General features: G+C 41.7%; 5 protein-coding genes across 6 annotated transcripts; all 5 read left to right on the top strand.

Moving 5' to 3' along the window:
- Positions 1 to 29,225: 29,225 nt before the first annotated feature.
- On the top strand, positions 29,226 to 101,621 carry angpt1 (angiopoietin 1). The gene is made up of 9 exons (XM_079570959.1): positions 29,226 to 30,144; positions 58,508 to 58,663; positions 59,550 to 59,671; positions 61,479 to 61,711; positions 72,346 to 72,473; positions 74,112 to 74,213; positions 78,977 to 79,143; positions 94,934 to 95,064; positions 100,911 to 101,621. The coding sequence occupies exons 1-9, from the start codon at positions 29,725 to 29,727 to the stop codon at positions 101,072 to 101,074; spliced, it is 1,623 nt and encodes a 540-aa protein (XP_079427085.1). The 5' UTR covers positions 29,226 to 29,724; the 3' UTR covers positions 101,075 to 101,621.
- A 16,239-nt stretch (positions 101,622 to 117,860) lies between these two features.
- On the top strand, positions 117,861 to 121,518 carry abrab (actin binding Rho activating protein b; the record flags this gene model as incomplete). Its single annotated transcript, XM_079571003.1, has 2 exons — positions 117,861 to 118,606; positions 121,023 to 121,518. 2 exons carry the CDS (start codon positions 117,861 to 117,863, stop codon positions 121,504 to 121,506), a joined length of 1,230 nt encoding a protein of 409 aa, XP_079427129.1. The 3' UTR covers positions 121,507 to 121,518.
- A 3,621-nt stretch (positions 121,519 to 125,139) lies between these two features.
- LOC306973491 (zymogen granule membrane protein 16-like) lies at positions 125,140 to 127,070 on the top strand (the record flags this gene model as incomplete). Its single annotated transcript, XM_079570415.1, has 4 exons — positions 125,140 to 125,179; positions 125,261 to 125,310; positions 125,461 to 125,581; positions 126,743 to 127,070. The coding sequence occupies exons 2-4, from the start codon at positions 125,262 to 125,264 to the stop codon at positions 127,068 to 127,070; spliced, it is 498 nt and encodes a 165-aa protein (XP_079426541.1). The 5' UTR covers positions 125,140 to 125,179; position 125,261.
- A 2,180-nt stretch (positions 127,071 to 129,250) lies between these two features.
- On the top strand, positions 129,251 to 131,098 carry LOC306973490 (zymogen granule membrane protein 16-like; the record flags this gene model as incomplete). The annotated part of the gene is made up of 3 exons (XM_079570414.1): positions 129,251 to 129,296; positions 129,419 to 129,539; positions 130,813 to 131,098. The coding sequence occupies 3 exons, from the start codon at positions 129,251 to 129,253 to the stop codon at positions 131,096 to 131,098; spliced, it is 453 nt and encodes a 150-aa protein (XP_079426540.1).
- A 2,486-nt stretch (positions 131,099 to 133,584) lies between these two features.
- On the top strand, positions 133,585 to 280,596 carry samd12 (sterile alpha motif domain containing 12). Of its 2 annotated transcripts, none has more exons than XM_079571071.1 (5): positions 133,585 to 133,731; positions 181,985 to 182,235; positions 192,223 to 192,352; positions 211,779 to 211,919; positions 280,050 to 280,596. In XM_079571071.1, the coding sequence occupies exons 1-5, from the start codon at positions 133,719 to 133,721 to the stop codon at positions 280,079 to 280,081; spliced, it is 567 nt and encodes a 188-aa protein (XP_079427197.1). In that variant the 5' UTR covers positions 133,585 to 133,718; the 3' UTR covers positions 280,082 to 280,596. The 2 variants fall into 2 exon arrangements, with proteins under 2 accessions (XP_079427197.1, XP_079427196.1); XM_079571070.1 differs by lacking the exon at positions 133,585 to 133,731 and adding an exon at positions 133,888 to 134,334.
- The last annotated feature ends 7,762 nt before the right edge of the window (positions 280,597 to 288,358 follow it).

The following is a 288,358-nucleotide window of genomic DNA, read 5'->3' as shown; positions in this document are numbered from 1 at the left end:
GAGGAGTGTGGCCGTGGCACAAGGGGATCATACGACGGCCTATGTTTCGGACCACCTTATAAAGAACTGTTTTATGTTCACAAACAGCTAGGATTACATTGAATTTTGGGCTTGCCAAAGTAAGAGTGTGTAATAATCTGCTTGAAAATCAGTGGGTTGGAAGGAAGAACCAATTTGGCACAATTTGTCTTGTGTATATTAAGAATTAAAGATTATGAATGGATGAAAGCTTGTCGAAAACTGTAATAATAGCAGGCGAATAGACTGGTACCCAAAAGTGTATTGTAACTGCGTGGAAAAATGATATAAATATAATTCATTTCGAGGTAATGGGATTAATCGTAACCCTGTTATAAAATCTAAATGAATAGGAAACATATCTTGCTTGTAATAATACAGGCTACAAAGTACATTATTGCATGACCAGGCTATTTCCACTTCACATCATTTTAGCTTGTTTATTGCAAATGTCACATATATAGTAGTTCATAATACTCAACAAATTCGTTTTGCAAAATTGGATGCCCTAGATTAAGGAATTCTTAGATTATGAGCAGGGGATTGAAGAAATTACACGAGAAAGCAATACCATGAAACACATAATTTCAGCAAAATAACATCGTAATTGATATTCTGGACTATCTGTCATTTCCAAAAACAGTATCATGAAGACCGCATGTGTGAAAAGTGTCTCTGAATACTTACTGTATTGTCCCCGTCTCTTCCTGTGAACAGTGGACCGGGTCCAGCAGAGTCCCCGCACCGCCGTGTTAGCCTCGCTCCTGTCCCACCTGTCAGAGGGAGGTAAAAATAGCAGGTGTCGATGCGCTCTGATACAAAGGCCACAGCTCTCACACCTCGCGGCCGATACGGCCCTGGTTTGCTCAGTCCGTTCTTCCATAACAAGCGACATGAGTGGACAGTTTCCCTGACACCTTAGTCTCACTGAGAATCACATCAAGGGCTTTCACAGTCGAATAGGAGCCGACAAACTGCAGCATTTAACTCCAGGAAAATGAAACCTTTACAACATGTGATATCAGGGAGAGGTAGGAGTTCAGCGCACCTTGACTGAAAATGCAAAAATATGTTTTAGCCACATGCACTGTGTGTTAGAAAAGAAGCAATGATCTGAAGACCACAAATGTTATCTATTGAGTAAATCTATCTTGGTCATCGGCTACCTGAGTGTGCCATGCTGCTGTTTTGAATTTCGAAGACTTTCCTCAACATTTGCACCTGCCACTCTTTCTCACTAGTGTCCTGGCCGCCCCAGCGAGAAGGTCCAGAGACAGATTCTCAAGTCTTGTTTGTTCCCCTGGAGTCAGAGTCCGGATGCCCCCCGTTTCCCGCCATTCCAAAACTTGCTGACCAAGATGCTGGCTCAAGCACTGGAGAAGTGTCCCAAGCCTACTGCTCCTCACACGTACTCCTCCCTCAGGGCCCAGCAACACTGAACGAGGAGTTCAATTCAGAGGACAACATTTTGCTACAGGAACTCTAGTCAGTCAGTGAATGTTTAAAATACAACAATTGTCGTCCCAAAAGACACTCCAATTAACTAGGATCCACTCAAGAATTGTGGCTGAGCTGAAGTCTTGCAGAAATCATTCAATATGATTTCAAAATGTTCCTCTTGGACTGTACGGTGTGAAAAGTCTCAAAGACCAACAGTTCAACAGCGCAGGCTCTGGATCGCAGTTTCCAAGAATGAGCATGTTTAAGAGTGGACTGTATCCGGCTCAGAGGTGACAGGAGATATCACAAGAGGGTGCAAGTCACGCTGCTGTCTGCACCAATCAGGTCCAATCACACTGAAATGCGCCCATCGACTTGTTTTCTGATTTGAAATTGTGACTATGTGTGGGGGAAAAAACAGTAAGGAGTGAGAGACTGAGCTGGTCAGGATTTTGTATTCGCTTAGAGCACACTCTGCAGGCAGTACAGGGGATAAGCTTCCACTTTCAGCAACTGGTATGCTAGCAAATCAATAGTGCCTTATAGCTGTACTAAGTAACGTGTTTACCTTAATAAATCCTTTTCGTAGTTCCTGTGGGCACAATACAAGTGTTTATGGGATGATTAGAGGGTCTTTCATCTCCCCCTGGTGTCTCTGGCCAGAACACCATGTTTGCAACTTGACTGCCACCGGGCCGGAGCAACCAATACACACTAATAGAATCACGAAGAAGAAGCTAACGGGCAAAGCTAACTGCGGGCTAGCATCACTTTAAACAGTATGTACAGCCACGTTTCAGTGAAAAAAAATATTTCCATTGTATAATTGGATGTACAATATCCCTCTCTCCCTTTGCCTTTTCTGTCAGCGTAATATTTACTCTCCAAGACATTTAATAAGTTAAAAAATCGGAACATGCTACGACACCTGCAGTTGCGCTTATGGCCTCTAGGGGCAAGAGTTGCTTAGTACTGCTTTAAAGTAATGGATTATGGGCTTTAAAATGTGGAGGACTGGTAACCTGGCTAACACCATGCTGCTGTGTGCGCTCGAATTATTTCGAACTGCACAACAGCCTGGGGACCATGGCCGAAATTTTCCGGTGGATTTGGGAACCAATCACAGAACGAGAAGGGATGGCAAGATGATGACGCTATTCGATATACGGAAGCTTGTAGTTTATTTACGGATAAAAAAAAAAAAAAGTTTATTTTTTGCGGATCCAACATGACAGCAGCAGACACAATGGTATTTTGCGATCAAGCTTTAGACCTTGTTCTAAATAATTTAGCTCAAAAGTTTACAGCGGGTGCGTCATACGTCATCTCATACGATGATATGATTGGCTGTGGCTACGTGCAGACGCATGATAGACTTTTTTTTTTTTTCGTATCGCCCAATAAACGACTATTGACGATCGTAAACCACACCTCTCCTACGAGAAAATGAATTGGTGGTCCCCAGACTAAATATCACTTGTGATTTTAGTCTGGTGTTAGCCAGGCTAGAGGACTGGTTCTATGATGCAATCTTTTTTTAAATTTTTTTATTGACCTTTATTTAACCAGGATAGTCCCACTGAGATTAAGAATCTCTTTTTCAGGGGAGTCCTGGCCCCAGAGGGGAACCTGTTGTACATGTTTTTAGTGGTAGGGGAAACCGGAGTACCCGGAGGAAACCTACACCGGCACAGGGAGAACATGCAAACTCCACACAGAAATGCAATGCACTACAGCAGTGGAAGAATAAACAACCAAAAAAACATGATCACTTAAAGTTTAGCTGCGTGAATGAAGCCAAATATTACTCCAGTTCTGTTTTTTAATTAAGGATAGTTATGTTTTGGTTAAAAGCTCAAAAAGTGGATTTTGCGTGATACATCCTCTTTCTCACTTTGTTACCACTCAAGTAGAAGAGGTTTTGAGTTAATATGCTTCTAGTCTGGGCCCATACTTTTATGCTTCTGGTAAATATTTCTAACCCCCTTGCCATGGTACAAAGAGTGATGCTGTAGATTCCCACCAATGTCCCTGTACAGTTCACTGTCATTAATCCTCATTACTCACAAGATCCGCAAATCCCTTACTCCTTATAAATACAATCCAAAGGGGCAGCACTTCCTGACTGTGGCTTCCTATCAGTTCTGTTCCCTCTGAAGAACTCTGAATCAGTTGGACAGTGGTTGCATTTCCCAGCACTGCCCTCCCTCCTTCACTCTGACCAGCGCGTGTTTGCCCTTTGTCTTTAACAGATAGTAGCATCAGTATCAGTAGAGTGCGTATAAACTTGTTTTATGTGTGTATAAAGAAGATGTTCAAGCTCTTAAAAAAAGGAATGCGTCATTGATGAAGGCAACGAGGCAAAAGCATTTGTTGGGAGTTTTAGCAACAACTGGGTAATGGCAGGGTCAGTGGATCTTCATAACCAGTGACCTGCCAAGGCTTCAATGGAGGAAAATGTCAATTCACTGGAACCTTTGGACACAAGTGTCAGGTTATTGGACGTATTTTCTGAGTCCAAACAAATAAAGGCAATGATCTCAGATGGTATCTTCACATTCACTCTATTAGCAGCGAAGATATAACCGGGCATGTTTTCCTGGTTTCAAAGGCACCGTAGGATGTGGTTTGTTTGCTTTGTAATGCCAGCTGGGGGCAAGTATAGTCTTATGTGCTGTTCCAAACTTGCACCATTACAAATCGCCTGCAACAATTGTGACTATATGTAAGTATGTGTCAGAAAAAAAAACATTATTCGAAGGTTTTGGCTAGGGCCTACTTGGTAAGCTCCGGTAGGGGGCGGTATCGAAAACCTTTTCTTCCAGTGCTATTTTTCTGTACTTTTTCTCTCCAGATGTCAATAAATGATCCGCATTGAGTCTAAAAAAGCTCGAACTCATGAGCAGATAATGAGCTGCTTCAGCGCAAATGCAGCGAAGCAAAGCTAAACATTTGTTAAGTGTGACGTCACGACATCCGCTTCCGGGTCCTAGCATAGCGGCTAATATGCGAGAAAAAAAACATTAAAAACTCTTTAATACAACAATCAATATTTGTGAAACTTAACGGGGAGTGCCTGAACCGACTTATTTCTCAGACTCATTAGCCAAAAATGACGCACCTACTGCTAAAACAGTATTATTTACTAAAGTAGGTACTTCCGTGGTTAGCGTAGCTGCTCCGCCGTTAGCATTTATCTCCGCTAAACCGGAAGTACCGATTTTAGTAAATAATACTTTTTTAGCAGTAGGTGCGGCATTTTTGGCTAATGAGTCTGAGAAATAAGTAGGTCACTCCCCGTTGAGTTTCACAAAAAATGATTGTTGTAGAGTAAAGTGAAGAGTTTTTTGTAGTTTCTCACACATCTAAGACCAGGAAGTAGAGCTGTGACATCACTTAACAAACGTGTAACTTACTAACACTTCAGTCATTATCAGAGATGGCAGAGTCGCGGTCTGAGCCAGGACTAAACCAGGACTTACAGAAAACTGGTTAAAAACCAGGACTGAATAAGAAACTAGAGCTCTTAGACAAAGAGAAAAGCAGTGACAACACGAAACACATCGGCTTTTTACCTTTAGCGAAAGCCCCAGTTTATTCCACAGAGCCTGAAGTTACTGCTGTTGTTTACTAAACTCCATGCTGCACCAAATGGCAACACCGGAGGATGAAATCAAAGATTGTTTCTGTAAAAAGTGAGCGCTCACTCTGCCATAGCCATTTTTTGGAACAGTTTTGGGTAAATTATTAGTGACAGAGTGGGCGCTCACACTATGTAACAGATCTTTGACGTGTGAGGTGCTTTCACTTTGTCGAGCAGCGCAGTGTGTTTAGAGAAGTTTAGCTGAAATAAATCGGTGTCTTGATGTGGATTTGGTCTGTCTCTGCAGCTCAGGAGGTAATAATGTCCTCTCTCTATTTTTATCACTGCTTAAGTGGGAATTCTACTCAAAAAATGAAGTTTACAAGTGACGCTGCTGCGGCCTGTTTTCTTTTTGTTGTGCTCTTTTAGTATTTTCCCCAGAACAATACTTTTTTTATACACATTATTTTAGTTCAATTAAATAACATAGGTAAGTACCGTTAAGGAACCGGTACCGAAAAGCAGGTATCGTTAAAGTAGTGGTATCGATACCCAGCCCTAGTTTTGGCTATACGACTCGACAAATAGTGCAAACACAATCGCACATGAGGAGAAATAGTCGTTTGTGAGAAGTGTTACTCGGGCCATGGTCTGAATCAGGCTATAATCCTGCAGACTTCTAGGTTTACAAGAAACTCTGGATTCACTCAATGTGACAAAATTAAAAACTAAATGATTCAAGCTGCGACCTATAAAAAAACATTGATCTGAAATTGACCAATTTACAAATCTGAAAGTACAAAAAGGCAGATGTCGAAATGCAATTAATGATTATGTTATGACCAAATGCACTAAACCTGACATGTAATTCCTCAAAATGGTTTTGACGTCTGAGCGAAAGTGTGCGGGACGGCTCCAGCATCACATAAAGGTTAACAGTCATCTGGAGTCAAGCGCGAAATTATAAAACATTTCGACCTCAAAATAACGACAAGTGTTTTCACCAGAGATTTTTGGGACATTTACTGGAAGATGCATATCTCAACTCCAAACATGATCTAAGAACTCTTTAGAAAACACTTAGAATCTCTGATGCTTTGCCTTTGAGTCATTGTACGTTGCACAATCGTAACTAAAGAGGTCCAGATTCTCACAGCGATGTTCCCAGTGCGTTCACAGCAGTGAAATTAAAGAGCACAAAGGCCATACGTCAAGCTTATGTCAACTTTACAAACTGTTGGTTTATGGTATATTTATTTGCTCCTTTTAAATCAGAGCCTGTTAAGTCGAAACTGGGCAGTGGTTCCTCCTGAGTAGTTGGATCAAAGTCTCCTGAAGGTGAATAACGTCACTCTCTATTTTATCAAAGTGTATTTTGTGCCTGTTTGTGCTGCTGATAGTTTGAAGGTTGTCCAATGATACTCGAAATTGACTTGATTTGTCAGTGAGTGGTTCATAGTGGTCAGAGCGGCTGTCGGCAGGGGCGGACTGGTCATATGTCCATTCTGGAAGAGCACAGAAGGGCCACTGGCTCTAGGGCCAATGGTCTGGCTTCTCAGTTTTCTCCTTAACCTCTTACCCAAGGTTTACACATTTCAACCTGGAAGAGTTATTGACATGTATATTAGTTTTGGCGATCAGACCCCGGCGGTAGACATCGATGTATGAAAGTCAGTATGGATGAACAGCTTGGAGTTAGGGATGTCTTCCCCCGGAGCCTGGACACTGGTGGTGGTATGGAAGACCCGTGAAGATGCAGCAGGGAGAAGCCATGAGCAGATGGGGTGGAGGTGGGTCGCAACGCAGCCGGGAAGCGAACGAACCATGATTACTGGGGCTTAAAAGCGGGACCGAGGGCAATGATTGGCTGCTACAGAGGTGAGGCTCTTATGTTGATGGCTGAGGTGGAGGTGTGGCCCTCTCGAAAGCGACCATTGGCTGGGGGTAAGTGATGCTGAAATTAGTCTACCAGGTTGAATTAACGCCCAGGCTTCATATCTAAAAGCGAAAACGAGGATGAAAACGGAACACAACTGTGCTGGAAAAGCAACAAAAGCTTAATGAAAAAGTGACAAAATACATGATGAAAACATGACGTCAAAGCAATGAAAAAGCCAAAAAGTTACTATCACTTTTGTAGGACTTTCAAATGAGGCGTTACACTGCTACTCTCCAGTTGAGAAGTTTTTGGATTTGGGTAAAGCCAAACTGAAGAGGTCAAAATACGTCTTTGTGGAAGTGCACATCTAATTTGGGCCAGGCTAGTCAAAGTCCAGGGCCATTTTTCCGTCCCAGTCCGCCCCTGGCTGTTGGCGCTGATGGGAAGAAAAATTTCTCTCGGTTGGCCCCAGGGCAGCAGTGGCTACAGAAGTATCTTCCGTCAAAGAACGCCTGAATAATGACCTGAGCTTTTTGAGACTCCAAAGAGTGATGCACAGTGAATGACGAAGTCCAGAAAGATGTGAGGATTTCGATGCCTTGAGAGCTTTTCTGGCGATGAACGCACAACGTTCAAAAGGTATTTGGTCAAATGTATTCTTTATCCTGACGGTGATAAACAATGGGAAAGAAGAAAGAGTACTTGAAAGCAGCAGGACTTGTATGATGTTCTGTCTGGATTTTCATCTAGAGGCAAACTGTGTGTGGCATTTCAGTTTAGGACCACACAAATAATTACAAATTCTGTGGTTTTCGAGATGGGGGAACGGGAACTGAATGTTCTCGAACGAACCACAGCGATGACAAAATCCTAATCATCATTACATCAACATTTGAGAAAAAAAATAAATACATGTTTACTTTTTTTTGGACTTGCTTAACGAAAAAAAATCCTAACTTACTTAATATAATATCAAATGCAACGACAAAACCAACATAAATGATCAGCCACACAGTTCCAGTACATTCGAGTGGCCCCAAGGCGCGCTCCTGTCAGAGCAGCAGGAGCAACAAACACAGAAGAAGAAATCTACACAGCGGTCGGGACCAGGGGGTCAAAGGTCGCCTACACTATGTGCGGGCACTTTTGCTGCACTCGCCAAATTAGCCTCCATTTATTTGTACTTTGTTAATAGTGACTGTGGAGCGTGACAGCGTCGTGAAAACACCGTCACGCGAGATCCAAGAGTCTTCGCCGGTTCCGAGCCCGAGGCGAGACCCTCTGATTATTGTTTAGGCCCCGTGCACAAACTGACGTGATGTTAACCACGGCACCTCTCCTGTCTTTATCTAAACTGACAGACCGCTCTCAGCGTGCACTTAGCTGAGTTTGGACCAATTACTTCCAATGATAAGAGCAAGTTATGAAAATGACTCCCATTGAGAAGTCAATCCATCAATCGTGACAGTTTAATTCGATGTTTCTTTCCTGATCATTTGCCCAAGAATTTACCTCCAGGAAGTCGTGAGCGAGGGGGTTCACTCTGAACGGGGAATCCAACAAAACAACTGAGGACTTAAGGAGAAGAGGCAGAGTCACTGGATCACCGCAGTAGCAGAGGGAATGCTTGTGAAATAGAAATAGAAATAGAAAGACTCATGGGCCAGGTTGCTATTGAGGAGAGTGAGAGGAAGTCGAGGCACTCTGAATTCACCCTGATGAACAGAGTAGGACGCAAACCTAAAAAAAGTGCCCACTCACAACTGGCCCACTCTACACCCTGTTTTTAATGCACTGTATTATATAGGGCTTACACGAATAATAATGATATCATAAAACACTTAATATAATAAGTAAAGCATTACAACAGTAGAAATGGCAATGACAACAAGAGAGTAACGAGATTATGGAGCACGATAGGCATATTTAATGCCTAGTGAGTGTTAATATGATTAAGAAAATTACATCTGATGTCAACATAAGGTCTGTTTAACTTGATCAGACAAACAGAAGTGTCCATTCAGTTTGAAGTAACTTTGAAATGCTGTAAAAGAGTAAAAGAATTTACCATAATAATAATAAAAACTGTAAAAAAAAAAAGGGTAGGAAACATAAGTTTTACTTCTACCTATTCCTTTTTGGATTATAATGTTGTATTTTTTTTAATTTTTTTTTTATGGTATGCATCTACATACGGTACAAATTTGAAATAAAGAAAGAAAAAAAGAAAAAAAAAATGAAGACATTTGGTCACCGGGCCATAGTTTGTACCAGTGGTTCCCTCACATACACCTTGAGTCCTTCATTTCTATTCCCCCTAAACTCTAGTGTGACGTTTAGGGGGTCACACGAGAGCTCTTTTGCATGTACTCCCTGTGTCTGCATAGGTTTCCTCTACCACAAAAAACATGTACAATAGGCCAGCATGAATGATGTGTGTGCATGAATGAATGATGGTGGTCAGAGGGACCGTTGGCACAGATTTCTGTGTCTCCCCCAGGGCGAACTGAACAACACAGAGTATGGAGTGAATCTAAATTTGTCTCATGTAAAGCGCTTTGTGTCTGTGAAAGGTGTTATATAAATAAAGTTCTTCTTTTTCTTCTTCTTCTTTTGAACGTCACTTTAAGGTGAACGGTTCGAACTGGATCTCAATTGTGAAAAGAGCCAAATCTTTTTTTCCACTCAATTTTACCCAGAACTCTCCCGAAGAAACAAGAATCAGCCCAACAGTGGAGCACTAAAGTCAGATACAGCCTCTTTCTATTAGTTGTGGCGCAAAATGTTATTCACAAACACCTCTTAGATATTGTGAGCTATTTGGCTGGCGTTATTCAAATTTCATATTAAAAAGAGTCAGTCTATTGAACGGCTCTTTGAAATGAAAGACATGGCTCCCAGTAAAGAGCCGTAAATCCCATCACTACTAAACTCCGATTTATTGGTATTTAGTTGTGTTAAAAAAAACAGTATGAAATTCAATCCTTTTTTCTCCAAATTATGGGTTAAAACTGTACAAAGTAACTCATGCCCCTAGAGGCCATAATCACCACTGCAGGTGTCGTAGCATGTTGCGTTTTTCTACTCATTAATTGTCCGTGAGTAAATACCACGCTGGCAGTAAAGACAAAGGGAGAGAGAGATATTGTACATCCAATTACACAATGGAGATTATTTTTTTCACTCAAACTTGGCTGTAAATACTGTTTAAGTGGCGCTAGCCCGCAGTTAGCTTTGCTCGTTAGCCTGTTAGCTTCTTCTTCATGATTCCATTGTATTGTGTATTGGCGTCTCCAGGTTGGAGCAGGGAAAGCTGCAATTGAGGTTTTCTGGCCAGAGACACAGGGGGAGATGAAAGACCCCCCAATCATCCCATTAACACTTGTATTACCCCCAGCGACTACGAAAATGATTTATTAAGGTAAACAAGTTACTTTGTACTCATTTAAAAGAGGTTTTCTGCTCAGTTTCGCTTTGTTTTAGATCTGAAATATTTCCAAATCCTGCTTAGTGCCCTGGTTTACATGCTCTGGTATATAAAAACATTAATGGATATTCCAATATTCCGAGATAAAAAGTTTATAAAGGCTATATAATTTGTAGCCATTCTTTGTAAGTGCTGCACACATTTAACTGGAGGGTCTGGATTGTAGTGAGAGAGAGTTTTTGACAGATGTCCCGAGCGCTCCCACCCACAGGACCAGGTGAGGACCGAGGACTCTGCCACAGCGCGTTAGACACGCTCCGGCGCGGCAGGACTTTTAATAAGGAGCTAATGGCCCGTTTCTCAGAGGGATTTGAGGTCCACGCTGCGCACTGCCACTCACGCTGACTTCATTGTGTTTGAGCTCGCCAAACACTGACGCAAACATCCACCAGGCCATTTTCAGATTAAGGTGAAAGGCGTGAAAATTCCCCGTCACATTCAGGCCATGTACATGTTTCTTTGTGATGCCAGATTCTTTCAGCACGTTTATGCTGCATAACCCACCCACCACCTGACCTTGCACGGTCATTTTATAAAACAGCGCTAGACTGGACGCATCAGCTATTTCCGACCATTCATAGAAACATCTGACGAAACCTGTGGAGTAAACGACAACAATGATCGATTTTATAACATGTCTTATTTCATTTTGCATTCAATTGTATGTCTAGTATTCTCAAAGCTGCCATAGGACAATTTGACTATGAAGTGGAGTTCTAGTTCACTGCTTTCTGTAAGCATTTGCATCAGTATTTGAGTGTTAACCCTAACCCAAACGAAAATATGTGAATATCTTTTGCAAAATCATATTTGTCTGACTAAATGTATTATAAAACTAAACTATTCATTGTTAATAATGACTAAAACCTGAACTAAAATCGTCATATACGTTTGTTCACTAATAGAAACGACACAGAACGGACCAAAAACATCAGAAATTCCAGTGACAAACTTCATATCATTTAAATTCAAAGCCCATAGAATGGGCCTTTTCTTTGTTCATGTGGAACAAACTCAATGACATAGTGAAACAGGCAGTGTTTGGCAAGTTACTTTAAATTTGCAGTATATTCTATATAAGTAGTTACAGTTTTACACATTTAATATTTTTGCAATACATATTACTGTATCAACAATGTAACTGAGTTACACTACTTTGAGTTACTTTTGGCTCAAAATAAACTGAAAATGGCAATAATGCCACTGAGCAAAAATACAGTCAAAGATTTCCTTTTCCATCCCCATTCACGTCATGTTGAGGTTTGTCGACATTACACACAACTGCAGATCTTATGCACCAACTTCCAACTGGATTTGATGCTGCATTTTATTTGGGGGGAGTTTGGCTTTTTTTTGTTCATACATTTAAATGCACTTGTAGCTTCGAGTGACTAATATATTCATAACATATATGTTATATTCCTTAGTTACTGAAAAAAGTAATATATCTTAGTAAGTCAGTGCGCTGACGAAGCCTTTTGGATGAGAGGCGAAACGTTAGACACTTCAACTACAGAATACAGAAGATGACGCAAGAACTTTCATTGAAGATGGACACGCCTGTACGACTGAGAGCCCACACACACATCTTAGTAACCTGTTACTTTTGTAATACGTTACCCCAACACTGGAAACAGAATTAAATATGATCTTGTTCAAGGACATACATTACATATACATACACACACATCAATTAGATTGACGATTAAAACTTGACTAAAACAGAAAATAATACATTAAATCTTAATTTAATCTACTTTTTTCCCTCAAAAGACGAAGAATAAATTAAAAATATTTTGTCAAAATCAACACTTCCTGATATGTCTTGTTTAATAGTAATCATACACAAAAGAAATCAATACAGAAAACAAAAGAAATGCATTTGTTTAGGAAAATATGTCCATTAGGGCCTTGAGACTTAGCTGAGTCCCATGTTTAATTCCTTTGTTACCTCCGTGTGTTCCAGTTTCCCCTATAGATTAATAATAACATTATGCGTTTAATGGGTCAGAAAAACAGGATATATTTAACCCGCGCTTTCACAGCACATGCATTTCTTGTTATCAGTTCTTGTCAGGCAAAGTAAAAGGTGCTATCAACAACTACACTGTATTTATATCCTGATATCTCTTACACATCAGCCCACGCTTCACGGCCGGACTCTTTATCACGCTCTGCCTTAGATCAACTTTGTAGAAAAACACAAACTCTATAACTTTGGCTTGTGTGGGCCTTTCTTTATGAGCATGTCGAGATCTGATTGTATCGACTGGTCAGTGCTTCCATACAGCTGTCATAAAGATACACATTCATTCACAGTGATAATTATTATTTCTTGACAAAGTTGCTTTAGTTTGGTCCGGTTCGCAAAGAAAAGGAGAAGAAAAAAAAACTGAACTACACTAAACTATCTCCATTTTTGTATTAGTTGTTATTAAGTAGGTTTTTATCTGATTCATGTCCATAAGATTACATTTTTGCTTAACATAATCAACTATTCTACTGGCTTCAGAGCAGTGTGGTAAAATGAAAAAATGAAAACAATCAAATTCAAGGGATGTAGAAATGAGAAAAACATCAAAATACACTTAAGTTTGCCAAAAGTTTGTCCGGTCCAGTCACTTCTTTTCTTCTTTATTTTATTTTTGTAGGAACCGGTTCCTATGTGGAGGTAGCTCAAGCGCAGAAGCATGACCAGACTTGAAGATTTGAAAGTATGCATGTGGATATTTGATATGAAAAGCAGAATACAGTCAATTAATCAAACGTCCCGGAGGTTGTGTCAGATTGCATTTCACTGTGATGGACAAATCTCTCTCCGTGTGACTCAATATTGAGCTTAAAACTGTAAATATTTTTGGTTGTCCCTAACAATGACTCTTTTTATGTACATCTCCAATAAAAAGAACTAATTATTCAAGACAATGGTGTGTGATTCAATTAGAAACACACACCCGCGGCCTCTCACACAGATACAGTATTTCTCTTGGCTATGAACAAACCCCCAACAAAGCATGTTCATGAATCTTGCTCCACACATTTGTGAGGACAGGTGCTTTCGGACATGTGGAGTGTTGAATGCGTGTCACTGTATCTGAGAATTCATATGAAGTCATTGGATGTGGCTTGACCGACTGTGCCTCAGATGCTTCTTAGTATTATTCAGGAAAGATGGTGCAAAAACCTCGGCCAACAGCCAAGTTAAACGGTAAACCATGGGAAACACAGTAGTAGAAGAATTGAACTATTGGCCTTTTGCTGAGAGGCAGGAGTGCATGAAACAGGGCCAGAAACTCCCTTCTCAGTCGAGATTGCACTTGTAAACGAGGTGAACAATCCTCATCTGACAATAGCCGCGTAACAGCATTGACTCTTACGACTGGCTGCCTGTTAGCCAGTTGACAGGAAAATTACTCTTAAGGGTTTACATTAACTATGGTTCATCGTTGTTACACCCACCTCTGACACGTATAAAAGATTTGCCAAGTTTAAGAAAAAAAAAGGCTTGACTCTACCTTTATATGCTTACCATAAAGTTTTCACGTTCTACATAGCACCACTAAAGCCTAGTTACATGGGTTTCCATTTCTCGAATTACCCATAATCCACGAGCCACTATATTGTGTGTTAATCGACAGCGATGGATGGCTCGCATGCACATTTACTGTATAATTGTGTCTACTCTGGGTGTAGTGTAGTCGCCAGTGTGTGTGACTTAGAGCCATGTGATCAATGGGTAGACATCCATCCATCCATCCACCCACCCACCCACCCACCCACCCATCCATCCATCCATCCATCCATCCATCCATCCACCCACCCACCCACCCATCCATCCATCTTCTTCCACTTTTCGGTTTCCAGGTCAAAATCACATTGCACCAGCCCCTTATGGTTCCTTCTGTAGGTGGTGGGTCCACAGAAGGACGGCCTCACGATAATTTGGGTGCTCAAGCAACACCCCCAGCCATAAATTACGTATCTCTGTCTCTGTTCCTTGGTGATGAATCACTTTTGGGATATCGGAATATTGTCTCTTCGACGTGTTGGGATCAGCGCGATTTGCACAGCCCCACGCAACGCAGGTGTGAACCATTGCTTCAGGATATTATCAATGATCCGTAACGCAAACAATTAGACACACAGCTTGACATACAAGATGGAGCTGTATGGAATTGTGGGAAAAATGTGACGTCTTCGGAAATCTATTTACAGTCTGTGCTTGGATCGGGCCCATAATGGACTAAATATTATGTCCATTTGAGGATCTACGAGCATTACCAACTGTTATTGCACATTCATTTTCACTTGTCGCCACATAGCCATATTTATATCTCTTTGCATGCCATCCATCTACATTTTCACACTACTTTCTTCAGTTTTTATCTCTTTATCACATGGAAGATAACGTGAGGTTGAACATAAACGCAAGATCGTGATTAACATCGCATCCATCTGTCTTCTTCTGAACCTCTATCTGACAAAGAGCCCACCTCTGCATTCTTAAGCTCTCAGCGCACTAACCTCACCTCCATTAAGGGATTACTGTAGCAGAGGGATGGATGGACCTCCTGGCAGCTACAGCATTTGTCATGTATACCCAAAAAGAGATGGAAGGGGGTGGATTTGGTGCAGAAAAACACCACACACATAGAGTCTTATCTGATGAGTGAGCACGCATTTGTTAAACTGTACGGAAGACCTCACCACAGGGAGGAGAGCTGAGGTGAGAGGCAGGGCAGTAAAATCACGCTTTGCTCATCTGTTACTGTCATAGAGAACAATGTATCATCCACAAAACACTAATAACATCATTTGTGTCTGGAGTCCGGAGGTCCCCGACTGCTGGTTTTCAGATGACATCACACCATTCTTTTACCACAGTGTTTGTCAGAAATGGGAAGAAAAAAACAGCATTACTGGTAAATTTCAGATTTTTCTTTAGGATTATTCAAAGCTCTCAGTCGCCCGAGAATATTCAATGGAAAAAAAATAGTGGCCATCGGGAGAGAGTTCTTTAGAGTTGAGGATGTTTTGTCAAAACTCAAATTTGCTGCTAATACTTAATGCACCTGTAAATCCATTCATGCTGTTGTTCTTGTTGATCTATGTTTATGCATTTAAGTTGTTCTAGTTTATTATTGATCTCAACAAAGTTTCATGTTAAATGTTTAATGTTGCACGTTTGCGCCAAAGAAAATTCCTAGTTTGTGATCCTGCTGACTGGCAATAAAACCAATTCTGATTCTGTGCTGAGGTGATAGTATAGAGGGTTGGTGGGATTTAGGTTATTTTAATTTCTTCTAAAATTATCCAGTTTTAAATAACATGACTGAATGAATTACTGAATTGACTGATTGAATGACTGAATTTTTGTTTGAATTTTTGTTTTCCGGTTCTAACTGTGTTTACTTGCTCCTTATCAATCATTTTAAGCCTGGGAGTTTTAAATTTAAACCTGTCCCCTTACCCCTGGGGTTTTAGCTCACCTGGTCGGGTGTCAGCTTTGATAATTAGAGGTTGTAGGATCGGTTCCAACACTTTCTCTTTTCACAGGGGCCGCTGCACACATAATCTGAGCCTGACACATCTCATAAGATCAAAGATCAAGATCAAACTAAACACCGCCACTTATTTCAGCGTCCAATGGCATCTCCCAGCTACACCGCAATGCAAAAGTTATTTCTGATTTCAACACCTCAGTAATTATTTGATAGATTTACAACTTTATGCATGTCTGTTTGGCCTGTAAGAGCACGACTGTGAGTGTCCATCATTCATTTTTTTCAAAAGCAATGGTATCACCGATTATACTCAATAGACTGAAACAACCTCAACTCAAAGCAACCAAGTCAAAATGACATTTTTTTTGAGAGCCTTTTCTCCAATAATCCAGAAAGGAATGCTTGCTTCTGGCTCCATCCAGGACCAAACAAATGACATTCTCTCAATACAACTAACTCGAGAGTTTTAAGTTTTCATTGGCAAAATGGGGTTTTGACTTGGTATCATTTTAGTGCTTCACAGAACTGCATGTTTTTAAAGATCTCATTGTTAACATTACAAGCATCAAACAAATCAAATGAGAAGATTAATGGATTTGTAAATTGGGATAGACACTTATAGACAACATGCCTCCTTTAAGTATTTGTCATGAAACTATGAAGGACAAACTCAGCAGCACAGACTTACTGCTCCTCTAAATGGTATTGACTCAGTTGTCCACATTATTTACTGTTGCTTCCACTTCCTCTGGTTTTACGTCAGGGGCATAACCGTGTGATGATGTCAGGCTGGTCCCAGGTCATGGCCGGCCGACCCCATTACCGACCCAAAACAGCACATGACAAATGGCGCTAAACCCGGGGGCCCGTTAACCAAAGAGAGGGGTGCCAGGGGAGAAAGCAGAGCGGAGAGAGGAGCGTCATTGAAATACACTCGGCACCGCTCTGATCTACGGCGCTGGACAGTGGAGTCGAGCTGAGGCCAAACCAAAGCAGCTCTGTCAGCGTTTCTACGTAAAGAGGGCGATGCCCAAAAGTGCCTGAGCTGAATTAGTTGCTGCTAATTAAAAAGTTGAACCACAGTCTGGTAGGGCTGTGAGATCAGGTTGCTTTGTTTGATGTCAGTGTTGACAATGGCAAAGAGGCTAAAGGAGTGTTTGTTTTAGGAGCCTTTCACAACAATACTTGCGCAATAAGTTAATCCACCGGCTAAGCAATGACCAAGAGCCTGGCTGAAAATCTGAAGAGTCCTTGGGTGTGGTCGTCCACTGCCACCGACAGGTTGTTGCCCCAGTGCCATTGAAATACGGGTCAAATGCAGAGAATTGGTTTACCAGTTACTGTAGAAAGAGTGACTTTCTACAGTGACTAAGTAAAGATACTGTTACCATCAGAACTCGAAATGGCGTCATTGTTAGCAAGTATTTTATTAGTTATCCAATACGGTGTCTGTGGCAGATATACTGAAGATGAAAAAGTGTGTGTGTGTGTGTGAGGAAAGCCATTTAACAACTGATGATTTTACACTGTACAGACCCAGTAATTGGACCTGTATATACAAACAGCATTGATGAATTGCGATAGAGAACTGATACGGGTGTGCTCAGCTCTTAGCACGGCCTTGTTCACGCTTGGCCTTGACACAAACGTCCTAAAAGTTCACATTACATACAGTCAGCGCAAACTCTATACTTTGTAATGCCTTGGCTGGTGGGAAAATGAAGGCGTCCCGATTCACTTTGAAAGATCGCCAACACGGGCTGTGAGTACATAGATCAAATAGAAGTCGAATAGCAGAAACGGTGACCTATAACGATTGCCCGTTCGAAGGTTCTTGTCGAGGTAGCGGGGAAATTGTGACCACAGAAAGACACGGTGTTAAAGCGGTGCTGCTCCTTACTTTGCCGTAGATTATTGACGTATTAACCAATCAGTGAAAAGCCAGCTGTGACGCGAACAGCATGCAGCGTATTTCGTAAACAAGGAAGTTAGTGGTTTTAAGAATCATCGGCCAGAAGAGCGGAGACAAATATGAATTATCTACTGTATGTTATTTTTGAAAAACATAAGGGTACAAGGAGTCATTTGTAATCGGTTCAGATTTTAAAGAGGGGGTATTATGCTTTTTTCAATCACATAGCACCAGTCTATAGCACACTACAATGATGACGAAACCTTCTGTTGGTCTGTAAATGCAGTAAATTAGAATAACTGCCTTGTATAAAATTGCTCTTTCAAAATGGCTGTAGCGAATGTCTTGAAATAGGCCTCTGTCTCTTTAAGAACCTCTGAGCCTTTCCGACACGCCCCCTCCACACGCTGTCTGTGGCATCAGTGGGGAGGGGGTTCTGCTGAGGGGCAGTGGTTGGTTACTCGGCTGGTGACGAAAGCTCGGAGGCGTCTCCAGGAGGTGGGGGCGTTCCTAGGAGGACTCAGGCAAACCTATCCCTAAAATGGCTGCCATCAGAGTTTTTACAGATTACTCAAAAATACGTGAATGTGCCAAGGCAACACTTCAGGCATGTTTTTAATGAGGGAATGACATAATAACATGATGTAAAGCTTGAAAATGTCGATTTTGCATAATACCCCCCCTTTAAACGTAGGAGAAAACCACCCCTCCTGGAACCGCCACCTTACCGTGGTGGAGGGGTTTGAGCACCCGAATGATCCTGGGAGCTCTGTTGTTGGGGACTTCGTGGCCCTGGTAGGGGCTCCCATGGCAAACAGGTCCGAGGTGACGGGGCAGACAAAGAGCGGTTCAGAAGTCCCTTATGAGAGACCAACAGGCCCAGTTAGAACCATGAGGCCGTCCTTTTGTGGACCAGGAGGAGCCATAAGGGGCTGGTGCAATGTGATTTGGGCTGGTCCAACAGCTGCCCCCACGACCCGGAAACGGAGAAGATGAAGCATCAACATCTGTGCAGATACACACTTGAATGATTGACACAGAAAATATTTTGCTAGTGGTTCATTTGGTCTTCCTCTCGTGACAACGTGGTCTGTGATTGGATCGATGCAAAACTTTGAGATTTGATTGGCTGTTAGCAAAGTCTTGCTTTTGAACAGATACAAAGCAGCAGTGGATGGCTGGCCAGGCAAACACACTACTGGCCTATAGTGGATTTCGTCCGTATGCTCTGTTTTGGAAATACCAATGAGATTCTGAGAAAGATATCATCTAAAATAGATTATATCTTTCTCCGAATTTCATACCACTCATTCTTCCATGCCAACTGTTTGTCTGTCCGGTCACTTAAAGATAAAAGCTATTGCAATATCATTGGGTTTCTCCAGACACATTGAAGTCAGCTCTAGTAAACTCTGAAACATTTATACTCTACCGATGTGTCACTGTGGGTGCCATCTTGTGAAACCATCCGTGTTATGTAAAGTCACTCTCTCCAAGTTTGTGTCTCCAGTTTACTTTTCTCTGTTGGGGGTCCCCGTGTGTTTGTGGAGCAGACCTCCTTTGTTTAATGTTGACTCAGCTCGGTCGCATTCGGGCACATCGGCACGTCCCCCATGGTATGTCCCTGCGTCCTGTTCCTTTGTAACCACTGAGCAATGCGCACGCAGAGGTGGTATTTAGTGGCCACTCAAGTCTTTATTTGCAGAAGAAAACAATGTGACAGCTTCTAAACTTTGTGATACTTTTCATCACCGTCATTTATAAAAGAAACGTTCTCACATTTCTCTGCTCTTGAAATGTACAACCGGCCAGTGTTTTGGGGAGTAGAACAGAGTTGTAAAGCCCAAAACATGCTTTGCTTTCATTACATTAAAGCTATGGCCTGTAGCAGGATAAATGTGCTTCCAAATTAGGGTTGTCAAAAAAGAAACAAACAAAACATCAACTTAATCAGAATAAAACTTGTGCCTAAACTGGATACTCATTAGCAAAGATGTCGATACTTTGCGCTTTTCTAAATGAGATCCTTCATAACTATACTACAGTATTGAGGTTTTTCTTAACATCCAAAACCAACCCAAATTTGTTTAAAATGAAGGTAGAAAAGTGCTATTTATGTTGAGACCATTCACCAAAAGTGTACCTAAATCACAGATGACATTTAGCAGATCTGATTTTCTCATATTATAAGATTTATTTCAAAATCTTTGGGCAATTGATGTGGAAAGCCTTTAATTAAATATAATTGAAATACTTTTCATTCCGACTGGAGACAAAAATGGGCACTATTGTAGCATTTAGAATTACGACTTTAAAACTGTTCATTACAGTTAATGGGTTAATCTTTAATCCTTTCACACTTGTCTAATCCCCCAAACCGCGGGCCTCTTGGAAAGAACAGTTAGTTAGAGTGACATTAACTGCATTTGTAGTTTCTGTGCTCCACATTGTTCTACTGGATACTTTTGTATGTCTTTGCGTTGCTTTTGTGAGGTTCAGTGTATTTTTTTTAACTGCAGAGAGTCTGTACTAGCCATGAAGGACCCAGCTTTTCTAAAAAGTAAACAAACAGCTAGTTTAGACATTTGAGACCCACACATTTCCTTCGTCTGAAACAGTGAAGTGGCACCAAAAGCCCCCCACACCTGCAGCACGGTGAGGGTGTCACAACAGGCATCACAAGAAACAAAAAAAGAGACAAACGAGGAGGTTTCCAGACAAGACTCGCAGCTAAGACACAAGCCTTCTGTCCGTTCTATTGTTCTGGCTAATGTCCGTTCACTGGAGAATAAGACGGATTATATTTGTCTGCAAAGCTCTTTCCAGAAGATGATGACAGACTGATGTGGAGCGGAGGGAGCTGCGCAGGAGGAAAAGGAAGGAGGAGGTGGAGGAGCTGACCAGTGCGGGACGCCATGCTCTTAAACAGGGACAGGGACAGGAGGCAGTGCTCCGTTTCAGAGGAGCACTGAAGGCAGGCAGCCAGGGTTCCTCCGGGTGCTATGGTTTTCCTTACCTCCAAAAACATGCTGGTCAGTTTGACCCACAATGGCTGCAGCGGCTCAGGACTGACCCAACACCTGGATGCAATTTCATTGTATTGTACAGTGACAAATAAAGCACACACTTTAGATACTTAACATTAGTAACAATGCAAAAAAAGAAATCCCTGTTCTACTCCTGACTGCTTTCCTAAACATTGAGTGTTGCACTGACCTGTCAAACTGTCATCTTAACCCGCACTGAAGAAGTGTGTTGTGACTCCAGACAAAGTATTTTCACTCTTTAAGTCTTTATGCGAGATCTTTCCAAATCTTAATCCTATTATTCCAATGCAGTGTCTGTGAAGTGGCCTCCCAGATTATCGCCAACTGCACCTGGTTCTTTACATAAAAATGTCCCCAGCATAGTGTGTCTAAATTCCCCAGTTTCACCTCTGCACCGGTGCGAGGAGTGAAGTCGTCAGTCAGTGAAATGGTAATCAGCCCATTGTGAGTTAGGATTGCGTTTTTCTCCCATTGCTTTCGGGATCTTTCAACAGCAGCCACGGATATGACAGGTTTTGGCCCGCACGCTAAACAAGGCGGATAATGGACTGGAGTGACTTTGCATTAAGGCCGGCAAATAACTCGTAGCGGAGAGGATGGGCTCTCTAAGGGTTTTAATCACCGTCGCCATGACAAACGACGCAGCTCACAAACTCAATCAGAGATGCCATCAGAGCGCCGAGAGGATTGTGCAAGCGTTTAATCAATTCCAACTTTCAAGGGAACGGAGCAAACACGAAGCGGCCAAGAGCTTTTCAAGTGCAGCTGAATGAGAGCCTTGGAGTTTCAGAGTCAAATGGCTTTTAGTTCTGACCAACAAAAGCAGCTGGAAGAGCAAACTGTGCCCTGGATGAAATGGAGGGCCACATATATCAATAGGAATCCATTAGAATCTCAGACAGTGTGGACAATGTGATTAATGAATGAGAACACCCTTAAAACAAAGCTTGGTTTCTTTCAACTTCAGGGCCACCACAGTAGACCATTGGCCTCCTCACATGCAGTACATGCAGGGCGACACGGGGGAGACAAAGTTAGCATTCACGCCTGAAAGCAAGAAGGTCTCGGGTTTGATTCCTGGGTCGGGTGGGCCTTTTTTTGCCTGAAAAATGCATGTTTCTTCCAGGTGCTCCAGTTCAACATCCGCGCAGTAATATCTTCACTTTACAGTGCGGATGTCGAACTACTCCTGGTATTATTATGCCTTATAATATAGTTCCCCTTTTTTATTCGCTTAGAAAATCCACATTGTTTAATTTTATTTTATAGTGTAACACTTAACGTAACCATATTTAAATAGGGAAAACGTGGAAGAGCTTGGTAGCTTCTATCCTCACCTCGTTTGGAGCTATAGAGCAGAGGAGGAGTGGCTAAATGTTAACACCGTCCGTGCTGTGTTTACGTGACTGAGGGCACGTGTGAAGACCAGACAGGTACAAATGAACTTGTCTAAGCTAAGGTAAGAACATATCTCAATATGTAAAAACGGTGGCCAATTCCTTTAAAGCAATACCTTTGTTGTCCCTCTGAGGGTAATACAAGTGTTAATGGTATGATTGGAGGGTCTTTCACCTGCCCCTGGTGTCACTGGCCAGAAAACCACAATTGCAACTTGACTGCCGCCGGACCGGAGCAACCTATACACACTAATGGAATCACGAAGAAGAGGCTAACAGGCTAATGGGCAAAGCTAACTGTGGGCTAGTGCCACTTAAACAGTATTTACAGCCAAGTTTGAGTGAAAAAAATGATTTCCATTGTGTAATTGGATGTACAATATCCCTCTCTCCCTTTGCCTTTTCTGTCAGAGTATTTACTCTCACGGACAATTAATAAGTACAAAAAAACGCAACTTGCTACGACACCTGCAGTTGCTCTAGGGGCAAGAGTGACTTAGTACTGTTTTAACATGCACTTTCCTAACTAAAAAGTGTTAATGTTATGATTTGGTTTGGGTTGTACTTCATTGTAGCTGAATGAGTGTTTTTGATTAGAAGACTGAGGTAAACTTGAAGGTTAGGATTCTATTGTAAGGGGAAGATGCTGAAAGTGAGGAAGTTAATGGTTCTGCTGCTATTCAGATAGAAAGTGTCCTCATACGAATGGCTTGAGGGGTAAGTGTTTGAGGGGAGCACAACAGACTGTGACCAGACGACCATTAACCGAAGTTGGGAATTGTACTTTTTTTTTTACCAAAAGTTTTATAGCTTATATTTTCTGGCTTCTTCATCCACACAGTTATGGTTAATGCTCATGCTTTATTCATTCACCTAACATGCCCCCGTTATCACAGGGAGGAAATGCAACTCTTCCGCGATTATGTCAACTACTAGGGACCTTTATATTTTACAATCATGTCCACACAATAATCATCTCCCTCTCCCACTCTCCTCATAACTTGCTGTAAAATGATGTCATTTAGTTGTTTTGACTGCCATCATTTGTCGAATTCCCCAATGTATCACATACAGGGAAAACACAAGAGTGCAAATTATTACATATGCCATATGGCCTCAGATGCTCCTTGTATGCCTGTGTTTTGCGCTCTGACAGCATTAGCATACATTCATTTCACAGTTTCTCATGCTGTCATCTGTTTTGTAGCAGCCAGCATTAAGTGGTCGGTAAATCAAAGAGTGCAAAGTCAGAGAGGGATAAGGCTAAACCAAAGCAGACATGTCTTGCCCTTGCCCTTGACTTCATTTCAGAGATAAGAGCTACTACTTTAATGCAACTTCCTAAAAATGCATGTCAGGAAAGTCTGCTAAAGCAACAAGCTCTGATCCTTTGAGTTCCCATATTCATTTCATTTAGCAGCAGATGCGGAAGGCAGTGTCAGGAGGAGTGATGTAGACCTATACAAAACGCTCTTGAAATTGTTGTGACAAGTAAAAACATGTGCCAGATTCTCACAGAGCCACTGCCTGAAGGCCCTCCATTCGAGACTGTCACTGGGGCAAAGTGGTCACCCAAAAGACATTGTGGTGGACGAGGGTATAGTGAACTGTGATGTTGCATGAGTTGTCTTTGAGGTAAGTTTAATAAGTGAACCTTTACACTTACAACAGCCGCTAAGAGGGTTTAACATTTGTAACCAATGATGAATGTTGTGTGTTCTATGATATTTGACCTTTTAGTGACCCAGTGATTAGCATGCTGCCTCTAAACACTCCAGGATCAATTGTCTTTTAGGGTTTCTGAAATGTATCACTGCTGATTCTCACCAGAAAACCTACAAATGAATTGATCCTGGAGCGTCGGAGAGTCAACTGTGATGGACAGTAAAGGTACCATGCTGACTACTCATACAGCCATTGGGTCATTTAAAGGTCAATTATGCACAAGAAGCAGAACCGTGGGAACATATTTTGGTTAGCTGGTGCTGAGGGACAAAAAAAAAAAAAGAAAAACTTTTCTGTGCTTATTTCCCATTTATTAATATTGCCTGCAATGTGCAAACCATCCATCAGGGTGTGCTGTAGCACCCTCAGCACCCTGGGTTCCCACGGCCTTGACAAGAAGTTTATTTTTTCAGATAAAAAGTTCCATAATGCACCTTTAAAGTTCAAAAACACACACACACAGACGTGCTCATTATTTGGGATGCTGACCATGTGCCACAAACTTTACTTTTACTAAACCCATTATTTTCAGGCCCTTGTGTTTTAACCACACCCAGGATTTTTATGTAAATTGAGTCCTGCTCTGTATTGGGCGGCGCATGCCACTGCTGCTAGCTTGTGCTTGTGTTGACAGTAAGAAGTGTGGATTGTGCATGTTCTCCCCGTATCTGCGTAGGTTTCCTCCAGGTGCGCCGGTTTCCCCTACCGCTAAAAATATGTACAATAGGCCAGGATGAGTGAGAATGTATTTAAGAGTGTGATGCAAATTACATGCATGTGTCACATGTGTAACAAGTAAATTGTGAGGCTATCTTGTCTACCTTCTCGTATGTAGATGTTTAGCAATATGAGTGTTATTTAGTATGGGGCATAATGAGGTGTCTATAGACTTTAAATGAGCCATATTACAGCATCATTTACATCTGTTGCCCCCGGTTTCCATCTACTCTTATGTTATTTAGCAAGCTCTTTCAAACACATGGAAACTTGGCTCCTGATTTCTCATCATGGCAGAAGTTTAATATCGGTCTATGCCGTTCACAGCCGCAGACTTTTATATGACACCATAATCACTACATCCGCGTTTTATTGGATAGTAGTGGAAGTTAAGTCATGTTTTGCTGATTGCATTTGAAACTAAACGAGCCTCCACTCACGCTAATAAAATTCATTGTTGCAGAGGATTTCGAATTGTGAGCATATAACGTTGTTTGTCTCAAATAGTTGCTCGCATAACTTGTTTTTGTGGGACTGCAGGCATTTATACCCTCAAGATTAGATTTAAAGTGGTTGTTTGACTTGTTATCTCGCTTATCCAACATGCTTTTTTGCACTATTTTCTGCTCTCTTACCCCGGGCCTTTGGTTTTGGTCGCCCTCTGCTATCAGTGAACACGCAGTCCAACAGCCCGTGTGGGAATTGGTGGACATTTATTACATGAGAGATGGCAGGAGTGCGCACACCCACACACATCGTTCACTGTGGCCATATTTGGAGCCAAAACACGTAAAATGGCGAACCAAAATAAGACGACTGCAGCGTCTGGACAATTTTATGATGGGCATGAATTGCTTTGCTGCAGAGAAAGCCTCATAAAGGATAATGCTGTGGAGAAGGGTGGCTGGGTCTTGTGTCAAAGCCTCTTAATGATATTTACATAGCGATGAATGTTTCCGATATAACTTTAGATTGCATTTCCTGTGAATAACTGTATGCTTGCTTGCATGTTGACTAAGCATTTTGACTTCCAACCTCATGTCACATTTTTGTGGCTATATGTCTGGTAGTGATTGTGAGTTACAATCTTGCGTTTCTAAATGCACACTGCGGACTCGACTTTTCAGCTTCATATCTGGAGCAGCAAGTGGCTGGACAGGGGCTGGACAGACTCCCATGGCCATGTTATGAACAGCGGTGATCCCTCCCCAAGCTTTACCTCCTACAGGCTGTACTAGACAGGAATATTTTCAGCTGCTGTGGGTGGCAATGGGTATGGGGTGGGGGTGGTGCATGTTCTGGCACTAGAAGGACCATCGAAATATTCACGAGATGGACTGTGTTTAACTCACAGTTTGTCCTGCGAGAGCTTAATAACATGCTCAAGGCTGTGTGTTTTATTTTTATTTTATCTTTATCTATTCAGGGAAGGCCCAATGAGAGGACAAGACTCTCTTTTTCATGAGCGCCCTGTTTCATTGCAAAGAACCACAATACAATATTTACAATATTTAGAAAAATGTTATAAATATCAATTAAAGCAGGTTCAGTTTTCTTTATACAAATCTAGTACTAAGCATTTTAGATGTGACAGAGGCACTAAAGAGTTCAATTGTAAAAGTCTGTGTAGTTTGTTCCATTTGTGGGCAGCATAATAAGAAAAGCGTCTTTTTCCTGTGTCACTTTTAATGAGTCAATTTTTCAGAACTAAACAGTCATGTGACTTGGTGTTGTGTGATATTAATGTAGAGAAGAGGAGAGTGAAGAGGAAGCCCTTGTTATAGTCAGCATTGTTGGGAGCACAATATGCCTCTGCCGACCCTTATTTTTCTTAAGCGACTCCCTCTGGCTACCGGCGAAAGCACTGCTGCACTGTTGTTTATACGCAAGATACCAATTTTATCTTGAGCAATGCTGTTGTTGCGCCAGGCGGAAGATCAGGCTCTTTGTAGTATATAACGGCATTTTCTTATTTGGTGAATGTTAATCAACAACCTTTAGATCCATCAGTCCAAGCGCTTGAATCTAAAGCTATCAAGATTTTGGATGACCGTCTCCAAACTTCAAGGATTGTCAGACCTGTTTTTACCATTCTGATATTGAAAACATCTAAAATCCCAAAACAATTTACAATTGACAGTCCAACCCAAAGGAAATTGCTAGATCCTCATTGATAGCCAAGAAAGGTATAGAATAACACTTGTCATCTCTCACATTACCGCAGATTTCTCTAATACAAACTCAGACATGCACCGTCATACAGATTTGGAAGATTTTGTTTGGAAAAAGAAGGGAACAAAATCATCGCTGTCACGTTGCCAGATCACAGACAGCTGCGTCAAGCTGCGTTCAGACATATGGAAGAGTCTGTCCACAACAAGGACTTGCACTGTGAACCCCAGGCTTTCAGCGCTGTGTCATCTTCAGGCTCCTATAATGGAGGAACATTCCAGTTTTCTCAGCTCACTCTTGGAGTCCTCTTGTGTTTTGTGGAGAGCATAACAACAGCGAGTGTGCAGGGGATTTTAATGGAGATGGATTGAGTGGAAATGAGACATAAAGTAGCATGTAGTTTATGTTACTACGGGCCTAATTGAAAGCACTATTTCACTCAGGATTCAGGTCGTACTCAGTGTCCGTTCAGGAATGGAGTTGAATCTTTTGGATGAGGGAAGTGAAACATTTATAAACCTTTTGCTTCATGTGCAACAACATTGTACAATTTCCAGCAACATTGTGAAAAATTCCATATTCTATTGCAAAACTACAATTGAGCAAGGTAACTTTAGTAGAACTTTGATGCACAAAGAAACAACAGCATTAGCGCAGAAGAGAGTGTGTGAAAACAAACAGGCATGGCTTAGGGGGTTTTCTCAAAAACCTAAAGGCTCAACCCGAGAGCGGCACTTTTGGTCAGTGTGAATCCAACCCAGTGTTAATTTTGACGACATATTTTCATTTAGGTTTAGTCTCAGTTTTTTGACGAAAATGTAATTAAATTTTAGTTAAGATTTAGTCAAAAATTCTAGAAATTAAATTTTGGAAAATATTTGCATTTATAATATTTATTCTAATCATATTTAATGAAGGTCCTCTGCTTCAGAGCTGCTCCCACATGAACAAAGTTCAGAGCTGTTCCATAGTTTTAGTCTCATGAAAAACTTTTAATTTAGTTTTAGTCCAACTTTAGTCAGCAAAAATATCACTTTCACTAAAACTAAGACTAAAAATTTTAGTCGACGAAATTAACACTGATCCAACCACAGCACTTTAAGTCGGTCTAAACAGGTGAAACAGGTGGTCTCGGAGCGGCTTCGACATTTTTTGGACTACTGCTCTGACGAGGCAATATGGATCAGCTTTAAATCATCAAAGTACATCTCTCATTCCCGTCTTTCCCTTCCTGCTGCAGTGAAACTTTTCTCTCAATGTGCTGATTAAGTGCATTTCTCCTCGCTTCGTGTATCAGCCTCACAGAGGCGTGACCGCCGCGCAACATCGGGGAAGTGTGCATGTACGTGCGTATGTGTCAGCGCACTGACAGGTCAACAGCTGGTCATTATTACGTGGCTGATGGTGCAAGGTTTGAACTAACTTTGAAGTAAATGCAGTTGAAACAAGGGCGGACTCGGCTCCAACAGGTGTAAAAACGCCCTAAGAAAGAAGCGCTCAGCTGAGGCGTGGTGTGACCGCAAAACAAACAGTACTCGCTTCTTCCCCTTTTCTCTCATCTTTACATTAACATCACCGCTGCCTCATGTACTTCCTTCAGCATGTAGGCTGCATTTTATAATAATCATTAATTATGCATTGGTTTTACAGGACATTCAAAGATGCTTTACATTGCATTCTTCCTTCACTCCATACTTGGTAAAATTCTGTTGTAGCCACAGCTGCCCTGGGTTAGATGGAAACGAGGCTGCGTCATCGGCTCCTCCACCCACTCACCCACAGTCTCTCACACAACAGTCACTCAGGCTTCCTGGTGTTCCCAAACCGTCCCTTCCCTGCTTAACTTCTGGTGTGCCCGCATTTTCAAGCTGTTACAGGACAAACTACAGACTTTATTCCACTGTGAGTTAAACACTGGCCGTGTCCCAAGGGAAAGAGAACACACCTCTGGTATTGAACAGCGTCACCAGTGAGAACTTTAGAATTGACAAAAAGATAAATTCTCTTTCCCACTGCCCTTTGAATGAAATGTTACATATTGTTCTCTCTAACAATAGACCTGCGAGCCGTGCATCTGCACCTGCCAATACTTTGAATCACACAGCGGCACAGTCGAAAAAGTCAGGCATGAATTATTGGGACACTTCGCTGAGCTGTTTGACAGGCGAACAGCAGGTCAGGCGCACGGGCTTTGTAAGGCGATCCTCAGAGTCCACTGCACTGGGGTCTGCTGCTCTGCCCAAGCACTCACACACACACACACACTCTCACACACATGCACACACTCACACACACAGCGCTTTTCAAGACACAAAAAGTTACGCACAGGCACACACACATTCCTGCTTCTCTGTGAGGGGCAGGCTTTCTCTGCTGCTTCTGGACGCACTGTCTGTCCCTCTCTCACTCTCACTCTCTCCGGTCGTTAACACCGAGCGGAGGAGGACCAGAAGAAAGGCAGCGAGACCAGGGGAGGTCTGACGACACAACGGCCAGGCGCAACAGGGAGCCGCTGCACAAGGACGGCACATGAAGGAAAGGCTGACACTTTTTTCAGACTATTTTCATCATTTTATGAAGGGACTAGACACGGCTTGCTGTCGAGATTTTTGAAACATCTGGAAGTTTATTTCTTGCCTGAGAGGAAAGAGTTCACATGTGGGCCCGAATGGCAACAAGACTTGGAAATTGGAGATCCCTTGAAAGGATGCATGACTCAGAAGCAATGGATTTTCTCACAATTCCCTGATTTTTGCAAGAAAAAATAAATAAATACAAGACGAACAAAAAAAAGCAGCACAACTTCATAGGACTTACCTTCGTATCTTACCTTCCTAACTATAATGCGGTGGTACAAATTGTGTTGCGACTTGCTCTCACTCGCAGCCCTCTTGGTGGTTGCGGACTGCATAGGAGGAGACCAGAGGAAGGGGACAGACAGCGCAGTGAGCAGCACAGGTGGCAGCAGCAGCAGCAGCAGCAGCAGTAGTAGTAGTAGTAGTAGTACCAATAACGGAGGAAGCAGTTACAGTAGCAGACGGTACCACAAGATCCAACATGGACAGTGCACCTACACCTTCATTCTACCGGAGACGGAAGGATCCTGCCGGGAACCGAGATCCAGTAACGGCGGTAGCAGCAGTCAACAGTACAACACCAACTCGCTCCAGAGAGACGCTCCTCCGCCGGAACCAGAGTTTCCGAGCCAGAAGATCCAGCAGCTTGAGCACGTCATGGCCAACTATACCCAGTGGCTGCAGAAGGTAAGGACATTCAATCAAAGTTTGGTTCTGTGGTGGTTGAGGTGAGAGCTGGGCACCATGCAAAAGTTTGTCAGAATGTGGGTGTTTCATTTGTGTTGTCCAAGAAAAGCCAGAAACAGTGCATGATCCAGATCTCTGTATTGATCCAAGCACAATTTAAGCAAGTGTAGACTTACTCTTTCAGAAGACAGAACTGAACTAGATCTTTTAACTTCTGGTCTGGGAACTTTATCAACTGTGACCTGCAAATATTATCTTTCATTTTGTGGACACTTTAGGACCAGTATCTCTGGGCGAAGGTATTCATTTTCTTGTTGCTTCTAATGTGTGTGTTTTCCGTCAATCCATACGCCTTCCCGTGTCCGTCATTTCGTAAAGACTCGACTGTTTTCGTACTGCGGCTTAATGACATTATCCGGTTTACTGAAAAAAAGTTTATGTACGAAATCTAGCGCGGCTTTTGAAGTGGTTGCGAGTATTTATTGAGATGTTTGTGTTTGCGTGGGTGTGTGGTCTTTCGCCGCTGAAATTTTGTTTGTAGCTTGACTAAACGAGACCGGCTTGTTCTGAAGGCGGCTCAAAACTTTCCCCTTGCTTTTCTAGTCTCAATATTTATCATCCAATCGGGCCTTTTGGATTTTTCCTTTCTGGGGTTGCCATTCGAAATGACATCGCTGTAGGGATTTTTCGAATGTCATTGACGCAACCAACCAAGTCCAGGAAAAAACAACAACACATATCATCAAAAATAGAAAGCAGGTGTTCGTTTTTAAACTGTATTGTATTACTGCTAATATTATGTGGTTGTTCTGACAAGACTTGAAGCTGACAATTTGGTGAAATAGATCTTGGATTCCACTTAAATGTTTTTCTTTCCCAACAGCAGCCAAAGATATGAAAAATAGTTTATGATAATTCCTCAATCATGTTATGTAACCCCACACTTTTTACCTCAGCGAACATTTTGTGCCGTGAAAGGCAGATTTCCCCTGTTCCGTGTCTAAAGCTATTGTAGTCAAGCTGTTGTGGCTTCGTGCCGTGTTCCTTGCACACGCGTAGAGTTGTTTTAAACACCGGTTGCTGAGCAGAGGTGGTAGTTGCTTGTCAGTTCTCCAGTGGCTGTCTCTTTAATGGCAGGAAGTCAGAGAAAGTCCCCGGAGAGGGCCTGAGAAAGAAAAGAAAAAAGAAAAAAAAAAAGGCTTTATTTTTTAAGCTGTGGGACTGGAACTCCAAAATCTACTGGACCGAAATAACTTGTGTTTGCGCTCTCTCTCAAACAGAAGTGGCCATTATTTTCGAAACAGAAAGAGAAATTTATTCCTGTGTTAGAGCTGGTCCATAAATTAGGATTAGGCCTGGGACAATCCTGGTCTTGTTTAGTCCCACTGCACTACATTTCACCCCCTAGATAGAATTTAACACAAATATTAATCTCATTACAGATGTTATTCTTGAAAAGCACCACAAAAACCTGTGTCTTTATTTATTTTGTATTTATTTATTTAGTTTTAAGTGGGATAATGTACATTAATGAACATTAGGACAATGTACCCGAATTAGCCAAAAGGTTAGTTTTCACCAGTAGTTACGCTACAACAGTTTTGCAGCTCTTGTGGCATAACAACGTACAATCTATAATGTTCTGCAATGGTTTTCCACAGGCTGCATGATGCTTTTTTAATTTTTCATCTTAATCACTTCCTTACACTTTGTTGATTAGAAAAGGCAATGTTGGTCTAAAATAGCTAAAACACAATTTTCAGTTGTGTTACTTCCTGATGCTTCAAGTGAGCTACCATAAGCCACTCCCACCCTCCTCTTGCTCCCCCTTGCTACACAGCTGTTTCAACAAAGGGGAAAACAATTATAATAATAATACACCATGCAGCTTTAGTGGCTGGTGTTATGGCGAGTGTTTTTTACTTTGTGATGAAAGGATTAAGCTGAGCAAGAGATTGAGAGGATGCTTTATACAAAGATTACTCAAAGATGCGCAGAAGTGGTTTGAAACACCACTCCAGGTATGTTTTTTGATGAAAGAACAACATTGTGACATGGTAAAGAGATTGTTAAAGTTAATATACCCACTCCTCTCCCTTTGAATATATACTCTATGCTAAATATTCAATTCTGATCACATATTTCATAATCCCCTGATCTTCAGATTACGTTTTGAAAAAGGCCCAGTTCTGTCTCACCACAACGTCAATTCTGACAAGTCCAATATTCCCCGATATACATGCCTTTACCAGACACCAACATAAACTAAATTGCTCACTTTCTTCTGATTTAACTTGGCGTCTGCCTTGCTTTTCTAGGCTTTGTTACTCCGCGTCTCCAAAGCAAGCAGTGCTTACTCTCTGAAAATAATACATGAATAAAATAAACAAGCTTCCATATTTGGCTGTGATACTGGCAGTCTGAAACAAGATTTGTGCAGGCCTAATCTGTGATTAATTGGCCAGATTTGAAGGTTTACCTTGAACAAAAAAAAAAGTAAAACCCAGGGTAACATGAGGCAAAAGGATCTAGATAAGAGTTGAAGGTTGAGAGATGAATTGCAACAAACTCTAGCCATCGATATTACTTACTAACATGTGGGATTAATTTATTGGCAGTTTGTTACCCTAATCCTGTCCACTTTTGCACTGTTATTCCTGCCCTTTGACAGCATGGCTAAATACGCAACCCTTCATTTGAAATTATGTTCACCAAAAACAGGATCTGCCTAATATCGTCTTATCGTCCTTTTATATCAGAGCGGCTTTATCTTCGCAGGCGGTTGGAATTTACAGTAGTATATGGTAAATGTCAGCTTTACTGGGCTCTGAGCGCTCCCGGTGTAAATTCTTCATAACAGCGATGGATTTACCTTTGAATAGCAGAGATAAGAAATATAAGCAAGCAACGCCCACCGCAGTGCGACCAGGGCCAAATATGAAAACATGTGGTAATACTGTATGGAAGATTAGTAGGACCTAAAACAAATGCTATTAGGAGCATTAGAAAGTAATAGCATGTACTTAAAGCTTGTAGAGTCTTTAGTTAACCATTAGGCTAAGCACATTCCAATGGATTCTTATGACGTCTGAAGCAGTTTTGTTGCATTGACTGGCCAATTCCAAAATAATCACACTTCAAGGAATTATGTGGGAATTGTGTATCATTATAGTTTGCTTAAAATGATATTGGAATTATTTTAAAGAGACAGGCCACCGTTTTCCTACACTGAGATATGTTCTTACCTGGGCTTAGACGAGTTGATGCGTACCTGTCTGGTCTTTGTGCATGTGCTCAGTCACGCAAAAAGAGCTAAGATGTTGTTAGCATTTAGCCTCTCCTCCTCTCCTCTATGGGGCCAAACAGGAGTAAAGAACAAGCTCTTCCACGTTGCACCTATTTAAATATGGTTACGTGAGTAGTTACACAATCCAAGTATAGTTGCTTAGAAAATCGGAATGTTTTGTGTAATTATACTTGGATCGTGCAACTACTCACGTAATAGTGTTTAAATAGAGAAAACGTGGAAGAGTGTCGTAGCTTCTAACTTCACCCCCATTCGGCCCCACAGTACTCAGTACCTGTTTGATCCCAGGTCGATTTGCATAATTTTCCCACCATTTTAAAACAGTACGAAGTAACTTGTGTTTTTTGTAACTTGCTAATGGGATGATTGGGGGGTCTCTGGTGACTCTGACCAGAAAACCACCCTTGCAGCTTCCCTGCAATACACATTAATAGAATCATGAAGAAGAAGCTAACAGGCTAACGGGCAAAGCTAACTGTGGGCTAGCGCCACTTAAACAGTATTTACAGCCAAGTTTGAGTGAAGAAAATTATCTCCATTGTTTATTTGGATGTACAATATCCCTCTCTCCCTTTGTCTTTTCTGTCAGCGTAGTATTTACTCTCACGGACAATTAATGAGTAAAAAACCGTACATGCTACGACACCTGCAGTGGCACTTATGGCCTCTAGGGGCTTGAGTTACTTAGTACTGCTTTAACATTTACACTAATTAAAGAAGGGTATTATGCACTTTTTTGGAGTATTTTGCATGTCACAATGTTGTTTTCTGATCAAAAACATACCTGGAGTTTTGTCTTGAGCCACTCATGCATCTTTGAGTAATCTTTGAAGAGTTTCAGGTTTGCTAAGTCCCAGTTTAGTGTGGCTATTCGCATCGCAGTGACAACTCTCAAGAAGCTCCTCCTGAGGTCTTACATAATCGGTCAATGTAACCTTCACCTCTCAATCTCTTAATAGCTTAATCCTTTCATCATGACATAAAAGTCAAGTATTTTCTTCTTTATTGAAGCGGCTGCGCAGCAAAGTAGAGAATAGGAGTGACTTATGGTAGCTCACATGGAGGAAGTCAAACTACTTAATAGTTAACTTAAGCTGTTTTAGATCAATATTGCATTTTCAAGTTTATTCTTCATTGAATTCATATTGCCAAACCACCTCCTCACCAACCTCCAGTGGTCTTCTCTCGCTTTTATTGAAACTTCTCCCAAAGCCGTTTTTACCATCTCAATCAGCAGCTCCCTGGCCACGTGTGTTTCCGTACGACTCCCCGAAGTGATCTATATGTCAGGAGAGGTGCGTGGGGTGAAATAACACTGGCTTTATCTTTGCTCAGTGGACCTCAACCACACGCGATAGTACCAGCGATACTAAGAAAACATCTCGTTGACGCGGGCGGACCATTCCGGCTTGAATAATGACACCTCTGGAGAAACCTCGATGGTCAAACTGAGTGAAAGCGTCTGCCATCACCACCACCACAAACGCCATGCTTCTTTTTCCCGCTGATGTCGGAGGTATTTTGCGAGACCGCCGATTTGTCAGGGCAATGCGATAATGAAAAATTTTGCGTCGGCGTCGTGGTGTTGTTGTAGAATGAGAAATTGCGTGCTCTAAATGGCTTCAAACTACGGGCGATTAGCATGGCGTTAGAATTAGCCTTGACGTTTGAAGGGGGATAGCCTTAAGAGCGGTGGTAATTACGCGGCATGGGGGGCAACATCAGGACGCACTTAACATTTTTCATGAGACAGAACATTAAGCGTCCGAGCCAGTCCATCGATCTTAATCACGTCGAGAGTCCGAGAAAGCTAGATGTTGCTCCAGGTTTGGTTGATGAAAGAGGGGAGCAAATTGTTCCCCGTCGAAGCTAAGTCAACCCTCTGATATTCCATTTGTTACATGGATAAGTGTTGCTTACACAGCTGCAGGGTGTACCACAAATGTGGTAGTTTGTGTTTGCTATCTCTTTTCTCGTGAAATCTAAATTATCTATCTAATTTGCTCTGGCTTTCAAACTGTAATTTGGATAATTTATTTGTGGTCTCTTGCCCAGTTCAGTTCTTGCATGTCCTTGGATAGGGAAATTTGTTCACTGCATTTGATCTGTTCTTCAAGATGTCACCCAGGTTTGATTCCTGGACCAGCCTGTCTGTGTTGGATTTGCATGTTTCTCGTCCGGTGTCTGGATGGGTTTCACAATCACAATAGGTTTATCCTCCAGCCAGGGGACTCTGACCATTCCTCGACATGTCGCCCACTGCTCCTGACAGGTTGCCCCGGCAGCATCGAAGGATGGGTCAAATGCAGAGGATCATTTTCCCTACGGGGACAATAAAGTACACCCCAATCTTAAAGGACCAGGCCACCATTTTTACTGTACTGAAATATGTTCTTACCTGAGCTGAGACGAGTTGATGCGTACCTGTCTGGTCTTTGTGCGTGCCCTCAGTCATGCAAAATGACCAAAGATGTTGATAGCATTTGGCCTCTCCCAATGTATTCCTATAGCTCCAAACGGGGGTGAAGTTAAAAGCGACCAAGCTCTTCCACGGACAGGCACATAGACCAGACAGGTGCGTATCAACTTGTCCAAGCTCAGGTAAGAACATATCTCAGTTTGGAAAAAAAACGCATTTACCTGTCATGAGCAGTGGGCGACAGTCCTACAACTCACTAGCTGCAGCTTATCTACAACTAAACCATAAATAAGAGTACTTAGATGGAGGATTAGCTTCTTGCTTACCAGACTTCCAACCTAATCATTGGGATTTTTGTCGCGGGTTTGATGTATGTAGCAGATAGTTGGGGAATGCCATTTTTCCCTTTTGGCTTATGTAACTCCCGGACAATACTACCTACTTGTGAATGGTAAGATTCTGTCCTGATCTCTAAATGTTCTTCACTTCCACCACCACATAGCCTGGGACGATCCCATTTGCAAGTTGGGGACGGTCCTGGGGGGCGATAGACACTCGGGTGATGGTGGGAGTGATGATGCAGTAAACAGCTGTGGGGCGCTCGTTCCCCTCAGTGTCCAGGTTCCACAGAGAGTATATGGACCTGATAACATTCCTGACCAGTCAAAGGTGAGACGTGTTTGTCCAAGGATTACTCCAGCGCAGCCGCCCGCGAGGCCCAGACCACAGGCAGCTTCTGGTTCAACCGGCAGAGAACGGCAGCAGGAAACACAGCCTATTTACACGTCATAAATAACACCGGTCTTTTTCAAACCCAGATGGACACGTGTGTTGGGATTTAAGTAAGTAACTATATTTTAAGATCAGAGAATATTTAGGGGATCATTTACAAAGAGGTGCTAATACGTGCTATTTTGGGTGCATGCTGCACTTCATTAACATTTGAAATCATGTGTATTGGAATAATAGGGCCGCAAATCTCATATATAAATAAGAAATGCTGTAACTTGGATCACATTGTACATATTTTAGGTTGGTGGGGGCAACTGTAGTACTGAAAACCCAGACACATGGAGGACATGCACACTCCACAGAGAAAACAGATGTGACAGATGTTCTCTGAGCATCACAATCTTTTAGATACAGAGCAACTGTGCGTCTTCCAAATGTCCCCCAGCGTTTTGTGTTTTTACTAGCATCTGGACAACTTCCTACTTTGAACAATATGGTGGGAATATTGTCAGTATGACTAATATTTCAGGGACAGTGAACATTTAGATGAGGCTGAGATGGAAGTGAGCCAAGAGATTGTTCTTCTCAAAGAGCCCCCCCTGCACAGTGCAGAGACACTGGTGTAGATTTATTCCAACAGGATGTCCTCAAAAAGTCAAATCAAGCTGTGGAAGAACGAGATCATTCTGAACATGAACAAATCCTAAATCATGACTAAGGGAGAATTAAATTAAGGCAGAGAAACAGACTGAAGTATGTCTGGCAACTTAAGGGCAATAGTAGCTGAGAGGAATCATTATGCAAGGAATACGCTTGGCTCCTCGCACTGTATTACTATTGTTTTGTCCTTGGGCAAATCATTTCCAGACCCATCTCCAGATCTTGAACCAGGATCTTGGTCAGGATGAAGAAGCTGGAGGTTTCTGCCCACTGTAAATGTTTTGAGTTGATGAGGAAAACCCACCCACACACAGTGAGAAACTGCACACTGAAAGTCACCTCCTGGCCAGGAAATTGAACCAGAGACTGTCTTGCTGTCAGGTAAGAGTACAAGCTGCTAAAGAACGTATTACTACCGAGTAAGCAGAGTGAATAATGTTCTGCTGTGGCGCTTTGAGAAACTTGTAAAGTGCAGCATAAACACAAGTCATTATTATTATTATTATTGCACTAGGTCCAAACCAGGCATCAATATGAACTTCCCAAACAAACCTCCTGCCAAACATGCTTTTTCTGCATAAATAAATGCTTTAAAAGGTCCAAGGACATGTAGCCAGCAGCTTGTTTTTGCTCTTCCATACTGGGAGTACATATATCCTGATATATCTCCTTCTTAATGCTATCAGAAGGGCCACACAGGGGGCTCAAGGATCCAAGCAGAAACGTATCTATTTTAGAGGCGACTTCCTCTCGGAGAGCGTTTATTTTTACTGATAACGTGGGCCAAGACTAACAATGGGATGATGCAGAAAAGCTGGAGAGCTCAGAGGAATCAACGACTCTTCTGCCCTGATCCCAAAAGTTGTAAAAAGGAAACCATGGAAATTGCTCAAAGACACGACAATGACTGCTTCCAAAAGAGTTGGACTATGTGAGAAACAAAAGGTGATTTCTGACAATCTCAAGGATTTTGTTTGTTCGATATGTTCGACCTTCATAAAATGGGGGGAAAATGTGGCTTCACTACACTAAACACTTCTACACCACCACTTCTACACTCTTCTAAACCAAGCAACCAAACAGTAACACTATCTAAACATACCAATCCAACTAGCACTTGAAATAGAGAACTGAACTCTAAATTTGGATCAAAACTTAACCTCATAAACTCCTTCTTATCCAAAATAAAATAACCTTACTTCCTCTAGAACCACAGCTTTGAACTTTGCAGAAATTGGTGCACGCAGGAGAGTCCACTTTGTTTTGGATTACCCCCCTTCCTGTCGCTATATTTTTTTCAGTCCAAATGCACCTTTGTTGATGAACACCTAAGCATTTTCTGCTCAGTCTGCGCTCCACTTAAATGATCCTGTCCATTACTCATGTTGGTGAATGGGCCTCCTGTGAGCACTGTAAGACCTTTGTTTTAATTAAACGTTCACTTTTGGCCTTCTCCGTGCTGAATTTATGGCCCGCCTTCGGAAAAGCGTGTTGTTGCTTTGTAGCTTGGCACTCCTTGATGCTCCGGTGAAATACATTTAGTGTTTCCTGTTATAGTTTGTGTTTCTATACACCCCTGAGTCTGAACATAAATGGGGCTAATTTTTCCTCATTGGAGCGGCTGCGCGGTTAATCAGCCAGCGAGTTCCAGCGCCGCCGGGAAACACTGAGGGATTTTAATGCTCTCTTTACTGTTCAAGTGAAGCTGAAGTGCAGGACAATGTTTGGTCGTCCCATTCGCGCTTTGACTTGTGCTCAGCGGCAATTGTGGCGCCTGCTTGAGTCAGGAAATGCAACCGTATTAGTCCAGTGCTTAGGTGTCTGTATACATGTGCCTGGAGCAGTAGAAGGATCATTCCTTAAAGACCCTATGCATGATGTATTTATTACAAACAATGAAAGAGGAAGCCACCAAATGTTGTGATCCAAACACATTCCAACTTTTTAATTAAGTAAGTGCTTTATTTGTCATTGTACACTTGTATTATGAAATTGCGTTCAGGTGTTGGGTTAGTCCTGAGCCGGCATTGTGGGCCTACCTGACCAGCAGGTTTTTGGAGGTAGGGGAAACTGTAGCACCCAGAGGAAACCCGGCTGCCAGGGATCCTCTGAAACGGTGCAGCGCTTCCTGGGTTTGTGCCCATCTCAGAGCGTGGTGTCCTGCACTGGTCAGGCCCTTCACCTTCTCCTCCCTCTTCCTCCTGCGCAGCTCCCTCAGCTCCACAACAGCCTTTCACCATCTTGTCCTCATTTGCCCCTTTTTGTTTCCTGTAGCGCCTCTTGTAACGCCTTCACTGTGCTGTATATTTGTAATTTCCCAATCCTTCACAGGGACCCATGTACTGGCGCATTTCACGAATTACAGGGTCACTTTTCAGGGTCACTGTCACAGAAATGCTAGGAAGCATGAAATTGACACAAATGCTTTGCAATAGATGGACAAATATGTTTTTCCCACAAATGTCATAGTTTACAATAAAGGCAGACAAAACAGTATTGTTCCAATACTAGAAAAAAATCTGATATAGTGCCTTTAAGCCTGATGAAGATCATTGGGATCAAGTGAATCTGTGTGCCGAAGCTTCCTTATTTTATCAGCGGGCAATTTAGCCCCCCTTAACTGACCTTTATCTTCATTGGAATCTATGACTAATATCAAAGAACACAGCATTTTACTGTAAATGACGTCAGATGGGAACGCACCACTGAGGTTTCATTATTTGGGGTAATGTGTAGAGACTTTCTCTTTGCTGTAGTAATTAATTCAGGCTCTGCTGACCTGCCAAAAGGTGTGTGGTTTGTGGTGGTATCTCTTTACTCACTGATTAGGAACTAAATATACTGAAACATTATCAACATTGAAGTCAGTCTTATTATGAAAATATTGTGCCGCAATCACTCTCTGCAACAACTCAGTTCTACTTGAAATATAGCCCGAATCCAAAACGTTATCAATGTTGTATTTTCGTCCCGATATACCACAAAGGATGATAATAGCAGTCAGACATGCTGTATCTGCTCTTGTTTGTTTTTTATGGTCCCTTCAGGTTCATTTACACTGGCCGCTTTAAATCAAGATTTGGCGATAGTCGAGGGACTGGAAAACACTTTGGAAAAACAAAGGAACTGGAGAATAAAGTGTTTTTAAATGGAATCTGCAGGAGGTTGACACAAATTATAGCACTGTAAATTACCCTTTATATCGTTGAACATCAGTGAACGTGTCTGTGGACTTGTAAATGCTGATGTTGGCGAAAACCGAGTCGATACCACAGGTTTTAGAACTTTAAAGTGGATGCTTTGAGTCAGTCTTACTTTACATGTATTTAGATTGAAATGTTTTGTCTAGTGTCGAGATTTTTCATCGTGGAGGCGCTTGAAACTGTTTTAGTCCATTATTACTGGTGCATCTATTCATCTCAAGTAAAACCCTTCATTTAGAGACGTTTAAGTGCCTCCTTTTGTGGCATGAGCCTACTCTAAACTCTTTTTGTTTTCCTTTGAGGTATTGGGAAAGAGTGGCAAGGTAGTTTGGTACATCTGTCTGTGTAAGCTCCCGGGTGTGTTGCAATACGGCAAGGATTATTCATGTGTCCTGGTTAGTCTTCAATTGAAAACAAGATAAACGACTTTCTTGTTTTTAGAACTTATGACAGGAGGCAGTTGGTTCGAGTCCCACAGTCAGATGTGATTGTTTACAAGAAGAACAACATCAGGCATTTGATTGTTTCTTTAACTCCCAGTAACAAAAAGCAGCTGACGAAAAAAAAAAGGGGAAAAAAAAGATCCGCGCTCATTTCTTGCTCCATATTTTTTTCTGTGGCGGTGGTAATCGGAGAATCCCCGCTTTGCCAGTGTTGCATGTTCTCCGTATGAACAACTTTTCACACCCTCTCAAGTGATGTTTGACTCTTATTAATCCTGAACTCGATCCTCCGAGGTCCGTGCAAGTATGGGAAGAAAAATGCCTCGATCTTTCCTCCGCACACGCAGCCCCTTTGACTTCTCCCGACTGGCTGATGTTCTTTGTGAGAGGATGTCTTTGTCTGTCAGCAATGCAGGAGGCCTTCCAGAGGTGCAGTTCACTCTTTGTGGAGTTTAAATGCTGCTATGATTTTAGAACCAGGGGAAATCTTGCAGTGTGGTAGAGATCTTTTGGAGAGCAAAACAGGGGAAAAATATTAAGACAGATTGGGTGTGATAAGACCACACGGATAGTCCAATACCAGGGAAAGATAAAGCGTTTGGTACAGAGGAGCGCAGATATGCTCAGATGACTAATGGCTTATCCACGTTGAAAGATACAGAGTCTAAAAACATCACACATTGTAGAAAAATCTCTCTGAATGAAGGCTGCGCACTTGTTGAAATGGAACTGGCCTCTCATGGTGAAAGATGGGGCCCCATTCGCAGAGAAAGAAATGTCTTCCACGAGAAATTGTATGTTGAGCAAAGGTGCTGTGCTTGGTTGCAGCTTTAGGTTCTGGGTTATTTTTTTTTAACCACATGCAACTATTCGAAGTGTGGTAGCACCTCCTTTGGTTTTCTCATACCTCATGCACATATTTATTCATAAAGCTCCTCCCATACCCCAGTCAAGCCATTTTCGCTTTATTTAAATCAGTGAATAAACCATTGTAATACTCCCCTTTAAGTTTCTAAAATCTTCAGTGCGGCGATAGATAAAAGGCTGGGATTCAAAGTCTTCAACGTGATCTGCCAGTCGTCTGTCAGTATCGGCCATGGGAATAGCCTCACATGTCGCAGGTAGACAGGCTGGAGCTGTGCAGGCACATTATCACTGTGTTGCTCGGGGTAGGCCTCTTCAGAGGGATAGGGGTTTATTTGCTGAGAGGGAGATTGGGGCGACACCTCATTCAGACCACACACTCAAACACAAATGTTAGCGCACAAAAGTACACACACAATCACAGCCTATAGAGTTTATACAGCTCCTCCACTTCAGCCTGGGACCAGGGCCAAGAGAACACTATGGCCGGTGCGCTCTCCAGTATGCATCTTTAAAAATCACAAGTGTACAGCAGCAGTGGTGCATACAGAATTCCACACAGAAGCCTACATGGAAAAGTCCTGTTAGTGTGCAAGTTTTCAAGAATTTTGGTTTAAAGGCGCTACAGTGCGAGGAAAAAGTACACAAGTCTCACACATCTGCCTAAATTGGTCATAAAATGTGGTTTGATCTTCATCAAAATCATAAGCATGAGTAAACAGTGTCTGCTTAAACTAATACCACCCAAACATTTACATGTGATCATATTTGTATTGTAAACAGTCACAGGACAGGGAGGAATAAGTAAGTACACCGCCTGAATCTCACTGAACTGCAGCAGTTTTATCAAGAGGAATGGTCTGAGATTCATCCTGATCGTTGTGCACATCTAATCTGTAACTACAGAAAAGCTGTTGCTGCAAAAGTACGATCAGGATGAATCTCAGAGCATTTATCTTTACAAAACTGCTGCAGTTCAGTGATATTCAGGGGGTGTACTTACTTATTCCTCCCTGTCCTGTGAATGTTTACATGCTATGGCCAATAAAAATATGATAAAATGTAAATGTTTGGGTGGTATTAGTTTAAGCAGACACTGTTTACTCATTCTTATGATTTTAATAAAGATCAGACCATATTTTATGACCAATTTAGGCGGAAATGTGAGAAATTCTAAACAGTGTACTTACTTTTTCCTCCCACTGTATACCTGAGTTATAATGGAACAGAATTAGTTTTGTCCTCCTTTAGTATATTATAACCTCAGACATATGTGTGGAAAAAAACAATGCACATCTAATTATACAGCATCTGTGTCAATTTCATAAACGCAAAAGCTAGAATTCTAGCATTTCTGTAAAAGTGACCTTGAAAAGTGACAATGTAAGTTGTAAAATGTGCATATAAAGTCGGCCCTATGAAGAATTAGGACAAATGCTACAAATAGGTTAGGAAAGTTAGGAATTAAATATATCTTGACCTTAAAGGTTTAGGAATTCGGAATATTTTGTCTTCTGTTACAACTATAGAAATAAAGTGGATTGGATTGAACCCAATCACAGACGAAAGTTCATATTTATTTTATGGGAGCGTGAACAAATATGAGAATTTGTAGGCCAAAGTTTGGTGACATTTTCTTGGCTCTCCACTTCCTGTTTTTAATACAGAGATTTAACATCTGGTAAATTTAGGTGCAGATAAGCAGCTATGACCAGATATATGTACGTACGTCAGCTCTTTGGGACTATGTTCCGGGTTAAATCAGGGTGAGACGACAAATTTATTGGGAGACTTGTCCAGGTTACTCAGAGAATGTAAGTGGATTTGCGCATCTTGTCTTTGGCGCTGCTTTGGTGCTAGTGTTAGCTCTTTAGCAGCTGTTGCAAGTGAAGCTCTTTGCAGTTTGATAGATAGTGTGGATTTAGTAAAGCTTGTTGGCCTGGTGGGGTTTAGACACTGTGATGCAAGACAGGAAAGTTAGCAGGAACAAGGCCAAACACTGATGAGAAGGACCATAACTCAACCTGGAGCTGGACTCTAGAAGCTACCAATTTCACACGAGTTATAGCGCAGTCTTAGTTAGAGAACAAGGATCTTTTTATTGGCATTAATAAGGCCTCAATGAAAAAGTGATGGTAGCTTTGGAATTATACTATTTAAAGATAAAAGCAACTGTGTTACGAAAAGGAACTCAAACATAAAAATCTGAAAATGACGCGATCAAAATGATGCCCTTAAATGATCGATGCAAATGAGTTTGTTCTTCGCCTTCTTCAAACCAGTTGGGAAGCTCGTCTTGAGGAGTGCAATGCATTTCCATTTTTGTCCGGATCTTGAACCAGGATCTCGTACTATACTCGACTATACTGAACTATAACAAACACCAACCAAAATGATTCATAATTGCATTCTTTGTTGATTTCTTTTTCATTACGATTTAATGCAGAATGTGATTTGTGGAAGATTTCTTAGCTGGGCACATGTTCTCTATTAACAATAATCAGGCCCCCAGCAACTTTTATAGCTCATACATCAAGGCCATTAACACTGCACAAGACTTGGAAACATCTCAAAACATCACATTTGAACTGTTTATCAGGGGTCACAGGTAGATTTGAAGGAAAGATTGAGCAACATGATTGTGGCTAATGTGGGAGAGATACACTAGGGCTTTGGTCAATCTGAATAATAGTCATGGGACTTTAGAATCGACAGGTTATTTAATACATCATTTACTGTATTTAACAGAAACAACACAGAGTCTTGGAGCTTGGATGAGAAAATGGAAGATGTTTGTGTGTTGAATGAAACTGGAGGAAAGCATTTGTTATTGTTTGAGCTGATGTTTGTATAAAAGATGTGTCTAAGTTAATGAATCAGCAAAAAAAAGTTATTATTTGCTTCATATCCAGTACAAGGAAGTAGGATCAAAACTAATGAGGCTCAGAGAAAACAGATGCATGATCAACAGTAAATGTGTGAGCTGTGTAGCATATTATTACATCATCCTTTAGTGCAATAAAGTGATCATTGTCATGGTCGAAGATGCAGGCCAAACTTTTGCCAGTGTAAACAGCAGTACCATTACTATGTATGACACAACTGTCCAACTAGAATCACTATTTACTTTGCTAAATGTACCAATTCTTGTGTTGCCAAATAAGTTTTGACTAGTTCTTCATCTACTGTTTATACTCTCTTTGGATTGTTGAACTCCAGAGAAAAGCTCAACCACATGAAAGCGTATCATGAAACAACTCAGAAGACCAACTTTCCTTTTTTGTTTATCTCTTCGCTGTGTCCTACTGAGGTTCCAGTGACCACAACCTGCTGTAAATATCCAAATTAAAGCCATTGTGACAAATTGTTTCGGCAGGCTGCCACATCTGTTTCCAATCATTTCAGTTAAAAAAAATGACATTAGCTCCGAAGCAGACAAACAACAGCACCAACACATGAGATATTTACTGACACGTGAACGGGTGAAGCAATTGAGGCAACTATACAGTATTCTACTCAGGTTTTCGCTTCCGTAATGTATACTTTTTTTTTTTTTTTATTGCATTGCACCTTTTCTTTTTCCCAAGTCACCATCACCATGTCTTTTGATAAAAGCCAGAGCAATATGAGGAGGGCAGACGGACTCAAAGCATGATTGGCACGGCCATGGATTGAACATAAAGTATTCTCTGAGTATTTTCCCCCTGTTGTGGTCTATTGAAAGTATTTTTGTCCCATTCCAAATGATTGAAACAGCTGTTGCGCATATGTATTGAAATCTCCTTTGTTTCGAAACTGAACCGAGTTGCTACTTGTTTTTGTGGCAGAAACGACCTGGTTCACATTTGTCTCCGCTATGCTGGGCGATGCACTGCAAAACCACCAACTCCCTAGTTTACAAAGCACGCACCATGCCGCTTGCACCATATCCGGCTTTTTCTCCGATTGGTTGATGTGCTTGCCAGCCACACCCATCGGGAATTCAAAGAAATCACCCCTGATCCCAGATTCTTTACTCTTTGTAAAGAATAGGAAAAGTGTGTATTCTGGCTGGCCAGGCTACGAAACTACATCCAAACTTAGTTACAGACTCCTGGGTGTAATCTGCTCTATTGCACTATGTGGTATATGGTAAATGGTCTCAACTTATATAGCTATATAGCGCTTTTCCACCTACATTAGGCACTCACCCATTCTTACTCTCATTCAAACACCAATGTACGCAGACACTGGGGGCAATGTGGGTGAAGTGTCTCGCCCAAGGACACAACGACAGCATGCACCTTCTGGAGGTGGGATTCGAACCCCCAACCTTCCGATCATGAGACGACCCGCTCTACCATCTGCACCACTGTCGCCCCTATATCCCCTGGATCCACTGCTATCACTTTATGCACCTGCACATCTGTAAATACAATCCAGCTTTATCTAAATATTCTTGCTGCATAGCCTTATAGTTTTAAAGTTTTTATAGCTTATTTTCAATTTAGTGTTATATGTTGTATGTAGCACAATTGTACCGAGAAAATAATCCAATGGCAATAAAAACTATTTTGATTCTGATTCTAAGTAATTCAGTTCAGTTCAGTTCAGTTCAGTAAACGTAATTTATCCCACATGGGGCAAATCCTTTAGAGCAGAAAACATAAAATATACAAAACAGCCACACAAACCACATAAATGATAGGTATGGATTAGTGACGAAGGTGACAAAGAGCCATCGTCTACCAGCTCAACTTCAAAGGTCAGAGGTTTGAGTCCAGCTCGGACTAATGGTTCATGCTTTTCCACCTGCATTAGGCACTCAAGCGCTTCAGCCATTTGTTGCATACTATGGTGCTGTCAATGCGTCCTTGGCCAAGACACTACACCCACATTGGTTATATTGGAGCGAGTGTGTGATGGAGGTCGGGGGTCCGATTGTGCTGGGAGCCCTTTGTTTACTTTATGACGCACTTTAAAGAAACTGAGTAAGAAAAGCGCCTCGTATTACTACTGTATGAGTTATAGGCAGCCTTAGATGTGATATCTGCCGCCTCTTCGTGCTTGCCACTGACTCATGAGTAACTTAATCTGCTGCTTTGGTGATACTGTCGGTCTGTTTGCGGTGATGAAGGCAAAACGAAGCAGAGGTTTATGGGAAATTAAAAGGGGGGGAGATGGAGAGATTGCGGACAGGAGTGGAGAAAGTGACTGCAGGGGAGTACGGAGCTTTACGGAGGAAGATTTTTGCGGTGATTGTAACTCTGTCCGTTATAAACTTGAGGAGTTAATGGGACGTCAGGTCAGAAGATAAACAGCGGACATGGAAGAAAATATCACCGTCATTAAAAGCCCATTCATTTTGACACAAGTGACACGGTAAACGATGACAACGGGGCATTTGGTTCAAAATTGTTTTAGCAACACAGTTTTGGATACAGGAGCTGCGGTTTTATTTGTGGCTTAAATGCTGTCTTTGCGTTTTGGATTTCATTGTGACTGCGCAATAAATCACAAAAGTATGATTATGTCTCATCTTGTATTATTTATAATACATGATTTAGCCACCCAGTAGAGCTGAACCATTTTGGGAAAAATGTCTAACTGGGATTTTCTAGGTACTGCAAATGGTGGTTTGTTTTGAAACCGAGATTCAGTTCACATTGCACGTTTTCAGCATGTCAAGGAAGAACATAAGAAAAAATAAATGTTTCGGTGATCATTTGATCCAATTCAAATGATCAATCACCCAGAAATACATGTGCTCAACATAATGCACCATGCCCAAAACCTTTTTACATCTAGGAATCTACAGTTGTACCACGGAGTCCCTTTTGAACAGTCTCTTATCGACTTATCTACTTCAGAAGTATTTGTTAATGAGGATTATGAAAGTTAAATCATACTTCAGTGGAAGTTGCTTCATAACACAAATACTTGGACCAGATATGCTCCTCGTGGGATGGAGGACTTCATTATCCAATGTGAATCAGGAAAAGGACACACTAGAATAAAAATTTCAGATTCAGGGATGATAGAAATTCCCTAAACATTTTAGATTGAACAAATAAATAAAATAAGTTGAATTATACACATTACAGAATTTACTTGGAGAAGGACTTGATGAAATAGAAGATTGAGATGACATTTTATTTCCCGTGAGGTACCAGATTACAGGTAGTTTTCTTTGTGTGAATGAGTAGTGTGCTCTAACCTCAGTGGGGCTGTTGTTTGGTTGGTTCCTTTTCCTTTGAACATTTTCTTGACTTGTCCTTTCTGTGGTTCTGTAGTCTATCATCAGCATCTTTAACTGTCAAAAAAAAACGTCATGTAAACTTCTAGCGTACAAAGAGATTGAATGATGGTCAATGGTTTTCTTATTGTGTGTATGTGTTTGAATAACTGATTATTGTAAGATGAATGAATCAGTGTTCTTGAGTATCGTGAAGTCAACAGTGTTGCAACAGATTACTTGAAAAAGTAATCTGAATCATGATTACTCCTTTAAAAAGTAACTTAGTTACTTTACTGACGACTTGATTTTAAAAGTAACTATGTTAGATTACAAGATACTTTATTAATTACATTAATCAGCTGCTGACATCCCCTCCCCCACCTCAAAATGCAAATGACAACCGGTTTTGCCAATACTCGTGTTATTGGAAGAGCATTTTAACAGCAACATCAACAATACTCCATAGATTCAGAAAAGTGACATATTTCCATCTCTCTCCTCGCTATTGTCTATATTTATGTTGTGAGTCTTCATGCTGAAAATGTGACTTGTTGAATCACGTTATATCACTCCATGTCACTCTCCTCAGGACAATGACAGAATAGTAACTCACAGTGACTTGGAAAAGTAACTTTAATATGATTACTGGTCAGGAAAAAGTAATGCATTAGATTACATTTGATACTGAAAATAGTCAGATTAGAGTAACTTGTTACGAGGCAGCGTGTAACTGGCATCACTGATAGTCAAGCCACTAATCTGTAAAGCACAATTGTTATATTCCCAAACTTTGCATGTGAAAGTCTCAATATCAATACTTCAGAACGATACAAGCAAGTTTGAAATATTCAAAAAAAAGTAGCTTGTCAAAATATTACTGATATATCACTCTGGCTATCAACATAAGTATGATTAAACGAATATGGAAAACCACTGCACCCAAAATGATGTGCCCTCGTCCTGGTTGGTCTTCCGTACAAATGCATCATAAAAACATCTGTAAAATACACATAGATTTTCTTTCATACTGTGCCCTTGTTGACAAAGGGTTGCGGCTAAAAAGGCTTTGTAGCGTGGAAAATAGCGCTACGTTTTGAACTTTCCAGATTGATTTTGGACTCTCCAGGCGCCTTGATTTATCCTTAGAATTAAACAGAGGACCTGTGGCTTCGGGCTCACTCCGTGTAAACAAAACTCATTATGTCCTTGGAAATGGACCCAGCAGCTACACAAAAGCATCTACAAAAAGAAAAAGAAGTAGAGAAGCATGGCATTCTGGCTGGCCTTCGAAACCCTTTACGCAAGTCAAAACGCAGACCACCCAAAACGCTGCTCTCCCCTGTTTTTAAAATGCGATACTCATCTCTAATACTCACCAATTGATCAAACTCAAAGGTGCTCGGTGTTGCTGTTGTGTCAAATACAGACTCTGAAAGGACATTTGTTTATGCTCTTTCTGATGACGTCCTCTGGGAGCAGAAAGTGCCAGCGTCTGACAGAGTGAGTGTGTGTGGACCGCTGGGGCAGGGGCAGAGGTCAGCCCTGGGTTCAGATGGAGCTGTTTCTCAACTCGACGTGACAGGGTTCAACACGGAGGACCCCCGATTTACCATAAGTTCAATTTAACAACCAAAACTGTGACATGAAGTTTCCTTTCCACGTCTTTTCAGCACTCGCTGCCACAGGAAATCAGCTAAAACAGTGGGTCTCAGTGGTGGGTCGGGACCCAAAAGCGGGTCACAGAACCGTTTTCAGTGGGTTGTGACCCTTTCCCAATAAAACTTTTTTCAAATATGTATGTACAGAAAGGCATAGAATCACAGAGTCTGTTAAAATGACTGTTATTATGTTGTTGTTGTTTTTGTTATCACAATTTTATCTTTTTTGGATTATTTAAAGCAGTACTAAGTAACTCATGCCCCTAGAGGCCATAAGCGCCACTGCAGGTGTCGTAGCATGTTGCGATTTTTTATTTAGTAATTGTCCATGAGAGTAAATACTACGCTGACAGAAAAGACAAAGGGAGAGAGGGATATTGTACATCCAATTAGACAATGGAAATATTTTTTTCCACTCAAACTTGGCTGTAAATACTGTTTAAGTGGCGCTAGCCCACAGTTAGCTTTGCCCGTTAGCCTGTTAGCTTCTTCTTTGTGATTCCATTATTGTGTATTGGTGACACCTACCCGATGGCAGCAAAGTTGCAATTGTGGTTTTCTGGCCAGCGACACCAGGGGAGATGCAAGAACCCCCAATCATCCCATTAACACTTGTATTACCCTCAGAGGGACTATGAAAAGGATTTGTTAAGGTAGACAAGTTACTTAGTACTGCATTAATGCTTATTCAACACTTTTTGAGGGAAAGACAATATTTTACATTACAGTATATTTTACAAGTCTAAGTATTGTGTATTGTACTGTATTTGAGTCACGGCTTGTCATCCCCGGGTGATCCCAACGAATCTAAAATATCCGTGCTGAGATGATAAGTGCTTGACTTGTTTGCATATCATTGTGCGCAGGCTGGCACAGACCAGCCTGACGACAAACAAAAGGAAAGGACAATATCAAGGTCAATCAAATGTGAACATTTTCTCAAGTACAGGCCTCCCAGCTTAGAACTTCAGACCCTCATTTGTTGAATTTGTACTTCTTTTCAGAGTAATATACATGTTTTCCTCTGTGTTTGACCTTCACAATTAATAGGGGAAACTTTCAGGAGCAACAACAGTGCAATGCTATCTATCTATATCTATCTGTAGCTGAGTTAAGTAAGGCTACGTATCTAGGTTTTAGTCTAATATGCATGTTTTGGGTAGATCAACATAACCAGATACAGAGAGAAGATTTTTATAATCCCAGGATGTTCTTACTTTGAAATATGGAAGATTTTTTTGTTTGTTTGACATATTTCCATTCTTAAATAACTCTAAGCTGGAATGGACAAAAACAGTTCCGTCTGTATGTATAATACTATGCTACTAATTACTGTGAGTGATTCAGTTCCCAAACCTGACTTTCCCTCAACTATAGCAGTCAGATGATTATCTAAACCATCTCATTCCAACACAGTCTTATTGAATTGTAGTTCAAACTCAAATCAAAGCTAGGTCCCTGCTCAGTGTTCGAAAGGCCAGGGGGTAACTCAGTGGTGTCAGATTGCCCTTTCTCTGTCGGGTTGATAACGTGTGCAGAGTGTCTGAGTTGGCACAGGTCCCACTGCTGGTGTCAGATACAGACAGAGGTGCTGATTTGTGGGTAACAGCCCAGGGCGCTTGTCCATTAAAGTGTCCCGAAATGGATCTTCTCAGAAAGTAAAAGATGTATCCCAGAAGCCTCTGCACCTCCATCACAGCCTGCGAGTCAAAGATAAGGGCAAAAGTGTTTCATGCAGTGAGACCATTTACCCCAACACTAACTGCATGATTCCTGGGAAAATGGAGGAGGACATCTGTAGTGTGAATGTCTAATGCACGCTATACTGAAGTGAGAATGAATTGTCCTTGATATCCATCCATCTTCTCCACTTTATCTTGGGCCAGGGTTTGGATGGGGCAGTCAGATGCCCACACTACCATCTTTTCTTCACACCCTCCAGGGGAATCCTAAAGTGTGAACCAGTTCTTCCAGTGAGTTCTAAATTGTCTCTCGGCTTTCTGTCACTGGATGTTTCTGAGAAGCCCGAGTCACCTCTGCTGGCTCCTGTTGAGGTGGAGGGAGCCTCAAGTTGGAGCACCTCCCATGTGACTGACCCGTTCTCGAAGTGAGTGCCCACTGCCCAGCCACCCTGTGGAGGAAACTGATTTTGACTGCAGGATTTTCCATCATAACTCAACTCATGAGCATAGGTTGACCGGTTTATTACGAGGTTTTTCATCTAATTCCTTCCTTTGTTTTACATGAAAATGAAAGTCCATTGATGATGTTGCTGTTGGTGGTCAGGGAATACATTGCAATGGAGTATAGGATGGAACTGTGGATTTAATGGACCTAAGGCAGGGGTGTCCAAACTTTTTTCACTGAGGGCTGCATGTTGACATGTATACTGTACAGCATGGATGGCATTCAAACATTCAATTGGGTGTATTTAAGAGAGGTTTAAACCATGCTCCACACCTTTATTTAGGCTTGGAACCATAATTCCAGCTCGGTCTCACAATAAATGTAGCTTTTTAAGGATTTAATTGTGTGGAATTATGATTGCAGTAAAAAGTACCAGCTCTGGTGATGTGTGCCAATAAAACAAGAAGCTTGAGGGCTACAGAAATTTGTCTTCGGGCTACATTTTGCCCCCGGGCCGCACTTTGGACATGCCTGACCTAATGGCTATGTGTAAGCACTATGGAACTCACGATTCTTCAGTTTAAGTCTAGAAGTGCCTCAAAATGGACCCACTTGTGTGTGACACAGAAGCCTTGCACATATAGCCTCTGAACCTGAGATAAGAACAAGTGTTTTATGCAGTCCAGGCCTGTAGCATTTACTGACTACCCGCGGTGTCTGCTGCTGTTTAGACAAAGATCAAGACCCCTTTTTACCACCAAAGTCCCCCTCGATGGGAACTGTCAAAAAAAGTGGTAAACATTCTCACTAATGTGTAACAATGATAGCAGGGAGGAGCACTGTGAGGGATTAGCCTCTCATGCTAAAGCCATACAGCAGCTCTGCCATGACAATGTACAGAAGACGTGCGCACGGGACGTCCCACTGATGGATGGAGATCTTAGCTTTTACGGAAATTTGACCTGCTATAATAAGAGATTTTCTCACTGAGCTGGAAGATCCTACATTGGAATTAATGTTCGCGCACTGATGATGAGTTCTGCTTCTTCTTCTTCTTCGAGTTCTTCTTCTTCTTCGAGTTCTTCTTCTTCGAGTTCTTCTTCGTGTTCTTCTTCTTGTTCGTCTTCGTGTTTTCATTTTTCATTTTCAAAACCCATAAAAAAAATCACTGGATCACTGGTAAATCGTTCAAGCTTTGCCAAAAATGTAGGTATATCTTGTGAATTTAATTTACATTTGAACTGCAAAGGGATCTTGTGTGTGTAAACTTACTGCACCCAGTCCACAGTTTGAGACCCATTTCCCATTGAAATGTGAGCTGCAGGAGTTAGCCTCTCCTGCTAAGACCATTTAACAGCTTGGCCGTGATAAAGTACAGCGCATGGGTGTTGGGAATTCTCACTGATGGATCGGGTCCTTTTGGTGTGCAGTACAGTTCACTCAGAAACCCAAACATTCTCCTGATAAACCCACTCCTCTCCTCTTTAAGTGTCTGCCCCGCTGCACTGTGGGGTCTGCAGCCTGTCACCCAAGTCCCAGACAGCGGCCCCGAGCAGTTAGTCAGAGATTAGGACCTGATTGTAGACCATAAAACATCTGGAATGACAGGCCGTTGCATGCAGTCAGTCTTAAAGACGGTAAAGTCGACGTGGATTATCGCTCAGGGGCTCTCATTTGAAAGGGTAAACCAGTATTATGACCATATTGTACACGGCATGTCATAAAATAATTTAGCTCACAATGTTTTGCTTTGGGAAACAAACACTGAATGCATCTACTGCCTTCAAGTGTACTTTTTTCCAACATTATTTGAGGTCCGAATGCAAAGAGTGAAGGCAAACTTATTATGGTGTGTTGTTATACTTGTTTCAGTGGAATAAAAATTGTTTTGTCCTCCACTGTATTGTAAAAGCAGACATTTGAGTGGAAAAATACCTAAGTGTGCTGCACATCTACTTACATGATCCGACCTGGCAGATGTCAACTAGCAGCTACGTAGTTGTTGTTACATTACATGACAGTATCGCTCTCTGAAAGTTGTGAAATGTGCTTATAAGCTGATCTTTATGAAGAATTTGGATGTTAGAAATATGACGGGAAAGTTTGAACCACAGCAATTCAAATTTACACACTTCCTGTTTGATTGTTTGGAAACAAACAATCAAAAAATCAGTGTAAAGCTAAGGCCATTGTGCAGCACTATATTCAAGTGTAATTTGCAGCCTGAACTAATGAAATAGCCTCAGTTTATCAGTTTATCAAGGCATGGGACCAGCCTGAACACTTTATATTCAAGTGCTTTCTAAGCTGATTTAAGGGAACTGGCCACAGGTGGTGGAAATGGGCAGGCAGACTTAAAAAGTATAGTTCTTACCAGGCATTTATTTTTCACACAAAGGAACTTCTCATTGACAAACATGTCACATGCATGAACAAAATGGCACCCCTTAGTGACTACAGCAGTCAGCTTTAATACCTCTCCTCATGGGAAAGGACCTCCCACCGGTAAGTACCATTAGCTTGATGGGTAAGTTCAAACAATAAAGCTGGTAAGTTTTCATATTTTACATAAAATGATAAAGTGTTCAAATCAAATGAAAGAATTAAGAAACTTTGATTGTATGAGTTTAAACCAATTTCCCCCCTGCCACATGGTTCAGCCTGCAATTTTAAAATGGCCGACAAGGACCACGCCTTCCCTTTGTTCCCACCATGTGGTACAGGTAAGTTTGTATACTGACAAAAGTAACAAATAAACAAAGTTTTAAACAGACAATGTGAAGTGTAATTATTAACTTAGCAAAAGAATGAATCCGGTGGGTTATTGTTAGCTGATGGATATTGCAAATGAAACAAAGTGTCCAAAATAAATAATGAGACAAACCCACTGTGCCCTATCTTTCAGTTTTTCAAGGTAAACTATTTTGGAATCAGCAAAGATTTGAGATGTTAAAAAGGTGTTTAATGAGACCGTTCTGGCAATTGTTTTTGGCGTGTTTCTCGAATTCATCACATCAGTTCAAAAGTGTTGCTGAAACTACTAATTTACAAATCAAGCACCGCATGTTAGCCTGTACTCTTGAGGTAAAATATGTCTCATTCTCCCAGTTAAAGTCACTGTTGAAAGATCTAAAACCCATTTCTTTTCACACCATCATAAATTCATGACATTCAATTCATTACAATTAATACGACCATTTTGCTCTTTGGTCCTGAAATATGAGCCTGGGAAGCCTATAAATGTGCACCGCAATCTTTACATGTCCATCGTTCCCATGATTGTAATTTCAAAAACGTATTCTCTATTGACAGAATTTCCATTTGACCTCAGGCTATGACAGGGCATTTTCTTGTGGCTATTGGTGGTCAGCGACTGGAATGTGTTTAAATCGAGTTTATGAACTGGCCAAATAAGCCACAATGCCCACTGAGGTCCATTTTTACATCGTCCCGGGTGGTGATTTGACAGCATTGGGCGTTTTGTTTGTGTAATCTTGGTTTTCTTTGGTACTTTCCATTTATCAACCCCCTCCAGATATAGGCCAAACTCTGCCTCGTTCCCACAGAGGCGACCCATGAAAAGGTGTTTTGTCACAAGCTATTTATTTCTACTACGACCAATATGACCCAGCGATACCTGCTCTGAACCTAAGCTTAATGATGTTGCCAATGTTCAATGTTGTGGTTGTAATTCCTGAGGTTTTAACACCTGAGGATATGAAAACAAAAATAATTATCCGCTCCGATCTGAGATTTTTTAATGCTCGCCAACCGCTTCCAAAAACAGGAATTCATTATCGAGAAAAGTAATCAATCATTATAGTAAGTGTAATTTTCTCCGCAATTTGTCACGTCAAACCGCAGGAGATCATGTGGAAAATGGCGCTTAAGTCATCAATCTTCAGTACTTATTGGAACATATATTTTGTGTGAAAATGAGGCAGAAATAACTGGACATTAAGCTCCATCGATTTGGCGAAAGGAACGGTTCTAACTGAGAGGCTGATCCGAGCTGGCAGACGCGCATCAACGGTTACGAATGAGCTGTGTCCGATGAAGAACAACAGAGTCAATCGTTCAGATCGCTTTTGTCTTACATTATATCAATCTTGGCTTAACATGGAGGTGGATAAATACTTAAAATCTCAGCTCAGGTACTGGGGAACAAGAGGACTGAAATGAATGCCTATTGTAAACACAGACGTCTGAAACAGCGGAACGTATTTGTGTCAGTCTGCTCTGATTCACTTCACAGAAAGCTGAGTGTGCCTGAATCATGCAGTATTATAGGGGCTAGAAACAAAAATTGAGGCAGCAGCTAACAGCTAAGCACTGGGAATGGGCAACATGGCTTGAAAGTAGATCATTTCACTTAAAGCTGTAATCAAAATGAAATAATTTTCTTGTGGGGTGAGCTTCATTTGGCACCATAGATTCACATTTACAAAATTTGCAACAGATCATGTGCACTATTGTGTGTCAAAATATGGCACATTATCCTCCAGCGCGAACCAGGAAGTCAGAGGCTAAAATGGGCACCACATTGGCGATCCGCCCTGTTTACTAGGGCTCGGACAAAATATCGTATCGGACTTGGATCGCAGTACTTTGTGCTGCAATATCAAGTATCGATCCTTTATCAAGTAGCACAATACTTTCAAAACTTGTGTTTGGAGGCATTTTTATCATGCATTTCTTTGTTAATGCACTTTCGACACACAGCTTTTTACACAAAATAAGGTAAACATATGACTTGTAATAACTTACTGTATCGCAATAAGTATCAGATCGGCCCCCTGGGTATCGTGGTATGTATCAGATGATCGGATCATGACAAAAGTGGATCGTCCCAGCCCTACTGTTTACGTCTCATTTCTGTCTCGCTATGAACTCCGGCTGAGACGAGCTTCTAATTCACTCAAGTGAACTATCGGGATGTGTGGGATGGTCTGTGAGAGTTAGAAACACATTTAGGCAACTGCTGAGAGATCTCAACTACCTCTGACTTTCACGGTTTGATTCTGGAAGTACAGCTTTAAGACCCCAGTGTTCTCAATAACCATAAGTGAGCGAAACATACAGCAGTTGTCATGATGATGATGATGCAGGATACTCTCCTATATATCACATCATAAATATATTTTGAACTATGGTGCAAAGTAGACTCAAATGTATAGTGTATGTATCTGCTAATGTAGAATATTGGTTAATTCTGTATCTTTTACTCACTTACGTCCAGGACAAATCAGCATTTTTCATTTTCAGATTTACGAAAACAGCAGCTTATTCTCTTTACAAAGCATATCCAGTCAGTCAGACCAAATTACAGAAATTGCATATACGTAAAAGCATAATTTCAACGTCATGCTTTTTACTCTCCACATTATAATGCGGCCCACATACAGACCGCTCAGAACATATGAATTTTTGAAGTTGATTTGCTTTGGCTGCTGCATTCCTGAAACATGGCGGTCACAGCTCACTGATGAGCCAAAGTAAAACATCTTTAGAGAGTGCAAGTGTCCAGGCCTCTCTCCCCCATATACCCCATTATTGAATCATCTGAGTGTGTGTCCAGAACCAACAGGCTCCCAGGGGACAGATCACCACTTAAAATCAAATCAGCCTGAGTTTATTTACCAAAACATGGGATTCATAAAGCATGTTTTTAAAGACCTCAGTGTGCAAGTTGACAGAATTGTGCGCAGCGTACACAATAATAATACACCAGATATACGAAGTAGTGAGATTGATTGCGCATATGGTCCATATTCATGTGAGAAACCTGGTTTATCTTGTTTGTTTGAGGTCGAAGGTTTACAGATAAGGATGACCGAGGATCCTTCCAGGCCAAGTTAAGACAATATCAAATCATCGGTGTGTCCGCCATCATGAACTAACCACCCACAGCTGGACATGCCCACACGGAGTCAACTTATTATGTACTTTGCAATAAGAAACATATTTGTGGATAAAACTTAGTCACGTCGAGTGGGATTATGCTGATTGCAAATGTACAGTGTGTCTGCAGATGGATCGAAGTCAACACAAAACTGCAGTGGTTCAAAACTATTAGGAAAGGCCTGTAGATAAAAGTTTGGCTGTGATCTACAGAGTTCTGTTCTCTTTGTGTTGGGGACTTTTCGCCTTTGACTCCATCAGGTTTTGTCAGCACTTATGCTAACATGCTGAATATACAGTATACCAATGATCTCTCTTTATCTCAATATTGGTACCATCCATACAATGTAAACCCCTCCCTACGAGATCGCAATATATTCAGCCTGATGCTAAAAGATAGTTGCTGAACATAAACACAACACTGCGATGAGAACTTTGACTTACAGATTACACTGCCTGCAGAATTTAGAATCGCTTTTCACCTGTGGAGGACCGATGTTTGGCTGGGAAAATCCGCTGTCAGTGAGAGAAAATGTGCATACTTTTGGAGTAATGCATAGTATGGAAAAACCCACACTGTAGATTGGGGGGTCTCCAACCTTTTCACTGTGTGAGCTTCTTTTCTGGAGTAAAGACTGCTTCTGTCTCCAAGACGTCTCTTCTTAAAGGTCAAAAGTTTACTTCCAGCACCTACAACTGCATGTATCCAAGTATCATGTTTCCTTGTGACACTTCAGTCTCAATATTCTCAATATTTTCGTCTATTCATTTGATCCAACTTTTCCTCTGAGGTTTTTTTTTAACTTCGGTTTTGTCCTCATTTTTGTTTCAGATTGAGAATTACATCAAGGAGAGCATGAAGACAGAGATGGCTCAGCTGCAGCAGAGCGCGGTGCACAACCACACGGCAGCCATGTTGGAAATGGGCACAAACCTGCTCTCACAAACCGCCGAACAGACGCGCAAACTCACCGACGTGGAGACGCAGGTATGGCCTTGACAAACAGTCATGATAGGAAACACTCTGGGGATAAAGGGGGTTGTTAGCTGCTTTTGTGTGAGGTGAACAGGGGTCAAATGTCCATTAACACTGCTCTTTCTACTTTAACTGCCCCCGTAAAGCCACAGCAGTTTGGTCAAATATAATAAAGCTGGTTGTAAACATTGTTAAGGCATGTGTTAGGGTTTTGGTTTGCCAATGACATGGCGAACACAACCAAAATTCCTCTGTTAAAAGAGCCGATGGGTTCAAATTACTTCTGAGCCTTACTTACTGGGCCTGAGCTAACAAAGTGATAAGTCAGTCATCGTTCTTCAGAAAACAGTATTGATCCCAATGGGCAATACATTTGCAGCAAACCTCAGAGCATTTCCCAAACACATCACAAACAGTCACTCTGTGTGAGTCCCAACTGTTCAGAGAGGAGTAAAGACTCAATAATCGACAACAGTTTAACAGTTTAGTGGCAGAGGGGATAAAAGAGTTGGAGAAACGATTTGTTTTCCGAGAAGGTACATAAAAACCAGAAGGCGTCAGCGAAAACTCCGAGGACTGAGCAAAAACAAGTGTCTTTGTCTAACTCCAATGATTTAAGAGCAAGTGTTGTTAATGTTTTTTCAGATCTATCTATCTATCTATCTATCTATCTATCTATCTATCTATCTATCTATCTATCTATCTATCTATCTATCTATCTATCTATCTATCTATCTATCTATCTATCTATCTATCTATCTACAGTATCTATCCATCCATCCATCCATCAATAAATCAAATTCAATATTTATTGTCATTAAACTGAGCACAAAACATACTATTTTTCTTCTGCTCTTCTGCCCTCCTACAATAAACCTTTATTCCCTCTAACTCCCAGGTCCTCAATCAGACGTCGAGGCTTGAGATCCAGCTGCTGGAAAACTCGCTGTCCACCAACAAACTGGAGAAGGAGCTCATGCTCCAGACCAATGAGATCAGCAAACTGCATGACAAGAATAGGTAAACACACAACACGGCTTTCACAAACTCCGCACATCACCGACAGGACGCTTGAAAGACAATACTGGGTGAAATATAGCGCCATGAAACAACTGCTGACTTTGCGGAGTAAACAAAATCAAAAAAACATGCTACCAAAAACCACACATCCCACCATTTTGCACAATATCCTCTACAGAAGCCGGGATTATCTCTGTCAGTCAATCTAAATGCATGAGCGCAGACTTTCCACAAAGCAAAATGAATACGCTGTAGACTTTGGTAACTTGTTTCCATCACGTGATTGGTCCATTGGGAGAGTCCTGGATGAGGTAGTGTTTTACATAAAATGGGTTTGGCCTCCCCTTTGTGACCCAAGTATCCATAGAGACCCATCACAATGACTTGACAGCAACGCTGGAAAGTTGAGCAAAGCGGTGAGGGCCAGGGATCACAATTTTCTCAAAGCTTATCGAGTCTGATTTGTGGAATCCCAAAGCATCAGCTCCTTCTCAACATTTTTCCTTTACAGAGTGCGTAATTGGGTGGGCTACATAATCAGTTAATGGTTTGCGCCCGGAATATTTTTCCGACTAATGGTTTATAATTCCTATAAAACGTAAAGACTTTTTATGTTAGGAAGAAATCCTGCTTTTAATTAAATGGATTTACTTGCTATACAATGCAAAGCATTACTGTATGAATTTAGATGTATTAAGTTTACAATGACTGAAAAGACCTATCTGTCTGTCAGACCGCAGTAAGACTGACACACATGTAGGTCGGAGACTCGGACTGATTGTGTGCATACAAAGGCATCTCACCGGCCTAGAGACTAGTTGGAGACTACAGTCGTTGCTAGTCACATAGATGTCTCCGAGACGTCCCCTGGCAATAAGCCTCCATGTAGTCTTGGTGAAAACAAATAGGTTTGATTTCAGCGGAATCTCTGCATGGTCTCCAAGAGGTCTCTTAGAGGTCTACGCAGTCTCAAGCAGCTGGGGCAATGTTGCAAACACTATTTGTTGCCCTCAACCTATGAGGCGTTTCTGTGGCATCCGTGCAATGTCTGAGACCTGTCAGATAGACAGAGAAGAGTCGTATGGAGTCTTTTTGAGAACACCTCGGTATCCAACATCTCACAGGTTGAGGACAACAAATAATTGTCACAGCGCAACTGCTTGGCCCAGCAAAAGCCTCTCAGAGACCTCTCGGAGACCACTTGAAGACCGAACGGAGACCATGCGGAGACTATGCAGACTTTAACCCTAATCCACTGAAATAGAACCTGGTTGTTTTCACTGAGACTACCTAGAGACTCGCCCTTTCTCCAGGGGTTGTCTTGCAGACAACTTGACCAGCGGCAACTCAAGTTTCCAACTAGTCTCCGGGGCGGTGAGATTCTATACTGAGTGTAAATGTGCAAACTGAGCACTTGGGAGACATGATATTTTTGAGACCTATAATATTTCTTCGTGCTGCAGAGTTTGTGTTGGGGTCTCCCATGTAACACAATAGGAAATCCTTGTCAAGTCAAACAAATGGAACATACTTTGTCATTTTGATTGGTGTTTTGTGCAAAATCCATCACAGTATGAACGCTCGAAAGAATGTTACTAAAAACGATACATTGGCTGCGAAAATACGGAGGATCCAAGTTGTATAATCTGTAAATCATTGACATCAAAACTTTATTAAATACTTCGACATCCACGGGAAAAACAAACTCATGCCAAAGGATTTGCGAAGACTCAGCTCATAATTCAAGGATTTCCCATATTCCAAAACAACCTCTCTTTGACCCTTTTTATTATTTTTTTGTATCTAGTTTGTTGGAGCAGAAGATGTTGTCGATGGAGGAGAGGCACCAGGAGGAGCTGGACACGCTGAAGCAGGAGAAGGGCAGTCTGCAGGCCCTGGTGGGCAGACAGAGTGGGGTCATCCGGGAGCTCGAGACGCAGCTGAGCAAAGCCTCCGGGAACAGCAGCGCCCTCCAGAGGCAGCAGCAGGAGATGATGGACACCGTGCACAATCTCATCAACCTCTGCTCCAAGGATGGGGGTAAGTGTCAGGAAGATAAACTGGTTTGAGCTAAACACTTGGGAATGTTTTTTGTTACTCCTCCTTTAGAACTACCAAAGTCCTTGTCAAGTCTTATTTAGACCTGGTTTAGTCCCAGTGATACTTAGGAAATCTTCCTTAGGTGGTCTGAAAGTTTTGAACACTACTGAACACCAAATTGCTTTGAGATTAAGCTTGGCTTCTCACAGTAAGATTGTCCTGAGTCCAATTGCTGAACGCAAGACCTTGATAGATAGTTTTTTGGCTTTCAACCACCGACCAAAAACATGCACAGTGGATTTACCTTTAAACTACAATGACTCTTACATGGTTCGGATCTGGTGTAGAGTCTATATCTTGATTGGACGGATAAGTCTTTGTTTCTTGAGCAAGAAGAACTAGAAGTGGACTTTGTTGTCTTGTGGACTTGACTTTTGTGCTCTCTCATTCATGCAAGACAGCCTTTTCCTGCCAAGATACAGCAAGAGTTATCTGAGATTATGTTTGTTTATCAGGCGATAGTTTGGTTAGTGAGTGATTCTGATAAGATACATTTGTCCAATGGCTAAAAGTCAAATTCAATCCCTATCCATATTTGGGCAAGGACACAAGAAGAATGTCTATTAATATAGAAGCAAACAGAGGGGCAAGAGCTTTCAATAACTTTATAGATTCATGGATTTAGATTATTTTGGTTGCTGTCATAAACAACTGAAGTCCATCAGGGAAACATGGCCATAACCAAAACATTCAACAGAATCATCTGTCCAAATTAAGTACAGGTCTTTGATGAAGTGTTGTCCGAAATGTGAATTCCCAAATATGTTTATGGGCATTGGGGAATTTGTTTCCTTCAATCACTAGGATACGGTTTATTTACCAGAAAATTGTAGCTGATCAGGAGCACATTTATCACCGGCGTGTTTGTGTATGTTTTTAGTTTTGTGACAATTCAGTTGCTTATTCTCGACATAACCCGTAATTTGCCTTTAAACTCAGCATGGCACATGTTTCATTGCATCAATCATCGATCTCCTAAAATACTACATGGGAATATTGTGAAATAATTGGCTCTGCACTAGTTCTCAGAGACCCTCCCTTCTGTTTATATGGGAGCTGGGATTTCCCTTTCGGCCTGTAGAAGTTTGACCCGGCGCAGATGTAAGACCATAGCTCCACTCGAAAAGGCCTGAACTCATTAGCTGTTTCACAGTTGTTCAAACACAGCGTCCTCTTCGACCCAAATCCCGCCGCTCTCCGGAGATTCCACTTGAGTGCTCTGTGCGTCCCGGGATCGATTTTCAGCTGCTTCATTTGCATCTCCTGCGAGGGTTCTCCATAATTTTTGACAGTTCCCATCATCGACTGTCCAAATATGTGAGGAATAGTTTTAACGGGTTTGTGCAGTTGTTACAAATGTAGAGTATGAGCACCACTCGGGATTCGGTTGTTGTAACCGGTAGCTGCCTAAAGACAACAACAAAGTCAATTGTCAGCACTTAATAAAGAATGCTGTGGCCAGAACGTCTACAGAGAAAGGAAAGTACACCTTGTGCTGCTCCATGGAGTTTTGATTTCCCCCTGAATTTTCTCACAAGACCATTTCTAAAACCCAAACTTGGAAGATGGAGGCTATCGGCTCAGTATTTTGTGAATCGTTTTTGGAACGACAAGACTACAGACAGATTACATCACTAAAAAGGGTCAACAGAGACTATATTTTATGAAGAAACTGGTGTCCTTTCAGGTGGATAAAACCATGTTGAAAATGTTTTACAGTGCTTTTGTTGACTTTCTCTATCATCTGTTGGTACGGGGCCATGACTGAGGCGCAAAAGAACTCCCTTAGGAAAATATGTACAGTCGCAAGCAAAATCCTAGGTGTTCCTATGAAGGGTCTGCAGGACATTTATTTTGCTCGAGCTCTAGATAAAGCAGACATAATATTATCGGACTCAAAACATCCTCTGTTTAGAGAGTTTGAGCTGCTACCATAGACTGTAAAAAATAATGGACAGCTTCTGCTCACTCCTCCCCGTTTACCATAATGACCACAGTCGAAGGGGAATTCATGGAGGATTTACAGACTCCCCCTCCCCAGCTCTGACGAAGCATGTTCATAAAAAGGACATACGGGCGAGATCTTCACTGTAGACTCGGCCCTTGCGTGACGTGCAGCTTGCGCTGCTCCAATGCTAACAGTCCGACCCTCATTAAGTACGAGATTTCTAAAATTCTTCTTACGAAAACCAGCCTGGTTTCATAAATTGTGACTAACCCAGTGTTATCTCAGGAGGAATATCTAGCCTAGTCTAGTGTTGAAAAAATTGAAACCAGGCGTTAAAGTTGTTTTTAAGGTGTCTAAACTCCAATGCTTTATAATGGGGGCCTAGTGGCGATATGGAGGTACTACAGCAATGGCGGAGCAATGGCAGCCCCCAGTGTCGTGGTCATAAAGCAGAGCAGCAAGCGCCCATTGGCTGCTACCCTCAGGTCGAAGGTACAGGTGCCCCGCCCTGTCTAAAAACAGGACCAGGCAGCCATTTGTGCCACAAGCCATTTTACAATTAAACAATATGAAGTAACCAACAGTGATTTTTCTATTCTGTACAGCTGGTCTGTCAGAGAAGGTTTTAAAGGAATAGGCCACCGTTTTTACATACTAAGATATGTTCTTACCTCACTTTAGACGTGTTAATATATCCCCGTCTGGTCTTTGTCCGTGCGCTCTGTCACGCAAACGGAGCACATACGCAGCCTCTCCCACATGTCATATAGCTCCGAAAAAGCTCACGATAGAAGCTACCAAGCTCTTCCACGTGTTCCCTATTTAAATAAAGTTACGTGAAGTGTTTTCATGCGAAGTATATTTACACAGAAATGTAGCATGTCGATTTTATAAGCAAATAAAAAGGGGGACTATATTGTGAGGCGTAATGATACGAGGAGCAAAACGTCCGCGTAGTAACTCCTAAAGACTTCCCCCGCTCACTTCCGTCAATAACCTTTAGGAGTTACTGCGCGGACGTTTTACTCCTCGTATCATTACGCCTCACAATATAGTCCCCCTTTTTATTTGCTTATAAAATCGACACGCTACATTTCTGTGTAAATATACTTCGCATGAAAACACTTCACGTAACTTTATTTAAATAGGGAACACGTGGAAGAGCTTGGTAGCTTCTATCGTGAGCTTTTTCGGAGCTATATGACATGTGGGAGAGGCTGCGTATGTGCTCCGTTTGCGTGACAGAGCGCGCGGACAAAGACCAGACGGGGATATATTAACTCGACTAAAGTGAGCTAAGAACATATTTTAGTATGTAAAAACGGTGGCCTATTCCTTTAAGGAATGTAGGTGAGAGTGACAGGCCGTGGTTTGTTCTATGTACTGTATGTTGTCAATGTTTGGATCTGTCCGCTGTGGTCATTGTTGTCTTTGTGTATTTCCACTCACTGCAAATGAATTACCCCACGGAGACAATCAATTTCTACTACTACTAATTTCTACTTCTTCTACAGAAAGTGGCACCTCTATATGTTTTTTGTTTTGTTTTTTCTCTCTTCCGCACCATTGTATTTGTACATACAAATAGTAATCTCCTGTTTGAAGACAATCCACACTTTTTTTGATTGGTTCTGTCAGTGTTTGTTAGTCACAGCATGAAATTACAGTCAATCAAAACAGTACCATGTGAATCCATAAGAACTGGTAGATAGTGTCACACTGGCCATGAGTTATACACAGCCAGAACATGTGTAGATGGATGAGCTAGTGACACAAAACATTATTAGATTATTACTGTGGTTACAATAAAATTCCCTATTTCATTTGATCAATCAATACAGTGACGGTGTTTATTAAATTGATTGAAGCGATGTCTGCATTTGTATAGCCCTTAGATTTCCTTTGGAAATAACATTTTTGCCATGGTATTACAGGGACCATGAAGCATTGGAGTATGAATAAGAGCATGAATGGGTGGCTGGTTCCTTTCTGTAAAGCGCTTGGGCCTAATGAAGGTAGAAAAGCGCTATATAGGTTGAAGCCTGTGGTTGGTCTGGAGCCGTGTCAGAGTTTCAATCTTTCCTCCTTCTCCTCGCTCCAGCCCGAATCACTCAAACTTTGATGGGCCCCGAGGGAAGCCCGGTCCGGAGGAGGTGTAGGAGGAGACGGGTATATCACTGACACCGACAAACCTCTCTCGCTGCACTCAGCTTTTCAACGAAACCCTCGTGAAGCGACGGCGGAGCAGTGCCGTGTTCCTCTGCTCGCGGAAGGCTTTGTTTGTTTGCGGAGATTAGAGTGTTCATACAGAGCGCGGGTTTAGTGTTTCACGGCATCCAGTGGCGTCTGCTGCTCTGAGACTGTTTTGAAAACTGAGCCGCAGCATTTCCTCTCAGATGGGACTCAAATTGTCTTTGACTTTGCTTTTGGGGGGGGGGGAAACAGCTTGTGGAGAGGTTTAGCACTAAATCTCTATTAATCCATTTACAAGCAGAGTCATAAAAAGTACTTACGTGTTGAAGAATTTAGAAACTTCACATATAAAACATTCTAAAACCCGTAATTGTCAGTCAATTTGAAAGAGACTTTTAATGTCGTCCACTTTGCTTTATATTATGTAAGTATAACGCCAACCTTGTAGTTAATCTAGAACTGGAGAAACTGTCCATTTTGCACAGTCCATTAAAGCCCATCTCGTCTTCAATGTGGTTGTCTTTTAGGTTTCTCTTTCTTTGTCAGTTTGTTGAGTTTTCCTTTCTGAGAAGGATATCGAGGAGGGTCGAAGGACAATCATCCATCTGTTTGACTTTTGGACTTACAGTGTCACGGTTTAATATCTGTCTCGTTGTTGACTTCCAAACCGGCCTTGATCAAATCAGCAATGCTTGGAAAGGTTCAAGGTAATTTTATTTGGACCAAAAGGTAAATCTGGTTGGCAAAGAGTGAGACAGCGCCACAGACACAGATACAGACCCACGTACAGTAGTGCAAAGCCCTGTGAGCCGACTGTGGTTCTGATTTTGGGCTTTACAAATATATAATAATAATGATAATTGTTTGGTTGATGATGTCATAAGCCCTAAAAGAGGGGATTGTATTGGAAAAGTCGACTTTTTGGAGGTTTTTACAATGTTATCTTACCAAGAACATACCTGGAGTTGTGTTTGGAGCCGATAACGCATCTTTGAGTAATCTGCGTAATGCAGCGTGGCAACAGCTCCAAAAGAGCTCTTCCAAAAAGCTCCTTCTGAGGTCCTACATATCCAAGAAATGCATTCCTCACCTCTTAATCTCCTGATAAACTTAACCCTCTCATCGCAAAGTAAAAACTCTTAGTAAAACACTAGCGTCACTACAGCCATATGCTAGCTCAGTTGGAGGATCAGGAAGTGAAACTGGATATTTTTTTATCAGCTGTTTTAGATAAATACTGCATTTTCTAAACAAAACAGTGTAAGATAATGATAAATATGTCTGACATGATTGCCAAATTCTTGCACAAAGCATAGCACCCCCTCCTTAATGTTAGCTTGAAGATCATTAGCTGCTGACAAGGTTGAGGTACAAACAACGGCTTAAGAACTTTTGGTTTGGCAAATTGAACCCTGTAACAAAGGATGCGTGGAGATCTAATAAAGATACTTCCTGAGCTGACCATGTACTGTAAATGCTGAAAAGGAAAAGGGTCTCTCCACATCGGTGAGACGGGTCCGCGGGTCTTTGATGTGGCGATGCAGCAGTCCAGTTGTTTAGGCTGTGGCCATTACACGAGCTCATTATGAGCCAACGAGCCGCTCTCCGCCATTAACCGTAATAGAGCTCAGGTTTAGGCTGTGGCTGTTAAATATGATTGAGTTTTACAGAGAGCTATTATCCCGGAGACTCACCGGCATTCAGCGTGTTTTTACAGCTCACTCTTTAACTTTGTCAACGTTTAGCCGTGGGCCTCAAATTGGACAATCACTCTGAAAACCCACAAGATTAACAATCACCGCAGTTAAAGCTGCATTTGGTTTAATGCTCTACTAACAATATGCTGCTTTAGAAAATAAGACATTTTGATGGGTCAATCGGAAAAAATGCTACACAAAATTGGATCGTGTGCAGCTTTTGTATTTGTATCTCCTGCGATACGAGGGAAAAAAGTACAGTACTATTGCAATATTGGCTTAACCATTTGAACACAATATCAAAATTAGCACTAAATTAGGACAATATTACTTAAACTGAGCTTTTGTTCATTTTAAGTTATGCTTTTTTGTTTTAAATGGTTTGCAAAAGCATAGAAGGAATACGGTGATCATGAGGACATCTTAGCAATATAATGTCCTGCCCCCAAATGGATATGGTGCTTGTCGAATAGAATATTTACCCACTGACAGATAAAGAACAGACAATCCTATTGCTTGTAGATGGTCTATCAGATACAGATGACTGGCACAGGCCTCATGTGTGCACAGCCTGGTCGTCTTCTTTCACTTTCTGCATCAAATGAAAACATGTCTTTTTATCTGTGGGGACAAGCTTGTTCCAATTCATGTGAGTTTTGGCTTCATGAGTTTGAACATTGTGGGCGCTTTTATTTGAAGCATCAAAATCCAAACGCATGTGTGTTGACTTAACCTCACCATCCCTGTCTTCATGGACATTTTCTATCTTGTGACTTTTCCCTGTTGGGATTTCCACAACAAGTCATCTCCTCCTCTTTTGCATTGTTTTGCATATCCCTGATGCTTCCCCGATAAGACGTCCCTCATCCAGATTTGGAGAGGGGACAAAATACTTCACTTGCATGTGACCTCTGTGGTTTTATTGTCTATATTAAACGTGTCCACTGATTAGGGTTGGCAATAAATGTAACTGATTGGATTAATTCATGCTTTTGAAAACAGACAGTGTGGAAAATGGCTAAATTGTAAAACTCCTGACGTGCGTCGCGTGATCAATCTAGCAACGTTTCAGAAATAGCACCAGTGGAGAACGCAGCAACTTTCTGACGATCTCGGCTGCTTTACAAAGGCCACATGTTGTGTTTTCAAAATGGTAAATGGTCACATTTTTATAGCTCCTTTCTACCTGCTTTAAGTACTCAAAGCGCTTTGAATTAAAGCAAATTAAAGTAAAATGGCTTTGAAAATTCTATGGCTTGTTATAAAGTTTTACTTTTGAGAGCAGACAAGGCATATAACTAACAAGTTTGACTTGGGAAATAGGCATATTCAAACAGAAGCAATCATTTTTAATTATTGTATAATGTATATATATCTAGATATAAATGAGCTGAATCGATTCAAATCATAATTGTGTATACTGAGGGAAAAAAAAAAGGTTTTATTTTTTGGCCAAATCGCCCAGCGCTGCCACTGATGTACTAGTCTACTGCTCAGTTTACATATACTTTGTCTTGCTGATTTTCAACCATGCCTTGAACAATAGCTGGATGAAATTGAACTGCTTCACAGAGTCATTATACATATAACTTGCCATTGCCGACACAGTTTGGCTTCATTTCCCCATGTATTAAATGGGGATGTACCTTAGCATTATTATAACAGAAAACGGTGCTATGACTTAACTATTGCTTCATGAAGATTAAGAACATAATATGTAGTATACTGTCTTTTATTGCACATTTTCACTTAACTAACAGGACAGCAGTTTCCTCCTGGAGCTCATCCCGCCCATTAATATCAATCCACACTTCCCACTTGGTCCAAAGATGCTGAACTTCTTTAAAGCAGCTCCCTGTCACTAAAGTTGACAGATCACCAGATAATAGCAATGGTCCTAATACATCTTGTTCAGGCTCTCTCTGTGGGAATCCTTTGGTATTATTTCATGACATTTTGCACACTTCATACACGAATACACCAGAGTAAAATATGGGCCACATTCCCTTTAAGTCCAAGTGGTATTAGTAGACTAATTGCGCACACATGGGAGCGCTGATGTCCGCGGCACTCCATTACAGTCCATTCGTCATTCGGATTTCTTCCTAATATTTTGGCTCATTTGGCAAAAGGCATCTGATTTATGCAAACAGCCAAAGCCCCGCTGATCCTTTCACATGAACCCCCCGCAGCCCACGAGTCCCCACTGAACCACTAAATATGTTTCTGTAAATAAATATTGGCACATAAATAATATTTGGAGAGCTGGGGAGCACGCTGTTTGAGAGGGCCGCTCCTAAGACTCTTCCACAGCGAGGGATCTGATTGTGAAATAATTGTACACGGTGTGAATGCAAAGACACTTTCTCCTCATCGTCTTATCGTCTAATGAGAATTGAACTAATACACAGAACTTACAGTAAACTGCTTGATGTACAGGGCCTTTAGTAGCAAGAAGGTTTAGGGTTTAGTTCCCGGACTGGGTGTTGGTGGTTCTTGGTCGTTCTGGAGGTTTTCATTATAAACAAAGGTTCTTAAAGTGGACATATTATACAAAATCAAAGTTTTGAGCTTTAAACCATGTTATAACACTCCCTCATCAAAGACAGACCTGGAGTAGTATTGTACTACATTCAAGCAGCTTTGAGCAAAGCTGTGTTTCCTCTTCTACGGTGTCAGCGCCTTGTTCTGTATTTCCTGATTACAGTTGTGTAATTGTTAAAACCCCAAACTGTCAACATTATTAAAGTCCATAATGTTTTTTTAATAAGTTATTCCTACAGCTGCCAGTAGGAGGAGCCTCAGTCAAGGTCTTTACCAGCTCTAGCGCCTGTACTTCATTGTTTCTATGTTATTTGTTGTCTGTTGTTGAGTAGAGATTACCAGCCTGGCACAGTCATCCCCACTACTATATCCACAAGATCAACACTTGATTCCAGGCACATATTTGTTTAGTTGTAGTGGTTTGCAAAAATAGTCATCATACTTCATACTTTGTTTTAATTTGAAATACCACAGGTATTCCATTTATTTTTATTTTCAAATAAAACATCATTGCGTAATGTGACCAAAGTAATAACTGCTTACACGTGTCACAAGTTTCTCAAAGTACTGTAGTCATTATTCATTCACTCCACACTCGGTGGTGGTAAGCTGCATTTACCATGTGGCTATAATGTGTTGTTTATATCCCGATCTCATTTGTCTGTGGCCCTGCTGGACATGTGTGGAATTCTTTTTTATTTATCTAGCTTGCCCCCTAGTGGCTGGAATGAGCATACTAGTTATTTAGTATTAAAAAAAATCATAACTCCGCACAGGAATGGGCTAGAGACGTACTTTTTTTTTTGACATACTCAGGGATTGGTGCTCTACAAGTCAGGGGCCAGGTTAAATCACCTCGTGGGCCGCTTTTGGCCCGCGGCCCATAGTTTGAGGACCCCTGCTTTCAGCTCTTTTGAACTGGGTTGTTTCAGTATTGAAGACATTTTGCATCTCTCCTCGAGGGGCTTTGTCAGAAAACATATAAACCGATAAAGTAGGTAGGGGGTTTTCTTGTTACTGGCACCACCCATTTATTTATTTATTCTAAAAAGCTGCTCATAACTTGTTCACACGGACCTTGTATCTGCTTGTTCCCTGTCCTGACCTGGGCAACGTTTCGGATTTCTTAGCAGGACAGTTCCCTGATGTTGTTGTGACAATTTGTGGAGGAGAAGGTCACTGTTCATCTAGGTTACCTTCAAGCTACAACACAACAGGCTCTTCTAACAGCGACCACGGACTTCACATGTGTGTTAAATGTTTTTCTCATTCAAAGTGTATGACTTTGCACATGAAAAACGTAGGGCAGGTGCTGTAGGAGACGAGGGAGGAACCCATGTGCATTTAGGAAACATCCTGCACTCTGCCCAAAGTTTTTTATAAGGACCCGAAGTCGATTGATTTCACGTTCTATACCTTCATTCTGCACAATTGTTAGTAGAATCTAAAGTAAATTACAAGAATTTGGTAAATTGGATAAAACATCAAGTTAATTCTTCCATCTCTGGCTCACTCAAACAGCTGGATTCTTTGCCGACTCAATGCACAGCGCCTCCTCCTCCTCTCTCCCAAAGCCGATCCCTCTGACCCTCAGAACGTCCCCCCGCTGTCAGAAAAACTTGGGGGAAAATTACCTCCCGACAGCTTTAGCCTTTGTTGTGTTAGACTTTTGAGCTCTATGGGCCCACTCTGTCAACCTGTCTCGGCAGGAGATCCTTGTCACGGACACATTATACTTTGTCAAAATGGTCAGCCAATACACCCAAATAATCCCGCGGCTTCCTCCCGCCGCTCTCTGAAGTCCGGCTTGTTCAACAATAAAAGCAAATGGTGTGAAGAGAGATAGGGCCCCCATACGGGAAGCTATGGATCGGGTCAAAAGAAGAGAAAGCAAAAATCGGAAGGGACTTTTTCTCTTTCAATATGACGACGTCTAAATGTAAATACACGCCACTTGTTGTAACAGGAAGCCCGTACTTCACTTGTGTTGCTTTGTTTTCAGCTCCTGTCTGCTTTTGTGTGTGTATTCAAAATTAGATTACATTTATATTTACTACTATAAACTACATTGAGCATGCAGCTTCCTTCACTTTCTGACAAATCTTTACACCCAAATATAGGTCCATTTCAACAGTATGCTGCATTTACCTCAGCTTTTCTCTTGACCATCCTTTTTTTTTCTTTTTCCTCAGTTGTACCCAACAGTACGCAGACTGTAGAAGAGGAGAAAAGGTTTCGGGACTGTGCGGATCTATATCAAAACAGAATCCGCAAAAATGGAGTCTACACCATCCAGCTCAGTTCTCAGGAAACCAAGAAGGTAAGAGCTTACAATGAACACAAGAGAGGCAACAACTACTCCCTGAGGGTGTTTTAAATCTACCATCTCTTCCAATCATAACCTTTAAAATGAATAACTTTTGGCACAAATGAGTAGAACTGACTTACATTTAGTCGAGTGCATGTAACATTTTGAAGTACTGGTTCTTTTTGAACAGTATTATGACCTAGTACTTTTACTTCAATTTGAGTAATATTATTCTGAAGTTTATTCTGAAGTCCACAACTGGTCCTTCATTTACAATGCATGTCTGTGAACATAAGTGTGAACATGTGAAGTACTGAACAATAAGACAAATATAGTATAGAAGAAGAAGCGGAAGTAGCAGCAGAAGCAGAAGAAGTAGAAGCAGAAGAAGAAGCAGATAAAGAAGCAGAAGAAAAAGCAGAAGAACAGGCAGAAGAAGCAGATGAAGAAGCAGAAGAGGAAGCAGATGAAGAGGCAGAAGAAGAGGAAGGAGAAACGGAAGAAGAAGAAGCAGATAAAGAAGCAGAAGAAGAAGCAGATAAAGAAGAAGAAGACGCAGATGAAGCAGCAGAAGAAGAAGCAGAAGAATATTAATATTTTATGCTCAATACGTACCCTGCAATACTCACCTAAAAAAAATACAAATACAAAACGGTCAAAAACGTAATCTATTGGCACTGGGGAGTCTCATTTCCTGGAATTTACAATATTTATATAGTCTCTAGGAACTGACGGGCGGAAGTCACTTTTGTTTTGAGAATCCGTGGAACAAAGCAGTGGGATTTTGAAATAGACCAACAAAGATGTGTTATTGAGAAACTATTTGTGCATTAATGGCTCTTTTTGGGCCAATTTCTCACTTAAACATGTCAAAACACTGGTGCTGACTTTAGCGCCGTAGCTGCTGGACACCTCCGCTCTGCCTTTAATTCTGCGCCTGTGATTGAGTCGCGGGGCGCCCGCTTAATCACATCCAGGCTGCGTTCATGTGTGCTCAGCTGCGTGGGGCGTCTGAGGTGAGGACCCTGCTCCTCTGCTCCCGAAAACAATGAGTCCAATAAATAGAGCCGTGTGTCTTCAGCTACACACACTCACGTATACGAGGGCTCAAGGTGTCTGTTGTTACCAAATAACCACTGTATCGATTACTGCCCCGAGAAAGTGCATAGTGTCAGGGGTGTTTCTGATGGGGGTCCAACATGGCCGACGGAGCAGAGGGAGACGACGCTGATTGAGTTTGAGGAGGACGGAGATACGCCACATTCCTGCAGATGATTCACTCTTAAAACAGGGAAAAGGAGGGACCAAAGTAAATAATTGTCCAAATGACCTTTCACTGTTTGTTCATTTCACTGAAAGTTACTGTAAAAGTTGGAGCCAGTTGTGCAACATTTGGGGAAAAAGTCTTCAGCAGTGGTCACTTTCGATATGATCATTACATCAAAACAGGATATAACAAATATTTGTGAATTATTTCTTGATAGTAGAATGTTTTAAAATGCACCACAAGTGTTTCATTAATACAGGAGTATAAGAAAGATTGCCACTTGATTTCACCCGTTAGTGTCATCTACGACAGTGAATCAGAAGATACTGTACATTTTGAACTTTGCCGTTGACATGTCTTGAATTTCCTTCTTTTTTTTTTAGGTTTACTGTAATATGGAAACAGCTGGTGGAGGTTGGACGGTCATTCAGCGCAGGGAAGACGGCAGCGTGGACTTTCAGCGAACGTGGAAGGAGTACAAAATGGTACAACACATACAAAGCTGATCTATTTGCTTTTCTCACCAACCTTTGCATAGCCATTTTTTTACACCTTCTAGACACCACTGTAAGTATGAGTCCAATCTTGGACACTGTTTGGCTTTTTTGATTGCAAGATGTGGTCAGTGCTTGAAAGTGGAACCTTTCAGAATAAACAGAATAAAGTTGAGGAATGAGCGCAGAGAATCCACACTTCTATACATTACAACTAAGCTAGCAGGTTGCACACTCTTGATTCTAAAATATATATATATTGTCATACAATGTGTGTATTCTGGCGTTAGTGCGTATATTGAAAACGGCAGCTTTAGATCCAAGTTCAAATTATCCTTATCTATATCGTTCCCCTGTTGTTTCAGTATTAGCCATACTGTTGCTCCTTGGCCAACGCGCTGCTTTTCTTCCCTCTTTCCAACAGGAAATTATCACAGAAATCACTAAACATTTGTTTAGTCTCTGGTCTCGTCGCTGCCAGGTGTTGTGCTGAAAATTGTCTGCTTGTCATCACAGGGAAACCCGTGCGTATTTGTGTTGGGGGGTCGCTGGTTTAGCACTAAACTGCATTTATTATTTCTGGCAGCCGTCTCTCCGCTGTTTGCTCTGAGTGTCAGCGTTGTATAACTTTTCACTAACTGTCAGTTCGCAGGTGGAGGTCAGGTGATCCTCTTTAAAGTTTACCGTTTATTTTGCCTTTCATCTCTTTAGAGTTAAGCCATTCATCACACTGATGAAGAGAGGCTTTCGCTTGTAATATCTCTAAAAACGTATGGATTAAAACTAAAGAAATACAATTCAATTATTGACACTGGAAATCCTGCTCAGCATGGCAACGGCCTGACCACAGAAGCCAAATGAGTGTCAACTTTGAGTATTGTTGTTATTTGTGTCCAGAACGTTGATGGTTGTCTTTAATATGAAGCAAGTGCATACCTCATATATTCTCATTTTACTATAGGTGCAAAGACATGCAAGTGTTGGTTACTTTGTCCATCTTGCAATGTGGCTGTTGTCAAGATTATACCCCACCTATGGCCCATAGTATTTATAGTGTACTATAACAACCATGGGCCTTAGGCTAGTGATGACCACTAATGCAAAATAAGAGGTCATACACTACTGACAGTGTCGGAGAGAATACTTTGAAATTGTATTTCATTTTTACTGAATAAAATGTATTTAGTACCGTATTCCATTACTTTGTCCAGTCAAAGTATTGTGGATCTGAATACTTTGAATACTTCCATACTTTATTTGCATTATATTCATGGATAAAAGTGGCTTATGATTAAGGCTACACCTGTTACTCGCCTGTACCAAACTTATATCCCACTAATATGGGATGTAAAAGCCCTTTGCAAATGCCCAGCTCAGAAGGACCGACCTAACCCCGGCTGTTTTGATCTTTTCTTTCTTATTAATGTTATGAAACTGAAATTAAATGATTGAGTTCCCAACACTGGCTACTGATGACCTCAGAACAATATCATAAAGGCAACATGTGGCATGACAGATCACAGAATTATTAATCAAGTAAACCTATGCAACAATTATTAATGTTGCTAGTAAAAGATTGTTTATCTACTGGGGAGTGTGAGTCCATCTCTGTATCAGCGCCTGTACAGGTCATTACTCTGTGTGTGGGCAGACATGCCTTACATTTACATTTACTTATATGTCGACTGTACGTTTATCAGTCCATGGGTGTGGTCTTGTCTAATCTTCACATAAGCAATATTTCTCTGCATTAGTCAGTCATTTCAAAAGCAGCTACCTTCTTGCGGACCGTGCTAACCACTCCACCACCAGATTGTCCAATATCGCTTTAAAGCAACACCTTTGACGTAAGTTCATCTCTTCTCTCTATCCTGAAGGACATGTGTAAATTTGCATGTACCATAGTGTTACATCGAGTTCTAACAGAAGCGCAACAGGGCACACAAGGGGAGGCCAATAACACAGGCATAGCGAGCACTCTGAAGCCATTATGTAGATTATAGCACATGTGGGCCCACTTACAAACTTTCATCTTCGTACTTCGACATTTGCGTTGTCCATCAAACGTCTTATTACTCCCTGTCTGCTCAACCGCCTGCAATCTCTCTCTTCATTTCCACACTGAAGAGTCTCCAAAGGCCTCAGTCGTCGAATAATAAATGGTCAAGATGGATTTTTAAATATTTGATGTGGAACAATGGTGTGAACTGAGCTGCTACGGGCAACTGAGAATAGTGGTGAGAGGTCTGTGGACATTAATCAATCTTTTAAACTGTCATTACGGCGCGGTTTGTCATCACGGGAGACTTCTCTTCACACCTCATACTTGTCCTCCCACGTGCGGCGATTCAACGGAGATCCTAGCCCTACCTTTTAATACCGCGCTCCCAGAGAAACGGCACAACACCCTACACTTTCAATAAGTTTGTATCATTTGAGGAAGTGTCGCTGAAACCCAATACGCGCGAAGGCTCCAACAAACTGACAATTCGTGATGAGGACCAGGTTTTCGCGTGCGGACCCGAGCAGCGACGGACAAAAGGAAACTGTCAACGGGATTTAGGTCCGGGACGGTTTGCGGAGCCAAAGATGAAATTCCCGATCGCGGCAGGAGGCAGTGAAGGCCACATCTCATCAGGTCAATTAGAGGAGAGTTGGTTACACATCGAAAGGTAGAGAGCGAGGCTGCTCCTTTGAGAGAGAGCTGCGCCAAATGCGATATAAGTAAATCACAAAAGCTACATTTATAAAGGGCATTAAAGTAAAGGAGCCAGGACAACAAAGTTTTGAATATGGGGTAACATGCTTTACTTAACAGCACAGTAATAACTTTTTAATAGGATGGAAATAGCATTGTGTCTTAACACCTGGCATTTAGCATATATGTAAACAGGACAAACACCTTCAAAATGATGGTAATCTCATCTAATCTAATTTACCCTGTATAAACACAAACTACCAGAAAAATGTGTTAAAAAAGTGTGAACGTCCATGTAAAGCTTCCCTCACATTCTCTCAGGCATGGTAGTACAGCGGTTAGCGCTCGTACTTCATAGTTAGAAGGTCCGGGTTTGATTCCAACCAAGGATGGAGCCTTTCTGTGTGGAGTTTGCATGTTCCCCCCATGTCTGCGTAACCTGGCTAACGCCAGACTGCTGTGTGCGCTCGAATCATTTCGAACTACACAGCAGCCTGGGGACCATGGCCGAAATATTAACATGGATTTGGGAACCAATCACAGAACGAGGAGGGACGGCAAGGCGATGACGCGCTATTCGATATACAGAAGCTTGTAGTTTATTTACGGATTTAAAAAAAAAAAAAGTTTATTTACAGATCAAGCATGACAGCAGCAGACGAGACGCTATTTTTCGATCAACCTTTAGGCCGTGTTCTAAATAGTTTAGCTCAAAAGTTTACAGCAGTTTACGCATGATAGACATTCGTAGCGCTCAATAAACGACTATGGACGATCGTAAACCACACCTCACCTACGAGAAAATGAATTGGTGGTCCCCAGACTAAATATCACTTGTGATTTTAGTCTGGCGTTTTTGTTTTTTTTTTCATTTCAAACAATGAAAGAGGAAGCCAGTAAATTGAAATGTTGGTGGGGGTACAAACTCATCCCTAATCTTCCGAACATATTTGTAGGATCCCAATTCTTAACAGGGACATGTTTGTAGGCACATTTTACTACTTGCAGGGTCACTTTTCAGGGTCACTTTCACTCATTAGATCTACGGTGTTTTCCCTGAGTTTACAATATACTTAAGGAAGACAAAACAAATTGCATTCCATAACTAGAAGAGAAATCAGGTGTAGCTCCTTTAATGAGCTTCTTCAAAAACATAAACCCAAACTATTATAGAAGAATAGCTTGTAACAAACACCCCAAACCCCCAGCTTTCTCTTCCTCCCACTCAGCAGGACATGCCTAAGGCCAGAGGAATGCCCCGTATTTACTTTCCTATTTCTCATCACCATGCACACACAAGGCAAACACGGCCTCTCTCTCTCCCCTCTCTCTCTCTCTGGGCTGTAATGTCATCTCTCTCCCAGATCCTTCCCCTCTCCTCAGTCCGGCTCGCCGCTGCTGTCAGATGCACTTTGCCTGTGACCGGGAGCTGCTCTGATCAGATGTGAGCTCAGCGGTTGTTTGAAGGAGTGTCCCGGCGTGGAGCTTATATTTTGGAAAAAGAAGCCCCTTCAGTAATAATGAGTTTAACATGTGTGACTTCAGATTACAGGTGGAAACAATTTGCACATTAGGTGGAGGTAGGCAAGAAGACCTCTTAGAAGAGGAAGGGAAAATATGAAACTAATTGCTAATTTGCAGGACTCTGTTAGTTCAGTTTAGTTTAGTTATTCTACCACATCGAAAGCCCATTAAGAGAATCAAAATTACATTACTCTCAAACCCTTGGTGCGATTTGCCAGTTATAGGGAGAACCTGTGCCCCCTACACCTTCTCCAGGACTTCTGGATTTACTTAAGGCAATGTAAACCTGTAGGGCAACCACAATGCAATGGATACTGACTGTCCAGTGACTAATGTTTAAGACCAATTGCTGGTTGAAATATGAATGTTCTACGTTTTGCTTGTAGTGGCAAGAACTTCTGCAAAATAGACGTGAATCCAAGACAACATCATTCCATTTATCTACAGCGTAACAATCTTTCAGTTGTTGAATGATCGATGACTCTCTTATTATTTGCACAGCGATTCTGATGTTTTCTTTTCTCTTCCGCAGGGCTTTGGGAGTCTGTCCGGGGAGCACTGGTTGGGTAATGAGTTCGTGTACCAGCTGACATCGCAGAGACAGTACGCCCTCAGAGTGGAGCTGACGGATTGGGACGCGCACCAGGCCTTCTCTCTCTATGACCGCTTTCAGATCGGCAGCGAGAAGCAGAATTACCGGTAATTAAGGCTGCCGTTGGCTCCTGCACACACAAACACATGGAGTGGCTGGTTTAGCTCACAAACACTTCATTTTGGCCTTTTATGGAAATGAGCTGTTTCTGGAACATAGATGTTGAGGACTCCCTCACTATAATGCATGTGGGGTGTATACAATAAGCAACCAACAGTATCCATGAAGTCGAGTAGGGTCTGTACTGCAGATACATACAGTATGATATGATTTGTGTTCTTGTGCTCTTTTTCAATCATGTAAACCGACAATGGAAAGTTGTTGAAACAACAACAAAAAGTGAAATGACTTAAATAAATGAAATTGAAATACATATAAATGGAGCTTCTCAAAGCACTACTGAAATCACTTTTTATTCTCTCCCAGCGCTCAATGGTGGTTTAAGCTACTATTGTAGCTCTGACTCTGATTCCAACTCTGATCTCTCCAATCACCTACTCGCACATTCACACATGAACAAGGTGGGTGGAAGTGTGTTGCCCAAGAACGGGGCATACACTAGTGTTCATTTTGGTGTAAGTAAGTAAGTGCTTTATTTGTCATTGTACAAGCGTACAACAAAATAGTGTTCAGTGCATGTCTTGGAGGTAGGGGAAACCGTAGCACCCGGAGGAAACCTGGCTGGTTGCCTTGTCCCTGTTTCAGAGCGTGGTGTCCTGCACTGGTCAGCTCCACCTCCTCCTTCACAGCTCCCTCCTCTCGACAACAGTCTTTCACCATCTTCTGGGAAGAGCTTAGCACGTAATCTGTTTTATCCTCCAGTGAACGTCAGAACAATAGAGGGCATGTGTGGCTTAGCTGTGAGTCTTGCCTGGATACCTCCTCGTTTGTCCCTTCCTTGTTTCCTGTAGCTCCTCTTGTGACGCCTCCACTGTGCTGCAGGTGTGGGGGCTCTTGGTGCCTCTTCAGTGTCTCAGAAGAAGAAATGTGTAGGTCTCAAATGGGTTTAACTGATAAGCTAGCGGTTTACTTTTATAAAGCTGCTTCTTCAGGACCATTATGGATTCTTTGCCGTAAAAGAAAATCCACCAAACACCATAAAACAAGGAAAAGACGTACAAGACTAAGTAAAACAATGTGGAACACAGAAACCATAAAGGCAGAGGTTGCTGCCTGTTTACACGTCGCCATGACGTGTAGTATTAAGATAATTATATAGTCCATGTAAACTAATCTTTAAACCACTTTCTTCCTGTTCCCGTCCAAAGTAAAATATTGGCCACTTCTAAAAGAAATGAGGAAGCAGAAACGGTCTAAATTCACTCTCAAGTGGTACAAAAAAGAACAGAATCTTTGAAAGGCTAGACTCTTGGAACTCTTAATTAACTTAACAACATCTGTGTCCCAGTACCTTGAGGACAACATGTACAACTTGATAGTGATGGTCTGAAGAAAACAGTTTTTCTTGTGTGAAGGTCTAGGAATATTGGAACAATGGATGAAAAATTTAACCCTAAACAAGCCTCCAGTTGGAATCCTGTCGTGTCACCCAAATGCACCGTCTTTGGCAGGGATCAGTGTGCTCTTTAATGACATCGTGTAATTGAGTGGATTTTGTTTACAACCCTCTCTCTTGCGTTTCCCATTTCACCATTGCCTGTGGTCAGACTAAGAGCCCGTCTCTTCAGTGGGTGCTTAGTGGTTTAAAGCAAAAGAAAACAAGAAAAGTGTGCTGATTATTGCCTTCCAGACACTTTCATTATCTTGGTCCAGTTATGTAATCCTGCACCAGGACCTTTTTCCTGTTTTAAATTTCAGATTCTTTCCTAACCCAAACTGTCTGCCCTGCCTCTCTCTCATCTCTTGACTGACTTGTGCATATGAGGTTGAAGGTCTTTCGGTTTAAGGGGTTAATGATAACATGCTTCACACTGTGGCAGATGCTCGGCCAATGTGGAAAAACTACTGCGAATTCCACACAGTTCAAGCCCTGCTTTAGAGGTTATAGTGCACAGTTAATATAAAGTGTGTTATAATAGGTATTTATGACAACCAGCTGCATATTATTACACTACACATTTAGACAGTTTTTACATAATGCAGTGTTGTGACAAAATGTGGCTCTACAAGCATTTAAAACTGACACATAGATACTCTTCATCAGTAAATTCTGGATAGAGCAACTAACGTTCCAATGGGTTGACGGGCTTATTGTTACACGGATTAGGCTTTGCAGTGGAAATGTGAAAAGGATCAACTCATTTTAGTGTTTGGCAAATCGCACAGTGACACATTTTTGTGTGACGCCGGCAGTGAACAGTGGAGAATGTAGACTTAAGATGCATTTGGCAGTTTAAAAATAGGAAATTAATCTGAAATCACATTGACAGACTATTTGCAAATGGATGTGTTGCTGATAGTGCAGACATACGTATTTGGTAAAGCAGTGTTTTAGTTCCTAATACATTCATTGTGTTCGGCCTTGTCTTTAAAAACGCAAACCCCTTTTTTTTATAATGTACAGATTTGGGATAATGCAACTCTTATTTGATCCAGCTTGAAACTGGCACAAAATGTATTCGTTTTTTTAAGCTGGATCTCCCGCCCAGTGCATATTGCTCTAGCTGTGTCGCCAGATGCCTATTCTGGCAGTAGTCTTTCTATTTGTCAGTACATTGGCAACATATAGTTGATGAATACCTTTTCCAGACAGTTTACAAACAGATTAACCAAGTCTCAGAAGCATAGAGTTTGTTTTTTGTATTCAAACCACGCTCTCAATATGATCCATAAATAAGAGCCTTAATAGTTTAGTCCCACTGAAGCCTTTGTGAAAGCAAACTGTTTTGACCATGTGATCTCCTAAAATAGATTTGTTCTTGAAAAATACTTGTGGCATGACAATCACACGTTGCTTGTCTGTAATCCAGGCCAAAAGCCGCCAGATGGCCTTTTCCCAAACAAACTGCGCCACCACTTTCTGCCTCTGCGCTTTTCACCTTGGCACCTCGCTGCTTTTAAACGTCAAACAATCTGCATTAGATTTCACAAGATTCTGTTTGTAACGCTGAGGTTGTGTTAATGATACACCGCTTTATCTCGCAGTTGATTTTGGATGATTTTCTGTCCTTTTGGGGCCCTGCTGGTTTACTGGAACGAGCCTGCGTCAGCACTCGGCACACAAACACTGAGAGAGACTTACTACTACTCACTGTGAACAGTCACTGAGACCAGACGCCGGTTACAAAAGCAAAACAGAATAAATGTAATAGCCAGAGTCAAACGATGCTCATAACTGGGCATCCATCATAAACAATATTGAGCCAGGACATGTCTGTCCCTCTGCCAGCTCAAATATAGTGTGAAGCCGCTCTTAGAGTGAGAGGGGCAGAAGGTGTGCAATTATCCCCACTGTGAATAGTATATCCTTCTAAGTCCCTCTATATACCAAACCATAACTATGTTAGGCTAAACGTCACATACAGTGTTATTTTTAGAGACGCTCTGATTCACAGGCGCATTGAGTTGCCTTGTGTACGAAATGTGCAGTATAAATAAAGTTGCCTTGCCTTGCCTTTGGGTAAAAGTGCTACATAAGTTGAGACCATTCACAGATACATACCGATACTGGGGGCGTGAGTATCTGCAGATATCTGATATTTACCAATACCAAGAGACCAATACCAAGTGAAAAAGTGAATGGTCCTCTTTTCCCCAGTGTGAGATGGATAAAGTGATATGTTCTTACCTGAGCTTAGAGGAGTTGATGCGTAGCTGTCTGGTCTTTGCATGTGCGCTCAGTCACGCAAATAGACCAAAGACGGTGTTAGCATTTAGCATTAAGCCTCTCCCAGCATATTCCTATAGCTCCAAACTGGCGTGAAGCTAGAAGCTACCAAGCTCTTCCACGTTTTCCCTATTTAAATACAGTTAGGCTAAATTAGGCCTATTCCGTGAACACAATTTCATAAGCATTAGCATGTTACAACTAGAAGCGGCTTTTGTTCCGATATACAATACCAGTAATGGATCAGTGCATCCTAGTTACTTTAACCTGACCTGCGGAAATTAGAAACACTATGAATGGCAAGGGTTAACCATATCTGCTCCACCTCATCAGTAGCATAATAGTGATGATGATGATGATGATGAGGACGCTATTATCGCAACATTAGATGATAACAGCAGTAGCAATCCTCCTCCAGGCTCAGTTGCTTTCACTTGTTGTAAACCGCAGCTTGTTTGCAGACGACCATCAATAAGCGGGACATCATTTCTATCTGTTGTTATTTCTAAGAATTCATGTTTCGTTTATGCCTCATTAAAAAGCATGGTGCATTTAATGAGTTGCAGGCGCTGAAACCGCAATACAAAACTTGAGTTTTCTACTGAACTTTGAATCCCAATGGAGAAATACCAGCGAAGTACTTTCATTAGAGTAGTGCAGTCGGGGTAGATGTTCTCTCTGAACTTTCTATTCAGTTACATATACTATAAAGAGTCGCTATTACTACATCAAATATGAAGAATTGATTGAATACTTTGACCCACAGTGATTGCATCCACATCACTTGGACAGATGTGGCCAGGATGCACTCACCTACTTACTTTGACATCCAGGGAGAAAATTCTGCTTCCTTTAATGTATAGTCTAAAGATTTCATAAAGGTATGTTCTATTTAGCAAGTCTCAAAATAAATGTGCAATTATTCCCATCTGAAATACCGTATATGCTCCTAAATCCTTCTAATCCGAAGCACAGCCACAGAATAAATGTCACATTTATTAGCCGCGCTGCTCTTAGCTTTTGGCATCACTGTTCCTGTGCAGTTGGAAAGCCATTGGGGAATAAAACGTTTATTTTAAAAACTTTATGGTTTGGCTAATGATTCCAGTGACGTGGGTGAGAGTGGCAATAAATGTGACATCACTTTGAGGTATTTTGGCATATTCCCTGGTATTAAGTGGAGAGAATGCCTTTATGGCGCGCATTTGTGGACTGTTTTTGTGGTAAATTGTAAATGATGTAACGTTGGGCGATTATAGACAGGAGCAACAGGATGGGCACACATGTGGATGAGTCTAATTATTAGCACAAGTGATCCATAATAGTCTTGTTTGTCTTCTTCAAATGTCACATCCTCAATAAAGCGGACCATTTTCAACGTTTGAAACTGTTTTGTGGCTTTGACATTAGATCACAAAAGAGAAATGTTAGAAAGGTATAGAACAACAGTCGTTATAACTGATCGTGTTGAGTTTTGCTTGTGGAATGTTTCATTCTCTTATTCATATAATCGGATCAAAAGGAGCAATTTATTAGAGAGGAATGTTGCTGTATAATTATCGTAATCTATGTTTTCAGTTCTGTCCAGTATTATTTCTGTGCACAAAGTGGAAAATTACTTGAATGCAGATAGTCCGTTCAGTGTGTACAAGATTTAATGAGAGCTCATTATAGCTTTCAGCAGCTCTCCTCGACTGGTCCATTCTGTGATGTTTTCTACTGGACCACAGCCTGCGATAATTGTGACAGAAACCAGTATTTTTTTCTTCTCAGTTTTGATTCAAGTGGCTCCAAACGTAAGCAAAAAAAAAAAAAAAGTGCCCCTTTTCAGCAAACTGTGTCTCAAATGTAATTAGTGATCTGCAGATGTTGTTGCAGGATTTTCCATCACATCAGCACATTTGGATAATTACTATAATTTAACATTTGTATAAATATGTTGAATGAAAACATTGTGACATGGCGCCTGTTGTATCTCCTCCTGCCGGCCGGCGGCGCCGCAGGTATAAGCGCAGTTCATTCATTCCTTCGTCACTTCCTGGTCCAGCCGGTGTGTCAGTGCGTTCCTCGCTCCTCCGAAAGGCAGGTAGAGTTTGCTCTAGATCTTGTTGTATTCAACTGCTGTATGTACTGTTTTGTAATTTAGCTCCGTGTTGTGGTAACGGTTCCACAATGTAGTCCCCAGATGCCCCTTATGCAGGGATGGTGTGTGTCTCTCTGTCATGGCTCCATGTCATTGGCTTGTTTTTAACGTTGTTCACTCATGGACTCATCCTGTTGGTTTTAACAAACTACTGTATTTGCCAAATGAAATTACGTTGAAGTCTGACAGTCTGTGGTATGAAATGTTTGTGACATTGTGGCCAAATGTGAACCAACTTTTAACAAATGAAAAAGATAAATTAATTTACTGGAACAAAACATCCATCCATCCATATTCTTCCGCTTTATCCGGGGCGGGGTCACGGGGGCAGCAGACTCAGTAGAGATGCCCAGACTTCCCGATTCACGCACACCTCCTCCAGCTGTTCTGGGGGGACCCCGAGACGACAGAGGTAGAGGTGACTGTGAGGTTCCATTCAGATGAACCGCCACTGGACAAAACAGCATATCTGTTAAAGGGTGTACAAGCTGGAATAGTCTTCCAATGACTATTCGGGAGTCCTCCACCTTTAGTGTTTAGAAAAGAGCTTAAACAGTGGTTAAAAGCTAATCAATCTTGTGATCACTAGTAAGATTTACTGATGTACTTGTAAGATTTAAAGATTGGGAAACATGTTATAATGTGTTGTAAATAGTGTAAATATTATATGTCCATGTTTGTTTGTTTGTTTGTTTTAAACATTTGTTGTCTTAAATGTACGAGGACTACAGATGGAAAGTAGCCCATGGCTAAATCTGGCACATTTACACAAAGTAACTGTACTGAGTGTTCATTAATGTGCACAGTCCTCTTCAAATAAACATATAAAGTAAAGTAAAGTAAAGCGTGTCCTGGGTCTTCCACAAGATCTCGTCTCAATAGGACAGGCCAGGAACACCTCCCGAGGGAGGCGGCCAGGAGGCATCCGGAACAGATGGCCAAGCCACCTCAGCTGAAACGAAACATCGTAAATAAGACTATGTCTTTGCTAAATGGACCTGTCTGCTTGTGTCAATCATGAATTAACCTTACAGGTCCGGAGCCTTCTCTCCAGTGGCGTTGTCAACTTTAGTTCTTTTTAAAAAAAAAAAAAAATCACAAATACCGCTCCGTCCTGCCACAATATGTTCTGTAAAGATGAGTCTGGACTGCAGCTGAGCTATAGCCCTGTCGTCTGATAGGAGTTTTGAGTAGAGCATCATGGATCTGTTATTAGGTGTCATCAAATTCAAAATGTAAAGTTTTCATGTAGTATTTGACTATTGGTGAAATGGCGGAACTGAAAACGTTACCTTTAAGCAAGAAATGGACGTACCCACAAAAGTTGAGAAAGATCTCATTCTCTCACCGCCAAAAGTGATCAGTCAGTTTTGGTTGTTTTATACAATTTAAACTTAAACTGGCAACAAACATATATTTGCGACATTGAGACAAAACAAAGACTGCTGTGCACAAACACGAAAAGCCCATTTCACATTTGTGTGAGTAAATACAGGCTGAGGGGTTTGACTGGCTTGTGAAACTCAACTTTACTGAGAAACAGTTTTAGCAGAATACTGTAAACTTTGAACCATTTCAGCTGCGTCTGAGATCTCAAACCAAACTTCAGGTACGAGGCAAAGTCAGAAACAAAGGAAGCCGAGGAGAGACCTGTAAGTTTATTTTTGCACGAGCCATTACATCTTTATTCAATATCCGCTCTGTTTGGGACGCCAAGTTCCTCAGTGCGGTCATTCCTCCATATGGAAAAGAGCGCAGAGGAATCGCAAAGAGCTGGTTCTGAGCTTTGTCCAAGTCAGATTCGAGAGATACAGCGGAGGAGCTTTGGATGACCCTCTCCTCTGTCTCTGCAGGACGTAATACTCAGATCAGCAGATAACCCGGGCTGGACACTGTAGTTTAATCTCAACATGACTGTCAAAATGCAGAGAACTTGTCAAACTGATTCAGCAAATCGGTGCTGAAGTTCCAATACATTTTAAACCCAGCACTAGTAGTTTTGGGGTTTTGATACATTGTTTATTGAATTGAAGCTTCAGATTTCTTCAGATTTCAAACACATTGGGCCAGATCTTGTGTTTCTAAAGGCAGACTATCGCCTAACCTTTTTTTTGCCCGACCTGGCGCATTAGTGGGCAGGACAGTCTCATGGCCAATGGCGATGTTATGTAGAACAACCTTTTTCCTCCAACCAGACTCGTGTGACAGGCGAGGGGTGGTGGGGGAGGAGGGGTGAACACGTGCTATTGTTTTGGCTGAGTGTAAACCATAGAAATCGACCCACGCTACAGCAGCACCGACTCGGGACATGACGTTTTTAGGTTGACCTGATAGAGTTTATAAAAGCCCATAATGGTAAAGGAAGAATGCATGCAAGATGACTCGAGTCCAACGTCGCGTTTGGAGAAACATTGTCCTTGCACCAGGCGCAAGATCTTGCCCAGTGTGTTCCATGTCCACATTGAGTCTTTCCTGCATGTGAATAATAAATATTTTTCCGACAAACTGGTCATAGTAAGGATACTTGACACCTTTATAGTTCCCACCTGGTAATTAGTCACTAAGCCATCAGTGGAACTTCTGTCAGGGCAGTGCAGCAAATGTGAACCCTTCTTCACATGCTAAATCTAATATTTTCAAATGAAGTCACATGGTAATGAAGGGTAACCATGTGATAGAACATTTTCAAGGGTGAGTGAGGCTCCTTATATAAATGTGGCCATGAAATGTTGTGGTAGAATGATAAGATTTAGTTAATCACTTGTGTTGCAAAAAATGACCTATTTTGCAGCACAACGGCGCCTTTGAGCCACTTCATCCAGCCTTCTGTGGACTTTATTCTCCTAGAGAGAAGTCTAGGCGCTGCTGAAACCACTGTGAAGGTATAGCACAGTGTAGATAGAACTCAGGTTGTGTCTGTATTGTATTTGTAATATGAAACTACTCAAATGGAGATCTGTCTGCTACCTGCACAACTTTAATTATGATTGACAAACTGAAAATGATGATACTTAGTTAGGGTTGGGGTTGAAGTGGTGATATATGTATATTTTCTGTCAGCAACATGGATGCACACATGCTGCGCTCCCCTGTGCACACCAACACATGCATCTAGACCGAAATGTTTTGAAGCCCTTGGAAAATACCAGTTTCTAAAAATATGCATGGAACCATCTGCAAATATGTGGATTTGACCTGTACGAAAAGAGGAACACATAAAAGGCGACTGGCCGGATAGACACCTGAGTGCTCCCAGTAGGAAGCAGCGTTGGTCGGGGTGATTAACCTCTGCAATGAGCCAACGAGGCCGCGGTTCAGGAGGCTAAACACTGCCATGTGTGGCAGCATGTGTGAGGCTAATGCTAACGCTAGCATCACCTACAGGCAGCGGTGGACATCAAAACAACTGCAGACAACCGAGCAGGAGACGAGAACTGTTTTGACAACGTTGCAACCACAATTACACACAGACTTATAACGTTCGATAGGAATCACTTAACCTTCGCACCGTAATGTACAGTCAGTCCGGCCGCACAACGTTTTGGGGGAAATCTTTACGGAAACCTTTTTCATAATGTGTTGGAATGAAAGCAATATCCTCTGCTCAGGCTAGCGCAGCATGTTGTGAAATGGGACGTGTCAGATAAAAGAAGAGCGGCGGTAATCTATCACATATCAGTGCGGCTCTGTAGAAAACATGTTCAACAGAGCCGCAATGGAGACTCGTAAAAGCAGCTCTGCTTTTAATTAAGGAAACGTTAGCAAAAACTCTGCCCTGCCAAGATTTCTGAGGTGCTAACAGTTGTAAAGTATTGTGTTTTTGCTGCAGGCTAAAAGATATTGATATATTTTGTGAAAGAGATCATAATATTTCCAAAATATCTATTATAAAACGCTTCTGGACTTAATTTTGAAGGCTGATAATGTTTTACTTCTTTTTAAGGGAATTGAATCATTTATTTAGACTGTTTGATTGATTGCATGTGTTCAGAAGTGTGTGGTTTCCATTGGTTTGCTTAGTTTTGGCCTGATCTTTAACATGTAGGAAGCTATATTAGCATAGAGCATAGTAGCAGAGTGGTTAGCAGTTCCGCCACCCAGAACCACTGATGTCAGTTAAAGGAGGCATATTAGGCACTTTTTTTGAGGTTTCAACGTTTGTTTTCAAAGTTGTTACTGCATACCCAAACTAGTCATTTGATTGGGACTAGTATATACTAATATATACTGTAAAGATTTGTACTTAACACAAATTTCCTGATGAACTTTTGTTATCACCAAATGTTTGTGTCTCAGTCATCCAAGACGTTTTCCATCAGAGGATTTGAAATTGAACTGGGTTGAGTTGAGAACATTTACCCTCTCCTCTCAGTGTCTTCTTCTCTATCATCTGATCAGACCTGGTAACCAAGCTGGTGTTCAAACTTGGAACCCAGTCCAGTTGTCGACTTTGAAAACCTCTTCTATGATGTTGTCAACAAACCTGCTATAGGACACTGAGCCTTGAGAACTAAGCATTTTTTTCCCTCCTCACACAAACTGGAAAGTACTTTAATCTGTCTTCTCTGTGTACATAGCCTAGTTTCATTTGGAGCTACTTTTATGAACATCTGCTTCCTCACCTGACCCAGTCCGACTCATTTCCCACCGTTAGCTGCCTCTCCAGGTGCTCAGTAGTTGCTGCCAATCCCTCTGATTCATTTAAGTGTTCCAATAATCTCTTGAAAAAAAATAAACAGCAGCCACAAGGTAATAAGGTCAACAGTATTTATTGAATTATTACTTTCGGAATAGTCTGATATACTGTATCTTCTGAGCACTTTATTTAGCTGTATTAAAGCCATACTACTTAACTTTTCACACAAAACATGATTAGAATACAAACATTTGTGTTTTTATTGGCTCTACTGTGACAGAGCTATAGATTTTCTCCAGACCAAGCTGTCACCAGTCTGCCCCAGGGGAGATGTTTATTTGTATTAATATATTGTTATGTACTAATGTCAAAGTTTAGAAATGGAGCCTGAAGTAAACAAGCGTACATGTTTTGCATTTAAGTCTGGGATGACTGTGACGCTGCTGCTGCTCGGTGGGGGTTTGGATGAAGACATTTCAGTGTGGTCCGGTTCCCGTACAAATAGTTTTAAAGGACGTATTATTTTCTTCTGGGACAGATCAGAAGCTAATGGCAAATAACAAATACAAGCAGGATCTCACGGAGACTGGATTTCTTCTCAGTAACTACTGCAAACTTTTTTTCAAGTATTTTATTATAGCATTATTGGTTATTGATGATGCATCATACATCACATTATTGCATTTGTAAAATTACGAAAGTATTTGCTGCAGATGTGAAGAAAACTCCTTGCCCACAGGCATAAACTGAAGTAATTATGTTTATTGCTCAATATGTGCATGTTTTAATGAGGCTTGACCTGTTGTGTTTCTAATTTACTTTACAGGGAACATTTGGGTATTACTATGTGCTGCCAGTTTGCCTTTTGGCTGCGAACATGTCTACATTTTACTCACTCCATTACTTTCATTGACTTGATTTCAAACAATATACCTTTTTTATTCAACCATTTTATTATGATTTTATTTCAGTGTTCACTACTATGAGACAATATGACTTCATTTTTTGTTTTTTTTACTTAAACCTATACATTTTCTATATTAAAGGGAAGCATCTTGAAGTCTTTTGTTAAGCGCTAAACTCAAATATGATCATAATGTTTAAAAAATGTAAGGGAAGCTCATCCAATTTTGACATAAACTATATTAGAATGGAGATACTAACAAATATCTCGGGTACTAAACAAAAACACACCAACAGAATGTAGTGTGTTACTAAGCAAAACTTTCCTATTTGTTTTGTGCTTGTAGTGTAACAGACACTATCTGGATGTAACATTTGGCAAGGTAAACATCCACTGAGGAGCAAAGCCTGTCAAAACATCAGGCCGTAAATCCCGTATGATGCTATCTTGGCTCGCGGTGAGAACAACGTGGATCTTAATAGAAAACACTTTGTCGAGGAAACTCTCATGCTCTTTGTCATAGTTTTAACAGACGTATGCTGGAGGTGGGCTCTTTGGTGTTTGGTGATTCTGTGGTTCCGTTGGCTGTGATTCACTGAGAGCTGGGAAATTTCTCCAACATCTGCTGCTAGGACAGCTTTCATTTCACCACACGCAGAGAACATACAAGACTTGAGATGAGCTTAATCTGAATTCCTTGGTGCAAACAGTAAACACTATAGTGTTCAGGCAATGTGCTTCAGAGGGCTGGGGAGGACCTGAGTGTATGTATGCAGGTGGAAAAGAGGACAGGAGTACAGGGAAGGGAGAGAGTTCAGCTTCCTGACAACCTTGTGGATGAAGTTGTCCTTCAGTCAGCTGGAGCAGATTTGAAGGCATGTCCCAGAGAGGTTTGGAGCCCCGTTGATGACCGGCCTGTTCTGCGTGTTTGCGAACTAGATTTAATTAAGCGACTAAAGTGACAAGTTTTAGCCTGATTATTTTATTTTGATTGCATTATTTTATACATTTATTTGAAATGGTTGATTTAATAGTTTTATACCTACAGAAATGTTCTATTAGTAGCGGACTAGTAGTGTCAGTAATAACAGTATTTGTGCTGTACCTACAAAACATTTGAGCTGTAACAGTGGTAATGGCGCTGTGTTTACAATGGCAAAAATAATATTGCTAATGTTAGCTTTTCTGGGCCGCAAAATAAGAGTGACTGTTCATAAGTAGTGAAACAACTACAAAAAGTAAACACTGGACATGTGCTGTTTAAAAGTATACTTTACAAGTTAGCTATGTTAACTTTATTGGGCCCAGGGAATGGAAGAGACGATATTGGCTTTTCCTAGTAGCATTTCTACCAGTGGATTTTTTTTTATTATTAGAATTAGGCCTACATTTATGCATACAAAGTATATTTTTTTTCCTCATTCAAACATCATTAATTCATTAATTCTTCACTCGATTGACTTTCCTATGCATTTGCTCAAGTATCACATTTTGGAAAATATACACTCAAATTGATTTGGTCAAATATATTACAAAACAGTAACATTTCTTACCTCAGTTAAAGTCAAACCAGCAAATCTATACAAATAAATTGACTAGAACGGGACTGTTGCTTCTGGTGCTTGTGCGGCCTGGGCGCCTCATGCACGAGCTTATCATTGAGGCTGCAGTTACACGTTTGGCCTGAGGGGGCACATGCGAGCACAAAACTGACAAACTCCACATAGCCCCTTTAATCAACATTTCTGTGTATGTGCCAGCTTTAGCTCTGAAGCTAGTTTTCAACGGTAGTTCCCGGGCAAGAAACACATATTAAAACTGATGCATCCACTTCATCCATTTTCAACGTATTCAAAGACCTTTCTTGACTTTTTTGTCTGCTCCAGTTTTCTTTTCTTTTGTACATCAAGATATGGCACATGGATATGGATATGGATATGGATATACATGAATATGCTGAAAAGAATCAAGTGAGCAATGAGGCAAATCCATGTTTTTACCAAAACCAGTGATATAACTTGTATTATTAACACGTTCCACACACTTGTCTTATCCACGCTTCTTGTTGGAAAAGTTCAATGCGGGTGGAACAAAGGTGTGATTCTAATGTACACAATACGTAATGTTATGCTGGAAACATTGCATCGTTGAATCTGGAGAATTATAAATGACTGTTCTTACTGACAGAAACGCTCTGCACCTACATGCGTCCAGTAAGCTCCAAGGCCCTTATCCAAACCCGCCCATGTCCGCCGCCCTCCATGTAGCGCAGGTTGGATGACTCACGCTCACTGTAGGATATTGCACATATTGGTTTAGTGGCTTTGGTGATTTCCCCTCAGCGACGCACTGCCACTCTCTGCCCCCGGAGGCACTAATGAGCCATTTTACACAGCTGTCCAAATACAGCAGCAGTCTGTCATGTGAAATGGGTTTGTGACAAGTCGCTTTGTCGGATAACACTGTGTGAAGACATGCACCTGATGCAAAATACTTGGAACGAAAATGGATATTATCATTTTGGGACTTCAAAATCATTCATAATTTAATTTGTTATACTTTCCCATCAGAAGTCACAAAAGGAATTTGAAGTCCAAACCCACAGTTCCCAAGAAAGATAGATTTTTACTTTGGGAGTGACATTCTGTGGGAAAAGATTCACTTTCAATAAAGGATTGAATCACTGCCATATAGTTACACGCAATCCAGGCTAAACGTTTAATTCTTATGGGGTACTTGAATACAATAGGAGTGTTGTAATGATCAAGATGTTTCTGTAAAAGGTATCATTTTATAAAGCACCGAATGTTGACGGTAATCGAAGAAAAGGCCATTGCAGACTTCAGGCACTTATCCCCCGTTTCTTGCAGGGCTCATGTAGTAAACACAGCACGCCCCAGTGTTGTGGGCTGATGTGTTCACCAGCCTGCCCCGTGTTGTCCTGCCGTCTGGGGTCAGTGAGCGTGGTTTAGTCTGTCACTCTGGTGTAAATTAACACAGAGGAGGGAAATGGCTTTAGCAGACTCGGTCAGCTCCGACACACGCTGGCTGTTAGTCTGCGTGTGAGTCCTCCTAAATCAGCTTTTATTCCAGCCAACGCCATGACTGTGAATGTATAATTACCACACATCATAAAGGAGTGAAACCAAAGTGGAGACCAAAGTGGATAACATGTTTTAGTCATGGATAGAGTAAGAAGACAGAAAACGAACCACTCACCGGCTGCCCCTCATAATGGACAAAGGATCATGCAGCTTTTTTGATCTGTTAACCACATTATAGCATTCTTTAATAAAGGATATGCCCTGGAGTCACGTTTTGCATTATTTATGTCGTTGTTTCTTCTTCTACTGTTATACCGGTGCAATCTGTACTTTCTGGGTTTCATTGCTTTTATATATAGGTGAAACACAAAACTGTCCTCCACATTGTTAAAGTCTATAATCCAGCACCGAACTCGCTGAACTTTAGAAAATTTGGCCCTATAAACAAGCAGCAACCTCCCTCTCTCTTGGTACAGGTATATTTTTTTTGCTTTTTCTGCAAACTGCATTTGTGGTTTCTGTGCTCCACATCGTTTTACTAGATACTTTTGTACATATTTTTCGTGTTTTCGTGGGGTTTGTTGTAAATAAACAGCTAGTTTTTGAGCTAAAGACATTTGAGACCTACAAATTTTCTTCTTCTGAGACACTGAAGCGGCACCAAGAGCCCCCACACCTGCACCACAGTGGAGGCATCACAAGAGGAGCTGCAGGAAACAAGGAAGGGACAAATGAGGAGGTATCCGGGCAAGACTCACAGCTGAGCCACACATGCCTTCTATTGTTCTGGCTAATGGACGTTCACTGGAGAATAGTCTGCCTGAAGGCAGGCAGACTGGTTTCCTTCGGGTGCTACAGCTCAGGACTAACACCAGAACACTATTTTATTGTGCGGTTGTACAATGACAATTAAAGCACTATGACTATAGGTGTGTTCATCTCAGCACAATTGATTTGCTGTGTATGTATGCTGTTAGTGGAAAGTGAAAGCTTATGCCGTGCCTATTCGAAATCCTGACCTGCCCAGTTTCTCACTCTTAACTGCCATTTTATTTCTTTTACATATTCCCAGCTTCAAAATGTAAAATAGTCAATGCTCAGGAACCTATATTCTAATATTTCTTTTCTGTACAAGCGCCTACAGTAGAAGGACTATCGCACCATTCCTGCCTCACAGTCAGTTTTAAAAGTCTACACACTCCTATGAAATTATTACTGTAACATAAGCTCTATGACTTTACCGAGCTTTCCCGTATCGGCTCTTTATGACATCTTCCCTGATATTGTCCCCGCTGTAACTTATCTCCTCTCTTTGTCTTCCAGACTCTTTCTTAAAAGCCACAGTGGGACAGCGGGAAGACAGAGCAGCCTGGTGATCCACGGAGCAGACTTCAGCACCAAGGACGTGGACAACGATAACTGCATGTGCAAGTGTGCGCTCATGTTGACCGGGGGTAAGAGGCTACACACACGGCTACCTCTGCTGTTGCCCATGTGCCGGGACAGTAATACAGAGATTTAAGAGAGGGGCCACTATAGCCAGATATGTGTCTCCGGTTTTCCTCTTGTCCTCAAATTACTCTGAAATCGAATTAGCAGAAAAGCAAAAATCAATGTTACAAAGATGAGAAAATCAAAGCTTATGAGTATTTGCCAAGCAGAGTGTCTCTTCATTGTGGCTTCAATGTTTGTGGTTTATATATTGATCCCAACAATTATTAGAAAGAAGAAAAAAAAGGCAAGTTGACAAGGGGAAATTATGAGTTGAAGTACCACTGTAAGTTCATAATGGGCCAGTTTTTATTTTGTTTTACTTTTGTCTCTAGTTGCGCAAACTTTACATGTAAGGTCCGATTCACCCTATCGGTACTTATTTTCCCGATAATGACCAGCGTTCTATACATTATCCCGCTTATTATACGGCCATTTGCCAACTGAACACACACAACATAAACTTCGTACACTTTTATGAAGGCCGAAAGGTGTATTTAATGACTTCCGCAGCAAATAGTTCCCAAAAGTTTGGCTAGGTTAGTAGCAGCAAGGCTAGCAGCTAGCCAAGCTACTTAGATGAAGGTGCAGTTGGAGGAATGGGGGTGAATCTCTGGGTAAGTTGAAAGTCGGACTCACGTTAAATTCATGAGCGATTCCCCCAACTTCACTCGCCCAGACGGGGACAGAGTTAGTGTCCGCTACTACTACTTGCGGAGTAATATGAAAGACCTGTATTACAAGCGCGAACTCCGTTGCCATTGGCAGTGGTCATTATTTTTGTCAGAGGTCCTCTATCAGAAAATAATGACCGTTAGAACGTTGTAAAATCCCATTCAAATCAATGGAGCGTTCTACTTACGTTGTGAAGAGCCATATAATAAGGTATGATAGAAGGTTGTGGAAGTTGTGTAGCCATGTTCTGGACCAATGGCACCACTGGCAACTCACTGCTGCCAGTGTGACTGAAACATTTTTGACTTTGCTTACTCGTTCAAAAGTAACACCAAGTCGTTTGAACGTGTTGCCAAAGTCATTTGAACCACTTCTTAAAGTGTAGGCTAAATGCTAAAAACGTTACCTTTTACCCATAATACCACAGGGTATGGCACCCAATGATACACGTTGCTAAAAACAACATTCTACTTTCGCTGACGTGAAAGTAAAGCAAGTGAAATGTATGTATTAATTGATATTCTTGCCATTTATTTATTTTGAACAATTTTCCTCATTCATTCCAACGACTTTGGCATCACGTTTAAACGAGAAAGCGCCGTCAAAAATGTTTCAGTCACACTGGCAGCAGTTTCATTGGTCCAGAACATGGCTACACAACCTTCTATTGTACCATGTGGATTTTAAGTGAAGCTTGCGCAATTAGAGACAAAAGCCCTTCCAAAATAAAACAAAACATTACATTTCCCACAGCTGACAACAGTAATAACATCTGTTGATACAAAGGAGGCTTACGTACTGTAGTATTTAATACAACAAAAGTTGGGTTTGTTGTTGCACAATATTCAGCTTTATTTACAAGCTGAATATTAGGGCTGATCGCAGCAAAACCGACAATTGAGATATATTATGCAAATTGTGTGTGTGATTGTGGAACATCAACACATTCTGAACTGAAAACTACCGATAAGATAAGATAAGATAGCCTTTATTGATCTCACAATGGAGAAATTCACTTGCTACATTCAGCTCTCAGAGACACTCAGGGTGTGCAGAATAGACAGGAAATGTGCAAACAATTAAATAGTAAATAGAGATATCTTATATACACTGACTACCAAAAAATAGGGCTAATTCCTGTTTGAGTGTCGATGGCAGGTCTGGAGGTGGTCTGAGTCATCTGTACGACTGGCTCCTCGCTCTAAATGTCAACCCAACCTTTCTCTAAATACCAATAAAACGCTGCCTTTTGCCCAGTTTCAGCGGAACAACAAACAGGCGTAACCAAGGCAGCCGAGTCCTACCCAGTCACTTTTCATCCTTAATTGGACCATTCGGGCTCCCGTCAGCAATGTCAAACTCATTAAAAATGTCTCTTTATCCCCATTACACTACTCCACATCGCTGCAATTTGACTCGGGGAAAAGTCACAAATCTGATAGATCCCATTTTGACTTTGTTCATCATGTGCATTTAGAGCGAAAATTAATTCCTCTGATTGGCGACCGAGCCCATGTTAGTCACAAAAGAATTCCTCGTGTAGTATATGAAGTCGCCGCGGCTTTGGGCAGTGTAGTGATTTCACATACCGCCTCCCTCTCTGCACCTATGGCCTTCATCCCATGGTCCTAAAGCTCCGGGCGCGGTCCCAAATGTCGCACACATTTAAAATGACTGGCGCTGGTGCAGTGTAAGGCGATCTGGGTTGACCTGGCCCTGGAATTAATCAAGCATCTCCAGCGCAGTTCACATCGGAGATTGGGTTTAGGTCATTGCGACGAAAAGCTGGCTAATGCGCACTAATGTCAGATAATAGCAACAGCGAGGGAAGACGCGGAATGAGTGGCAATTCCACATTATTACTTGTTTAGATGCTCGGCGTGGAACTTTGAGTGTCCTATTTGAAAGGAAAGTGCACGGCTCAATAAACAGTGAGTTGTTTTAGGTCCCGTCCAGTGGAGGTGAAAGGCATCTCCTTTTCATGAGAACAGACCGCAGTAGCCTGGGCGCTTCACTGTTGTGTTTTACAAGACAGTCCTGAAAACAGATGAAGATAAATCCCGCAGAACCGCTGTTTTAGATAGCCTGCCTCAAAATGTCTGTGGCTCGTCAACCGTGTCAGTACACAGAGTACCAACTTTTATAGTCCTGAATTGGCCTGAGACCAGAACAGTGGTGTTACGTAAAAAGATACGGCAATGTGGTAGTGATTAGGGACCAGAAAGCTATCCCCATCTATCAAAGTAGGTCGACAGATACATTGATTTGTTTTATTTATTCAATCCATTTTTTGCTAATTTATTTGTGTGGCTGCAGGAGAGGCAAGTCTATTTTGCTCCCTGGCCTTTAACTGACCTAAAAAACACATCCAAACTGTGGCCAAGCTCCAAAGACATTGCTCATGAAGAATATCCTGTTCTATTTCATGTAAATTTGACAACAAAGACCCAACGCCAACTCGATATTGCCTGGTAGAAAATCCCTCTGAAGCATTCCTGATATCCATTTCATAAATTACATTTAAAAATCCGGTGAATAACAAGCTGCAGGTCACAGCAAACCATTACGCAAAAATGTATCTTTTTTGTAATATTCCTTTCAAGCCCATCCAAATTAGACGAGATTAAAGTATTGACACACAACCTGGCAACCTGCACACATAACAGGACTTAAAATATAGTCGTGCATATTACATTCCTGAATGGATTTGCACTGGGGATGACCTCAGATATTTCACAGTTCAGAAAGGTGTGGGGTGTTTCCTGCTCCACTGTTGCTATATTGTGAGTATTTGTGCATTTTTTGGATTTTTACTTCTTATTGGGAAAGGTTTATCTCCATAGGCCCATTGCTCATAATGCTGAACATAAGATAACCAGATATTTGAAGTTTACAACCCAAAAATTCAGATGTAATAAAGTACATTTCAAGTGCTTTTATTACTATACTACTATTCCAGTAATTGATAGCACTATTACTGCATTTTTATGACAACTACTCCCGCTTTCCAAAGTGTTTCATAATTTCTCTTCGAGTTGATCTATACACAGTTATTGAACTTATTCTACCTCTACATATTTTAAGTGTGACTGGATTTTTCAATCACTTCAGTCGTGTGAAAACAAAATGCCTCAAGCCTAACGGGAGTCAAAGCGATGTTTCACTTTCTCATGCCGCTCCCCGTCTCTGAAGTGTCCCGTCCAAGTTCACGAGGTTCTTCTATAAATAGCGGCAGCACTGAAAGTGTTGGGACCAGGTAGTGTCCATGTTGTGCCCTTCACAGTGACAGTCGCGGAGCCAAAAAAAAAAAAAAACGTTTGGCCGAGCGCTGAGGGAGCAGACATGGGAAACTCACAACCCTTCACCCAAACAACCAAATAAATACACACCACTCTGATTCAGTCCCGAAAAGATAGTGGACGTCGATGGCTCAAAACAAATCTGCTAATGCGATATTTGATGGCGTATCTGTGATGACTCGTATTGTTTATTGCTGTAATTTACAAATGTCCAAACTGCCTGAGGACATTTGGTTCTATCACTGACGCTATGTTTAGCATCGCATGGGGAACATCTAGGCACCTTCTCTTTTGGCTGTAAGACCTTGTGAATGTGAAGGACCAGGATGTGGGACCGTGTGGGAATATCTGCCGGTAGCTTGGGTTAGTGGTTGGTCCCTGGGCAGCTGTGACTATGTAAGAAAAAAAATCTTGTTTGAATAAAAGTAATATACGACTACTTCTACTGTAACTGTAGCCACATTTCTTATTTTGCAATCACCATGAATCGTGAATTGGCAGTAATATCTTTGAATTGGACGAGACATCAAACGGTTGTGTCAACAGCAAATGAGAGTCCAGCACGGGAAAGTTGATTATGACAATGTGTGAATATATTTGCAGCTAAATCAACATTGCTCAAGCTATGACGGAGCCTATGAAGCGCAAGATATCTTTTTTAAACGAACATTGTCCTACTTTTACCAAAAGTAACAGTTGTATCAAGCTTTCAATGAATAGTTTTTCCATACTGAGAATGAGATATGTTCTTACCTAGACGAGTTGATACGTGCCCGTGGAAGGGCCTGGTAGCTTCCGGCTTCACCCCGTTTGGAGCTATAGGAATACATTGGGAGAGGCCAAATGCTAACAACATCTTTGGTCTTTTTGCGTGACTGAGGACACACACAAAGACCAGACAGGTACGCATCAACTCATCTAAGCTCAGATAAGGACATATCTCAGTATGGAAAAACAGTCCATATGCTTTCTTTAAAGGAAGCATATGGAAAATCAAAGTACCTGGACTAGTACTTTGCTTCATTCACGCTGTTTTGAGTTATCATATTCACTTTGGTTGTTCCTGAAGAGCTCCAATCTGTATTTTTCCTTCCTTTTGTGAGCTAGTCCTAGTGAGAAACCTAGTCGGGTTTTCTTTAGTAAACGGTCACCGTTCACCTGTTCAGAGCAGTTCTACTCGACCTGTGTTCATGTGTCGGATTCCATCATGTCAAACAGCATTCGGCAGCTCAGCGTTCTCCAGTGTGGCCATCACACAGTGGAACCTGTGTCAACAGAGCTGATCACATGGACAAACTTTCAAACTTTTTACTATAATTTGATACAGTTGAGGAGAATGTATTTTTAATACTGTGTTTCCATCAGACTGCCCAGGGACTACAAATTGTGCTAATTTGTAGTCCCTGGGCTACAAATTAGCCCAGGGACTACAGGGGCTAATTTGTAGCCCAGGTACTCCAAATTCACCCCTGTAGATGTGCAATATTATACATCGCCCCTGTTCAAATCAATGAATTCATAAATGTTTATCATGGTGCCATCATGCCATTAGCTAAAATGATGACATGTATACTATATTTATCATGTACAATCTTCCCTGCAGTCAGCAGAGGGCACTCTAAGCAACATATGAGATCCCTAATAGAGCCGTCTACGTAATAATTTGAATCATACAATGTGAAATATCAATAATGAGCAGGTTTATGAGCCTCATTTATGCATTATATGTCAAGATATGATGACCAAAGTAGTGTCATTTTGTCTTTTTAAACATGGACAAATTGTATTAAACTCTACTGACACTCATTCATTTGTTGTTCATGTTGTTGTTCCAGGTTGGTGGTTCGACGCCTGCGGTCCGTCTAATCTTAACGGCGTGTACTTCCCCCACGGGCAACACGTCGGGAAGCTGAACGGGATCAAGTGGCATTATTTCAAAGGCCCCAGTTACTCACTCCGGGCCACAGCCATGATGATACGGCCCCTGGATTTCTCCTAGTGCCCCACCCACTGCCGTACAGGATGCTCCGTACACTTTCTCCATCTCAAATCATCTCATATGGCTGGCTATGGATGTCTTGACTTTTGCTACATTGACTATTTTTTAAAGTCTCCTCCTCTCGCCTGACTGTAACGGACACAAAAGGAGAAGCAAGCCTTAATATGAACTATACAGATTATTTATGGACTAACATATGTTTTATAGACATTTTTGATGGACCTTTAAGACTTTTGTGATGGACAACATGAACTTATTTTGTACCTTTTCCTGAAAGGGACGCTGCTTTTGTGGAGCGGCGCCAACTTCTGAACTGCGGGACAGACTCTTGGAAAGTTGTATCAAAACTATAAGTGTGACGTGTCTTTTATATTGCATCAACTTTATGACAATGTTCTTTATGTTTTCTATATTACTTATGTTATCCCGTATCTGTAAATTGTCATGTTTGTTTTATAAATATAGACCTTTCCCCTAAATAATTTGTTTCAATAAAAATGCAAAGGTTTGTATGGGCGAGATATTTCAGAGAATAGTTATGGGCTGTGCATAGAAGTGACACTTAACTTCTGATTTAACCTTCTGATGGAAACTGGTCTTTCTCTCCTGTTATTTTCTCATAAGGGATCAGTGTCTATAGCACAAACAGACGTTTCACGCTTACATGGCAGACAATGTTACTTCGGCCCATTGTTGAAAACAACACATGTAATCAGGGCCAATTTGGAGCCTTAGGCATGATTGAACTTTTGTCCCGCCCCCCAAAGCTTCACCAAACTTGCTGGTCTGATTAAACAGAGGAATTAAGAATGGGATGATGTTATAATCTCAAATGTTCCAATACAACTGGGAGAAAGATAGATTTGGTGAGAAATTTTCGATCTTCTACCACCTCACGAAGGTCTTGGGTTTGATTCCCACCTGGACGGGGCCTTATGTTCTCCCCGTGACTGCGTAGGTTTACTCCAGGTACTTCCCCTACCACTAAAAATGTGTACATTAGGTTCCCCTCTGGATCCAGGACTCCCCTGCTTTCCTGCTTAAATAACGGTGACATAAAAAGAAGATAGACAAAGGTCATACCTCATTCGTATTTGTAAGTGATTGATTTCACAAACCCGCCATATTGTTTTTATGGCAGAAAGGCCTTTGTACTGACTGACTCTCACACACTGCTGCTGCGTGTGGCCATGACCAGTGCCCGGTGCTGGCAACATCAGCAACATGCTTTTGAATACTCTCACCACTTTTGGACAGCTTTATGAGAAAATAATACTTTTCTATTATTATTCTATGACAGAGAAGACAATTAACTTTCTTGTTTCATGTGGATTGTCCCAGTAATGACATACATTAGCCAAAAACTACGATTTTTTTTTTTTTTCATTTTATTTTCCACTGCTTCCATTTTAGAATTGAGGCTCTTAAAATTGTTGTCACGCTGTATTATGTCAATCAGTGAAAGAGATGGGTAAACAAACAAAACTAAAACAGTAACATCATTGTTGCTATGACAAAATAAATTGCATTTTCCATTTCAATATCAGAAATATTTATTTTTCTTGCTCTAGCTATATGATTTATATGGAAATGCTAGAGATGGATTTCAACAAATTACACAATGTTTCCTGTTATTCAGAGTTGGCTTTGAATTGACCACATGATACGGCGCAGGTGAAAAGGTGAAGTCCTCGGTGGCGCTCCTGGGGGTCTGACGCCGTTACTGGGCCGCACTGTCACATGTGTCCTGACGGCTTGAGGAGCCTGTGGTTATATTTGGATATTACTCTGCAACTAGATCCTCTGGCCTTTTGTTATTGGCCGGAAGATATAAATAAACGGCCAAGATCATGAGTTATCACGTCATCCCATACTGGTTAATAAGTCATCATTTCCCCATTAGCACAAAGGCACACAGCATTTAACATGTAATACAATAATACTGTATTTATATTACACTTTACATTTGCAAATCAAACCTTATCGTGATAAATGAACAATAAATGCAGAGTCAGTACATATGCAATACAATACATACATGCAACTGAGCACAAGTATAAGATTTTATGTCAAATGTTCAGTTTTCCTTGATGTTAAATGTTGCTTATTTTAATATTTTGTTAAAATTGCATTAGGGAAAAGTATGATCAATGACCGATTTTCCAAAAGTGCATGTAGCACGATCACAGATAACATCCATGCCCTTAAAATTGCAGCTGATGTTTACTGGCACACTTAAAGTTTGATATGTGTATATGAAAGCAGTTTTCTTTATGGATGTCTGTCTCTGTTTGCCAAAGTTACCAGTGTTTTGAAATCCATAAAAATGCCTCTGACAGCGATAACTCAACCTCATTCATTTGTGGATTTGAAGATTTACTCAAACATTTTGTAGCCTAATGTCGGCGTGGAGTTGTGTAGTTTGAATAAAACAATATGCGATGCACTAATCCTTTCCGTGTGTGTTTAGGCTGAACTGTGTTCATCCAAATCGATCTGACGATAGACAAAGTCCGCAATCCAAAACTTGGCTCCGGTTGCTTCGTGTTTGAAAAGTTTCGTGATCCAATCTATAAATCTTCCTATACAAACCCCTATGGCGTCATGAAGCAAAAGATGAGTGGTAACAGATAAATCCAGAGAGTTTCCCAAAATACAGTACAGGTGCTGTCAAATGTTCAGCCTTCTCGTATTGGATACAATTCGTACAGTCCTGGTTTTGCCCATTCCTATACTCTGCTTGTATAATTTAAATAACATTATTTGTGTTTTTTATTCCCATGACCTTTACTTGACATTGTGGGAATTGTGACCATGTAGAGTTCTCATGATGCAGTGGTTTCTTATTATGGCATAGTTCAATAGAATAAGTATAATTCTGTAATATTTTGTGTTGAAAATGTTGCAATTTTTTAGGAAAAGTTTGAAAGCTATAATATGGTTGCACAGCAACAGTTGTGAAAATTCTGCTTTTGTCACATCTTACACCAGGATTCCTGGTTAGGAAATATGTTAAAAAACAATGTACTACATCCATCCATTTTCTTCCCCTTTATCCGGGGCTGGGTCGCGGGGGCAGCAGTCTCAGGAGAGATGCCCAGACTTCCCGATTCACACACACCTCCTCCAGCTGTTCTGAGGGGACCCCGAGGAGACACTAGGCCAGCTCGGAGACATAGTCCCTAGGCATCGGAAACAGATGCCCTAGCGACTTCAGCTGGCTTCTTTTGACGTGAAGGAGCAGCGACTCTACTCCGAGCTCCTCCCGGGGAACTGAGCTCCTCATGACAAACTCGAAGGCTGTGCCAGCCACCCTGTGAAGGAAACTCATTTCGGCCGCTTGTATCCGCGAGCTTGTCCTTTCGGTCATTACCCAAATTTCATGACCATAGGTGAGAGTGGGAATGTCGATCAATCGGTAAATCGAGAGCTTTAACTCAGCTCCTTGGTTATACCATCTTGGCCTGCCAGTGTTCTGTACATAAGCTCAGATGATTCCCCTCTTGAGTTTCCAACTGATGATGAGGATCGGATGATTGCTGAAATGTCAAGCCAGGCAAAAATACAAAATCTTACTTATTCAGAGCATCCGGAAAGTATCCACACTCCTTCACTTTTTCCAACATTTTGTTATGTTACAGCCTTATTCCAAAAATGGATCAAATTCTTTTTTCCCCTCATCAATCGACACACAATCCCCCATAATGACAAAGTGAAAACAAATTCTAGAAATCTTTGCAAACTTTTTAAAAATAAAACTGTAGCCATATTGCCAAACGCTTTGAACCCCACACTTTGTTAGTTTTTTTGCTTATTAATTCTCATTTCTGAATATTAGTTGAACTTGAAAGTCCAATCATACTTTTAAAATTGTTGCTTGGATAGAAGCCACTGCCCTTTTTCTTTGCTTGCCTGTCTGCCGATCGGTCTGACTGTATATGTCAGTCTGTAGCAGTGATCTTCTGTGTAGTTTCTCTGACAGACTGGTGATGAGTTGTACGTGCAGCTCCTCTCGTAATGTACATCGCTGTGTCTAATCAAAGCCCCCCCCCTACACTTACACGACCAGAGGAATGCGCCCGGACTGCTGCAGCGAACACCTCGAGGGGGGACGTGACAAAATGTTAATGTGCTAAATATGACCTTCCTCCGAGGCCACTGTGCGGGAATCAAAGGTTTGAACGTCTCAGGAATTCTCATAACATTGGTCTGAAAGCGATCCTTACTGTTTGCACATGAACGCTGTGATGTGCTGACGGACATTCTGTGGACGTGAACCAGATCAGATAGAAAACAATACAAGGCCATCAACGCACCCTCGAGACCGGAGTAACATCAACATAAACTCTCCTCTGTGAGCTACATTCATCATTGATCGTCGGCCACATTGTCATTGTTTCAGTTCATTCACTGATTTGCGTGAAGGTTTAAGGTTTGATGCAGATCCTGGCGTGACCATGCTCATGTTTCAAGTAACTGGACTGGCACAATGACAACTTTTAGTCTGCCCTGTGACTGAAATAATCTGTAATTCCCAATATGTCCAGCAGAGGGCAGAGGAGACAAAGGAACAAGGCAATGATCAGTCTCACAGGTTATCTAAGTCAGGGGTTCCCAAACTTTTCTCAGCTGGGAGCCCCCAAAAAATGCCATGGAAACAACCTGAGAACCCCATTGTAGTTATTGTGTACTAAAACAGTCTATTTTGAATAGTTATAATAGACAAATCCGATGCTGTTGTGCAGAAAATATACAAAACAGTAGAATGTGTCTTTTTTTTAAAATCTCATCTTGAAATAATCTTGGGATCCCCACCCAGGGCCTTGCGACCCCCTGAGGGGCCCCAATCCCCACTAATCTAAGTTACATTATTTTGTATGCATGTGCTGTAAATAATTATTATACATTATAATACATTATACTCAGCTGACATATGGCTCTATGGAGTCTTGGATCAGTGTCTGTTGGACATCGCCACTCCTGACCCAAGGTGCTACATTTTACAGGTTTAAAATATATTCATAAACTCAGTGACAAATGTTTTGGAGTAAGACAGCTGGAATTAAGGTTTCTAATCCTGAAAACAGTCTGGGTCATACCAATAATGAAGACAACATTCACCATGACCAATATTCTGTGGCCCTCTGCTTCATAGTTTAGAAACGCCTTAAATGGAAAATGGACTCAACTCATAGAGCGCTTTCTACCTTTAACAGGCCCAAAGCTCTTTACAGTAAGAAACCAGTCACCCATTCACACTCTCATTCATACACTAATGTACTCTCTCTTATATATAGAGAATAATCTAACGGCCTATAATATAGGCCGTTAGATTATTCTCTCTCATATTATGTGTGTGACATCACACACAATATCCAAGCTACTTCCGGGCACAAACTGTCGGGAGTTCCATAAACACTATTTTTTCTGCTTAATTAGACTAACTACTCACCATTTCTCCTGGCAAAATTAAAATATGTTTTAATATTTTAAATATGTAAGCCTTCATTGTGAATTGAAAAAATAATGTGACAATTAATGTCAGAAAAGTAGTGATGAGCGAGTGAAACTTTGTAACACTTTGAGGCTTTCCTGGCAAAAAAGTGTCTTAAGCATCAAAGTTACTGAGCTGTTTCATTCTGTTTGAACACTGACCTCTTGAGACACTGATACGCAACTCACAGAATGAAGCAGTTTTCGAGACAGTCACGTGACCAGCTGTTCCTGAAACAGGCTCCGACGCAGTGTTTCGAAGCAATCTGCTTCAGGAGGAACAATTCAAGCTCCGGGAGAGCCGAGTTTTTTGGCCACCACTACAGAAAAACATTGCTAAAGAAAATCCAGAGTAAATCTAATATTTCTGTGTGATCGGTTGTTTGAAAAGAGCATTGTAGTCAGCTCTATAGCAGGTTCAAATCAGCAAAACCCCATTATAGTGAATATGGCTAAAAAAAAAAAAAAAAGGTAAGGTAAGATCAGGTCAAGTCAGGTCAGAGCGGGTGATAAGACAGGAACATGTGCAAGTAACTAGAGGTGTGTTATATACAATGAATAAAGTTCCATTGGACCCAGAAGTGGAGCGATGACATCATCACTTAACAATCCCACGCCCTTATAGAAAAATCATATAAAAATATATGTATGTTGTTCTTGTTGTTTGGAAAATATTCCTAGATTAAATTACAGTGAGAAGTTGGTGGTCAGAGCCTGATGCAGAGGCGGTTGTGGTCAGAGGTAATGAAGTGCGAGTCTGAGTGAAGCCAAACCGCCGACAGCAACATAATCTAATCATGCTATATCCAGCCCATACATCAGGAATTCAAAGGTTTTTATTGTTTTTATTACATTTGGAGGCTGGTCCTGAATTTCACAGTTAAAATATTGATGCTGTAAAGCGACTCTTTCACTGTTCACATGTGGAGCTATGTTTGTGCACCTCATCATATCCTCTGTGCGGAGCATCCTGCACTTGAAATCTTCAAGTGCCATGTCCAAACATACAGTATAATACCCTTGTAAGTATCAAACAGTGGTTTACTTCCAATGAGCCAAAACTCATTTTTACTGTTGAGTGAACGCCAAAAGGGATTCTGCAACCCGTAGTTTATGCATTGATTTACAAACATCCAATTTAGAGCCAGCTGGAAAAAAATCAGAGGCCAAATATTGAATAGATTATAAATAAAAACTCCAAACTGCAACATCCTGATGCCGATGAATGGGGTCTCACATTTATGCCCAGTTTGTTTAAATTGCAAAGCATATTTGAGCATGAAGCAAGTATACACGCACTTCTAATGCAGGTAAATGAATGTGCAAAGATGTAAACAGCCAGATGTCCGATTAGCTGACCGTAAACAAGCATTAGAGCACAGGATCCACCACCAAAACACATGAAGACGAGGCGTATTGTTTTCATCATTAAACACAGAGTGACCTCTAGTGGCCAAAACATACATTTCTCTGCATTTGTTGCTTAAAACTTTTAAGCATATAAGCATCATTTATTTAGGGGTTGTATTTATTCTTAGAGGTATATTTGAGATGCCTCTTTGTATTTTCATGCATTTTAACTTATTTGAAGAGTGGAGATGTGAGGCCTGTGAGCTCATTTCAAACACTTCAAAGACAATGGCAGTTTGATTTATTTCGGACAATGATCTTTTAAAAAAAGTTAATGTTACTTATCTATTCACACAGTTAAGCCGTTAACTGTGTGAATTAATAAACAAGTTTGACAGTGAAATTGTTTTCGGTTTTACACAGCGTCCCTAAGCAACGTCTTTCAGGAAAAAGGAAACTGAAAAAGTGCCTGTGCCGCGAAAGTTAAGTGTGATTCATTTCGATTCATATTTTAATCGCATTAAAACCTTATTAATTAATCGGAATGTATCAAAAAAAGTCCCGGCCCAACCTCCTTACCCCCGCCTTAACCAAATGCAGCGTTTTTAGTCTCTCTCTCTCTCTCTCTCTCTCTCTGTCTCTCTCTCTCTCTCTCTGTCTCTCTCTCTTCTCTCTCTCTGTCTCTCTCTCTCTCTCTCTGTCTCTCTCTCTCTCTCTCTGTCTCTCTCTCTTCTCTCTCTGTCTCTCTCTCTTCTCTCTCTCTGTCTCTCTCTCTTCTCTCTCTCTGTCTCTCTCTCTCTCTCTGTCTCTCTGTCTCTCTCTCTCTCTCTCTCTCTCTCTCTCTCTCTCCTGTCCACTTCCATCTCATGATGATAATTATTAAAGGGGGGGTATTATGCAAAATCGACTTTTTCAAGCTTTACATCATGTTATTAAGTCATTCCCTCATTAAAAACATGCCTGAAGTGTTGCCTTAGCACATTCACGTATTTTCGAGTAATCTGTAAAAACTCCGATGGCAGCCATTTTAGGGATAAAACGCCTGATTCCTTCAGGAAACGCCTCCGACCTCCAGGATACGCCTCCAACCTTTCGTCACCAGCCGAGTAACCAACCACTGCTCTTCAGCAGAACCCCCTCCTCGCAGTGTCTAGCCCTAAGATGTAAACAGAGTCATCATGGAGGATTAGCTTCATGTGTTGTGAACCGGAGCCACAGCAGACTTTTACAAAGACACACATCAGTGTTTCTGTTACCGAAACACCCAGGATTAAAACCGGTGACAAGAACGCTTATTTCAGTGTCTGGTTCTGCGCTGGGCCTTGATGATGCACAGAGCCTCCGGAGAAAGCTAATGCTAAGCTAAACCTCGAGTCATCACGTGAAAACGAGAAATGTGCACACATAAAGTCAATAAAACCACCACACACATAAAGAACCGTTTAACAATGATCACACACGGAGCCTGGCTTGTTGATTTGGAAGTTTATTGCTCACATTTCATCTACAATGGGTCATAGCCGAGTGGCTTTCTCCCGGAGCTAACAAGCTAGCCGCGACAAGCTAACGGGAAAATTCACTGAATACAAGCAGCATATTATGCATTGAAAACGTCACTAAAACAGGCAACTGCTTGAAGCAGCCTTTATGATGATCACACACTGAGCCGGGCTTGTTGATTTCGTAGTTTATTGCTCACATTTCATCTACAGTGAGTCGTAGCCGAGTGGTTTTCTCCCGGAGCTAAGGCACTATTAGCCACGACAAGCTAACAACCTTCACCTTCACAACATTCATTGAAAACAGGCAGCATATTATGCACAAATAACGTCAATAAAGCAGGCAACTACTTGAAGCAGCCTTTACGATGATCACACAATGAGCCTGGCTTTACACATTTGTGGTTTATTGCAAACTTTTCATCAACAATGAGCTGTAGTCGATTATAACAAGCTAACGGGTAACCTCGAAAAACCATTGTCCACTTGCACAGATAATGTCCGTCTTTGAATCGTATGGGCTCCTGCAGATCCTGGTGTCGTCCATGGGGGTATAGTTAGAGATCCATAGGGCATGGCAGATGCAAAGAGATAGCCTCCAAACAGCAGTTATTTTTCAGGCAAGAGCCCCTTCCAAGCGTCCGGTGTGGAAGGTTTGTCTCCAAATAATATCCTGTGTGGCCATTGTTCACAAAGTGATAAACAGTAGCTCCTTTCCAACAATAAAAATTAAAATGCACCGATCGTAGTTTCAATACAGTTGAGACAACGAGCGCAGTGTTGTTGTGATGCCACAGACAGCGTGTGGAGGGGGCGTGTCGGAAAGGGTCAGAGGTTCTTAAAGAGACAAGGGCCTATTTCAAGTCTTTCGCTACCGCCATTTTGAAAGAGCAATTTTATACAAGGCAGTTATTCTAATTTACTGCATTTACAGACCAACAGAAGGTTTCGTCATCATTGTAGTGTGCCATAGACTGGTGCTATGTGGCTGAAAAAAGCATAATACCCCCTCTTTAAGAAATACTACTGAATATGACAAACATTATGACGTAGCAGACCCTTCAGCCAATCAGAGGCGCCGGCTCACCTGCCCAAACGCCCTCTTGCTGATACACGTGTTTTCATTGGACGGAGCGCGTGTCCGTCAAATCCAGTTCAAAAACCCGCGCGCTAAACACAGCTGTGATGTTTTATATATCTTTTTTAACCTTAAACGACGAAACTGCGGAGAAATTAACCACATCGGTTTCATCACGAACATTTGGCTGCACGTTCTCAAGAAGAACCATGAAAGAGACGCAGGACTTTGGGAAGAACAGCTGCGGGGCCGAGGCCCGACTTTGCCGGTGTCCGAAAATAGGTGTGTTCGAGATGCCGGCTCGCCTAGATGATCAGTGAGAGTAGCCGGCGCAACGGGGGCGGAGAAAAAAGTCTGAAGCCCATCCGACCGCTCCACATGCAGAGAGCAACGAGAGTGGCCTTAGATCACGCAGCGTCTCGTTCAGATATCGCGTTCATTTAAAGTTTATCCTAAATAAAAGTCATTCACCTCCTGCTCTGTTTCCTTTACTTTACTTCCCATTTGTTTGTTTGTTCAAGTTTGTGAGATAAAATATGTCCTTTTAAATCATTAGTTTGTTCTGAAAAGCATCAAACATGAGCTCTATTTTAGGGGGCGATACAAATTTAATAGTTTCAGTCATTTTATTTGTTCAGATCTGCATCTCTCCAGAGGCAACTGCAGCGGCTCCTCGGCCCCGTGCATGATGGGAAAACGCCCACCTGTCCGCGGCTCACGCTCAGGTGATTGGATACGAGTCTGCTGTGATCAAAAACATGCTCCTCGCCCCCTCCCCTCTCCTTTTTAGATCTGAACAAATAAACTATGACTGAAACTATTAAAGTTATGCATCGCCCCTAAAATCGAGCTCATGTTTGATGCTTTTCAGAACAAACTAATGATTTAAAAGGACGTGTTTTATCTCACAAACTTGAACAAACAAACAAATGGGAAAGTTTCCTCTGATGAAGAATGATGTCTCTGGAGTAAAGGAAACCGAGCAGGAGGTGAATGACTTTTATTTAGGATAAACTTTAAATGAACGCGATATTTGAACGAGACTCTGCGTGATCTGAGGCCGCTCTCGTTGTTCTCTGCATGTGGAGGGTCGGATGGGCTTCAGACTTTTTTTCTCCGCCCCCGTTGCGCCGGCTACTCTCGCCGATCATCCAGGCGAGCCGCAACAGCATCTTAAAAGAGGTGTGTTTGAGATGAGCCAGACGGACGCAGTTTTTACAGCCGACTGCAGACGCACGGTGCATGCCGGTTAGATTTCTGTCCGACTTGCTCCAGACGGGCTCTGATGTCACGGGCACGTGGGGCACGGAAAGATCGTGAGACCCCAACGAGAGCAGCCGACTGGATCAGCCGCTGCATCTCTCCAGAGGCAACTGCAGCGGCTCCACGGCCCCGTGCATGACGGGAAAACGCCCACCTGTCCGCGGCTCACGCTCAGGTGATTGGATACGAGTCTGCTGTGATCAGAAACATGCTCCTCGCCCCCTCCCCTCTCCTCCCCTCTCCTCTTTAGATCTGAACAAATAAACTATGACTGAAACTATTTAAGTTTTGTATCGCCCCTAAAATAGAGCTCATGTTTGATGCTTTTCAGAACAAATTAATGATTTAAAAGGACGTATTTTATCTCACAAACTTGAACAAACAAACGAATGGGAAAGTTTTCTCTGATGAAGAATTATGTCTCTGGAGTAAAGGAAACAGAGCAGGTGGTGAATGACTTTTATTTAGGATAAACTTTAAATGAACGCGATATCTGAACGAGAAGCTGCGTGATCAGAGGCCACTCTCGTTGTTCTCTGCATGTGGAGGGTCGGATTGGCTTCAGACTTTTTTTCTCCGCCCCCGTTGCGCCGGCTACTCTCGCCGATCATCCAGGCGAGCCGCAACAGCATCTTAAAAGGTGTGTTTGAGATGAGCCAGACGGACGCAGTTTTTACAGCCGACTGCAGACGCACGGTGCATGCCGGTTAGATTTCTGTCCGACTTGCTCCAGACGGGCTCTGATGTCACGGGCACGTGGGGCACGGAAAGATCGTGAGACCCCAACGAGAGCAGCCGACTCGATCAGCCGCTGCATCTCTCCAGAGGCAACTGCAGCGGCTCCACGGCCCCGTGCATGACGGGAAAACGCCCACCTGTCCGCGGCTCACGCTCAGGTGATTGGATACGAGTCTGCTGTGATCAGAAACGTGCTCCTCGCCCCCTCCCCTCTCCTCTTTAGATCTGAACAAATACACTATGGCTGAAACTATTAAAGTTATGTATCGCCCCTAAAATAGAGCTCATGTTTGATGCTTTTCAGAACAAACTCATGATTTAAAAGGACGTGTTTTATCTCACAAACTTGAACAAACAAACGAATGGGAAAGTTTTCTCTGATGAAGAATGATGTCTCTGGAGTAAAGGAAACAGAGCAGGAGGTGAATGACTTTTATTTAGGATAAACTTTAAATGAACGCGATATCTGAATGAGACGCTGCGTGATCTGAGGCCACTCTCGCTGTTCTCTGCATGTGGAGTGGTCGGATTGAATTCAGACTTTTTTTCTCCGCCCCCGTTGCGCCGGCTACTCTCGCCGACCATCCAGGCGAGCCGCAACAGCATCTCAAACACACCTAAACACACCTAGTGGCTGATCAAGTCGGCTGCTCTCGTTGGAGTCTCACGATCTTTCCGTGCCCCACGTGCCCGTGACATCAGAGCCCGTCTGGAGCAAGTCGGACAGAAATCTAACCGGCATGCACCGTGCGTCTGCATGCACCGTGCGTCTCCAGTTGGCTGTCAAAACTGCGTCCGTCTGGCTCATCCCGAACACACCTTTTATCTTACTGGCAGATCAACTTACTGACAGCTAGCACGACAGCCAGCTGTGTCTCCTCTACACCTGATTGTCAAATGCAATCCCTGACAGCGCAGGAGGTCGGAGTGACTGCACGAGTGCACGTCGTAGTTTCAATGCACGGATGTAAATAATGTAGCTTTTGCCCCAATTTGAGCGGCTTTTTTTCTATCAGTAGGCCATAAAGAGCATCGCTCCTGTGCTAGCCATGTACCCATTACATTGCACTTTTCCATCAGAGACACATTATAAATGGATTCAAAATATTTCTAGATTGACTTGACATTATCTCGCCAACCCCAAAGAGGCAAATTGAAGTACAGGGAGGATGATGAGTTTATTGATATAGCATAAATCATTGGACAATTACGGAAACTCATTGCTGCCAGTGTGAGTGAAACATTTTTGACTGCGCTTTCTCGTTCTAACGTACCAACTCGTTCTAACGTGTTGCTAATGTCGTTTTTACGAGTTGCCAGAAGCCCAACGCACACCAGAGCGCAGCGGCACATCATCCGTCAGGGCACTTCAGTTCAGAGGCTTTTCCTCAAACCATGTGGTGCTTTAAACTCGTAATTCATACATTTATCATTAATACAATAAGACACGTATGTCCGTGTTGCGAGAGAGAGAGAGAGAGAGAACACGTGGCTCTCTCTTGCAGGTTAATAGGGGGCTGGTGAGTTTAACATGCTCCACCTGAGCCCTGATGATGGTTCTGTCTCCGCTGCTTCCATCATCTCCTTAAACAAAGTGTACGGCGGTCTCCCTGTTTGTCACAGCCAAGACCCGTCTGTGCCTCTGCAGCAGGTCAAAAACGTAGGCCTATGTGTTAACCCCGCAGCACCGCGTCTGGATCAAAGGAGGCGGCTCTTTTGCCGCACCGTCAAGCGTCTGCGTTGGGCTTAAAAAGTCGTTCACACGACTTTGGCAACTCGTTAGAATGAGATGGTATTACGTTCGAACGAGAAAGCACAGTCAAAAATGTTTCACTCACATTGGCAGCAATGAGTTTCCGTAAGTTTCCGTAGACAATGCATAAACATTTCATATGAGTGAACAAGAACAAGTGAGACAGGTTTGGTAGATCAACTTGTGGAATGTTCCATTAGGCATATGCGCTGATGTGCTGTCCTCAAAAGCTCCACATTAGCGCAGCAGCGATGCGCTTTGAGGACACATAGCCTACTGATAAAAAAAAAAAAAAAGAAAAGATGCTCAAATGTAAAAGCTACATTATTTACATCCGTGCATTCAGGGGCGGACTGGCCATATGTCCATTCTGGAAGAGCACAGAGGGGCCACTGGCTCTTGGGCCACCAGTCCCGCCTCAACCGAGCTTTACCCAAATCTAAAAGCTAAAAAAGAAAAGCATCAAAATAGCGACAAAAAGAGGATGAAAAGTCAACCAAAACATGAGAAAAACACAACAAAAAATGATAGAAAAAATCATTAATAAAACCTTTTTGTTATGGTTTTGTCACTATCTTTTTTTATCGCTTTCTTGTTTCTATTTTGACACTTTTTCAAGAAGTTTTTTGTTTTGGGTAAAGGAGGTTAAAATATGTCGCTTATACTTTTTCTTCATTTGACCATCATTTATCAGTGACTTAAAGACACCCTTAAATGACTTGATGGACATTTTGTAAAGTGAATGTATGAATCCTTATGAAACCAGGAGGAAGAGTGAATGTGCAGAGGCAAAGGTGTGCAAAAGCTTTGAATATGATGAAGCTGTATATGTTTTGGAACTGCTTGATTTCAGATTATGCAACGCTTCACTTAATTGTTTTTCCTTGTTCTGAGGGGGAAGAACAATTATGTAATGGAGTTTTAGTCCATGGGCAGATTGTGTTTAAGCACTGTTTCTTTTCTAAGTCACATTATACATAAAAAAAAATCAGGTGCTGACTCATCAATTATGTCACCCTTTTCACCTAGTTAGAGGGCAGTGATACTAACTCGCATTATTCCCCTCTCATTAGGTGATTTTTTTTTTTTTACAAAACAAATCTGTGTATAATCAAATGTAAAGAAAAAAACAAAAAGTAACACGCAGAATAAAAACATAACCCCTTAAAGTTGCTATATCAAAGTGATGCCTAATAAAGTAATACCTTTTTTGGACCAGCCAGACCCATTTCACATTATACTGTATATTATGGCTCAATGCTCATATTCACAAGATTTCTAAAGTGCTGCCCAGGAAGAACATTGTGCAAGAACCAGGGAGCAAATACTTAGCTTGAGTGCGAATAGTCTTTTTGAATAACTATAAGTTGCGAAATTGTAATGAGGTTGTTGTTTTGTTTTGTTTTTTACATATTATTTGCACATGTTTTGCATCTATTCAATTTGAAAAGATAAATGAGAAAAATAAATGTTGGCTTTATTTTTACAGACATGCATTAAAATGATCAAAAATGTAGTAGACCTCTGTTGCTGAATTCCCAGCACTTGCGTGGCTTTTCCAAGGACACGCCTTGTTCTGCACAGACGTTCCTTATTTGGTAACTCCAACCACAAGTGTCATCTTCAATAAATTGATCACCTTGTTCTGGCATTGTCTCACCCTCAGCAATTTTCATTACCACGCCCTTTCTCATGCAAGCTGCATTCTTTATTTTATTTGCTTTTTTGTTATCATAGCTGTTCCCTTAGGCTACTGTTGGTCACACTCTCTGGCAAAACGACAAAACCACCTTGGATGAAATTAAAATGAAATTAAAAATTAGTGTTTCCTCTCAGTGACGAACAACCAGCAGCTGAGAAGCGTGATCGGATCCAGTGTCTATTTATAACCCACTCAGCCTCCAGCCAGCGTGAACATACAAAATCAACATCTATGTCAAGTGTAATATGAATACATTATCATGCAAGGTTGAACATGGACCATTTCAGACCTTAAAAAGAGGGGTTTGTAGTGAAATGTCTCTATAGTAACAGGTGAGTGGGGTGAATTGGCCACTTGATCTACTACGGGCGGCGCTGAAAGACAAGCGCTCAGGACGTACGCAGCAGGTATCGGATTCTCTGCTACAAGTTCCTCTGATTACATTACACTCTGGACACAGTGTTTGTCCATATTTACAACATGCGGAGTCAGAGTACGAATACACGGGTTCAGAAGCAACGCCACATTGTCATTCAGTGAAGAAAACACAGTTCCTCTGCACTCGGACTAAATATTCACTGTTGTATATTGGCCTAGATCTAAAGGATGATTCTGAACATATGCTTTAAATTGTATAAATCTTGATTGTTTTTTACTGTTTTATATTGTGACACATTTACATTTGTTCTTTCCTACCATGTCAATCTATCATAAGATCTAATCTATATACTGTTGCTTTTAAATGTGCAATAGGAATAAATATGAGTTATATTATAAATAGGTTTAAATAGAAGGACAACAGCATAGAATATATACCAATGAAAACAGTCATCTTTAGAGGGCTGAAAAAAGGGACTTATTGTGGCCGACTTCTTCCTGTAACCATAAGGAAATGGCGGCTGGCTCCAGGAGTTCCTGATATTGAAACTTTTTCCCCTTCTGTAAGTCAGTATTGAACACAGGCCTGTCATCCTGACCTCCACGTGTTTTGCAGTGTAACCCAAATACGGACGGACAATCACAAGTGTCTTTTACTTTCTTTTATTTTAACATGCTTTTAGTGGACACTTCTTTTAAGACAGACAGACTCACAAACAATGAATAAAATATGCTTTTAAAAGGTAGAAGGACTCCACCCAGAGCGGCTCATTGTAAGCGCCGTCTGGGAGCGCAGGTCTGGTTGCGCAGCACGGGCTGAGAAGCTGCAACGTGTTTGTCATAGCAACATTGTCCTAATTCTATCCTGTCACTAAACAATGGAGCTGACTTCAAAAACACAGTCAAATTGCTAGCATGAACGAGCTTCAGTTAGCCCACATTGAAAACTATGGGGGAAGCCTCACTCCCTCAGCCCATTCTTCATTTTACAGTGTGTTTGATATGCAATAATAACACGTGATCTGTGCTGCCATTTAGAAGTGACAGTGCTAAGCAGCGAGAGATAATTCAATTATCCCCCTGTGCCGGAGGTCAGCTAAATTTATGAATGAGATTCATTTATGGCGTGGCAACTTTGAGCAACTAAAAATAACAACATGCTGTACGATAGAGTTACATACATGCATCAGTTTAATTGGTGCTAACCCTTTAAGTTTTATATGACATTTTATGGAGTATCTTTGCACTTGCTAATAGCTCTTAGCGCTGTCTGGTCCACTGCCCTGTTTACCTTTCATTAGCAGCTGTATGTTGAAACCTAAGCCCAGAGGGGTGACCCGTGTCAGGGAAAGACGATCGGCGCTGTGGCCTGGGATGGCTCAAATACTTTCCACCGTCACGCTGAGAGTTTGAGCTGCCTGTTTTAGAGCTACATGCGGCATGCAGCGGGGCAGAAGTCGGCATAGAGGGGGAGAATTGAGGGAATGATTGTTTTATCTTTTACATTTTGAGATTTCATGAAGGTGGGGGATATGGCAGATGAAAGTGCCAGTCCGCAAAAGAAAACCTATACCAACAAGAACATCAGGAAGTTCAGGGCAGTTAGCAGGGTTTGCAGCCTGACAAGCAGTTGGCAACGATGGGTAACGGACAACGAGACGAAGCAGGCCAACGAACCAAGCGGCTGGGCTCCATCTTGGCTCGAGGATCCGAAAAAGGACCCACAAAAAACGCAGACGCCGAAAAAGACTGCACAGACGGTGCCTTCAGCAAAACAAGACAATGCTTCCGAGGGTGTCAAGCCGGCTGAAAAAGTCCAAAAGACTTCCAATTGTGCAGAGGTCACCAAAGCTGCTGTGGAGCCACTTGTTGCTTCCCCAATTAAGACCAAACACGTGGAAAAGACCGTTACAAGTGCAGCTAAAGAGAAGAGCGTCGGAATTGGACTGTTGGCGGAAAAAATCACCAAAGAGACAGCGCCGTCAAATGAGGAGATTGACCGGTTGTTGAAGAAAAAAAGTTCGCCAACGCGAAGAAGGAAGTGTTCGAACATGGTGTCGTCGCTGACCAAGAGCTGGAAGCAGGTGGAGAAGGCAGCGACGGATGGGACAGGGGCCAAAGATGGGGAGTTGTTTGATGCAGAGGGTGATGAAGAACAGTCTGATGTGAAAGAAGTCGCAAAGGATCAGAGGGAAGAGCTGAAAGAAGGGAAGCAGAAGGATGGAGATGGAGAGGAAGAGGAGACCGCAGTGAAGATCAAAAGGCCTGCAGTGTCAGTGTAAGTGTCTGAGGGTGGAACTTCGAAATATCTGCAAGTAGGAATGAATTAAATCTCTTTACACCTCAGTTGATACATGTAGATGTCTGTCCGCTAATTCAGAATTTAGTAATATGTGGCTATTGTATCCTACTGTTGTATCAGTGGGCAAAAAACTTACCCTCTTCCCACCTTCCAACTATTTCTTCTGCTATTAGATAAATAGACAGACAGACAGGTATGAGTTTATAAGCACATATCACAACTTGCAAGGTCACTTTTCATAGTTATTGTCACAAAAAATCTAGAAAACTAGCCTGTAAGTTCATGAAATTGATTCAAATGTTTTATCATTAGATGCATCATGGTTTTTCCCATGTCTGAGTTTACAAAATATCGGAGGTCACTAAACGGCGAACCTTGGATTGGACTAAGCAGGGCTCAGTGTGTTGAACTGAGCAAAGAGGAAAAGAGGAGAAACACGTCACTGTCATAAGTGCACATTGTGTTTAATAGAGGCTACAGTAGCTGCAGTTTAGGAGCCCAAACTCATTTTTAGAGAAAAAACAATAATAGGATTCAATTAATTGCATTATTTTTTAATCACAGTAAAAATCCCCATATAACCGTGAATTAACCCCGTATGTTCCAGACATTTGCTTGACAATATTTTTTCAATTCGGACCTTAGTAATTTAATTTGTCACCCCGGCAATACTAAAGGAGGACACAACTAATTTCATTCCACCAAAGAAAAAAAAAATCTGGTATAGTCTATTACTTACTACTTAAACCATGCAAAGGTATTAGTTAATATGAGCCTTGGATACGTTGCATTATTGCATAACAGAGTGACAGATTATCAGTGTTTGCTATTTTATTTGTGAAGCATTTAGGGCTGCTTATTTTGTAAATTGTGCTAGAGAAATAAAGTTGACATTGACATATTTATAAGATACTTTACCGAAAAGAGAACCAGTTCAACAACAAACAAACCCAAAAAAATGTCAGCTTGTCTTGTAAAACACCACTGCAGAATCCAGGAAATTCAGTGTCAGTTACTGGCAGTCCACTCCTCCTGTGCCTTGAGCTCGAAACGAAACAGCTTCATCAAAACAACACTTGTTGGGTTAGTTGGTTTTGTCTGTCAGACTGTCACGCAGACATACCAGTCGTATGTCAAAAGCTGCCTTGTTTTTTGAGAATCAAGAAAGACAATTACCGGTATGTAAGTTGAATATGTTTGGAGTGAGTCACTTTTAATCAGAGCCGGTGCTGGCCTTTCTGGGGCCCTAAGCAAAAATCCATACGAAGAAGAAGAAGATCTTTATTTATATAGCGCCTTTCACAGACATAGTCACAAAGCGCTTTACATGAGACAATTGTACATTCACTCCACACTCGGTGGTTCAGTTTCCCCTGGGGGAGACTGACAGAAGCGCTGTCGCGACTGCACAAATCTGCGCCAACGGTCCCTCTGACCAACACCATACATTCACTCATACACATTTTTCATCCTATTGTACATGTTTTTAGTGGGGGAAACCGGAGTACCCGGAGGAAACCTACGCAGACACGGGGAGAACATGCAAACTCCACACAGAAAGGCCCCGGCAGGTGGGAATCGAACCCTGGACCTTCTAGCTGTGAAGCGAGAGCGCTAACCACTGCGCTACCGTGCCTACACGGGGGCCCTACAGTACGCATCCCATGGTTATTCGACGAAGAGTGAACCCATTTACAGTCAAAAGCGGTTCCACTGGACAGTAGTGCAGGGCAGAAGTGGAAAATAGTGATCTCAATTCAGGCCCCGTCCCTCTGTGTGAGAACAACTAACCACTAAGCCACTGTGAGACTGGAATTTAGGACTACTACTAGTCTATTTCCCAACTTTTTAAAATGGTAAATGGCAAATGGTCACATTCTCTCACCTCTGGTCCCTGACCCACAGTTTGGGAACTAGCTGAAACCTGCACCTGACAGTTATTTCTGTCTGACCACTGAGAATTAGCCTGTGAGTAGCCCAATTCGTTTTAGACTGTGCACATTCAGAGAGCCAAAGAGACAAATAGGCCCGTAACAACGCATTGATTAAAGCAACGCGTTGTGAAACAACACCGTAGTTTGATTGAGATGTGGGGCCCTTGCACCTGCGGGGCCCCTACACACCTTGCAGTTTGCCTATAGGAAAAATCGGCTCTGCTTTTGAAAAAATGTCCCTGCACGTTACGATACAGGCCTATGTTTTATCAGAAGTTAGTGGAAGGACTTTTCTATTACTTGAAAAGTGACTAAATTGGCTCTCAAAAAGTATTTTCTTCATTTCTGCAATCCATGACACGACCCCACTTTGGCATGAGTTCAGTTCGCGTTAAAGACAGAAACGGGGCAGTCAGACCCACAAAGTTGATCACTCCAAACCCTTCTCCTCATTTTAGATTCAAAAAGGAGGCTGAAGACGCCAACAAGATCAACGCTCTCTCCAAAAACTGCAGCGCTGTGGGAAGCCTGAAGAGCCGGTGGCAAAGCTGGGCTTCGGAGCACACGGTCAACCAAAAACTCAACCCTTTCAGCGAGTACTTCGACTACGACTACTCCATGTCCACGCGTCTGCAGAGGGGGCAGGAGGGCTACGGGCGACCCAAGGAGGGCACCAAAACGGCGGAACGGGCCAAGCGCGCGGAGCAGCACATCCACAGGGAGATCGATGACATGTGCATGGTCATTCGGATGATGGCGGACGCCGATCGCGACGGGAGAACGCGGGTGACTTTCGGACAGTTGTTTGACAGATACGTTCGCATTTCGGATAAGGTGGTGGGGATTCTGATGCGGGCCAGGAAGCACGGGAAACTGGAGTTTGAAGGAGAGATGCTTTGGCAGGGCAGAGACGATGGGGTCATTATCACTCTGCTGGTGTGACGGAGGAGAGACAATTGGACGGAAAAGAGACACTTTGACAGAGACGGGCTTGATGTTGGAGCTCACCAGTCCTATAGGCACCTCGAAAGCCACACTCGCTCCGGGCAAGAAAACCACACAGGGGAGACTGGGTATGGTTGAAACACTTTTTGCTTCAGCACCTGTAACTCACAGAATGTTTGAGCCAGAGTTCTCAAATTTTCATACAAAGTGCCCACATGTGTTTAGTACAAATGGCACTATAGTCGGCAAGAATATCACAGACCTTGTGAGTTGATGTCAAATACATGGTGTTCCTTTGTTACAACCTACTCCACTACTGGGGTAGGTTGTTGCACATGCTGGGGTAAGTTAAAACAGTCAAACAAAATAAGGAAAAACAGAGGTCCCGCCATGTGATATTATTCAAGAAGAGGTTTATTGAAATGAAAGAACAATGCAGAACAATGTGTCTCTCTCTCTCTCACGTTGAGTTAGTCCATACTACAGGTCGGCTGCCTGAGTCAGATGTTCAGCCAAAACTTCCTCCTGCACCTCAGAGAAAACTTGATCATTTGTTGATGCTCCAATGTCCAGTGATCTTCTCAGTGTAGGTTATTGGATACTTGCAGTATCTGCTAAATGTTGTAATATATTCTTTCCCACTGCCTAGGCATTCTGTAAAAGTATGAAAATCAAGAAAGTGTCATTAGTTGTATGTAAGGGGATGGTTGTGAGCCATTGTTAAGCTGTATTAGCATAATGATTTGAGACTAGCAGGGGAAATGTGCATCACATTTTGCCTGACAAACTACTATTTAATTTAAGTCATATGTGAGTCATATGGTTTTATGTAATATAGTATGAGCACTAAACAAAATATAGTCTTGGTCAAAAACTTTACTTACTTACCTCAAAATCATTTTTTTCTAGAATCTGCATGCACCTGTTTACAACCTTGACAACCACCATGTGGGATCAGAGAGGAAGTGTGAACACTGATATGTTCATTTGACTCCTGTCTTATACCTGAGTGGTGGAAGTGGTAGCTCTACAACTCTCCCCATGATACAACCATACCTGGTTTCCTCTTCATATTTTCCATTGACTTTTGGAAAAAAAAAAAAAATCAGGACTTTAAAATTGTAATGGAAGCGAATTAATCATGTGGTAGCCTAACTCACAATTACTATTCTCATATTTATCTGAAACTTTGTGTATCCAGACGTATTTTGCTGCTTTTGGCCACACTTTGGTTAATAGCTACCATCTGATTCATCTCCTTTTAGACGCTTAATATTAAAAGTTTAAATTGTGGAAAGCTTGACGGGGTCACCAACACTTTTGCCAGTTGTGGATTAGCTACTCAAGCAATCCAGTGAATCCACCACTGTACTTTGATCATGTTTAAAGTCTCGCAGTCATGTATGACAAATACAATTGCAGAGTTCATTTGCAAAAGCAGATATGCTTGTTACTGTACTCTAAAGATGACACTTGTGAAACTAAAGTTTTTAATTACTGTATAGTTTCATGGCACTGAAACAGACCTGGTAATGAAAAACACTGCAATGCAAGAGACATTTGCAATATATGTTTTTTCAATGGCAACTTCTCTGTTTTTGCAAATGAACTCTTCAATTGCAAAACTGATAATTAGTCTGTAATTTGTAACTATTAAACACTTTTTTTGTTGTTGAATATTTTGACAACCGTGTCTTATTATTCTATAAATGTCAGAAATTTTGAAAAAAGCAACCCAAAACTGCAAAGTCCGGCTTTAAATACAGACATTATTGAGAATTTCTGTGAGAAACTTAAACAGCCCGACTTCATTACTTTTATGGAATAATCCCAACAACAGTGGTTACAAATAAAGAGCTTTAAGTCTTGGTTTGAAAATATTTTGTCCTGATTCCTACCAGAGACTGAGTGTAAAGGTGGAGTGTATTGTATGTGCTACAGTAAGTGTCATTAAAGTGAAACTACTTTTCTAAGCTCTTGCATGCTTTTGACTGACTGAGCTGCTATGATGTTGTTTCCTTTTCAAAATGTACTTGTGTTTCTGAATCATCATATTAATCTAGTGTGTATGAGCTCACAACAACATTTATACTGAAGCTCTGCCGCGTTTATATGTTCATTCACTTCACCAGAGTCATCGTGTCAGTATTCAAAACTAGAAGCGATGGTTTTTAGTCTCATTTAATCTACTTCAACAATGCGCCGTGGTAATGGCCTATTTCTATTATTTTATTTAACAGAAAGAGAGGGTCTGACTAAACTCTGAATATTACTTTGATTAATTTACCAAGACCACCACATTTAAAAGGTAAAGAAACAAAACAGGTTACTGAGGTTTGCTTTATCCTCTTAACCCCTACACCTACACAAGCACATTTTCTCCAGTTATAATCCAGACATCCCTAATGTGTATAAAATGTGTATATGTATGTCTATGCATGTATGTATGTATATATATATATATATATTTATATAGATTTTCTTTTCTCTGTAACGTGATTGGAGGGTTGGTTGAATGCTGAGAGCTGGTACAAGTGTGAGTATGGGTATGTAGGTGTGTGTTTCTGTGTTTTCTGTTTTGTTTTGTTTTGTTTGTTTGTTATTTTGTTTGTTGTCAATTTGAATTTCAGGACCCCCTCGAAAACAAGATGTTTCACCTCAAGGGGCTATTCCTCCTGCAATAAAATGTCAACGTATGCTTCTGGAAAAAAGCGTCAAAATAGAGATGAAAACGAGACGTATATGAGGATAAAAACGCAACAAAAACACTACAAAAATGTGACCAGAAAGGCGATGTCACAGCAAAGTTACAAAAACAAAAAAAGTGATGAAATATGTACAAAATTTAGATCTTATCTTTCACATGAGGCATTACACTGGCCTGTACGCTGTAAGAAGATTTTAGATTTGGGTAAAGCCGAACTGGAGAAAATGCACTCGGTTACAGTGGGTTAAGAGGTTAAAGGACCGAGGCTTCACTTTTGTTGTTGTTTTTGAAGGATACAGTCTATTTGGCCCAAACTTTTTTTTTTTTTGAAGCATATAGTGTATATGTGTTCAAGGTCTTTAGTCTGTTTGCATGTCTCTTTGTTAGCTTTTTGGCACTGGACACATCTGATTCTGCAAAAATGTAAGACAGAGAAAAAGTTTAGTTTCATTTTTCTGTTCTTCTCAAGACATTCGTTTCTGGTTTGGAGGAATCTGGAACTTTGCAAATGTACACAGAAAAGAAGAACAGATATGTTTAGAAAAGACGGGATCATTTCTGTTTAATGGAAGAAAAGAAAAAATGTGCTGAGGTTATTATACAACAACTCTATCAGGAACTGTAGTCAGACTCCGTAGCATTTCCTTGTCGGGCGGCACGCAACTACAAATCCCCATCTCTCTTTCCTCGAACCGCAGACAATAGACAAAACAGGTTTGATTCCATTGCATTCATCAACGTCCAGTAAATTAAAAAATAATCTTGTCACGTTTGTTGTCCTGGAAATCAGATCTGGAATCTTGGTGCATCAGCCGGGCCCTTCTTAGGAATGCGGTCTTACATAAAAGCCTTAGGAGTCTTGTATATAAGATAGAGGAGGTTTGAGGTGAGTTGTAGCCAGCACCAGCCAGAGGAGCGAGCAATCAACTTCAACTCAACACAGCAACAAGAGAAAGAGAGAAGGTAAGGTGTTCTATCTATTTACCAATTTAGAAGTTTTTTTTTGTTCTATACAGTTAATAATCCAGTTTTTCCTTTCTCCAGGATGCACTACATTATTCTCGCTGCTCTCCTTGCTGCCACTGCCTTTGCTGGTAAGATGTTGTACCTTTGTATTTATTTATCATAGTAAAGGTTGGGTATATTCAAGTCATAGTGATTAAACACATTTAAGTGCACTACTGATCGTACTGTAGTGTGTGTTGTTTTAACGCCGGCTGTTTGTTGTTGTTGTTGTGAATCAGGCACGCAGTTTTCCTCCATCAACAACCAGGTGGGCTCCGGCAGTGGGACCTCCTACACCGTGCAGGGAGAGGGGCACATCACTGGAGTCCGGGTGTGGGAGAGTGGGAACCTCGTTTACGGGTAAGTGTGGCCTTTTCACATGGGAGAATTTACTGCAGTTACTCGTATTACTATTACATTTTGTGCTATGGGGCAGGAAGCACAAGGGAGATACATTCAGGAGAAAAGCTTCAGGTCAAATGAAGGGGCTAATATTGATTTACGGGGTTTTAGCCATGTTTCATGATATGAACATGTGAATTCTGAGGAGGCTGCTGCATTTCTCTCTCATGGTTTCCCTTTGAGTTATTAGCATTGTTTCGTCCAAATAAATAGATAAATAGCTTCAGATTCAGATCTTCAGACCCGAATTAACAACTTATTGAGCGACAGTGCAGGATTTTAGAGGCAGTTCTGGTGAACAGGTCTGAGCTCATTCTACACATGAGAACATTGCTGGAACATGTAGGGGAGGAATAATTTTAACATTTTTAAACTCTGTGTAGTCCCTTTAAGTCATTTGTGCGCCCTTGATTTTGAAACTAGCCATTGACTGAAAACTCCTACCTTTACTGAACACAAACGTTTCCTCCACTCTAGTATTTCATTCAGACAAAATGTTTTGACTGTAACTGTCCATGAGTCACTCACTGTCAGTCATGTTTTCCTGAACTATTTATAGATTTGTGCAAGACACCAGTATATCCTAATGATGAAATAGTGAAATAGTGAGAGTGGAAGAGAGAAGTCACTGAGAAGTCACGTGTCCCTCACGTGATGTGTGGAGCCCATTGCCAGACTGGCCTTTGGTTGAACCGTTTCCACCCCAAGTCTAAACCCAATCTTAAAGGGCACTGTTCATGTTCAATGAGTCAGATCAATACACAATTAACAAGCGGATGCGAGTCTCAGGACAAACAGAGTCATTAATACTGATCCTCTTTAAACAATAGAGGTTTGGGTTTTTTTATTCACAAGTTGAGGAAAGCTTTTAAAAATATGCTGGAAGACTGTTCTGTCCATAGCATTGTAGGTTTGACTTTTTGACTCCAATAATTAGCCAAATGTTTCTCCCGCCCTTTGTCCCATTTAACTCTGTGCTGTCCTTTTTAATAAAGAGTATCATTAGTCGCTGACAAAGCTTCTTGGATGAGAGGCAAATTCTCCACAGCACCTAAACTACCGACAATGACTTAAGATCCACTTTTGGTCTTAATAAACTTCTGCTTGTTTGTCTCTCAGTATTCAGCTTCGCTATGGAGACATCTGGTCCAGCAGAGCTGGTTTATCCTCTGGTCAAATGCAGACGTTGGAGCTGTGGGACGATGAAGTCATAATCCAGATCTCGGGGAAGTGGAGCCACTACATAACCTGGATTCAGTTCATCACCAACAAAGGGCGCTTCCTCATCGCTGGCGGGCCCTCGGGTAATACCTTCAACATGTACCCACAACACCCAGGGGCAGAACTGTGCTCCATCAGTGGGAGGTACCACGGGGCTCTCACTGGATTCGCAGCTCAGTGGAACGTGATCTCCGAAAGCAATGGCAGTAGGGGAAAAATGCGCTAAAAACAGTAGATGTTTTGGTATAATTGAATTTAATTGAATGACTGCGTGTTGTGTCAGATCATACATGCTCTGAGCCTTCGTTGCCTTCTGTGTTCCTATAATGTGATCTATCTCTTTCTACCCTGATGAAATTTATTGTCTAACAGTATTATAAAATTAAACAAGTATTTAAGAAATGCCTGCTTGAATTCATTCATTATTTCTATATGCATTTGGACACTATAATTTGATATTGCTCTCTAGGTTTAAGCAGCTTTACCTTATTATTTATTTACATAAACACAGATATCTGTGTGTGGCACAGTGGCTGAGGGGTTACCACTGTGTCCAGTTTCCTTAACTCTGTCTGATCGCTGAATTTACTTTACATACATAATGATAAAACACTTAGGAGGTCATTTACCAAGCGTTTGCTCATGTGCAAAGCAAGTAGCACTTGCGAATGTGGTCAAATTTGGTGTCCCAATATTGCAATACAGGCAAAATCAAACGTTAAATCAAGTGCAAAATGCCAACAAAATAGCATATTATATTTTTCAGCTTGCACCATGGTATTTAGCACCCGCCTTGATGAAAGCTATGTCTTTATGTATGTAATAACTTATAAAAGGGACTTATGGCTTTTCTCTGATTGGTCATAGCTAAATGTGTCAACATACTGCAGCTCAGACGTGGGAAACTGCTGTACGTACAACAAAGATTCTGCATTGTGTTATTTTGATTCATGCGGCTAATCAAGATGAATGAGTCATTTTTATTTATTTTTTTATGTATAAATCGCTAATATTGAGATAATCTGTTTGGGTTTGGGGCAAGATTGTGGAGTGAGAGATGTCTCTGTGCTGATGAGAAGGTCTGCCTATCTCCTAGGACAGAGCAGCCCGCCTTACTATCAGAATGGGAAAAAACAATCACAAGTGGAACAGTGTTTCTTTCATTTCCCGTGAGAAGCAGAGGAGGGGAGTGCCTCTGCTGAAGGGCAACTCACACCTCAGTATGGACATGGTGTGTAAGTGATAGGTGACTGGAAGAGCTATAGACACAGACTGACAGCCATGATTTGTAAAGTGACAAGTGCTACATGTAAATAATGTTTATACAGGTAGTCTCATTTTGTTGAGTTTTGCTTCGTTTCAGATCCTTACAACTGTTTATCATTTTAATGCCAAAAGGACCATGAAGTCATGCTTTTGTTAAAGCTTGAAATCCTCATCCTTGTGTTTAAGACAATCTAAATAACCTTAATAAACCCTTTTCGTAGTCCCTCGGGGGGTAATACATGTGTTAATGGGATGACGGGGGGGTCTTTCGTCTCCCCCGGTGTCTGGTCAGAAAACCATAATTGCAACTTTCCTTACTGGAATCATGAAGAAGAAGCTAACAGGCTAACGGGCAAAGCTAGCTGCGGGCTAGTGCCACTTGAACAGTATTTACAGCCAAGTTTGAGTGAAAAAAAATATCTCCATTGTGTAATTGGATGAACAATATCCGTCTCTCCCTTTGACTTTTCTGTCAGTGTAGTATTTACTCTCACGGACAATTAATGAATAATAAACTGCAACATGCTACGACACCTGCATATGGCCTCTAGGGGCAGGAGTTTCATAGTACTGCTTTAAAAGCTGTCCTTGAGTCCTTGAGATGACCGACATATCCCTGTGACATCTGAAATATTTATATATCATAATAATATTAACCGTAATTGTCGAGAGTTGCTATTTCACTTATTTCCTCCGACTTATTTCCATATCAGTGTTTTTACTCAGACATCCATAATCTCAGAAATTGCCTTGTCATTGTCTGTAGTTATCAGCTCGAATACAGATCTCTCTCTCCTCACATGGCTCTGTATATAAGACAACTGAGCACATTGTTTCTTTGTACGTTTACCGCTCAAACTGCAACGTTGAGGAAGGGGTCGCCTATTAAACCCAGCAAACCTTTCTTACTTGAGGTGATTACAACTTTTTTTCTCAATTATTACAAATCAGCAATCTTTGAATCACCTCTAAACTGAGCTTCTTTCTCTTTGTAGAAACACAGGTGCGTGTCTGAGGCTTTGGAAGTTCAGGTTAATTACATAATAACTGTCAAGTAAAGGAAATCAGGTATTGTTTATTTAACAACTTCATTTGAATATTTTTGTGTGCAATCGGTAAATGTGTTTTTCTTTTCCAAGGATGCATTACATTATATTTGTCACTCTGATCACTGTCCTCGCTGCTGGTAAGATTCTTTTCTTCTTTTTGTAACACTTGTCGTCTGAGTGTACTTTCTTTCTCTCTTGTGTCATAAACAATGCAATCATTTTTTTATTGCTAACCTTTTTGATTGTTGTTGTGAATCAGAGGAGCCGCTTGACTCCAACAGTAACAGCGTGGGCTCAAACACTGGAACGCGCTTCAGTCTGAGCGGAGAAGGACGTGTCACCGGAATCCGCGCCTGGGAGTACCTCAACGTCGTCTACGGGTCGGTGCTAAGTTCACGATTTAGTTTTATTAACCCCTTACCCCCAGCCTTAACCGAGCACATTTTGTCCAGTTTGACTTTTTACCCAAATCTAAAAGCTTCTGGACTGGAGCTTACAGCCTGCAGGCCAGTGTAACGCCTCATTTGAAAGCTAAGACCTGCAAAACTGATCTAAACGGATCTTTTTCCTTGAGTTGTAGCTATTTTGTCGTTTTCTTCAGTTTTTGTCACATTTTGCGGCACTTTTGAGGCCTTTTCACCCTTGTTTTTTTCTCGTTTTTGTCGCTATTTTTATGCTTTTTTCCAAAAGGCTTTTAGATTTGGGTAATGCCAAACTGGACATAAAGTGCTCGATTCAGGTGGGGGTTAAGAGGTTAATACCTGCATATAACAAAAGTCACTTGTTCAAACAAACTTGCCCTAATCAAACCAAACCATCATGTCATTGACTGAAATATTTTAGTCAGTGATTTTTGTCTAGCTGACTAAAACTGGACTAAAACTAAGTTAAAGATGCACTATGTAACTTTTTATGCATATTAATATGCATTTGACCTTTCAGTGACACAACGGCTGCTTGGGTTGTTAGCTTACCCTTTTCCTGCCATCCCGGTGGCTCCCATGACACTTCAGGATCAATTGTTTTTCAGGTTTTCACTGCTGATTGAGCCGTATCCATGGTTACGTATACATGCCATTCCGAAAACTTACCAGAAACCCTAAAAAGAACCCGAAATAAAATGGATCGTGAAGCCTCATAAGAGCCACCAGGATGGAAAGCGTAGGTCACTGGGTTACGGAAAGGTCAAACACACTTCTTCTTCTTTTTTATACATAAAAAGTTGAATAGTGCACCTTTAAAAGTAGTAATTGAGACAACCTGGATACTGAAATCTCTAGATTTGTTTTGTCGACTAATAGAGACTAAATGAAAAACAAAAAAAAACAGCAAACCTTCCAGAGGCACAGTTTGAAAGAGCCACATGTTTAAATTCACTGCCAAAGGAACTGCTCTGTCTGTGTGAGAGAAGCTATACCAAGAAGTGAAGGTGATTGAATATGTCTGAATAAATGAGTTTAAAGTTGACTAAATGAACATGATTTTCTGCATGACTAAAGCTGAACTAAAACAAAAAGATTAAGATGAAAACTGAAATATGTAGTGGATACGCTGCTTTGGACTTGCATTTTAAACAGTTTTGTATTTATTTTGTCTTCACACTAACCCAGGCGTTGTTTTTCTCATCAGTATCCAGCTGTGTTATGGCGACAGGTGGACGGCGGGAGCCGGCAGCCCCATGGGTCACATGCAGCGGTTCCAGCTGTTCGACGGTGAAGCCATCATCCAGGTCTCGGGGAAGTTCACCTGCTACATAAACTGGCTCATGTTCATCACCACCAGCGGGCGCTCCTTTGTCGTGGGTCACCCCTCCGGTAAATCCTTCAACATGTACCCGGAGTACCCGGGGGCTGAGCTGCTCCGCATCACCGGGACGGCCTACGGAGCGCTCACTGGGTTCTCCGCTGTGTGGACTGCAACTAACCAGTGCCCCCAGTGAAGAAAACTGCACATGAAACAACAACGGAGTAGCTTTTCTGTTTAAATATGTTTCTGTGTACATGAATCTGATCTGAATTAGACTTCTTCAACAATAATGCATTTTTCCCATTATTGCAATTCTCATATGAAAAAATATTATAAAAGCCATGCTGTTTGAATTGAATTATTTAGCGATATGGGATTTATATCATTACAAAATTCTGCTTAACAATTTCCTCCGTGTGGTCCTCAGTCTCCCATTAACAAAACATCACCTTTATGTTAACTTTAAAAATGACAAATAAAGACATACACTTCAGTGAAAAACCAACTGTTTTACTGTTTTTGTTATTAAAAACGAATCATTTCATTGAGCTATCATCACTTGACAGAGAAGCATCTTTATTTAAACAAGCGTGAGGAGAATAAGTGTGTGCCCCATCGAAGATAACCAGTGACGGCAGATCACTAACAGTGGCTTTTTCGATTGATAATATCAGAATCCAAGTTTTGTCAAAACTCTGACTGTCAGATGTGGTAAATAACTGTCTAATGAAGGAATCAGAAACACCAGGGGGCAGCGCTGTGCTTCTTCAGAGAGAGAGCTACATAATGAGACATCTCAAAGTGTGTCCTCAGTGGATCATATCCTAAAGCTCTAATCTGTGACACTGATAGTTCATATAATACTGAAGATTAGTGCCAATGTCTGACTGGACTCGAATTAATCAAACAATCATTCAGTTGTAGTTTTGTGGGTCTAGATTGTTCTTTCATAGCAAGGGCTGTGAATAGTTTATAATATGTAAAAGGAAAGGGAACTTCCATGGACAAGAAGGCTTTCTATTAGGAGTTTCTGATAGAAATAGGTCACATGAGGAGAAGCTGGCTTTCGCAACAAACTTCTTAAGGATAGGGAGTGGCAGAAATCCTTTTGGTGTAGGGTAACGTTATATCATCTAAATTTCACTAAAGAACTTTGTCTGTATAAGGGACAAGGTGTGATGTGCAATCCAAAACATGCTACTGTCTCTTTCCATTTAATTTTGGACTTCTGAACCAGTGATTTCTTACAATGCTTATTTAGTGGTACATTTCATATTTTTCTCATTAAGCCTCCCTGAGTCCATTTTGTTCTGGTAACCAATATTTATGCCATGAATTTGATTAATTGATGTATTTTTTGCATCTAACGGTTCAATAACCAAATCAAATAATAGTGCAGATACAGGACATCCCTGTTTTGTTCCTCTTTAACAACATAAGCAATAAACAAATGGTTCTGAAATCTGATTATTGATATAGTTTTTGTGGAAAGCAATGTAATCCATTGTATAAAATAAATAAAAAATACACAGTTCTGCAATGTACAAAGTAGAAATCGCCAATGTATGCGGTCAAAGGTCTTCTCTGTATCGACAGTAACCTGAATAAGGAAGACTTTGACATGTGTGCTTATTTAGCAAAAAATAATTCCCTTGTGTTGTCAGATGAGATACCAACATGACACACGGCTGCCCTCTAGAGACAGGGACAGGTCTGGTTATTATCACTGCAACCAGACCAAAGCAGCTCCCATGACAAAAGCTGTGGTACTTGAGTTGAGTTTATTTACTGGGTGCCTATACCTCATTACCCATGTTTCAGTGTGTCCCCTGATTTCTACAGAAAGGTTTCCCCCCCTCCACTGACAGCTCTTACACCAAACCTTCGATCAATACACTTACCCTAACCCTGAGGAAAACTGCAGGTTGTACAGAACTAGGGCTGAAACAACTAATCGATTGATCGACAACTAATCGATTACTAAAATAGTTTTCAACTATTTCAGTAATCGATTAATCGTTTTCTAGTGAACACAGACTAAAATAGAGCAAAAATGACATGACACTTATGTATTTTGGATGAATACCTACTTTATTTTTAAAGTGAGGGTCTGCAGTTTTGTACATTGTAAATATCATAAATATCTGTCTTTGCCTTGTCCAATCAGAAAGCAGAATTAGCACAAAGAGCCTCCTACAAATGCTTACTTTAAGTTTACTCCATCAAAATGTCCTCAAGCGGCGCTACTTTAGCTTTATGTGGTCAAAAAATTGAAAAAATACAATTTCCATGCACCTTTCACAGCCAAGCGATTAATCGATTAATCGTGAAAATAATCGGTAGACAAATTGATTATCAAAATAATTGTTAGCTGCAGCCCTATACAGAACTATATGTTCCTCTGCCACATTTTTTTCGTACCATTTTTGACTAACAATGCCTAACCAAACACATAGTTTCATTTTATGTTGCGTTTTTGACACGTTTATGTTGTCACGTTTTTGTCGCTTTTTGTGGTGTTTTCATCTTCATTGTCATCTCCTTTTTGTCACTTTTTTCCCCCCAAGAAGCGGGTGTTTTAGAGATTTAAACACAAAACATGTAGTCGCCGAGAATGCATTCCAAACAGACTCCATTTCCCAGAGTCCTTCGCGTGCGCCTCAGCTGCTGTGCGCTCTCCCCGGCTCGCTTTAATACGGAGCAAAGTGATGAGAACACGCCAAACAACAAGGTACAATGCGAGAGCGCTGACTTTTTGCGTTCCGCCCTCTCCCAGTCTGCTCCCGTGATGCTCGCCTGCGCGCACTAGCACCATGGCAGTCCAAGGTAAGATGTTTCCCGCCCGGCTTTCTAACATATGGTGGATTTCTAAGCTTTATTACTGGACCTTGTAGTTTGTTGTTTTTATCGGGGTTCATCTGGTCAGTCACTGTCGGCTCAGCAGTTATTGTCTCTCTCTCTCTCTCTCTGCCTGCATTCCGCGCGCTGCCAGCTCGTGCAGCCCCTCGGTTATAATAACATGTTCAATTGAAATGTCACGCCTATGCACCGTGCTCTATGCGCAGACTCTATATATACAGCCCGTGTGTTGTCGTTGCGTGGAGTCGGCGCTGTAACAGGTTTGAGACGCGTCTGCACTGTTTTCATTTTGCAACTGGGCACTGCGTGTTCTCCAGACGATTTATTGACCGGGATGAGCTAAGCGTTTGCGAACCACTTGCATCGACGCGCAGCAGGTGGTGCCGTCATGCGCATCCAAGGGGAGAAGAATCAGTGACCGGCGAGAGTAGTTGGTGCTTCTTGGACATTTGAGGTTTGAGACGGATTTGGACGCGTGCGCGGACTCAATTGGAGAGCAAACCCCGAAGATGCTGGGGCAGTCTCCTCACCTGGTCGGGGGTATCCAGTGGGTGCAGAATCCAATGAGAGGTTTCTGCACCTCTCATTGGAGCGTGGGAGTCTACGCTGCGTTTGCCTGTCCCAGACTCCCGTGTTTGCTGGTTGAACCGCAGCAGGAATGAATGGAATGGTGTCGTTCCAGGTTATTCATCTCCGCCAGTCAGGGAAGAGTCGAGCTGTGAGCACCAAACCTGTCCGTCCTGTTGCTAAGCCTGTTGGGTTCAAGCGAATGTCATTGAGGTGTGATGGCATCGCCAACAATTTATTTGATTTGATTTTTAATTAGAGGTTGGTTCATTCCACGTGTGAGTTGTTTAAAATGTGTGTTATTGATGGTTTAGACATGGTTTGCACCCAGTTTAGACATATCAAAATAAGATAAGAGAGGATAATCCTTTATTGATCTCACAATGGAGAAATACACTTGTTAAATCATCGCTCAAGAAAGACTCACGTGTGCAAAAGAAGAGAGGACATGTGCAATCAATTAAATAGTATATTTATAGTATATTTAATAGTAGCAGTGTAAATTCTTTCAGTCTTAGTGCAGGTAAAGTGACATTGCTACAGAGATTATTGCATGTAATTTTTGCATAGCAGTTATTGCACATGTTACTTTACAGTCTTGTACAGTCTGACAGCAGTGGGGATGAAGGACCTTCTTGCACTGAGGGTGTCTCAGTCTGCCACTGAAAGAGCTGCTCAGCTCCTCTACAGTCCCGTGCAGTGGGTGGGTGGTGTTGTCCATGATGGAGGTGAGCTTGGCTAATACCCTCCTTTCCCTCACCACCTGCACAGAGTCCAGGGGGCAGCCCAGGACGGAGCTGGCCCTCCTGACTAGCTTGTTGGGTCTGTTCTTGTCCCGCTCTGTGCTGCCCGGGGCCCAGCACACGGCAGCGTAGTGGAGAGCAGAGGCTACCACAGAGTCATAAAAAGTCCTGAGCAGAGGCCTGCTCACTCTGAAGGACCTCAGTCTCCTCAGAGGGTAGAGGCGACTTTGGCCCTTCTTGTACAGGGCGTTGGTGTTGTGGGACCAGTCCAGTTTATTGTTGAGGTGAACACCCAGGTACTTGAAACTGTCCACCTCCTCAATGTCCTCCCCCCTGGATGTTCAGCGGTGTGTGCTGTAGTGTTTTTCTCCTGAAGTCGAAACATGATGAGACCTTTTGGGGCCTGGTTTTATTCTGATTTGAGCTTGATCTAGACTTGGTGCTACTTGATCAAATACTTCTAAGTATTTATAATCCCTTTGAGGCAACTTTGGTTGGGATATAATAAATTCAACTCCATTTGATTTGTGGTGGTAGTTGGTGTGAAAAGTTTGATTACCTCTGTGGGCTAAAATAGAATTTCTGATTATTGTCCTCACTGCTTTTATTTTCACCTCTTAATCTCCACCTGAACTGGGCACATTTTTCTCCCGTTCGGCATTACCCAAATCTAAAAGTGTCCAGAAAAAAAAAGCATCAAAATAGCGATGAAAACTAGGATGAAAAAGCAACTCACGCCACGAGCGCTACAAAAAAGCCACAAAAAAGTGACGAAAGCTCAACAAAAAAAGTGACAAAAACCACGACAAGCACAAGAAAAAAGCAAGGAAAACTGGAGAAAAAAAGATTGTTAAGTTAAGATTGTATCAAACAGGAATCGTCAGACTTTAATCAGGTCCGATTTAACACTTTGCGGCTGACTGCACCTGAGCACCGTTACCCTGTGTCGCCCCCGCCCACTCAGTCACCAACCGACTCTCTGAAGAAGTGATTTGCTTGATCATGAAACTCCAGGCTGTACTGTAGAAGTCTGTCCTTTTTAGCCTCTCCAAGAAACATTGACAATTGTCCTATGTGACACAGTAGTAATGTTTGAATGGTTAATGTCATCATCATTGTCATCATCATCACATAATAAGTGAAAACTCCCCCAAAAGGTAAATCTATGTGTTTGTGAGTGTCTGGAGTCAGTGGCTTGTGTTCTGAATCTGCAGCTGTGACATCTCCCAGACACTGACAGAACTCACAGAGGCATATTGAATTTTTATGTGGCAGCTGAAACTTACCAGGTCTGCCTGAAGATAGCACTATTGTTGTGCCACCCACGTCCATGAAATATATCGGTAAATTATAGAAGCGCTTTGTTCTAACATGACTTGTTATTTACCTTTTGCTTTCTATTCATAAAGACCCATTTCGTTTGAGTTTAATTAATTTGTGGAGTGGAGCTAAAAAGTCTTTGTTGTGTTCTGAAGCCCAAATGTGTAAGTAATTCCTGTGAGGTATTTCAGTCATATAGTTTTCATTCAGCAGCAACTTTCTTAAGTATCAGTTTGATATCCCACATGTACCTACCCTGCAATGTGCGGAGAAACTAAAGTCGTGGTATTATTCCTTTGTGCAACTCTGGACTTGACAGATTGAGCAAATATTGAACTTTGCTTTGGCAGACACCTGTGCTTCACAGTTTGTTTGGTTAATTTAATTTCCGATAGCAAACAACCTCAGCAAAGAAACGGGATTAGATGTTTTGATTTACAGTTTGTTGGAATAATGCGTCTATCAACTTCATCGTCGAAATACTGTAAAGTGTAAGTAAAAATTGGTAGAAAATGTTCCATCCTTTTGCATGACTAAGTGATTGCCTATGTGTGCCTCTTTGTGGCGCCTCTGAAACTGCTTCCCTTCAGATTGTCCTTCGGGCAGGAGGTATATGGGTCTACAGTTACTTTTGCTCCGTAGGACACACTGTCGGCATACTATAACATGCAGACTTTCATTTGAAACATTATTTTCTGTTTTCATTTGAGTACATGTAGCCGGAGAGTCTATAATCCTTACGTATCTCCTATTATACGTCACTATGGCTTAAACAACTAATTGATTAATCATTTTCTAGTAAACAACTCAGAATAGAGCAAAAATGACATGATTTTTTTTTTTTAAATTTATGGAAACCTACTTGGTTTTTCAAGTTAGGATATGTAGTGTTTTGTACATTGAACATTTCATAAATATCTGTCTTTTTCTCATCCATCAGAAATCAGAATTTGCACCAAGAGCCTCCAATAATACTCACAACAAAGTTTACTTCATCAACATGTCCTCAAGCGTTACCACTTTTGCGCTACGTGATTTAAAAAAAAAAGAAAAAATACAATTTTCATTCACAGCCAAGCGATTAATCGATTAATCGTAAAAATAATAGGTAGATTAATCGATTACTAAAATAATCGTTTGTTGCAGCCCTATATATCACATACCTGTTTCCAGCTCTCAATCCTTCCGTGCCTTATATCCGCAGTATAATCTAAAGCCTTCTTTAATTTCCTTTTACCCACCAGCAGTGTCTATGCTTCCTTCCGCCATATTTATCTCTTCATCTCACTCATGATGCAAAGGTGGTCAGTAACAGAGCCAATTTACTGTACAGTTTGAGTAGTACCTTTTTTGAGAACTTTTTACATTTACTCCGCTACATTTGAAAGATAAATAAAATACTTTCTATCCATAGTAAAAAAAAGTTTGCATCATATTCTGTCCCATTTAAAAGCCATGATGCACATTTGAGAAAAGTAGATTTTACAGATGTACTGTCAATGCCACTGGCTCACAAAAAGGAATTAAGTTTTTCCCTGTCATGTTTCCATACAAGAGGTGAAGGTAGCTATAAAGTTATCATTTTATTACACTTGAACTAGATCTTGTACTTCGACTTAAGTACTTCATATTTTCTACAGCAAATACCCAATAATTTGACTGAGCAACTTTTACTTACATTGGAGTTGGAGTAATGACAGACCACCACTGTGTTTATCTTTGTTAAGCATTTCTTCTGAAAACACATTCTTTGACACAATGCAGGACTATAGTTTCTCTGCCCTAAATATTCCCACTGTATCTCATGTGTCCAGTGCTTGTCTGCTGACCTCCATCTTGCCCAGCGTCAGAGGCTGTAAATTGTTTACCCCTTTGGCTTAGGTCGCCCGCTTCACTTCTCATCTCTTCCTTCATCCCTCTCCACGCTCCCTTTCACAAAATACTAATCCCGCCCAGGATCTCTTAACCTACAAGTGACTTTACAAGAAGACGGAAAAAAAAAGTGTTGCAATTGGATTATGTTGTATTTGATGACTTATACGGCGATCACAGGAGACGAGAATTGGATTACTGTGACACTACACACAGGAAATGTCAGGAGAAAGGCCATGTTGCGTAAGAGTCCCTTGGATGGACCGGTAGCCATGTTTGATGTCCCACCCGGCTGATATATGGTGATAGAAGCAGGAAGTAAAAATAGAAACATGGATCGCACAATCACAGCTCAATGTGCGCCGCTCTGTATGTGCATCTGAAAATAGCCTGAATGATCGTGGAGCAGCTCCTACAGGGCTCATGGGAGCAATAGATGTGCAAGTGAGGACTTACATTTGATGAATAGGCCACTAGTTAAGTGACGATTATGGATCATTGGGGTTAATAGACATCCTAATATAATTGATAGTAGAATGTAACTTCCACTACAGTACTCTTCTACTAATGAAGGAAGAACAAATCTTTCATTCTCTAGCTAAAACAAACTACATCAAGCATAGTATTTCCCATACAGTTCCCTTCTCAAAGGCCCTTTGCCGGATATTTTTTCTTGCAGTGGAGTAAAATGTGTTTAGTCTGTTGGTATATAGTTTCAGTGTATAGTTTCAGTGCATATTTCAGTATATTGTAAACATAGACATTTGGGAAATGAGACCATTGTGCAGTGTGCGTCTGATTTGAAAGCATTTTTAAGCATTTGCGGACTATACATTTAAGTTTTGTACTTCACATCAGGGGTTCCCAAAGTCACTCAACCAACAAGGCACCCATTTCTGTAGAATATAAAATTAAAAATCTGGTTTAATGATGTAACTGTGTTTTGGTATTTGACTAAATTTCACTCAAATGTGCAGTTTTCAGTCAAAAGAGCCTCTAATTAAATGTCACAAATGTAAAAAATATTGTCTCAAAATCATCCCAACTTCAGTGTATAATAACCCGCAATGTTAAAGCAGGAGGAGAAAACACCTGTTGTAGTGAACCTAATGAGGTCACATGACCAAAAAATACACAATTTACACAATACATTTTTTCTTAAAATAAAAACACAAAGGTAGCTTTGTGCTGTTCAAGTTGTACACAAACAATTTACAAGCCATGCAAAGCATCAGAAATAGAGCGTCATATGGCAAAGTTTGTTTAAGATGTTCCAATTCCTATTAAAAGCAGTGGCAAGTACCCACAGAGTGATAATGGTAGAAATATATACAGACATAGTATACAGTTATTAAGCAAACCACAGTGTATAATATACAAAAGCAAAAACACATAGTTGTGTACAATGCTTATATGCATATTATACATACATTGTACAGAATTATGAGTTTTATTTTTTGAGAAAAAAATGTATTTTCTAAATCATATTTTTTGGTCATGTGACCTCATTAGGGGCACTACAAAAACAGGTGTTACAGGTCCTCCTGCTTTAAGTCTGATGAAGAGCTGATTTGTGGCCATTTGTGGTGCGTGAAATAAAAAATTGATTGCGAGCATTCAAGCTGTGCTGACCTTTTTGCTTTCTCAAAAACAGTGCCATTGAAAAAAGTCAATGTATGCTTGTAAGTTTCTCTTTACGTAGCAGTGTTTTTCATTACCAGGACTGTTTCAGTGAAAATATAAAGTCACTACTTCTTAATCAAATTTACACAACTTAAGTTTCACAAGTTTCTCTGTAGAGTACTGTAACAAGTATCCACAACGACTCTGAAAACATAAACAATGGAGATATGTGCTTTTGCAAATATACTCTAATAGAGCCTTTAAATGTTTCTTCATCCTGCGGGAATATAGGTCTGTTTTGGTATTCAACTGCATATTACAGTAATTACATACACTGGAAGAAAAAGCGCCATTGGACCAGCAGGAGCTTATGCTGGTTGTGGATGTTTCTCTCTAATGGTTTTGTGAGAAAACTGTTATATGAAATAATTATTGTTGTCTGGACACATAGAAATGTTTGAAAACGGCTCTGCTTTCTGAATTGGCTGCTTACCTCCTGGTGCGTGACACCTGGATGTTTGTAATTGTGATTCAGTGGTAAGAGTGTCCTCTTCTCGCATGTTTGTCAGGCTGCACAGAGGAGCGCCATAAACCAGGGCCATTAGGTCTGAGCACTCGAGCAGAAACCTGTCACAGGAAGCTCCCATTCACTCACAACACCATTCAAAGATGGAGGACACAGCAAGGACGAAGTGTTACCTGTGGAATTCAATTTCGCCTTCACTGTGTCACTAAGACCCTGCACGATTAATATGTGAGTTTCTGGTGCCTTTAGATTGGCATAATTTAGTAAATGGTACAACTGATGGATCTCAAATCCCACACCATTTTGGCTGAATGTTGATTGTTTGGAATGTAATTATTTCACATTTTAGCTTTAGTGGTTTAAAATCCTTTTGTTTTATTCAATTTGAAAGTCTTCTGCAAATCCCGCAGCTAATTAATTTATGAGTTAGGTTCCTTTACATACCAGACGTTCAGTCCAGTCAGCACTTCTTAAATACTGTTTAGCAAATAAGAATGCAAAGTAGTGAATTAGCGCTGATGTGCGTTAATGTAATCTGCATATGCATCACCGGCTCACAGTCATTTCCTACCAAGTCTCAAGACGCTGTGAGCATCTGCTGCCGTTTCACCCTCTGCCTTATGCCTTTTAAAAAAAATGTATTTAGACCTCCTTCAGAGCGCCCATGAAGGTGAAAGAAGGAGCCGCTTTGTTTTATGCTAATGCTCTGCAGTCACTTTTTACTGTCCTGAAATGCTGACCCAGCGACACTCGAGAGCCTCCTCCACTGGACCGCCATGAAAACGCACATTCAGAGTGTAATCAGAGCCTCGCTAAATTTTGTGTTGCAAAAGTTCTTTCCCCCTCGGTCTGAGCAAAGCGACTGAACGTTCAAAAAAGCACTGAAGTCGATAATGTGTTGAAAGACATGTGTGTTCAACAATTTGTCTTGTATTTGTAGTTTTTAAATAACCCGTGAGGATTTGTTTTGTTTTTTTGTCAACTTTCTTTGTATAGCACATTTAGAACAACACGAGGTGCCCAAAGTGCTTCACATTCAAGGCAAAAAGTCACAATATAAACAATATAATAATAGAGAGTGAAAAAAGACACATCTAGTCCAAATGCAGGTCAACCATGTGTTTTAAGGGCAGTTTTAAGGCAGGAGCAGCTCTAATGATTTTGGGGAAAAGCTGTTCCAGAGTTTGGGAGCCATGCTCAGGGATGTCAAGAATAACAGCGGTTGTAAAAGCTCACGGTTGGTTAATCATAAGAATTTTCGGACAGAAACTAAACCGCTGCCTCGTCTCATGAGCCGTAGTGCATGCACATCCATGTGCCCAAAATGTGAGCTCTCAATGGTAAAGGCTGAAGAAACTGCGTATTACATCCAGCAGGTTAAATAATCGAATGTGCCGAGAGGACATTTTTATCAATTTTCGCATGATAATTGCATAACGTTGCTAAAGGAAGAGTCCCAAAAGAACCATGTGTAGCGCTGCGTTTGTTTAGCCTGGCATAAAGCCAGACTGACTTTATTTATGTATTTATAAATACATATAAAGACAGTTTGGGATTGTGGTAATAGATTTCCAAATCGAGACTGGAGCCGTGGCTAACGATCGCAGTTTGAACGGAACGAAGCAATCAAACACAAAGCGACTTACGCTTTGCATTCACGTCCTCCGCCATGATTGTTTGTCGTCCACATGTGCAGGCGAGTAAATGTTCCGGTAAAAGTCCTTAGACTTTAACGACTTGTCCTTTGCTTTAACGACAAGTCCAGCTCATTTAAAACAGAAGAAAGGACACTGGTAAAAGATCATTGTGTCGCGGCCGCCATCTTCATTGTTTTGGTTACAGCCCGGAGGAGCACTGCTTGATGGGAAATCCTAGCGAGGAAAATGACGCATCATTAACTCCCGCCTCCTGCGCTATGATTGGCTCTGCCTGGTTTTGCCGGAATCAGCGAGATTCAAATCGCACAAGACTGTATCCCCATGTATCTCTTAACATGGAGGATCAGTCTGGCTCGTGCCAGGCTAGCATTTGTTATGTCACGTAAAAACAAAAGTGAATTTGTCGGATAATAATCATTGTTAGATTAAAAAGTACAAATGATTAAGTCTTGTTTGTTTTTTTGACGACATGTAGTTTGGAGGCTTTGGAGAAATTCCCTGTTTTTTCTTCCTTAATTTCGATTATTGTGAATAATCGTAAAATCACGATGCAATAATTGTGATTAAAAAAATTTACACTCATGACATCCCTAATCCTAATAAGAGCCCTATCTCCTGTATCTGAGAGGATAGCTGCTCTACAGGTCTAGTTCTATATAGTTGCTGGAAGATTACCCTATTGTGCATGTTTGCTTGTGGTCGATTGGATTAACTGGAAGGCTGAAACTTCCAGCAGGACACTCAAACTCCACACTGGAATTCCCCACCTGGTCAGATAATCTAGTCAGAGCATTATTGCTTTGAGGCGAAGGTTTTAGCCCTAAATTATTAGTCGTTACTTGTGCATTGTGTAAGATAAAGTTTTCGCTGCCACTGTGGTTTGATCTACCTCCGTGGCGTGTGACATTTTCACAAATTACACCCCGGGGAAAGACAATACATTTAAAGCCTGTTCTCACATCTCTAGACTCGTACATGCTCTCCGGTATTCCTTTTCTCCACGCCCTCCACGCCCTCCCCGCCCCGGTCCCACGTGGCTTTGCAGTGAAGTTCTAAGAGCTGTCCGTGGTCCTGATCTCTCCCACCTGTTCAGTCTCTCCCCTTTGCTTCATTGCCGTGACGTTCAAGCATGATTTCAGCCTTGACTGGCAAAAGCTGCTGAATCTAAAGACTGTCACGATAATGCTTGCTCATGTGGCCGTGCGGCTCCTTCATTATAACGCAGTCCGTTGATGCCGATAAATCAATGCACCACCAACACTATTTATGCAAGGTTGGTGAGGAGAATGTGCATTTGAGTTTCCTCGCGGTTTAATTGAGTCGTTCGTGATCATCCTTTTACCAGTGTTACTGTGTGTTTGCCTTGTCTTTTTGAACGTCTGAACAACCTTTCTATTGAATGTGCTGACAGCGAAATAGCGCTAATCTCCCGCTGCATCTCTTCCCCATTCAGCGCCTGAACAGTGGGAACTATTGTCTCTTTATCAAATATTTATAGCAGTGATGTGGCTCTAAATTAAGCCCTGTGTTTTCATCATCGCACTTTTCCCCGTGTGACTTTGAAGTGGAAGCTGCCTAATGCTCGATACACTCCTCACTCCCGGCTAAAGCGAGCTATTTTTAACTCCTGCATTTTTGTGTGTGCAAAAAAGTGGGTCATTTGCTTCTATCTTTCTCCAACAGGTTCAAATCTTCTGTCACATTTCATCTAATATATTCCGTCGACTTCTTCCTGCTCTCCTTATTGAACTTTCTTGCCGTCTTCTATGTGCGGGGGAAATGTTCAAAGCCAAGCGTATCGTGACACGGGGTCTGTACCAATCGGAGCGGCCGGATGGAAGGGAGCCTGTGGGTGCCGTAAAGGCGGGGAGCCAAAAGTTTGAGCGCTCTTAACTTTAGAGAGCGGAGGATGTCACGCCACATTAGGAGCGCGGGACAAAGCGGAGCATCCGGTCTGAGTCACCGCACGATGTCATATGAAAACTGTGATGTTGGTAGTTTTATTGCATTACGAAGGTGGCTGTCAAAATGCTGTAGAAGGAAGAGGTGATTTAGTGTGTTTTTCAGGTTATTGTTGTTCCTGATTCAAATTCAATTCAGCAATTGCTCAATATAAAAGTGCGTCATGTTATTCCTAGGCTTTGAATTCAAATCTTATGGGCTTAAATTGATACTTTGTCTTGTCAGAGTCGGTTTAAAAATGACCTCCTTTGGTTGAAATCCAAAGTGTTAGCTATTTTTTGGTCTAGTTAATTCCAAGTTTAGTTCTAGTTTCAGTTGTGGCTCTTATCTTGACCTTGGCTAAAATGATTCAGGTGATACGATATTCAACATTTTTTAACAGGGAGTTCAGCTTCCCGATGGCCCTGTGTACGAAACTGTTCCTGAGTTGACTAGAACTGACCCGTAGATTCCGCGGTCTCCTCCCTGAAGGCATAACCTTGAAGAGACTGTGTTTGGGTCCCTGGCGATTTTGATGGCTTTGCGGGTGAGTACATCTCCTTGATAGAGGGGAGAGGGGCTCTGCAGATCTGATATGCTTTGCAAATACCCTTTCTTTGTGGGGTCTTATTATGTACAAAACCGATTAAAGTTGTAATCAAGAGACCTCTTCAAATGTAGAATACAGTGAAAAAAACAACATACAGTAAATGGCAAAACTAATCACAAAAAAATGCCCAATGATCCTAGACTGAAGTTATTCCTAGACAAGCCGTGAGTCGGACATTTCAAGCTCCGGTCCTGATCTGCTTCTCTCCTTGATATGGGTGTAAACACACTGGCTGCTGTTTGCATTAGCTGTACATAGATGCACTGATGAAGTCATTAGTTCCGGAGCCCGAGGACGCTGCAGCTCCACAGATGTCGCGTCCTGTTAGTGCCGCTGCTGTCATGTGTGTCACCGGGCTGCAGCTTATGTAACTGAGTTTAACCCGGGTACCACCGAGCCACTGGGAACAGCACTGATCATGTGTGACTTCCACTGCACTTTTAGTCGCCATTCAGACAATCCAGCACTGTGAAACAGACACAAGGAACGTCAGTAGAACCAAGAGTCAACACTGTTTAACTTCAATGTGGTGTGTCAAGATTGATAATCACAATCATTTATATTAATTACATTCATTTACAATTACCATTAGGATTGTTGTTTATTGTTTATTGAAAAGAGCTGCATTAGCGCAGTCATGCTGTCGCTATTCTTCCTGGGGTCCCACTAAATACATTCACAAAATAAACAGTATTTTAAATCCATACAAAATGTGTATCAATACATTTATATATTAAAACCTGTATATAAGAACAGTACATATTTGCAGGGAAAAAAAGGAATATCACATAACACGTTCATTAGCTAAATTCATTACGTATTTGTTTCTAAGAGTTTTTTCAGTAAAAATGTATGTCTTTTCTTGTCCTCCACTAGCGTTAGACTATCTGGAAGTCCATTCCATGCATGCATAGATCTATATGTAAAGGTCCTCATAGTGTTATTTCGATCTATTGGCAAGAGAATCACAAAAATGATTATAATGCATTAGAGCTCGTTGTGCATTATTCATTCACACCATACTAGGTGGTGGTGGTTGTAGTGTCACCACAGCTGCCTGGGTTAGAGTGAAGGATGTACCAACCAGGCCCTACCCTGCTTAGCTCCCGAGATCTTGGTTATAGTTCAAGAAAACATCGCAGTAGGTGAAACACAAGAATTTTGGGACCCACAGTCACATCTCATGAGCCGCAGGGTATTTGAGAGCCAGACGGTGCGCAGTCAAAATTGCTCCAATGTTATGTTAATGTCTTGTCAATCTTAAGTGTATGACTGTAGGCAGACAATTTCTATTTCTGTATGATTATGCAGAGCTTGTACACATGGGTATATTTGGTATTGGCTGAGCGATATTGAAGTGTGTATATACGGCTGACTTTTAGGGCTTTTCATAGTCAGGCGCCTGAATACATTAAGGGCCTTGTGTCTCCAACAGGATCCTGAGGTCCTCCACCCAGAACTCGTTGATGGTTACTTACTTACTTATATACAGTTGTGCTCGGCGTAGCACATTTACATGCATGAGTCCGATGTGTGTTCATTGACATGCACTGTCCCGACCAAATAAAACAAAACAAAAAATAAAAACCAGCATCAGGTTCAGCAATCCAATGAGCAAAGCGAAAATTGTATCCATTTTCATGATATTTGCACAACGTTGCCAAAGGAAGAGTCCCAAAAGAATGGAGTGGCCAAAATGTAATTGTAAATGGAAGAAGATAGCAGATAGGTCCGAGCCTACACTCTTTTCTAATAATTGTCAATTCATGAGACAACAAATCAGAGGGAATATTATGATAGAATTTCTTTTAAAAACATTCACACCATTTTTGCTTCCTTTCAATATGTAAAATCAAACAAACTATTTCAATGCAGTAAGGCTTCAAAGTTAGGACAGTGGTTTGCTTGATGTGTGAAAGTGTAAATGACTGACTGGTGAGGCTGAGGTGTCCCTGTTCAGAAGAGATCGGTGTCCATTCCGTAACATCACACCTCCATCATGGACAACACCTCCCACCCACTGCACGGGACTGTAGAAGAGCTGTGCAGCTCTCTCAGTGGCAGACTGAGACACCCTCAGTGCAGGACGGAGCGCTACCGCAAAGCCTTCATCCCCACTGCTGTCAGACTGTACAATAAGACTGTGAAGTAACGCCGACTGTAACAAGTGAATTTCTCCTTTGTGAGATCAATAAAGGTTTATCTTATCTTATCTTATCAGCGTGATGTTATTGCAGAACCTGTTCACTTATGCTGCTGAACGTTATTGTCACCTGAACTGTCTTGAGCATTTCATGAAACATCACACCTTTTGCTTCCAACTTTTAAATAGAAGTTCCCTGTAAATGAATGCCTGGGAAAATGCCAGACAAGTGGGCTGTATGTGACTCACGGATCATTCAAGGTAAACCGTGCTGTGGCCTACTTAATCTAGTATTGGGATAGAGGCAGCTCAAACGTCTTTTGAGTGACGGCGCGGAAAAGCGTCTCCAAGCACAAACTTTTGGAGTCTTTTTTTTTCCGGTGACGGATGAGCGGTGTCACAGAGTTTTTTCTGTTTTGACTCCAGGGGGAAAAACAAGCGAAAGTGTGTGTCTTTATCTGTCGCGCTGAAGGACATGTTCAAAGACTCCGGTCCCTGAAGCAGCGCAATTAGCAGCTGCTGTATCTGTAATCACTGCTTTGTCCCCTGAACGAGGCGAGCGGAGTGATCTTCACACTGATATCTCATAGGGACATTATTGTTTGAATGAGGAACATGGGAGCAATGAGAAATTAAAGTTAAGCCACCACTTATCTGATGTGTACACTGTTTACACTTTATTTGGAAGGATATATCCTCAATTATGAAAAAAAAAAAAAAATCTAATTGCTAATTTTGTGACAGGAGGATTTACTTTGCATGTCTTGGTGGTGCAACAGTTAGTGCTTACAGCAAGGGTTTGATCCCAGGCCTTTGCTCCAGGGTTCTCCACTAAAACATGTACAATAGGCTAGGATGAATGAGAGTGTGTTTGAGAGTGCGAGTGGGGAACGATGGATGGAAATTAGCACATGGCTGCAATCTGGTGTGGTGTGTTTACATGCATGAGTCCAATGTGTGTTCATGAACCTGTTTGTAACCCAGGTGACAAAACACTATTAAATATTCTTATATCCTTTCTATTGGTTGCCGGTTACGTTGTGTGCGTTTACGTTACGTGCGCGTCATTGCGTCACATGGTCACGTGACCTAGCGCGGCTATCAGACTAGCATAATAGCTGGTAGTGGGTAGCTACCGGTAAGAGCGAGAGGGAGACGCTGTATGAGGTTGCTGCAGGTATGTGTTGGTTTTACGCGTTAATCATGAATCAGTCTTCTACACTGAAATGCAAATATGTTGAACTGTAGGAGCCGACTACCGGAGCCGTGGGTCGTCGCGCGGGAGTGTTTGTGCTTGCGTTTATCTGCGGAATTGGTAAGTCGCGTCTGTAGCTTTTCGTAGCCTAGCCGCTGCATTTGTTTTCAAGGGAGCGCTTGGCATTCACGTGCCCGTTTCTCCGAATATAACTAAGTGAAATGGTATCACTGTGACCCATTGTCCATTGGTTCTGATTTGTGTTATCATGAATGTACTGCTGCTTCTTTAGCATATGGTTAATGTTTTGATGTGTGTTAATGCTACGCATCCGAGGCACTTTACGATGCAGTCCAGTCAACCACTGTGTCTGCTACGCACCTTATTTGTGGATGCGGTGTTTACATTTTGAGATTATTAGAGTGATGAATATTTTAATAGAACAATTATTGTATTATCTGTTCTAATTTATGCATTGAATCAATCTATTGTACAATAAGGAAATACTTTGCTATTTTGATATTTAGCATTTAGCATTTAGTATTTGAATGTATTTGTGCGCACTAGAAACTTAACTGGTCCTGTCCTTTTACGCAGGCCAGGTTGGATGGCGAGCTTAGAGCCCGAGCTAGAGCCTGTTTGAAACGTTGAACCTGGATCCAAATGAACTGAATGAGCTGAACTGAATTCACCCAACCGAACCCCGGGCTGGTAGGAGGCTCCTCAGCAGCCGCCCTCTCTATTTTTGTTTCTTTTTGGTCGCCAACCTCGCAACCCGTTCATCGCGGTCCCTTTATGAACTGTTACTTCCCTTCACCAAACCCCCTGGACTTTGCCACCCCAACGTGGAAGTTGTGGGGCCCGTATGAACTTTTCCACCTGTTGCTTAATACCATCGTTGGTAGAAAGAAGACTTGAAGAGAGTGTAAATATTGTACATATTGCGAATTGATGCACTGTGAAATGTGTGAATGGCCATTCGAATAGTGTTGATACACATGTTTGTTTATTTTTTCCCTTATCACAATATATTATTTGGTACCACTTAAACTTAATCTTTGTGTTCAGTCTTCATTACTCCATTCCTAGAGCCGAGTTTAGAACTTCTGATCTAGCCCAGTTTCTTAATTTTTGATACTCTAAGTAACTACTCAATAGAATAACTTATAGGTTACATAACGTGGCGAGCATTAGCCAGGAGTGGAAGAAAAAAAAACTGAACATTTTTGGTGGTACTTGTGTGTTGTTGTGTTAAAATGGAAATATTCGAGAAACGTGGCATTAAGATCCCAAATGCAGTGTTAATTGAGGACGCGACGAAAACTGAAACTGACGACGAAGTAATTGAATTTTTAAAGCAGTACGGTTCTATTTCAAAATATGAAGTTATTGATGAACCCAAATCTGTTTTTCATCGTTCTATAGTCGTAGAGTACAGTTCTGGCGCAGCATTGGTTACGTTACGTCCACTTCTGCCTTATACGTATATCTGCGACACAGAAAAAGTTACATTTGAAATTTCAGAACTCGCTACAGTCTGTGCGAACGAGGTCGGAAAGCAATATACCACCGATTACCTCTCTGAATTAGAAAAAGTTGCGAAATTGACTGGTCAAGATTTTTCATTCGTCCTTAATGGGGTGATGTCTCTGCTTGGTCAGACTGTCACCAAGCTCCACACCAATGCCATTAACGACGAGGCCCGGTCAACGGACAATAAAACCCATTGGACCGAGGTGGCCGCATCGAACCAGCACACGGAAACGCCGCTACGGGTCCAGCCAGATCCTACAAGATCTTCTCCGCCGACCATGATGCACAGTACTCTCAATCCACCTGAAGTTCAACGTTATGTAGTCGAACATATCGTGAAGAACGACGATCGTGCTATGAACTCGGCAGCGCAGCGTCTCAGGGCCTTCTCTGGAAAATCGGCCAGACCTCCAACCGAGTCTGACTACGACACATGGCGTTCCGGAGTGGAGCTGTTACTGAAAGATCCTGCAGTGTCCGACCTACAGCGCTCACGCAAGATCTTCGACAGCTTGTTACCACCTGCGGCTGATATGGTGAAGCACCTGAGACCGGACGCTCCTCCAGCGGTGTATCTACAGACACTTGACTCAGCGTACGGCACAGTCCAAGATGGCGATGAGCTATACGCCAAGTTTATGGACACGTTCCAAGATGCTGGAGAGAAACCGTCCAACTATCTACAACGTCTACAGGTGGCGCTGAACCAGGCGGTGAAACGAGGAGGGGTGTTGAACAAAGACTTTGATAGACATCTTTTGACCCAATTTTGCCGTGGCTGTTGGGACAACTCCCTGATAATAGAACTACAACTGAAACAACGCAAGCAGAACCCTCCATCGTTTGCTGAACTTCTGCTCTTGCTGCGGACTGAAGAGGATCGTGAAGCGGCCAAAGCCATCCGCATGCAGCAACATCTCGGCTCTTCACGCTCCAGAGCTGCAAACCATGCGCAGTATGCTTACACAGACAGTGCAGAGGGGGGAGAGATTGCTGCGCTCACCAACGTCACGCAGCAACTCGCTAAACAGCTGGCCGACATCCAACAGCAGCTCGCAATACTCACTGCAGCCCAGTCAAGCTCCAGTCAGTCTGCTGCTTCCAAGTCCACGCCTGGTCGTTTGTCGGGTGAGGGGCAGAGGGCGGGCAAGCAATCAAAGAACCCGTCTTCTGTTCCCAAGCCTGGCTACTGCTATCGGTGTGGTGAAGATGGCCATATAAAGACACACTGTGAGAACCCCCCGAACTCTGCACTAGTCGCTGCCAAGAAGAAGCAGTTTGCAGAAAAGCAACAAAGCTGGCAAGGATCGTATTCTTCATCGAGACCATCGTTAAACTAGAGTCAGTTCCAGTTGTGGGGCAAACCGGAACTGTTGTGGACCCACAATGTCCCAACCTGAAGAAGAACTATGTCAAATGTCAAGAAATGACCCAAAGCACTACTGCTGTCCAATCCCGGTTACCCAAAGGCTTGGTCGGATCCCGCTGCACAGCAAACATCAAAATCGCTGGTGAAGAATTCAACTGCCTGTTAGACACCGGATCGCAAGTCACTACGATTCCAGTCTCGTTCTACAACCAGCATTTTGCAGACCAGCCGGTGAAACCTCTGTGTGACTTGCTGCAAGTTGAAGGAGCAGCTGGACAGGCTGTCCCATATGTCGGATATGTGGAGATGGTGGTCACCTTTCCAAAGGAGTTCCTGGGAGTGGACTTTGATGTCTCAACACTGGCACTAGTTGTTCCTGACGTCGGAGCTCATCAGTCCCAGGTGTTAATCGGCATGAATACGTTGGAGCCGTTATACAACCAGCATACGGAGAGTGAGTTCTCAAACTTCCAGCCGACGGCAAGTGGCTACAGAGCAGTACTCAAACTACTCCAAATACGCCACAAGCAACAACAAGAAGGCAGCGACGGAGTTGTGAGATTAGCCAGCAAGTCGCCAGTCCTCATCCCTGCTGGACACACCATTGTCGTCGAAGGCTCCATCTCCATCAGCATGCTGTCCTCTGGTCAGTGGGTGCTTGTGGAGCATCCAGCCTCACCACTGCCAGGTGGGCTGTGTGTCAAAAATTCTTTGATTATGCTCCCAAGCCAATCCCACAAGAAGATCCCGGTGATCCTGAGTAACGAGTCAGACCAGGATGTGACCATCCCACCTCTCGTAACCATCGCAGAACTTGCAGTGTCACCACAGATCCTGTCGCACAACGTGGCAACAACCTGTTCACCATCTGAAAGTCCCGGTATCCCTCTGAAGCTGAATTTTGGAGAGTCACCTATTCCGCCAGAATGGAAGGCAAGAATCACAGAGAAACTCCATCAAATCCCAGACGTCTTTGCACACAGCGATCTGGACTTTGGACGCACTGACAAGGTGACACATCACATAAAGCTGGCTGATGAAACTCCATTCAAGCACAGAGCCAGACCGATCCACCCTGATGATATCGAGGCAGTTCGACAACATCTACGGGACCTCCTGGAGGCTGGTGTCATTCGTGAGTCGGAGTCGCCATTTTCATCACCAATTGTCGTGGTCCGTAAGAAGAACGGAGCCATACGCTTGTGCATCGACTACAGAAAGTTGAACCTTCAAACGGTTAAGGATGCCTACCCCTTGCCAAATCTGGAAGAGTCCCTATCCGCCTTGACCGGTTCGAAGTGGTTCAGCGTTCTCGATTTGAAGTCAGGATATTACCAGATCGAGATGAACGAAGCAGACAAAGCTAAGACAGCTTTTGTGACACCCATTGGATTTTGGGAGTTCAACCGAATGCCCCAAGGGGTAACAAACGCTCCATCTACGTTCCAGCGGTTGATGGAAAGAAGTATGGGGGATCTCCATTTAAAAGAAGTCTTGGTTTTCATCGACGATCTTATCGTGTTTTCGGATTCGCTGGAAGAACATGAGCGGAGGCTGCTGCGGGTATTACGTCGCCTGAGGGAATATGGTCTGAAGCTCTCTCCCGAGAAATGTAAATTTTTCCAGAAGTCTGTGAAGTACTTGGGACATGTCGTTTCGGAGAAGGGAGTCGAGACCGATCCAGACAAAATCCTTGCTTTAAAGTCCTGGCCAATTCCAAGAACTTTGAAGGAGCTCAAGTCGTTCCTAGGATTTGCTGGATATTACCGGAGGTTTTTAAAGGGGTACTCCGTTATCGCCAAACCTCTCAACGATTTGACGCGGGGCTATACACCTACCTCCAAGTCCCAGAAGAGATCTTCTTCAGCAAAGTTCCAAGACACGAAACAGCCTTTCGGAGAGCGATGGACGCCTAGCTGCCAGCAAGCTTTTGAAACGCTCATTGACAAGCTGACCAGTTCTCCAGTCCTTGGGTTCGCCGACCCAAAGCTACCTTACATCTTACATACTGACGCCAGCACGACAGGGCTTGGAGCGGCTCTTTACCAAGAACAAGCAGGCCAGTTGAGAGTAATCGCTTACGCCAGCCGAGGTCTGTCAACGAGTGAGTCGAGGTATCCTGCGCACAAATTAGAATTTCTTGCACTGAAGTGGAGTGTGTGTGAGAAGTTTCACGACTATCTGTACGGGGTCCACTTTGTTGTAGTGACGGACAACAACCCTCTCACCTACCTGTTAACATCGGCAAAGTTGGATGCCACCAGTCATCGATGGTTGGCTGCCCTGTCCACCTACACCTTCAAGCTGCAATACCGTGCCGGAAAGCAGAACCTCGACGCCGACGCTTTATCACGCCGCCCTCACAGCCATCCCGTGGACCTGTCAGTGCTGAAGGACTGCGATCTGATAAACCGATTCACGGAAGACCATGTGGTTGAATCTGCTGAAGTGGAGGAACTAAGCCCGGACATCGTAGCTGCCATCTGCCACCGCTGTCTTGTCACCAGTCAGCCCAGCAGTTCTGCAGGAAGTCCGATTACCCTGGTCGAGTCTCTGAGCATGTCAGCAAATTCTGTTCCGGATTGCTATGCCAGTGAAGACAATCATGGTCTACCAGTTGTTCCATCCCTATCACGTCTGGACCTCAAGGAAAAGCAACGGGCTGATCCAGTTATCAGAGAGGTCATACACCAGATGAATACTGGGGAGAAAGTTCCTCCGACGGCAAGGAATGAACTCTCGAACCTTCCCTTGTTGCTGAGGGAGCTGAATCGTCTCGAGTTGCAAGAAGACTTGAAGAGAGTGTAAATAGTGTATATATTGACAGTGTGAAATGTGTGAATGGCCATTCGAATATTGTTTATACACATGTTTATTTATTTTTTCCTTTATCACAATATATTATTTGGTACCACTTAAACTTAATCCTTGTGTTCAGTTTTCATTATTCCATTCCTAGAGCCGAATTTAGAACTTCTGATCTAGCCTAGTCTCTTAATAATTGATACTCTAAGTAACTACTCAATAGAATACCTTATAGGTTACATAACGTGGCGAGCTAGCCAGGAGGACGAAGACATCTTGTACCGGCGGAGGCACGACGGAGAACAAGTCACGTTCCAGCTGGTGGTACCAGAGGAGCTGAAGTCCGTTGTTTTGAGAAGTTTGCATGATGACCTGGGTCACCTAGGCATCGAGCGGACTTTGGACCTGGTGCGCAACCGCTTTTTCTGGCCTCGTATGGCAGCTGACGTGGAGAATAAGATCAAGACCTGCAGTCGTTGTGTGAGACGCAAGGCACTTCCTGAAAGATCCGCACCACTCGTTAACATCAAGACTGCTCGTCCTTTGGAGTTGCTCTGCATGGACTATTTGTCACTCGAACCAGATCAAAGCAATATAAAAGACATTCTTGTTTTCACTGACCACTTTACCAAGTTTGCAATAGCCATACCTACCGCAAACCAAAAGGCGAAGACAGTGGCAAAATGTTTATGGGAGAACTTCATTGTGTGCTACGGAATACCTGAACGTCTCCACACGGATCAAGGACCCGATTTCGAGTCAAAATTGATAAAAGAATTGTGCCAACTCGCTGGGATAGTAAAGACCAGAACAACCCCTTACCATCCTCGGGGGAACCCAGTCGAGAGGTTCAACCGGACACTACTTAACATGCTTGGGACCCTTGAGCACAAGAAGAAAGCCAAATGGAAAGACTACGTAAAACCGTTAGTGCACGCTTACAACTGCACGAAGAACGATGTCACTGGTTTTACGCCGTACGAGCTGATGTTTGGCCGTTCACCACGTCTCCCGGTTGATCTGGCCTTTGGCTTGCCTGTGCGGGGAAACCAGTCTACTTCTCATTCCCAGTATGTTGAGAACTTGCGGTCCCGACTTGAAGAGAGCTTTGAACTTGCTTCGAAGAATGCTGCTAAATCTGGCGAACGAAATAAAGCTCGCTTCGATCAGCGAGTCACTCCGTCAAGTCTGGAGGAAGGTGATCGAGTTCTGGTGCGAAATGTCAGGCTTCGTGGCAAACACAAGCTTGAAGACAAATGGGAGCAAGATGTTTACGTCGTTGTGAAGCGTGCTGGGGACCTGCCAGTGTACACAGTGCGGCCGGAGAACAGATCAGATAGACCAAATCGTACGCTCCACAGAGACCTGCTACTTCCATGTTCCTTCCTGCCAGCTAGTGGTGGTCCAAATCCTTTGCCTGTTACACCACCCCGTCGGCCTGTAACCCGTCGCCAGAAACTAGTACCTGTTGATCAGGCTGAAGATTTCGATGAGGACGAAGAGGAATGGAGTCTGCCTCAAGTTCTGATTCCGCCAACTGCTTTCCAGTTCCATAGTTCACGCACTGTCGAACCCATGCCGTCCGTCAGTCACGTCGATCCTGTCGATCCCGTCTCAGAAACTGAAAACCTACCTGTCGATGGGGAGTCCTCTGCTGAATCCGAAGCCTCTTCATCTATGGAGGAAGAGGAGCCTGGGCCTGCTGCTACCCCACCTGCCGGTGAGCCTGATGAAGACCCACCTGAGGGGGAGCCAGAGCTTTTTGACCAAGCAGAGACATCCCCCAGCCAAACCGAGCTATTGCTCAGTCCCGCAGAATCGTCCGCCAACCTGCCTGATCCTGTCCGTGAAACCACGCCAGTAATCAGTCGGCCTAGTCGGCAGCGTCAACCTCCTGATCGCCTTCAGTATGCGGCGTTAGGTAATCCTCTCATTTCCGTTGTTCAGACGCTAGTACATGGTTTAGTGGATGCCTACAGCGAAGCGTTCACTACCCATGCAGCACATAACCTTTTGAAACCCACTGTTCACGACGTTTAGCATGCATCGGGAGTTGCATGATCTAAAGGGGGGAGGATGTAACCCAGGTGACAAAACACTATTAAATATTCTTATATCCTTTCTATTGGTTGCCGGTTACGTTGTGTGCGTTTACGTTACGTGCGCGTCATTGCGTCACATGGTCACGTGACCTAGCGCGGCTATCAGACTAGCATAATAGCTGGTAGTGGGTAGCTACCGGTAAGAGCGAGAGGGAGACGCTGTATGAGGTTGCTGCAGGTATGTGTTGGTTTTACGCGTTAATCATGAATCAGTCTTCTACACTGAAATGCAAATATGTTGAACTGTAGGAGCCGACTACCGGAGCCGTGGGTCGTCGCGCGGGAGTGTTTGTGCTTGCGTTTATCTGCGGAATTGGTAAGTCGCGTCTGTAGCTTTTCGTAGCCTAGCCGCTGCATTTGTTTTCAAGGGAGCGCTTGGCATTCACGTGCCCGTTTCTCCGAATATAACTAAGTGAAATGGTATCACTGTGACCCATTGTCCATTGGTTCTGATTTGTGTTATCATGAATGTACTGCTGCTTCTTTAGCATATGGTTAATGTTTTGATGTGTGTTAATGCTACGCATCCGAGGCACTTTACGATGCAGTCCAGTCAACCACTGTGTCTGCTACGCACCTTATTTGTGGATGCGGTGTTTACATTTTGAGATTATTAGAGTGATGAATATTTTAATAGAACAATTATTGTATTATCTGTTCTAATTTATGCATTGAATCAATCTATTGTACAATAAGGAAATACTTTGCTATTTTGATATTTAGCATTTAGCATTTAGTATTTGAATGTATTTGTGCGCACTAGAAACTTAACTGGTCCTGTCCTTTTACGCAGGCCAGGTTGGATGGCGAGCTTAGAGCCCGAGCTAGAGCCTGTTTGAAACGTTGAACCTGGATCCAAATGAACTGAATGAGCTGAACTGAATTCACCCAACCGAACCCCGGGCTGGTAGGAGGCTCCTCAGCAGCCGCCCTCTCTATTTTTGTTTCTTTTTGGTCGCCAACCTCGCAACCCGTTCATCGCGGTCCCTTTATGAACTGTTACTTCCCTTCACCAAACCCCCTGGACTTTGCCACCCCAACGTGGAAGTTGTGGGGCCCGTATGAACTTTTCCACCTGTTGCTTAATACCATCGTTGGTAGAAAGAAGACTTGAAGAGAGTGTAAATATTGTACATATTGCGAATTGATGCACTGTGAAATGTGTGAATGGCCATTCGAATAGTGTTGATACACATGTTTGTTTATTTTTTCCCTTATCACAATATATTATTTGGTACCACTTAAACTTAATCTTTGTGTTCAGTCTTCATTACTCCATTCCTAGAGCCGAGTTTAGAACTTCTGATCTAGCCCAGTTTCTTAATTTTTGATACTCTAAGTAACTACTCAATAGAATAACTTATAGGTTACATGTTACCTGCCATCTTTGGGTTAGGGTTAGCAGATATCCAAATCTACAAGGCATACTGCGTAACATTTTGGACCATACCGTTGCCATCAACACAAAACACAGAACAACGCAGAAAATGCTATTTTTGTCGTGGATAATCAAAGAATGGGTCTGGATGAGAACCTAGCTTATTTAACTCTCAATTCTACTGACTTTCGTCGACATCTCCATGGAGACGAGCTGGAGACGTACCCACTCCCAGCAAAAGTTAATGTTTTAGCAGAGGTGAGTGCAGCAAAAGTACATGTGAAAGTATATCATAAAATAAATGCTTGTATTTCAATTTTGTTTATTGGGTGAAATCTTACATGGTGTAGCTTTAAAGGGACTGGATGCAAGTTGGTCATTTTTATACTCACTACTGCCACCTCAGGTCTTACATGCAACTGCAGGTTCTATATTTAGCTCGTGCATGACGGCACTTCGGACCCGAATTAACAACATTTTGAGTGACAGTGCAGGATTTTAGAGGCAGTTGTGGTGAACAGGTCTGGGCGCATTCTACACATTAGGACAATGTTGGAACATGTAGGGGGAGGAAAATACATCATTTTAACATTTTTAAACTCTGTATAGTCCCTTTAACCTGTTATGGGCCATCCCCCCGATCAGTGGGCTAGGGTTTGATTTAGAGTTAGGGGTTAAGGTCATGATTAGGGTTAGGAACAGCAAATGTGATAGGGCTGTGCAATTAATCGAAATTCGATTACAATTTCGATTATTACACTAAACGATTACAAAATTAGCATAATCAAAATAAATCTTTTTTTTTTGCAAAGCAGACTTGCATTATTTCATGGCGCTAGGATTGTTTTCCCTTCACATTTCACGTGCCATGGCTCATGCTTTTGCCTGACATAAAAACAAGCAGCGCTGTGCAATGATGTCATCAGGCTGCGCAGTTTACTTGCACAGGTGTGAGGGCTGGCCAGCAGGGGGCAGGTGTGAAACAGAGACCTCTCCTTAATCGAGGCATTCTTGAAATCATTTGTACTTTTATGACTGTTTAGGAAACAGAAAATATTCAGCATTGTTTTTGTATTAATAAATATATAAATAAAATAAAGACTTATTTTTTAAAGGCAATAAGTGATCGTTTGAATAATCATGATTTCAATTATGACAAAAATAATCGTGATTATTATTTTTTCAATAATTGAGTAGCCCTAGTTTCACTCACACAAACTAACAAAAACAAACAAACAGAAACTAGAAGACACTGGCGTAGAGGCTGTAAGCTCTTTAACCTGTTAACTGCCACTTTAGAGTCAGGGTTAGGATTAGGGTTAACAATTATTTATATATAAATCTCAAAGCATATTGATACCTCATTTGAAAGCCAAGACCTTCTAGTTTCTAAAAATATGTGTGAGATCTGTGTGAGTGAAACACAACCTACATTACATTTGCCGTTCTCAACCCTAATTATATCCTGATTAGGCTTAACTAACCCTAACCCCTAACTCTAAATGTAACCCTAACCCTCTGATCGGGGGGGCGGCAGGTCACAGGTTTACATGCACTGTCCCGGCCAAATAAACCAATAAATTGTGAACTGTAACTAAAGGCGGTATTATGCTAAATCAACTTTTTTGAGGTTTTTACCATGTTACAACATCATCAAAGACATACCTGGAGTTCTGTTTCTCACACACCTTTGAGCAATCTTTGGATCTTCTCCAGTGGCTATTCTTATCTGTGTGCGTGCGAAAATCAGGAAGTGAAACTACTGCATGTTTTGTTTTGCATTTTCTAACTGACAAAGTGTTAGATAAAGACATATTTGAGATGATTACCAAATACCTGTGAAAAGCATAACACCCCTCTTTAACAGGGAAAACATTGAAACTCCACATACAGGTTCCACTTAGAAAAGGGACCCGATAATCAAACCGTTTACAGGCATCTAATAGTGGTCATTCTTTTCCCAAAGGATTCTCTCAAAGCATATTCCGCAGCTTTCTATCCAAAACATTTTCTTCTTCCGTGCTGCTCTCTTCGTCTCCAGAGCTATGGTGTAATTATTCCTGAGTGGGCTTGTACCAAGGCCCTGTTCCTGTCTCCCGGCTCTTTAAAGATGGAGCATGTTACCAAGGGCTGGAGGGCACGCAGACGCCAGACGCCCTCCTCACCAGATTTCTGCTAATTTAGGCAGCAGCCCATAGATCACGCCGATACGACTGTCCATTTTAAAACAGCAGACGTGGATGGAATAAGTCATCTCTGTTATGAAGCAATGCGGTTTACGAGCTCTGTTTCAGCTAAAAGATAGGCAGAGGAATGAAAAGAGAATCTGTACTCGTGCAAATCCTTCAACTATATTTTATTCGGAGGAGCAAGAAAATAATAATGCAGTTTTTTAACCAATCCTTCTTTCATTGTTGATTCTTCTTTTTTTATAGTGTTTACATTTTAGCAACTCAAATCACTGCAATAGAAATACAAGAAATGGAAGAGTGCCATAACTCAAAGACATTATTTAACACACAAAGCAGAGACGGTAAATTGTAACATTTGTATGATGTCATTGGCAGCAGATGAAACACGGACAAACCTGAGCTTTTTATCATAATCTTTTAGAGACTTGTAGCTTTATGGTTTTGGACTTTGTAACTGTGTCATTACATCAAACAAATGACTTGCTTCACTTAAAGGAAAGAGGCTTATGTAAAGAAAGAAAAAGATCTTGGGAGGAATGCCTGGAGGAAAGCCTTAACTGTGGATTAGTGCTGAGAGCGAGTAACACTCTTGCCTTATAGCAAGAAGGTCCTGGGTTGCTCCTTATGGGTTGCCCCAGCAGCCTCGAAGGATGGGTCAAATGCAGATGCAGTTGTACAGTTGTTGTGTAAGGACAAATAAAGCACCTTAAAGGCCCCATACTTACAATACATGACTTCTTTTTTTATCACAAGCAATGACAGAGGAAGCCACTCGATATGTTAGATGTGGTCCGATCTCATTCCTAACTTACTGATTCTTCACAGGGACAAGTATATCGGCACGTTTCACAACTTGCAGGGTCACTGTCACAGTGAAATGTTGGAAAACCAGTCTGATAGTTCATGAAATTGATACAGATGAGTTTACAATATACTAAATGAGGACAAAACTAAATTCGTTCCACTACTTGAATACAATCAGGTATAGTGGCTGTAACCTTAACCTTAGATATGAAATAGAAGCCTTTTTTGACACACAGAACCGGGAAATTTGTGAAAGAATTGTGTATTTGAAGAATCAATGGACATTTTTATTCACTGTATCCGCTAGATGTGAGTTAGCCATTTATACTCACGCCACCTTAGGTCATACGTGTAACTGCACCTTCTACATTAAGCTGGTGCATGACGGCAATTTGGACCCGAATTAACACCTTTTTGAGTGACAGTGCAGGATTTTAGAGGCAGTTGTGGTGAACAGTTCTGAGCTCATTCTACACCTTAGGACATTGTTGGAACATGTAGGGGGAGGAAAATACTTTATTTTAACATTTTTAAACTCTGTATAGTCCCTTTAAAGAATACATTTGAAAGACTATTTGATCATCAAATTATAAACTATACTTCACCACCCTTTGTTATTTTGTTTAAGCTATATTTTATTTAAAAGATCTACTTCTGTTGTATTCTATTTATAGACAATATAGTGGAAGGCGATATATATTTTATTTCATTTTCTGGAGCCTCAGTCGCCAACACAGCTCTTGATGAAGCAACTTTGTCTCTAAGTGTCGTCTTTTTTCACTCAGGAAGATGCAGCTGCTTCGATTGATTGACTGGACATTGTAATATTTTAATGTTACACACTTTTGCCGTGACATTTGTATATTCAGTAGCTAACATCCGTTCTATTACAGAGTCAGAAATGTTTGCCTTTTTGTCCTTGTACAGTATAACCCTCTGAAAAGCCTCAGAGCAGATTGAGGAAGCTGACCACTTGAGTGAAACCCATGTGCTCGTCCAATTTTCTTTTCTGCATCGACTGTGAAAGAGGGACTTATTTTCTGATTTCTCTGGCCGTTTCTGTTGGGTTGCACAGAGCCACAGCTGCACTGATCTCTGTAGCGTGTGTTGAGATGCTGCCAGGCCACTTCTCCAGACTCCCAGCAGGCACTATTGGCACCACAGTCTATATCAGAGAATCCAATGCACCCCTGCTCTCCCTTTACCGATCTCAGCTATTAGCAGTTCATCATCAGCTTGGCTTCTTTGGGCTGAATGAGAGGTCAGGTGTACAAACTCACTGAGGGCCATACTCTGAAAAAACAAAAAAGTCACTCACTTCATCAAAAAAGAAAGTCTCATTTTTACAGCATGCCAACAATGGTATAGAAACAATAGCACATATCAGCACTTGTAGACTAAATATTAATGTCAATTAATATGTTATCTATAAAATCTGTGGATAGTTTGGCATTGCTCGAGTTTTATATCCAGTTTATTTTTGGAGAACTCCCTGTAAAAATAGCATTGTGTAGCTTGGCATTAGGAGCGCGTTTGTTTATTTTGTGAGTTTTACTGCATATTGTGACATGTCTGGCTCTAATTACCTTCAGTGTGGAAAGCAAAACATTGTGAATTATATTGACTGTAATGATTTGTCCCTAGGCCACAGTTTGAGCATCCTCGCATAGTACATCCTTCCTATGTCATGCATCATTTGCACAAACATTTAATTTTGCAGTATTTTGATGCATTAAAGATAAAAATCAGACGACTGAGGCCGAGTGCCCACAGAACACACTTCATTTAATGAAGGACCGACCCCTGAACCAGCCCCACTGCCCTGGATATTGCATATAGTGAAGGGAAAGTATGAAAACAAGCTGCATGTTACATGAAATGGGACAATTCATTAAAAAGACATTGCAACTGTTAGAGGATGACATTAAATCGCTATGTAACATATTGGATCAACCTGTACGGTCGAACTATCTCTGTCATAGCCTTGACCCACGGATAGTACAACCTAATGTTATCCTCTAACAGTAACTTGTGACACTAATTACCATTCTTGTCTAAAGGAGTCTTAAGACACTAACCCAAAACGTATCACATTTGATAATAAAGTAAATCTAACCAGTTTTGCTATTGAGTGATACATTCGCAACTGTTCTATGCAAGCTTTATTGTATATATTTAGTTTTTGTGGCCATCGTGTGACCCTAGGTATATGACAAGCATGTTAAAATCAAACTATCTTCAGTTGTAAATGTTGGTTCATTCACACAAAAAATCTAAGTTTGTTTATTTAAATGTTCATATTTCCACTTTTGGTTATGGTTCTCTGGAAGTTTATAAAATCATAAAGCAGAATCAGCCCCACACTTTGGTTTGTCAGATCCAATGGCTGAAACCAGTATGGAAAAGAACATAAAGGGACCACAATGCCAGTCTCTGTGCTTGTTAATCATGTCCTATTTAGTGCTAGTGAACGCTCCTGTAGTTAAAGCTCAGTGACTGAATTCTTTACGTTCTTGTCTTTCACATGAGGAATGGCATGCCCACATATATTTAATCTTTGCATCCTCATGTAGAGCTTGAGTTTAATTGTAGTTGGAGAACCCTTTTTAATACCAAATCCTAAACATATCTTTAAGCTACATTCATTTTATGAACTGATGAAGGACACTTTTTGTTTTAAAGGTTAACTAAACGGGCGTGGCAGAGCCTTTCCCCACCCTCAAACTAAAGTCAAAAATTGCAGAGAAAGGGGTGGTCTCGGAGGCTTTGGGGGAGACGAGGGGGGTGAGTGTGTGGGCGGGGTCTGCTCTGTTGACAGTCTCAGACCAAGCCCCTCGATCTGACAGGACTGACAGACGGCTGTTACCGCTGTCACGACTGTGTGCAAGGTTTATTTTTTCGTAGGATAGTTGGTACACTCTCATGGCTTGTGATTGCTTGATGTAGCAACTATCCTATGAAAAAAAAAAAAAAGATCGCCACCGGTAGACTACTCGCTCGCTGTCAGTGACTGCGAACAGAGAGAGAGAGCATCGCACAGTAGCTTTTCTAAGGGATTTATTCCTCTACACCACCTCAGCCGAAGTGTGAGCATCGCAGGGGCACCATCTACTACTCTCCCAAGTGAGCTGAATAAAATACCCGTAGAAATATTTATTACGTCGTTTGTTGTAAATGTACGTGTGTGTGGGCGGGGCCACAGAGGCAGAACCACGGGCAGAACTGATGACGTTTTCTGGACGCCGTGGACACACTCTCCTCCAACCGCAAAAAATCAAATGTAGTTGATGCGTGCAACCAGTAGAGGCGCTAACCCTGCGGTTTTAGACACAAAAGTGAGATTTTGAACAAGTTTGCACCAAATGTTAAAATATTGACTGGGACATGTAGCTAACTCTATTCAACAACCATTTAGACCGTTTATCGGCAAAAAAAAAAAAGTGGATTTGGTGTTTAGTTCTCTTTAAATTGGAATCAAAGGGTCAAAACTAAGACACACATAAGTAATGAATACATGGTCTTACTATAAACTATCTTTGTTTGTTCAATGCACAGAAATATGATTGTCCCATTACATCATTAGGCTTTAAGGGATTAGACAACTACATACATTACTTCTCCACGCTGCCCTGAGTAGTCTACGTTTGCACGCTGCTAATAGCCCTTTGTTTTAAGTCCACAAACAAACACAGTGACACAACGCCAATGAAATAGTTCATGAATCCCCCTCTCAATCACAGGCGACCATTAGCTCCCCTTCAACCCATTCATTCACTCCTGCGTTAGCCTCTGCTTTACTCCGTTCATTCACAAAGAGAAGTCTCTCCCTCCCACCCTCTCATGGCGCATGTCAGGCAGAGCTGTGGGAAGCATGTAATGTGGCTATTTTTAGAAACTGTTGCTGATTATAAAAAAAAAAACCCTCACTGTCTCCAACACGGCAAAAGGGAAACAAAGTAAAGAAAGCAGTGTCTCTGTCGTTTCCATTCCAACAAACCTCTCATCATGCTGTCGTCCAAATCCCTTACTTTGCATTGCGGCCATTGTTTGGGAGTAAACCTATAATTCAGTGCTCCTCCACAGTGTTGCGCATATAGTCATGAACTGAGTCATGATGGTGGAGGGGGGGAAAGAAAGGGAGATAGAAGGAGAAATAGGGGAGCGAGGGATGCGGGGAGAACAGGTCCGTGCAGAGCATCTCAAGTCGGGCTTTTGTTTAAAACATGGCTGAGTGTTGTTTACCTCGGAAAAGCAGCGACTGTGCGCTCACATCTGAAGGAGCGCCGGGTCAAAGGGAGGCACGGGTCTCACATGTGCAAACGGGTGCGATTGTGTTTGGAGAGTCAGGTGTGAGTTGCAGAAATAGCACATTGGTGAACATGGGCTGGACAAAATGATCTTGAATTGAACATGAGGAGGGTGAAGACCGGCCAGCCAAACAACACACTTTTCTTATTCTATGCAAAGAGGTGTGTTCAGGAACCCAGTGTTCTCTCAGCAAGTGTCGCTGGGCATGATTGACAGGCGGCTTAGCCAATCAGAGAGACATATGGTCCATCCCTGCCAAAACAAACATGATGGCTTATCTGAGTAAAGAAAAATAACTGATACAATTACATAGAGAAAAGCCTAAGATTTCTGACTGATCCGGGGTTTGATAGCGTCTTCATTCAGTTCGGTGAAATATTGTATTGTCATTGTTCATTAATACAATTATATGTTGTTAAATATTATATAAGATGTAGTAAAATCCCACCCCATGAATACCCCTGCGTTCAAACATTAGTACAACGTCATATGATCCGGTGCAGGCATAAAGTGTAACAACAGAAGCTTAGAGTCTTAGAGTTGTATGTAGTTTTTGAAGCGATGTAAGGTCCAGTCCAGAGGTTTTGTATCAGGGGAGTGCAGTTCACTGTCTGTGGGAGGGGGGGGCACTGTTCCTGCATGTTTATGTCATAGACTGTAAATATAATGGACGTCTCCTCCTCACTCCTCGCCGTTTACCACGCTCGAGGGGGAAATCATGGCAGGTTTACAGACTCCCCCTCCCGAGCTCTGGCGAGGCATGTTCCTAAAAAGGGCATTAGGGCGGGATCTTCACTGTAGACTCGGCCCTTACGTGACGTGTAGTAGGGCTGTGCAATTAATCGAAATTCGATTAAGATTTCGATTATTACACTAGACGATCACAAAAATAGCATAATCGAGAACAAACGATTATTAAGGATGCCCTCCCGCTCGTCCATCCAAAGCGCAAAAAGTCCGTCCTGCGCGGTTTGTGTGAGTGCGTCTGATCAGCTGAAATACCAGCGCAGCCTGACAGAACTGTAAATAATATTGTACTAATATTTTTTATACCTAACTCATGAGATAACCCCACTGTTAAGAGCTCACCTTGTGCTGAAAGGAGAACCGCTGTTTTAGAAGCCTCGACATCCTTTGCTCAGGCACTGGTTTTATTTAGTAGAAAAGTGTAAAACTCTTCTTCAGGAGCAGATCAACGGAGCTCAAAGCAAACTTATTATTTCATGCCACTGAGATGATTGTTTCTGTTCCCTTCGCATTTCACGTGCTAGAGGCTCATGCTTTGGTTTGACATAAAAACATTAGCGCTGTGTGATGATGTCATCAGGCCGCGCGGCTCTGTTGGACAGGTGTGAGGGCTGGCCAGCAGGGGGCAGGTGTCCCTATATGATTATTGTCCAAAGAAAATGTAGTCCATAGTTTTTTTTAAAAATAATAATAAAATTGAATAATTAAAAAAAAAATTTTTTTTAAGGCCACGAATAATCATTTGAATAATCGGGATTTCAATTATTACTAAAATAATCTTGATTATTATTTTTTCTATAATCGAGCAGCCCTAACGTGTAGTTCGCGCTGCTCCAACGCTAACAGTCCGGCACATCAGTACGAGATTTCTTACAAAAAACAGCCTGGTCTCTTTAATTGTAAATAACCCAGCGTTATCACAGGAGGAATATCTAGCTCTAGATAGTTCCAAAAAAATTGGGACCAGGCTTTAAAGTTGTTTTTAACGTGTCTAAAGTCCAATGCTTTCCAATGGAGTGTTATTGTCAAAAAGCAGAGAAGCCAGCGGCCATTGGTTTATGTCCTGCGTTATATATTTGCATCTGTGATTGGATTGTTACCAAACTTATTGGAGTAAATGATTTGGGTCGAGCCGGGTTCCAGTGTTACCACAATTACCTTGAAAAAGAAATTTGATTACTGATTGTTGATTACCCCTTTAAAATATGACTTACCGTAGTTACTTCACTGATGGCTAAGTTACATTACAAGTTACTTTATTAGTTATATTCTGCACAGCACCGCCCCAACACACAAATGACCACCTGTTTTCCAACACTCATTTCGTTGAAGTTTTTAACAGTAACAACAGTACTGACACAAATTCATATTAGTGAAGTATTTCCAGTCTCTCTCCTTCCTCTATTCTTCTTCATGTTTGTATTGTGGGTGCTTGGTATGTTTTCCACGAGAGTTGTCCTCATGCTGAAAACGTGACTTGTTGCATACGTCCCTCCCTGAGACACAAAAATAAGGAAAATATATCAACTTTTCAAAGGAAAATGGCAAAAATAGATAGTAAGTAACTTTGTTTAAGTCCTAAGAATGCTAAAAAAAAAAAGGTATAGAACATAAGTTACTAGTATCACTGCCGGGTTCTACACATGTACAAGAACTTGATTGATCTTTGTTTGATTGTGATAGAAATTCATCTTTAATATTACTTTAAAAACTTTGTATACTTATTGTCGCATAACGTAGGGGAAGGTCTACCATATATTTGATGGAACAGAGTATAACTTCACATTCTTTACCCCTAACCTGCGTATAAACTTCCAGCCTTCTTCACTTAAGGGCTGTTCTTTTGTATCTATTTCTATGTGACATTCTGCTGACAGTTGTTTTGTAAGTGACTTAAGAAACAGCGGTGGTGTAATGCGACTCTGCTGCATCAATATCACACAATAGCCGGGGCGGGCTCCGACAGAGTGTGACAAATATCCAATATTCCACAGGGAAAAAATCAATATAAATCTACTCGATGCACAGCAGTTTTGGGGGGGGAATGAAAATGTCAGTGCCACCCACGAGGAGGAGAGGCCATTCTGGACTGTTCACAAATCAATGTTTTGTATCTTGTATAAAAGCTTTACAAAACAACATTTCCAGACATTCAAAAGTGTTTTCAAAATTTCATGCATGGAATAAGATTAAAGGGATATTTCAGGATTTTTGACACAGGGCCTCATTTCCTAGTTATCCAGAGTGGTGCTGATTTCTGGAGATATTTTTATTTTTTGTAATTCATGCAGTTCTTATATTTCAAGAGTTACGTGGCGCTAGGCTAGTGCAAGGCTAGCGCATTTCTATGGTATCAGCTAGCCTGCATTAAAAACAGTCTGACCCGCTCCACAGAGCACCTGAGGCAAATCACTTATAACGCCAGACTAACCATATAAATGTTTATGTCGATAGAATAATTTTTGGAATATGACTGACCTTGCATCACATGAATGATCACATTTTGAGGGGCTATTTTCTAGCAGATCACTCCGCCGCTGCGTAGCTTATACACCCACGAAGCTGATGCTGCTCAAATATAAGTTCTTTTAAATGCAAAATGGTTAAAATTATTCTATCGACACAGACATTTATATGGTTAGTCTGGTGTTATAAGTGATTTGCCTCAGGTGCACTGTGGAGCGGGTCAGACTGTTTTTAATGCAGGCTAGCTGATAATATAGTAGAAATGCACTAGTCTTGCACTAGCCTAGCCCCACAAAACTCTTCAAACATAAAAACTGCATGAATTACAAAAAAAATATCTCCAGAAATCAGCAACACTCTGGATAACTAGGAAATGAGGCCCTATGTCAAAAATCCTGAAATATCCTTTAAGACTGACCCCTCCTTAAAGCAAAGTATCCCTGGCAGAATGAATGCTAACCACTCTGCTAATGTTTGAGTGAAGTCTTATTATTATCAAGCACTTTCACACTCTCTTTCGCCTCCGCATCCTGATTTGTTGAGTCTAGATGCTGAACAGTGTGTAAATGTGGCGGCGTGTTGCCTTTCATTCATTTAATAAAATATAATTGGTGACACAGCGGCCGGAGCAGCGTCCATTCAAATCCTGACACATTGCTAATGGCGTGCTCTGTCCTTATTTCCTGTCAAACCTCTTGTAATCGCTCCAAAACACTTTCCTAAAATAGTTCCGCGCCTGGCTGCGGTCCTGCCTTCACAGAGTCTGCCAAACAAACTCAAATGAGTGTTGACGGATGTACACAGGGAGGCTCAGGCCCGGCCAAGAGCTCCGCGGAGTTTGGTTAGAAATGAGAAGAGCAGGTTATTCATGATTTATGTGCAACATTTGCACTCATCAAGTTGGCCAAACAGTGATGGGAAATTGTTCTGTCATCGTGTGGTTGATCTGTCTGTGCAGATGACAGGAAGTTTCAATTATACCACATTCAAAAATGCATCTTAGCTTCTCAGCACGTTGGAATCAATTACAACATTATGCCCATGCAGTCTCTACAGAGAAGGGTTATATGATTACTAGTGGGACTTGATTACATTTTTTAATCGAGTTAATTACAGGTCTGTAATAAATTAATCGTAATTAATCGCATTTTAATCGCAACCAAATTCAATTCAAAAAAACAATTATTGAATACAATTGAATAGACGGAGGCATGAGCTCAACTATAGTAAGTGTTGTTAATCTGTTAAGCTATTTAACAAACAAATTGGTGCAAAGTGTAACTCTTCAGCGTCAAGTGTTTTAGGAACTCTGATCATCCATGTCACTTGTAAATAAACAGTTTTTATATTGCCACGTTTTCCTATGGATCTAGTAAAACTAGTAAAGCAAAAGGAGCATAAAGCGTTACCTTTAAGAGTTTAACATTTGCCGTACACAGTTGTGCAGTGTATCTCACTATATCGTGGTCACCCCATTGTGTGGGGTGTCCAAATGTCCAGAGAGAAAGAAGCAATGCACTCAACATTTCCCACAATGCATTCTGAAAGGTAGTGAGCAGCGATCACAATGCACTGCGAGAGTCAGAGGAGAACAGCTGACTGTTTGAACTAAACACAACACCAGTGAGTGAAAACAGCCGTTTAAACCACGTGTTTCATATTTGTCATGAATGAAGTTCTTGAATAGAAATGGTTACAGTGACCATAGCTGTTAACTGTTACCTTGAGCTGTTAAATGATCGATAGCTTCCTCTCTTCCTGACAAATCCACGTGAAATCAAATGTATCTGTTATATAAATACATTGTTCCAAGAGTTTAGCGAACTTACAGCAGACGTAGCCTTCCGGATGCATTTTTTTTTCCTAGGATGGGAAAGGCCACATTTGAGAACAACTCTAGTTTAAACTGATTCAAATTACCCGTAGACCTAAACCGAACCCTAACCTTAAAAACACTAAAAATAATGGAAAAATCCCTTTCCCAGCCTAGGAAAAAAAAATGCATTCTGGACACCGGGCCCAGTACTTTCTGCACGCCGCACAAGTCTGTGCACTGCTACTGAGTGAATGTGGGGTCAGGGAGAAGGGCGGAGAGTCGCACACAGCCACTGTTGTGAGGAGCGAATGTAGCGTGTGCGTCAGATCTACGGCCGTACCAGAAACACGCAAACAGAAAAGTTCCTGCTCTGGACTTTTTGAAAATGTGATTAATTGCGTAAAAAAAAAAAAAAAAAATCTTTGTAATTAAGTGATTGAAATAAATGCATTAAAGTCCCGGCCATAATGTTTTATTCACGTTATTCACATTGAACTATGGACTTAAAAGTAGTGTCTGTTGGTCATCACACAGGGACAAAAAACTATGTAACACACTCCCAGTACATTTTTGATTGTGAATTATACAATTAGCCATATTTTACTATTTTCAATTGATGAAATCCTTAATTGAAATGCTTAATGCTTAACAGTATGTAATAACAGCCGGCCTGTGATTAGCGCAGTGCTTGTGGCTCCTCATCCATTATTTTGATTAAAATAAATAAATATTACACATATATATATTAATGGATGTATTTTCAGAAACCATGTCCAGATTTTCTGATTTTGAATCCACAATATGTTGAAGGTTTTGAAGGACAGTTTGTGAAGTGCCTCAGTTTGTGGCAGTGCTGCCTCAGTGATTACATCAGGTCCCGAGAGACAGAAATAGTCCCTCGGTCTGCCACTGGCAAGAAGGGGAGGGACTGTGCTGCAAAAAAAATAACAAAAACTATCGAAGGGATTAGACAGAAATGTTACGCAAAAATAATGACTCTGCATTTGTGATTTAAATAAAGAGAGAGAGAGAAATAGCTGCAGCAATGCGGAACACAACCATCTTATGAAGTGTTCTTACGTCGTTTTGGTCAAAGGCAATGTCTGCTGTTCAAGAAATGTACATACAGTATAGTTGTAGTCATTGTAAGAGGAGGCGTGGGGGAATGAAAACTGACATTCTTAATAATTTACAATAAACACTTAAAGAACAACTAACCCCAAAATCAACTTTTTTTTCTAGCTAAGTTGTATAAATGGGTATCTTATAGTGTTGTCTACGTGTATCTGTCACTATTTTAACAATTTAGTGCAAATTTGTTGAAATCCTGTCTTTGTGTCCCAAACCGTCTGTGTGGCGCCATCTGCAGCGAACTGTCGGTACTGCATTTGATTTTTTGAATTCGGCACCCAATTAGCGGAGGGGAGAGAGATGATGTCAGGAGGCGAGAGATGATGTCACGGGCCCTGCCGCTCTGGGGTATAAAAAGGCTCAGTCTCGCTCACGCCCCCGTAGCGAGTTGGAGTTGGAATAGCGAGAATATTTTCATCGATTGTCAGGTTTGCGATTAGTTGTCATAGCATTTAGGTAGATTTTATTAGGATAGCTTTTTTATTATAAATAAGTGTATAGTTTTAGTAGTGTTAGTTGTTGAATATTGTAGTTGTAGTCACTAGTTGCTTTTATTGTTAGATTAGTTCGCTCAATTTAGCTTAGGGCGTTTGTTAGTATTGTTTTTAGTGGTCTATCGTGTATAATTTAATTGTTAGTTGTTAATTGTACTGTGTTAGGATGGGGAGGAAGTGTAGCGTAGTGGGGCTGGAGTTTGCAAAGACCATTTTACGTGCTGATTCCTTCGCCAACTTCATGGAGGTTTAACTGGGCTATGCTAGTCTTCTCCGTTTGAAGAGCGAGGCCGTCCCCGTCGACACTGCTGCCCCGCCAACAATGTGAGGTGAGTGAGAAAAATAATGATTTACCCATTTTGGGTTTGGTAGTAATTGCATTGATTGTAGCTGCTGTAAAAAGAGGCACTTGGTTCACTCTGTCCCGGTCATTTCTGTCAGTAGTAGCTACTTTGCTCACAGATTGAGTCATGTACAGTATATAGAATTTTGATGTGCACGTCAGAATAGATCGTTATTGTAGTGTCTCAAACAAATTCTCCGTTTTGGCCTCTGATAATACCAATCACATGAGTCGTGTAGATCTGTTGAAAAAATATGGCGTGTAAATAGACTCTGCAGCGTCAGCTCCAGGCGACGTGTCCCGCACTCGCTCACTGTGGCTGAGGAACAGCAGCCACCGGTTATAAGCGCGTCTACTCGCTGTCCGGGGCAGCCTGCTAATGCATCAGTCTGCAAAGTTACGCCAACACTGTGCGCAAATGTGCACGAGTCTGAGCACCAAACTAATCTAAGTTTGACATGACTGTAGCTTTTGACAGTAGCTACAAGCTAGCCTGTAAAGCTAACGTATAGCTAGCCTGTAAAGCTAACGTATAGCTAGAATGCACTGTGTTTCGGAGGCTAAACTGACCGGCTCCGTGCGCGCTCTGCTCCCGTTTGATGCTCGATTGCGGTCAGTGAGGAGAGGGCTGACCTCTCCAGGTGGACCGTGTGGTCATTGGGCGCTCACAGATGTGAGCTGTTCTTACGTGCTTTCAGAATCAGTATAGTTGTTATTGCCATTGTTGTTGAACAGGTTCACAAAGTAGGATAAATTCTGATAATTATGTTCATGTTGACAAGTTTTCTGAAGTGAACCAAAGTTTACACCTATTTGGACGCAGCTTTTCAAAATGCCAAACCATTTGGAAGTTTTTAGTAGCCGACTGTAGCCAGAATTAACCTGATACAAATATTTGGTTGATCTGCTACAGGGGGCATATTCTGAAGTATATCGTAGGTTGTATTCCTATAAATCACCAATACAAACAATGTGTTTGCATGTCACTTGTGTGTGCACTTTATAAATATTATTTATTGTTATGTTTTCAGCCAAAAGTGAGCAGAGAGAAATGTCCAAACTGATCCAGTCCTTATAAGGCATGCAGGTGTCCAGGCCAATGTGAAGCCGAGCAGGCGACGCAAAGGTGAAATCTATTTATCCTTTATACAGTACTGTCATTTTATGTATAAAACAGTCTACACTTTTGTTTTTTTATATACTGTAGTTAGACACAAGTTGTGTAATTACTGCCATTTTAAACGTGTTTATTTTGTTTGTGTTTTGTACAGCTACTCAAGCCCGGACCGCTTACACAAGCGTCGGTTGTGGGACAGGGGACCTGATGGAAATCCCTCTTCCTGACAGTCCCAGAGCAGCCTCTACATCTTTAAAAAGGAGAAGGTGTGAGGTGTCTGCGTCTGACCCCAGCTTCCACATCGATGACAGTGCCAGCACTGTGAACTGTTCAAGGTACAAAGGAAATCTAGAGTTTTAATTGAAAAAATATATACAGCGTCCTGGTTTTTTGAGGGATGAAATATCCTTTATTTTATATAGCATTCCTGCTGAAGTCCCTCCACACAAGGACAAAGAACATATTGTTCTTGAGGACCAACTGCTGGAGCTGTTTAGGCGATGTCCTGTCTGCACTGGTCGCTGTGCTGTGGACACCATCACAGTCGGCACACTGCTGCGGGTCACTCAACAGTGTCCTCGCTGTGAGTTCTCCAGTCAGTGGTCCAGTCAGCCCATGGTGAACAACATCCCAGCTGGAAACCTACAGCTCTGTGCTGCTGTGCTGTTCACCGGCTCATCGTTTAGTCAGATTTCAAAGGTACTGCAAAAACATTTTATTTTTCCATATATTATCCGATGATAACAGATGTTTTAATTTTATAGTTCTTGGGGGCCTTCAATATTCAGGGACTGTCAGAGCAGTGCTTCTATAGGCATCAGGCAAAGCTCCTCATCCCTACGGTCAACTGGCAGTGGAAGTTGGAGCAGGATGACCTCATCAGGGAGGCTCTTGAAAGCGGCTCTGTTACACTGGGCGGGGACATGCGGGCAGATTCACCTGGTAAATACATTTCATAAACATTTATCTGAAGTATTAATAAAAGTCAGCTAATGTATAACTTGCATTCATGTAGGACATTCAGCCAAGTATGGCAGCTACACCATGATGAATCTAACGAGTAACAAAGTCATTGACATCCAGCTAGTCCAGGTAAAACATTACAATACAAACATAAATATGTAACTTGGGATAACTGTGCATTATGATAGAACTCATATTCTTATTTTTTTGTCTTATTAGAGCAATGAGGTTGGAAACAGTGTGCGCATGGAGGAGGAGGGGTTTGTGTTTTGTGTCCCAGAGATTGGAAAAAAATGATGCGCTGGGCCAGAAAAGGTGAACGGAGGAAATGACGAGGTGGAAGAAAAGCATTGTGAACTATCTATATGAATCATCTCTACTGGTCACCATCAAAGGCTGTGGCTGAGTGGACATCTGGGCAACTACATTCAGAATGTCCACGGAAAACCCCCTGTTCCCTCGCTGTCTTCACAGGCCTTTGGTTGGGGATGATGCAAGAGTGTGGCCAAAATCAAGTATGTGTAATTACAACTACTCCTCCCAATATCTAATTTATATTGATGTATTTACACTTCACATATCAATTTATTATTCTTTGTAATTCTTTATAATTCTTTGTAGGCACAGCAGCATGCGAGAGACTCTTACTCTTTTGTTAACACCACATATTTTGAAAGATTAAGCTAAAATAAGCCCACAATACCACACTTCAAATATTGAGGCATCCATAGTCTGATTCTCTCACAATAGTCTGGGCCTCTTATCCAAAGGAATGCTGGCCAGGTAATGAATCCTAAAGGTTCAACAAATATTCACTAGTTATTTTATCACTTTGAAATGTTTAGAAAATAGATACTGCATATTAATGTTTATTTGTGAAATTTTAGGATGCAGGTTGGTGCCTTGAATTATGATTAAAAAAGGCAAATCGTTTTGCTGCTGTATGTCATAGTGTATCCAAAATTCAAGCGTGGAGACTACACAGTGAGAGCCATGAAGACCAGAGCTACCTCAGGTATGTCACATTAAAAACAACACGACCAATGCTTTTACAAGGACAAATGTTTTGTGCTTTGTTTACAGTCTACTTTGACCAACTAATGGCCCTGCTGTTTGAAAGTGTGGTCGAGGATCCTCTCCCATATCAGGAGCACACAAAGGACCTGTGCCTGAACCACTCTGTGCCCATTGGACAACGTAATAGATTAAAATCAATGTTTCATGCAAGATTTAATTGTGGGCAGTAAAAAAAAAATGAAGCCTGTATATGTTCTGTCAGATATGTCACAGGAAGGTATATGCAGCACCACTTTCTGTTTCTAGAAGCTGAAAACTTACTGCATGTATATTTATTACAGTTGGTATTGTATAACATAACCAGTCAACTTTGTCTGTTCAATTTGTTTATTGCACACATCTATGTAGGCCAAGTGAGTGGCACATGCAGCTCAACCTCAAGTGAAATGTGAGCTGTAAGTTTGTAGTAAGTTTTACCAAAGAAATTGTGCTATAATTTGGAAATTGCACTGTTGTAAGAGCCAGAAGTGCAGAATCAAGTACTGGTACAAAACAAGATCTATAATTTTCATTAATATTTCAATATTCAACTAAAGCATACATATAAATACTTCATTATAGCCGTTACTCTACAGTGTCATCATTCAGTGGTAGTTTCGTGTATGTGTTACGTTGGTTAAACCTTTTAGTTCACTAAATTTAGTAATAGAAATTAGTTCAGGCTATTTACTTAGGGCTAACTGGCTCTTTGGGTTCACAATGTTACAGTCAAGCCTTTAGAGAAACATAACCTGAATGATTCTGTCTTACATCTTCAATGGCAAACCAAAAACAATTTCAAAAAGACAGTGTTCCTGCTCTATAATACAGGCCTACATATTTATTTGATATGTTTTGTGCACTTTGCTGTAAGAAAAATAATAAAAATCTGTGTAACACAAATAGCCACGTCTCTATATCACACACTCTGCTGAGGACACAGAGATACATCTCCCATGTTCACGTAGACCACAGCAAAAGTCTACATCTAAAATAGATCGGTAAATTCTGAAGCAGCCAGGACAGTTACGTCCTTTAGCTGCGATGCTAACGTCGATCGAGCTCAATGCTAAGCCGCTAGCTTTGTAAATGACAGAGGAATAAATGAGCCAGCGCCTCAGGTACAAGGCCGCTGTCTGCCACGATGCCCCCCCTGTGTAGAGAGAGCTGTAGAGCTGTCCCAGTGGAACAAGTTACTAAATAAGTTAGCTCGCTGGAACTCCATGCTCCCATGGTCGGACTTTGTTTACGAGGAGCGCTGCAGGTGCAGCGTCAAGTCAGAAGCCTCAAGCCCCTCCCACCCCTCACCCCTCCCGCGTGCCCCTTAGTCCTCCAGGCGACGCCCCCTTTCTGTTGAGATTTTCAAATCTGAGGCTCTGAGATTGAGGCTCTGGAAGGAGGGGTTAGTAGCTCTTTAAGTAAACCAGCAGTACAGTATATGGAGTTGTCTGCTGCCATCTAGTGGAAGTACCTACAATTACAGTTTGAAATGTTTATAGGTGACACATGCAGTAGAGGATGGGTTCACTTTCTTGAATGATGGTGTCAAAATGGAGAGCAACACACTTCGTCTTGTGGCAGTAAAGTCCTGCTATGCCAGTGGAAATAAGCCTTGTGTGAATGCATATTATTGACACTTTTTGATGGTGCTAGAGAACAATAATTAGATCACACATCTTGTCAAATCTATCTTTCTGTATATTCTGTTTGATGTGCTCATATGATGGTTTAAAAAAGGCCCCTAAGCTACAACTGAACTTGTGTTAAACTGTATTTGAGGACTATGTGAACAGGTCATTCCTCAATTGAAAGCCAAGAACTTCCACAATTCAGTCCCTGAGCTTTAATCTATCTATCTATCTATCTATCTATCTATCTATCTATCTATCTATCTATCTATCTATCTATCTATCTATCTATCTATCTATCTATCTATCGATCGATCGATCGATCTATCTATCTATCTATCTATCTATCTATCTATCTATCTATCTATCTATCTATCTATCTATCTATCTATCTATCTATCTATCTATCTATCTATCTATCTATCTATCTATCTATCTATCTATCTATCTATCTATCTATCTATCTATCTATCTATCTATCTATCTATCTATCTATCTATCTATCTATCTATCTATCTATCTATCTATCTATCTATCTATCTATCTATCTATCTATCTATCTATCTATCTATCTATCTATCTATCTATCTATCTATCTATCTATCTATCTATCTATCTATCTATCTATCTATCTATCTATCTATCTATCTATCTATCTATCTATCTATCTATCTATCTATCTATCTATCTATCTATCTATCTATCTATCTATCTATCTATCTATCTATCTATCTATCTATCTATCTATCTATCTATCTATCTATCTATCTATCTATCTATCTATCTATCTATCTATCTATCTATCTATCTATCTATCTATCTATCTATCTATCTATCTATCTATCTATCTATCTATCTATCTATCTATCTATCTATCTATCTATCTATCTATCTATCTATCTATCTATCTATCTATCTATCTATCTATCTATCTATCTATCTATCTATCTATCTATCTATCTATCTATCTATCTATCTATCTATCTATCTATCTATCTATCTATCTATCTATCTATCTATCTATCTATCTATCTATCTATCTATCTATCTATCTATCTATCTATCTATCTATCTATCTATCTATCTATCTATCTATCTATCTAACTATCTGTAAAGTAATTGAATGTCCACACCAAGCTTCGTGAGTGAGTAGTGCCAAACTTTACTTCGGAGCTCGCATCATGAACATGCAGGTCAACAAGAGGTGTACAGTGTCCTCGCGGGAGTTACCCCGGTAACCGCGCTAGATTATATTTACGGCATGTGACTACTGTCGTAAAGTATCTCTTATATGACATCTCCCCTTTTAACTTTTTGTTTTTCTTCTCCTCTTAACATTTGGTAACAAAACAAAAACCATGTGAAAGATACTGTATGAAACTCTTTCATTAGCTGTTTCAGTAACACAGGAATTTCAAAATGTAAACAGTAATGTAAACAGTGCGAAATCATTTACACTCTTAACACTTGTCTTCTTTCTTTTTTTAATTTTTTATATCTGTGTCGGGCAGCGTTCTTCGTACACCCTTACAGATTCAGTCTTTCTACAGGTCTGCATAGCCTACCAGACCGTGTGTATAGCAGTCCATCATGCGCTGGAGGTGGACAAGGATGGGTAGTAGGCAACGCAGCATTTGTAGCATCGGTAGGTTCAGCCTGTTGGACAGTAGCATCAGGCTGAGGTTGCTGTAGTGATGGAGGTGGTGTAGTAACGGAAGATGCAGGCACGCACAGCAGGTGGCGGCGGTTGCGTCTCAGAGTTGCCCCTTTGTGCGTCTCGATGACGTAAGATCTTGGAGTAGTGCTGTCACCAGCAACAATAGCGGGTGATCCCCAAACATGCTGATGGTCCAGCTTGGTGAGAACAGAATCGCCCGGTTTCAGAGGTGGCAGGGGTTTTGTACCATGGCGCTGATTGAAGTAGAAGGCATGTTTCTGTTTCTCCCTTGCATCCTTATTCCTGACTGCTTGTAGATCAGGCCATTGGGGTTGGAGGTTTGACTCGAGCGTCGGAAGTGTAGTTTTAATCCTTCTCCCCATGAGCAATTCAGCTGGGCTCACACCTGTGGTGGCGCACGGGGTAGAGCGGTAACACATGAGAGCGAGTAAAGGGTCTTTCTGCATTAGAATCCTCTTTGCAATTTGTACTCCTCTTTCCGATTGTCCGTTCGCCTGGGGGTTATGTGGACTAGAGGTGATGTGTTCGAAGTCAAAGTCACGGGCAAAGTCTTGAAACTCCGCACATGCGAACTGAGGCCCGGTGTCCGAAACAACCTGGTCTGGGCAGCCATAGCGTGCGAAAAGCGTTTTCAACTTCAGCACCACCTGCGAGGCAGTAGTTGTCGGCATGTGGAGTATCTCGATAAACCTGGAGAAGTAATCTGACACTACCAGGTAAGTGTGCCTGTTATAATCACACAGGTCGATTGCAAGTCTTTGCCAGGGCCTGTCAGGTAGAATGGTTGAGATGAGGGGCTCCCTTCGCTGTGTGTGCTTCATCTCACGGCAGGTTTGACAGGATTCAACTTTCAGTTTGATGTCAGTAGAAATGCCAGGCCACCACACAGATTCATTGGCTCGTTCCCTGCATTTAGTCAGACCTTGATGTCCGTCATGGATCCGATCTAGGATGTTAGCTCTCAAAGTAGTCGGAATCAGCATGCGACAGCCTCTTGTGACAATCCCATTGTACTCTGACAATTCACTTTTGACTGGGTAAAAGTCTCTGATGGCAATAGGGACATTTCCTACATATTCTGGCCAACCTGACTTAATGTACTGCAGTATCATCTGCAAGTTACCGTCGGCTGCAGTGGCTTGCCTTATGGTCTCAAGTCTTTGTGGTGTGGCCGGCATGCTGCTGATGACGGCTGCAATGTAACACTCTACATCTGAATGTGTGTCACTTGCCTCTGTTGTGCACTGTACTGGGCTGCGAGAGAGCGTGTCGGCCACAGTGAGTGTCTTGCCTGGTGCATATTCAGCCGTAGGCTTGAACCGCATAAGCCTCATCAACAGTCTTTGGCAACGAATCGGGACATTATCCAGATCCTTTTTATTCATCAGCGGCACCAAAGGTTTGTGGTCGGTGACCAGCTTGAAGTTCTCCAGCCTGACTAGGTACTTCTCGAACCTCTCACATGCCCAAACGCTTGCCAGACATTCTTTTTCTATCTGGGCATATCTGGTTTCAGCGTCGGACAAGCAGCGAGAACAATACGCGACCGGTTTCCAGTCCCCATCGTGTAGTTGGAGCAGCACGCCTCCAATGCCATAGCTGCTAGCGTCGGCTGATACAGCTGTAGGTCGGTTCACATCATAGAACTTCAAAACAGGAGACGTAGATAGGATGTCTTTGATACGCTGAAACGCCTCCTTCTGTGGGTGGTCCCACGTCCACGTAGTCTTGGATCTCAACAGTTCGTATAAAGGCTGGCCCACTGTTGACAGATGTGGAATATACTTTCCCAAGTACATGAACATGCCCAAGATACGTTTCAGATCCTGGACAGTCTGTGGTTCTGGTAGCTCTTTAATGGCTTTTACTTTGTCAGGGTCGGGTTTTACTCCTGACTTGTCAATCACCTGGCCCAGGAAGTGAAGTTGGTTCCGTCTGAACACACACTTGTCTTTGTTCAACTTCAAGCCTGCCGACTCGATTCTCTCCAGTACTTTGTTCAGGCGCTGGTCATGCTGTTCCGCTGTGTCACCGTACACCAGTACATCGTCCATGTAGATGGCCACTCCGTCAAGATCACTCAGGGTCTCGGCCATCTTTCTCTGGAAGATTTCCGGAGCGCTCGTGATACCGAAAGGGAGACGTTTGAATGCGTATCTCCCGAAGGGTGTAATGAATGTGGTCAACTTACTGCTTTCCGGGTGAAGAGGTATCTGCCAAAACCCTGAGGCCGCATCCAGGGATGTAAACATGGTGGCGCCACTCAGTTTTGCAGTGATTTCATCTGCAGTTGGAAGAACATACCTCTCCCTCTTCACAGCCTCGTTTAACCTTTTCAGGTCTACACAGATGCGCACTTTGCCGGTTCGTCTTGGGACTGGCACCATGGGTGCGCACCAGTCTGTCGGTTCAGTCACTTTTTCGATTACTCCGTTCTCCTCCATGCGCAGTATTTCCTCTTTTACTTTCTCTAAGAGAGGCAGGGGAACTCTTCGTGCTGTGTGTACTGCATATGGCTCTGTGTTCTCTTTTAGAAGTATTTTGACGGGCTCGGTCTTAAGAGTCCCGTGCTCACCAAATGCTTTGTGCACTTCCTCAATGCGTTTGACTAGCCCCATTGCACATGCTGTATCTTTGCCTAGCAGGTTATTAGCTGTCTGGCTGTGGATCACGTACACTGGGAATGAGTACTGCTTTTCCTTGTATTTTGCAGTCGCCTGAAATTTCCCCATGCAACTTAGCTGACCACCGGGGCTGTTCATTGGTGGAATGTTTGACTGCACCAGTTTTTGTTCAGGGACTAACATGTTGAATGTCTCTTTCTCCATCACGTTTAAATCTGCCCCTGTGTCGATTTTAAATTTAACCGGTGTTGTGCCAATCACAATTTCAACTGTCCATTGATCGCGCTCTCTGCTCGCATCTGTGACAGCCCCCAGGAAATACGGTGTATGGGAAACAGTAGCTGCTTCTGTCACTTCTCTGACTGATTTACTGTGGCATACTCTTTCCCAGTGGCCCACTTTCTTGCATTTGTTGCACGTTGATTTGTTGGCTGGACACTTATCCTGGTCTCTGTGCTTTAGTTTGCCACATCTTCCACATTTTTGGTCCCCACTTTCTCTCTTTTTATTTTTCCACTGCTGTTTTCCTCTGTGTGGAGATTTTGCATGCGAGACCTCCTGTACCGCTGCGCACGCCTCGCCCTGCTGGTTCACCTGCCTGGTCACCTCTTCGGACTGGCGCACGGCCTGAATAGTTTGAGATAATGTAAGCTGTGTCTCCAGCTGCAGTTTACGAGACATCTCCTTATCATTAATTCCCACCACTATACGGTCTCTGATGTGTTCCTCTCTCTGTGCCCCAAAATCACAATGTTCTGACAGTTCATACAGAGCCCTGATAAACATTTCAGCTTTCTCACCGGGCCGCTGCGCCCTCTGGTGGAAACATGCGCGCTCGTGAATAACATTCCTTTTGGGGTAGAAGTATTCATCGTATTTTCCTAACACGACGTCAAACTTCTTTTGATCGGCGTCCTCCGCAAAAGTGAATGCTTTAAAAATGTTTTCAGCCTCCGGGCCCATGGCGTATATCAATGAACTGACTTGGACCTCACCGTCCTCCTTGTTCAGCTTCGTAGCTACGCGAAAACGCTGGAAACGCTGCTTCCAATCGCCCCATTCAGTCGGGCGGTCGAACGGGAAATTCTCCGGCGGATTAAACTTTGCCATTTTCCTGAAGCCGTATGTTCGTCACCAGCTTCTGACACCATGTAAAGTAATTGAATGTCCACACCAAGCTTCGTGAGTGAGTAGTGCCAAACTTTACTTCGGAGCTCGCATCATGAACATGCAGGTCAACAAGAGGTGTACAGTGTCCTCGCGGGAGTTACCCCGGTAACCGCGCTAGATTATATTTACGGCATGTGACTACTGTCGTAAAGTATCTCTTATATGACACTATCTATCTATCTATCTATCTATCTATCTATCTATAAATAAAAACAGATTATACTTTTTTATAAATCAACATTACAACCCCTGTAAAATACAAAATCTTACCTTTGAAATGTCTCCGTGTCTTCCGTAGCAGTGCACTGTAGCCTGAGTCAGAATGGCCTGGACCACCCGCTGCACCCGGAGGACATGACATCGCAGCTCGACGAGGAGGAGGAGTCTGTGGACGCCGGGCCCCTCCCACTGGACGACGTGAGCCCCGGCTACCATGACGTCAGCCCCAGTTACCACGACGTCAGCCCCAGTTACCACGACATCAGCCCGCCCGTGTACCACCGCCGGGGACCCCCGCACCGCTCCGTGTCTGAGTCCGAGCTCACCAAGGTACAGATCCAGGTTTAGGGCCCCTGAAGCAGCGGTTCTCAACTCCGGGGACATTTCAGGGGGGGTCACCAGAACATGTGGGAGGCATACCTTTATTGTATTATTATTATTATTATTATTATTTATTTTTTGTAGTGCTTGATTTGTATACAAGGGAATTTAAAGCGCTTCATAGTTACATAAAATTGCAAGAAAACAGATTAAAAACAAACCATAAACATCAATATTATCATTAATTATATCATTAATCATTAATTTGTCATATGCACAGCTTGAAAGAACTGTTTTCTGCTTGGATCTGAACATTTTCAGAGTCTTGTCTCTTGTTATACTCGGGGTTGTGACTTAAAAAGCTTTAATAACCTCCGCCCCCAAAGGAAGGTTGTTCTGTGCATTGGACCCGTTCTCCAACCAGTGCCACAGGACGACCTGTCAATGATGAACCACAGTGCTATTCCTGAAATGTAATAATAATAATAATTGCTTACACTTGTTTTGCACTTTACAAGCCTGTATTACCACGTTTTCTCACATTGTTACTCGGTTGTGGTTAGCTATTATTGTTGTCCCAGCTGCCCTTTGGGGTGGGCTGACAGACGTGAGGCAGCCAGTCTGTGCCATCTGACCTCCAACCACCAACAACCACTCACTACACTCATTCTGGCTTATTGCACATGTTTTTAGCAAAACGATTAACACTATCCTTAGAAACAGTATACAATAGATAATTCCATACTACTCACACTTTAACTTTACTCACAAAATAATTTCTTTACTTAAGGCGAGACACTGCAGGTGAATAGGGAAAAAATGTATATTTACAGATATCAATTTGAAACTTTTGTTGTAGATCACTGGCATAAATGTGAGAAAAAAATACATTGCAAGTTTTCTGTCATTTTATCTTTTCATATAAGAACAAGGTGTTTTATGCCTAAAAATGCCCCAAATTTCCCATCTTTTTGGCGACGAAATCTAAATACTGGATAGAGCTACATTCAAATGTATGGTTTCATTTTATTGATGAATGAGCTACCAAGACTTTCTCAGAAGGGATTCAGGATTTCTTGTTTAGTTTTAAAATAAGCTGTTTTTTTAGTGGAAAATTTAGTAAAAATGTAATTTTCGCCTTATTTTTTGACATTCAAAACTCAATAAATGGGGCTAGGGATTAAATAATAAAAAATCCCTCTGAAAAAATCTTCCAAATATTTTTCAGTCCAAGGCTGGAAAATGTGAAGTCTTTCGTTCCTACTGACATAGTGTCGCCACAATGACAGAAAAATGTGTTTTGAGAAAAAGGCCCTTGAAATTGCATTGTCCCATATAAGTCTAGGGGGGAACATTGAATCAGCGCAATATTTAAACATGTTCTTGTGAAGATTAGTCATATTTTCTGTTCCCGGGTGAAAGCTTATATGTTCAGAGACCAATTTGGCCCAAAACCTGAAAACTGAAAACAAATGAGTTTTGCCTGTAGTGTCTCCCCTTAATTACTTTATCTGTACACAAGTTTATGATGACCCAACACAAACCTATACTAAGTAATAGTAATAGTAGAAGTAAAAGTAGTAGTAGTTTTATTTCTGTGACTTCTGCATGTAATACCCCGTTTAATTAAGCTCCCTATGGGGTTTCTGGTGCAGTCCAGCGATGGCTCAGAGCGGTGCAGTCTAGCAGAGCGAGCAGACACAGAGCGTGCCATAGAGCAGTTTAATTAGCGCAGCAGAGGAGAGATGCCGCTTCTTCTCAAACACACATGCTCCGTCAACATGACACTAATGGCTCTGCCCCTCTTCACAAGCCTGCAAAGGATCCTCCTGTCCAATCACGCTGAGAGGCTGCACCGTGAGGCGTGGGCACTAGAGGGCAGTGTGTAATAGGGAATAATGTGGTTGTGTTGAAGAGAATTTGCATTTCTGGATTATGGTCTTAAAAAGACATTTATCACATTAAGATACAGTATAAGTTCAAGAAGTTATGTTTTGGGGCAAAGGTGAACAGAAACTATATTAGTAATAGTGATGGGTGGAACTTCAGTATTCAGAATCGTGGCTGTAGGAGTTAGGTACATTGTAAAAGTAAGTAGCACTTAGGAAGATGCAGGTCAAAAGTCCAGAGGAACAAAGAGTATATTTAAGTGTATATTGAAGTAAAGGGATAGATGAAGGTGATTCTCTGTGGTGACTCCTGAAAAGGGAATGGCTGAAAGGAAAAGAATAAGAATAAAAAGACTCAATTATGATAATAAAGACTCCTTGAACCTTGACACTTGAAGGGGAAACTGGAGGAAATCCACCCAATTTTATAGGAACATGCAAACCCCACACAGAAACGACCCACCTTGCCCAGGAATCAAACAAGAGACCCTTTTTGGGGAAAGATCCCAGGCAAAAAACATCAAAACATTGTCTATTATTTTGGATCAATTTGAAAATGGTCTTGAAAACTCATTGAGAAGGAAATCTTAAGACATCTCAATTAATCTGATTATCTTCGATGACGGTTCTTGTTGGACATTTTGCCTCATCCAGAAGGCTTCATCAGCAACACTATCGTTTCCAGCGCTGACTGCGAACTAGATAAAGACCAATGGGAGGGGTTTGTTTATGTAAGCCCCTCCCATCTAACGGCTATTGCCTGTGGGTAAACTCCTTTGTTGTTCTAAGTCTCAATGACCCTACTCTCCGCTGGTCACTACTAATTACCTGCCAATCTGTCCTGGGCCGAGTTTCAGCCTCATTAGCATGACAGAGCCCCCCAGAGTCCTCCTGTTCTTTTGATCTTCTTGTCTTTAGGGCTCTCTGGACATGTTGCTCTTCTTTAATTATAAAAGTATGAGATAATGTACTTCAATACCAATTATACACAGAAATAAAATGTGCACAGTTTTATGTCCAAGCTATTATTGACTCATTCGGCTGCCCACTCACTGCTGTCTTTGGAGCTCATGGCTATTTCTTTGTATGTCCTTATCCTTGGAGATCGATGTCGTTATAGTCACCAAACAACACATTTAATTGCAACGTCATGTAACTTCTATAAACTTCTAACTAAACTGTAACCATTGCTCCATTTTTAATTTACTTGAAACTACGATAGCGAGCGCTCAATACACTCTTCTATCCAGCCATAACATAAGATATGCTCAGTTTGTAAGTGGTATTGAAGGTTCTGAATGGGGAGTTTCGATCACGCTGCTCTTATCCTATCTACTCAATAGCCTGAAATGCTGCAGTCATTGTACCGATGAGTGAAGCAACAAAATGTATTTTATCAGCGCGGCCAAACAAGTCCACTTAAAAAATCAATGTGAATTTAAGTGGTGCCATATCTAAAATAATGTAGCATTAGGCTTCATTTCAAGTACTGCAATTTGAAAAGTGAACGTCTATAGAGCTTTTTAATGCATTGATTCGAACAGTAATTTTGCCTAAATAAATTATGGGCTCATCTTTGGCTGCTCCTGGCTGTAGAGTAATGTCCAACAAAAGTTTGGCGTAATCACTTTATCAAACTTCCCCTTCCCATGGCAGCTTGGCAGGAGCAGTAAGGAACCCACTCTAAGACTCTAATCCAGATTTGAACCAGGATCTCTGCCAGGAGTACCTAGGTTTAGTTCCTTGATGTAACATATTTTGAGTTAATGCATGAAAGTGCTATATAAATGTAATTTACCATTTATTTGTTTAAAAAGGTTTAATGTACTATTAGCATTGCTGTTCCTTCCCACACATCTGTTACTACAAAAAGAATGTGCACTAATAATCATCCAGGTATATACAGTAATAGCGGTTAAAATCCAGTCCAGTTAACAGTAAAAAAAAAAACAGCAACTCTTTGAACTAGTTAAACACCAAGGAGAACATGTGGGTCTTAAAGGGACTATACAGAGTTTAAAAATGTCAAAATTATGTATTTTCCTCCCCCTACATGTTCCAAAAATGTCCTAATGTCCTGCACTGTCACTCAAAAAGGTGTTAATTCGGGTCCGAATTGCCGTCATGCACGAGCTTAATATAGAAGGTGCAGCTACACGTATGACCTGAGGTGGCAGTAGTGAGTATAAAATGGGTAACTTGCATCTAGCCCCTTTAAAGTGGACATATCATGCATATGGAGCCTAAAAAAGACTTAAAAACCGGCATAAAAACCTTATGCTGGTGCCTCGGCATTGATATTTTACATTTTATAATTTGATAACATGTGTCTGTAAGAATTAAATAGTGACAATGAAATGCAGGCCAAAGAGCAGGTGACAATCTTGACTGGGGCTCCTCCTGCTGGCAGCTATAGGAATAATGTTCTTATCTACCAGGTTGGATATGGCGTGGTTAGCGGCTCCAGGAGTGCCTGATAAACACTTCGAGCAAAGAACGGCTCAAAGTCAGTTATGTTGGATTATGAGCTCTGAAAATGTGGAGGACAGTTTCTGGGTTAAGTGTAATCAGGAAGTACAGAGCGAGGCACTGACACCGTAGAGGAAGAAACAGCTAAATTTACCAGCTTTGTCTGAGGATTACTCAAAACTGTGTGAATGTTGTTTAATACTACTTCAGGTATGACTTTGGCGAGGGAGCAACCATGTTAAACCATTGTTTAAGCCTCAAGAAAGTTGATTTAATAAGGTCTATCTATCTATCTATCTATCATAGGAAGCTTAGCGTATTGAGTTTCTGATTTGGCCAGGGCTATTTATTTCTTATTCAAACATTGCTTTATTCTTATTCTTCACATTGTCCTAATCCCGGAGTTTGTCCTTGTATTCTGTTGCCGCTCTGACAAAGAAGACTTGGTTTCTTTGTCAGAACAACCAAGGACACTGTGCCGTACGAGTTGATTGTGTCTTGTACAGTGTGTGGACGTTCCAAGATGGATTCATAAACATGACTATAGCTTATTGTTACGTCCATTGTCGTGTCAGTCGCATCTGGAATGTCCTGGGCATCTTTGAACATTTGTCAGTGTTTCTCTTGACTCGGAAAAATATGACTAAAACAAGAACCTAGCTCGGACCAATCAGAACTACAGGACTAAGCCATTTGATTCTTTTTGCCCTCCGCTGGCTTGCTTTGGCAGTCTGGCTGATTGGCTGGTTGGCTGGTTGGCGTAGTCGCGGAGAAAGCAGCAGCTCACCTGTTGAAGCGGTGGCCCGGAGGAGAAACAGCTATGGGTGAAATCAGTGCAGAATGTAAAACACAGATGGCAATTGACTCACAAATGTGCCGCCGGAAACGCGAGTCTCTGGTGCCAAAACACAGAGACTGGGAACACTTTTATGTTTTTCAACTGCTTTATCTGTAACAGAAGCCTTTTCTCACATTGTCTCTTCACTTGTGCTGGAAATAAATCTATAGTGCTGCTTAGGGCTACATGCAATAAGGGTGGAAAACTGAACGCTGATAAAACATAAAAAGAAGATGACTGCCTCTCTAATTAGAGTACAAATGCATTCCCACTGTTTCTATTACCAATCTGTTCCAACCATTTGTCCACTTGTTCACCACTGTTCCACTGCATCAGGATGTTTGAGCACTGTTGTACTGTAGATACTGAACAGTGCAGAGCAATAACACCTCCAGGCTGTTGTATTTGTGTGCAAGTTTTCTTTTTGAGATTGGAAATTCTGTTGACAGCACACTTTAATATATGTTTATAGGAATAATAACATTCTTAAAGGAATAGGCCACCGTTTTCCCATACTTAGATATGTTCTTACCTGAGCTTAGACGAGTTGATACGGACCTGTCTGGTCTTTGTGCGTGCCTGTGGAAGAGCGTGGTAGCTTCCAACTTCACCCTCGCTTGGAGCTATAGGAATATGCTGGGAGAGGTCAGATGCTAACACCATCTTTGGTCTTTTTGCGTGACTGAGGGCACACAGTTCTTCCATACTTAGATATGTTCTTACTTGAGCTTTGACGAGTTGATACGGACCTGTCTGGTCTTTTTGCGTGCCTGTGGAAGAGTGTGGTAGCTTCCAACTTCACCCTTGTTTGGAGCTATAGGAATATGTTGGGAGAGGCCAAATGCTAACAACAACTGAGTGCACCCACAAAGACCAGACAGGTACGCATCAACTCGTCTAAGCTCAGGCAAGAACATATCTCAGTATGTAAAAACGGTGGCCTGTTCCTTTAACATAGGGATATATTGTATATTACCAATGATCTTTTTCTGGTTCAATATTTTCGGTATATTTTTGTAATACAGAAGGTTTGTTTATCTGCTTTAATCGTTTCAAGTACTTGCTTTGTCTTTCTTGGAAGCGTCACGTGGTGAAGTGATGTGTCATTGTTAGTACAGGAAGTACTTTAAAAAGACAGTATGAACCCTTCCCAAAGAACATTCAAATTACAATCATTTGTCCTAATGAAGAACGAGACTAAAGTCAAGCGAGTTCAGCGGTGAGCAGCACAATATCCAACTAGAGTTCAACGACTATGCTCCACAATCTGGGATGGAAAACTCAGGAAGAGCAAAGAAATCATCTGTGACTCGCCCTGATGTGTAAAATCACTGGTCGGCTGGTAGCAAAGCAACTCAACCCTGTTGACCGTAAAAACTAGAGCCAATCACCCGTTTAAGAATTGCAACATCCAATACGACCCAGTGTAAAAATCTTATACGGTACTATTCCTGAGTGGAATGGTCTGTGCCAAGTGAAGTGGTTTTGAGCACGACTCTGGACACAGGCAAACCTGCAGCAGCTTGTTCCTCCTGATATCCGCTGTGGCAGTTTGCAGATTAAAGAAAAGGAGATTCATTGTACAGACCTAGTTGTAACTATTACTAAACACTCATTTTAATTAACCCTGTAATATATAGATCTTACCTCACAACAAGATGATGTAGCCATGTCTTACACTATTGTATACTATTGTTTTCCTTTAGGGCTGTGACTATACTGAAGAATGCTATACCAGTTTGTCCGTACTTATCAGTATTAATAATCGCATTATTCAACACAGATATAATGTCCAAATTATTGACTCATTTAGAGGTATTTTGGTGTCCCACAAACTGCCCACTCACGGCTGTTTATAGAAGCTCATTCTTATTTTATGGCTGATATGTCTCTAGCGCTGTTGGCTGTTCTCGCCGGGCAATTTTCAATGACAAATAGTTTCAGATACTAGCAAACCTCCTTCAAACCTCTTTCTTAGAGCTCTACTGTGTTCAGCCAGTATACATAATTAAATACAGGCAAACAGAATACACGTGTTGGTTATTGGTGTAAAAAACAATACAAAAATAGTATTGTCGGTGTCTACCTAAGCATAAGGAGCATGTTCTGCTGTTATTGGCTTGTTTATGTTAGTTCCTCTTGTGACATGGCAACATACAACCTGCAATTGAGCATTAAAATTCACGTTTTAAACTGACCATTATGAATAGATATTGGCCTTGCTCGTAGCACTGAAAAGCAGATGTCTCCCTGTATCTTATCCACTGCAGCCTTTATTCGTCCATGCCTCCTCCGCCTCAGGCTCTTTCTGCAGGTTAATCAACACAGAAGGCCTCTGTAGTTAATGCTTAATGTGCTTCCTCCATGCTGCGATATGGCTCCCTTCTCTCCCCATAGATCTGGACTCTAACGCCTTGGCCGTCGTCTTCCTTCCCTACCCACTGCCTTCCTTGGTTCCTTGCCTGGTTTCCTATCTGCTTTCCCCTGGCTCTCTGTCACTCCATCCTCTGCCTTACCTGCAGGGGAAACAGCCCATATGCTAAAACCAGCGTGTGCCTCTCCTTTCTCTGGAGATTGTTAGAATAGGACGGAGCGAGGCGAGGGAAAGGAAGTGCGGGGAAATAATAAGAGATAGGTGCGAATAAGATGCAATCTGTGGGGAAAGGGAGTGAGAGGCTATAATACATGTGACAAGACGCTCGTCTGGATTTGGAGACACTGAGGCGCCCGCTTTCGAGAAATGTTGTTTTCAAAATGAGGCCTGGTTGGCTTATTTGGTGTACCTTTCGCAGTTCCAACCTAGTTTGACTGCACTGTTGACAAATGAGAAATACATTGTAAATATAGACTGCCTTGGTTTGGAACTGATGTAGGCCTAGACCTATGAACCCAAGTCTGTCTGCACCTGATTATTGAATATAATGCTTCATAGTTTTAGTTGTCCAACCCCAAAATGTGCATGGAAATTCACATGAACAATCCGGAGACGCGGGAAGAAATGTGAGACATAGAAATAATTTAGTGCAGCAGTTTCGACCTCCACAGCTTGAAAAGGGAAGAAAATAGGTTGTGCACTTTTACATAGTTTCTTATAGTTGACTCTGTACTGATAGAGGCTGGGTTTAGACCTGGTTGTTGTTTCAGTAAGAACTGTCTTTGTATTGCCAAAAGTGCTGACTAGTTTATTCCTTGTCCTACCTCTTTTGTTCATCGCTAAAAATGTTCTTTAACATAACATCTGTTACATAATTTCTGTTAGGATTGTTATGAAAGACTTCGGAAACACCCGTTTGTAGACCGGAGCCAAAAAAACAGGGAAATAAACGTCGTTGTGTTATTGCTATGCTGCACCAGGCCTCATCCCGGTGCGCAGTGAAGTGGAGAGGATGTGAAATTTTAATCACCTCTCTCCCTCTCAGTGTCTGCGCTTGTAATTTTAGGAGCGCCCTTCATCAAAATCAAGAGCCGTACCATAGTTTTCGAGATGTTTTCTGGAGCAAAATACAAGCGCGCCGCCTGCATTGTTTACTACTGGGGAGTCGCAGTATTTTGTAAACAGCATCCAGACACTGTGTTGCATGTGCAGTGTTATAGAGGGGAACGGGTTTATTATTCTCACCTGTAGGGGGCACAAGCACATACTGTATGACTGTAAATGCATTCAGTATTGCATGATTTATATGGATACATCACAATGTGAGGTGGAGGATTATATTTTAAAGAGATTACCATTTAATCCCTCCTTTTATACGTACAGTTTCATACATCCCTTTTATAGATTGCCAAGGATTTTGTCCAATATTTAATTTATATTTTAATCTATCTGACCAAAGTAAAACATTTAGTGGTGGAAAGTAATAACGTGAAAGTATTTCGTTTCTATGCTGAAGTGCAAACAATGGGCAAGTAAATGTAGATTGTCATTGGGTACTAGTACAAATAAATACAAATGCTTTTAGTTTTTTCATTACTTGCTTAGAACTTGTTTGATTGTCAGGAAAACCAGCCAATCTTTACAAATTATCCAATACACTACTAAAATGTTCTGTCCACTGTGCCACACCGCACCGATTTTAAACGACCTCAGTGTTAGCCAGTCCAGGTCTCCAGAGGAAACATTTGATCCAATAACAACAATAGAATGGTTCCAGGGACGACTCTAAAAGCGTTCACATGCCGTTGTATCGACTTCTGCCGTTGTGTGACTCTCTTTTTATTTTTAGACAAACAAGTGCATTGATCTGAGCAGAAAATGTCACGGTAAAGCCTGCAAATATCAGGACGCCTATTGTTGGGATAGGTGTCGAAGGCGGCCTCCATGAGCAGGGCGACCACGCGTGGACTACACCAAATCAGACGAGCGACACAGTCTCTTGCATCACGAAACAAAAACACTAAATGATCAAATCTAGCGCCTCTGCTGGAATATCTATACATAAATGTGTTGTTTGCCAGGTAATTTGTAACAGGATTGAGAACAGAAGGTGATGAACTCACAGCTCACAGCATTTTGATAAAGTGTTGAGGGATTTCATTTGGGAACTTGTGTTTGGTTGTACCAGACGGTCAAAGACAAACTATTTAATCCAAAACCAGACAAAGACAAATGAGTGGAGTTTGATTAATAGTGTACCAAAGTGAAGAAACTCTGAAGAGGAGGGGTTTGAGGTGGCTGATGGTGCTGCAGTAGTAGTAGTGGTCACAGTACGGATGTATAAAAGACGAGAGGCGATTGCTTGAGGGGTGGGTCGCTGTGTGATACCAGTATTAACTTCATTTTCTGTGTATCGTCTTCCACAGTCAGGCCATGTGAAGCTGTCCAAACCGGTGGCTCTGTGGACCGTGCAGGACGTGTGCAAATGGCTGAAGAAACACTGTCCCAATCAACACCAGATCTACAGCGACTCCTTCAAACAACACGACATCACAGGTACTCCTCGACAACTGTGTTTTCCAGAATTAGCAGGCTACTGTACGGGTCACCAGGCAATTTTCATTTGGTACGTTGCGCTTTTTGATCCTAAACGTTACTGCCTTTGTGCGCTAAACTTTGGGGGTCGCAGTACTCAATATTTCTGCCATGTCTCGCCCCATGCCCCTGTCACTATTCTCTGTTGCCCCTGACAACCGCCTCCATGTCAGTCACTTCCTAATGAGGCTCCACAACGTCACTCTCCGCCACAGACTCACAGGCTAATTACCCGGCTCTCTGGCTCCTGCTCCATGTCCGTGATTATTGTTAATATGTTTATGGACGGCTGTGGAGAGATGACTCAAAGAGCACTGCGGTGTAAACATGCAGCTGCTTTTAGGCTTGACTGACTAACTACTAATGCAAAATAAAAAAAATATATATCTGTTATAAATATTATTATTATTATTATTAGTGACGACAAACTCTATGGTTGTTCCCAGACCCAAAAGTAACTCAATGAAAAGAACTGTTCTGTACAGAGGAGCAAACGCCTGGAACTCGTTTCCTTTTAACATCAGAAATACTAAGAGTAAACCACACTTTAAGCTGAAGGTAAAAAGTCAATTAGCTCAGTACATGTGAGCATAGTCACTGTGTGTTATATGTGTCCTATAAGGTTGTATGATTATATGAAATGTGTAACATTCATGTATTCTATTTTAATTGTTTTGTAATTTTATATTGTGTCAGGACCCCAGGAAGACTAGCAACCACTTTTGGGCGCTAATGGGGATCCTAATAAAGAATAAAGAATAAATAAGCCATTTATTTAGGTTGTAATCAGATCACAGGTTTGATGGTGGAGTGCAACAGTAAAAGAAGGAGTAATAGTAATGTACTTTAATTTAAAGCACATGTGACAAACACATGCGGCTTGCGAGATTCTTCTGTGTGGCCCGCGACTTTTAGAGCACATATTCCCGAGTATGTCAAAAATAAAGTACGTCTCTAGCCCATTCCTGTGCGGAGTTATGAGCCAAAGTCCTCACTCCAGCCACTAGGGGGCAGCTTAAATTTGAAAGTGAAGGAATTTCACACATGTATCCAGTAGAGGGCACTGACATAATAAGAATCAGGATATAAACAGCACATTATAGCCAAGTGGTTAAATGGTCAGTCTGCCCCAGGGTGGCCGTGGCTAAAATAGTGGCTTACCACCACAAGTATGGAGTGAATGAATAATGACTACAGTGTAGCAGAAACTTGTGGCACAGGCTTGTAAAGTACAATACAAGTGTAAGCCGTTATTATTTATTAGCCTGTAGGGCTTTTATTTTAAAATCACAGCTCAATATTAATCATTTATTGTAAATGTTTTGTCAATAGTATTTTCCTGACCCACCGTGGGAGCTGAATTTTGGCCCACCAGCCGAAATCAGTTCGACACACCTGATTTAAAGCGAGACACTGCAGGGAAAAATAGAGATATGCCTTGGAAACTTCTGCTGTATGACGATTAGAAATTACATTAAAGACAGACACAAACAGTACATACAAAATAAAGCGCAATCAAAGCTAGATAGTCTGTACGATTGCAAAGTGAGGAGCGTGAGAGGGAAATTACTAAACAATCAAGTCCCTCCTGTTTCCCTTCTGATTGCACCAGAAAGCCACTCCTGGTTTGAAAAATGAGGAAAGTGGGACCACATTTTCAAAAGTAAACAATTAGGCTCCTCCCTTTCGACCCTGATTGGATCTGACTGGCCTGTTCACAGGAAAGCTCGCCTCAATGGTCAAAGTGATAGCCCGGAGATTCTTATTATTTGTTGAAATCCACAAAGGAAGGGACTTTGGAAAAACATGTAGCTTTTCAATATCACTTACATCCCATTTCAGACCCAGGTAATTACATTTTACACAATCTATTTGGATTTGTAAAACATTTAAATTTGCAGACTATCACTTTAAAGCTGTCTATTTCCATGTTTACAGCGCTGTGCTGCGTTACAGAATGAGGTTCCACAGCTCCTATGTACAGTACTTGACAACACTAATGCATTTGTTTCTTCTAAATGACGCTTTCTCTTGTTAGTCTTTGGGTGATTAAACCTTCATTACCCATGTTTCTAATGGACCATTAACATAACGACCCCTGTTTGTATTAGGCAGTAATTATTGCAGCTGGATCACAGGGAACCAAGGGGTTAACCAAATATCCATTCTCGCTCGTACACCAACACGCAGTGATGTTTTCCAATTGGTATAATCATGGTAATGTTATGCACGCGTAATTCAGTTTGTATTCCCATCTAGCATTAATTAACAGAGACCAATTAAAACAGGCCGAGCCACACCAATTTGGTGCTCGAGGCAATTTGCATCCCAATCAATCTCGCAAATATCACGCCAGTATTTTTGTCTTTTATTTTTTCCGATTCCTATTAACCGTGGGGATATTGTGGGGGAACAATCATGCGTAGACAAACAAACAGTGCGGATGAATACATTTCAAAGTGCGAGCAGCGGTGCATCTCCGAGCATCTATTTGCAGAGTGTTTTTCCGAGGCTGCGGTCGTGACCCGGGAGTCGGACGGATGTGCGCCTGCATCAGCTCTGCTTCTGATGCTGTGCAGATTTTAATATTGGTTTGCAAATATCTGCCCTCCTCTGAGTGCTTGTGCTGTTCGCTGGAATTGGCAACATGGGACGATGGTGCCAGGGTCTTTACTGTATGCTGTCTCTCAGTAACAGGTTGCGAGTTCTCTCTGCCAGCTACGGAGTGACTGAGCCACTGTCACAGGAGTTCAAACATAAAGTTTAAACTAACATATTCAACTCAACAAGCTCTAGCCTCCAACTTCTGCATTATTATCTGTATTTTTTAGCTTTTAACAATGATATAGCATTCCTTAAAGGGGCTAGATGCAAGTTGGCCATTTTATACTCACTACTGCCACCTCAGGTCATACATGTAACTCCAGCTTCTATATTAAGCTCGTGCATGACGGCAATTCGGACCCGAATTAACACCTCTTTGAGTGACAGTGCAGGATTTTAGAGGCAGTTATGGTGAACAGGTCTGAGCTCATTCTACACATTAGGACATTGCTGGAACATGTAGGGGGAGGAAAATACATCATTTTGACATTTTTAAACCCTGTATAGTCCCTTAATATTACTGGAATAGTATTTCATTTCATACAGTTTGAATAATCCTATTTACTTCCTCAGCTGCGTAAAGTATGTCATTTTGGACTTCATGCTTTTTATGACATAATAGTTAGATACTGGAACTGCCTTAACATTTTCAAAGTCCATGAACCATCACTAGACCTATTTCTATGCAGTTCTGTACACTGTGTTCCTTAGGACAGTGGTTCCCAAAGTGGGGGTTGGGACCAATGGCCACTGGCTGCTCTGCTTCATGACGACGACACTAGGGGCTGCTATTGCTCCACCACTGCTGTAGTGCCTCCATATAGCCACTGGTCTCCCATTGGAATGCATTGCACTTTAGACCCGTTAAAAACAACTCTAAAGCCTGGTTTCTAATTTTCTTAAACTTTCTACAGCTAGATAATCCTCCTGTGATATTGCTAGGTTAGTAAAGAAACCAGGCTGGTTTTCGTAAGAATTTTTTTAGAAGGCAAGGCAAGTTTATTTGTAGAGCACAATTCATACACAAGGCAATTCAAAGTGCTTCACAGTTGAAAACAAATAGAATCAATAAAAACATCAACATAAAATTAATCAATTACAGTAAAAGGCGAGAGTGCAGATAAAATACTTTCAGTCATATGCATTGGTAAAAAGAACTGTTTTCAGCCTGGATTTGAACATTGTCAGAGTTGAGGCCTGTCTCACATCCTCGTGAAGACTGTTCCAGATTTTAGCTGCATGAAACTGAAACGCAGCCTCACCGTGTTTATTATTGACTCAGGGAACCACCAGGAGGCCCCTCCCTGAAGTTCTCAGGGCCCGAGATGGTTCATACGGCTCTAACATGTCAGAGATGTACTTTGGAGCTAAACCATGAAAAGACTTGTACACGAGCAGAGCTGTTTTAAAGTCTATTCTCTGAGTGACAGGAAGCCAGTGCAGAGACCGGAGCACTGGACTAATATGGTCGTATTTCCTGGTTCTTGTCAGGACTCGAGCAGCAGCGTTCTGGATGTACTGTAGTTGTCTGATAGCTCGTTTAGAGAGGCCAGTGAGTAGGCCGTTACAGTAGTCTAACCTGCTGGAGACAAATGCATGGATAAGTCTCTCTAAGTCTGGTTTTGACACTATTCCTCTGATCTTAGCAATGTTTTTCAGATGGTAAAAAGCTGCTGATGTTATTGCTTTGATGTGGCTGTTTAAGTTCAGGTCTGAGTCCATGATTACTCCTAGATTTCTAACCTGATTTTTTGGTTTTAGAGAGAGAGACTCAAGGTGACTGACAACACTTTGTCTTTGTGCCTGTGGGCCAAAAACAATGATCTCAGTTTTGTCTGAGTTTAGTTGGAGAAAGTTGTTTTGCATCCACAAACTGATCTGTTGGATGCTGTGACAGAGTGTATCTACAGGCCCATGTTCACCAGCCGTCAGTGACACGTAGATTTGAGTGTCATCTGCATAGTTGTGGTACGACACATTGTTGCTGTTTATTAGCTGACCCAATGGAAGCATGTACAAGTTGAATAAGAGGGGTCCCAAGATTGACCCCTGGGGGACTCCACAGGTCATGGCAATTTTGTCTGAGACACAGTTGCCAATTTCAACAAAGTACGTCCTGTCCTCGAGATAGGACTTAAACCAGTTTAGAGCAGTACCAGAGATTCCCACCCAGTTTTCTAACCTGTGAAGTAAGATCCCGTGGTCCACTGTGTCAAAGGCAGCGCTCAGGTCCAGCAGAACTAAAACTGAGACCTTACCTGCGTTGGTGTTCATGCGGATATCATTTGTCACCTTGATCAGAGCTGTCTCAGTGCTGTGGTGGGGCCTAAAGCCTGACTGGAAAGTATCAAACACATTGTTAGACAGGAGAAAGTAAGTGAGCTGCTGATATACTACTTTCTCTAGGACTTTTCCTAAGAATGGCAGGTTTGATATGGGCCGGTAGTTGTTCATTACCTTGGCATCAAGGCTGCTCTTTTTTAGAAGAGGCTTAATGACTGCTGTTTTCAAGGCCTTTGGAAATGCTCCAGTCTGGAGTGAGATGTTAACTAACTGAGCAAGTTGTGGTAACAAGCTGGTCAGCACAGACTTCAGTGCTGACCAGCACTGAAGAAATAGAAATTTCTTCAGTCTCGTACTAATGAGGGCCAGACTGTTAGCATTGGAGCTGTGCAAACTACATGGCACGAACGGGCCGACTCTACAGTGAAGATCCCGCCCTTATGCCCTTTTTAAGAACATGCTTCATCAGAGCTGGGGAGGGGGAGTCTGTAAATCTGCCATGAATTCCCCCCTGAAAGTAGTTATTTTGTCAAATGTGGAGGAGTGAGTAATGAACGGTCTCTTAACAATATGTCAATGGTCGGGACCCCCGGGGGGTTGCGATACACTTTTACATTTTTAAACAAAGCCTTTAACCTGTAGATTTTTTATCCGAGTGTATTGTCTTGTATCTTGTACCAAATGTAACTTGTATGTTAAATCGTTGCCCCTTGGCCAGCAGATTCTTGAAAAAGATATTTTTCATTCTATCCTGGTTAAACAAAGGTCAAATAAAAAAGTAAAAATAAGTTTACAAAAAATATAATTTGATGCATTTTTGATTGAAAAGAGCATATTTTAGTGAAATTAAGCCAAATATCAAAATACAGTGTCCGAACTAACATCTTTAAAACAGATTTATAAATGCTTTGCATTTTACAGAAGGGGGATCCGAGTTGTTGGTTGAGCCATTAGGACACCATCGATTTGCTGACATGCCGTTAGCTAACAACAAAAAACGAGGCCATTTTTGTTTTCTGTGTCCGATTTTCTCTGCTGCCTGTAGAGGGCACTTCAGGTCGATCAAAATTTGTCAATTGTCTTTTCCACACATAGCGTTATTTTATGCGGTAAAACATCAATATTGTTTGTAAGCCAGGAGTACTGTATATGTATTTCTACTTAAAAATGTGGACAAATACTTTGGCAAATTATTTTCTAATGCTCACATTTTTGCTTTGTTCATATGAAGCAGCAGTAAATAAACTTAAAACACTGAGTTGGTTCCGGAGGTGCATGACTTTCCCATGTCTAGTCTTTCACAGAAGCGCATTACCTTTGAGGCACATGCAGATTTGTAATTTGCAGAGCAGTAATTAATGTGACTCTACACATTGCTTTATAATCACCTTGCCGCTGGCGTCATTAGCTACGATTCCCTCCATCTGCGTCACTCTGGCTCCAAATGGCCCATCAACACTTTGCGGTTCAAATTTCCCTTTTGGCTTCACCACTAAACAATGGGCGGCAATGGAGCACTTTACCAATGATATGAAGCTGTGTTATCATGTCCGATTTGTTTATTAAATCATTCAGAGGTAGATCATTGTTTTATACGCTGCTTTGAGAATTCTTCGAGTCAACAAAATGTGAAGGGAAGAATGACAACAAAAATCCAAATCTGAAATAAACCAATAACTGCAAGCCCCAAATGAAACTGAAATGAATTGTGAATTGTGAATTTTGTGAATCTTCCCATCGTTAAACCAGAAGCAAGTCCAAGTCTCTCCCCAAAGGCTTTTCTACATTCCTACATAAGCTCGAGTCGAATTTAATTACTGTCTTGGCCAAACAACTCGTATCCACCCAGACACACTGATACCGGCATTTTCTTTTTGTGCACCAAGTGATTGAGGTACGAGCACAAACACAGTCTGCAAACATTGATGTAAACAAAACGGAAATGCCTTTGTGTTAAAATATAATCTTGGCTGCTGTCTGACTCTACAAGCATCCCGCCAAAGTCTCAGAGTTATTCAAGCATCGTCAATGAATGTAGCCCTCTGCCGTTTCTAGGGCGGGACGACATGGCAAAAGAATTCATCATGATTTTGTTTTTCTCAAATTGATCGATTTCGATTTTCGCAATAAAATAATAAAATAGATACATGTAGCTGATTTAAGGACTTAGACCAGGGGTGTCCACACCTTTTTCACTGAGGGCCACGGACAGACAAATATACAAACAACTGGGTATATATCAGATATATAACTTCACCTTTATATTAAAGTTAGCAAATTCAATAAAATGTTAACTATGCTTTATAATTGAATATGCTTTAAGTAAAAAAAATAAAAAAAAGACTTAATCATAGCTTTCTATTAATGGATTTTCTTTAATTTTTATATATATTCAATTAAAGCAAAAAATATATACTTTTAGAAATGGCAGTGGGCCAATTAAAAGTGGGCTGCGGGCCGCAGTTGGCCCACAGGCCTCAGCTCAAACCAAAACAAACGCTTTCCTCCAGTATAATATAGACCCAAATATAATTTACACCCAAAATTCTCGTCCAAACTCCAAAACTAGGTTCTGTTTCTGCTGTAATCCTGACAATCATAAAGACCCATGATGATATACGTTTGGAGACCCCTGGGCTACAGAAATCATAACATTTATTCAATAAAAATAAAAAAAACATACCTATCTGGTGAATAAAAATGTATTGTTTCACATGTTTAAAGGAACAAGCCACAGTTTTCCCATACTGAGATATGTTCTTGCCTGAGCTTAGACGAGTTGATGCGTACCTGTCTGGTCTCTGCGTGCCCGTGGAAGAGCGCGGTAGCTTCCAACTTCACCCCCATTTGGAGCTATAGGAATATACTGGGAGAGGCCAAATGCTAGCAACATCTTTGGTCATTTTGCGTGACTAAGGGCACACACAAAGACCAGACAGGTACGCATCAACTCGTCTAAGCTCAGGTAAGAACATATTTCAATCTGTAAAAATGGTGGCCTGTTCCTTTAAGTGCAAATATACTGATAGAAAAATCTAATTTAATATTCCGGAAATACTGTTAGTTTGGAGAGTGGGTGCCCTTGTTTACCTTCACTCTATGGACTGTTACAGATGCATTTCCCAGCTGACTCCAGTCAGTTTAACAGTAAATTCAGCTTGATATTCAGAGCTTTTTGCTGTGTCTCTACCTGCTTTGTGTCACCTTTTTATCCTCCCCCCCCAGCTCATCAAAAATGCATCAGGTTCCTGGTCGGAGACCCCCCGGCTCGGATGCATCATGACAGGGCTGGGGTTGGACTCTGACAGAGGGGTAAACCATAAAGGCTCGAAAGAGAAAACAGAGAGGACTAATATACTATTAATTATTCAGAGGGAAGGTTATGACACAATACATCAGTGCATATTACTGGGGAACATTGTCATCCGTCACAGCTTTCACAATACGCAATGTGGGGAGATGAAGGATGGCGACAATCCTGAACGTGTGCATATTTGCAGACTTTAATATCTCAGTGGGACAGGTTTGTCAAAAGTTCCTTTTACCTGAAAAGGAGGGCCACACAGTGATGGTGACCTAGTTTGGCTCGTCAAATCTGTCAGGTCCCAATCGGTGCTCTGCTTTAATTGTCTCGAACGAGATTTTACTCTGAACCATGAACTCTTTTCATCAGGTTTGTCTTCTGTTAATGATTTCCCTTGAAACATATACAATAGGCCAGGAAGAAGGAGCGTCTGTTTGTTGGTGCGAGCGAGGGACAACGGATGGAGATGAGCTTGAGCCCCCGACCAAAACAAAAAAGAGCTTTGAACTGCCTTGAGAAATCTTACAAACGCAGAAGTTTGTTTGCCCAAAGCCAGAAGTAGTAATGACCCGGCCCGTTTTGTTCCAAGAGCCTCATTCCGATTCACCCCTTGTGCACTGGGAAGGTTTAAACTAAAGGGAATTGTGTTTAACTCATTCAGCACAAAGCTCTCCCCCTCACAAATGACGACAGAGTAGGGACTAATAACTAATTACACCTTAATATGCTTTAATGCATTTTTAATGGCGGCGGGGCGTTGTTATAAACCCCAGTGTGTGTCTGTTGGGGGCCGAGAAAATAATGTTCATTGGCAGCGAGAGTTAAAGAGAGGAGAGGAGATATTGATTTCTCTGGCAGAGGCTCCACAGCAGGAGCCATAGCGGGAGGCAGCAGCCGAATACTCCAGTCGCCTCACGTCAGACCGGAGCGCCAGGGCCTTCAGCGCGGATGCATTTCCCCCACTGTTGTTTTATGTCAAAGCAGGAAGGACACAGATGCCGCTCTGAATTATGATCTGCAATACAGAGTGGTTATTGATTTGCTGCTTCAGGAGGGGATGACTACATCGCACAGACAAGTGAGATGGAGTGGTGCCGGCAGCAGGAGCGGGGCCGGGCACTGGGATGCACACGGGGGAGGGAACTCTTCTTAAACAGCCAGATTAAGGGATTTTAGTGTCTCTTTTTCTTTGCCCAAGAGGGAACCTTTTTAGACTTCATTTTTACTGGCATCCAGAGGAAAGAAAGGGATAAACAAACCAGTCCGGGAATTGAACCCAGCTACGTAAACAACTGTGATTATGTCCTTAAGAAAGACAGTTCCCTTATGTAGAGTTTCACCCACAAACACAAAGCCTCTAGAGCAGGGGCAGGCAACGTCAGGCCCGGGGGCCAAATCCGGCCCTCCAGCACAGAACCTAACGCCCCCAATATGATTTTGAGAAATATTATTATGCAAATAAGGGATAAAATCATTGTTAAAGTACTCCAAAAAAAAGGCGAGAAATAGTGTCTTTATGGTGTATTTTTTAAAGGGACTATACAGAGTTTAAAAATGTTAAGATTATGTATTTTCCTCCCCCTACATGTTCCAGCAATGTTGAATGTAGAATGAGCCCAGACCTGTTCACCACAACTGCCTCTAAAATCCTGCACTGTCACTTAAAAAAGGTGTTAATTTGGGTCTGAAGTGCCGTCATGCACGATCTTAATATAGAAGCTGCACTTACACATAAGACCTGAGGTGGCAGTAGTGAGTATAAAATGCCGAACTTGCATCTAGCCCCTTTAAATGTCCTTGCAGAGCATCCCACTTGGTCATAATGTAAAAAAAAGTGATTCTCAGCTGGTGGGTCAGGACTCAAAAGTGGCTCACGCGCCTACATGGAACTTTTTTTTCAATATTTTCCATCTGAAACTACACAGAAACCCACTGGAGTCTGTTAATATTATTGGGTTGTTTTGATGTTTTAAAAGCAACTCTACGGACTGTTCAATAAAACATGAGTGGCAAATACAATATTTTATACGATATATTACAAATTATAGTTTTATTTGGGTCGCAGCTTGTCGTTAAGGTAATGGCAGGTCTCGGAGCCAGACCACTTCAGAACCACTGATGTAAAACATTAGCATTGGCAGAAAATGGTTCTTAACTCTAGGCTACAATAGTGAGATTCGGCCCTTGGTGTTTTGGTCATGTGACGCAAACTTTCCTCCCCCGCTCTAGTGTGTGAGAGCGTTGGTGCCTGAATAAGAGTGTGAATGGGTGAAGGGCTCCTTGATGGAAAAGTTGAGTTTGTCCAAAACGAAATCATCACTAAATTGATGGAAAAGTCCCAATTTCCAATCAGAAAAAGTCTGAAATGAAACCGAAATAAGCCAGTGGCGACTCGGTTTAAACTCAGGTGAACGGTCACAGAAAGGGCACGTTCTTCTACAGTATGTCGTTATTATTGCACTTCATTGTCTCTGATCCTGCTGTAAAGGTCAAGCTCCAGAAATAACATCACAGTCACAACAGCTGTCTGCAGCACTGTCGAAACTATGGGCTTTTTACCACAGGGACACAACTAGCTCACAAACATGTAAGGGCAGTTATCGAATCAAAATTTGAATGGTGGCAATCAGTAAATCACAAAGACCACTGTCATATCCTTTACAAATAACAGAATCGTATGTCTTGGTGCAACCACTGTGTAAAACCTGCAGACTGGTTCATTTCAGTCTCCTGTGCACGTTAAACTAAATCTTCATTTGAAACAGATTCTTGACTATATATATAAATAAAACTCTTCCTCACCCTGGACCGAGATGTCTGATGTATTTCCTGGGATCTTCTTTTGAGGGTCACTGCCCCGAGTGCCTTCACCCTCCAGGCTTTCTCCAGCTCTTCTCTGAGCCCCTGGTATTTCTCTAGTTTCTCGTGTTCCTTTTTCTTGATGTTGAAGTTGCTTGGTATTGCTATGTCGACCACAGCGGCTTTCTTCTGCTCTTTGTCCACCACCACAAAGCCCGGTTGGTTCGCCATTCATTACCAGTCATTCTCTTCCACCTTTGGAGGTGTTTCCCACTTTGACCTTGGGGTTTCCAGCTACTCTGCACAGACAATTTACTACCCTTTTATGTATCGGTTTGCATTAATAAATCTGAAACCTTTTTTTTATTTGGTATTTTTCAATTATATTGTGTGTGTAAGTACTGAATGAGTTTTAATTGAGCCGGGCTGAAAGGCACATTTCTGCTTATTTGAACAGACAATAAAGTTATATTCTCATTCATTTCATTTCATTTTATTTATTCCCAGTGTCTGCGTACATTGGTGTATGAATGAGAGTATGAATGGGTGAGTGGATCCTTACTGTAAAGCGCTTTGAGTGCCTAATGTAGGTGGAAAAGCGCTATATAAGTTGAGACCATTTACCATTTACCATTCATTTCATTCAAAGTGACATCTTATAATCATATCAATACCACCAAGCCAATACAGTATTCTATTCTATTCTATTCTATTCTATTCTATTCTATTCTATTCTATTCTATTCTATTCTATTCTATTCTATTCTATTCTATTCTATATTCTGTTCTGTTCTATTGTATTCTATTCTATTCTATATTGTATTCTATTGTATTGTATTGTATTGTATTCTACTCTATTCTATTCTATTCTAAATGAAAGGAAAATGTGTATAAAAAAAGAGTTTAGTTTCACAAATACTTTTGCTTAAACTATTTACGGCGTCCCTTTGCAGCAAATGTCTGCTTTTGCCCGGTCTACAGTGGGTCTGCGATTAGCATTAGCGGCTGCAGTCTCCTTTAGCCCCAGGGCAACAGCCTCCTCACTGCTGTGTCAGTCAGCTCTGTTTACCCTTTCAGACTTCAAACCATGCCTTCAGTGAATCCCAGTGAAAATCTGCTGCTCCTGCCTTCCAACTTTTGTTGTCATCAGCAAGTTCCCAAATCCCTCTGATCCTGTTTACATTCAGCGCGCGCGGCCTCGCCAACCCCAGCGCTCAACATTTATACAGCACTTGTTCCACTTGTATTGGACACAGTGTAAGGCAGGTTTAAGGAATGCGGTCACCAGATGCAGCTCGTGACATTCAGCCCCCAGAGGACGCACGTATAGCCTCACAGCTGTCACAGAGATTTAAGGGGAACACTTCAGGTAGAGTGCTGTTTTATGGGGAGATCTGGGCTGTGGTGTCGCCCAAACATTAGAATATAATATATGTCAAATGACAATTGACAGAAAAAAAGTAGGTCTTACAGATTTTTTATTTTTTTTCTGTAAGACTACTACTGCCATTTCAGTTTAACCCACAAGTAGGGCTGGGCGATTATGGAAAAAAAAAAAGTCATTATTATTTTCCCCATATTGATCGATCTCGATTTTCGATTAGATTTTTTTGTTTAATAGAAAAGAAAACAATAAGGCCACGACTTCATGGAGTGAATATTTACATAAAGAAATGAGTAAACCGCGCATTTATTAGAAAAAAAAACAGAAAAGAAAACGCTTGTTTCCCTGGGATTGACCTCACAGGCGCTGCAGCATTGCGCCGTCCATATTTTTTTCCAGAATGCGACAGGACTGGCCAATTCTCCTCGATTAAAACGCACCACACGATAATCTTGATCGACCTTTATTAAAATCACGATTCGATTAAAATTCGATTAATTGCCCAGCCTTACCCACAAGGCACTTAAAGGCGCTATACCTGATTTTTGTTTCCTATAGCAGTTCTGGAAAAGTGATGCTGAAATGTGACTTGGGATGTTAGAAAGTTAGAAATGAGTCTGGACCATAAACAAACATTTTAATTTTTCTGGCTTCCTCTTTCTTTGTTTGTAATAAAAACAAAATCAGGTTTAACATTTTACATTAAATTGTATTTTTGCGTTTAAAGTTTATTATTGACAATATCATCAAGTTCACAAAAGCACCTATTTTATTTAATCTCTTAACTGAACAGAGTTTCTCAAGTATGGCAATAAGCAAATAAAAGCTTCTTAAAAAAAATGTAGTCAATATAGTGACAAAAAGATGAACACGCTACAAAAAAAAGCCAAAAGAGCAAAAAAAAGTAAAAACATGACAAAAAAAAGAAATGAAAAAGGGACAAAAGACAGAAATATGACGAAAAAGCCACAAAAAAGAGATGAAAACGTGTGCTCGGTCAAGGCGAGGGTTAAGAGGTTAACTTTCATATTGAGTATTATATCACATCCTCTTCCACATGTTAATATAACAATTCTTCATTTACTTATATGTAATCAGAATCAGAATCGCTTTTATCGCCATTGTTAGTGAACAGGTTCACAAACTAGGAATCGTCTTCGGTTCAATTGTGCAACATGAAACAACATGAAATATTGGTTGGTAGATGAATAATAAACTAAAGGAGTTAAATAAAACATGATCATCAACAACAACAATTTGACACAGTCCTGACTGTAAAGCAGAGTGGGCGCTAACTGCTGTGCCACTCGATATATATCATTCCTTATATAAACCCATCACCCTTAATAAGCACCTGAGGAAAGTACATCCTGGTTTGTGACCCACAGCTGCCAAAACATGCCAGGAGCTGAGAGGGCAGTGGGCAGGCGACTCGAGGGAGGAGGGTTAATTTGGTCCCTTTGTAAAGCTGTCTGCCTCTAAAGTTTCCCTCCACGCACCGTCGTAATTAGCATAGCATTTTAGCGCCGCATGGAAAATGACACCGCTCACTAAAAGCACAATTGCATATAGATTTCTGCTGGATATGTAATCATGCCGGGTTTTCGTACTGGGCCGTGTGTGTCCGGATGCACTTGAGAGCACCATTCATCAAAGCCAGGCGCCGCTGTGCCCGGCTACAGCTCCGATTTATCAGCTCTGGGCCGACACTGCAAAGCGCACACACCTCATTAATCTGACGCCTAAATGCCCCTGTGTTTTCGGCAATATTAGAGACACGGGAGACGCGCTTTAAGATCGTTTTGTACAGTAGGAATAAAGCGAGACTTTAGTATTGGGATTCTGTCGACAGCCACGTTGTCAGTTCAACTCAAGAACTTTTGGGTACGAACGTGTAAGACTAGAAAAGACTGGAAAAGCTCATTTCTATTTCTCTGGCCATTCAAAGTATCAAATAAGCTATGTTTTAACAGGCATGGTTTGGATTTTTATAAGATCTGGCACTTTGCTGACGGCAACAGGCCGCAATGTCCATAATGTTGCGAAAGGAGCAAGCAGCCAGCAGGAGGTATTTGTAATGATTTTAGATTACAGAAGGGAAATACCCACACCATTAATCCTTAGCTGCGAGTCTTGCTAGCAGCATGGTAGCACAGTGGTTGGCGATCGTGCTTCACAGTTAGGAGGTCCGGGTTTGATTCCCACCTGGAGCCTTTCTGTGTGGAGTTTGCATGTTCTCCCCGTGCCGGTTTCCCCTACCACTAAAAACATGTACTATAGGCCAGGATGGTCAGAGGGACCACCACCATACATACCATGTGCAGTCCCGACAGCGTTTCTGTCAGTCTCCCCCAGGGGAAACTGAACAACACTGAGTGTGGAGTGTATAATAGTCTCATGTAAAAGCGCTTTGTGACTATGTCTGTGAAAGACACTATATAAAAGCTCTTCTTCGGATACCTCTTTGTTTCCTGTAGCGCCTCTTGTGACGGGTCCACTATGCTGCAGCTGTGGGGGGCTCTTAGTTTCTCTTCAGTGTTTCAGACATTTTCTGCAAGGATGCATGGTGTGCTGGATTTCCTTTCTGCTACTGTTTGGCTTTAGCCTTCATCCTACACACCCGTCTTTACTGATGTGCAAAGTCCTCTGCTTTTCACTACAATAAAGAGATGAAAAAAATAATGGAATAATGATATTAATCTGTCCTTTGAGACTATGACTTTGAGAATGTGATTGTTGGATGGAATTAAACACAAATGTAATGTTGGTCCTAGAGGATGTTTTAGCTGGCTTCTTTCTATAAAAAGAAAAAACACTTAAATTAGGGAGTAGTCAGATTAACAGAGTGCAGACTGCTGTGTGTCAGTAGACCACCACCACCACCTAGTTTGTGGTGGTCAGAGGAGTTGATGCTGCAGATTATCAGCCTTGCTTCCGTCAGTCTACTCCAGTGGCTACAATAGTATCTTACCACCACTCAGTATGCAATGAATGAATAATAACTACAGTGAAGCACTTTGAGATGCTTGTCAATCCAGGCTTCTGTTAGCATTACTGCCTTTGAATCAGAAATAGTCGTAGATTTCTTTAAAAAAACAAATCAAATGATCATCTTAACAGCGGTAGTAACAGAAAAACAAACAAAAGACCAAGACAAGCATGCTCTTAACATTTTGGCAGATTAGCCGCATTAATAATTGATGAAGCTTCAAAATAATTTACAGGGTGTTCAAATATGCAGAGCAGTCAACAACAGTGAAGTTAATATTGCAGCAGAGGCACTCAGGGAGAGGGAGTTTGAGCCGTAAATAGCACCAAAACTCCACTACTCCAATATTAAAGCGGTAAATTCGCTTCAGCAGTGTGATGAGAAACTACGGAGATTCGAAACTCATAAAAAGTTTGAAATTCTCCATCATTAAAATGTGCTCACAGTGAAACAGCAGTGTTCAATAGTCATCTGCGTATGTTGATCTGTGCTGAAGCTCACCGTGAAGAATGGGCCAGCTTTCATATTACTTTGTAAATGAAAAAAAAAGTGTGTTCAGTTGCCTTTCTTGAGTGCCCGCAGTGGTTCTTTACTGGTATGGCATCTGTACCGACAATCTCCCTGGAATGACTCAGACTTGTAAAATATAATGTCAAATATTGTTTTGTCCTCAAAAATTGTTGTTGAATAGGCATTAAACAAGCCAAAAAAGCTGAAATTATGATTAAAAACCACCCATTAGTCATTTTAACAGACTATATACTATAATAGTCCCACGATCCACTTTTGGGTTCCAACCCACATGTTGAGAACCAAAACACTTGAGTCTTGATTGCTTGAATGAAGAAAATTCATGCTGACTTTGAGTAGGTTTGGCCTATCTTGAAATAGGATTGCCAATGGAACAAGCATTATTCCGCTTAAATGCACTGGCACTCGAGAAAAAGCTTGTTCCTTTGGTAATCTTACCATAGACTAGTTTGAACCCACTCAAAATCAGCATACATTCTCTTTTCAAGCACTGTTAAGTGACTTTTCCTATCTAAGAGGGGTATTTTTGTCCGGCTTCGATAAATTGAAGTTTTTAGATTGAAATATATGCCTTGCAATTGTCACCACTGGACGTTATTTTTCAGCATAGTGCCAGTGGCAGAGCGTTTACTTCAGTCTCTTATTAAAGTGCTGCTGTCGGCCTTCTCTTTGTCCTCCTATACTGCCCAAAAACATGCCTGTGATGGAGAATTGATAGATTTGATTAAAGCAGTACTAAGTAACTCGTTTACCTTAATAAATCTTTTTCGTCGTCACTCTTGGGGTAACACAAGTGTTAATGGAAATGATTGGGGGGTCTTTCATCTCCCCCTGGTGTCTATCACAATTGCAGCTAATAGGCTAACGGGCAAAGCTAACTGCGGGCTAGCACCCCTTAAACAGTATTTTCTGCCAAGTTTGAGTGAAAACAAATATCTCCATTGTGTAATTGGAGGTACAATATCCCTCTCTCCCTTTGTTTTTTTTTCTGTCAGCGTAGTACTTACTCTCACAGACAATTAATGAGTAAAAAACGGGACCTGCTACGACAGTAGTGCAGTGGCGCTTATGGCCTTTAGGGGCATGAGTTACTTAGTACTGCTTTAAGTTGCATGTCATTATTGCCTTGGCTGTAACCCACCTAAGACCCACCAGTCTCAGTTGTTGTTACTTTGCAGTTTTGTCCTTGCTCTCTTGTTCCCGATTGCCCCAGGCCATACTGTATTATTAGTTTCGGTCTGTTCCATTTACTCATATCTCCAGATTTCACGGTGGACGCTTGGAGTCTTCTCTTCCTGGCCGCTACTACCTCACAGACTTGGAGGTTGGAGCTTCTCTGGCGCCCAGCAAACATCACATCACCAAACCACAAGCCCACCTGGTGCTATTAATACCCCTGCAGCCCAGCGGAACCGTTCAGGCCTGATTTAGTTAAGCATCTATTGGGAGGACGGGCTAAGTGAATTAGACCAATCGCTCTGATGAATGATTTTGGATAGGAGATGCAGCATTCATCCAGAGAAACAGTCTCAGAGGAGTCATTCAGGTGTTCAAGCTAGGAGTCCTGCCAATACAGTTTAAATGGACGCCCAGGGAAGATATTTGTGCAGTGATATAGCGAAACAGCACAGATAATAAGGCAAGGACGTGAATGATAAGAAGTGCAGCGCAATTTGGCGTTTATCAATCTTTTTTCGAATCCTCCTCAGGCTGGATTAGTTTGGAAAATTACCTAATTGCAATTTCTTTCTCATTAACATTGTAAACAAGACCGCAATCTGAATGACTTAATACTAGATACAAGACTCACATGTGTTTCTGAACATGTTTGAAGAGGACTAAAATACAAGGTTATCAAGTTTAATAAATGAGAAATCCCAGTGAAGACAGATCATATTGGTTTATTTTATTTCTTTATTTATATGGATCCCATTAGCTGAGAGCAATACGCAGTCGGCTAGTCTTCCTGGGTCATATCATTTTCATAGCACTGTACATAGCTAACGTTTGCAATTTTGTAATTGTAGCCCATTTAATTTTCAGCCATAAATCCTGCCAAACTCTTGTTAACAACTTCATGCATATATCACACTTTGAAACATTCGTACAGTGAACTGCTATATACTATTACAGCAACCAGAAGGCCATAACTTGGTCAAAAAAAGTAATAATCTCTCATGTTAGCCAAAATATGTATAGTATTTTAGATTCCTTTTTTTTTTTTTTGGATTACATGTGTATTTAGTCAGAACACGGCATGTGATCCCAGCTCCCGCAAATGCACACTATCGTTGTGTCCCTGGGCACTTCATCCTACTTGCCTCCAGTGTCTGCGTACTTTGGTGTATGAATGAGAGTGTGAATGGGTGACTGGTTCCTTACTGTAAAGCGTCCATTTACCATAATAATGAACACACATAGGACACATGCATGTAAACACGCCACAGAATTATCGTCCATAGTCCCCCATTCTTACTCACAAACACACTCTTATTCATACACTAGCACAGTGGTTCTCAAACTAGGGATCTGGGAGTCGCAACAGTATTTCGGGGGTCGCCAAATTATTATAGGAGACAGGTTTTGTAGCGCCCAGGGTCTTGAGTAAACATAGAGAAAGTGCATTCAGCTACTCTTAGGGCTGTCACGATAGTTGCTATATCGACTTATCGTTCAATAAATAACAGATAAACGATACATTTATGGGCTCGATATTTATCGTCTATACATTTACAACTTTGATTTCTAACTGAAGCAAATTGAATTACATCATATTTCATGTTTATTGCAGCTTGTGTAGTATTTTAGGATATGATTATGCACAAATGTTTATGCTTGAAAGATGACAGTATCTAGTCGTCAATATCGTTTATTGCGATTCTTTTCTGCCTCAATATATTGAACTTCAAATTTTCATGACAGGCCTAGCTACTATGCAGTTAAACTCTGGAGCCAGCTGCCAGATGAGCTTAAATGTGCACCTAGGCCTGTCATGATAACAAATTTGAAGTTCGATAAACTTCAATAAAGTTCGATAAATATCGAGCCCAAAAATGTATCGTTTATCTGTTATTTATTGAACGATAAGTCGATATAGTAATTATCGTGACAGCCCTATGTGCACCATCTATTGCAACTTTTAAAGCCAGACTTAAAACGCCATTATTTAAAAATGCCTTCAATGCCTGAATTTGAATGTATGTATGTATTTCTTGTGCTGTGATTTTTAAATTGTGCATTTGCGTTCTCTGTACAGAACATTGAGTTACTTTGTGTATGAAATGTGCGTTACAAATAATATTGCCTTGTCGTCTGAATGGAAAATGTGCCTGTGTGGGGCAATTTCTGAAAATGATGAAAATGAATAGTTCTATTGTACCTTTTGGTTCAACTGTTGAGCTCTTAATCGTACACTACGCATCACATTCTTGAAATCAGTCGATAATGTCACCTTTTTTAACGATAAAAAGCCTTGTATGTGTTTGTGTCTTCAGGCCGTGCCCTGATGCGTCTGACGGACAGAAAGCTGGAGCGCATGGGCATCATTCAAGAGGCGCAGAGACAGCACATCCTCCAACAGGTGCTGCAGCTGCGAGTCCGGGAGGAGGTTCGCACGCTGCAGCTGCTCACACAAGGTAACACCGCCCAAACACAACCACAGATGAGCTGTTCAAAGTGCTCGTGCTGTTCTGGATCGCCTCTGTGTGAGCTGCTGTAATGTTCTCTCGTCGAAAACACGGTGGAGTATCGTTGCGTTTTCACTCCATTTCCTTCTCAAGAGCTCAGAATGCTTACTTCTAAGTCCGGAGACCTCATTCTGATCGTTCCAGCTCTCAAAATGCCTCCTTGCCAAATGATGTATGGCTTAGTTTAAAGTCACAAAGGATACAATGTTCAAAAATTGCTTGGAAATCCTTTAGACTACTATGTAATCATCAATGCTCTGTAAAAATCACGGAGCTGTCGTTGTCAGAAGGAGTGTGCCGGCAGTGTGTGGACCAGACAAGTGCATTTGTCATCGTTGAAAGATTGCAACAGAAGTGGAGTGGCTTCTCACATTGGGATAAATATTCATGTCATTTATGTGCCATCTGGGCCATAGACTGCTGCATGTTTAAAGCCTGGAAATGATTACGCAACAACTCAAACAACTTTTGTGCCACGTAGCCGTCACAGCAAGCACAAAAGCATACAAAGGGGAATGACAACTACAATAGAGGAGCTAGTTGTGAGAGGTTGCGGGTTCCTACTTAATGATTCAAAATACATACGATTGATCAATCTAAATTCCGCCTTTGTGCTGGCAGTGTATTTACTGTATCAACAATAAGTGGAGGAGGCTGTCGTCGCCGCTTGCCCCTCGAGAGGAGCAAGATGACTAAGAAATGTGTTGAAGCTATAAATATTCATAATTGTACATCTGAAACAGTGCTGTAGTTCTGTCTCTTTTGTATCTAGAATAAATGTATTTGTGTCGCATTATCGATTACTGAATAGTAGGGGTGTTGATGAATATTGATCCGCCGATATATCGCGATATTACGTCACGCGAATCTCGTATCGATCCAAAAAGCGGCATATTAAACATCTAGTTTTTGGGGAATATTCATTGCAGCATCTCGCTTTGGTCCTGCACTTTTACTCCCGCCCGCTAGAAGGCAGCGCACTGCGCATCCCGCTTAAGTAACACTACAATCTAGTGAGAGTTAGAGAAACTCAGGAAGACTTCTTCCATGGAAAAGAAAGAGCTATGCGACACTCTTTTAAATCTTTACATTTGGCCCCACTTGGGCTTTTACAGCAAAGACAGAGACCTGGATTATTACGAGAGTCTCCAGCTTTATTACGCTAAGGACTCCCCAACTATAGAAATACTAGAAAACGTGCATCCCCAGTTAAGTTGGTTTCATTACTAGGTTTCCAAGAGTCTGTTTTCTGTTCAAAGTTACATAATCACCATAAAACACCACAGTCACAAGCACATTTATGAAAAGCATTTATATCATTAGATGGATAGATAGATAGATAGATAGATAGATAGATAGATAGATAGATAGATAGATAGATAGATAGATAGATAGATAGATAGATAGATAGATAGATAGATAGATAGATAGATAGATAGATAGATAGATAGATAGATAGATAGATAGATAGATACTGAAAAGTTGTTTCCAAAGTTGTAAAAAATAATCGCAATAATCGTCTGATGGTTCAATATCGGGATATATCGCATCGTATCGTGACCTGTGTATCGGGATACGTATCGTATCGCCTGAGACAAGGCGATACACACCCCTACTTCTTATCACCTTTTCATGTAATTCTTAGGAGCATGTAGACTGCAACAATCTCGCATTAATGGCTCACATTACTTAAACAGGCTAACCAGTGTCAGTACATATGTTCAGGTTGCAACATCTCAGCCTTAGAGATTCATGCAGTGAGAAAGATACAGTGTTTTAGATTATGTCCGCTGACAGGGGAAGTTAATTCATCGGCATACACACCATAACAGTATATATTGTTGTATGTTGTGTGCTGACTCTGTGCTGAGCCTCTGTCTCTCTGCGTCTGCGCTCAGTGGAGATACGGTGTGACAGGACCAGCCTGGACTCAGCAGGAAGTAGCCCATTAGTGAGCTCTGTCTGGGGTTTGGAGAGACAGGACAGGACTTTGCCAAACTCTGGAATGAAATTGGCATGCGTGCGGTCAAGCAGGAGATTATAATTTCTGTGTACATTAGACGTATATTAAATTTTCAAGCACTTTTGTATCATTTTTGTACTTATTGGAAGACAATAATTTCTGCCAAACTAGATTTTTCTTTTACTGTTTACTGAGACTACATACAGACTTGCTTATATACTCATGGAAAGGTGGTCAAATTTCACTTGAACTGTCTTATCCACTTCATTCCCGGGGCCGCTGACGATTGCGGGTGCACCAAGTTCCTGTGAGATACCGAAAGTAACGCTTTTTCACAATTTCCAGTGGTTTTATTTCCCTTAGAGGTATATTTGAAAATTTCTAGAGGATTTTCTCAACAATCAGCCCCCGTAAAATGAAAAAAAAAATGTCCTTGTGCAACTTAGAAACATGTTCACTGTTCGCAGATGTACTAACAACCAGAGAAAGTTACGTTTGTGGCTTCAAGAGCAATGTTTGGGCTTACACTGTGCAATTTTCCAAATGAGTCCTCATCTCACACTGTGTGAGTCTCTTATGAGGAGAGCCCATGGTGGAGGTGCTCACACTGTGCAGAGCGATAACAAACACAGCTGACCTGCTCACACTGTGTGAGTGGCATGACCCGAGCAGTGTGAGGCGTTACTATGGATACAAGTTTGGTCTATCCTACCATCCTCTCAAACAGTGCGTTTTAGAAATAGAAAGCGGCGTTCGATCCTCACGTATGCAGACAGCTCGCAAGTAGGCTATTCCGGGAGACTTTCTCAGAGTCCGTTAGTCTGCTCAATGTATTTTCCCTAATCATTAACATTATCCAACAAACATCGCAAATTATGAACGATCCAGATGTTTTCAGCTGTTGGCAATCCATCGACCACATTTAGGTCAAAGCCTAGTTTGTAGAATGTACAAACCTTTTGAGATTTTGCTTTAGATAACAATTAGAGTCTAAAAGCTCAATTCTAGCTCAAATCCAGTTAAGTTTCTGCTTTTTGTGTGATTGGATACACATCCAATGGCCACGAAACATCATCTTATAATATGTTGATGATAAAGAAATGACAGAAATTACATAAATGCCATGAAAAGGACTAAACATTCCTCCCAAATACGTTTGTAATGTCGCTTCCCTATTCATTTGTATGGGGATGGAACTTCAATTTAAATCTGGCTCTTGGCTAACAACTGTGTGCATTTGCCTGAACAGGCTCAGATAACTAAAGGCATTTCTGTGATTTCTATGGTTTTAACTCCCAAATATTTACAGTTGGAAAGGCTAGTCTCAACAACCAAATAAAAATAGCCTAGCTTAAATTACAGCCAATAGCCACTAAACTCTTGTAGGCTTTAGTGTCTGTGGTGATACATATGTTCAGGTTATCAGCGTTATCACTCACTTTTCTGTCCACCCTGTTCCTACAGCTGTATTTAGAGAGTATGTGTGCTTTCAGTCGACTTCAGCAGGTATCGGACCCCAGAACTCACGACAAATATCGAGCAGGTAGCACAGTGTTTGTGCTCGTGCTTCACAGCTAAAAGGTCTGGGTTCGATTCCCAACCGGGACGGAGCCTTTCTTTGTGGAGGTTGCATGTTCTCTCCATGTCTGCGTAAGTTTCCTCCGGGTACTCTGGTTTCCCCTACCACTTAAAACATGTGCAATAGGCCTGGATGAATGAGAGTGTGTTTGAGAGTGCGCATGGGGGATGACGGATGGAAATTAGCCCAAGGCCGCAGCCCAATAATAAACAAACCTTGCGATCGTATATTTTTTATTTATTGAGAGCAGCTAATCGTGGCTCGTATTCTCGTTTTGTCTAAGGGACAAGCAAGTCACTCAGAATAACAAGTCGGTGGCAAACGTATGGTTGCTAATGCTAAATGCCTCCCTCAGACCAATTTAGCTTAATTCTACACTATCAAAACATCAGTGCCAAAAAATGTGAGACAGAGCTGTCATTAAGCATCCAGGCCAACATAAATATGTACAATATATGTCAATCTAAAAACACTTTTATTTACAATTATCTTTGTAAAAGTCTAAGCCAAATCAATTTACTGATCATAATGTAAATGAAGCTATCAAAAGCGGAATATAAATTCATATACATGTTCTTTCTAGTAAAAGCTTGCCGCTATGCAATGCTATCACTGTACAGAATACTCTTATGGTACTACAGCAGTATCTTTGTAGACAGACGCTCGTGTTATTTTCAGACATGATGCATTCCTGCTCTCACAATGACTGAACATGATGCGGAGGAAATGACTTTGAGGTATTTTAGCTTCAGCTCGGATGTTGCTTCCAGAGATGCTTTTGGCACCGAGCAGAAAAACAAAAATGTGGATCGAGAAGACTGACGGTGGCATCGCGAGGCCCTGGGCTCTGTTCCTTCAGCTACTGTTGCTAAGGCGAAGAATCCAGCGGTAAGCAACACGCCGCAGAAAGAGGAAATGAAAAAAGTATGGAGTAGGAAGTGATGATGAGAGACGAGGGGGGATAGATGGAGAGAGTGGCGGGTGTGGAGGTGCGAATGAAGAAAAACATGGAACAAAAATGCCATGGTCGAAGGCGTGAGAAGCAAGAACCCTCCATCTTGGCTTGGTGATGAGAGGGAAAAAAACGGCTACAGAAAAAATAATGCTACATTTGCAACCCTGGTCTCTTTTGTAGATGTTATTGTTTTGCGGCTAAAGTCCACGTCTTGTTTTGATACGTGGCTCCATTTATAGGGCGATGTGGAGAAGTCTTTGTGTGCCTAAAGCGAGCTGCTTCTTTTCATCTTGGTTACTGCTTTTCAAGGTTTTGAAAGCGTAGTTTTTCACAAAGCAACCATATTTTTTTTTCAGATATGTTTAGTGTGTGCTCTGGAGACTGTCTATCGACACACGCACACACCCTCACATGCACGCGTCGCACATAGCACGCACACACGCACGCACAAGATAGCACAATATTAAGCAGTGCCTGATCTAGGTTGGTTCAAACAAATGGAACATTGGCGATGAGTAATTGTAAGTTCACATGCACTGTCAATGCTATGCACTGATCCGATACTGGTATCCGATACTGGTATCGGATATCAACCCTCGCCCTGAAATAAACCCCCAGCTGTCCTATTATGCTTGTCTACCTGAATGTCTAAAAATTCAACATTTGTAAATGTCTTTTGTTCCCTTTAATGCTTTTGTGTAACAAAACAGAATCACAGCCTATGAAAAGAGGCAGACCGTACGTTTTGTCATGTTGTTGTTGTGGCAAGAGTTGTAATAAAGAAACAGAAGCTCATGTGAAACAGGATATTACAGTGAAAAAAAAACAACAGGAATTTGATGAAAAGTATGACATTGCATATGTCTGCCTCTGCTCTCATAACCTCAGCTGGTTTTGACTGACAAAATGTAATATAGCAAAGTCATTAGTGTTGCTGTTATTAAGAATATGATTTTCAAATGTTCAGATGTTTTAACTAATGGCAAAGTAGTTAACCGTCTCATTTCCTGGGGAGAAGGTGAAAGGTGGATATTGCACATTTTGTCTCTATCTGGGTGACTTTAACCTCTTAAAGGTGCTCCATGTAACTTTTTATGTGAAAAAAAAAGACTTGATATTTGACCTTTTAGTGACTCAGTGGCATCATGGGTGCAGCATGGCACCTATGCTTTCCCTCACAGTGGCCTCTATGATGCTCCAGAATCAATTGCTTTTGGGTTTCTGAGCCATTTCTGATACCAACCCCTTGAAACAATTAATCCTGGAGCGTCATAGAGGCCACTGTCAGCGAAAGCATGGGTGCCATGCTGCACCCATAATGCCACAGAGTCACTTCACCTAAAAAGTTGCATAGTGCACCTTAAAAGCCACCCAGATAGTCCAGAATGCCTGAACCCAGTGCATTTTCTCCAGTTTGGCTTTGCCCAAAACCTTAAAACCTTCTTGAAAAAAGTGTCCAAATAGTGACAAGGATAAAATGTAACAAAAAATGACAAAAGAGCGATAAAAATGCGCCGGAAATGCACCAATAACACAACAAAATGTGACAAAAATACAACAAAAAAGTGAAAAAATTCGGGGGGGAAAAGGCCACAAAAGATGACAAAAGAAGAACCGATGAAAAAGTGACAAAAATATGATGAAAACGCAAAGATCCGTTTAGATCAGGTTTGCGGGTCTTAGCTTTCAAATGAGGCACTGGCCTATAGGCTGTAAGAAGTTTTTAGGTTTGCTGGAGAAAATATTCTTGGTTAAGGCGGGGGTTAAGAGGTTAAACCGTCAGGCATATCCAATGTATTTTTATGTGAGCAGAGCTTTCGTTAAGGCTGTAAATCAGAATTACACATGTGAAACCTCTGGTAAATGCACTTATTTGAATGATTCGGTACAATATTAAACATGCATCCATCAATAAAAAAAAACACCCCTGATCTAAAACATCTAATATAGGCGAATCCGAACCACATGCCAGCTCATGATCTAGAAGTTGCCCTAAACACATTGAAAACATATAACCCTTCTGGTGCAATAAAGTCTGCCTTAACCTAACCCATATTTGATGGGGAGAAATTGCTGGCTCCATTTTGCAAGCACAGACAGTATTTGATCTGGCGTGCTTCCCCTGCATTTGCTGCAACATTGGTATCAGTCCGTACATTTGCAGGCAGAGATGGCCCGCAGATGAACCCCCTTTTCACAGCTCGATTTCTGGTCCTATCTGAATTCAAAACACAGGAATCAGCTGCTCAGCGTTTTTTTTTTTTACAGCCTCAACAGATTTGTCGTGTGCGAGTGAAGGGTACGAATGTGTGGGTGATGTGTTTGAACAGTATTATAAGTCGAGTGAGAAAATACAACGTGTTCCTACTGAATGTTTTTGACAATTTAAACATCCGGCGATGAAGACAACGGCTGATTTTCATATCAGAGTTATAGAATGCACAGTTTGGGATCATAGTACTTGTATCCTCCTGCATGCTCACCGAAGGCTGTTTTAAACCTGGTGGGACCGTAAGACTGACTAAAAGTGGGGTTTGCAATTTCCAGCATGCACAAAATGATATTTAGATAATAGAGCTTGGGATTAAATGCAATAAATTGAACATAACCATAAAAATAGCAAACATTGTCCATCGACTAACATGGAAAAGTCTGGAAATGAGTCGCGGAACAACCTGGGCTCTATTGAACATTGTTGGTCAATACGATATGGACACAAATACTAACTAATAATAGCCGTGTTTTCCTACATGTTCTCCTACATCTAGCCTGGCTCTCGCCCTGGTCACACATTTATTCATACACCTGAGAGTTTATATTTATCTGTCTCCATAGAAACAAACACATGTATCAGACACTGTTCCTAACAAGCTCAACTCCTGATTGAATATGATGTGTCTTTTTTTTTTATCTGTCTTGAACTTGTTTTAAAGTTTTACATCAGAATTATACTGTATAGCTGTCGGTTTGAATCCCTCACATGTTTATTTTCTTTGTGTTGTGTCCTTGGGCAAGGCACTTCACACCACACGTGAATGAGTGCTCACGTTTGTGACTGATGATTGACTGTGGCAGAATGGCAGGTACGTTTTTGTCACTTGCTGTGGCAACAGTGGCTTACCACCACAGAGTGTGACCGAGTGACTGAACAATACATGGCAGTGAAAGTGACTAGTGAATAGGTGAATTTGTCTTATTGCTTTATAGGTTCTTTATAACAGTTTTTCTTTTATTACCTTTTTAAGTTGACAGGACAAGACAGTAAGTAGATACAAACAACAACGACAACAAAAATTCAGACAATTCAGTGTCAATTTGACCTCCAATGGTCATAATGAACACTGCACAGAACAGACACAAAAAATAAATAAATAAAAGCACGCCACAAATACACACCACAGAGACAACCACACAGTTGGGGTGGGAGGGGTGGGGGAGAAAAAAAAAGGCCTAATCTTGAAGATGCTTAACATCTGTGCTTTAAAGTTCTCATAGTATATCATTGGCTCTTTTATTTATTATCTGTTCATTATTAGGCCATTATTCATGGTCCATTTTTGTCAATGCTTATTATTATTAAAGGCACACTGTGTAACATTTTGGACTTTACTGTTGCCATCAGTACAAAACATGCTCCTAATGACCAGCTCAACACATAAACTGTTACTGCAGTGGCTAATCAAAGAATGGATTGAGGACCTATAACTTATTCAAATCTCAAATTCTGCTGTCTTTAGTCACATCTCCATGGAGACGAGTTGGAGACGTACCCACTCCCGGTTAAGTTACAGTCATGTCTCAGGATGTGGCCATACTGCCTTTGCTGTGCCCGACTCCGTCAGATTTTGGAAACTATGCAGGGAAGGGCCTGGTCGGTACTTGGATGGCTGGCATTAACTGGCATTAAATGTAAATTTATTGGAAAGTTATGACATTGCTCAACATTTTTCACTGTATAAGTTCATCAAAATACATAAAATCAAGTTTAGTAAAAAAGATTAAATTTGACTTCTGCCTGTATAAACCATCACACCCTTGGGTGTCTCACACAACAATACAAAGACCTGTTAGGCTTTCAATTTCAACACCTCTAAAACAACAGAAAACTTTTTTTTTGGCTCTAAATGCAATTTCACTCCTCTTACAACGTTAGAGTGCTCAATAAGAGTAAACACGCCGCTCCCGGTGCGTGCGAGCATGAGCCTAAGTAAAGTTGGATTGCACAGTTTACAGGGTCCCGTGAGAACAGCCGCCTGAGTCCATGAAGTTAATCTGTGAATAAAGAAATACTTTTTTATGCTTTGTTTACTGAAGCAGACTTATTTATTTAGAAGAGGAATGAGATGGCGACTCTGCTGTGTCAGGCGGGGCTTAATGCCGCGTTATGACTGAAATCGATTTTATAACTTCACTGAAAGTTTTCCGAAGTTCAACCTGCAGAGAAAGTGTGATTTACCCCTTTTTCACTTATCAGTGTTTGATAATTAGATACGAAAGCTCGGACATCCAGGTAGATTATCATCAGAGTTCCATAAATCATTACTGCTCGACATTTCCTAACATAAAAGCATGACATTTTGGCATTTGCCTTTGACTTTAAAGACAACATGAATGACTCTTAGATTACCAGATAATGTGGGATTAAGAAAATTTCATTACGGTTCCACTAGCTCAACAACAAAGGATTGTGCTATAACTTTAATTATGGCTGCATGTCCTGCGGGTTTCTGAGCACACCTCCACACCTCCGCTCCACGCACAATAATAATGTTGGAAATGCTAGGTGTAATTGCGTTCATCAAAGACTTTTCATTAGGTTGCATTGGTTCTGGCCTTGATAATGAAGGGAGGGCAGGCACCCCAGCGCTGCTATGGCATATATTCAATCAAAGGAACTCCAGTTGTGTTTTTTGGTTTATAAATGATTGAAAAGGGACCATTTTGCACAAATTTCCTTCCAAATACTTTTAATATTACTTTCAGCTGTAATTATCCTTGACACGGAGTGAGGACCACCCGCTTCGGGCTGTCAATGACACACTGGCTCTGAATGCTTCGCGCTGAGAGGCCCTTTCTTTCTCTGCTGCAAAGAGAATAGAAAGGGCACTCGGTGGTGTCAAGGTTGTGTGAAGCATGGTTCATATCTCAGCTCTGCAATATAGAAAATAATACTGTTTTGCGATGATTTTGAAAACTTTGAATAGTGGAGAATTGCAAAACATAAAGACATAAAGATACAACCTTCAGACAGTGCATAGATTTAATCAAAGCAAATGTTTTTCACTATTGGTTGCTTTGGGTCACCAATTGACCTTTTATTCATGAAGTAAACCCGAGCTTGGCAGAGGACTTTACTCATTACTTTCTAGCAAAATCATCAAACATCAGGGTTCACACATTCATTATAATATATTAAATATTATGCCAGATTTATTGGGCAACTGGGAGGCAGTGGTGCAGTGGGTAAAGAGATTACCTGGAACCAAAGAGGAACTGGTACAATTCCTGCCCTGAGCATAAATTATTCTGTCCTTATCCGTCATTTAATCCTCATTGCAATGGTCAAAAAAACAAATACATTTAAGTTTACATGTAGTTTACAATGTTTAATGCTGTAGTTCTCAACCCCCTCAATCCCACCCAAGCCAACAACTTCAAGAAAAACATTTCAAGAAAAAAAATGTATGCAGTTTGAGTCCAACCACCTGCTTTGTTTTCGAGATCAGAGATTGTTAAAGAGGGGGTATTATGCTTTTCTCAATCATAACCTTTCCCTAAAATGGCTGCCATCAGAGTTTTTACAGATTACTCAAAAATACGTGAATGTGCCAAGGCAACACTTCAGGTATGTTTTTAATGAGGGAATGACATAATAACATGATGTAAAGCTTGAAAAAGTCGATTTTGCATAATACCCCCCCTTTAAAACACAGCTCAACAGTTGAGGATCTATGTCGTGAAACTTTAAACATAGTGTTTCCCACCAGAGGTAACAACTTCACAAAGTGCAAATGCTAAATCTGCTAATAAATCGTGCAGAAGCTGATATGGTAAATGCGATGTTTGTGTGTTTGGTCAAACCTGTAGCTCAGTAGAAATGAACACGCACATCCAAAGAAGGTAAAGCTTTGTGCTGGAGTAAAAATGTAAAGACCCTCTTCACATTTTTACTGTGGTAAAACCATTTGGAACTACTTTTTTCGTATGTCGCACTTGTGGACTTCGTATATGTGTCGTTTGCACCAATAGTGCGGCCATCAGAGGAGCCTGTGGCCAAGTCCACAGTTTTTGCAATATGCCGAGGGGAAGATTGAAGGGGAGGAGAGAACAGGTGTCAGAGAGGGAGCCGAGAGAAAGGTGTTGTGCGTCGTGTGACGCAGAGCAGCTATCATCAAAGGTGTTTGGATCCATGCGAATGTATGACATGTAGTTACCGTGGCTTTCTCTCTCCAACTCCTGGAAAAGTGTGTCATACTGCCCAAGCATGAGCCTTCTCTGTATCCCAGGACGAAATATATGTGCTATACCCGTTAATTGCCGGGTAATCTCTGAGACAAATGAACGGCGTTGGTACCCACAATGTACAGATGGTGTGATCGTGATCGTTCTTGTAAACTTCATATAGCCTCGTCTGGAACCCACGGTCAGCCCTTTTTTTGCAGGTTGGTCTTACAACTGCCGTGCTTTGGCTGCACGAATGAAGCGACAACTGCATGTCTGAGCAGCCTCCGTGTGACGCACGCTTGACTTAAAGGTTGTATGTTGGGTGTGTGGTGACGTGAACACCACAACTATGTTCTTCACGAACAAAAAAATAACGCAGCGATTGGAGAGGGAAAAAAATCACATGGCCAAAAAGTTGTACGTCCGGTTGTGACTTAGGCTTAAGACACACAAAAAACAACAGCATGATGACCAGGACAGTGATCAATACAAAACATAGCTCCATCTGCTTTTTGGCCTGAGTTCAGGAGGTTCACTGAAATGTGGAGGAATGAGTTCTTAAACTTGTTAACATGTCTCTTTTTGTTCTTAAATGGAACTCCATGGTGTCATCCAGACGGAGCAGCTCACAGTGGGAGCGCAGGACAAGGATGGGGTCTGAAATAATTCCCCTTGCCTGTTTGATCACAGTCTCCTCAAATACAGTATGTGCTGTAATGGTGGATGTTCTTTTACTCCCTTCACTTTGACCTCGTCAGTTTTGATTTGACTTTCAAGTTAGCAAACCACGCAGACATGCCATATCTAATTACAATTTTAACAACAGCATGATAAAGAATAAGCATCATTTTCTGTTCAACACCAAATACTCTTAGTCTCCACAGAAAGTATAGTCTTTGTTGTGCCCGGCTACAGACTGAGTTTACACGGACATCCCACACAAGGCTGGAGTCAATGTGCACACCCATGTATTTGCAATCAGTACTTGTATTACTTTTATGGAGTAATCCCAACAACATCAGCGCTCAGTATCTCTGTCTTTTCTGCCTGTTCAGCTCAGCACAGCGCTCATGTTTCAGGCCGCACATTCATTAGTTTACGGTGAAATGAGACGCCATTATAAAGTCATTGCGTCCGTGGCCTGCGCAATGCGTTGGTTCCACCGTGTCTGACCACCTCTGGACATGCAGGAGCCTCCAGCTTCCCAGCATGCACTCCTGATCGCCCCCCCCCCCCCCGCCCTCCCCAAGCAGAATCAATAGCCCTGGGACACTTACCATACCAGGACTGGCCCATTGCCCATAAACCCCGCTGCTGGCTCCATGCTCGCTCCATATATGTGAGAGGGTAATGTAGAGGACAAAACTGGCACTTATAAAATACTTTTGACCACGGTTTGTCGCCACGGTAACCACTACACTGTGGATTAGTTAATGCGCCATCAGGAGAGGTCTAATATGCTAATGCATCAGTGCGGTCTGTTTTATTGTGAGTGGAGTGGGGCTTTTAATGGAATTACTCATTAGCCATTATAAAAAAAAAACACACACACGGCTGGTAGCTACGTGAGCGCAGGAAAATGTGTTAATTTCTTGTCCAAATGTAATGCCATGACAAAATATGTATCTGTTTTTGTCAACAGAGCTGACCAAAAACTTGTTTATATCTTGAACTTTTAACTGGCCGAGAGGGAAGAAAACCTCTCATGGAAATCACAATTTTTCACTCTTTTTTTTCTGACAGACTAGAAATATATGTATCACACACCAGTAAAGTCAGGCCAAAATCATGTCTATATGGATGATTTATCACAGCACATTGTTAAGTAGAAGCGAAAAAACAGCACTAGTTGCTATCGTTAGCATATGTAGCATGAAGCTAGCGTTAGTATCATGCTTAGCTTTTTCCGTTTTTTTAAGTATGTATGGACTGTTGAACCACATTTCCATAGACTAACGTTAGCTAAAAACAGTATAATAAAAAGCGTCAGTTCAGTATTTTACCTTTTAAAATCTCCATTAGTTTAATATTGCTACAAATCCCATGATGCATAGCGATAACACATCACAATCCTGAACTCTGTTAGCACAAACCGGATGTCCAGCACAAACTACTTTTACATATTCATAAAACCATAAACTAAACCACATAAAGCATAAAACTATATTTGCAATATTGAGTAACCCCAATAGTGTATTATGTCTTGAAATACATAATCCATAATACATAATGGTTGAGAATTTGCCTCACATCAACCATAAAATATTTCAATATCTACTTTACTGACCTCCTCTTCTTAATTCTATTTCCTCATTAATTTCTCATTTTTGGCCATACCGCCTTTGCTCTGCCCAATCCCGTCAGACCTTGGAGGCTAAGCAGGAAGGGCCTGGTCGGTACTCGGATGGGAGACCGTTTGGGAACACCAGGAAGCCTGGCGAATGTAGTGAGTTAGTGAGTGAGTGGTGGTGGTCAGAGGGGCCGATGGCGCAGACTTGTTGCCTTGTTTCCGTCAATCTACCCCAGGGCAGCTGTGGCTACAATAGTAGCTTTCCACCACCAAGTATGGAGTGAACGAATAGCACAATGTAAAGCGTCTTTGAGTGTCCAGAAAACATAAGAAATATAAAACACACAATGACATAGCTCTGGAGATTCGTCCTCGGGCACAGCACTGTAGACTTCTACTCCTCCGAACAGGTTGCACTAGTGGCATTAAAGGATGAGCAAAATGCAGAGGACAAATTGGACATTAATAACCTTGTTAAAAGCTGATTTGAATAGATTATAATCACTTTTTTTATTGTTGTGAAAAGCTGAAACTCCTGAATGTATCGTCAGTGGACTACTATTCATTATTGCAATAAAATAGGAGAAAGATGCTGGGTAAAATACATCATATAACATCTAATAGAGTCTGACCGGGTAAATGATGCATGGTACCCCAGTTGGGCATCAGAGTTTGCAGGATTTATCGTTAGCCACCTGGCACACCTGCCCATTCATTTTATGCTAACTTCCCTCACGTCCATGGCAGGCCTGATTGATGGGAGGCGGCTAATGACTCTGAGCTGGATTTGTTATTACCACAAAAGTGACACTCCAAATTTTAATTGGTGATTTTCGCAGTCGCCCACCGGTCTTGGAGCGGGTGGCCATTTGTCAATTAGATGATGCTCAATGCAAATCAAAGAATGTAGCATTAAAAAATAAATGAAGGTTGTTTGAGAAAAAACTTACAGCATTGTGTTACTTGTGAGTGTAACTGAGTGATTGTGAGTGACACTAAAACATTGTTTGAATGGAGGGAAATTAAAACCAAATCTTGCATAAAAAGCAGTGATCAGCCGACCCTACTTTGGATGTAATTGGTGCCATTAGTCTTTTGATGCTTGATTGCCTGCCAAAATGTCGCCCTATCTATTTCGTTCCTTTCACATTTTGCCTTTCGCTGTCAGCAATTAAAAGTGACTGTGTACTTGCCTTTTCAATAGTCTGTCGCAACAAAACAAAATGAGCGTGAAGAAGTTTTGTTACTTTTGAGAAATGGTAGAGATTAATTGTTTCGGAAGTTGACTCGTTGGTAATTGCCTAATTTTGTGTGACTCTGTTTTGGGTCATAAGGAAAAGCAATTAAAACTTGACAGAGGTAATGCATTATGTTCTGGATGAATCATAGTTCACAGTTCACTAAGACCAGACAAAACTTTAGCATTTCATCTATATAAATTAAGGGCAGTATTTTTTGCATGATAATGAATAGGCTCTATTGAAGCCTAATTGACTGATGGCTTTATCTATTTATCTTTATAGCATTTTACCATAAATGAAAAAGTATTTGCTGGTCTTTTCTTGGCTGTAAGGACTTAAATGTTGCAGCCCTTTACTTTACAGATCAGTAAAATCAGCTTTGTAATAAGAGAAAAATATCATGGAACCCAAAGGCTGGTATTGATGATAATTGCAGGACACACACCTCAAACCCGGAACCCAAACTGTGTGACATCACACATAGTTCCGGCGGCCATTTTGAATACCGAAGTAACATCTTTGCTCAAGATGAAAATGAATGACAACTGATTGACAGTGGCATTTGTATGTACTCTTAATCATTGCACAAGAAGAGAGCAGTTAAAACACGGCCCGAGAGACGCACGTTTATGTGATATAACCAGGAAAAGTTGCGCAGACGTAGCAGCTCTGTCTGTCGAGCTACAGCAGGATTTACTAAAGATTTGCTTCACTCATCAGACTAAATTAAATTGATTTTTAGAGTTTGTCATGTCAACAGAGTCTCAGTCCGAGTCAGTGTTTAGGCTGCTCAAGATGTTAGCATGCTACCGGTTAGCAACTGCCAATGGCCTCAACACTATAAACACATTTGTGGCTCACATCTATGAACACTGAGGAAATACTACAGTAACAGCTCAGCTCTGTCCTCTGTCACATGTTGTATCCAAGGCTAGAATGTTTGGAGTGTGGTTCAGGGTTTGCTGAGCTGTTGAAGCTAAATGCTAACTGGTAGCATGCTAATATCTTAAACACTGACTCACTGGTTTCTTCACATAAACCTGCGTCTCTGAGGCCGTGTTTTTACCGTTTTCTTGAACAATGTTTACGAGTACATACAAATGCCACTGTCAATCAGTTTTCTTTCATTTTCATCCTGAGTAGAGATATTGTTACATGTTGTAGTACTGCATAATTCCAACAACAAAAGCCACATGACTGAAAGGCATGCATAGGTAGGCCTACATTTCACAACTTCACAGGGTCACATTTCAGGGTAAATGTCACAGATATGCTTGAAAACTGTCTTGCGAGTTCATGAAATTGATACAAATGCTCAGATAGACAGTGTTTTTTCCCACAGATCTCTGAGTTTGCAATATACTAAAGGAGAACAAAACAAGACACTATGTTTCTCTTGCAATTCTTTCTGATTTACCCAGGCTGACTTTAGAAGAAGGCAGAATCTTCTCTCCACTTTCCCATGCGTAATTGGTGTGTGTGCTGAGAGGCCAAAGTGCGGGTTGAACCTGAACCTCCATTAAAGCCTGCGCTCCTTCACAGAGGGGAGTGATTAGAGCTGGGGCCGCGGTGCAGAGAAACATGTTTGACATCAGCTGCAGTTTGTTGCTTTGTCACGAGATGAAAGCGCGTTTGCTGAAGCCTCTTTTTGCTATTCCCCTCTGATTGATCTGGATCCACCCCCTGTACCCCGGTCTCGCTTTCAAACTGTGACTACAAAGCTGCTCGCCCCGGCTCCTTCACACACTTTCTGTTTGTGTTATCTTCTTTGTCGTGAAGCTTCTTTTGTCTGTCTTTGCCGTCAAGGACATGCAGCATTTCTGAAGCTAAATATGTGCGTTGTTCTGTCTCTTCCTGATCTTCTGAGCCCTATTCTCAGCATCTTGTTCTTTCAAGTAGTACAACTTAAAGTCCCAGTAACATTTGACCCAGTGGATAATTGCATTATAGTTGTTTGTATTGGTTAAAGGGAGCTATTATGTAAATTTGACTTATTAGAGTTTTTTGTCATGTAGCATTCTCATTAAAACAAACACCTGGAGTTGTGTTTCAACCCACTCACTAATAGAATCAAGAAGAAGAAGCTAACAGGCTAACGGGCAAAGCTGTCTGCGGGCTAGTGCCCCTTTAAACAGTTTTTACAGCCAAGTTTGAGTGAAAAAAAATATTTCCATTGTGTAATTGGATGCACAATATCCCTCTCTCCCTTCGCCTTTTTTGTCAGTGTAGTATTTACTCTCACGGACAATTAATAAGTTAAAAGATCACAACTTGCTACGACACCTGCAGTTGTGCTTATGGCCTCTAGGGGCAAGAGTTACTTAGTACTGCGTCACTTTGCTAACTTTGTAACATAATTTTCCACAGAAATAAGTGACTAATCTACTATTGACCCACCTTCTGCATATGACCAAACTTGATTGATAAAATACACAAAGAATTTTGCCGTACTGCTACAAATGCAGTCGGGTACAATGCTGTACAAGGTCATTCTGTGTGCTACTCATCCTGCCACTCTCTTAACTCCACTTGATTGAGCTCCTGTTTCAGATTAACTTTATTTTCTCGTCTGCCTCGGTCTTAATTGTCAAGGGCACAAAGTGTTGCCGCTCAGTCTGCGCATTCTCGTGCCCTCTCTTGTTTCTGGACTTCTCTCCCCACTCATAATGTCCAGTCTGAGTCGTCCCCCGCCGGTCACTGCTCGGGGGACATTCCTGTTGTAATTATATGCTTTTGATTGTGATCCGGACTGACCCGATGTGGCCTGCCCCGGCGTAGCAGTCGTTTTGGTCGCACCGGCGCTAATGAGGATGCCTGGTGTTCTCCTCCGCCGCCTGACTCCTTGATTTATTGTTGCTTGCCTCGTACCTGCGGCTGTGTTTCTCCGTGCAACCAGTAAATAATGAAGTTTTCTCGCGGCCTGCTCCCGTGGTGCTTTTTGCAGAGAAATATACCAATGCTAAATAGCTGCATGTATATCTAACATTGATGAAGTGCGTTGTTTCTCTTGTGGAAATGAGGTGCGCGTGAGGCATCAAACTGCGCAGTGCTGACATTAAACTTACAATGAAGCCGTGCACAATGTAAATAGAAAAAGTCGGAGATGTAGATAGATACTGTAGTAATATGCACTTTTGAAGAAGTTGGATTAGGATTCATTGCTGAGGTAGGCATTTTAAGGTTGCCGCTGAAACTATGTGTACACATAATACTTCTTTATCTGCTGTTGGAGTATGAAGCAACACACTAGCTACCTAATAATGCTCCTCATTTGTATTTCATAATGTTATTCCGGGAACCGTAAACCAGAGGGACCCAAAAGGGAATTGCAGAATGGTAGCGCAGGGGTTAGCGCCGCCGCTTCACAGCTCGAAAGTTCTGGGTTCGATTCCCACCGGGACGGGGCCTTTCTGTGCGGAGTTTGCTTGTTCTCCCTGTGTCTGCGTAGGTTTCAAATGTCAAACTACTCCTGGTATTATTACGCCTTACAAAATCCATTTTATCCGCTTAGAAAATCCACGTTGCTTAATTTTGTGTAATTATACTTGTAGTGTAGCACTTCACATAACCATATTTAAGTCAAGAACACCACAACACCAAATGCATTAAAACTGTGTAACGCACGGCTCCGAGTTGTTTAATCCACTTACACCATGGTCTCACAAACTCAAACAAATTTGGGCCTGTTTGCTTTTTTTTAAGTCCTGAATATAAGCTGCACCAACTAAATTCAAAAAGAAAAAAGTACAAATATAGGTCAGGTTATGCAGCAACACAGGGAAGTGTCCCTCCTCTTTGCCGCTTCATTCTCAACTCCTTCTCGCTCGTTTTTCCACAAACATCGCACTGCATTTTCCATAACACTTTTACGCGTGGACACCAAACTGTGGACACCAAACTGCTTTTTTAGCCCACTGTGAGTTAAAACTGTTTGGAAATATCGAGCGTAAAGCGATGGTCAGTATCAAAGCGCTGGCCTTGCTCTGCTTTAGAAACGTGACCAACACACACTCAGTAGTGGTCTAAGGAAGAAAAAGCTGCAGTGGAGTGATATAGAACGTGATTTAACTGTTGCCAGACTCACTGGGCGGTTATACAAAAATAACACATGCCAGTTAGCATTGGAATTCTCAGTGACCATGGTTTAACACTTTTTCACTACATTGGACTGCATTCTTTAGCTTATTGCGTTCTGGTTTTCTCCTGCCTCCCACTGAACACATCACATACTGTATTGCCCAGTCATACACTATAAATCTTCCTTTTGGTTTTCGTCCAGGCCTCCTGTTTCCTGGTCCAGCTCTAGCTTCAACATCTGTCTACTATATATTCACCAAACCTCCTCTAAGCATGTCCAAACCATCTCAATAAGTTTTGTCTTTACTTTCAAAACATGAGTTGTCCCTGTAATGTCTTTGTTTCCGAATCACCTTGACTCTATTGACTCACTCTAAACCAAAAATGTACAGTGATGTTGTTGACCTCACTCATGTCTTTAAAATCGCTGCACAACAGTCCCGTCTTCCCTGCGTGAAAACCAGTCAGTCCATGGACGATAATGCATCAGGGGTTTGACTTTTTAACGAGTTTTCAGCTAATGATAGAGCCACCTGCGACTGTTTGAGCAAAGCTGTAATTTCCGACTTCAACACGGTCACTGCTCTCATTAGCGCGTATGAATGAACTCGGCGTAGAGTGGCTTTGATTTTGTTTAATGTAAAGTACAATGTCTGACTGAGCTAGCAGTCATGTTAGCCAGCAGACATTGTATACGATTACCCCGACAGCTTGTAATGTTTACACTGATTACGGGGGAGAGCTGACCTTGACCAATCAAACGGAAGCAGTTGTTTGACCTCACCTCCATAAAAACGAACACACGGGTGTGACTTGATAGTAAAATTATGAGAGAGAGACAGACAGAGGAGGTGAGCGATGAAAGAGGTGCCATTGACTGTAATTTGTTGAGCCTGAGGCAGTGACGCATGACAAAAGCATCAGATGTAAAAAAAAATGTTAGGCCTGTGAATGTGTGTCAAATCTGTGATCTTTGGCTTTATAAATGCATTCATACTTCATTGCTTCAAAAATCTAAGTCTAACTGTCTAGTGTTCATTATTTTGTATTTGAATATGCATTATAAACATTCATGTTTATGGCCAGTATGGCAAAAGGAGTGTCAACAGTTTTATATTCTCAAAAAGATGCCCACAATGTCTAAACAAGAGTTCTGGATAAAAAATTATAAGAAAAATTGTCCACAAAAATGAATTAGCTCTCTATTTTATTTTTAATTGCTCGACATTTCAGGCCTCAGCTTTGGTCTGACAAAGATCTTATATTGTTTTTAGCATAGTTGCTTCCTCCTGCTGTCAGCAGAGGGCTGCTCCAACTAAAGTTTGTGGTATAAACCAACAGAGCCTTTGGTGGTTCTTTTCATACACTCAAATGATGAAATGTAGAACATCTCTGCCTAAAAACAGATTTAGTTGTTTATTTATTGACCTTTATTTAAAGGGACTAGATGCAAGTTGTCATTTTTATCTCACTACAGCCACCTCAGGTCTAACGTGTAACCGCAGGTTGACGGCACTTCAGACCCGAAGTAACAACTTTTTGAGTGACAGTGCAGGATTTTAGAGGCAGTTGTGGTGAACAGATCTGGGCTCATTCTACACATTAGGACATTGCTGGAACATGTAGGGGTAGGAAAATTTAATTTAATTAATTTTAATTAATTAATTAATTTTTAACATTTTTAAACTCCATATAGTGCCTTTTACCAGGAGAGATTAAGAATCTCTTTTTCAGGGGAATCCTGGCCCCAGAGGGAAACCTATTGTACATGTTTTTAGTGGTAGGGGAAACCGGAGTTCCCAGAGGAAACCTACACAGACACAGGGAGAACATGCTCCACACAGAAAGGCCCAGTCCTGGTGGGAATCAAACCCGGGACCTTCTTGCTGTGAAGTATGAGCGCTAGCCGCTGCACCACTGCCCAAATAAGGCCCAGCTATGCATATGTCCATCTTAAAAAACATTACCCGACAATTAAAGTAAATGTTGCTAACTTTTATAGCAAGATTCAATACAGCCTAATTTCACAACAGTGATTTGCTCAAATAGCAGGAAAAGAGATGTGAGTAAAAAAACAAATATTCCATGTCTGTTGAGCAGGCTGCTCTTGCATCACCGCTTATGAACCAAAATATGGCCTTTTGAGGTTTCTCCCAAGACGCAACTTAGTGGAGTTGTGGACAAGTTGTGCAGAACTAGACCCACTAAACTTCTTCACTTACACACTCTGAATGGCCTATCAGCCATGTTATGTGCCTGCTCTGTCAAACGAATGGAGAGAGGCGTCCAAATAGTGCGTCAATATCTCGCAGTGTTTTGGAATTTGTCTGCTGAAGCAATTTACCGGATCCTTATAACGTGAGATACTGTGCACTTTTGGCCATGGCAAGAGCAGAGTTATGACACGTCACTTTTTTAAGTACCGCTAGTATAAAATGGACCCAGAGAAACCATAAGGAGAGGAGTGAAGCGGGCAGCCCAGGCTTCTCGATGCCAGTCATTTACAACTTTGGCACAGCCGATATCAAGATACACTGCACACTTGGGTCGCGCCACGCCATCCGCGCCGCGAGATATTTATGGAGAATATATTACTTTTCATTATGCACACATTAAATCATCAGTTTGAAATATAAGAAGGCTGCTAGCTCACTTTTCATCAGTGATATTTTACCCCAGAGGCTGAAAACATTTACTCAAAGTCTTGTTTCTCGGTGCACTTCTTTTTTTTTTCTTTTTTGGAGGAGTTCACTTTTGAGAGACACAAACTTTACTGGCTGTCAGCTTGTGAGGTGCACTGCTCCCGGTGGAAAGAGGTGGGATGACAAGGGTCGTACATGCAAATTGAATGGGATTTGGCGGGGCATGTTGGTGGTTGACATGTTTTGTTCCTCTTGGGATAAAATGTAGAACTCTGTGTGTGCGGTATTCACATTTTTTGTAGCTTCTTGGCTGTGCGAGGGTGGCGCCGCGGCTGTAGCCCTCGCGTGTGTATCTTCTGAATGTCCAGATGGCTTCACGGGCCTAATGTGACCAAAGCCACCCGGTATGTGCATGTTCAGTGTCCCTGTAAACTGTTGTATCATGTATTTTAGACTTATATTATTGTAACCTCCGAGGCTGCTGGTCGGCAGGAGAGCCTCCCTTTCTCCGTTCCATGTTCCCTAACCTGTATCGAACTCTATGTTGTCGCCAGGACTCTTTGACTTTGGGGTTCTACTCTTACATCTACAACATGAGGGCCTCTTTGCGCGCTCTGTACAGACTGGTAACTGGACTTCTAACGTCATGTCAAATTATTGTAACCTATTGTTTGCTTCAATCTTATGAAATGTGAGACTGTGGATGTGCATGAATGGAAATGGTCTAGACTGGGGTTTTGCCCAGTATAATTCAGGGCTGGCGTTGTTGACAATCTAACATTAACAATAATTTGAGTCAGCCAAAGTGAGATTGGGGCTTAAAAAGTAACATCTTGGTAAGTTTTTGCACACTTGCGATCACATTTGTATATACACTTTTGGATAAAATGAGGTTTTGAACTCATAGCAGTGCCTGTCTTTTTTTAAGTACAAATGTTGAGGGTTCATCTACAACACATGTGTCAAGGTCACATGCGAGATGATTTAATGTGGCCCTCTGAGGCGCATGAATTCCTGAGCATGTCAAACGAAAAAGTGAGTCTCGCCCATTGCTGTGCAGAGTTATGGATTTTTAAGTTTGCTCACTCCAGCCACTAGGGGGCAGCTTCAATTTAAAAAAAAAGGAAAGAATTCCACACGTGTCTAGCAGAGGGCACTGACATAATAAGAGATCAGGATATAAACATCTTTTGTAGCAGTGGAGCCAGGCTCATGGTCAGAACTGAACAGAGCAACTGGCTGGAGGATTAAGTTTTTGTGCATGTTTTTGGTTAATGGGGGAAACCAAAGAACTTGACGCGAGAACCCCGAGAACACGAGAACACACAAACTCCACACAGGCCTGCACGGTCAGATTGCACCCGGTAGCGTCTTGCTGTGAGGTGCCAGGGGATAAACAAAACTATTTCTATCAACAGTCTTTCTTTTGTGCTACCTTTATTATATAGCAGGAGTGGTTTTCATCAGGACCTTCATTACACCAATCAAAAAGCAGTGACTCAAGTTTTTTTAAATCCATCTTACAGTTGGCCCCAGTTATAGCCCCTGTTGGACTAATTGTGTTGTGTTGATTTAAGCATTGATGTCAGGTTACGATCAAACATTATCATCAACAGACAGTTCGGCACTGAAAATGTCTCAAATGTCTTAACCCACCAGGTGAGAACCACTGCTCTATGTGTCATAATAAACTTTGCAGCAGATACAGTATGTCTTTCAATAGAAACTGTATAATTGAACAGTTGACAATGCCATTCACCAACTACAGTATATCCTTGCTATAGCCATGTAAATATTACACATTTTCAAGGGCTTCCTTCTGATTTGAATAATGTATTTTCCATTATACTTCCAATGCTATATTGAATGGCATGTTCTTCATACTTGCACTGTGCCTACAACTCTATGCAGATTTCAGTTTGTTCATGCTGAGAGTTTTGCTGAACCGCATTATGCATTGAGTTGCCCTGGTTTCCTTGAGTTAATATTAATGTACCACTGTTCGGTCTCTAAGGGGAATTCTACTTTACATTAGGAATATACAGCCCCTTTGTTGATTGATGACAATTTATAATTCAAAAAGTTGATGAAAACAATCCATCAGGACGATCGCGCATTTGACAATTTGTCATATAATTATTGCCATTCCACACTGATAGTCAAAGATGATTAACATTCCTCTTGAATTTATATCTGTGAGAAATAAATCTGAAAATAGCACATTTCCTCGTTCCTCGGTGGATTCAGATGTTGTTGCCACTGCTTTCTTTTGCGCTGTGGGATTTCCTTGTAAATTGTATTTTCCTGTCGGTTTATGGATTTATGTTTGTGCATGCTGATAAATCTTGTTTTTACACCATCCCTGCTATTTTTAGCCTCAAACGGCACCACAGACATATGCTTTGCCTGCGCGCACGTCTGGGGATTGGGTTTCGCCGCAAAGGTGAAGCTACAGCTGTAATTAATGTATTGGATGGTCGAGATGTTCATGGTGTATTCTTTCTCGTAATATGTTTCATTAACGACTTTGTAGACTCTGATGGCGTTATTTACATGAAGGGCAGGGGCGTATATAACTCATATTTTTCTCTATATTTGAACACCCTAGTGTTTCCCATTTTAAACCATTTGTGTTGCTATTAACATTACCGTGATAGTAAAGCTCCATTTTGTCCAATTAATATTGTGAAATAGCCTTATGTTTGCAATGTTCAAGTTCATGGTATCATTTTGAGGACGGACTACAACATTCAATAATATTGCTACTCAGGATGAAAACAAAAATGGTCTCATAGTGCTGTTCTACCTTCATTAGGCCCAAAGCGCTTTACAGCAAGGAACCACTGACCCATTCACACTCTCATTCATACACCAATGTACGTAGACACTGGAGGCAAGGAGGGGGAAGTGTCCTGCCCGAGGACACAATGACGATGTGCCTCTTCAGGAGCTGGGATTCAAACCCCCGACCTTCTGATTATGAGACGACTCGCTCTACAACTGCACCACTGTCGCCCCACAAACACGGCACAATCAATTGTCAGTAGCATATGAATATAATATTGTGATCATCGCTCTTGAAGAAAATAACAAAGATGAAGCACATAAAAGCAAACCTGCATGCTATTGTTTACAAAGCAACTCACAGTCATATCATAGGCCTTTATCCTGGTCGCACCACTTCCCCTGGAGCAGAACAGTGAACATGCGCACTAGCCCTTAAAGGAATAGGCCACCGTTTTTACATACTAAGATATGTTCTTACCTCACTTTAGACGTGTTAATATATCCCCGTCTGGTCTTTGTCCGTGCGCTCTGCCAGGCAAACGGAGCACATACGCAGCCTCTCCCACATGTCATATAGCTCCAAAAAAGCTCACGATAGAAGCTACCAAGCTCTTCCACGTGTTCCCTATTTAAATAAAGTTACGTGAAGTGTTTTCATGCGAAGTATATTTACACAGAAATGTAGCATGTCGATTTTAGAAGCAAATAAAAAGGGGGACTATATTGTGAGGCGTAATGATACGAGGAGTAAAACGTCCGCGCAGTAACTTCTAAAGGTTATTGACGGAAGTGAGCGGGGGAAGTCTTTAGGAGTTACTACGCGGACGCTGTGCTCCTCGTATCATTACGCCTCACAATATAGTCCCCCTTTTTATTTGCTTATAAAATCGACATGCTACATTTCTGGGTAAATATACTTCGCATGAAAACACTTCACGTAACTTTATTTAAATAGGGAACACGTGGAAGAGCTTGGTAGCTTCTATCGTGAGCTTTTTCGGAGCTATGTGACATGTGGGAGAGGCTGCGTATGTGCTCCGTTTGCGTGACAGAGCGCGCGGACAAAGACCAGACGGGGATATATTAACTCGACTAAAGTGAGCTAAGAACATATCTTGGTATGTAAAAACGGTGGCCTATTCCTTTAAGCCAGAAGGGGGAGGGGGAGCTACAGGGAAGAAAAAAAAAAACACAAACATGTCTTTAAGTGAAGCGTTCATGTCCTGCATACAGTTTTGAATGTCCTCTCAGTAAATCTCCCAATGAAAGTGGCTGTCCAGCGCGTCATTTTGAAATATTGATTTATTTGCTAGAGATCTGCTGGATTCTTCATAGGCTTTCACAGAAACTGGAAAGTCGATATCACTGCAACGAGCACAAATGTGGAAACGTGACAACATGTGAAAAGAGCTTATTGCTTGTCGTGCCGGACGGTTTGTCAAGAGTGGAATGTGTAGCACGTTAAACTTGCACATATCATTCGAAACAATACTGAAATGAGTTGCTTCTTTTCACGTGATTATCGTGACATTCAAAAATACTTTATATCGAAGCGAGAGACAGGTCTACAAATCCATATTTTGGACAGTCATATTCACATAATTTGCCAGCGTCAAAATGTGCATCGTCCGAGCAATTTATGATGTGATAAAACCCGGTGTCTAATTTGCAGTTTATTTTGTGGTCTTGTCATAATGTGGAAAGTGATGCTTCAACACAGCTAATAGAAGAGGTTTCTAATGATGAAAAATCGTTTATTAGCAAAATGGCAGTCTTTCTCTTTTGAGTTTTATAAAATCTGATATGATATTGGCTTTGTGTTTGCCTGCCAAGTGGTGCGAGTATTGATTCATTTTGTTGAGCAAATTTCAAGCATTCAGCCAAGCCAGACCAGTTTTGGATTGGCTTACTGAAAAGCCATTAGTGAAATCGACCGCCTTGGATGCACACAACTGAAACTTTTGTTTTGTTTCACAAACTGTTGTGCAGTAAATACTAAGGAGACACTGTGAAATTAAAGAGATACACAAAGGCATACATCTTTCACAAATCCAACGTCCTAAAGGGGAAAGAACATGGATGAAAAAAAACAGTCCTTATCTTCTCTCTCAGTAATGACCTATGCCTAAATATAATGCAAAGATTCATATTAGGAATACAAGTAACCTAATGCTCAGTTTGATGTTGGCTAATACGTTTTCCATTGTGAGATTAATAAAGTCTTATCTTAATACACTTGTTTGGTAGGATTTCCACGCATTCATTTCCATAGTGCAGACATTGGTTGATATGACATTCAATATAAAATGTTGCTTCGTAAGCTCTCTAGTGCATTGATTCATCAACAAACCTCTAATTGGTGAGTTAATATAGTTGTATTGTTAACATACTGTATTCTCTTTTCATGTTCCGCTTTGCAAATGCCCCATTCAAGACAAATTTGCCAGGAAGCACATTTGTCTTCCCTTCAGACTTCTTGCTGATGAGTCACCACACCTTCCCATTTCCTGTTTCGTGAAATGCGGACTTGTCGTTTTGACACACGGCTCGTTGGCAGCAGCTCCATGTATCTCCGGGCGTCTCTGTGACTGCGAGAGAGATGGCACTTGTCACGCGTCGCCGCCATTCTGACCTGAGCGTCATCCATTTTCTTCCTGGACCCCATTCGTACCGCCACGCACATGTTTCACGGCTGACCACAAACACCGAACAAAAGCCTGGACAGGTTTGGTCACAGACAGACTATCGAAGACCCTCAGCAAAAAGGAAACAAAGACTAAATCAAATTATTTTTTCGTTGTCAAACTTCAATCGACACCAAATCGTCCCTTTACCGACTTGTCTGAACCTTTCCAAAGCAAAACACAAGTCCTTCTTGAAGCCTCCTTGGTAAACAACCTTTGTGCGCACAGCTTATATAGATGTTCATTGGAAGCATCGGTGGCAGCTCATTGAAAGCATCTGCGGATCAATTTAAAGTTGTGATCCATCAAGAATTGACCTTTCCCCGTCTCCAGCCTCCGTCCATATTAAACTTTACTGATTATTCCTGACAAGCAGCCAACAGCATCGACTTTCATCACTTTGCATATTTACAGGCCGCGCGGGCAGTAAACAGAGCGGCCGATCTGTCCAACTCGCACATCCAAAAGAGCACCAGCCCGAGTGTCAAATCTCTCCCCACACGTCCCTGGTCCGAGTCCCGCTGTCGGTCCAGGAGGCTGACTCTATGTACCACTTAACTTCTTTCCCACGTAAGTCTTAAGTCCCTGGTCAAGACGGTCAGCTGGAGACGTTTGCGAGCGTCTTCTGGGGACGTGCGAGGATCATTAGTCATCCCATAGCCATACTTTTGTTTGGTCCCGTTATAGATGTGTTTATCTGCTGGTACGCAGAAAAGCAAATATTTGTGGTGTGAAAGTCTCTTAGCAATCGGGAGCCGTGCAGTGAATGTTTACCATGTACTGCAAGGTGGATGATTGTTGATACGAAACCTTATACAACAACAGCAAGCACTTTGCTACGCCGGCACGCTGGAAAAACATATGCTCCAAGGTTAGGATGACTTTGTTTGCCCCATTGGGAAATTCTGTCAACTGCATTTGAGTTCAGTGCCAATGCTGCGACCTGTCAAGAACAGTGGGTGTCTACAATGTGCTGTACAGTTCTCAGGAGCCTTCCTTAACTCACCAACAGAGCAACAGGTGCCCCATCCAAGTGTCCTCTGCAACAGATGATGACAACCACTATGAAACATTATTAAGTAAATGTTTTCTTTGACAGTGTACAAGCGTAGAACGAAATAGTGGTCAGGTGTGAGTCCTGAGCTGCGCTGCCACTGTGGGCCGACCTGACCAGGAGGTTGGGGAAACACCCGGAGGAAACCTGGCTGGCTGCCTTCAGTGCGCCTCTGATCCTCAGAAACGGTGCAGCACCTCATGGGTTTGTCCCTGTTTCAGAGCGTGGTGTCCTGCACTGGTCAGCTCCTCCACCTCCTTCCTCTTCGTCCTGCGCAGCTCCCTCCACTCCACAACAGTCTTCCCCCATCTTTTCACCATCTTCTGTTTTATTCTCCAGAGAACGTCCATTAGCCAGAAGGCATGTGTGGCTTAGCTGTGAGTCTCGCCCGGATACCTCCTTGATTGTCCCTTTTTTGTTTCCTGTAGCTCCTCTTGTGACGCCTCCACCGTGCTGCATGTGTGGGGGGCTCTTGGTGCCTCTTCAGTGTCTCAGAAGAAGACATTTGTAGGTCTCAAATGGGCAAGCTTTTTTATTTTTAAAAACCTGCTTTCTTCAGGACCATTGTGGACTCTCTATCCAGTAAAACAATGTGGAACACAGAACCCCAAATGCAGCTCGCAGAAAATGCAGCTGTACCAGGAGAGGGGGAAGTTGCATTAGTGCTTGTACTAATTGCAAGGCTCAAATAGTGTTGAATAATGTGTATTGAAAGAAAAAAAAAAACAGCCTCCTGAAAGACAGATAAATACAGTGCAATATTATTTTTATGAAAGTTTTCGATCTCTATGTGTCTCCTTAATTTTTCTTTTGTCTATATATATATATGTTCTTGTACATGTGTGATCCCTCCCATTAATCCACGAGTTACAGAATCTTATCCAAGAGTTACAGCATCTTATTTATGTATGTGACGTCTTGCCCTAAGTTTCCATTTCAGCGCGTTTGATATCTTGCATTAAAATCATTGGGCCGAAATGCAATGCGGGACATGTTTTTTTTTGGTCACACTCTGCTGTTCAGGAGAAAGTAAAGAACCGGGAGACTACTTAGACCGCATCAGGCTCCGGGGAAATCTATCCAGGCAATATCCAAACCGCCGTGTCCCTGCCCCCTCAGCCCCACACAATTACAATACTATCTGACAAAGATATTGAGCCCAGATCCCTTGCCATTTCTTTAGGGCGATGCATCTTCTCACAGCTCCCCCGTTTGATCAAAAAAGTTGTGAAAATGCCATCACCGCTGCCGACTTATTGAAAAGAGAGGCCGTGCACTCAAGCGAACAAGCTCACAATATGTTAGAGGGTTTTGAGGCGGGACGACGAGGGGCAGGATGACCTGAGAAGTAGCGCTGTTGTGTGAGATGAGGGGTGTGTGACCTGGGATCTACCTGGTTCACTGTGTTTATGCGACATTTGTAAAATGTGTGACACGAGGGGTCACTCTGGACCTGAAGGAGGATAAGGAAACACTGAAAATTGAATGAATTAAAATAGTAGGCCAACTACGATTTTATTTTTTTCAGTTTGACCAGGAGTTTAATTGGTTTCATGCACCAAGTTTTGAGTGATCATGTTTACTTTGGTTGGTTCCTCTGATGAAGCAATTTGCTATTTGTACTTCCTGGATTTCTTTTGCATAATTGTTAGAATCTAGAAGTGTCCGGCCCATTTTTAAAGTTCATTAACCCTGGCCAAACCCATTTCGAGCCATTTTTTGCTTTAAGCATGCCGTTAACAAAGAAATGATGGCTTGTATAATCTTTTAATCAAGCAAAGTTTGAGCTGTTGCCTACAGAGGGAGCTCCAACTTCACATGGAGATAAAGTCCCATACCGGCCATTGCTGAGAAAGTGGAAAGTACTATTTTACAATGATAAAAAAAAAAGGGTAAGACTTATACAGCCCATCATCTATGGTAGCTATCATGGTACCTAAAACGGTACCTCACAGTTCGTTTTATATGTACCAGTGTAGTTGTCTGATGTACTACAGTACAACATAGACTTACCGGACCATATTGTAAAGTGTTGCCTAAAAGGTAGAGGTCGACCAATATTTGGGGACCCTCCTGGAACTTAATGTGGTGGATGAGTTTGAGCACCCGAATGATCCTGGGACCATGGCAAACAGGTCGATGGTGACGGATCAGACAAAGAGCGATTCAGAAGCCCCTTATGAGAGACCAACAGGCCCAGTTTGAATCATAAGGCCGTCCTTCTGTGGACCCACCACCTGCAGGAGGAGCCATAAAGGGGCAGCTCCCACAGCTGCCCCCACGACCCGGCAACGGACAAGTGGAAGAAAATGGATGGATGGATGGATGGATGGATGGATGGATGGATGGATGGATGGCTATCGGGCGAAAAAAGCCGATATCTCTGAGACTGAAAACTATAGAGACTTATAGAGCGAAGTCAGGGCGTTACAACAAGTCCACCCACAACTCCCTAGGCCTAAGGGAAACATCGCTATGAAAATTGGTTAGCTAAAAGTTTGCTAATTTTCCCTAAACCTCAGTGAATATGGACATGCTGTTTGTCATTTTGAAGCACAGAACCTGGAGAATTCAATCTGAGTTAGTTTTAACCTCCGTAATTGTATTTTTGATCGCCGCAACAGTATGCTAATGCTAACAGCAGGATGCTAATGCTAACAGCAGCTAATCAAAGCTGGGACAGAAACTATGATTGAATGACCTTAAGTAATAAAGTAAAATCGGCCACTGCTGGAGTGGGAAGTATTTATGTTTTAACAGGATTATTAGACCAGACATTTGGAAAAATATCGGTCAAAAATATCAGCCGAGCATATCAGCATTGGCCAATGAAAATCGCCAAACATCAGCCTTAGAATAACCCATAGCGGTCGACGTCTGCTACAAAGGTTTTGAAAACGTGAAAAATTAATGCTGAGGTGATCAAAAGCAGGATCATAAGCCTCAATAATGCATGAGATGTCCACTTTAAAAATGAATTAGTTTAAATGCCGCACTGTCTGGCACAACTTACCAAAACAGTGGGTTCAAGCGGCTGATAGCTGTCCCAAAAGTAGCTCAAGGTTGAGACTTCTCCACTGACATTTATGTATTTTTAATGGACATTGAAAAATAGTTGTCTTACGTAATCTCACATTAAAACAGTTCCGAAACTTTTTCATTAATTTACAAACAACAGACCATTTTTTGTCGTAAACAAATCTATCCCAGCAGCCACAATGCCACAAAGCTACCGGTTCGCTTATATTGTAGTGCCCCCTCCACAAGAAGCAAGTGTTTAATGTCTTCCATTTTCACGGTGAAATGTGCACCTTAGGCTTTCGCACAGAACGCTCACCGAAGAGGAGGTAATCAAACAGCTCATGAAGCGCCAGGAGAATAGGAGCTGAACTCGACTGTCAGCAAATCTCAGAAATAAGAGTCAAAGGGAAAGTGGCTGTTCCTTGGGGATTATTTTATCCTGCATTTTTCCTAAGTTTTCAAAGATTAGTTGCATGTCTAGTAATTCTATGGCAGTGTGTTGTGCGGATAAAACGTCCTGAGGCCCGGTTCTTGATGGTTTAATCCGAGAACACACATTTATCTGTACAAGAAGAAGGCAGACTCCTCAGCAGCAGTCGTTTTAATTGTAGTAATACTATAGAAATAGTTTTAAAGAATGACTCTTATGGACCCCTCCCGGAACTGCCGCCTTAACGTGGTGGAGGGGTTTGAGCACCCGAAGGATCCTGGGGACTCTGTTGTCGAAGGATTGGTGCCCCTGGTAGGGTCTCCCAGGGCAAACAGGTCCAAGGTGACGGGTCAGACAAAGAGCGGTTCAGAAGTCCCTTATGAGAGACCAACAGGCCCGGTTAGAACCATGAGGCCGTCCTTCTGTGGACTCACCACCTACAGGAGGAGCCATAAGGGGCTGGTGCAATGTGATTTGGGTAGCTCCAACAGCTGCCCCCACAACCCGGAAATGGACAACTGGAAGAAAATGGATGGATGGATGGATGGATGGATGGATGGATGGATGGATGGATGGATGGATGGATGGATGGATGGATGGATGGATGGATGGACGGACGGACGGACGGACGGACGGACGGACGGACGGATGGATGGACTCTTATGGAGTGAGACAAAAGTTCTTAACCCCTCATCTCTTCTGTGTTTTTTTTTTCCCGATACCGGTACTTTAATGATACTTGGTTATCGATACTGTTACCCGAACAATACTTTTTTTCAACACCTATACAAGAATATGTGTCATCTAACTGGAAAAAGTAACAATAATGCGTGGAAGATCTGCAAATTTACAATATTGGGTTCATCTCGGAATAGGAAAAAAGGGTGAACAATTGTGCCATAGAATGGGGGCAAACATTGGGCAAAAAATAAATCAAAAAAATTGACATAAAAGACATATTGGCCAAAAATTGGGAAATAAATCGGGGGGAAAAATAATAAATAATTAATTTGAGCTCAAACACCCAAGTCACTTCCTTTAATGCTGTCCTTGGACCAACAGCATCAAAACTTGAATCTAAAGATATGTTTTTTTCTATTTTTTCAATACCTGCTTTCGATACTTTCATTTTTTATATACTGGTAGTACCGAAAACCTTCTTTCCGATCCCAAGTTGTGCCTCTCACCTCAAAGGCGGGAATCTACAGGTAGATTGGTGTATTTTCAGCCAGCTTCCAAACAGGTCATGAGTTGGTGACGAATCCTCTTGAGGTGAGCGACGAAATGTTCTCAACACCCAAACGACTTGGTACAGATGACAGATTAAGAACGATATTCTACTGTAAACCAGCATGTTCATACTTAGAACATTTTGCCTCCGAAGTCACTACTTCAGTTCATTTCCTCTGGTTCACAAACTTTTTCTACAAAGCTAGTAAAGATGTTTGTCCTTGAGCCAGGCACTTTCTTGTAAAATTGAGCACGACTGTAACCAATTCTAGCTGTAGGGTTTAGTGAAATCGTCCCTACATTATGAACGAGGGCCAATAAAGATTACTTCAGCGATTGATTTATAATGTGAACATAAAAGCGGCACGTCCTTGGCCGTGATATGTGGATGTTTCTTACATTGTAGCCAGCCCGGGGTCAAATCTGACTGAATTTATTATGTACAGTTCCTACACGCTCATGAATGTTAAGCATTGAAACAAGACTAATATATGATTTACAGCAACCATGATCCATACGGCGAGGCATCAATAATTCAGATTGTGGATGCTGCAAGAGAAGCTTCATTTGAATACACATTCTCCAAGTGTAACTCCCTCAACCCATTTCCATTTTATTTGCAATTTATTAAATCTTTCTTGTCAATATTTAAGCAGGGTTTCTGGTCTCCCACCGAATGGATTAACACTGACTGGAGCTCCCTCTTTGAATGAGTTAATATAAGCAAAGCCATGTGGATTACCAAGTGAGGGTTTGAGTTAACTTTCAGTTTCCATTTTACAAAGTTGTTTTCAGCAGAGGGAGATGAAGGAGCTCTCCCTCAGCTCAAAACAACAAACTGAATAATTAGACAGACTCCGAGACAACATGCTAAGAAAATAAATGAAGTTGCTCATTATTGTTATGGAGCCATGTGTTTCCAAAGACTAAAGCAATCATAAACTTCACTCACGAGGAGAACATGCAAACTCCACACAGAAAGGCCCCGTCCCTGGTGGGAATCGAACCATGAAGCATGAGCGCTAACTGCTGTGCTACTGTGTGATTGGCTGAATCGATTATGGCGACCAATTTATATTGTTTAGTTACCATCTGTGTGTCAAGGCTAGACGCTGCAAGGGAATAGGAAAACTTTTTAAGTTTAGAGATATCAATTTGAAACTGCTGTGGATTACTGGCATAAATATGAGAAAAAATGTGTCGCAAGTTTTCTGCCATTTTATGATGTCATATAAAAAAAAGTCCTTTTATGCCTGAAATTCCCCAAATGTCCCATATTTTCTGTGACGAAACTGAATAATGGCTCTTGCCAGGCTTAAATTTATGGTTTTATTTTGTTGACATACTAGATTATTATTACAAAGACTTTTTCAGAGGGGATTTTGGATTTCTTGTTTTTCAAAATTAAAAACTCAATAAAACAGGCTAGGAATTAGATGTTGAAAAATCCCCAAAACTTAAAAATATTGTTCAGCCCAAGAATGGGAAATGTCGGAACTACTTATGTGGACATATTGTTGCACCAATGAGAGACAAATACATTTTGAGGAAATGGCCCTGGAAATTACACTTTCATCTATGAAGCATTGACTCAGTGCAATAATTAAACATGTTATTGTGAAGATTTGGCATTTTCTTTATTTTACAGGTGTTAAGAGACCCATTTGGCCCCAAACCTCAAAGAAATGAGTTTTGTGTCTCCCCTAAGTGTTCCAAACATCAGCCCAATTGAAACATTCAAACATTACTCAACCAAATATTCATGTCACACTTTAGGGTTTTGATTCTAAACCATATCATCTTTAAATCTCTTCACTTCCTCCTTACACTGACCCTCTGGTCCCATCAGAGCTCCAGGCCCGTCCCGTGTGAGCAGGTCCTCTCTCTGTAGTCAGGAGTTCAATGTGTTTAAGTCAGGCTCCTGTTAACCTCCATTAGCCTCTGTCCCACTGTACCGAGGATTAGCGGAATACTAATGTCCTGTTGCTCCAAAGTCATTTTCCCTTTAATGTGAGGAACGCGATTCGGGATGGTTCACCAATGAAGCATAATCACTGCTCTATAGACGTATATCATGCTAATAACACACCGAGAATGATCTTTAATTGGCTCAAATTAACCGAAAAATGTGTATAAGGCAAATTGTTGTGTCTTGGAATTCACATTGCCTCATTTGTAATGTTTAAACTGTGGCCGCAGCAGCTTTGCCAACAAGAAGTGTGTCTCGTTTAGAATGTGCCTCTAAAATAGTGAGTGGGCTCCTTTGAATTCACTCCATGTTTTTGACTCGAGGGCGCTATGAGGCCGTAACATGTGAAATGCCAAAGGGGTCAGAGACAGAAACAAAGGATAATTTGGTAATTCTTCTAATGCAACGTCAGGCCCTGAAGTACAAAACCTTTGGCTCCCAAGAGGATTCTGAAGGAAATGTTATTTCACAAATCAAAGACCAAATACGTGATTAAGTATCCATCTAAAATGTGGAAAATACTGTCAATATTTCACATTTCCCAGCATACACCCCATTACGTCATATATGATGTACAAAGCTAATATTTGTTGAAAAAAGGTTTGCTTTGCTTTGCCAGATAACCACAATTGCAACTTTGCCTGCACCGGGTCGGAGGTGCAATACACACTAATGCAATCACGAATAAGAAGCTAGCAGGCTAACGGGCAAAGCTATCTGCAGGCTAGCATCACTTAAACAGTATTTACCGCCAAGTTTGATAAAAAAAAATAATCTCCATTGTGTAATTGGATGTACAATATCCCTCTCTCCCTTTGTGTTTTCTGTCAGCGTAGTATTTACTCTCACGAACAATTAATGAGTGAAAAAACGCAACATACTACGACACCTGCAGTGGCGCTTATGGCCTCTAGGGGCACGAGTTACTTAGTACTGCTTTAAAAATGCTCATTTTATGTGAGTGTTTTCCAGTATAGTTACGTATTCATTTGAGTGTATTTTGGATGCAGTTATTTCCTAAAATCAAAGGAACCCGTTGCGGTACTCAGTCATTGCATTTTAGCTTGTTGCACAAAATTAATTATAAAGAAAAACTACCAGGGAAGAGATTAGCTCTGTGGTACTTCACTTTTAATAATTAATGATCTGTCTCTCAAACAAAAATACAAATTAAGATTAAAAGCTCCTTAAAGAGACTAGATGCAAGTTGGTCATTTTATGCTCACTACTGCCACCTCAGGTCTTACACGTAACTGCAGTCTCTTTGATTGACAGTGCAGGATTTTAGAGGCAGTTGTGGTGAACAGGTCTGGGCTCATTCTACACATTAGGACATTGTTGGAACATGTAGGGGGATGAAAATACATAATTTTAAGATTTTTAAACTCTGCATAGTCCCTTTAAGTCATGGTTCATGGTTGATGTGCTCTGAGCTGCTGTTCTCCTGGTGCATTTGCAAAGTGCTTTTTTGTGTTCCTAATAAGGGCCGTATACGTTCATACTGGAACAGGTTCATAACAAGCGTAACCTACATGTTTTTAATCATATGCCAGATTTATATGAATATAAATGCACATCGATGTGAGAGTATGTAAGTATTCAGAATCCAGTCCTATAATTGGACACAGTAACGGAATAAGTTACAAAATTCATTTTAAGGCAAGTTTTCTGTAATTAATTCAATTAATAAGTAAACTAATTACAACAGTGCTAGCTATGAACTAATTATGTAATGAACATGATGAGAACAAAAGTCATACTGAAAGAAAGGAAAATTATACTCTTTGTTTGACATTTCAAAGTAAATGCTCTATATTAGTCCAGGAAAGGTATCGGCCTATGATTAATAAAAGTCGACACTCTCTGTGAGATACTTGAGAAATAAAGTCCAGACGGAGATGGTTTGGACTTTGCAGCACAGGAATAGTGAATACACTTTATGGGAGTATGCTGAGGTCAGAACTGCCTGGAAATAGGAGGCTTTGAAGAAGACCAAAGAGGAGATTTATGGATGCACTGAAACAAGAGGACTTGTAAAAGTTCGGATATGAGAGAAGAGAGAGTAGAGGGCAAGGTTACATGAAGACTGGTACTTATTTTTATTTCATGTGCGAAGTGAACCAAACTCTCCCCAAATCTTAACACTTAACACAAGTACGCCTGATCTATACCTGACGCACAATTGCATTTGTTGTTTTTCTTTTCGTCTTTGTCAACCACTAAAATCAAGAATATGTTATGTTCACTGAGCGACAATGAAAAGTGGTTTTGTAAATCATTCATAATCCTCTGTGTTTCTCCGCCTGCTCTCAGCGATATGAGATGTGCTGCTTGTATTGCACTGGTCCGTCACTGCTGTGTATGTGTGTGTATGTGTATGTGTATGTGTATGTGTGTGTGTGTGTGTGTGTGTGTGTGTGTGTGTACTCCTTTATAGCGTGTTTGTCACCAGACCTCTGCCCCTGTCTAAAGGCCTAATTCTATTTCTATGGGAGACAGAGATGTGCTGGGAGATACCGCTGCTGTGGCGTGATGCAGTGCTGCCCGAGCTTGTGTTTCAGCCCGGGCTTCAATTAATGTCATCTGGCTCCTGGGAGGAAGAGAAGAGAGGGAGCGATACTCAATTTCGACGAGGCTATAGGCAGAGAGGGGAGAAAGGCGAGAGAGGAGAGACTGTGTGAGAAGAAAGTGCAGAGTGCGAGGGTTTGACAGTGCACAGCCTGATGGAGAGTAAGAGGGGGGGCGGGAACAATACGTACTATACTGATGCTAGTGTCGTGTCCTTACTAACATGTGAAAACTCTGAAGGCTCTACCGTTCATTCACGACCACAGGTTTAAATGTAGGATTTTATTTTGTTGATGAATAAGTTACAAAGATTATATAGAGGGGATTTTGGATGTTTCTATTTACATAAGTGATGACTGGAAAATTGCCTTGTTTTTTTGGAGGGGTTAACCTCTTAACCCCCACCTGAGCATGTTTTCTCCAGTTTGGCATTACCCAAATCTGAAAGCAACCAATAAAAGTGACAAAAAACGATGAACATTTTGACGAAAACGCAACAAAAAAAACGTGACAAAAAAGCGATGAAAAGGTGACAGAAGAGAGACAAAAAACCCCCACAAAAAACATGACAAAAAAGTGACAAAAGAGTGATGATAAAAAAACAGTGACAGCAACAACACTAGGATAAAGATCTGTTTAGATCGCATGCGGCTCTTGGCCAGAGTGCGGCTCTTTGCATGACTGACTATGTTTAATACAATGCGGCTCTTTACAAAAGAATTGGTAGTCTACATATTTCCCACAAACTGCAACAGTCTTTAAGAATCTCAACCAACAATCCAGCCATAGTCCTACAGACCCTGTTTCCCATCTCTACACGCATGAATGAGAGTCCGTATCTCCCTCCTTTTCGCGGCGGTGTGTAAAAGGTGCCCGTGCAGCCTCACTCAAAGCGGGATGTGGGTTAAACAGCAGTCAGGCAGATCGTGGCACTGGGATCAGCTTCTGTGTGTTTCAAATTTCTGATTAGTCTACTCTTTATTTGATGAAAGTTGGCCTTACATTCACAGAAAAAGATCACATTTAGGAAACATTGACTTTTCTTTCACATGCGACTGTAACTGTAACAAATACAACCTCCAGAGGCTCCTGATTTAAGTTTATGAACTTTGTGCAGAGCGCGTTCTCTGCACAGCCCAGTCGGGATAAAGCTGCAGGCACTGAGCGCACAGGCCAGGGGTGAATCAGAGGAGGGGGCTCAGTGGGCAGGGCCCCCCACACAAACACACTCTAGCCTTAAAAAACAAAAAATCTAATTCTGTCCCAGTCAGAGCAGAACAGCACAAAATGCCAGTTTATTTAAAATAGATTTATTTCAATCTTGGTGAGAAGTAAAACCATTACATCTAATCCAATAATAAAAAAAAAAGAAAGAGGCCAAGCATGAATATAACGGTCACATTATATTTAATCACAATAATCTACTGCCCCTGGATCTCGCGAATGATCGGGATTCACAGGATCAAGATTCCGGCTCTTGGTCTCTGACTAGTTGGTTTAGCTCAATTTTGTAGCTTTCAAATGAGGCGTCACACTGGCCTACAGGCTGTAAGCCCCAGTCGAGAAGCTTTTAGATTTGAGTTAAGCTGAAGTGGAGAAAATGAGCTTGGTTAAGGCGGTGGGTAAGAGGTTAAAAGCTTAATAAATGGAATTGGAATTAGATATTTTACAACCCCAATGAAAAAACTTCAAATTAGCATTAAGTACAAGATTGGAAAGTTTGGAGTCTGTAAGAGCATTTAATGTGGAGATAATGGAAGAGTGTAATGAAAACCTGGATTTTATTAAACAGGCCCTAAACGTCTAGGCATGCACATGTTTCTGCCATCTTTATGCCAAGGAAACGATGGATTAAAGATACAATACATGGCACATAGAGAATGTCTGTGTATGCACAATTCTACACAGAACCTTGCGAGATCACGTCACTAAAAACCCGCTCAGTCGGGGTCCATATCGTGTCCTGCCTGTAAGTTTGCGGTTATTAATCATCGTGGCGTCTCATTTTTAGCAGCTGTTTCCCGCGGGTGCTCTGCTGTCGTCCTGTCGTGATGCGGGGACCTCGGGGAGTGCATGTACTCACGCTGAGAGGCAGAGCACTTAGCCGCCCTCTGAGGAGCACAAATACAGCTTAAATGTTTACAGCGGCACCGACACAAGTGGAATAGGGCTCAGGGGAGCGCAGACTGACCCGCTTTAGAGGCTTTTTTTAAGGAAATGGCATTAGAAGAGCTGTTTGGAGTTGTTAAGGCTGCTCACAAGTCGGCCGACAAAATGACGCTGAGGTTATGGGCTCGGAAAGGAGAGCATTACAGGATGTTTTCGCCGGTATTATAAGATTTATGTTTAATTCATCGCATCACTGGAGGTAACAGTCATAATAACTGTGAACGAAAGTAGATATGGTCCAAGGGAATGCATATCTGTTTTCCATGTTTTTAAACCCGTAATCCTTCACTGCACCCTTTCAGCACTCAAAGTGTTCATCACGGTGCCTTAAATCTGCCAGTGTGCCTTTATCACTGTTTCATAACATGTCATATTTTCATATATCAATGCTGAAATACCCAAAAGATTGTTTTGAAGCCTTTTGTTTTCATAAAGGTTTTCTAAGTAAGCTCAAAACATGTAACTTTTATTGCAGTTTCATTTTTACTGGTGACACTCTGTGTAGTAAGTTAGTGCTTTATTTGTCATTGTACAACCGTACAATGAAACTGTGTTCAGGTTTTAGTCCTGAGCCGCTGCAACTGAGCCGCTATGGGTCAACCTGACCAGCATGTTTTTGAAAGTAGGGGACACCGTGGCACACGGAGGAAACCTGGCTGCCTTCTGTCTCCTCTGATCCTCTGAAGCGGTGCTGCGCCTCCTCCTGGGTTTGTCACTGTTTCGGAGCGTGGTGTCCTGCACTGGTCAGCTCCTTCCTCTTCCTTCCTGTTCCTCCTCCGCAGCTCCCTCCGCTCCACAACAGTCTTTAACTATCTTCTGGGTGGAGCTTAGCAGTTAATCTGTTTTATTCTCCAGTGAACGTCCATTATCCTGAACACAAGAAGGGACAGAAGGCATGTGTGGCTTTGCTGTGAGTCTTGCCCGGATACCTCCTCGTTTGTCCCTTCCTTATTTCCCGTAGTGCCTCTTGTGACGCCTCCGCTGTGCTGCTGCCCACACCAGCAGCACAGCGGAGGCGTCACAAGAGGCGCTACGGGAAATAAGGAAGGGCAAGACTCACAGCTTTAGCTCATACTAGCTAGCTGTTTGTTTACTTTTAAAAAGCGGCTTTCTTCAGGACCATTCTCTGCAGTAAAAAAAAATAATCCCACAAAACACGGCAAAGACGTACAATAGTTTTGCAGTTTTTATGCTTTTTCTGTTATAAAAAAGAAACACGTTTGTCCATTCATAAAATCGAATGTCTTCTGCCTATTGATTGAAATTGTCCAACAAAATCAAAGTGTTGTATGTTATCATCACTTTTCCTTCTTGTCTTTAAAGGGGCAGTGATTTGCCGGTAGTTGTGCTGTAGTTGTGTTGGTCAAAGGTGTTTCCTTTGATGCTTGGGTGCTGACGCTAAACCTTACCGTTCAATCAGGGTTAGATCTTTGGTGTACATTGAGATGTGTTTACAACTTTGGTCTTTGAATCTTCCCAGTGAAGAGTGAGTGTAAGTTATCCCTGTAAAGCGCTTTGTGACCACGTCTGTTTCCAAACTGCTTCCTACTTCTGCATCTTTGTGTAGTTTACAAATGCACCCTAGTAATGGCTTCTTAATCTTAGCGTCAGACGAACCACACTAATTTCCTCTTCTCTCTGAGTGCGTTTGAAGACGTAAACAGCAGCACTCCGTTGCTCCTCTCCCTCATCAGTCACTTCTTGTGTCTAATTGCAGGTTGAAGCGCAGTGCAGTTGTGCTGTGTATTCCTGGCCTAATCACTGTGTTTTGGGGTAATCGTGAGCGAGCTGCGGAAAGAGGAAGGTGCCTTTGATTTTGTTGAGAAGCAACATGTGGTGCATGGAGAAGGAATCGGAATAAATCAGGAGAAATGTGAGCAATATTGTTACTTGAAGAACAACATTTAAAGAAGTGGGTAAGCAGTGAAAAAGTAGAAAAATGTGATTTAAAAAAAAAAAAAAAGTAAAGTTTTCTGATAATGTTGGCTTTTTGTCGCACATCAGTGTTCCATTGTATACAAAACACTGCGCAACAGGGCTGGGATGCTTTACTTTTATATACTTAACTCAGTTTTTCAATTGTTAATACCAGATGTGATGCTGAATTAGTTTAACCTCAGTTTAACCAAGCACATCCGGTTTGGCATTACCCAAATCTAAAAGGTTCTTGCATAAAAGCATCAAAATAGTTGAAAACAAGGATTAAAATGCAACAGAAATGTGACAAAAAAACTTTGAGACAGAAAGAGACGAACACATGACAAAAACGTGGCGACAACGCAACGAAAAAATTACGACTAGATTTGTAGGTCTTAGCTTTCAAATGAGGCGTTGCACTGTTGCTCTCAAGCTCAGAATGTTTTAGATTTGGATACTTCCGTACGAGAGCAAATGCGCTGGGTTAATCGGTTCATGTCTTAATCAATATCAGACTGATTCATATTTAACACATTGAGTGCCGCGCTGTTTTGGGGATTTAGCTGTTAAGTGCCAAAATTCCAAACCATTTATGATATTTGTAGCACTACAGCATATTCTGTGTTATAACTATGGACACATGCTATGGTAGTTTGAAAGGTGAGACTCTAAGCTCCCCGTAGGTGAAAACAGTTTAATTCTACCTGCCTCGGTTCCTGAGAAATCCTAAGCTAAACAGAGGCTAGTTTTGATCAAAATCACTGATTTTATTGCATGTGTTATGCAACACTGTCCTTTCTGATTAACTCCTCCTCTCTCGTCTGGCACTAACGTTTTGGGAAATGGCAAATGCCTTCATGTCTCTGTTTCAAGTCAATTTTCTAGCACATGGTTGACATGTTTTGAGACTGTCAGAATTCTTCTCAAAGGTCACTCTTAAAAATGTTCTCTCACATTTGATTGTCTTAGAAATGTCTGCATGTTTAAAGTATATGGAGCATGGAAAGATGTCGTCCTTATCAGAGTATCTTGAATCGCTCCGACACAAACCATACTGTGCTTTGTTATCACCATTACTCTGTGGAATCAATCGGAGTCGGACTGAGTTTGCGCGGCCAGTCGAGCTATTTTTAGCAGGAAACCAGACATTCAGGGTAAAACATCGCAATCAGAAATTGAATATTTCGTGCCATGGAATATATCATATCGCAATACGTATCAGCCGCTCAGGATCGCGATACGTATTGGTTTGTGACAATAGTGTATCGTCCCAGCCCTACTACTACAACTTTTCTAAATCTCATTGTTAAAGAATGTAGTAAATTGTTGGAAAAGACAACAGACTGGCACTTGTTCAAACTTTCAAGACTTACACTCTGGAGATTTGAGCGCCATATGTTCCAATTACATTCTCAAAAAAACATCCTTCAATCGTTAACGAAAAGAAGCAAACTGTATATAGACTTTCAATATGATACTTTTTATTGTTGCTTGAAAAGAGGAGGACACAGCTCCATCACATCAGCCACCTCAGCCTCTCTCTTCACCTCCACCATCTTGTCCCTTTTGGAATCTATTTCCCATTTGCAAATCAATCCTATCCTCCGCTCATGACTTCGGCGGTCTCTGTTGCCGTGGTCTAAGCGCTGGAGTGCATCTTTTGTGGAGTGCTCTTATTTTTGGTGGCATAAAAAGTGAAAATGCTTGGGAGGAAGCGCAGAATAAGCCATGAAAGCCTCATTTGTGTCACTGACAGTAGCCCCGCTTCCATCTTGATCTCCGCTTTAACAAAGGGACCCCGCTCCCTCTCCTCCGTGTCTATCTCCTCTGGCTTTGTTCAGTTTGTCAGCCATTGTCGCCGCTGTCTGTCCTCCTCCAAATGACTGTGTTCACTCATCACTCAGAGCTCTCTTTAAAACACAGGCTGCAAATAAAGAGGCGAACGCTGCTGCTTATTTGTCCATCAATCCCCTCTCCATCGAACTAAGAGCCTGAATCACAGCCGCAGCGGACGACAAACGTGGTGCTTAGTTTGAGACCTCTGTGATTGTTAGGTTTCGACAAATGCCATGAGAAACTGTTAATGTGAGCAGCACGGACGGGATCTACTCAGAAGAAGACTGGGTACGGCTGTGTTATACGAGGAAAGAAGTATACGCAGAAGTGGCTTTGGCATCAGTGGCTGCAGTTTATCGAAACTATGGTTTTGTTCAGACTGCAGGTCTTAAAGCAGAACTAAGTAACTCGTGCCCCTAGAGGCCATGAGCGCCACTGCAGGTGTCGTAGCATGTTACGTTTTTTTACTCATTAATTGTCCGTGAGAGTAAATACTACGCTGACAGAAAAGATAAAGGGAGAGAGGGATATTGTACATCCAATTACACAATGGAGATCATATTTTTCACTCAAACTTGGCTGTAAATACTGTTTAAGTGGCGCTAGGTCGCAGTTAGCTTTGCCTGTTAGCGTGCTAGCTTCTTCTTCGTGATTCTGTTAGTGTGTATTGCGCCTCTGTTCCGATGCAGGAAAGTTGCAATTGTGGTTTTCTGGCCAGAGACACCAGGGGGAGATGAAAGACCCCCCAATCATCCCATTAATACTTGTATTACCCCCAGAGGGACTACGAGAAGGATTTATCAAGGTTAACAAGTTAGTGCTGATTTAAAGAGACTATACAGAGTTTAAAAATGTTAAAATTAAGTATTTTCCTCCCCCTACATGTTCCAGCCATGTCCTAATGTGTAGAATGAGCTCAGACCTGTTCGCCACAACTGCCGCTAAAATCCTGCACTGCCACTCATAAAAGTTGTGAACTTGGGTCCGAAGTCGCCTGGCCTTAGCCATCCGTCAATTATAATTTCCCTACATTTACGTCTGGGCTTGATCTCAGTGGCTGTGTTACATCAGTTGACTTTCTACCTACCATTCAGCGAGCAGAGAAGGCGGGTGTTGTAGGTTGCGATTTGCGGGGTGTAGTTTGGCAATGGCGGCGGATACGAAAGTAATGGAAGCTCTTCAATCTGTCCTGGCTCGGCTCCCAAATATCCAGAAATTAAAATTGAAGCCTTGGAATAAGCAAGGAATGCCCCGAAGAGTTATGATAGAGTTATGATAGCTGCTTCACTCACTCAGGCGCATTACATACGTCACAACCTAGCGAGCTAGCGAAAATCAGATCCAATCGTTTCAAAGGAGTTCACCCCTCCTTCCTCAATTGTGAAAGTCCAGACCTTTGTACAAAATGCAATGAGTAAGAGGGTATGGTAAAACCAGGCTATGTCCGAAGTGCTATCATGCACAAGCTTAATATAGAAGCTGCAGTTATGTGATTTTCCCAGTGAAATGTTTTGTTTTGGCTCAAACTCGTTTCTAGCTCTCACAATCCCTCCTGTACTTCTGACTTGTTGAGCAAATTAAACATTATGCATGTTTCACACCCGTGTACAGCTTTGAGCGGTGGCAAAGTGGCATCGCTCAATAAATATTTAGGTGAAGACAATGCAACAAGGACTGTTTTTTGCTGTTTTTACAAAAAATAAATGTACTCAAAAGTCAGGAACCCCAGCTTTAACTTCAAGGCAAAAGTTTCCTCCAGTGAAGTCTTTGCTCCCGACACAATGTTTTTAACGTAGTGACTGTCGCATCCGCCAGACACTGCCTGCCATGTAATCTGAGCCATTTACTTATGTGGACAAGACACTGCCACTAGCTCAAAGGGAAATAACAAGAAAGGAAGAGCAGCACCTCTGGAGAAGTAACTCGGAAGTCATGTGTCGCCCGCATGCACGCTCTGTCCATTGGGAAATTAGACTGTTTTGTCATAAAATGTAAATCTTGGCAGATGAAAGGCCCCAGTTGTTTTGAGATTGTGTATGTTGTGGCTTCCAGCGATATGTTAAGTAACCTATAGCAACAACAATGCTATGGTGATATAGTGCGCTAACTTTCTCTAAATACTGTTTAAAGTACCACTGTGTTGTAACTTGGTTCTCATTTGGTGTGTTTGAATACTTGTTTTTTTTATCCTTAGCTTTGTTTGAGCATCTCGAGGCTGAAATGCTTTTGTTTATCCACTGCTGAATGTTAAAGCAGGTCAAGTAGTTATTTCTTAAGTGCTTTCATCTCCTCCACTCAGACTCATAAAGAGGATCCAGTTATGAGCTCATTGGAGCGTGTGTGTTATTCGAATTCTGATACCTCTAGACACCTCTATGTCTGTTTAAACATATGTGTGAAACCCCTCAGATCAACAGTGCTGTTCATGTAGTGTATATACCCACACTGTCATCTGCCCCAAATCCTAATTAAAAGCCATAATTACTACCCCACCCCTGCTATAAACCCCTATATGCATTTAAATGAGATGTTTGTTTGTGCCATTTCACATCAGTCATATTCTGATAACCTAAAATTAACATCCTCAAGGTAATGAGTTCAGTTTACCCTCTTCATCTCTGCACCAACAGAAGCGCAGATAATCCTTGGTAAAGATATGTTCATTAAAAAACATTTGAATTCCAAAACAGCTCAGCAGCTCAGTGTTTTAATTAGCATTGATACAGATTAGAATAATACCCAATGGCAAAAACATGCATATTTGACGTGCTCTTTTGCCCTACTTCCCGAGACCTTCTCCATTTTTGGCACACTGAAATTGAAGGCATTCATTTTAATGCGTTGGGACCTGATGGTGCCTTCAAATTTCCACTGACGCGTGACTGTCCAGCAACATTGGGTCGGTAGCCAGGCACTGGAGCATGTCCTTCCTGTAGTATTGTGGGTTATTTGTAATGATGGGCAAAAACTCCGGAGCTTGTATCTCTCCTCTTGAAGCCGATTGCTTCGAAGCACTGCGTCTGGGACTGTTTCAGTAACAGATGGTCACCTGACTCAAGGATTAATTGTCTTGAAAAGTGCTTCACTCTGTGAGTCGCGTGAAAGCAGCTCTTTGGCTCCGAGCGTTTCAGTGTGTGCGGTCTTTAACTCTGTGCTGTGACGCACTAGACCACCAATGTTTTCTGCAGCACTTTGGAACTGTCATGTTGTTTAAATGCGATATATACTGGACTGGATTGGATTGGTCTTTACTTTAACCATCCATCCATCCATTTTCTTCCGCTTTTTCCGGGGCCGGTTCGCAGGGGCAGCAGTCTCAGCAGAGATGCCCAGACTTCCCGATTCACGCACACCTCCACAAGCGTGTCCTGGGTCTTCCACGAGGCCTCTTCCCACTAGGACATGCCTGGAACACCTCCCGCGGGAGGCGACTAAGAGGCATCCGAAACAGATACCCGAGCCACTTCAGCTGGCTCCTCTTGACGTGAAGGAGCAGCGACTCTACTCCGCGCTCCTCACCCGATCTGAAAGGGTGCGCCCAGCCACCCTGCGAAGCAAACTCACTTTGGCCGCTTGTCCTTTCGGTCATTACCCAAATCTTATGACCATAGGTGAGGGTGGGAACGTAGATCGATCGGTAAATCGAGAGCTTTGCCCCCCGACTCAGCTCCCTCTAACGATAAACCAAAGGTGATAAGTAATTGTGCTGTGTATCCCCTGTTTCGCATTTAAACATGTTCATGTGGCGCAGGTTTTCTGCACCAGGCCGTGGGAAACCTAAGGAGCGCAATCTACAGCAAATAGGTGGCTAAAGCTGTGACTGAATGAGCAGCAGACCACGCGACAGGTGACCGAGTCAGCCCCGCCCATTAGAGCTCCGTGGAACAGAAACACATTACAAAAAAAAGGGGGCCTACTCTCTGGCCTGCGATTGGTCTGATCAGTCAAACATCAATATGAGATTGTTTGTGGAAATAATTAAAACGTCACACGCCAGTTCGAAACTTCTATTGACTGTGCTGCTTCAAACATGTTTACGAGAAGAGGTCAGTGTTCGAACAGAATGAAACAGCTCTGAAGCTCAGAATCTTTACAAGACTTTTTACCAGGAAAGCCTTGAAGTGTCACAATGTTTCATGTGCCCATCACTAGTTATTTGGCTTTCACCCACTGTGTAAAAGATGTGTGATTTAAAATCCTTGTGACTAAGTGGTCGATGTAAATGAATTCATATTTGTTTTATGTATCTATTGTTAGGATATGTTTCAAATCTCATGCTTAAGATAAGGCCCAGTGTCTTATACAAAGGGTATTTCACAAAATAGTCTTTGTAGAGCCTTTAATGAACAGTCCTCCTTGTCCAGGTCGCTGTGCTCTGCCAATGGCCCCAAGCAGTGGAGATGGTCTCATGCCACCCTCGTAGGGTGAGAAGTGAGCAAAGACGAGGTTGAATTATTCAGTAGTTGAGTTCTGGGTCTTGCCACTAATTCATGAAAGTGGTTGTAGCTCGTAAAATGCCTTATCTTCACGAATGTGTGTGTCGGCACCTAACCTTTGCTCAGGCTTTTGTGCCGTTATTAAAAAGAGCTATTTTTCTTCCGCTGCTGCTGCTTGAGAAAGACTGTATTAGCATTACATTTGCATTTGTGTCATACTTCTGAGTGAGAGGAGGCAGAGTAGTTAACACGAGAACCCTCCACTCGCGCTCTCTGAGCTGATCCAGTTAATTAGGCCTCTGTAAACCGAGGTCAAAGAGCGTGTGCAAAAGACTCAAAGACTGTGAATTCAAACTGTTCTGGAGAAGTGGAGTATTCACTTAGCACTATTTTATTGGGCAGTACAAAAGCTACAATTTTCTTTTTAAGTTATGTGTGTAAGTTATGTATTATGGATAAAGTGTGTTTGACATGTTCAATATACAATAGAAAATCACTGTCACACACTCTACTAATAACAACTACGTCTGCTACTACTGCTACTATTTGTACTATTAACACAAGTATAGCACTTATTTCTAAGCCATGGGGTGTGTTATTATCACATCCAAATGATGCATGGAGACGTTTAAATGCAGATTCAAGTGTTTAAAGAGTTCAGGTGTAAAGCTACGGTATTTACAATCCTTTTACCAGACAATTTAGATGCAGTTCCGGGCTATTTTTTTGAATCTACAGAAAATAAATGTTATTAAACTCAAAACACTTTTTTCCCCCTCTCTCTTTCTGATGGTATAAAACAGCAATTTTACCAAAGGCTTCATTTTCTCTCTGTCTCGGAGATATAATTTCAGTTCTCACTCTGAATAGCGCTAACTCACTCTTTCATGCCGGGAGCAGGTGTTGTGTTGTGCGCCTGCCAAGTTTTTACCTGACATTTCGCTGAAAATAACCTTCGCAGCCAAGTTGTGGTGGAGTGTCTTGGGCAATGTCTTTTAATGAGAATAATAAAGGAGGACTGTGCGCTGGTGTCGTTTTCCATAATTCATCATTCACTCGATTGTTTTAAAAGTGCGATTGTTTGTTTGCGATTGATTGTTTTTGGTTCCCGCCGGACTTTCTTTCGAGTGTTCCTGGAATTTGATTGGCCCGAGAAAAGGTGTGGGCGGCGACTGTTCTGGCCAATCAAGCGGCTTTCGTCTCCCGCTGTGAGATTAGTCAGTGTTTTGTAGGCGGTGAAAACAGGCGGCACGCTTATTCGCGGGGCGTTGCGCGGCTGAAGCTCCGGCGATTAGTCATGATGTGTGCAAATGTTCCATCTCTTTTCATCCTCCAAAGAAACGGCTTTAAAATTAACCACTCGCTTGCATTGTGCTCCGGTCTTGAGATGAATGCAGTTTTCTATTCATGTCTAAAAGTCACTGTGGGATATGGGACAATACATGTGACAAGAAATGTTTTTCATGTTTGAGACGCCAATTTAGCAGCGGAAGGAATAACGTCTCCTGGACTAAATGGCTTTTTCTGCTTAACCAATAGCCTTCCACCTGATGCCACTCTTCAAAACGTTCGGGCTCAGGGCTGACACTGGCTTGTAATTGGAAGCTTTTATTAGAAACCAGCTAACTGATGTGCCAATGAGTTGTATATTTACAAAGTTTTACAACAGATCGTGTGGTTAAGTGTCAAGTGGTTAGTGTTCTGTCCTCGGTGTTGATGAGGGGTCGGTCAGTTTGCAGTTTAAAGCTAATATGAAAGTACAAATGTAAACATAAGTAATATACAGTATGCTCAAATATGAAAGAGAATAGAAGAATTGAATTGAATTGAATTGAATTGAATTGAATTGAATTGAATTGAATTGAACTGAACTGAACTGAACTGAACTGACTTTATTGCCATTTGCACAGTACAAGCATATTGGAATTCTTGTATGTCAAAGGTTGTTTATATTGACCAAAGTGATTGAATTCCTTAATTATTCATGCAGGGAAATTCGCCTTAAGGTGTACTTTTTTGTCCCCGTAGGGAAATTTGCCCTGTCTATTTGACCCATCCTTTGATGCCGCTGGGGCAGCCCGTAAGGAGCAGTGGGCGACCGCAAGGCAGCGCCCAGGAACTAGGGCTGAAAGATATATCATTATTGTATCAATATCGAGATATGAACATTCAAGATGTCAATATCGCAAAAGAAAAATATATATCGTTATCGTATTTATATCGAGATATCAACATTCAAAATATTAAAATCGAAAAAGCATGATATAAACGATATAGATTTTCATCAATAGAACAGCACTCTTTTGTATTGTGATTTTATTTTTCTGAAAAATGCTTAGTTTTCACTTAACCCATAGTTTTATTGTGTCGATATCGAGATATTTGACCTGAATATCGAGATATGAAATTGTGTCCATATCGTTCAGCCCTACCGGGAAACCCATCCAGACACAGAGCAGGGAAACACGCAAACTCCACATCGAATCAAACCCGGGACCTTCTTGCTGCGTGTCAAGAGCGCTAACCTCTCAGCCACCGTGCCGCCTTTTAGCTGGGGAATATACAATTGACATTAAAGCCATACTGCGTGCACACATCCATCCATCCATTTTCTTCACCTTTACCCCCGGATAAAGAGGAAGAAAATCAATGGATGGATGGATGGATGGATGGATGGATGGATGGATGGATGGATGGATGGATGGATGCGTGCAATTTCCCCCAGTGAATTGAATAAAATACAACATCATAACATAACATGGGTTTTTATTGGTAAAAAAAAAAACAACAACAAGAAAAACATCACCGGCTTGTCTCCATGGAGATGTTGCTGCTTTTCTGTAACTACAGCTTGCCAAACATTACACCAGCCGTTAACCTGGAAAAAGGATTGGTGGACTTCACCGATAATGTTTCAAACTTGTTTAAATTAAATGTATGTCCATGATGATGTTAAAATGTATAAATCCATAAATACATTTAAAATCAGTTTTGTACTGTAACATCAACCTGTCCAGGGACTGAAGGTGGAAATTTCCTTTTGGTCAATGTTAAATTGTGCATTGTCCCTGTCTAAATAAAAAAACATACCATATGTCATAGCAACACATAACTGGAATGTTCCGTAGTGTGGCTTGAAATGACTGCTGTGTCCCGTCCTGTCCTGTGTGAGCCTCAACAGCTGGATCCCCATGCTGGTTTTAGTAGCCATCTAAAGCCATTATTTAACCGCCTCTCTGAGACCCATATCCCCTCGTCTAATGCATCTCCCCCTGACCAGTGCTGCTATTTCCTTCACATTAACCTCCCTCGGTGCTCCACGTAGGTTGACCCAGACTGCAGCAATGCCGTCACTCGTCTCCGGAGACACATCAACACTGTGTGCAGTACCTCACCCCTATGGCCCATCCCACCGCTCTCACCGCAGTCCAAATGTGCGTGTGATCTCGGCACACACATAAGGCGGACATGTTTTTTTTTTTTTTCTCCTGCAGGCCACAACAGCAGCAGCAGCAGCAGCAACAGCATGTTCCAATGGCTAATGAAGCGCAGAGATTCCCTGTGGTGCTAGCGTCTCTTCACACATACGCCAAAACATGCGATCATTAATATTCATCGGATTGTACGATGCCCCCGTGCCGCCCATGGGACCGGCACACCTGACACTGACATTATATGCGTTTACATGCAAGCTCAAGGGCGATGTAGACAGAGGAGCGTCGGTGGGATGGCGGTGGGTGGGTGGTTGGTGGTGGGGGGGTCGGTGGCTGGTACGGCCCCTCTGGGAACCCTCACGCCCGTCCCTTATTGTAACTACAGCTGGTAAATACAGGTTTAGTGCTGAGGAGTCAGTAGGGCACAGACATGAGCAGCATACAGGAGCAGGCTGCAGGTGAGCCGCCCGGGATGAGGAGGTTACGAAGCCAATATGCAAAGGACTGGACCATGGGCCGCACAATATATTTGAATATTGTATATGATAATTGCAATACGCCATGCAGTTGTTTCAGCAGATATTAGAGTCACCTTGTTTCTTTGTTTAAGGCTGTTTGCAAAACTGTCAATCACTGTCAGATTGAAGACCACGGGGATTTTGCAACATGTTGTGACTTCTTGCAGTTTATTGCGTAACCTAAAGTTGTGATGACGATAATTTGGCAATGTATGGTGCAGCTCTAGAATGGACATGAACTCGCACTGACTTAACAGCTACATATTTTTTATTACAATCCGAAAAAACAGATATTAACCATGAATAATTGACACTCATTTGGCTTCTTTTGCCGTGCTGATGTTACGCCGTGACATCACTTGCAGAACCTCTATTAGGGAAGAGTAGGATTAACTGAAGGCCTGGCTGGCTATTGGTGTGTGGACTCCATACTGTACTAGCATAATCTACTCTTTAAAGGAACAGGCCACCATTTTTACATACTGATATATGTTCTTACCTCAGCTTAGACGAGTTGATGCGTACCTGTCTGGTCTTTGTGCTTGCGCTCAGTCACGCAAAACGACCAACGACGTTGTTAGCATTTGGCCTCTCCCAATGTATTCCTATAGCTCCAAACGGGGTGAAGTTAGAAGCGACCAAGCTCTTCCATGGGAATGCACAAAGACCAGACAGGTGTTAAAAACGGTGGCCTGTTCCTTTAATGGGACTAGATGGAAGTTGTTGTTTTTTTTACTCGCCACCGACACCTTAAATCTTACGCTTAACTGCAGTCTCTATGCTAAGCACGTGCATGACGATAACTTTTTGAGTGAATTTGTGGTGTGGCCTAATTCTACACATTAGGACATTGCTGGAGCCTAGATATAAGGGGTGTAAAATACATAAGTTTAACATTTTTAAATCATGTCTAGCTTATTATTCATTTTAAGCAGAAGGAAGTGTTGGACATGCCTTGTGGTTCACTTGTTAGCCCTTGTAACACATTAAATACAAATAAACCACTATATGTGTATTTATGTGTATTTATTCATCTTCATTTGCATCGAGTAAGTCATTGGTCGCTACATACTCCAGAGACCAACAGCGCTAGAGTGCACTATGGGATGTCCCAGTACATGGCATTAACTGCTTATACCAGTACAACATGAACATATAGAATGCGTTATGTTCACTAGGGATGAATATTAGCTTGTATGTCTATTTTTTTTTATTTTTTATTAGCACTGAGTCAGAAATGCTAAGGGGAGGGAGCAGGAAGCCCGAGGTATGACCTGCACATAACAAGCTCGAGACTGCGCCGATTCTATCGATCACACGCCAGATCAAATGTAAAAAGTGTGCAGGGTCTTTTCGGGTCGGGCTCATGCGTCCTGGCAATGGTTCAAACAGAGCGTGAATGGGCTCGGGTGGGTCAGTGGGTAGCCCTAAGGTTGGGGACCCCCCTTTACAGGATGGACATGCAAACTGTCACACATTAAATCGTCTTGGTCAAAGTAGTGCATTTTTGACCAATTCTTCCAAAGAACAGACAAAAAACTTAAAATTACAGACTCCTTCTACCGCTCTCGTTTTCCCCCTACTTTGAAGTAAGTTTTGAGGCCTGCATCCCTCTCTGAAATTATTTAAACACTTTCCTTCAGAAACCCGAGAACAAACGCTCCAGCAAAGCACATCTAAATCTAAAAACAGACTGTACCTGCGGCAAAGAATCTCACTCGTGTAGATCAGAAACATGCCCCGCTTCACCCTGCAGATACTCCACAAACTCCCTCTCATTAAACACCTATGACTCTCATCGCACTCTGAGCAAGTGCAACAAGTTCGCTCCTGCCTTGTGATTCGGGTTCACAGGATCCGTGTGAACTCTGCGGGAAAGCCAAAACAAAAGAGCAGTACTTTGGTAGGGAATTAGCAGTCGGCGGTTGGATTGTTCAATGGGAAACAAGCCCTAAATGGTCTCCAGGTGCTGCACTGCGGACGCGCTCCTGACAGGTCCCCGCAGCTGCTCCGAAAAGACTGGATCAAGCACGGGGTTCACATTTCGCCTTCAGGACCACAATGTTTTCAACCTCAACATAAAACATACAGTGCTTGACATGATCCCTCATTCGGGATAGCGGATGCCCCTTTCTCTCCGTTTTTGGGGTACATCCAGCATGCCTGAGTCGGTATAATGACGTGAAATTGGAGTGTTCCAGTAATGGCTTTGTCCTGTTCCCCTGTAGTTCATCTCACTCGTCCAAGTATGTTCCAGTCACTACAATTATTTACTCAACGGGAACAAACATGTTGGGCTTACCACACTTGCACACAACAGCTTGACCTCCTTCAACATTGTGATGGAGGATTTGCTTTTTTGTGGGAGTTTGATCAATTGTTTTGAAGATTGATCGAAAGTGTATCATCTTTTCCTCGAATTTTCTGTATCTGTTTCCCCCCCGATTGGCTTTCCCGCGAATCCAAGCTGTCTGTGTTTATGTTTTGTCTGAAATCTTCCTCTCCGCCAGCTTTATTTCTTTCGTAACCGCAAAGTTGAGAGAGGTGACTGTTCAGGTACAGTGAGTAGGTGGCATTAGCGCCTTAATGTCCTCTACAACTCCTTCTTTGTTTTCCCATTTATGCAGAATATGCACTCTGCCTACAGTGTTTTCTCTCAGACATTTCAAACTGCGCCTTATTTATTTCTCAAGGAACAACAGTCTTTCCATTACTCCCACACAAGAACGCTGCAAACTCTCTGGCACATCAGTACGCTCAGTGCAGTTTTCTTCTGCTCACGTATTACGCAATTACCAACCACACAATTAGTTTAAAAGGGAAAATATAATGCTAAATTATATAGAAAACATCCAAAACACTGTTACAGATCAATATAATGTCGTCTGTGTTAGAAACAATTACCAAAAACATCTGCAAAGCCTCATACCCCCGCTTTAAACCTCCCAAATCACACAATAATAAATGGAAAAGGAAAATGTTGGATTTTGCTTCGTCAAGATTATTTTTTGCTCCATCTGGCAGGCGTCTCCCCAGAGTGCATTTCTTCGCATGCAGCGATGTAGAGGACATAATGGGTTTCTATAGTGGCTCTCTGATATTGTCGTCGAAAGGCTGAAAACTGCTGTGTTCAGTTGTCACCGTGATAATGATGCCATCACAGTGCTGCCTTCAGGGACAGAGTGGACAGATTAAACACAAAGGGAAAACAAAGAGGATTCTGGTGTAATGGTATTGCTTTGAAAGTGACAATGTGCTGACAAACATAAAACTAATGGCGTCCTATTACACCTCACAAAGTCATTACTATTTCTGTTAATCCTTGTACTTTCTCCAAAGCAATACGTTTACAACTACACTCTTGCAATTGCCCATCTTGGAAATGTAAGTCCTTGTGGATAGGTCACAGAATGGCTGCTCCCAGGGCGGACTACTGCTCTCACTTTTGTCCAAGGCCCAGCGGGTCAGGAGGGCAACGACCTTCAGTATCTACAAATATGGACCTGTCCTGCTGCTGCTGCTGCGGCCGCCATTAAAGCAAGGACAGTATTGTGCGAGCCTCAACTGTGTCTGAAAGAACTGCCGTGCATTCAGTTCAGAGAGTTTATCAGCCACAGCCACAGAGCCCAGAGCCAAAGTTACGCATGTGTTCGTTTAGAGGAGCAGAGCTAGAGGATGATCGTTGTTTAATGGTGTTTAGAGTTGATCTTTAGCTACAAGACCCTTTTTTCCACAGGCCAGCCAAATAGATAATTGATAATGCCTTGTACTCGTATCGGTATTCGGTACTTCGGTACTTAAATCAAAGTACTCGTATCGGTTTTAGAAAGAGTGGTATCGGTGCATCCCTACTACAGGCTTTTGTCCGGACCCCAAAGCCTTTTCATCCTCTCAATTTTTCTATGGTTTTGAATAACATTGAAATAAAATGGCAAAATTATTGATTCATTAATCAGCTCTGCTATGTAAATAGACAACCTGTGCTCATGTTTTAACATTTCCCAGAGCAATGACTGCATATGTCCTGACCCTTGACTTATGTCGAAAGTTACGAAATAAAAGTTTGCGGACCTCGAGCTGATTTAGTTGGGGACCCCTGGTTTAGGGCCACAGCCTCTGAGGCAGTGGTTCTCAACTGGTTTGACATCGGGAGCCAATGCAAAATATTGTCTTTTGTTGAATACGAAAATAAGGCAAAAATGCTGAAATTATGATGGTAAATGGCCTCAGCTTATATAGCGCTTTCCCACCTTGGCACTCAAAGCGCTTCACAGCAAGGAACCAGTCACCCTTTCACACTCTCATTCATACACCCATGTACACAGAGACTGGAGGCAAGGAGGGTGAACGACCCCCGACCTTCCGATCCTGAGACGACCCGCTCTACCATCTGCGCCACTGTCGCCCATGATCAAAGCAACCCCATAACAGCCATTTTAACAGCCTCAAGTAGTTTTTCTATTCTCTTTCTGTAAATATTATGTTTTTCCGGTTCCACTTTTGGGTCCTGAAATGAGCAGCAAACGGAAATGTACGTGTAGTGTCAAAGGGTGGAATACAAATGTGAGAAAAAGGAGTGGATTTGTTAAGCTGTTAGTGACATGGTACCAAGTAATGGAGCAACCAGGAAGATCCGTGTCTCTTTTTAATCACTCTAACTTAGCGTTGTCATGGCTTGCTGGAGTCAGTGTGGTGGTGTTGTCTCTGCTCAGACTGCTACTCCGTCAGCTCCTAATCAGAACAGACTGTTTCCATTTTGCCACCCTGAACGTACATCTCAATCAGGCTGAAGATTTAAGTTTTTTTTTTTATATACCGTGACGTCTTGTGATATGTGCACCTAATATACCAATAATTTGTCTAAAGTGGGTTGTTTAGAAATCAAATAGCTGAACCAATACTGCTCATTCCCCTGTAAAGACATATTATCTGTCCTCAGTCAAAGACCTAATGGCGTAACTCTCAAAGTAAACGTAATTAAATCATTGACAAGTCTTTATTGGGTCTGACAGCCCATTATGCCCTCTGGAAGTGCTCACAGGTATCCCATTGCTGCAGGGATTCTGTTTCTGCTCTCACACAAAGAAGCCGAGCTGAGCCATGTGAACTCATAATCGCTCAATTTCAACTCCTGTGTAAAAGAACCATTTACACACATGGTTCGAGGACAGAGCGTGTTTGCTGATGAAGCAGAACTCCAGGTATGTTAGTCATAAGAAAAGTTGAGTATGTACGAGGCCTTAAGAATCACCCTCGCTCTGCCACAAAGATGGATGATTCACTTTCACCTAAGCCGCTGTAGCACTTTCCCCCCATTTCCAAAACAGCGCGCAAGCTATTTTGTGTGATGCTCTCGCGAAGGCCGCTCATATCTTTCCAGTTTAAGTGCTGTTGACTTTGAATGCTGTAGTCTCCATAGGCCGCCCCTATCAGCGACTTGAAGGGGGTCGTTTTCTTCAAGTGCACTCGTACGGCACTCAACAGGCAAATCCCAAGGGCAAATTGAATTGAGTGCCGGTGGTAATACATTGCTATTCTCTCTGTTAAGCAGTATATCATGGACCCGCAGTGGAGAAGTGACGCCTTTTTCAGTCCGGAGAGTTGGCTTTGTTTTAGTGAAGACTGAGGACGCAGCCATGCCATCAAATTACAGAGAGGAAATGCTTGTGCAAATCCTCTCGATTAAATGAGCTTGTGTGTGCCTCGGTAAACAATGGATAGCCAAGGAGTCATTTTAGTTATTTTTAGGGTTCTGTGTCAAGTCATTTTCTATTATAATAACAATCATTTTCTAAAAGAGAAAAGGAGGTCCGAGGCACAACCGACTTATAAGTAAAAGTATTGTCGAGGTCCCTTGATTTTTACTTATAAGTCGGTTGTGCCTTGGACCTCCTTTTCTCTCTTTCAAATAAAGCGTTTTTGCATATGGATCCTGGAAGAGCGCCTGACTTGAAAATTGCCCTCTTAAGAATCATTTTCTATTTTGTATTTGCTGTTTATTTATTTGTTTATTTCATGTATTTATTTCTTTTTTCCCCCTGGCTTTTGTTTCTAATGACTTGACACTGCCTTTGTATGGATTTACGTCTACTGTGAGTTTAATCTTTATTTGATCCTATTTAAAGATATATTCTGATATTCAGAATCTCTTTTTCAGGGGGTCCTGGCCCCAGAGGTGAACCTATTGTACATGTTTTAGTGGCAGGGGAAACCGGAGGAGACCTTCACAGACACGGGGAGAACATGCAAACTCCACACATAAAGGCCCCGTCCAGGCGGGAATCGAACCCAAGATCCAGGAAGCACGAGCGCTGTATGGTTTTGTCGTTACTGTTTCGTTTAAAGTGCAATATAAATAAAGTCGGATTGGACAGGATTGAAACTGGAGGATAACTTACAAGGATAGACAGCTTGAATGATTTTTGAGGGGCTATGACAAGTGTTAAAGGGACTATACACTACAGACTTTAAAAATGTTAAAATTATGTATTTTCCTTCCCCTACATGTTCCAGCAATGTCCTAATGTGTAGAATGAGCCCAGACCTGTTCACCACAACTGCCTCTAAAATCCTGCACTGTCACTCAAAAACTTGTTACTTCGGGTCCGAAGTGCCGTCATGCACGAGCTTAATATAGAAGCTGCAGCTACACATAAGACCTGAGGTGGCAGTAGTGAGTATGAAATGACGAACTTGCATCTAGCCCCTTTAAGCTAAACAAAATAAATATGTATTTACCTGAATCAAAATATGAAGCAAATGTATACCCTGTCGCTGTTTGTCGCAGCCATGCAGGGCCTTAAAATGGACCACAGCTTCATAGGCCTCAGGGGAGCGGAGACACATCTCGGTGAAAATTGGTCGCAAGTTTGTACCCCTCTTTTATATATTTGATGTTGTAGACCAGGGGTGTCAAACTCATTTTGGGTCGCGGGTCGAAATTCAGCTCCCATGGCGGGTCGCGGGCCACATATAATAGAGAAAATGTTTCCAATAAATGAATAATAATAAGCTGTGATTTGATCAAAGCCCCAACTTAACTGTAGCTTCATTAATGACAACGGCTTACACTTGTATTGCACTTTACAAGCCTGTGTCACAAGTTCCTGAAAGTGCAGTAGTCATTATTCATTCACTTGGTGGTGGTGAACTTTTATTGAAGCCACAGCCGCCCTGGGGCAGACTGTTCATTTACCACATGGCTATATAATGTGTTGTTCATATCCTGAGCTCTTATTATGTCAGTGCCCTCTGCTGGACACGTGTGGGACTCTATCCTTTTTTTTTACTTAATGCCCCCTAGTGGCTAGAATGAGCATTCTGGTTATTCTTTAAAAATTCATAACTCCGCACAAGAATGGGCTAGAGACTTACTTTTTTTTTAACATACTCTGGAATTTATGCTCTACAGGGCAGGGGCCTGATTAAATCATCTCGCGGGCCAGATCAGGCCCGCGGGCCGTATGTTTGACACCCCTGTTGTAGACTTTTGCCTATCATTTCAGAGCCATAAGAAATACAGACTTACCGTTTTTTTTTTTTTGGAATCTACTGTTTTTTGTCTTTCCAACAAGCTCCCTCTGAAGTACCTAAACATGAATGTCCTGAATAAATCAGCCCTTTGCCCATCATACGGCGCCCCCTGCTGTCACAGTTCAACACTGACCTGTTCAGAAGAATCATGCACAGGATTTTAGACAAGATGTTTTTAAACATATTGGCCAAAAATATCAGCAGTGCCATAGAAAAACCCACATCAGTCGACCTGTAATAGGTATATTTCTATAATATTTCTATAATTGAAACCTTTACTTTAATAATAAATGTATAACTATTTCTCTCTATTTGAGAGATTAAAAAACAGCCTAAATATCGTCTGTCGGCCAACCCCCTTCATATTGGTATCAGACTCCAAAAGTCCATATTGGTCGGGCCCTATAGGTCCTACAGCCATGTTTTCCTGTAAAAACTCGCTCTTTGATGTTTGGCTCCCTGACCCCTCCTTGTTTCTTTTTATCATCAGATTTTAATGAAAGCCAGTTTTCAGACTGGACTCGTGGGAAATCACAGCCTCTTTATTCCATCAATCAGGGCACATCATTAACAACCAAACTATACCTTCAAAGACTTTTCCAGATCCAGCGTGTTTAATAATTAGTTCCCCAGTCGTGTCACGTTTATGGCCAAAAAAGTTAGGTTTGTAGAGTGAGTGAGTGAGTGAGTGAGTGGATAAAGGAAGATGGTTGTTTCAGCTCAAATAAATTATCCAACTTTAAAACAAATAACTTTTTACATTGTTTTGTGGACACATATTTGTGTGCAGGCATCGAAAAAAGTATTGCTCCTCCTGAGAGTGGAGAGTGAACAAAATATGACACCAGCGCTTGGATTTGGAGACGGAAAATATTTGTATAGTTGAAAATTCGATTTCTTCATATGGGTTACTCAAATCAAGGAAAACATTTTTGGAAAACTCCATTTTGCAGTGAACCGACTTGAATACTGAGCAAAATATTGCAAACAAGGCTAAAATGGGATTAACTTATTGTTTTAGGTTAAGTTGGCAATAAATGTGAGTCAGATGGAAGACCTCAGTGATGTGGTATTTCATCACCTAATATTGAGATAACAACAACTTTGGTGACATATTGTTGTATTGTGTTTATTTAACAGGAGCAATGTGCAAAAACATTAATAAAACATGCTTGGCACCGGCTGAAGCCAGTTTCCAAGTTGTTTTTCTGCAGTCCCTGAGCTGGTTTCATACAATCAATATAAAGAAAACATCATCCAAATACCATGTCCTACAACCAACTCTCTCGATATAATTATTAAACACAATATTGTGCAGCACTATAGTCATTGTCACAGTCCACCACACAGAAGCTTTCATATTTCATCTCGGCAAGTAGTTTTGTGTGTTACTTCACCCTCCCTGTCTTCCTCCCCCTGTATCTGCTGGAGAGTTGTGTATCTCTCGCTATTGTTCATATTTTTAGCTTTTAAATCTCAAAGGCGCGGAGATGTTCGCGCCACAGCGTTAGCAGCACTAATTAGTCTGTGACAGGGACATGACTGGAGCCAACCACTGCACTTCTGTAGGGACTTGTGGTATAAAAAGATATGATAAAGTCAAGCTCAGCCGAAATAGTAAGTAGGCAGGCAGGCAGACAGGGGAGAGAGAGAGCGAGGCTTTCTAAGATGGAAAATAAAAACCTCTTCCTCCATGGGAACGCAATACCGGATAGCGTGCACTAGCTAAATAAATTATCATAGCGCTATTTTAAGCTAAAGTGTTAATGCAGTAATCCTTGGAGTTGCAAAAAGCCACAAGAGGAATGTAGCGCTGCCTTTGTCTCGCGTCTACTCCCTGAGCCCCATTGCTTTCACGCCGCCATCGCCACTATCTGCTCTGCCTGTTTCTCTCCAGCCTTTCATATGGTAAAACCTTTCCTTTCTGAACTGCACTATTTTTCTTATCGTCTATCCGGGCGCACTTTGGGGATTCCGCCGATGCCTATTGTCACAAACAATAACAGACTTTTGAACAAGGAGGGGAAAGGTGTCAGAGGAGAGAGCCAGAGGAGGGATGTCGGGGCACGATGGGTTATTTGGGCGGTTACTGTATTGGAAAAGTAGACCCAGATGTATGTTTAAGAAAGGCGTGCTGTTGTACATGTTTTTGTATATATATAAAAAATTTAACATGGCCAAGTATAGCAGGCTTCAAATTCCTAAACTTAGGGGGAATCTCCTAAATCCATTAAATTATGAGGTTCAATGTTTAGAAAAGATTTGATACAGATGTTTATGTGACAGGAGCATTACACCTGCCACTGGCCACTCCTTTACTTCAGCTGTGAAATGGTTAATTGGCAAAAGTATGTATTCAGAAAGCAGTAGAATATATAATGGTTACCTGCCTCTCGGTGTTAGAAAGAGCTCAGTCAGAGCTTTAAAATGAGCACTCCCATAACCTCTGGGACCGAAATATTTTAACTGAAAATATTGCAATGAAAATTGGTTACACGTTTATTAAGGGTTTATATTTTATGTTGCAGCCTTTTTTGGCTTATATTTCAAAACCATAGGAGATGAAGACTGTTTTTCGTATTTGAAGGGGCTAGATGCAAGTTGGTCTTTTTATACTCACTACTCGTGCATGACGGTACTTCGGACCCAAAGGAACAACTTTCTGAGTGCCTGCAGGATTTTAGAGACAGTTGTGCTCCCTCTGAAACAGACATGTTATAGACGAGACATTTGGAAAGATCATCCAAAAATATCGGTCAAAAGATCGGCATCTTTGAAAAACTATATAATAGTAATAACCATATGCACAGCTGGACAAATAGGATCAACCATGCTGAATTGATCAGATTTGAATTCTGTGCACAATGAACAAAAGCACAGTGCATTGTCTAAATAACCAGTTACTCATAAAACACTGGCCCTTTGTTGTGATAAATCCAGCCACATTTGCTGCGAGAAGCTTGTCATAGAAGTGTGGACCGAACACAGATCGATAAATAAATCAATGAAAACATTGTGGTGCAGGAGAAGACAGAGAATGGAGTGGCCTTCTGTTTAAAGGTCTGATGGAAGACCCCTGTCCAGAATGAAGATAAAGCCTTACACCAGGGGTAGGCAAAGCCTGGCACAGGTGCCACTGTTGGCAGTCAGAGGGATGTTGATCGGCGCTGCTTGAAGCTGATATCGAGACAGACTGTGCAGAGGTGGATGATATGGCAATATAACACTGAAATGTGATTTCCGGTATAAGTCATTGTGTTCTTTATAATGCAGCTCTTTGCTTTCTTGTAAATATGCACAGACCTCTGTTAGTGAGAGGAATCTACTGTCCTTTACCCACATATCAGCCACTTTATGAACGGCCTATCAATGTGCTCTTGAAACTAAAATCAAAAGATGTTTTTGCACAGATTCAGTCTTCAAGGACAAAAACCACTAAAAGGCTCTTTCAGTGCTATAATTACTGTAATCAGCTGAACCCAAATGAAACGTCTTAGTGCAAATGACTGTCTAACGCGGGTCTGTGCGGTCTGATACTGACACGGAAATGACATTATGGCCTATTTCTGCCGCAAGTGATGTGCAAGTGCATGTGTATGTCCATGTAGTGCATGTATGTAAGTCTATGGGTGGTAGAAAACCCCCACTCGGTCTGCTTCTTTTCACCAACCCCATTTCAAGACGCCCTTGTGCCAAACAAAGCCGGAGATCTATTATTAATGCTGCTCTGTATGGTTAATTCACACATGGCTCCAAACCTCGTGTGCTCACACTTGGAAGCCACTGTTGCTCCATTGTTGCAACGGCCAATGATTACTGCAAAATACATTCACTGGATTTCCGCTACAAGAGCTTATCTCTTTCCTCTTTTGATAATATTGATTGCAGTGTAAAAAAAAAAAGAAAAAGCAAATGCTGTTGTGTCTATTCTTCGCTCCTGTCACAGTAATATAGTTGGTTTATGATGGTTGGACATCCGGAAACTCATTATTTACAACTGGTTCTAACGGTTTCATTGAAAACTTTGCAAATGTAGCACATACATTTTTGGGGGGATTTTACACTTAAAGGGATATTTCAGGATTTTTGACATAGGGCCTCATTTCCTAGTTATCCAGAGTGTTGCTGGTACCTGGAGATATTTTTTTTGTAATTCATGCAGTTCTTTTGTTTGAAGAGTTACATGGCGCTAGGCTAGTGCTAGGCTAGCTTATTTCTACGATATCAGCTAGCCTGCATTAAAAACAGTCTGACCCGCTCCACAGTGCACCTGAGGCAAATCACTTATAACGCCAGAATAACCATATAAATGTCTGTGTCGACAGTCATTTTAACCATTTTGCATTTAAAAGAACTTTGAGAACTATTTGAGCAGCATCAGCGTCGTGGTTGTATAAGCTACGCAGTGGCGGAGTGATCTGCTAGAAAATAGTCCCTCAAAATGCAGTCATCATGTGATGCAAGTGCAGTTATATTCCAAAAAACATTCTATCGACACAGACATTTATATGGTTAGCCTGACGTTATAAGTGATTTGCTTCAGGTGCACTGTGGAGCGGGTCAGACTGTTTTTAATGCAGGCTAGCTGATACCATAGAAACGCGCTAGCCTTGCACTAGCCTAGCGCCACGAAACTCTTCAAATATAAGAACTGCATGAATTACAAAAAAAAATATCTCCAGAAATCAGCAACATTCTAGATAACTAGGAAATGAGGCCCTATGTCAAAAATCCTGAAATATCCCTTTAAGCTTTATGTTACAGTCTAAAATATGCATCTGTAATACATTTCTAAATACAAAACTCACCAAAATGAAACCCTTCATCCCCTCCGTGTCATTTTAAACTGCCGCTCACTCTGCAGCTGTCAGTCTTCCGCTCGGCTCTGAGGAATGTAAACTTCACACAATGATTTGATAACAACTCTTAAGCTCAAGTGAATATTTAAATCCCTTCTCAAAGTGTATTTTTAGCACAAACATGTCAGACATTTATGCTGCAGCCAGTCGCTGACACATCTTGAGTATTCCCCGCTGTCACCTGTCAGAGGCGCTGCAGAGCTGAAGAATGATCGCGCTACAGAGACATGAGTTTTAAAAGGTTCAGGACAAGTACAAAGGACTAACCCAAGGCCTTTTCTTACTGTGGGGCTAAAATAGATCCTACATGGGCAAGAGCAATATTCCCTTAATTATTTCCATGTCCGAATTGACACTTCTGATTATGAAGATCAGGAGCATTTGCCAAAAACATATGATTATTTGAGCTATTATGGATCGGAGAGTATGACAACAACACAATATGCTGATGCTCAGGGTTGGATTCCTCTGCCATTGTTGTGTGTGTGTGTGTGTGTGTGTGTGTGTAAAAATACTGCGAAGGTCCCTCGCCACGCGCTTGTGTCTGCAGGTAATAGAAGAGCAGTATTGACAGCAGCATAAAATGGGAACACAATAAGTCGCATTGTCCTCGGGGTTTGTGGACATTGTGTAATAAAGTGTAAAGTGTCCATGAAATGAAGTCTGCGGGAGGAGTTGGCTGTTGGCTAGGTAATATACACCAAGGGGAAGTGTCCAGGCCCGGTGCAAAGTAAACTTGAAATGCATTGCTCTTTGGAATATGGTTCCTGCACAATATACTATAAATATAATATGGATTTCGGTGTCAACGAGTGCCACCAAATCAAAGAGAGTTTTTATTTTCTTGCCTTCAGAAGCCTTTTGTTTTCATTGAGTTGAACAGCATTTAACGCTCTCACCCCCCAGCAAAAAGGCCTCTGTGTGGAGATTGAAGTAAGTTCACAACAGGCAGAGCAACAACCAGTTTTTAATCATTTGCTGCATTTAAACAAAAAATACCATGCTCATCAATGTGAAAGTATTCAGAATACAATACTGATTGGTCAAAGCAAGCAAAAAGCTCAAAATAGCGACGAAAACGAGGATTAAAACGCAACAAAAAAGTAACAGAAGAGCAACAAAACTGTGACAAAAAAGAGGTCAAAATGACATGGAAAAGAATGTGACAGTACAGCAAAAAACACTCAAGATCCGTTTAGATCAGTTTTGTAGGTCTTAGCTTTCAAATGAGGGATTACACTGGCCTATAGGCTGCAAGCTCCTACCGAGAAGCTTTTAGATTTGGGTAAAGCCGAGCTGGAGAAAAATGTGCTCGGTTAAGGCGGGTGGCAAGAGGTTTTTAAGGCAATTATTCACTATTACCCAACCTTAAACTTGCATCCCAAAAAAAAAAACACAGATAAGAGATCGCCATTATCACATTATAGTTTGCTGTGAGTTCTGCACGTATTTATATGATGCAGTAGAGTCTCTGGCATTACTGGCTCCACATATTGACTCGTGAAGCAGGGATTTGTCAATAACAATGAAAAATGTGATGGTTGTGTTTGTGTGAGTGCAAGATTTATCTCAATAAAGCCGAGAAAGGCTTGATCTGTCCAGACCTTCATAGCATACATCGATATCCTGCAACATGTGGATCTGGAAATGGTTAATGGTTCAAATTTCTATAAGATACTATACTTGTTCTAACAGCTGACACTAGATTCGATTAAGATTAGCCTTCATAGATTAAACTCTTTACAGACCCTCTAAATAACAGCCTCTGAATAACAGCCTCCTCTATTTGCTTTCTACTCTTGCTACAAGGCTCGGTGCTTGCACTTGTGGGTCAAACTCGTGGGCAGGATTTTAGACTAATAGAAATAATGAATTCATGTACTCTTTTTTCACAAAAGTAAGTATAGTAAGAAAATAGTTTGCACATCTGCCATTAGGTTCCCTGAAAACACCCACACACTGTTTAACTCCGAAAAGTTCAAACCAATAACGACTCAGCAATACAACTTTAGATATCATTTAAAAAGTCTGCAATGGTCTCTAAATGTTGTATTTAAAAGTTGAATAAGACTTCTCCATGTTTTGATGGATGCACTCACTGCGTCTGTATAGCAATGGTTCTCACGGGTTCTGTTTTAATGAAGGTCATGTGAAAATGACTCACAAAGAGTTTTTGCCATGTGATAATGTCGTTCCGTTGTCAGAGAATGCTTTACGTTGATGCAAATTTGAGTCATCCTGTTTAATGAGACCATTTCTTTTTTGGATTTGGACTTCCTTCTTTATTTTGCGTTGTAGTAAGACCTAGAACTGCCCTGCACATTTTTGAAATCCATAATTCATCACTGGACAAGTGTGTTCGGTTTGGTGCCATTAATTAGCATGTCGTTAGCTAAAAATGAAAGCTTAGTTTCACTTATTCAATGCACAAAATAATGTTTAAACTTTAAACTTAAAGTGTAATGTCTGATGACAAAATGTTACTTGGTGCTAATCTTTTTTTTTCCCCCTGGGAGTTACTGGCTGTGCGGATCTTTTATCCATTTTTATTTGTCTACCTTGGAGCCAGCGTTCCAATCTGTGTCTTTTGATTTCTGATTTAAACTTTAAACTCAAAGTCAGTTATGCTTGATATGTCCATGTTAAAGGGACTAGACGGAAGTTGTCATTTTTATACTCGCTAATACATAATTTTTTAATTTTTAAACTCCGTCTAGTCCCTTTAAAGCAGTACTAAGTAACTCATGCCCCTAGAGGCCATAAGTGCCACTGCAGGTGTCGCAGCATGTTGCGTTTTTTTTACTCATCAATTGTCCGTCAGGGTAAATACTACGCTGACAGAAAAGACAAAGGGAGAGAGGGATATTGTACATCCAATTACACAATGGAGATCATTTCTGTCACTCAAACGTGGGTGTAAATACTGTTTAAGTGGCGCTAGCCCACAGTTAGCTTTGCCCGTTAGCCTGTTAGCTTCTCTTTGTGATTCCATTAGTGTGTATTGGGGCTTCTGGGTCGGAGCAATCTGCAAGTATGGTTTTCTGGCCAGAGACACCAGGGGGAGCTGAAAGACCCCCCAATCATCCCATCAACACTTGTATTGCCCGCAGATGGACTAGTTACTTAGTACTGGTTCAATGATAATACCATGCGTTTGTTCTCCTTTCTAGGCCCTAACACAACAATGGCTGTGAAAAGTTGCTAACATTAGCTGCTGACCTTTAGCATGAGCTGCTAAATGATTGATTTCTTCCCCTCCAATGTAAAATCCATGTTAAATTAAACTTATCTGATTAATATTTATGTATATCTATTCTTCACCACAGATCACATGTCTCTGGCGCTTGGGTAGTCTCCTCAGCAGCAAGGAGAAAATAGTGCGCTGAGTGTCCGAATCGCCAACAGAATGTACAATATAGTACTACATATTGCAGGACTGTAGAAAAACTAGGGGCGAGGTTGGACATTCAGACACAGCCAATATAGTGCCATAGTGATTAAGGAGTCAAGGCTCACATCTTAAAAGATTCTCTTTTCCATTTCTTTGTGTGGAGCGTGCTCTCCTTGTGCGGTATCCTCCTCTTTAGTTCTCTCTCGTTGTGGTTGTTGGGCGCCCGCCATGCCTTGCCTGCTCCTGTCATCGCGCTCTGGACTCTGGCTCTAAATGTCACTTGTCTCGCGCTGCTTGGTCGGCCTGACTCATGCCGGTTGTCTTCACTCTGAATCTCAAACATGTCGCTTTGTTTTTGATGGACACTGCCCTCTCTCTCTCTCTCTCTCTCTCTCTCTTCCTTCCGCCAACTCGCTCCCTCATCATCCACTGTCTGCAGAATTAACTCGCACTGTTTCCTTGTTTTGAAATAGCAGCTATCTGAATATCTGAGAATAACAAAAGCCTATCCATCCGTGTTACTGACCACGTTACTTCATTGATTAAACATAATGGCCACTTTTTACTTCCACTTAAGCATTTTTCTATAGCAATTTTTGACTATACCCTCCTTCCATTATTATCAAGTCCCCTCTCCCTTTGGCCTCGTTTATCCCATTGCTCTTATCAGCTCCCTCTCTCTCGCTTTGTGCTGGGGAGAGTTCGAGCGCTTGTTATCTAGCCTCTTTTTGATCCTCACTTCTTAATTTCTTCTCATCTTCGTCACTGCGCCGAGCCTCCCGCTGCCTCTGAGCGTCGTCATAGCTTATAAATGATTAACAAATGATTCGAAAAAGCTTTGAACGTGTTTCATAATAAACGAATTAAGTATTTACCAATTGATTTCACTGATGTTTTGCATGATCGATAGATGTGAAGTTGTTATGTGAAGCTTGCATTAACACATTAGCACAAGTCAAGCGTTTCTCGGGGCGGCATTAGCGCTTGGTTCGTCTTTGGTTCGCCTCTATCGGTGTCGCTGACTCACGCCTGTTCTTCCTGTGTCTCCGCAGCCTCTCTGGAGTGCTCCCCCTCGTCTCCGTAAACCCACCCAGATGGACCAGGCCTCACCGCAGACGCTCAGCCCGGACGACCACATTCCCACACAGCCCCCTTCCCCTCCTCCTTTCTTCTGCAAATCCCAGCTCCACAAGTCCGTTGATTTCCGTTTTTTTTTTTTTTTGTCTCTCAGCTGACTCATCCGGGAAAACTTATGCCTCCATAAAAAAAAAGCTCCCATAAGTTCGGACTTGTCGTCTCCTCCTCCTCCTCCACGCCTCCTCCCCGGACCAACTGTTTCCAGTGCGCTTGGCCCATGATCGTGAGGGATTGCCGACCTTTGCAGGAAAAACTAGCACAGCGTAACTCCTACATTCATTCCATCTTTGTTTTACGGTCTCCAAAGTCCCCTTTTGCGCATAGCTCCTCGGGCGACCACTCCCAGCAAGTCCAAACAATGACACACAATTCAGTTTACAGTGGGTTCAGAAAGTTTCCAAATGTGTTTATTATCTCTATTAGATTCTGTTGCAGTCTGATATGATCAATCAGCCAAGATTCTACACTTGAGTATACATTTTCAGTCTAAACTGAATCCTTAACATTGTGGAGTGTCAAAACAAACACACTGCCTGACCAAAGAGAAGTCGCCACGTGGATTGAACGAACTGTTCTGATCTGTTGTTGCTGCAGTTGGTCAGGTCTAGGTTCAGCAAAACTATGTGCCCAAAGAATGAGATCAGGTTTTCTTCTTACCTGATGGCGCGGACATATTCCAAGATGACAAAATGAGTGGTTCAGGGAGCACGAGACATCATTTTCCCACATGGATTGGCCACCACCGAGCCCAGATCTTCACCACATTGAGAGTCTTTGGGATGTGCTGAAGAAGGCCTTGCGTGGTGGTCACACTCTCCCATCATCAAGACAAAACCTTGGTCAAACAATGCCACAGTGAATGCATGCTGTCATCAAAGCTCAAGGCAACCAAATTAGAGCATGTGACTTTCTTTGGTGATCAGGCAGTGGACATTGTAGAGTTGACGTACCTGTATACCATTTATCCTATATACTTTCTGACCCCACTGTATGTACAATGTCAAAGTATTGGATCTCAAGCGTCTCATTTGTATGCAGTGACTTTTCTTTAAGTCCAGAACTACTCCCTTAATTTGACCCACTTTTAGACAATGTGTTTTTCATTATTTAGTCACGAATGGACAGCTCTAATGGCGCATAACACCTAGTTAAAGATTAGGAACATATGGAGGTTTTCAAAGCCCTGTATCATGGCCTCACAGGAACCATCATCAAAGTGGTGTGTAAGTAATAGTAGCGGTGCAGATGGGAAACAGTATCATTCTGGCGCTGATGATCAGAAACTGAAAGATTAGAGGCATCATACGGTGCCGCTTTGGCAAGACAACTATCGCTATACTGCACTAAACAAGTTTCCTTTGTTAGCTCTTCAACAATAAATCATTTACTGATAGCGGTTTGGCAGCACTTTGGAATATCTATGAAGCATTTCTCATCAAAAAATACTGGGGTCACCACGAGAGTTTGCCAAACTTCTCAGTGGTTTACAGCAGCCTGTTGAAAAGGAAACCAAAGGGTGGATTTCAAATATATGACTCTTTCATGCTATGAGTGTCATTTTGAGGGCGGTCCACCGGAAAAAGAGAATATTTAATGGTGGTCCTCATATTTCATCATAGATTGCAAAGTATTAGCTATTGCACTCATGAAACAGCATCAATGCTGATTTCTGTCATGCAAGAATGACAACTTATACACAGAAATGTGGATGGACTGGCAAGGAAAGTATTGCTATGTATACACATTTTAGTTTATGTTTGATTAATAGTTTCTGCTTGTTGTTTATTGGGTTCAGTTCTCTGTATTAATTTTACACTGAGAACTGTCACTGTTTGGGGGGGCAGGCCGAGTATTTGTCTGCTCAGGTCTCCTCTTGTCACTTGCTCAGAGCAACATCTACACTGAAGCGACCTGAACCCCAGACCAAACCAACGAGCTGCACAGTGTGCCTGCGCATAATACATTTCTTGGTAAATTGTTGTTTGGTCCCCATTCAAATTTAATCTTGCCGCCTTTTATTTTTGTTTATGTCTGGCTTGATGATAAAACAGCACAATTTATTTGAGTTTAATGACTCAATAACACAGTAGAACATAGTCTAATATCCAGCTGATTTGCTGACCAGCCGGTAACATTCAGCCAATCACAGCGCTCCTTGTGCTGCGATTTGACAAATGCAATTGGCCAAAACTGGCTGAACTGATCTCCACAGACTATGATCGACGGTGCTGTCCACACCAAACACACGCCGCCCGACGTCAGCCAAAACCTACCCGACCACTCCCAACTGGAGCTTATCGCATTGGTGTGAAAAGGCCTTTAGAGACTGTCCGTTATGATTTCATTTGAAAAACACATTGTCCAGGACTTCCATGAAATCGTATATCTTCCTCAAACACAGTAAACACTTCCCAGTGGCTCTTAAAATCAAGTCTCTCCTCTTCACCAACAATAAGTGTAGCAAACCCATAGATTATGCCCGCTCCATGTAGTACGTCTATATCAGGTTACAAGTTATTCTCCAATAGACCTAAGTAGCATCCATAATGAACTGTAAATATCGATCTCTCGATGTTGTGCAATGGTCCTCTATCATGGGAACTTCACTGTGAAACCAACCAAATGTTACTATGGACATGGAAGTCGATTTCGTCCGTGGCAGTGCTGTCCGAAAGGAAAATTGAAGAAATTCCAGCAAGATTCCAGAGCGGGAAATCCCTGCGTGTCTCTCTACATGTGGATAAACCGACTAGTTTTCAAAAGGAGGGGATGCCTGGAAGTGTAAAGTAAAAATGTACAAAGTTAAGCTAAAAGGGCTTGTGCATTGACTCCTTTGCTGCTAATGAGGAGAGAAAAACTGGCATCGTCGCCGGGATAAGGAACGCTTTTATCATCCGTCTCTCTATGGCTATGTCTACTTTCCTTCACGCTGCTCGAGACTATTTTTAGATGCGGTATCTCAAAAATAGCAGATCGTTGATGTTTTATGTGTCAATCTTTTAGATACGGTATCTATCTCTAAGGAGAAACTCTTCTCTTCTCTGTCTGTGAAAATGGCCAGTCACTGTTGTAATCATAGTTATTGCACTTAAGCACGTGTCTGTCTCTAACATAGCAGCTGGACTATTGTGTTGGGGCGCTTTGTGAGTGTAAATATTGTACAATCCTGTAGCCACTTCAAAGACCACTTGGTTGAATGGGAAACGCTGGGGTAGCATGAAATGTGTCTTTGTAGAACTATCGCAAATTTGTTTAGAAGGGACTTTGCAGCAAACCCACAGAAATGTGCAATGTTATAAAAGACATTCAAATATACAGGAGCTCTATAGTGTAGACCCTAATCCAGCATTGTGTGAACTAGGATTTCAGGGATTCTCGCCGTATTACATGTCGATGAACAAAAGGAGATTTTAAAATGTAAAATACGGGATTTATTTTTCACATAGGAACATTTTTATATTGTTTTTAGCTCATTTTACTCTATGGACTTGGTTCTATGGCATCTAATACATAAACTCCAGCTATAGTGGCATTAGGGACATATTTTCTCAGCTTACAACTCTCAAAGCAAATTGTTTTTCACCTCTTAACCTCCACCTGAGCCGAGTCCTTTTTTGTCCCGGAATTACCCAGGTGTAAAAGCTTCTTAAAAAAAGCAAAATTATGACAAAAACAAGGATGAAAATGCAACAAAGTGACCCAAAAAAATGACTAAAGAGTGAGGAAAAAGCAACATAAAAGCCACAAAAGAGCAACTAAAAATGTGACGAAAACACCACATAAAAAGAGACAAACGCGCTTCGTAAACAAGCTCAAAACACGGCGACAACTTGACAAAAGAGTTGCACTCTGTCATGCAGGTCTTAGCTTTCAAATGAGGCGTTACACTGGCCTATAGGCATCGAGAAGCTTTTAGATTTTAAATGCCTATAGGCATCGAGAAGCTTTTAGATTTTAAATGTTTTTTAATGGTTTTTAATGGTTCAATCCCCGACTTTTCTTTATGTTTTTCAAAGGCTGAAGAAGGACTTTCCTCTCTGTAACTTTTTCACTTCTGATTGACAGTGTTTAGTGCTTGACTGGTTAATTCAGAAGAAATCCAATTGTGGCTTTGCGTAATTTTGTTTGTCTTCTTTGTCATGTTGGGAAATTTTGAGGACTCTTTGTGTAAGACAAGAGTTGGCTGCCAGGATACTAGTCACCAGGTCTATCATCATCATTATTATATAGTCATTTATGTCACCATCTGTATATCAAAGATTGGAAAAATACAGTAGGTATACACATTTATTCTGAGCATTTTGAAAAGCTCCCCAGATTTCTTACCGCTATTTTGCCCAGCCTCCACATGGCCTTCCCCAGCCTCTCCCTCATCGCCGTATATTAGATCGGGGAGCCTGTTCTGGAGATAAGGAGGTCACTGCTGTCTCTGCAGAGCCATTGGTTTTTAATGGGATTCTATTTGTACACAAGTCCCCCCGTGCTCTGCCGTTCACTGTTTGGATAGGAGCGCTGCTCTAATGTGGCAGTGGGACAGGGACCGCAGCAGATTGAATAGTATTGATCTCTGCTCCGGGACGTCCAGTGGCTCCCAGGGGGCAGCAGACGCCTCTCGGATGGGCTGGTGTGGCGATGGAGAGGAGCTATGGTGGTAACAGTCACACCAGAGAGAGCTGTTCCGGCTAAAACACAAGTGGCTATTTCACGCCAGACTGCTGATGCCTTATGTGTCAAGGCCAAAGATGGAGGGAGGCACCAGATGACAAGTTTTTTAATGGTTTGAATGGTTGTTTTTATTAGAATCCATCAAATTTTAATAATATTAGAGTTTGAAACAGATCATGAAAAAGATTTAGGATAAAATACACTGCTGTTTAAAAGTTTGGGGTCACTTAAAAGCACTGTTACTGAGGATAGCCCTAAACAATCAGAAATACAGTCTGAAGACATTGTTAATATTGTAAATAACTATTCTGGCTGGAAACTGGTGATTTTTAAAGGAATTCAAAAGTGAACAGGCGGAGGCACATTTCCAGCTCCATCACTTCAGATTCCTAATGGTACATTGGGTTAAAGGCTAAATGATGATGAGAAAATCCTCGTGCAATGGTGTTATGAAGACTGGCCTTCCTTTAAGCTCGTTCAGTATCTGGAGCATCATTTGTGAGTTTGATTTTAGAGAATTATAGTTCTCTAAATGGCTCTCGACAGTTTAGATAAGATAAGATAAGATAATACTTTATTGATCTCACAATGGAGAAATTTACTTGTTTACAGTCAGCGTTCAAGAAGATCACTCAGAGTTGTGCAAAAACAGACAGCAACATGTGCAACCAGTAAAATAGAATAAAAACGAGGTATCCCATGTACAACAAGCAGCAGAAATACAACAATAGGTGAGCAGCAACAATAAAAATAGGATAAAAAACTTATTCTTACCATATGAGATTTTGTTAAAAGCATAAACCTGCCTGAGTGACCCAAATGTTTCGACTGGTATTTCACTTGAAGCTATTTTTATTGCCATTTTAGACATTCATTTCAAAGCAAATGGAATTACACCAACAAACATTTCGAATTAAAGCAGTGCTAAGTAACTCATGCCTCTAGAGGCCATAAGCGCCACTGCAGGTGTTGTAGCATGTTGCGTTTTTTTACTCATTAATTGTCTGTGAGAGTAAATACTACCCTGACAGAAAAGACAAAGGGAGAGAGGGATATTGTACATCCAATCACACAATGGAGATAATTTTTTTCACTCAAACTTGGCTGTAGATACTGCTAAAGTGGTGCTAGCCCGCAGTTAGCTTTGCCCGTTAGCCTGTTAGCTTCTTCTTCGTGATTCTATTAGTGTGTGTTGCGCCTCCGACCCGGTGGGGTGACAATGCTCGGATTGAGGCCTCTCTGCTTTCCAAGTCTGAACAGTTATTCATCAAAAGTCAATTCATCAGTTGATTATTTTCCTGATTTTTGCCCGCACACCATTGCACATTCCTCTGGGTTTGCATAACAGAATAAAGCATATACCATTCTTTCTTGTAATGGGGCTGATGCAACGCCTGACTCCCAATACAACCCTATGGCTCCACTGGGACAAACATAAAAGTAATTGACGGGTTTTACTCTCGACTTTCAACGCGTTTCATCATTCTCCTGCTGGTCACCCTCGGAACAAGGCGCCCTGTCTGTAACTCAATTTTAATTCTGTTATTCAGTGTAGCCTTTGTATGGAAAAATGGCCTGGAAAAACGCCTTTGAAAATGAAAATCTACAAATTCCGCAGTGGACGTAATCATTTTTAAGCGAGAATCCAGATTTGCTTTACATAACAAATGTAGCAGCATGATTTAGCGGAATCCTCTTGGCCGTGACTCTGTAAGAACCATCTTGTGGGCAGTAAAATATGGATTTATATGCCCTTCTCTCCAGAGAGTGCCCTTCTGCACAGGGAAAGGCATATAGGATTTTCAAGGCATAGAAAAAAGTTGGCGGCAAAGTTTCTGGCGATTAGCGATTCAGGTATAGCCAGCTCCCAGACCGTGCCAAAATGGTCTTAAGACTTGCCACGACTGGTTCAAACCCATAGCCGAGATAAAAGGCGCAGCACATTGAATTCAAAAGGACACCAAATCCAACCTCACACAACTGTATTGCACAATAGCAGCGGCAAGCACGTCGCCACAAATCCTTCTCATGCCAAAATGATATTATCGGAGGTTTGGTCGGGCTGTTTTTTTCCGATACTTATGTTCCTTAAAGGTCACATGAGCAAGTTATAAGTCAGAGGTTTTCAACGGGAGGTCATGACTCTTCGGGGCGTACGGCGTAGAGTCGTGGTTCTCTAGATTTTCACATGTGCCACCTGGAAAAAAATGTGGGTTTTCCAAGTACGATCAGATCGAAAAATAAGATTAAACCAAGACTAAACCATGATCATCCAAACAAAACATATGAAGAATAAATCTACAAAACATGTAGCACATTTTTTATTACAAATAATGAAAGTGGAAGCTACTAAATTAAATTGTTAGCACTTAGCAGTTGTCCAAACTTATTCCTCACTGTCCTAACATATTCGTAACATCCCAATTCTTAACAGGGATGATTTTATCGGCCCATTTCGTTGCTTGCAGGGTCTGTTTTCAGGGTCAATTTCACTGAAATGCAAGAAAACTAGCCTGGTAGTTCATGAAAATGCCTCATAATTAAATGCACAGTGTGTTTCCCACAAATAAGTAAGTAAACTTTATTTGTATAGTGCTCGGCACAGACACAGAGTCACAAAGTGCTTCACAGTACTAAAGCATAATTATAAAACAGCGTATTAATATTGCAATAATGTCAATATTGATTCAGCCTGACTCAAATGCTTCAAAGGTAGCTGCTGACTCCAATGAGTGGTAGTTTATTCCAAAGTCAGCTTTGAAGGAGCGGTCTCCCCGAGTTTTAAAGCACGTTCGCGGAACCATCAGCGGGTTCTGCCCAGATGACCTCAGGTTCCGAGTCGAACTGTAGGGCTTAAGTAGATCAGCGATGTAAGTGGAAGCCTGACCGTGTAGAGCTCGAAAGGTTTTAAACTGAACCCGATGTTCAACAGGGAGCCAATGCAAGGACCTGTTGAATGTCTGAGTTTACAATATACTAAATGAGGAAAAACTAAGAGACCAAATCAGGTATAGACCCTGTAAACTGTTAGGCTTAGGGGTTTGTGTTAGGATTAGGGTTAGAAGCAGCAAATGTGATGTAAATTGTGTTTTACTCACACAGATCTTACACATATTTTTAGAAACTAGAAGGTCTTGGCTTTCAAATGAGGCATCACTCCACTAAGCTCTCCAGTTCATACGCCTTGAGATTTGTATTATGCATAATCGCTAAACCTAACCCTAAACTGGCTAATGTACCCGTAAACCTATTTGTTATTAAATTGCCGTTAGCAAAACATATCCTACAATGTCTAATGTCCTTCAGAAGCTCAAACACACGTTTATGCACTCAGTGAAATGCCAACAGCCCAAAAAGATTGTCAGTTAAATCTTCGTGCCAATACGGGACAATAAAAATGTTTATACTTGATTTGTGCACCGTTCAAGGACAAGTTCTTTCCCGAATTTGTGTAATGCAAGAGTGAATGATTCTCTACATAAGTCACATCCCAAACAAACCCAACAATAATATTTTGGCATGAGCGTAACTTCATGTAAAGGCACTCCACAAGCACAGA

Source organism: Gobius niger (genome assembly GCF_951799975.1).
Source record: "Gobius niger genome assembly, chromosome: 14".
Taxonomy (NCBI): Eukaryota; Metazoa; Chordata; class Actinopteri; order Gobiiformes; family Gobiidae; genus Gobius; species Gobius niger.
Note: the sequence above shows the minus strand (reverse complement) of the source record. Positions and strands in the feature narration are given on the sequence as shown.

What these genes read in the sequence shown, in the direction of transcription:
- angpt1 (XM_079570959.1), top strand. Translation starts at nt 29,725, where the DNA reads ATGCGGTGGTACAAATTGTGTTGCGACTTGCTCTCACTCGCAGCCCTC. An exon ending in ATACCCAGTGGCTGCAGAAG is followed by an intron (nt 30,145 to 58,507) that starts GTAAGGACATTC and finishes TTTTTGTTTCAG; the next exon opens with ATTGAGAATTACATCAAGGA. An exon ending in TCACCGACGTGGAGACGCAG is followed by an intron (nt 58,664 to 59,549) that starts GTATGGCCTTGA and finishes TCTAACTCCCAG; the next exon opens with GTCCTCAATCAGACGTCGAG.
- samd12 (XM_079571070.1), top strand. Translation starts at nt 134,274, where the DNA reads ATGCTGGGGCAGTCTCCTCACCTGGTCGGGGGTATCCAGTGGGTGCAG. An exon ending in CTGAGTCCGAGCTCACCAAG is followed by an intron (nt 182,236 to 192,222) that starts GTACAGATCCAG and finishes CGTCTTCCACAG; the next exon opens with TCAGGCCATGTGAAGCTGTC. An exon ending in GCTGCAGCTGCTCACACAAG is followed by an intron (nt 211,920 to 280,049) that starts GTAACACCGCCC and finishes GTGTCTCCGCAG; the next exon opens with CCTCTCTGGAGTGCTCCCCC.